At 44.1% G+C, this 281596-nt stretch overlaps 3 protein-coding genes and 2 long non-coding RNA genes across 10 annotated transcripts; 1 reads left to right on the plus strand and 4 right to left on the minus strand.

Annotated features, from left to right (window-relative positions):
- Positions 1–16283: 16283 nt before the first annotated feature.
- Positions 16284–60651, plus strand: DNASE1L3 (deoxyribonuclease 1 like 3). 3 transcript variants are annotated; one of them, XM_053303050.1, is made up of 9 exons: positions 16284–16321; positions 36874–36967; positions 41233–41321; positions 42700–42783; positions 43554–43666; positions 48570–48682; positions 49184–49341; positions 58984–59080; positions 59725–60651. In XM_053303050.1, exons 3-9 carry the CDS (start codon positions 41254–41256, stop codon positions 59821–59823), a joined length of 732 nt encoding a protein of 243 aa, XP_053159025.1. In that variant the 5' UTR covers positions 16284–16321; positions 36874–36967; positions 41233–41253; the 3' UTR covers positions 59824–60651. The 3 variants fall into 3 exon arrangements, with proteins under 3 accessions (XP_053159025.1, XP_053159024.1, XP_053159023.1); XM_053303049.1 differs by lacking the exon at positions 16284–16321 and adding an exon at positions 16355–16529; XM_053303048.1 differs by lacking the exon at positions 16284–16321 and adding an exon at positions 27685–27749.
- Positions 45248–64217, minus strand: LOC128347857 (uncharacterized). Its single transcript, XR_008317779.1, has 3 exons — positions 64125–64217; positions 50160–50280; positions 45248–47167 (listed from the first exon to the last, which is right to left on the minus strand). It is a non-coding gene; the product is annotated as an uncharacterized LOC128347857 (long non-coding RNA).
- On the minus strand, positions 57244–62553 carry LOC128347856 (uncharacterized). The gene is made up of 3 exons (XR_008317778.1): positions 62355–62553; positions 59718–59832; positions 57244–59166 (listed from the first exon to the last, which is right to left on the minus strand). It is a non-coding gene; the product is annotated as an uncharacterized LOC128347856 (long non-coding RNA).
- A 15314-nt stretch (positions 64218–79531) lies between the features above and the next one.
- On the minus strand, positions 79532–85083 carry LOC128347855 (protein ATP6V1FNB). The gene is made up of 2 exons (XM_053303051.1): positions 84352–85083; positions 79532–81774 (listed from the first exon to the last, which is right to left on the minus strand). The coding sequence occupies exons 1-2, from the start codon at positions 84881–84883 to the stop codon at positions 81656–81658; spliced, it is 651 nt and encodes a 216-aa protein (XP_053159026.1). The 5' UTR covers positions 84884–85083; the 3' UTR covers positions 79532–81655.
- Positions 85084–89992: 4909 nt separating this feature from the next.
- FLNB (filamin B) lies at positions 89993–203859 on the minus strand. 4 transcript variants are annotated; one of them, XM_053293799.1, is made up of 48 exons: positions 203198–203859; positions 164922–165170; positions 157619–157716; positions 156808–156955; positions 154778–154896; positions 153567–153644; positions 152218–152380; positions 149141–149338; positions 147154–147291; positions 145216–145342; positions 144650–144786; positions 143791–143984; positions 143193–143306; positions 142271–142414; positions 141916–142039; positions 141519–141679; positions 140368–140458; positions 139967–140136; positions 135921–136038; positions 134379–134641; positions 133101–133698; positions 132336–132509; positions 131445–131607; positions 130719–130879; positions 129985–130152; positions 127973–128065; positions 127055–127178; positions 126434–126590; positions 121716–121905; positions 113742–113989; positions 111785–111862; positions 111072–111174; positions 110222–110362; positions 107425–107553; positions 106569–106742; positions 105405–105563; positions 104884–105087; positions 104243–104395; positions 103577–103699; positions 102546–102776; positions 100692–100958; positions 100057–100194; positions 99839–99954; positions 96770–96902; positions 95360–95536; positions 92616–92834; positions 92225–92428; positions 89993–91775 (listed from the first exon to the last, which is right to left on the minus strand). In XM_053293799.1, the coding sequence occupies exons 1-48, from the start codon at positions 203634–203636 to the stop codon at positions 91588–91590; spliced, it is 8286 nt and encodes a 2761-aa protein (XP_053149774.1). In that variant the 5' UTR covers positions 203637–203859; the 3' UTR covers positions 89993–91587. The 4 variants fall into 4 exon arrangements, with proteins under 4 accessions (XP_053149774.1, XP_053149775.1, XP_053149776.1 ...); XM_053293800.1 differs by lacking the exon at positions 102546–102776; XM_053293801.1 differs by lacking the exons at positions 102546–102776; positions 127973–128065.
- Positions 203860–281596: the final 77737 nt, after the last annotated feature.

A 281596-nucleotide genomic window follows, 5' to 3' on the forward strand; every position in this document is an offset into this window, starting at 1 on the left:
TTTGATTTTATTGGTTATGTTCTGAAAAATGGATGGAACATATGTTATATTGATGGGATAGTTTGGAAAAGGGAGAGAGAAATTTGTGTATATTAGGAGGCTGCTTTCAGCAGTTTGGTGTGTGTTGGAAAAGGAGTTCCAAGGGTATAGTTCAGAGTCCAGAGTCAGAAGAAGACTGAGTCCAAGTGGGAAGAAGAAAGTGCAGAAGAGTCCAAGTGGAGGAACTGTTGCCACAGTTTGAGAGAGAATCAGAGCTGGAAAGAGCTCCTAAATCACTGGCAGAGAGTTGGAGAGCTAAAATCACTCACAAGCAAGAAGAAACAGTCTGGGGCTGAACCCCCCAGAACTGTGAAGGAGAGCAGGATCTGAGGCTGAACAAGGACAAACTGGGCTGCTGGAAAAACTGAGCTGACTGAAAAGGACTTGCATAAGAAAGGTTATGCCGCACTATTAGACAGATCAGTTTGCATGTGTTTTGATCACATTTCATTTTTCCTTAGGCTCATTTGGTTTCTTTTTGTACTAAACTTTTCAAATAAACTATTGGTTTAAACTGAACTATTTTTAAAGTAAAATTTCTTGTTATACTTGAAATTCATGGGGCTGGTTGAGACCAGGCTGTGACACGTGGTAGCAGCATGGTGCAATCCGTGACAGAAGCTAATAGTCATGGAGATTGCCTTTTCAACAAGGAAGTATCAGAAGGGTCTGCTGTGGCTTGCTGCCCTGTTTGTGACAGGATCAGGCCTGGATTGTGCTCCGTCTAAGCAGCCAACTACTTTGAAGCACAGCTATGCCTGCTACTGTATTTACCTGCATCCAAGACTAGGTTTTTTTTCCAGGTTTTCTGATATCAGAAATCAGGAGGTCATCTTGAATTCACAGTCCTGTTCCTTTTGAGTATAACCTGTATTTAACCTCTACTTTTTAAGGGAGTCATCTTAAATTCAGGTAAATACAGTATTTTGTTTGACAAATGTCAATGGTGGAGCCTGGGACAAGTCAGGAACTGACTCCATTCTCTGTATCTCTCAGCTCCATTATTCCCCTATTTGCCCCGTTGTGAAAGCAGGCTGCTTAGTATGTATACAGGTGATTTCTGGTTGAACCAGGTGGCTGCCCCTCTCTCATTCTCGCTGCACCACAGAGTTCTTCAGGATGGGAGGGGCATGGCCCTAGCCCCACCCACTGGACCCAGATGAGGCAAAGGCCATAGTTAGATAGCCCACTGCAGACTGCTGCCCTCTTGTGCCTCCTTCCGATTCTTCAGCTGTGCTCTCTGAGCTTGACTATTGCAATGCACTCCACATAGGGCTGTCACTGTAGATCGTAAGGAAACTTCAGTTACTGCAAAATTCGGCAGCCAGGCTGGTCTCTGGAACAACTTGAAAAGGCCATGTTGCTCCAGTTTTTAAAATATTGCACTGGCTGCTGACATGTTTCTGGGTGAAATACAAAGTGATGTTAACTACCTATAAAGCCCTAAACGGCAGAGGCCACAGGTATGTAAGGGAGCACTTTCTTTTCAGGGATGTCAAACTGTGGCCCTCCAACTGTTTTTGGACTACAACTCCCATAATTCCCAGCCACAGTGGCCAATAGCCAGGGATGATGGGAGTTGTAGGCCAACATCTGCAGAAGGGCCACAGTTTGACATCCCTGTTTTATATAAACCTCACTTGATTATTGAGATCATCTGGAGAGGTCTGTCTACAGTTGCTGCTAGTGCAGTTGGTGACCCCTCAGAGTTGGGCCTTTTCTATAGGCATTCTTGAATTCTGGAATGCGCTCCCCACTGAGATGCAGGCTATTTTTTTCTCGTCAGCCTTTCAGAGGGCCTTAAAACGCACTTCTTAATAAGTTATTTGGCTGTATATAATTCTTTTAAATGTTTTGATTTTATGCATTGCTGTTCAGATTGCTTGTACACCACCTGAGACTCAAGTATGGAGCAGTGTGAAAATGTAATTAAAGGGTGTCCCCTAGGTAGTGGTTCAGAACTAGCCCCATGACTTGTCTTTGCCTGTAGATCTCCCCCAGTTGGTACGCTGGGCCCATAGACCCTCTTCTCTGGTGATGCAAAGGCATTCGTCTACGGGGCTGGTTGCTTGCATAGTTGGCTGTTTCCAGAAACAGATTGCTAGACGACCAATCCATTCACTAAGCTCGGAGACAGGAATGTCCAGCCATTCTTTTGAACAAGGGACACTATTCTCACACACAGCATCCCAGAGCACACCTGCAAGTTCCACCCCAGCACTGATGCACCTGAAAGCATGACCCTTCTCACATTCTTCCTGCTTATGGCATTTGTCCAAAGAGGCAAATGTCGTAAGCATGATTATGAGCATATCTGTGATCACAGAATCACCCGCCATCACACTTATGGCATCTATATATTTAATCCTTCTGTGTGCTCCTTTAGAATGTGCATTCCAGCACCCAGCTGATTGGCTGGGCGGCGGAGGTGCCTGATAGGCTGAGGCGCACCCAGGAGGATTGGTTGTCGCGGTGGTCAGGCCATCCCAGGTAAGGGGGAGGAGGTGAACTGACTGCTGGAGGCAGGAGGTGGCGGCGGGAAAGGGGGTGAGTGGGAAGCGGGCGGTGGGGCACAGCCCCAGCGCCCGTTGGAGGCCAGGGCGGGAGGGAAACGGGCGACAGGACTTCCCTGTTCTTCCATTGGAGGCCGGGGCGGGAGAGGAACAGCAGCGGTGGGGGGGGGCCTTTTCGGCTGGCCACCGCTTGGTAAGGAGGGCCTGTGGCAGCAGTGAGGTCCAGTCGAAAATGGCCGCCCGCCACTGGGTGAGGTAAAATGCTCAGTGGGGGGGGGAGGGAGGGAAGGAATGAAAGGGGAGGAAGGGTGGGCAGGAGGGAGGGGGGCAAGAGAGTGTGGCAGGAGGGCAAGAGAGAGTGGAGCAGGAGGGAGGGGAGGGAGGGCAAGAAAGAGTGGGGCAGGAGGGAGGGTAGGAGAGAGGGGAAGGAGGGGGAGGGCAAGAGAGTGGGAAAGGAGAGGGAAGGAGGGTGAGAGAGTGGGGTGGGAGGGGATGGAGGGCAAGAGAGTTGGGAGGGAAGGGGAGGGAGAGTGGGGCAGGAGGGAGGGGAGGGAGGCAAGTGAGTGGGGCAGGAGGGAGGGAGGGGGAAGGAGAGTGGGGCAGGAGGGAAGGGGAACAGCTGGCCCCAAAGACCGCACAGATGCTCTGTGTGGGTCAGCTAGTTTACCTATAAGGGCAAAGATGGTGAACAGGAAGAATATGAGGAGCTGTATCACAGTGCAGCTTTCACATGTTGGTTGAACTTTGGTCCAAAACCAATATGTACTTTCTTTGCAAAAAGGAATCTTTATGGACATCTGGAAATGATCACCATTCATTTAGGAGATAACTCTGGCTGCCAGAAAGACGGCCTTTCCTTGTATTTACTACAGGCATTTTCCCACTCAGTGACCTTTTCTGAAATCAGACTCTTATACAGGTAGGCCACCACCAGTTTCATTTCACTGAGACAGTAAAAGGCTACTTAATAGAAGAGTACTTGTGGTCAAATAGGTAGCAAGGATAACAATGTAGAAAGCAAACTGTTCAGAGAAACCTATTACAGTACTGAGGGGGGTTTTCTGAGCAAGAGACAAAATGTCATTTGCTGAAAAGGACTGAGAAAACATTATATGCCTGAAAGCTCCTGGCTTTTTCATCACTAGATAATTATGATCCAATAAAAGATCCACAGTAATGATATTTATAATGACAGATAATTGCCTCCTAATCAGTGTAAACTTTGATCTATTTTTTTCCTTGCAGTTTTTTTACCCCATTTAAAAATGACTTCCTTTTATGCTAACTTGACATGTTACATAATTCTAAGAGGAATAACTGGTTTGATAGAGGCTGAGCGCAATTACAATTCTCCAGAGACTGCTTCATGTCCTCCAAAAGCAGAAAACATGTTTTCAGTAGGAAACATCTTTCCTTTTCCTGAGAAATATGTTTCCTCACCTATCAGCTTTTAGTTGTACAAGAGTATCCAATGAAAGTAGACTAAGATGTCTGCCACTCTTAAGCATGCTATGGCCAGGTTAATAAGTAACGCCAAACCAGAGTTAAACAGGGCAGAGGTTTGTTTATTTAATGTATATAACACATCTGTATACTGCCCAACACGCAAGTCTCTGGGCAGTTTACAAGAAAACAATAAAAACAGATAAAAAGATTAAAACATTACAACAATTTAAAACTTAAAACGTTAAAATAAATTAAAAACACAATTAAAACAATATCTAATTAAAAGCCTAGGTGAACAAATGCATCTTGACTGACTTTTTAAAAGTCATAAGAGATGGGGAGGCTCTTATTTCAGCAGGAAGTGTGTTCCAAAGCCCTCGGGGCAGCAACAGAGAAAGGCCCGTCCCTGAGTTGGAGTTCCATTACATCTGAGTGCTTGAAACTGTGATTTCACAGCAAAAGCAACCTCCAGTTTGCCTCACCCAAATCCAAACTGAACCTTTGGTTAGCACAAAGATTCACTGCCAAGACGTGTGGTTCGGCCGCTGAAGCATTACGTCAAACTCACGATGCAGCCATAACCACAGTTTCATGCCAGTTTTCAAACTGCAATCATTTATAGATTGTGAACCAGTCCAGCTTAAGGTCAAGCCGAACCCTGCTCCCTGCCCCTGGCCCCTGCCCATAGGCGTAACTATAGGGGGGGCAGGGGGCACGTGCCCCGGGCGCCGCTTGGCAGGGGGCGCCAAAAAGTGCCCCCGCCGATTTGCTTGAAAAAAAATTTTTCTTTGATTTTTTTTTTTTTGCAGAGCAGTCCCCCTGCCCCAGTCCCGGCACGCCCCCCCCATTGGCATTGCTCATCCAGCACTGGGCGCCGCAGCGTCTTCGTAGTCCAAGTCTCTGACTCTCACTCCCCGGCGCGCCCCGCCGCCCCGCCACCAGTTGCGCATGCGTCGAGAGGAGGACACGCACCAGAGCAAACTTCCTGAACAACTCCCTCTTCTGAACAACTTCCTGAACGCCCGAACCAGTTCCCCTTTTTGCTCATTCAAGTCCTTCCTCCCCTATAATCTAACCACGTTTTAACTGAAAAAGTTCAGGGAGGGGGAGATGGGGGGATGTGGAACCTTGGGTTCCACATCCCCCCATCTCTCCCTTCCTGGACTTTTTCACTATGTAATGCAAGCTAATTTAATTATACGTCATCATCAAAATGGATTAGCTGTTTCGGCCCATCAGGAAAGTCTAAACCTCCACCGATTTAATTAACCAGACTGAAAATCAGATGAACAGAGAACGTTTTAATGAAAGGTGGTATATAAATTTAACAATAAGTAAAACTATCATTAGGAGCGATTAGTGATTACTTAAACATTGGTGCTGCCAAGCAATTTGTAAATAAAACTTGAAGCCCTTTGAAAATAAGCTGGAATTAATTGTAGGTTGGGCAGGGGGTGAAAGTATATACTTCTAAACATTTATTGTTAAATTTATATACCACCTTTCATTAAAAGCAACCCCAAAGTGGTTTGGTTTTAGTCATGGATTTTAATTTTAATTGCTCTTTTTGTCAATGTGATGAAGACTAGTTAAATCTGAGTGGTCTTAGGCAACCAATGTTGCATCTGAAATGCCATTTCATTTTTTATTGTCATAAATACTCTCCAACCAATTTAAATAGCAAAGGTGTATATTGTCGCTTTATTCAATTGCAGGGAATCTCAAAAAAGCAGGATTTGCAACTAAGGCAGTGCATATCTTCTCTAAAATGGCCCTTTTATAGTTTTTCTAACTTTGAAATCGTAACATAAAACAAAGCATAAATGCATAAATGCTTCCCCCTCCATTTGAAACCTTTTCTGGTGTAAACAGCGTGCGGTTTTGGAAAAGGGGAGTCTTTCTTTAACAGCGGGAGAATAAGGAGTCTTTAGCACTATCACCCTAGTCCCTCGAATTACTTTGGAGTCCTTGGTTTTCGTTTTGTTAAAATAAATTCACTCACAAGGGAAAGTCAGGAACAGAACCAGGGCATGAGGAAGGGGCATCATAATCATAATAATCATCATTGCATCATAATTTTGATGTTTGAGATACAAGCCAACTTGACAGGGTTGTTGAGAGGAAAAACCTAAGTATAATGTAGTATGTATCATCATTGCATCATAATTCTGATGCAAGCCAACTTCACAGGGTTGTTGTGAGGAAAAACCTAAGTATGTAGTGCATTTTGAAATTTTTGGTAATTTTTGTAATTTTTTAAATTTTTAAAATAAAAGTTTTCTGAAACATATGTGTCAGTCAGATGTATGTTGGGGGGCGGCGGGGGGGACGCGGCAGGGGGGCGCAATTTCAGTGCTTGCCCCGGGTGCCGTTTTCCCCAGTTACGCCTCTGCCCCTGCTCCCGGGCTTGCTTGGGGCTGGTTTGGGGATTCTAATGTTTTTTAAAAATTTAAACACTCACAGCTGGGTCCGGCAGTCTCTGAGGGTGCTGCTGCAGCTGTGAGAGGGTCTCTGTCATTTCCCCCTCCCCTTGCTCTTCCAAGGCCATGCACCCTTGACCCAGGCCATGCTAATGGCCAGGGCTCATGTGTGGTGGCCTCCAAAATGGCCATCAGCGCTAGAGAAAGGACCAGAACTGCCTGAAAATGGGCTGAAATGGCCCTTGCTAGAGTGGGGAGTGCCCAGCAGAGGGAGGGGGAAATGGCATAGACACTCTCCCCACCCCCACGACTGCGGCAGTGCCCCTAGAGACCAGCCAGGCCCAAGTTTGCTTGTTTGTTTGTTTTTTTAAAAATAACTTTAGAACCCCTGAACCTGCTTAGATTTGAGCCAAGCTGGGCGTCTGTTTGCGGGGCACAAAACCAAACATCCAGATCGGATTTGAACGAAACTGGGCAAACTGGTTTTTGTGCACACCCCTACTATCTTAGCGGCAGCAGTGCAGACCCACCCAGGGATGTGGCTGCTCCATGCCTGTGGCACTTCTCACTGGCCGCCTCTCAAAGGACCAGTCCGGCCCCTCCTGTCCACTATGCAGCGATGGATTTGCCAGGCAACAGGGACGCCGCCACACCCCATCCCGGACTTGTCAGCCTGTAAAGTTGGACAGTCTCTTGAGGGCATTCCCTCTTCCTGTGCTGTCCTTTGCTCCCCCCCACCTGGCAAGGAAGAGGGGAAAGATGGCAGGACGGGCACAAAGTGCTTTGTTCCCTGAGAAGGAAGCAACAGCGATGTATGTTCACAAGCACAATCACTCCAGGTGGCAACATAAGCAGGGCAGCCCACTACAAAGCTGGGAGGGGCACACTTAGTGGGGTGCATGTACCCAGGGTTGCGTCCAAAAGCCAGCCCCAAGCAGGGATTCTGGAGCAGTCAAATTCTAATTTTTTCCCCACAGAAAGGTTGGGGGAAAGGGTCCCAGCCCCTTCCCCTTGGAGTTATCGGTCCCTAGGCATGCTCATGAGAAGAACCACCTGTGAGCACTAATTTCAAATGTACGAGGTGGTATTCGAGTACCTGCCACCCATAATCCCATGGACCACTCTCTCACAAGAGTGCTGTTACTTAGGGGTCTCATATTGAGCCAGGATGCTCTATGAAGAAAAGCTGCGGGGACAGGTACTTGGGTGAGTGCTGTCTCAGGCTTGGCAACTGCCACCAAGCCGATGTCAAACCGTGCACACTGCTAGCCCATCCATCCACGTGAAGATTTGCACCCTTGCCAGTGCCACAAAACAATGACCCCTCTGTCCCAGGGCAACTGGAAACTGGGACCCCCCCCCTCTCCTGGGAATCCCCAGACTGGGAGATCTGCATATGGTGCAACACTGGACCCAGGTATTTTGAATGGTTTTAAAGTTCCCTCCCTGAACTTGGTGTCTCTGCCATCTGCACATGTGGGCAGGCTCTGGCACATGGGCCATCAGGCTCCTCTATGGGTGTGCACAAGGCTTCATGGGCAAAGGGGTGGGTTGCAGCACTGATGTTCAATCTTTTGCCATAGAGAGTTGGGGGCCCCAAGCAGTGGAGACCCCTATGGAGGGATTAGCTCCACCCATTATCATGCAATCCGAAGGGAGACCAGGGACTTTGTGCTCCCCAGTTGTCTGACCCTCTCATTGAAGTGATAGCCAGCCATCAGCAAGCACCATGAGCAGGGCACCCCACTTCTGCATGGGGAGGAGACCAAATGGGGGGGGCTGGTTTCAAAGGCAGCCCTGAGCAGAGATTCTGGAGCAAGTTCTATTTTTTTTCCACAGAAAGGTTGGGGAAGGGGGGGGAAGCCCCTTCCCCTTTGGGGGATATTAGCACTCCCTAGGGTTACTCATGTAAAGAACCATCTGTGGGCACTAATTTAAAGTGTACTAGGTGGCATTCTCGAACTGGGCGGCACCCATTATCCCACAGACCACTCTCTCACGAGAGTGCCTTTCCTTTGGGGGCTCAATATCAAGCCAGGATGCTCTATGGAGGAAAGCTGTAGGGACGGGTACTTGGGAGAGTGCTGTCCCAGTCTCAGCAGCTGCTGCCAAGTAGCTGTCAAACCATGCACCCTGCCAGCCCATCTGCCCATGTGGAGATGTGCATCCTTGCCCATGGTCCAAAAAGTGACCGCTCTGTCCTAGGACCGCTGGAAGCTAGGGCTCCCCTCTCCCACAAATCCCTGCACTGGGAGATTTGCATACGCCGCAGCACCATGCCGGTCCCGGGAATTTTGAATGGGTATAAAGGTCTGTCGCGGAACCCGTTCTCTCCCCCACCCTTGCACATGCACATGCTATGACATATGGCCCTCTCATGACAGAGATAGCAAACATGAACCCAGCTGCCCCTCTCCGGGAGCGGAGCAAATGATTGTGGAGGTGGGGGTCTCCTGTCTGTGTTTAAAAGGCAGCACCAAGCAGGGATTCTGGAGCAGCCAAGTTCTATTTTTTCCCACTGAAAGGTTGGGGAAGGGGGCCCCAGCCTCTTCCACTTGGAGGGGGCAGGTTGTGCTCCCCAGGCTTGCTTGTGATCAAGGCCGGTCACCAGGGACAGTACTGCTCGGCTCCAGTCTTAGAGAAGTGCACTACTGCTGCGAAGAGAGAGAGAGAGAGAGTCACCCAACCCGGGGCACCCTGCTCAATCATGAGAGTGGAAGGCCATCAGGACACCCCCACACAACTCATGCAAAGAACCATCAGAGGGGAGGAGAAAGAATTGCTGAGATAAATCACAACTGATGCCAGATGGCAAAACATCCCCTTCTCCCACTGACAGCTCCCTCAAAGGAGTGACAGGCCATTGGGGCTGTGTATCAAGCCAGGTGGCTGTGTTGAGGAAAGCCGTGGGGATGGGTACCCCTGAGACTGCTTTCCTTGTCTTGGGGACTGCTGCCAAGCTGATGTCAAAGCATGCCCTCTGTCTGCCCCTCCATCCATGTGTCCATATGCACCTTTGCTTGCACCCCAGAACAGTGATCCTGTTGTTCCAGGGCCAGTGGGAAATGGGGGATCCCGCAATTCCCCACACTGACAGATCTGCATACGGTGTGACACTAGATCGGACTTGGGAATTCTGAATGGGTTTAAAGGTCCATCCCAATGTCCCCCCCCCCCCATCCCAATCTGTGCACACAGCCAGGCTATGGCACATGGGGCATCAAAATCTTCTCTTGGTGCATGCAAGGCTTCACAGAGAATCAGGGGCAGGGACATTGTGGAGATTCTGTTCTATTTTTTTTACTATTGAGAGTTGTGGGGCCCACACTAGTGAGGCCCCCTTGGGGGTAGGTAGGCCCAACTTGGGAGCTTGCAGTCTGTGGGTTGACCAGCACCCTTACAGCCACATAGCCTTCCCCAGAAGACTGGCTCTTTCATGAGAGGGCAAGCCCACTTGGCAGCAAGCTGCCAGTAAGCAGAATTTCGGTTGGTTCTGCATGGACTGCTTAGCCCCGGTTACCTCTCACAACATCTTCCCTGGTAATGGTGGGACATACCCCCCAGCATCCTTTGCCCTCCCCTCCCTGAGCAAAGTTCCCCTCCCCTCCCTGAGCAACAGCAGAATATCACCCTCTGGACCCCTACCCCCCACCCCAAATTTGTGCTTGTGCAGGACAATCAGGATGCAGTTCTCCTTGGAGGCCAGCAGTGCCATCACTTACAGAAGAAGTGCTGCCATGGCATGGCATGGCATGGCATGGCATGGCAGGGCAGGGCAGGGCATTTAAAGGGCTCTAAGTGGCCTTTCCCTGCCGAGGGTGGGCGGAACACTCAAAAAATGCACAATTGAGTTTGGCACGCCCCCTTTGAGATTGTGGCCAATGACGACTGATCTGCTGACGTGACGATGCTTTGCTCATAGTCTGGCTGTGGAGCTTGCTGGGATCTGCCTCGGACGCTGAGCAGCAGGGAGGGGCTCTCCTCTCCTTGAACTGCAGGTTGTGATTTTATAAAAGTCTGCAGCTCAATTCACAGTTTCAAACAGAAACTGCGGGTTCGACAACCTCCAGTTTTGTGTTACGTATGAACCGGGCATATGTTTCCTGAGAAGAGACCCATCCTTACACCCCATAGCTAGGGCTGATTCACACAACTATTTTGGAGAAAATACAGTAAGGTTACAATTCCTCATTATACTCAATGAAGTGATCATGTGACCACTTCCCGCCACACAGCAAATGATGGTTGTTTGATTGACTATCAGCCGGTTTGGATTATATGTCATTCACAGGTCACCCAGATGCAATAAGGACATCGCCTTTTCAATGTATGGATCTTTTCAGTGCATAGATCAGTGCACTGGGGCAACCTTTCCTAATCATGTGGGGAATGGTTTGTAAGACCACTCCTTTACATGTGGCCCAGATATTAGTTTAATCTAGTATCTGGGTCATGTGTAGGGTAGTTTGGACTAACCACTCCCCAGGAGATTAGAGAAAGGCACACCAACCCACTGGGTAAGAACTGCATGCTCATGGCACTGACACATCCTGATCACATGTGGTAGGACTGGTGAATGAAATCTGTCCAAACCCCTTCCCCCTATTTTTATTATGGACACCATTTCAACATGCCATTACAGGACAATCCAAATGCTTGAACTGCATCTTTCTCCTCACAACAAGATTGCCAGGTCAGTCTAGAATAAATCCAGTCTGGTCCCAGCTTCTCCCTCCAGGGTACTCTGTTGAGAAGCAGGTGTGGGGACGTGGACAGGGAAGTGGAGTGGCTGTGGTCTATAAGAACATCTCCCTTGCCAGGATCACTGTCAAAGTGTCTGACCATACCAAATGTATGTACTTAAGTTTGGGGACCAGGGATAGACTGGGACTTCTGTTGGTGTACCGATCACCCAGCTGCCCAACAGAGTCCCTGAGTTGACAGACTTGGTCAGGCTTGGTGTTGGAGTCCCCCAGGCTTGTGGTGGTGGGGGACTTCACTTCTGGACCAATTTGTCCAGAGTTGCTCAGGAGTTCATAGTGGCCATGATTACTATGGGCCTATCTCAAGTGGTTTCAGGAACGATGCACATTTATTTATTTATTTAGCACATTTTTATACCACCCAAAACGCAAGTTCTCTGGGTGTTTTACAAAACAATAAAAACAACCAATAAAAAAGACTAACATATTTCAACAATTAAAGTTAAAACTATTAAAACAAAATTAAAACACAATTTTAAAATATCTAATTAAAAGCCTGGATGAACAAATGCGTCTTGACTGCCCTTTTAAAAGTTGTAAGAGAAGGGGAGGCTCTTATTTCAGTGGGAAGTGTGTTCCAGATCCTCGGGGCAACAATGGAGAAGGCCTGTCCTCGACTAGCCACCAGATGAGCCGGTGGGAACTGCAGATGAACCTCTCCAGATGATCTCAATGGGCGGTGCGGTTCATAGCGAAGAAGACATTCTCTTAAATACCCAGGGCCCAAGCTGTTTAGGGCTTTATAGGTTATAACCAAAACTTTGTACTCTGCCTGGAAATGTACCAGCAGCCAGTGTAGATCTTTTTAAGATAGGAGTGATATGGTCTATCCGAGATGACCCAGAGACCAACCTGACTGCCGCATTCTGAACTAACTGCAGTTTCCGGACTACGTACAAAGGCAGCCCCACATAGAGGGCATTGCAGTAGTCAAGTCTGGAGGTGACCAGCAGATGTACTACTGTTCTGAGGTCATTTATCTCAAGAAATGGACACAGCTGGCATATCAGCTGAAGCTGATAAAATGCACCTCTGGCCACTGCCTCAACCTGGGACACCAGGGAGAGGTTTGCGTCCAGAAGCACCTCCAGACTGTGCACCTGTTACTTCTGGGGAAGTGTGACCCCATCCAGAACAGGCAGATCATATTCATCTCCTGAGTTTCAACCCTGCACAATAAGTACCTCCGTCTTATCTGGATTCAGTCTCAGTTTATTACCTCTCATCCAGCTCATCACCACCTCCAGACAGGCATTTAGGGAGATTATGCCTTCTCCTGATGATGTTGACATGGAGAAATAGATTTGGGTGTCATCACTGATAGCACCCTGCACCAAATCTCCTGATGATCTCTCCCAGCAGTTTCATGTAGATGTTAAACAACATTGGAGACAATACGGAGCCCTGAGGGACATCATGCTTGAGTTCCGTTTTTGAAGAACAACAATCCCCGAGAGACACCATCTGGAATCTGCCTGAGAAGTAAGAGTGGAACCCTGCAAAGCAGTGCCACCCACCCCCATGCCCTCAGACGCTCCAGAAGGATACTATGGTCGATAGTATCAAAAGCCACCGAGAGGTCCAAAAGGACCAACAGAGTCACACTTCCTCTGTCAATTCTCAATTGGAGATCATCCATCAGGCCGGCCAAGGCAGTCTCCACCCCATAGCCCACATAAAAGCTGGTCTGAAACAGGTCTAGATAATCAGTTTCATCCAAGACTGCCTGGAGTTGGGAGGCCACCACCCTCTCAATTACCTTGCCCAGCCATGGGAGGTTGGAAACAGCCTATAGTTGCTCAACTCTGAGGAATCCAGGACAGGCTTCTTCAGAAGTGGTCTAATAATTGCCTTCTTAAGACAAGGAGGCATCCTGCCCTCCCTCAGAGAAGCATTTATGATCTCTACCAGGCCTTCTACAACAACTTCCCTGCCAGATAGTATTAGCCATGTCGGGCAAGGGTCAAGAGAACAGGTGGCAGGCCGCATCACTCCAAGTAGCTTGTCCACATCCTCATGAGTCACAAACTGAAACTGATCCAGCCTAACCATATAAGAGGAGTCGCTGGACACCTCCAATTCAGACACTGCAGTAATTGTGGGGTCTAAATCCAAGTCGGCCCGAATACAAGAGATTTTATCCACACAAAAACCATTCAACACATCACAGTGGATAATAGTTGGTTCCAAATTCTGATTCAAGGGAGGAGGGGCACTCTCTAGCCCTCTCACAACCCTGGACAACTCTGCAGGATGTGACCTTGCGAACGCAATACAGGCCAAAAAGAATCACTTCTTTGCCGCCTGTATTGCCTTCAAATGTGCTCTATGTTGTAATCTGTCGGATTCGAGTCAAGTCTTCCTCCACTTGCGCTCCATTCATCTACCTCGCCACTTCAGCCCCCGTAGTTCTTTCGTATACCAAGGGGCCAATTTTGAATTGGGTCGGAGAGGACGCTTAAGTGCGATCATGTCTACTGTCCTGGTAAGCTTGCTGTTCCAATTCTTCACCAGGGCATCAGCAGGATCACTGACAGAGCCAATACTTAATCCCTCCAAGGCTTCTTGGAGGAACCCTGTTGGATCCAATAACCTTCTCGGGTGGACCATTCTAATGGGCCCCTCGCCCCTGCAAAGGTGGGGTGTGACTGTGAGTCCTGTCCAACCTTAACCAGATGGTGGTCCATCCATGACAATAGGGAAATAACAGGAATCCCCACCCATGGAACACCACCCTGATCAGAGTGAAAGACCAGATCAAGCATGTGACCTGCAATGTGCATTGGTCCCGAGACCCTTTGGGATAGGCCCATAGTCATCATGGCCACTATGAACTCCTGAGCTGCCCCAGGCAAATTGGTCCCAAAGTGGACATTGAAGTCCCCCAGCACCACAAGCCTGGGAGACTCCAACACCAAACCCGAGACAAAGTCTGTCAGCTCAGTAAGGGACTCCACTGAGCAGCGGGGCAATCGGTACACCAAGAGAAGTCCCAGTCCTTGGTCCGCAAACTTAGGTACACATATTCAATATGGTCAGACACTTCCACAGGGATCCTGGTCAGGGAGAGGTTATTCTTATAGACCACAGCCACTCCACCTCCCCGCTCACGTCCCCGCACCTGCTCCTCAACAGAGTACCCTGGAGGGAGAAGCTGGGACCAGACTGGGCCACCAGCCTCCCCCAACCAAGTCTCTGTAATACACACAAGGTCTGCCCCTTCATCCAGAATCAGATCATGGATGATTTCAAGTTTATTCTGGACAGACCTGGCATAACAGAGGAGCAAGGTGAGATCTGTGGGCGGTTGGCACTGCACCCCAAGGTCAAAGAGCTGACAGGGCAGCTGGAAGGGGAAACAGCTAATAGATTTCTGACTTCCCTTCCCCTGTAACAACGCACTGACCTGCCAACTTTACTTCCTCTATTCCCCACCACCACAGAAATTGCCACTCCACAGTCAGTGGACATGCCCCCTGTCTCCCCATCCCCAGACAAACCAAGATACATCTGAAACACCCAGGAACTAAAATCAACAGAAGCCCCCGCCCCCACAAAAGTGACCACATTGCTGGTCACACACTTGATCTGGTCTTTCACTCTGATCAGGGTGGTGTTCCATGCGTGGGGACTCCTGTGATTTCCCCATTGTCATGGATGGACCACCATCTGGTTAAAGTTGGACTCATAATCATGTCCCACCTCTGCAGGGATGAGGGGCTTATTAGGGTGGTCCACCTGAGAAGGCTATTGGATCAAATAGGATTCCAAGAAGCCTTGGAAATATTTAGTGTTGGCTCTGCCAGTGATCCTGTTGATGTCCTGGTGGAGAATTGGAACAGCAAATTCATCAGTGCAGTAGACATGATAGTGTGGTGTTTTGGGTTAACCCATTCCTTGATCCAGGCCAGCTTTGGAATGGGGCTTTAGTTACTTGTATTCCGGTCCTGGAGTAGAGGCAGCGCTAACAAACAGCTAGCAGCAAGAGCACTGAAGAGCAGTCTGCATTTGCCTCTCTGTATATCTATATCTATATTTCTCTTAGGCATACCCATCGCTAATCTGATGCGTGGCAGCTCTTGTGAGAGTTCGTGAGCAGCTGCCGGATAGCGGCAGGAATGAGTGGACAGCAGTCAGGCTGGCAGGCAGGGAGGAAAATTGGTGGCCAGGCTGGCCGGGAGAGAGTGAGGGGAAGCGGCAGCCAGGCTGGCTGGCCGGCTAGCAGGGGGTGAGGGAAAGCACTGGTGGGCGGTGAGGGAAAGCGCTGCCGGAGGGTGGTGAGAAGAAGCAGACTGGGAGGGGGAGAACAGACTGGGGCTGTGGGGGTGGGGAGAATGGACTGGGGCTGAAGACAAAATGAAGATGAGGGCAGAGACAGGGAGAACTAGGGGTGCAGATGTTCTGTGCCGGATCAGCTAGCAATATCTATTTCATTAAACTATTAATATTCCTGAGTCCACTTCACTGCCTTGTCCTTGTATACCACAACTCTTTCCCATGGATTCTACAGATAGCTCCTAAGTTTCTTCTATGACCCACTTCAAAACTGGCCCCTTGGTATATGGAAGAACTACGGAAGAAGAGGGTTGAAGTGGCAAGGGAAACGGCCGGAGCACAAGTGGAGAAAGGCTTGACTCAAATCTGACAGATTACAACCTAGAGTGCATTTGAAGATGTATATTAAGGTGATACAGTACATGCAGCAAAGAAGCAATTCTTTTCTGCCTGTATTGCATCCACAAGCTCACACTCAGCAGAACTATTCAGGGTTGAGAGCGGGCTAGCGCATGTCCCTTCTCCCTTGAATCAGAATTTGGATCCATCCATTACCCACTGTCATGTTTTTAATGATTCTTTTGTGGATATAATATCTCATATTTTGGCCAATTTAGACTCAGATCCCACAATTATTGCAGTGTCTGATGCTGAGGTGTCCACCAACTCCTCTTATGTGATTAGGTCATGGAACTGCAGGAAGAAGTTGCTTCCTTGCCTAAGAATGTCTTTCTGGGGGATCAAATGTTTAACATTAAACCAGCTAGCTATTTGAGTCTAATTACCATTCCTAAATTTAGACTTGCTTTGACGCTCGCCCGTCTTAATGCGCTTCCATCTGCTGTTATGGAGGGAAGATTTAAAGGTACCCCTTTCTCTGCTCGACTTTGCCCTTGCGGGTCTGGTCAAGTGGAGACAAGTGCGCATGCCATTTTATACTGTAATTTCTATAGGGATGCCCGCTTAAGATTAGTGTCCCCTTTGCTGCAACGTTTTCCTGGGCATTTGGATGACTTCTATTTGAAGTATTTACTGTCCAGTCTTGATGACAACCTAATTAGCAAAATGGCAAGGTACTGTTATATCATTTGCAACATCTGCTTAGGTTTTCAATAATGTTTTGCTTTCTTTTTTCCGTGATTCCTGTTTTATGATTGTAATGGAGTGTCCTCTGCTCTCTTTGGCTTTCAGTAAGCTCTATCTGGAGTTCACCACAACTGTCTTAATTTTAACCTGTCAGTATTGCGTTACAATATGTTTGATTTATTATGCTGAGGTGTGTTTTTTTGTAAGTATGTATGTTTTACTAAGTATTGGTCTATGACCGCAATGAAGGACTGACTGACTGTGTGACTGACTGTGATTAGGCTGGATCAGTTTCAGTTTGTGACTCCTGAGGATATGGACAAGGTACTTGGAATGGTGCAGCCTACCACCTGTACTCTTGACCCTTGAACTAAATGGCTTTTACTATCAGGCAGGGACATTGTTGTAGAAGGCTTGGTAGATACTATAAATGCTTCTCTGGTCTGAGGGAGAGCAGGATGCCTCCTTGTTTTAAGTAGGCAATTATTGGACCTCTTCTGAAGAAGCCTGAATTGGATTCCTCAGAGATAAGCATCTATAGGCCTGTCTCCAACCTGGTTGAGCAAGGTAATTGAGAAGTAGGGATGTGCAAATTGATTCGGGTACAAATCGATTTGTACCTGAATATAGCTGATTCGGGTGATTCGGAAACAAAACAAATCACCCCTGTGGTCCATTGGCTAGATTCGGGTACAAATCGAATCACGCCTGATTGAATTCAAATCTATTCGAGTTTTGGATCCCTCCAGATTGCCAGCTTTCATTTTTTAAAAAAGCTAAGCTCTAGCCCTTATAGAAGTGGAGTTATGGAGCAAAATGTGTGGTCACTATTTTTCAAGTGTTTGGATTCTTCGGTGTATAATAACTTTCCCTCAATGAATCCTTATGAGGATTCGTTACACACATTCATTTCTTCTATTCATTTTGACTGTCTCTTCAACAGCGCCAAGTGTCAATTACCATGTGCCAACTACACCCCACTCCCACCTGCAAGGCAGTAGGGTACTACACAGTTTAAGTTAAGTGCCTAATGGGTAGAGGCTACCATCCAAATTGCAGTGTCTTTGGGGCAGATTTGGGGCATAAAGTGGGATCTGGGACAGAAGAGTGGGGTGAGGTGCTAGTGTCTAATGGGTGGAGGCTACCACCCAAATTGCAGAGGGATTGGGCAAAGGGCTGATTTTTGGTGAATTGTTAAAGTTTACGCGTCCTTAAGGTTTTTCCTCATAGGGTATGCATGGAGGGTGTATCGCTTCATGTCGGGGGGAAAGGGGTGGCCTAGAGAGGTGTGGGGTTGGTGGTAGTGCCCAATGGGGGGGGGGCAAGGAAGCTACCAGAATTTTTTCAAAGGATTTGGGCAGAGGGCTGATTTTTGGTGATTTGTGGAAGTTTACACATCTTTAAGGTTTTTCTCCATAGGGAATCATGTAGGTTTCAGCAGCCCCATAACTGCAATTGGGGGGCGCTAGGGTGGCCCAGAGTGAGTGGCAGTGTAGTGAACAGAGGGTGCCAGCCAGGTACAGGGTTCTGTTGTTTCTGAGGTGTTCTGAGTGTGGATTTTATGATAGCAAATGAGAGTTGATTCATGGTTTGTATCGAAAATCTCATTTGCTACCAGATAATCTACACTCAGAACTTCAACAATTCACCAAAAATCAGCCCTTTGCCCAATTCCTCTGCAATTTGGGTGGTAGCCTCTACCCATTAGGCGCTACCACCCCACCCCATGCTTTTGGCCCTGGGACCTATTTTTTGATCCAAATTTATTCGGATTCAGATTCAGATCCAAATCGAATTCAGATGGGTCAGATCTGAACACAAAAATCTGATTCAGATGGGTCAGATCTGGACACAAAAACAAATCAGGGGTGTTTCAATTTGGATCCAAATTTAAACACAAAAAATCAGAATTGCACACCCCTATTGAGAAGGTGGTAGCCTCCCAACTCCAGGCAGTCTTGGAGGAAACTGATTGTCTAGTTCCATTTCAAACTGGCTTTTGGGCAGGCTATGGGGTGGAGACTGCCTTGGTCGGCCTGATGGATGATCTCCCTCAATTGGGAATTGACAGAGGGAGTGTGTGAACTGGGAATTGTCAGAGGGAATGTGACTCTGTTGCTCCTTTTGGATCTCTCAGCGACTTTTGATACTATCAACCATAGTATCCTTCTGAAGCATTTGAGAGGTTTGGGGGTGTGAAACACTGTTTTGCGGTGGTTCCACTTCTTCCTCTTGCACAGATTCCAGATGGTGTCCCGTGGAGAATGTTGCTCTTCAAAATCTGAACTTTCATATGGTAGCCTTCGAGGCTCCATACTGTCTCCGATGCTCTTTAACATCTACATGAAACTGCTGGGAAAGAACATCAGGGGATTTGATGCAGGGTATTATCAGTGTGCTGATGGCACCCAAGTCTTATTCTCCATGTCAACATAATCAGGTGAAGGCATAACCTCCAGCCTGCCTGGAGACTGTGATTGCTCCCTTGTAACTGGTATTTAGGGGCCTCTTGCCTCTGAGGCTAGAAGCGGCCTATAGCCACCAGGCATTGATAGACCTGTCCCTCATGAATTTGTCTAAAACGCTTTTAAAGCCATCCAGGCTAGTGGCGATCACCATATCCCATGGCAGATAATTCCATAGATTAATTATGCACTGTGTGAAAAAGTACTTCCTTTTATTGGTCCTAAATTTCCTGGCCATCAGTTTCATGGGATGACCCCTGGTTCTAGTGTTATGTGAGAGGGAGAAAATTTATCTCTGTCCATTTTCTCTACTCCATGCATAATTTTATAGATCTCTGTCATGTCTTCCTGTATTTGCCTCTTTTCCAAACTAAAAAGTCCCAGATGCTGTAGCCGTGCCTCATAATGAAGGTGCTCCAGGCTCCTGATCATCTTGGTTGCCCTCTTCTACACCTTTTTCAGTTCTACAATGTCCTTCTTAAGATATGGTGACCATAATTGTATGCAGTACTCCAAATGCTACCCCACAGATTTGTATAAGGGCATTATAATATTAGCATTTTTATTTTCAGTTCCCTTCCTAATGATCCCTAGCATGGAATTGGCCTTTTTCACAGCTGCTGCACACTGAATCAATACTTTAAACAAGCTGTCCACCATGACCCCAACATATCTCTCCTGGTCATCGAAAACAGCTCAAACCCCATCAGTGTATATGTGAAGCTGGGGTTTTTTGCTTTTTGCCCTAATACGCATCACCTTACACTTACTTATACTGGACTGCATTTGTAATTTTGTTGCCCTCTCACTCAGTTTGGAGATCCTTTTGGAGCTCCTCACAATTTGTTTTGGATTTCACTACCCTAAATAGTTTAGTGTCATCTGCAAATCTGGCCACTTTGCTGCTTACCCCAACAAATTTAAATGGGGGAATGTTGTTTCATTGGGTGTTCTTTAAAGCTGAGTGTTCTCTTATTCAGAGAATAAAACACATTCCAGAGAACACGCAGCAAACCTCCTCACAGAAGTTCGCAAATGACTCACTTTTCCTGGTTATGTTCCAAAATAAAGATACTATTACTAATGATGATGCACTTAAGTTCTCTGTGAAGGAAGATTAACCAGGAGTGAAGGGAGACAAATGTATTTAAAATCCCCATATCTCCCCTCCACTTTAAAGCCCTTTGCATCCCTCTATTAATTCTGCGCAGCAACACCATCTAGATGCTATTTTAGTCCTATGATTCAAAAACCCTTTTTTCATGTATGAAAACCTGGTCCAAGTGTTCTGTTTTGACACTCCCTCCCCCCCACCCGCCCCGCTCCCAGCAATCTCTCTTTCTCTTTTCCAGTAATAACGCTGGGAATGGCTGAAAAGACATAGACTACTGGAGAGCTTAGACATGACTGATTCTGCCATCTAGTGGACACAATTCCTTAACTTGAATTTCTAGTTCCCAGCAGCAGTTTTTACAACTGTGTATGTTACATTATACAATTAGTCCTCTTACTACACTGCCTGGAATATTCTTACACACTTCCCACAATTCACATTCATTCAGGAGAGTAAGCATGAACAAGATAACCAAAAACCACAGTGGGGTAGTAGCCTTTATTAGGACCTTTTAGGACCAACCCAACAGTCCCAAAGTAATGATGAGCAACCTTTCACATTCTTCTTCATACTGGATATTATGCAAGGCAAAGGCAAAAGAGGTGGCACCTCAACAGCAGCAAAAGGAAAACAAGATGAGGGATTTATTGTGGAGATACAATCCTGTCCCAACGCCTTTCAAAAATACTACAAACAAACAAACCATACAGTAGACAACCAAACAAAAAGGTCTCCTTTTGTTTCGTGGATACCTAGAAAACTGGGTGAGGGCAACAAGTGTCACCCTACTTTGTGGGGATGCTGTGGAAAGAAATATTTTTGTTTGGCTGTTCATAGCTGCGCCTCGCTGAAGAGTCATCATCAGAACACATTGAGAATGGGCACATCGGAATTTTAACTCCACAGTAAAGCCCACATACCATTTGGCATCCTGCTTCAATTCATCTTTTTTTCTTTTTGTGGATGTTAAACAAAACAACTTTGCAGAGGAAGGAAAAGGTGGGGCCCCAGACTCTGTAGATGTCTCAAGCTGGAGTCCACAGGAGACATTAGCAGAGCTAATTCAATTAGACTACTAAATGCATAGGATTACACTGAGGGCTGCTGGGAAGAATGGCTCTTCCTCCACTCCCCAGCCTGAATAAGAGTTCTGGGTAACTCAATCACTTGCTCTTTACATTCTGACATTGGTCCTTACAGTCGTATTACCTGTGGCTTTTGGATTTTTTCCTCTCAATGCACCAGCATGACTACCTAGGATTTTTGTAAGAGAATGATCCCATGTCAGTCCAGCGATATCATTCCACACTTCTCACCCCACATCCCACCTTACAGCGATTCTGCAGGGTGGAAGTTTTAAAATAATTTTAATGAGCTTCACAGCTACCCAAAAAACAGGATGTCACTATGTGTAACAAAGCAGTAGAACAATTTGCAGAATGTTTTATAAGAGGAATGGAAATATCACTTCGTGGTATTAATTGCCCTAGCTTGATTCTCATAGGCATTTTTGACATCCTTGTCATAATTGGGTGGTGAATCTTTCTGACAAGTCCATCTCCAGATTATGAAATTAATATTTACCACATTTTGAGGAATGTCACTTTTCATGAACCATAGAATGGATTGAAGAGGGACTGGGTTGTTAATTGGCTGTTTGTTCCTGGGACTGTAGGTCACAACCCCAATTAGTAAAAAGGCTAAAAACAAGCACATTGCCAATAAAGTGAGCCTTTTCGGGCCCTTGGTTGCTAGCAGGAAGAATGCCATTACTGGCTTACACTAAACCCCATCAGTGATTCATTTTGTCTCATGCACTGCAGGCTGATCACTATGGACTTACCTATATGGTTCCCCCCAAAGAGCCCATAGGTTCTTTAGACTCCTGTTGCCTGGACCTAGCCTTCTTACTTTCACATTCAACTGGAAAAATCTGACCCTGTTTCTGGATTTCGATGCTGCTACTGGTTTTTACCTGCAAATTTAGTGTAAGAAGAACAGATGCTGTATTAGACTAGGGATTGCCAACTTCTATAGTTAAATAAATCTCAAGGCTTACCCTCTGGTCCCTGACACCAGGAGTTTTTCTAAGGAAAATTTAGAACTACACTTAATTCGTATGTGCCGTGTATGCTGCTACAATACACCTGTGCATTTTGTGTATGTGTGTGTGTGTGTGTGTGCGCGCACATTTTGTTGCTTTTATAGAGTCATATCTGGAAGCCTACACAGACTGGGAGAAAAACCCACAGAACTTGGAATTTATTTATTTGACAGCACTTAGCACTAATGTAGAACATGAGGAAATATCTTAAGCACACAAACTGACCAGGTTCAGGTTTTGTTGTCCCAACCTCCAGTTTGCCTGTGGCAACAGTACATTTGAATGTGGCTCTGCTGTTAGCCTTCTCTCAAGTCGGAGTTGAGGGAGGAAACTCCACCCTCACTCTGGCTGCTATTAGCTGTGCGGGCTGTCTTTCAGGAAAGAAGGAAGCCCGCACAGACAGTTCCCCTGCCTCTCTGCAGTCTCACTGACTGCAGAGAGGCCCCTTCCCCCAACATCCGAATGCGGATGGGAGAGGGTGCAGAACTGCGGGTCCATTGGAACCACGGTTCTGTATTACATATGAACTGGGCCTGTTTTGCTCACTAACTCCAGTCCTGTCCAAAGAACAGCATTAGCAAGAGATTCAAGCACTCCCCTCAAATATGCTCTGCTACCCCATATGCAGCAGGGAAATGAATTGATTAGCAAGCCAGAGATTGCCAGTTCGAATCCCTGCTGGTACATATATCGGGCAGCAGCCATATAGGAAGATGCTGAAAGGCATCATCTCATACTGTGTGAGAGATGGCAGTGGTGAACCCCTCCTGTATTCTACCAAAGACAACCACATGGCTCTGTGGTCGCCAGGAGTCAACACCGACTCGTTGGCACCTTTACCTTTACCCCATATTCAACCAATGCATTCAGCTACTGTATATTAAAGATACATACCATGGATTAAATTTGTAGAAATCCTACTACAAGTGCTGTTTCACTTGCTCCAACATTCAGAAGCCATTGTAGCTCCAGTCTCCTGGCCAGGCCAGGCACATCCCCATTCAGCTGTGTGGCCAGGAGCAGGAGGTGGGTGAGCCCATCTATCCATATGCAGGAGGGTGCAATGCAGACATTTTCTTTTTTTCAAATGATTGTCCCCTGTAGATTTGAGCCTGCATTGAACCCCTGTGTCAAGGTCACAAGGTCTTCCAAAGGCAGAGTGAAGGCCTAGTCTGGTATCCTATGCCCTAATTCAACAACAAAGTTGTTCTAGTAAGAACTAATCAGCCTACTTTCCTTTCATTGTCTCTACAACTGAACTATATTTGGTTCAAATCAAGGTCCACAAGTTGGATCTTTTGCAATTCAAATGTTCATGTGTCCACCATCTTGGATTGGGGTGGATGACATCATTACAAACTACACAATTGGGGTGCCCCTGTGTGTCACTCACTACAACTGTACCAAATTTGGTTGAAATTGGTTAGACTGTCCACAAGTTATTGCACTTGCACCTCAAAAGTTTACGTGTCTGCCATCTTGAATTGGGGTGGATGACATCACCATAAACTATGCCATTGAGGTGTCCCTCTGTGTTCCTACAGCTGCAGCACATTTGGTTCATATTGGTTAAGCGGTTCACAACTTAGCCCACTTGCGCCTCCAAAGTTTACATGTCTGCCATCTTGAATCGCTGTGGATGACATCACCACAAACTATGCCATTGAGGTGTCCCTGTGTGTCACTCACTGCAACTGTACCCAATTTGGTTCAAATGGGTTAGGCAGTCCACAAATTAGCCTGCTTGCACCTCAGATGTTCACGTGGCTGCCATCTTCAATCGAAGTGGATGACATCATCACACACCACACCATTTGGGCTTCCCTATGTGTCCCTACAGCTGTAGAAAATTTGGTTCAAATCAGTTAGGCAGTTAACTTGCACCTCAAAAGTTTATGCGTCTGCCATCTTGGATCAGGGTGGATGACACAAACTACACTGTTGAGATGTCCCTACAAGTGTACCCGATCTGGTTCTGATTTGGATCTAGAAAGGTGGGTCAGGAGTACCATGAGCTCAGGCCTTGACAAATTTTCTTTGGTTCTTGGAGTCAGCCCCAAATTTTAGAGACCAGGCAATGGACACTTGCAGGGGTGTCGCTATAATTGAGTGGATGGGTTCCAAGAACCAGGGCCCCTGAGTTCCTGAGGGGCCCCCAGCTATACCATTCCCTATCTTCTTCATTATCTCCCTAACTCCTAGGGGCCGCTGGAGAAAGGGGTGACACAGGCCCCTTCTCCCCTAGCTATGTCCCTGGACACTTGGCAACATTACTGGACTTAGTGATGGATATTGTGGAGGAGGAGGGTAAATGGACTTCTCTTTATCTCCTTTGTAGGTAACATACTTAGAATAGAAGTATTTATTTGCCTGGGATAAATAAATATATTAAGTAACTCTTCCTTTGAATATCCTAGTCTAAGCACGATGGTTAAATATCTAGGCACCATGGCTCCCTTGAGCCTGGGATTTGTTCAAGCCTTGGTTTAAACATTCTGATTCTTTCTTCAGTTTCCTCTTTTAACAACTGGAAACTGCACAAATCTGTCTTGCCCTTTTTACCTATGAATTATTATTACTTATTTATTTATTTTTCAAATTTGTAGACCACCCCAAACTTCCATTTCTAGGCGGTTTACAATATAAACAGATTAAAATGGAAACCACTTTAAACCATTTAAGACAATTGTTTTAAATTTACAACAATTGTTTTAGTTGCATAAATATCAGGATGAGGTGAGTTGTTTGTGTCTTTCCTAAAGAGTTATTTCTGAAAGGCAAATTTTTAGGATTTGGACTTCTGAATACAAGGCCTGCAGATACTCCAATCCCAAGAAAAAAGTCAAGTCATTTTGAATTTTTTTTAAAAAGAAATATTATTTTCTTTTCATTGCCCTTCTTCATTTAACTACCAATTCAGAACTGCATACAATTCCCATTACAGCTGCACAAATCTGGTTTGAAACTGCACATTCTGTGTAGAAATTATGTGTATTAGGAAAAGCTGTGCCTGGCACAAACCTTCATCCCAGAGACCCTTCACTCATTATGATCGGTCTCCGCTGTATACTCACAGCTGAGCGCTTGCTGGCACTCCCCACAAGGAAGGAAAACTGAGATACTGAAGGCAACTCAGGGAGTCCATAGCTAAAGCTAAGTCAGGGTTTCAACCTAGATTGCCCAGAACCTATTCAACACTAGATGGTATCTCAAACTCTGATACACCAGATGTTGCTGAACTACAACTCCCATCACCCCCAGCCTCAATAAAGTGTAGCCAGGTATGATGGGAGTTGTAGTTCAGCAATGTCTGGTGTACCACAGGTTGGGAATCCCTGCAATAGTCCATACGACCTGCACTTCGGGTCAGACTAGACAAGGAGGCGATTGTCACGGTCGGTAAAAAGTGGGCTAAGGGAGCCTGGCCCGCTTATTGCCAATCATGTGCTGCAACAGGAGCCACGTGGCTCTCAGCAGCAAACCTCCCAGAGTACCCCTCCCCTTAGCCAAGGTTAACGGACGGAGCGCTCCGTTAACCTTGGCACTTTGATCATGTATTGCCGCGGCTCTGTGCTGTGGCAACACACAAGGAGACCCCTGACCAGGAGGCTGCAAGCAGCTGCCCGGGCTTGGGGGTCTCTCCAGGATGCCCCACGCACTTGCGCGGCACATCCTGGATCTGCCGGGTGCCACGCGGCCCCCAATCCCCGCAGTCCCCGCCGGCTCCACGACAGAGCTGGCAGCCGTGTGGGAGGCCGATCTGGCCCCCCAGGGCTAAGCCCACTCTCCCCACAAACCCTCTTAAGGCAGGTCTCACTAATCATGAGACTCGGCTCAAGATGTTGAGCATCTCCCACTTTCTAAAAGTCAAAAACAGTCATGAGAAGGTTGTATGGAATTAATCAGGGCCACACTTTGGAAAGGAGTTTAATGGTCTCCCCCACCCTCCCACCCACTTGTTTCCCAATCTAAATTGCCACTAAAGCTATTTGCCCCATGAGGGAAATCATATACATGTTTTCCCCTGCAGGATAAATAGCTTGCAGATAGCAAAAATGATGTGAGATAAAATAGGGGGAAACTGTCTGTTTCTGCCAGCACTATTACCCAGATCCAATGCAGACTGTGTGTGTGTGTGTGTGTGTGTGTGTGAGAGAGAGAGAGAGAGAGAGAGAGAGAGAGAGAGAGAGAGAGAGAGAGCACGCATTGGAGGAAGAAATGAGAAGCGAGCAGCTGTGGGGTGGGGGGCACACAGAATGGCCAGTCAGGAAGAAACCAAGGAAGCCAGGAGGGAAGGGACCCAGTGGCAATGCTGTGAAGGGCCATGGCTCAGCCACCCCTAGTCCCAGTAGAACCAAGGAGTGCGGCCATGCCTCTGCTTCAGGTCTCCAGCTGATTTTAGATAGCAGCTCCCATAATCCTCAGCCACAAGGCCAATAGTCAGGGATTATGGGAGTTGTCCAATATCTGCAGGAGGGCTGAAGTTGTGCAGCCCTGCCTTAAGCCAAGCCAAGCCAAGTGGAGACCCCAGGGGGAAGCAGATGCTGAGAGAAAGATAGCTTGGCAGGTAACAGGGAAGGGACGGTCGGTGACCCTTTGTTCCCCTGGATGATGAGCCTTCCCCTAGGCACTACCAAGGATGGTTCTGATAGTAACAAGCCAAGGGAAAACAGGATTGGCATATTGCTGTGGAGAGTAAGCGGCAATTAAAAAATGCTTTATTTCATCGCCCTGGCTGTCTCTATGCAAGTACCAGGACTCTACAATGTGGAATAGCCCCCCTGGATAGATGAACCTATCACACTGTAAGTGATTATTTTTTTAAAGTGAGAGATCTGGTCACAGACTCCCGACGTCCATCTAATTTGGCCCTTAGTGTCTCTGAATGTTTGCAAGTGGGAGGTTGGGACTGCTCTTCTGTTTTAGTTATTGGTGCCAAGATTCTAATGTACCCAGTGGTGAAGCATTAAGACACTTCCCGTCATTGTTCTGCAGTTTGCTGGCCTAATGTTCTGCTGTCTGCTCCAAAGTAAAGCAGATGGCAGCCAGTCACATCAAGAAACTCCTAGTCTTCCTGTTGTCAAGTTGCCTCTGTTGCACAAGCAGCAAAATATCTTGCTCTTCTTTCATTTTTACCAAAAGAACCATTCCGCAGAAGGACACAATCACATTTGACTTCAAAACAATGATATCTATATCATCACTTCGTACTATCAGAGACAGATAACATATATAATCACAGCTGAGTTCAATATCTGGTGGCATCTCACTGGTGCCTCACAGCAGACATCCATGCATACCAGCATGTGTGCTGATGTGTGTTGCAAGCAGCAACTTTGAACATAGGAAGTGCATTTAAGATTTTGCCCCAAGTTGCCTCAATGGATGTCTGTCTTTACAGCCAATCCTTGTTGTGCATGCGGTTGGTACTCTCACAGCCAGGCCAGGATCATGGGCAGTCACACCCAAATATGAACCTGGAGTGTGTGTTCTGCAGCTCGGGACAGGATATGAGCTGGAAAAGGTAAAGACTGCTCTGTTTACCAGGCATAGACAGAAATCTGGGCTCCTTGTATTTATACCAGGCCTTGCCAATTCTGAGGCATCCTACTGCCTGCTGGTTGCCGGTGGGGATGTATATCACTCTTACCTTCTGCATCTCTGAGGCCTGAGCTCATTAAGCTAAGTCCACGTTTCAGGGGCTCACTAAGCTAGGCCCCAGACTCCTTATATTTATACCACACCTTACCAATCCTGAGGCATCCTACTTCCTGCTGATTGTCAGGGGTGATGTTGTATATCCCTCTTCCCTTCTGTACCTGAAGACCGCTCTGAGGCCTGTCCTCTCTAAGCTAGGACCCAGTTTTGGTCTCTGAGGTTCATTGTTCCCTAACAGTTTCAGACAATTCAGTTTCACTTTATTTCCTCCACAGTGACAGTACAACAAGCCTGGAAAAGAACCAGATTTCCAGGCAGATGAATAAGCCCAGTGTGCACAGTTGCTTTTAACCAATAACAATAGAGTCAAGTATGCAGACTCACTTCCTATGCTGGCAGAGCCCACACAAAGTTCAGGGCTCAAGGATTTCTTCTCAGAGAGGAAGACCCAAGTCCCTGTTGGGGTTTGTGATTATTTAGCAAAGCACCGAGGAAGCTACCACTCCAGTTACAGAGTGCAGAGTTTAGTTGTGGCAGCTATTTAAGGAACACACATGGAGATTACTGTAGAGTCTAAGTTACTTAATTAGTTTATTGGTGAAATACATTTGAGATAGCTACATAATGAATAGGTAGGGGGCGGGAGAGAGAGATGTCTCCATCTTCTCTCTAGGAGAAAAGGAAAAGGACTGACTCACTACAGGAAGTACCCAAGGAGTCAAAGCAGGGGTCATAGAGCAGAGGAAAGCAGGGACAGGTAAGGAGACCCTCACTCACTACCTCTGCTCCCAATGCCCCTGGTGATCATTAGGATAGTTGGTGCAAAAGGTCGATGCACTGGAACTCCATCTCAAACAGTCCCAGCGGTATCCCAGCCGAGACCCCAAAGGAAGACACACACTTGCCAGAGCTCACTCCTCCGACAGCACCACCATTAGTGGAGACTAAGGATACCCAGGATCCAACACCCCCAATAGATCTCAGTCCCATCTCTGGAGTCCCTTCCATCACTCCCAGAACCACAGCAGTGGAGGTGATTCAGGGCCACAGCAAAGCTCCATCACTGGCTGCTTATAAGCTCTTTATTCAGAGCCCAACCTTTGCTGGCACAGCTCTATACAGAGCTCCTGCCTCAGGCTTGATACCTAACGCAGGCTCCCTCACCCTACTAGAACTGTGGATGAACATATGCATTGATCACAGTCATCATTGATTTTGTTCCATAAAACCACCTTTGCTTAAGACACTGATTATCCAAGAGTGAGACACAGATTAAAAATATTCCTTGGCATGTATCCTCTTTTGCATTCCATAGTTCCCTCACTTTCCACTTAAAGTTCAGCTTATAATTTCCCCCTAACTCCGGAACTGCTTGCATCTTTCATATATTTCCTCTAGCTGATCATACACCCAGCTTGCCCCCATCTTTGTGTGGCCATTGGTCTGTTTGGGGAAGACATCAGTGCCTTCATCTTTCTATGCCCCTTAACCCCCAAGCTATTAAACAAGATCAAGACTTGCCACCAAACCGAATTCTGACAGAAACAGGCCGCCTATGGCTCACTTGCATATGCAGTGTATGAAATATAAAATTAGAGCTGAGCAGACCAGTTCAAAATTCACAGCATCACACTTAGAATTTGCACTTTGCCCTGAGCAGCCTGCGTTTAATTCTCTCCTGAGTCCTGAAGATTCATTCCTTTTGGGCTGTTGCTAGAGAAGCAAACTACATTGGTTGCCTGGAAGTTTTTCACATGGGCCTTTCACCCTTTAACTCGGATCTCCTCCAGAATGGAGGGGTTGTGTTCACATATCGGCCAGATTTACCCCCAAATCCCTGCAAGTTATCGGGGAGCAGTTAACACACAATTTGTGGTTTTCACTGTGCATTAGAATGTAGCCCGATTTATATCCAGGGTGAAAAAATCCACTATCTGTGTGGGCTTTTGGGGACAACAAGTTCAAGTAAAGCCTCCTCATAAACCTGCGGTAAAGCCTGCTGTGTGTAAAAGTCCCTGGTGTTGTTCTCTAATCTCAGACTTCTTCTCTCTCCTGGAAAGGATTGGAATAGATGCCCAGTGACTAGGCAGTAAGCAGCATCTGTTACCCTTGGGAGACCCCCCCCCCTTTTTTTTTTTACACTTCCTTGTTCTGCTATAAGTTCCCCATGTGGTCATGGGCTTCTTTCCTTCTTTTTTTTTTTTTTTTTACTTTTCAGGATGTGGGTTGTCAGATGAAACAAATACAAGTCTGTAAAAAGGACATGTGAAAGTCCTTGTAGATGAACCATCTTCCTTTTCTTAGATCTGCAGTCCAGCTGTGTCACTGTTATCTACCTACATGAGTGTGTGTGTGCTTCCAGTGAAATTCTAGACAGACAGACAGACAGACAGACACACACCCACACACACCCCGGCTAAGTACTCTGCTGGTGCCGGATCTGCATAATAGTTAATACATTGGTTGGTATCAAGTCAGAGACCATCCCTACCAGCTCATCAGTAGTGATATGCAATCCTCCTATGCAATCCTACTTAAATCAGAAGTGTCAAATTCAAATCTGATGGTGGGCTGGAATCCCACTGGATTCCGCTAGATTGGATTCTGACACATCTCTGGGGGGCCGCACATAGCCTCATGCCATCTTCTGTTGCCTTGCGCCCACCTCACACCACCTTCTGTCATCGTCCTCTTCCTCTCCACTCATTCTGTCACTCCCTTTCTTCCCCCCTCTCTTGCCCTGCGACTTTTGTCCTACTACTCTCTTGCCCCCTCTCTTGCCCTACTACTTTCACACCAGAATTTGCTCAGGGTAAATTTAAATTAATTCAAGAAGTAATTCTAAACATAACATAACATAATTTTAAGTGTTATTGTTCTCAAAAATAGAGAAAGGGGATGGGGAAGGGGAGAGAGGCGGGAGAGAGGGGGTGGAGAGGCTTGACGAGAAAGAGAGAGGGAAGGAAAGAAAGAGAGAAAAGGAAAAGGGGGTGGGGAGGAATGAGAGAAGGAAGGAAGGAAGGAAGGCAGGAAGGAAGGAAGGAAGGAGGCTTGACGAGAGAGGGGGGATGGAAGAGGGGGAGACAAATACTGGTGGTGGCAGTGGAGGAAAGAAGGAAGCTGGTCAGTGTGTGGCGAGGCGTGGGGTGAGGGGAAAGGAAAGAGAGGTTTGAGGGGGAGAAGGAAGCCGGCCAGCACTTCGGATGCTTCCATGAAGGATTGGGAAGCCACTACCCCACACAGCAATAGGGATGCTAAGTTTGGACTCAAATGCAGCTATCAGAATGAAACATTTTTATTATTATTTAGTACATTTATATACCACCCCATATAAAAAAGTCCCTGGGTGGTTCTCACTGGGACCAAACATAGGAAGTTGCCATATACTGAGTCAGGCCATTGGTCTATCTAGCTCAGTATTGTCTTCACAGACTGGCAGCGGCTTCTCCAAGGTTGCAGGCAGGAATCCGTCTCAGCCCTATCTTGGAAATGCCAGGGAGGGAACTTGGAACCTTCTGATGATCTTCCCAGAGCAACTCCATCCTCTGAGGGGTATATCTTACAGCGCTCACAGGTGGTCTCCCATTCAAATGCAACCAGGGCATACCCTGCTTAGCTAAGGAGACAAGTCCTGCTTGCTACCACAAGACCAGCTCTCCTCTCCAAGACCAAGAAAGGGGTTAATTTTTTTTTTTAAAAGAACATTCTGAACAGGTGCCGGCAGTGTTTCCAAACTTTCCAAACTAGTTTGATGAACACCAGCTGTGTGGGTATAAAACTAGGACATCTTAAAATGCATCTCATTGTGAGGTGTGAATGGTGTGAGAGCTTCAGGAAAAGGTTGCTCAACTTGTAATAAAAGTGAGCATTACAAACAGTAAAAATTCATATTGCAAACCCATTATTTACAAACTTTGTCCACGGCTGTACTTATCAGGATAAGTGTTTCATGCACTTCAGTTCCTACGGCCTCCATTATAATGGAAGAGATTGAAGTGACCAGCCCCTCCATATTTAACCACTTCCAAATACCCTGTTTCAATTTTGTGCCTAGCCTTGAGGGTAAACCTCAAGGGTAAACCTAAATGAAAATTTGCCAGGGAAGTAAAAGACAGCCCTAAATAACACTCAAGGTTTCCAGAACTTGGTAGCTGGTAAGGTCAGCTTGGAACTAACCAGTCATGGAGCACTCTCTATACAGTAACACACAGCCATGGATAATATCTAATTTCAACACACTAATGCATTGATCAGCTATGACATTCTGTGAATTTCTAAACATGAGAATCACTCTCATCTCTCTTGAGACCTCAAAGCTGGAACCTACCTAGTCACATCTTCCAGCATTTAAACACTGAAACATTGGTGCATTTGTGCCTGCTTTCTGCCTTTTCCCTTTCCCAGCACCTTCTCCTCATCACTATAGTGCCAGCCCCTACCAGGACCTTCATGTTTCTGCCATGTGATCATCATATTTTAATGCTGCATGTGTTCTCCAAATGGTTGAAACATAGATCATGATCCAGGGCTACCATATGTGGGTCAGAAAGTACAGGGGCCCACATGTCTCTCACAAAAATTTGGGAGGCACATTCCTTGCTGGGAAAATCCTGCACTGCTCCCCAAGGGTCTTTTTTTTTTTTTTTTTTTTTTGGAGAGAGAGAGAACCCACACACCTGTATGGCAGCCACACAATTACATCAGTTTGGTACAGGCAATATATGTGCTGGTTCTTAAGATCAATGTAATGTCCATTTTGTGGGAATCTAGACATTCCCACAGCACATGCTCCTGTTCAGCAATTGTGAGAACCTTGAAAATCTTAGCAATCCCTGCTGGGTGCTTTCCAGCTTAATTGCTTCACAACATACACGATATGGGTTTTGACACCATCTTGCATATGGATATGGGAACATCTGCACAGCCACAGCCTGTAATCAGATCTTACCTTGATGTTTCAGGTTTAAAGTGTTGAATATGCATGAGAAAATAGTAGCTGTTTTCTTTTTCTCAGGCTTGCTCTGTTTCCCACTCCCCCGCCCCCATCTCTGCCTCTCAGCTTTTGAAATCAGACTTCTTCTTTTTAATATTTCCCCACTGTTCTTGCACAAAGCAACCAGTCTCTGCAATAAACTTTTTTTTAAATGACCCGGAGCTCTTGTGCTACAATACCTGTGGTACCTCCTTCAGTTGCAATCGGCCAGGGTTTTTTGTTTTTTGTTTTGCAAGAACCTCTCTTGTGCAAATTCACTGAGAAGGGGAGAAAAGGAGGGGAGGGAAAGCCATCATGTCACCCACTCCCTCCTCCACATCCCCACCTCCCTCCCTCCCTCCCTCCCTCCCTCTCTTCCTCCCTGATACCCCACCGCAACTCCCCACCTTTGCTGGCAATCTCCCTCCCTGATTTGCTTCATGTGTGGGGGCTGTTTCATCTCCTCCTCCTCTCTCTCACTCTCTCCCCTCAAAGCCCCAGACAGCTCCAGCCACAATAGGTTTATTCCTGTTTTGAAGCCAGTTAGGGTTAGCGTAGGATTTTAAACCATTTCCTCCCTTGTCTGGAAAGCACCCCTAGACAATGCACCAAGGCAAACCTTACCTGTCTACTAGGCAGAGCTAGGCAGTCCGTCACTTAGGGCACCAGTACTTGGGGTGGGGGCATATAAACAGTGCCAGAATATAGCACTGCCCATTATACTCTCTCTCCCTTTTGTATTGCACCCCTGTAGTACTGCATAGTAGTGTAAACATGTAATATATGATACTGCACCTGCTCCTCAAAGGGCCTACACATTCTTCAGCCCAAAATACACAGTCTTTGCTCATTGCACTGCAGCCCTTAATAAACAGCTAATCTCATAAACTGCACTCACTCTCTTGAATTGCCTGCCTCCGCATTCATTTTCAAGAAGAAATGGTCTCAGACAGGATTTCCAAATTAACAGCAGCATCATTTCATCTCTGAAGTGTTAACGGTTTTGCCTCCATAACAGCCTGGGCACTCTCTCCCACTGTATCCTCAAACCAACCCGGGCTAGTCATTCGTTAGTCACCCACATGAGCTGGTCATTCGACCTCACGATGCACAGCTCAAGCTCACACCAGGGCTCCACACTTTTTGACTAGAGGGGTGCCAAAATCAAACTTCTCCTAAGGTGCCAAAAACCCTAGGGCCAGTCCTGTGCCAAACTGACATTTACCTAAGATCAGCAAGCCAGGTTCAAATCCTAAATTGTTGCTGTTGTGTAAATGTTGGCTTGGTGCATTGCCAAGTGGAAATTACCAAGATTTTCCAGCTTCTCATAATCACTAAATGGGAACACCATGGGAATCCCTAGACTCTCACAAAACACAGTGATCATGAGAACCAGCCCGAAGACAAGAAGATGAAATCATGAGATGGGATGTATAGATTTCCTTGCTCACAATAGATAAAGGTCAAGAGGGATCCCCTTGTTCTAAATGCATTTGTCCAATGCACACTCAGCTCATTTTGTGTCTTCAGACTGCCAGACTCCCTTGCAGTGCAGACTGCTTCATTGGGGCCATGCAGGGCATGTGAGACCCCAACTTTCAGCTGGTCACCCAGGGACCCAACCCATGTCTCATACCCAATGCAGTTTGAAAATCCTTCCCGCTCCGGTTCATGCATTGTTGAGAAAGTTCTTGTTCTAAAGAGATTAGGGGTGTATAGTCTGGAGAGAGACTGGTTAAAGTATAACAGAGTCTGCTGAATGTAGTTGCAAGAGTGACATTACATATCATCAACTTCCCTCAAATAAGACATTTTCTTGTAAGAAATAATTAGTGTATTATGTGTGTTATGTTAGCTGTACCAAGTGCTAGTTCAAATCCCCGCTGGTGCGTTTCCCAGAATATGGGAAACACCTATATTGGGCAGCAGCAATATAGGAAGGTGCTGAAAGGCATCATCTCACACTGTGCAGGTCAAACCCTCTGGTCTTCTACCCTCCGGTCTACCAAAGACAACCACAGGGCTCTGTGGTCGCCAAGAGTCAATGCTGACTCAAGGACACAACTTTACTTACCATGTGTTGATCATACATGTGGGCTTTGGAACACTTGACTGCTGCACTCCCAACCACAAGAATGGGTACACACTGAGAATGGGTACACACTGACAATCGCACACTGATGCCACATGTGCGATTGTCATCTGTGATGATCCATAAACAGGGCTTGTTTTTAACAGAAATTTTGTAAGAAATTCTTTAAGAGAAAACCAAGAAGATGTAGTGACTAATGTTGTGCTTGGACATGGAAAGCCCAGGCTCAGATCCCAGGTTAGCCATAAAGTTCATTGAATGGCACTGGACAACTGATTATCTCTCAGTCTAACCTGCCACACCGAGTCATTGTGAAGGATGTTCACATACCACTCTGAGTTCCTTAGTGTGATTAATATGTGAAGTCTCTCAAAATGACATGAAGATATTTTAAATAAATATGTCTAAATAAATACTAGGCATAAACCTTATAACAAGCAAGTTTGCCTCCATATCATTATGTGAACCCTGTTGAGAATTCTCTCTGGTAAGAGAAACCCTTTTTTATTATAGCAGAGTGCACAGAGGCACAACACAGTGGAATTTGGTTAGGCATGCGTGTATGAAAGTAAAATAACTTGGAGCCAGTTCATAGTTTCAAATCAATATAAGGAGTATTTATTAGAGAACTCCATTCTAGATAGGAAAGTGAGGAGATAGGAACTCTAATCTAGCTAGCTAGCTGGAAGTAGATGGATTCTGCATCTCTGCACACATGGTGCAGGGAGAGAGGAGTCTGCATGTTGCAAGGGAGAAGAAAGGGAAGAAGAAGGGAAGGGAAGGGAAGAAGAAGGGAAGAGGAAGTGGCCAGGCAGGCAGGAAATCTCTAAGAACAGCATTCTACATACCAAAGGGATAGTGTCAGAGCAGTAGAGAAGGGATAATCAGTGTATTGACCACTCTAGCCCTCTGACTCACTAGTCTGTCCCCTCAAAGTCCTTCACTTCCAACAAACCCAACATTTCCTCAAGTGGTGGGAAGCGCTACCTGGTTTCTTTTATACTAATCATTCACACATTCTTGGCTGGGGGTCAGGGAAAGGATGAATCCCACCTTCCATGGAGCTTTCTTATTAAGGGAGGGCCCTGAACCATTGTCAAATTCCAGATTCTGTCGAGGGAGTGTCTTGATGGGGTTCCATTTACAACAAGCTCATGGCACCATTTACTAGCTTAGTCTACTAAACCAATTTTAATCTAAATCAAGAAGGAAGCAGGTCAACAGTTTCATTATTTGTAGACTCTGCCTTTGTATAAAAGTCTGTATTGCATTTGATGTGATCATTACAGATAGAGGACACAAATAGAGGATAGAGGACACAAATCTGACTCCCTGAAAAGTAAATGGCTCTTCAGCTGCCATAGGGACATGCTAGTTATGCATACAGAAGGTCCTAGGTTCAGTCCTGATTATCTCCAGTAAAAGGAACACAGAAGATGTCAAGGCTCGGGAATACCTCTGCTTGAGAATCTAGAGAATAAACAATACCAGACTCAATGGTCAGATTGTCCCATCACTACAGTCTTTTCCATATGTCAGTTTCCCACAGTTGGGAATGAAAAGTAAGTCTGGCTAGGAGAGATACTTCAGTGAGTAAAGACAGGATGGGGAGGGTTCAGCTCCCTTCGCCTGTGCCCCTTTGCTCTAAAGGCCTGCCCCTTCAATTTTTTATGTGAAGTTGACTCTAATTCCAGGTAATCCCCTAAGGCAAAAGGTTCAGTTCCTCAACAACAGCTGTTAATCTCAAAACAGAGAAGTAAATATATTGTAGAGGAAGTCAGTAATTTGCATAGTGGACATGAATATAACAGCTAATGATTCCAACACTGTGTGCAGAGTGAGTGTGAGCAGTATATCTCACACATTTGCTCTTGGCTAAACTCTAAGGATGTTGCGAATTTCTTTATTTCTGATCTTCTTTTTCAGTGCAGCGCTTAGCCTAAGAATCTGTTCTTTCAATGTGAGGTCACTTGGAGAAGCAAAGAGAAGAAGACCAGAAATCCTGGACATTATTGTAAAGGTATGTTCACTTTAAGTGGTGCAGCAGGGAAATGTTTGACTAACAAGTAGAAAGTTGCCAGTTCAAATCCCCGCTTGTATGTTTCCAAGACTATGGGAAACACCTATATTGGGCAGCAGTGGAAGATACTGAAAATAGGAAGCATAGGAAGATGCTGAAAGGCATCATCTCATACTGCACGGGAGATGGCAATGGTAAACCCCTCCTTTATTCTACCAAAGACAACCACAGGGCTCTGTGGTCGCCAGAAGTTGACATCGACTTGACAGCACACTTTACTTTATGTTCATGCTGCAGGACTGAACAAATGCTCAACTGAATTGTGTGTGGTTTTGGTTTTTTAAAAATCTAACTCATCTTTCAAGGTGTTTTATCTGGCAGTCCAAGTTAAAGAATAACTAAGCATTAACAAATCTGTTGTGTTTCTAACAGTGCAAAAACCAATTTGCAGACCTTGTAGCCATATGTTCAGCAAGATTTATTTAGACCTTAAATGTAGCAGCAATACAATATGAACACCATTGTAATGTAAATGTATACAAGGGATTATGAGAACGTTTGATGTGTGAAAGAACTAGTTCTCTTCCCATTAATAGTCTTATCAGATATTGCTACATTGCTGGCACGTTTAATTTGTTTAATCAGCATTATGAAATAACCTGCCTCATTAAGGAGAAATTATTATCACCAGACAAGTTGGGCTCGTGCAGGAAAAAGAGGCTATTAAAATGAATATGTGGGAAGGCGGGTGAGCAGGCAGGGTCCAACTCACCTTCCCCTCAGATGACCAATTGGGATGTGCACGAACCAGTCCGCAGGCCATGTTGGAGGCCTGCGAACCGGTTCGCATATTGCCCAGTCTGGTGGTCTGACGCTTGGGGGGGGGGTGTCGCTTTAAGGGCGGGGGTTGTACTTACCCCTCCCGCTGCTTTTCCCCTTCTGGTGCTCCATTTTTAAGTAAAATCTTTGGGGCGGGAGCATTCCTCCCTGCCGCCCATGCCCCCTTGTTGCCTGCAAAACGCGGAAGTAACGTCTGCACATGTGTGTGCTGCTGGCGCACGCGTCACACAGCATGTGTGATGTCAGCGGCACCGCACAGCGTGTGTGACGTCAGCGGATCGCGCGCGTCAGCAGCGTGCATGCACGGACGTCACTTCCGCGTTTTGCAGGCAACAAGGGGGCAACCCGAAGATTTTACTTAAAAAAACGAGCGTGGGAGGGGGAAAGTGGCAGGAGGGATAAGCACAACCCCCCTGCCCTTAAAGTCACACACACACACACACACGGCATCAGACCACACCTCCGCGGTCCGTGCACATCCATAACAACCAACAAATGTTGCTGGGAGCACAGCTCCAGCCTCCAGATATCCCACAATGTACCGCTGAGGAGCCCTTTACATTGGGGGATACCCCCGTGAGACAGGTGCCCGTTACTATGTGCGCGGAGGTTGCAAGCAGCCTGAGCACACACACAATCCCAGCACCGAGGTTAACGGTGCACATGTGCCCTTAACCTCAACTAAAGGCCCGGCTTCAAAGTAGGGTTAGGTGGGCGGGTAGCATTGGGATCTATGTGGATCCCGACACTGCACACAAGCACCCTAAACCCAGACATTGCTGCCCTAGCCTGGGTTAGGCTACAAGCGAGAACTGCTTAATATGTTAATGTTCAATTCACATCAGCATTAAGCATGCTTCTATGGCTCTCTCATCAGAGAGGCACTCTCTAAGACATAAATGCTTTTAAATATTTATTTTATTTATTTATCAAATTTGTATACCACCCCAGACTTTCATCTCTCTAACCAGGTATTTCCCCTCAGTTTGCATTGGCACTTGTGCAGAGCATGTCTTGTGTTGTAAGCTAAACATGTTTTTCTTCTCTTCTTTTGTACTATTATTTATTCTTCTGATACATATTATATAACTTATTCTTCTATGATTATTATTTATTCATTTATTTATTTTTAAAACCCTACCCTTCTCCCAAGGGGCTCAAAGTAGCATACACAGTCTCAGCCTCTGCTTTATCGTTGTTTTTATTGATGTATTTATTTTATTTAAGGCATGTATACCAAATCTTTAATTTTTTTAATTTTTTTAAACCACACACACAGAGGAGCTTCCAAAAATAAAATAGAATAATATGTTTTGTAGCTGAGAGGTGAATTGAACTGGATTTCCCAACTCTAACCGATACTCTAGCCACTACACTACAGTTGCTTTCCCTGTGTTGATAAGACAGAGAAACAAATGAAGGTGATTTAGGAACACAGGAAGCTGCCATATACTGAGTCAGACCATTGGTCCATCTAGCTCAGTATTGTCTACACAGACTGGCAGCGGCTTCTCCAAGGTTGCAGGCAGGAATCTCTCTCAGCCCTATCTTGGAGAGGGAACTTGGAACCTTCTGCTCTTCCCAGAGCGGCTCCACCCCAAGGGGAATATCTTACAGTGCTCACACTTCTAGTCTCCCTTTCATATGCAGCCAGGGCAGACCCTGCTTAGCCAATGGGGAAAGTCATGCTTGTTACCAAAAAACCAGCTCCCCTCCATAGAGTACAGAGAAGCTTCCCCATTTATCTCTACAACAAACCCGTCTAGGTTAACCTGACAGAGAGTGACTGGTCCAAGGTGACACAATGAATTTCATGGCTGAATGGGGATCTGATCATAAGTCTCCCTGGTCAAAGGCTCTGGTTGCTGACCAAAGCTGTTTCCAGAGCAAATGCGGACAAATCATCTGAGACTATCAGTAGAGTGCCACAAGAACTGTACCCTCTGTTTTTACAAAATGTTATGAAATCCACTGTCAGGTTCCAGCCCCAGTAAGTCAGGTTCAGAGCATAGAGCATGTCAGGATGCCTGAAAGCATCGTGAGGACACACACACGCCTTCATGCCATGGGGTATCAAGAGAGAATCTGCATTTTTTGCAGATGTTTAGTTCAGGGAATTAAGTGGACAGTTCACATAGGCTCGGCTCCTCTTTGCAATCCCTGCAGATCTTTCTCCGTGTGTGTTCCCACCAATTGCTCCGGTTTTTTATCCAACCAGTCACCGACAGAGAACTTGGGGGTGGGGTTAGTTTGGCAGAGGGAGCAAGAGCAACACTCACATCCACTCAGGCTCCTTCCTTCTCCCTCTCCCTCCCTCCTTGGTACCAACTCAACATGGCCAAGTAATCCCTTCCCTGCCCCACCCCGATCATGTACACAGAGGGAAGTTGTGACGGCAGCTGTGGGGGAAGAGAAGAACCCAGCTACAGTCAAGGAGGCTCCTCCTTCTCCTCCCTCCCCTCTCAGGGTTGGTCAGTGTGCGAGGTGTTTATGAAGACAGCAGCAACTTAAAGGACTCGCTTTGGCCACTCTCCCCCCCTCCGGCTCTACATGTTCGCCGCACTGAGGAGGAGACTGAAGAGAGGCCAACCCCCCTTCCTGATTATCTTTGTTATATTATCTCCCCTCCTTCTCTTGCTCCATGGGGGTCCAGCAGCGGCAGTGTCAGCAGATCCTCTGAGGAGGGAGGGGGCAGTTTTCCCACCTTCCCAGCCCCCTCGCTTGGTTTTCAGTTGGATTCAGATGGCATTTTGCTCAGTGCTTGAGAGATGGGTAGTAATAATAGCTGGCACCTGAACTGAACTCTGTGTGTCCCCCCGCAGCCCCCAGAGCTCACAATTGCAAATTACTCAGAGCAGACATGACCATACCCAACACAGCTGTCCAATTCCCCTTCACTGAGTTTTGAAAAAAGCCAAATTACTACTATGGCCCCTCCACACATCTTGGGAGAAGCTGTAGGGAATACCAGAAAGCTAGGTTTAAAACAAACAAACACTGCTGCAAATAGAGGATTTTTTAAAACTCTGGACATAATTCGGGCCAACAAGAATGTACAGTAATTCTTAACAGTAATTGGGGGGAAAGCAGAGTGGGTGTGTACTCATCCCCGATAGCCAGCAGAGATGTCGGGGTAAATGAAACTAATATGTGGACTGGCACACTTCAGTCCAGAGGGTATTCAAAGTAAAAGCCCTGTCTGTAAAGCCTCCTGATTATCTAATACAGATCTATTTTCTTTCAATGCATTCTAACTAGGATGCTGAACTAAAAAAATAAACAAAGTTATAATATAGTGGGTGTTTCCTCCCTTTAAATGTTTTGTTTTATCCTTCCTGATAGACACAGCTCATTAACATTGTTTGTATTCTAGGCAATCCTGTTTTTTTTAATCCTTAAAAACATGGTTTCTTTACTCCTTGCAGATCATTTCTCACTGCGATATCATGCTACTGATGGAAATAAAGGACAACAGCAACAGAATATGCCCTTCTCTGTTAGAGATATTGAACCGGTAAGATGCATATGATGAAATATATTAAGGCTGCAATCCTGTGCACACTTACCTGACAGTGAGCTCTATTGAACACAATAGACTTATTTATAAGTAACCATGCATGGAATTGTGCTTTCAGATGGCCCCCTTTAACCTAGACTTTGGGTTAAGGGGAGACGACAAAACCCAAGAGATAGGCCAAAGCTGGAACTTTATATATGCCGACACTGTGTGTTGCTCTTAGATTTGCACCTTTTCTATGGGCTCAGTGGTTGTTCTAGTTTAATCTTAAACTCCTGAGGTTAGACAGAGAGAGTGATGTGTCCTGGGTCACTCATTGAACTATACAAGTGACCAAAGACTTGGCCCCAATAAGTCTAGCATTCTGTCCCCCATGACACACTGCTCTGGCTCAAGGCAAATATTCCAACTGGCCCCACCCACCATACCATGCAAATGTGAATGCACATGTCCCACCCAGCCCTTCCAGTAGCCATCCCATTGCCTCATTATTGTATGGGGGAGGAAATTCAGCTGAACTGCCCCTCACATGTGATTTAAGGGGGCAGGGTGTGTGTGCATGAGGGCAGGGCCAGTTGGATGCATTGTCCAAAACAGCTTAAAGAAAAGTAAAGTTGTGCTGTCGAGCAGGGCTGGACTGGGGGCACTCAGAGGGCGGTGGAATGTATGTGGGGAGGGCACCGGGTTTTGAGAAGAATAAGTAATTAAGGGTGGGAGTTGGGGCACCACACAGCTGGGGTGCACCGGGAATATGCCCTGTTGCCCTGTGGGCTTGTCCGAGCCTGCTGTCGAGTTGGTGTCGACTCCTGGCGCCCACAGAGCCCTGTGGTTGTCTTTGGTAGAACACAGGAGGTGTTTACCATTGCCATCTCCCGTGCAGTAGGAGATGATGCCTTTCAGCATCTTCCTATATTGCTGCTGCCCAATATGGGTGTTTCCCATAGTCTGGGAAACATACCAGTGGGCAGTCGAACCGGCAGCCTCTTGCTCCCTGTGCAAGTTACTTCACCACTGTGCCATTAGGTGGCTTCCAAACTAGCTTAGCAGCTTTCATAATAGCAACCTAAAATATACATATCAGGACAGCTAAACTTTCTTTAAAGAAAGAAAGAAAGATTCCTATCAGAAATATTCCCCTCATGATGCTCCACCCCATCTCACAAAGGAGCAGGACCAAGGGACTGAGTGTGGTAGTGCCAGTAGGGAATAATGCTAGAATCATTTACCTGGGAACCGTTCCTTTAGATGTCACGGCCAAAAACACCAATCATTATCTGTTTATTGTAAAAGTTATACCCCACTATTTCATTCATGAGGAGGAGCACAAAGTCAGGTTTCTGCTACAGACTCAACTCAATTTTGTTTTTAACCCCAGTCAGGCACAAGACGAGTACAATTATGTGATCAGCAACAGGTTAGGAAGAAAAACCTATAAGGAACAATATGCATTTTTCTACAGGTAAGTAAATTGCATAACTGGGTGGTGTGACATAGTTTTGGAAACTGTCAGGAGGAGAGAACCTGGTGTAGCATGCAGCTGCCCGTTTAGATTGCAAATTCTTTAGAGATGGACCTGTCTGATGTTTGTATATGGTAGTCCCTGTTCAATTTGCAGTCACCTACTGGACAAGTCTTTGTGACCTAATGCAAACTTGTGAAATTCTATTGGCAGCAGTATGTAAATAATAAATTCATTGGGGGCAACCTTACCAGCTTGATGGATAATAGGATGTGACTTGGGATCCTGGGGTGGTTCCACTTTATATACTATGAAGTAATATATTCGTTGTTATTAATCACATTTGAGGACACAAGACTTGGACTCCCTGGCATTACGGTATATATAGCACCCCTCACTGCATTTATTTTTGATTCAAGATTTATTCATCACTGTACCGCTGTCTTTGTTATCCCAAACTCTCAGCTTTGTGTATTTCCCATACACATGTTGATTTATATTGAGATTCTAGGTTTGGTGGTGGTTGTTATTATTTAAATGATCATGTGCAAAAGGGGAGCATTGCCCCCCCCCTCTGAAATCAGGATTGTTGTTAGCATGCATTGTCACTTCACTGACACAGCAAACATAACATGACATGAGCATATTGGCATCTGGCAAATGTCACTTGTATTACTCACAAGCAGTTCCAGACTTAGGAGATCTATATGACTGAACTATCTGTACCTGAGATATCTAATATTCTATTTGTCTGTTAAATTATGCTACAGATCCGAAGCAGTGAAAGTGAAGCAAACCTATCAGTATCCTGATCTGCAGCCTGGCGATGAAGATGCACTTTCTAGAGAGCCTTTTGTTGTCTGGTTTTACTCTCCAAAAACTGGTTAGATGCTGCTAAGCATGCTCTCTTCTCCTTGGGTTCAAAACCTGAGGACTAAAACACAGATACTGACTGAGGATGGATACGGGGGATGCTCTGCACCTAATTGTATTTATTTATTACACTTAGGCTCTAACTAGGCAGCATTCTATCAAACCCTTCATTATCATTGGCTTAACTTTTCTTTTCAAAAATACCAGCCCCAGGGAAATTCAGATTGAGACTATATTTATTTAGACAAGCTATTAAGAACACTTTAATGCATAAGTAAAACAATTAAAAACAAAGATCTTACCAAACTTAAGCAAACACATTTCAATGTTAAAACATAATTCTCAGTGCTACATCTCAAACAGCTGGAAGTTCTTGAGCTTAAACACAGCAACTGAAACTAAATAACCAATCCAAAAACAGGGTGGGAGAGGAGGTGATGACACTACAGATCTTTTTTTAAAAAAAACCTTTTTATAGACCAATGAATTTCATTGCCTCTTTCATTTCTTCCCTAACATTAATAGTTGGCTGCAGCTGTTCAATATACATGGTTTCTTTAATCTTACGCTTAACTATATTACCTTCTATAACCAAAATAAACACCTTTGTTTGCACAACTCCTCCTTCACGTTTTTCCTTCATATGCTTTGCCCAGGGTTTCAACCAGTTTGTATTCTGTTGCTTGTCTGCCAAATGCCCTTTATACCCTTTTAGCAGGGGTCTTCCTATTTATTTATTTCATTTCATTTCATTTCTCCCTCTCCAAAAACAAATCTCTCCTGGTGGTTTACAGAAAAAATAAAATCACAGATTAAAATCAAACAATTAAAAGCAATCAAAATAATATAAAAACAACAACAACAGTAAAATCTACCTACAGCTAACCAAAGGCTTGATTAAGCAAGTATGTCTTGAGAGTTCTTTTAAAAGCTGCTTTGCCCCTACTAACTGGGCAAAGAGACACCTTTTTAAAGTGGTGATTCTCTTTATTTAGCGGGTGGAGGGTAACTGGCCTTTATCCATCCCCAGTACAGTACCTCCAGTGACTGTTCCTGGTGTCTATCTTATGTTTATTTTTAGATTGTGAGCCCTTTGGTGACAGAGATCCATCTTATTTGTTTGTTAGTTTGTTGTTATTTCTCTGTATAAACCGCTTTGGAAACGTTTGTTGAAAAGCGGTATATAAATATTTGTTGTTGTTGTTGTTGAGATGTTGGAGCTCTTACAGCAACAGGGGGTTCATTCCGGAGTCTGGGGGCAGTATGGAAAAGGTTAACCCAAGTCACCACCAGACAAGCTGTGGCAACCGCAGGTGGACCTCTCCAGAAAATCTTAATAAACAGTGGGGATCCTAGAACAGCAGAGGCATATCTAGGGTGGAGCAGGCAGGGCACGTGCCCCGGGCGCCACTTGAAAGGAGGGCGCCATTTCCTAAAATTATTATTTTTTTAAAAAAAAATGGCCGTCAAAAACAAAATGGCCACAGCACATGCTCAAATGGCCTCTGTGAAGCCTTAGGCCATGCCAGGCCTCGCAGAGGCCATTTGAGCATGCGCAGCGGCCATTTTGTTTTCAGCGGCCATTTTTTTCTTTAAAAAAATTTTTTTAATGGCCACCGCACATGCTCAAATGGTCCCTGCAAGGCCCTAGAGGCCAGCAGGGTGAGAGGGAACCTTTAGAGACCCCCCCAGAGCCTTTAGGAAGCCCCCTAAGGGGCTACAGGTTAAAAAAATAATATTTAATATAATATAAGTCTCTGCACACATATTCAGATTGGCACTATGTACAGAGAATCAGGACTTGTGAATAATGAGCTGAAGCTTACGAGCTAGGATTGTATTCATTTGCTCTTACTTTGCTTCTTGTGATAAGTGAGTTAAATGTGATGTCTTAATTATATGGCTATTAATGGTGAATTTGTCTTTGAATCAGTGTGAAATCTTTAGTATTAAGGCTCACTGGGAGTTTCTTGCTCTCTTTTTCTCATTTTAACTGTCTTTCTGAAAGACTAGAATATATTCCAAGCAGTGACACAGTTTACTCTACATATCCTTTAATTATTTTCAGAGTATCTGGGGAAAGCCAAATTCTCCATTGATTTTTAAAACTTATGTAATAGTGATGCTACAATGCATAGTAGAGAATTAGACAGGCACTTCTGTTTAGTTTTCCAAGTACACCTCCTTTGGGTATTTCATGAGCCCCAGCACACTGTAGTTTTCCAGCATTTTTTGGTCTGGCTACGTCCACTGCTAAATAGTTTTTGAAATATTAAAAGATTAACGAGCTTGACTTGTATTTTTCAGCTGATATTATGGTAAAGTTATCTGAAAGATGGGTGTCAGATGTTTGGACAGGGGGCGCAATTTCAGTGCTTGCCCTAGGCGCTATTTTCCCTAGATATGCCTCTGTAGAACAGAAGGCACTCTCTGGACCTGAGCTGTTTAGGGCTTTATAGATAATCACCAGCACTTTATATTTTGTGTGCTGGAAACATGTGGGCAGCCAGTGTAATGCTTTTAAAACAGGGGTAATATTGTCTCTTCATGTTGCCCCAGAGACCAACCTGGCTGCCACATTTTGTACCAACTGAAGTTTCCAGACTATATATAAAGGCAGCCCCACATAGAGTGCATTGCAGTAATCAAGTCTGGAGGTTACCAGCATATGTACCACTGTTTTTAGGACTGGGGGTGGCCTGTAATGCTTTATTGTAGGGGGAACAGGGGCTGTAATTCTTTGCCACTGCCATGGTCCTGGTCTGGATTGGGGTCTCCATGGCTGTTGTTTGAAAAGAATGCTCCTATTGCTTCCCATCGCCCCTTGTCAAATGGGTGTGGGGAATCCAGATCAGGACAGTGGCAGGGGCATAAAGTCCCTGCCTCCTGCACAATTATCCTGATCCAGATCCATATGCTCCTATGCTCCTATTTTTGAAAGAAAGGTTAAGTCCATCAGCTCTAATGATAGGCTTACCGTAACATCTAGTTTGTCCATAGAGCCCCCCGCTTCCTCTGAGGAGCTCTGAATGGTTTGATGTAGGAATCCCAGGTGGCCACCCATCCAGACAGCTTAAAGGGCTATATCTGCTTGGATTCAGCTATGGAATTGCATCATCTATCTCCACACCATTCAACGGGCCACAGAGAATGCTACATCAGAGATCTACTTGACTGGGACTACTCTCTGGGTTTATTTCATAAAAATGATTGATCTAGGTTTGATTGCAGCCTTTCACAGAACCATGGAAATGGTCCAGAACTCATTACAGCTTGAATTCGTTTTGCCACGTTCAATAAGGAACTTAATTGACAAATAAGTGAACCCAAAAGATCCTGAGCACTTAGCAATAGGAAGAAATCTGTTGACTCCATTTTTTTCCAGAATTTTGAGTGATGAACATGTGAACCAGCTTTTCACATTCTCTGTCTCTTGACTATTATGTTGGATAATGGCTTGACTTTTCATCATCTTGAAAGATGTATGTGATAAGAGAATAGACTACAGTATCTAGAGAAAACATTTGAAAGTAGATTATTAGGTGGAGGGATGACTACAACAGGATAACACAAGAGAGCTAAGACAGTGAGTCAGGGTCATAACTGAGGACCAATTCCCACATTAATATTTTTGGACATGTAAGTTCATACTAGGAGAGCGTGTGTGTGTGTGAGAGAGAGAGAGAGAGAGAGAGAGGGAGGGAGGGAGAGAGAGGGAGAGAGAGAGAGAACCAATGTCCAACTGGGAAACAGATATAAGGATAAACTAAACATCTTGGAATGCAGGGGCATAGCTATAATTGAGCGGATGGGTTCAAAAAACCTGGGGCCCCCAGACTCCTGAGGGCCCCCCAGTTCCACCCCTCCCTATTTTCTTCATTATCTCCTTCACTTTGAGGGGCCACCAGGGAGAGTGGTGAACACGGTCCCCTTCTCCCCTAGCTATGCCCCTGCTGGGATGAAAAAATACAATGTGAGGGCAATTCTACTCAAAGGGATCTGGCACTGAATGCTGCCTGGATGAGAAATCAGCTGGGAACCATATGTAACCTGCTCGGTTTTCTGAAGAAAATACAGATTCCATGTGTGACAAGGTTTTGTAAAATATTACAGAACACAGGCATACAGAAGTGTGAACTTATATACAAAAAATGAACATGAGAATTGGTCCTAAAAGGACAAAATGGTTATACTAAGAGTCAGAAACCATTCTCCTAGTAATCACAACTTCAATAATCACAAAACTATTATGTCACAAAGGTTCAGTTTTTTGAAATTGTGAACTCTTTTGGAATAGGGAACCATCTTTTCATTCCTTATGCTGTGCAAACCACTCTGAGAATCTTTTGGGGGGGAATCAGCATATACAATATTCTAAATAATAATGGCATGTTTAGGGATGTATTTAAAGTTCTTAAGACACTAGAGGAAACATGAACACCATTTTTGTCTGTGAGAGGATACATTGCAGTCAATTACACTTCAGTGTCAGATGCTTCAAACAAGGCATGCAAGAAATGTCTTCAAACAAGACATTTAGGGCTGGGGCTGTAGCTCAGTGGTGGAGCATCTGCTTTGCATGCAGAGTGCCCCAGGTACAATCCCTGGCATCTCCAGGCAGGGCTGGGAAAGACTCCTGCCTGAAAATTTGGAGAGCCATTACCATTCAAATTTGTAGACAGGACTGAGTGAGATGGACCAATGGCCCAACTCGGTATAAAAGTATAAGATGGTTATATAACATGATTAAGGATAAGGTTGTTTCCTGTGTTCCTAAGACACTTAGTGATAATGCATGCCCTTTAAAAGATAATGTGCTTAACGAGCATATTAAATATGTCAGTTTTGCTAATCTCGATGGCAGGTGTGTAAAAGTACTGATAAGATAACCCTTTTCATGTTTACTTGTTAAGTGGTCAAGGACTTTGTGATAATCCCTCTGCATGCAGCACCAGAAACAGCTGTGCAAGAAATTGATGAACTCTATGATGTATATCTGGATGTGAAACAATATTGGAAGTCTGAGGTAAGTCACAGTTACCCTGACGTGGTCCCCCACCCCTATTGACCAAACTCTTGAGACCAGATCCAGACAGGGCATACAAGGCACCTGTTCTGGAAATTACAAACACCAGAACAGAAGGCCAAATTTCTTTTCCCTCTCTCTCATTCTCTGTCTTTAACGCTTTCACATCTGAGTATTTCATTTCTCTGCTGCTTTCTACTGATTTCACTTTTAACTTGAAAAACTAGAGAAGGAATTGTCAAAAATGGCTGAAACTCCCAAGAAACATCCTCAGACTGAGCAAGTCTGATCTGGATGCACACCTTACCACAGCCTATACTGGCTCTGCAGACAAACCCAAAATTATGAACACTGCTGTAGTTTTGTCCCCCTGAACGTCACCTAATAATAAAAATAATAAAAAGTGAGTGGGTGGGTTTGTTGTTGTCCCTGTTTTACATTTATGACAGAATTTAGCCATTCTACCTTTTCAACCTTGTGTCTAACAACCCCCCTTTTTAGAATTTCATCTTCATGGGAGACTTCAATGCTGGCTGTGACTATGTCGCAAAGAAGCACTGGAAGAATATCAGGCTACGAAGCCACTCCGAATTTGTTTGGCTGATTGATGACAAAACTGACACAACGGTGAAAGCAAGCACTCACTGCCCATATGACAGGTAACAGTTCTCTTCAGAAATGACTCTTTAATTACCTCCCCCCCTACAAATAATACTGCCAATTATTTGTATGGTTAGAAGTCTGCTTGTATTGTACAAAGCTTCGGTTGATTCATAATTTAAGTTATAAGGGGAGTGAGAGTCAAAGTTCACCTCAGGTCATCTAGCCCATTGTCCATGGAACATTTGTTGCATAGGATGCCGTCTACTTTGAGGCACAACTGACCAGCATCAAATGCAGCCTTTACTCTAGGGGTAGCCAACCTGTGGGTCACAGGTGCCAAAACTTGCACAGGCAGTTGGAGTGTATGTCATGCCTAGACAGAAATGGATAGGCCTGTGAGCCTGATTATTATTTATTTAATTTATATACAGCCGGTCTCCAAAGCATCTATGCAGTTTACAAAAATAAACACAACAAAAACAAAAGAAAACAAACTGTTAAAACGATTTAAAACATTCAAAGTTTACTAAAAGCCTGGCTTTAAAAAAAAGTGTCTTAAGGGCTCTTTTGAAGATGTTAAACGGCGAACATCTATAGGAAGCATTCTATAGCGACCGCCATTCTATAGCGACCGCCAGATGAGCTGGTAGCATCCGTAGATGGACCTCTCTTGATGACCTTAATGTGGAGATCATGCAGAAGAAGGTGTGTGCTCCTAGGTAACCAGGTCCTAAGCCATTATAGCATGGAATCAGGCCTACACTGTTTGTGGGTCCTCCTGTGCTGTATTGCTTTCTGCTCTTTACAGACAAGGCTGTTACCCCGAATCTCCTTTGGAAGAGAGAGTGTGCCTTCACACACCAGCCAAACTTACCCCGAAGTCCCTTCGAGATCCTTGCAAGCACTCCACACACAAATCGGGCTTTGTCTCCCGATTTCTAGCTTATCTCGATGTATTTCCGGGTTTTTAAAATGCTGGTTTTAAGTGACTTTTTCTGAAAACACAGAAACAAATAGGGAGAGTCACTGACATAGAATCATTAGAATGATAAGAGGGATACTCTCTTTAGAAATGCAGATATAGCTCTTTTGAAATCTCCTCCCACCTCAATTGGCTAGAAGGAAAACATGGAGGCATGCGATGTGAACTTGCACCAAAACAAAACCCGAGAGTAGAGGGGAGGGGCTTCTTCCCTCAATGCCACGAGTGTAATTTGAAGTGGCTTCACTCAACATTTACCCCGCAGCATGAAGCCATGTGCAAATAACTCCCAAGCTTAGTAGACCAAAATCAAAGCTACCCTAAGGTATCATGATTTTCCTATGTACCACAGTGTGCACTAGAGGGTACTATTTCATACTTGGAACTTGCCTTGTTACACACTGGTTCTGAGATAGCAAGTATGAAGTGTTCCCTTTGTTAAGCAGGGTCTACCCTGATTTACATTTTAATGGGAGACTACATGTGTGAGCACTGTAAAATATTCCCCTTAGGGGATGGTGCCACTTTGAGAAGAGCACCTGCATGCTTGCATGAAGAAGGTTCCAAGTTCCCTCCCTGGCATCTCCAAGATAGGTCTGAGAGAGACTCCTGCCTGCAACCTTGGAAAAGTCACTGCCAGTCTGGGTAAACAATACTGAGCTAGATGGACCAATGGTCTGACTCAGTATAAAGCAGCTTCCTATGCCCCTATGTTCTTACACTCCAAATAGGCATTAATGTGTTAATACATTAATACAATTAATACATGCCAGAGAAAGGGGTGTGGTCAACCAACCTGCTTGTTTGGCAAGACAAGTTAACTGAAACATTTGCACACATACCAAAAAAAAAAGCAATACTGGATTGTACATTGTCAGATCTACCTTCACAAACCTTTCCTCTGATTTCCGGAGAGAACATTTTTGACCTTCAAGAGGTTTGCCAGGATAATCACCCGAGCAGAATGTTCCATGTGAGACAAATCCCCAACTAATTTCTCGCTGCCCACATTTTTGCCCTTGGCAGAACGCGTTCTTCTCACCTTGTTCCTGAAACAGCTGGCAAGCAAGTCCTTTAGTTTATCTCATTGTGCTTCTGAGTCAGAATCCAGCTTTCTTTCCCAGCAGTGTGCTTCAGTTTGTGCCAAGATGATTAGTGATGTCTAATCATAGCCCTGTAATGATGGGCAGTTGAAGAGAAAAACTTCACCCAAGGAACTCTCTTCCAGCTGCTCATTCATGCATCTCAGGTATGTGACTGACTTGTGCACTTTACAAAGACACACGTAAGAGAACAATTTTGGCCAATTTTGACCTAATGCCCAAATTTCAGAATTCAGATGGGGACATACTGATTTCAGAAGAGTTGAATGGCAGAAGAAGCCTTGTGAACAACATGGATACATTAACTGTATCCAGCAGTTCAGCAAGAAATATCTGAAAACATACTCTGCGGAATAATCTTCATTGTTTATTTTATATAAAAACTGAAAATAATAAAATGAGTAATGGAAATAGGTGAACTGAATGAAGATTCAAAATTCCCCCTCTCTGTGTGCTTTTTGGAGGGGATGCAAAATGCACCTCAAAATGTAGTAGGGTAATTATTTTTGTTTCTGGTGCAGGTTTTTGTTTACTTTATATGGTGCATGTACATGCGCACACACACACACACAAGTATTTATATGTAAGCCATCTTGAGCTTTGGAAAAGCAACTGTTTTTTTTTTATAATAGTAATAACATGAATAATAAATCCTGAATAATTTTCCATCCTCCTTTACCTCTCACAGAAAGATAAAACTGAAAGAGTTAAGCTCTTTTTGGGTCAGCTTAGTTGATAAACCTTGAAGGCCATTTCCTTTGCCTTAATTTTATAAGAAGGTTCTTCCATCTATCCTATTCGACCCATGTTATTTATTTAGATAAACATTATATTTTGCTTTCCCCCTCCAAAACCAAAGGCACCCAAAGTGGTTAGCAATCAGGGTTTTTTTTTAAGCAACAGAAAGAAAACAAAAAATCATTACATGCCAACAAAATTTAACCATCAATTTAAGTACAAAAGGGGAGCAAAACAGAAAAACTGAAACACCGGTGACAACAAAAAAGACAGTTTTTAACCACCAGCAGAACACTGATAAAGAGGAAACTGAGCTCAGCTTCAGTGCCACCACAGAAAAAGTCCTCTCATGCATCACCATCTGCCAGGCTCACCAAATTATCTCAGGCATGATGGACAGATTAATATGGAAACAGGCAACCCTCTAGGTACCCACAAGATAATCTGAGGTAGTGTCGCTGATGCAGTGTAGTTGTCAAGAAGATGAGCTGTGACTTGAAACTCCCTACTTCAAATCTCTGCTCCTCCACCATAAACTCACTATGTAGGCTTAGGAAAGTCCCTATCTTTCAGCCTCAGCCCACCCCCAATCTGCAATACGGGGATAGCATATTAATAAGGATTACCAAGACTTGGAGTTGGCCCAAAGAAAGCTGAATCATGCAGTGATGAATCAAAATATGTTTGCATTGTAGTGTAGTGTGTTTGTGGCAGGAAAGCTTTACCAATTCCGCTGGTGGTGGGAACAGAAGAAGTAACGTTGACAGGTCAGTGGGTAATTACAGGGGAAGGGGGATCAGAAATCTAATAGCTGTTCCCCCCTTCTGGCTGGCCTGTCAGCTCTTGGACTTCAGGGAGCAGTGCCAACCACCCTCGGAACCTCACCTTGCTCCTTTGTAATGCCAGGTTGGTCCAGAACAAATCAGAAACCATTCATGATTTGATTCTGGATTCAGGAGCCAACCTGGCATGTATTATGGAGACCTGGTTGGGGGAGTCCAGTAGCCCAGTTTGGTCCCACCTTCTTCCGCCCAGGTACTCTGTTCAGCAGTAGGTGAGGGCCCGCAGGTGGGGAGGTGGAGTGGCTGTGGTCTATAAGAACGATATCTCCCTTTCCAGGATCCCTGTTGGGAGTCAGACCATATCGAATGTATGTACCGAGGTTTGGGGAGCAAGGATAGATTGGGAGTTCTCCTAGTGTACCGTTTGCCCCGCTGCTTAATGGAGTCCCTAACTGAGCTGAATGACCTGGTCTCAGGCTTGGTGTTGGAGTCTCCCAGGCTTGTGGTGCTGGGGGGCTTCAATGTTCATTTCGGAACCAATTTGTCCGAGGCAGCTCAGGAGTTCATAGTGGCCATGATGACTATGGGCCTATCTCAAGTGGTCTCAGGACTGATTCATATTGCCGGTCACATGCTTGATTTGGTCTTTCACTCTGATTAGGCGGGTGGTCCATGGGTGGTCGTGTGATTTCCCTATTGTCATGGACAGACCACCATCTGGTTAAGGTTGGACTCACAATCACTTCCCACCTTTGCAGGGCTGAAGGGCCTATTAGGATAGTCCACCCGAGAAGGTTACTGGATCCATCAAGATTCCAAGAAGCCTTGGAGGGATTTAGTGTTGGCTCTGCCAGTGATCCTGTTGATGCTCTGGTGGAGAACTGAAACAGCAAACTCACCGGGGCAGTAGACACAATTGCTCCTAAGCATCGTCCCCGACCCTCTGCAAAATTGGCCCCTTGATATACAGGAGAACTACGGGGGCTAAAGCAGTGAGGTAGACGACTGGAGCGCAAGTGGAGAAAGACTTGACTCGAATGTGACAGATTGCAACATAGAGTACATTTGAAGATTTATGCGCAGGTGATACGTGTGGCAAAGAAGAGATTCTTTTCTGCCCGTATTACAACCATAAGTTCACGTCCGGCTGAGTTGTTCAGGGTTGTGAGAGGGCTAGAACGTGCCCCTTCTCCTTTGAATCAGAATCTGGAACCATCGATTAACTGCTGTGACGTGTTTAATGAATTCTTTGTGGGTGAAATCTCTTGTATTCGGGCTGACTTAGACTGAGTCTCCACAATTACTTCAGTGTCTGATGTGGAGGTGACCAGCGACTCCTCTTGTGTGGTTAGGTTGGATCAATTCCAGTTTGTGACTCCTGAGGATGTGGACAAGCTGCTAGGAGTGGTGCGGCCTACTACCTGTTGTCTTGACCCTTGCCCAACATGGCTTATAATATCTAGCAGCTGGGGGATTGTTGTAGGAAGCCTGGTAGAGATCATAAATGCTTCTCTGATGGAGGGAAGGATGACTCCTTGTCTTAAGGAGGCAATTATTAGACCACTTCTAAAGAAGCCTGCCTTGGATCCCTCAGAGTTGGCCTGTCTCCAACCTTCTGTGGTTGAGCAAGGTAATTGAGAGGGTGGTGGCTTCCCAGCTCCAGACAGTCTTGGAGGAAACCAATTATCTAGACCCATTTCAGACTGGCTTTCGGGCTGGCTATGGGGTGGAGACTGCCTTGGTTGGCCTGATGGATGATCTCCAATTGGGAATTGACAGAGGAAGTGTGACTCTGTTGGCCCTTTTGGACCTCTCATCAGCTTTCGATACGATTGACCATAGTATCCTTCTGGAGCGTCTGAGGGGGGGCAAAGTGGGGGGCAAAGACCTACCGTATTGGAACAGCAAGCTTACCAGGGCAGTAGACATGATCGCATTTAAGCGTCCTCTCTGACCCAATTCAAAATTGGCCCCTTGGTATACGAAAGAACTACGGGGGCTGAAGTGGCGAGGTAGATGAATGGAGCGCAAGTGGAGGAAGACTTGACTCGAATCCGACAGATTACAACATAGAGCACATTTGAAGGCAATACAGGCGGCAAAGAAGTGATTCTTTTCAGCCCGTATTGCGTTCGCAAGGTCACATCCTGCAGAGTTGTCCAGGGTTGTGAGAGGGCTAGAGAGTGCCCCTCCTCCCTTGAATCAGAATTTGGAACCATCTATTATCCACTGTGATGTGTTGAATAGTTTTTGTGTGGATAAAATCTCTCGTATTTGGGCCGACTTGGATTTAGACCCCACAATTACTGCAGTGTCTGAATTGGAGGTGTCCAGCGACTCCTCTTATATGGTTAGGCTGGATCAGTTTCCGTTTGTGACTCATGAGGATGTGGACAAGCTACTTGGAGCGATGCGGCCTGCCACCTGTTCTCTTGACCCTTGCCCGATATGGCTAATACTATCTGGCAGGGAAGTTGTTGTAGAAGGCCTGGTAGAGATCATAAATGCTTCTCTGAGGGAGGGCAGGATGCCTCCTTGTCTTAAGAAGGCAATTATTAGACCACTTCTGAAGAAGCCTGTCCTGGATTCCTCAGAGTTGAGCAACTATAGGCCTGTTTCCAACCTCCCATGGCTGGGCAAGGTAATTGAGAGGGTGGTGGCCTCCCAACTCCAGGCAGTCTTGGATGAAACTGATTATCTAGACCTGTTTTAGACCGGCTTTTGTGGGGGCTATGGGGTGGAGACTGCCTTGGTCGGCCTGATGGATGATCTCCAATTGGGAATTGACAGAGGAAGTGTGACTCTGTTGGTCCTTTTGGACCTCTCGGTGGCTTTCGATACTATCGACCATAGTATCCTTCTGGAGCGTCTGAGGGGATGGGGGTGGGTGGCACTGCTTTGCAGGGTTCCACTCTTACTTCTCAGGCAGATTCCAGATGGTGTCTCTCGGGGACTGTTCTTCAAAAATGGAACTCCAGCATGGTGTCCCTCAGGGCTCCGTATTGTCTCCAATGTTGTTTAACATCTACATGAAACTGCTGGGAGAGATCAACAGGAGATTTGGTGCAGGATGCTATCAGTATGCTGATGACGCCCAAATCTATTTCTCCATGTCAACCTCATCGGGAGAAGGCATTACCTCCCTAAATTCCTGCCTGGAGGCGGTGATAGGCTGGATGAGAGGTAATAAACTGAGACTGAATCCAGATAAGACAGAGGTACTTATTGTGCAGGCAAGAAACTTGGGAGATGAGCTTGATCTGCCTGTTCTGGATGGGGTCACACTTACCTAGAAGGAACAGGTGCGCAGTCTGGGAGTACTTCTGGATCCGAGCCTCTCCCTAGTGTCCCAGGTTGAGGCGGTGGCCAGGGGTGCCTTTTATCAGCTTTGGCTGATAAGCCAGCTGTGTCCATTTCTTGAGATAAACGCCCTCAGGACAATGGTACATACGCTGGTAACCTCCAGACTGGATTACTGTAATGCGCTTTATGTGGGGCTGCGCTCTATGTGGGGCTGCCTTTATATGTAGTCCGGAAACTACAGCTAGTTCAGAATGAGGCAGCCAGGTTGGTCTCCGGGTCATCTCGGAGAGACCATATTACTCCTGTATTGAAAGAGCTACACTGGCTGCTGATATGTTTCTGGGCAAAAATACAAGGTGTTGGTTATAACCTATATAGCCCTAAATGGCTTGGGCCCTGGGTATTTAAGAGAATGTCTTCATCGTCATGAACCCCACCACCTATTGAGATCATCAGGAAAGGTCCAACTGCAGTTGCCACTGGCTCATCTGGTGGCTACTCGGGGATGGGCCTTCTCAGTTGCTGCCCTGATGCTTTGGAACATGCTCCCTACTGAAATAAGAGCTTCCCCATCTCTGACAATTTTTAAAAAATCTTTAAGGACACATTTGTTCACCCAGGCTTTTAATTAAATACTGTTTTAATGGTTTTAACTTCGTTTTAAAATATTTTTAAAGGTTTTAAATTGTTGTAATGTTTTAACTTTTTGCTGTCATTTATTTTAACCTATGTTTTAATGTCTTTGTTGTCATTTATCTGTTTTAACTAATGTTTTAACTTTTCTGTTTTTGTTGTAAACCACCCAGAGACGTAAGTTTTGGGTGGTATAAAACACATACATACATACATACATACCATGATGACCAGCATAGGCATCAGCACATGCATCAGCCCAGGAAGAGGGAGCCAGAGACAGCTGCGATAAGAGCCTTGGAGAAGGGACATCACCTAGTGGTAAAGCATATGCTTTGCATACAGAAGGACCCAGGTTCAATTCTTGGCATCTCCATCTAAAGAGGATGCCAGGTAGCTGGGCTGGAAAAGGATTCTATCTGCTTGAGGCCTTGAAGAGCTGCTACTACTTAGAGCTGTCTGACTCAGTGTAAGGGAGCTTTATATACTGCAGTCCACATCTGTGTTTATTTTCTTGGAAGCAGGTCCTGTTTTTTTTATTTATTTATTTTTACATTTCTATACCGCCTTTCGTTAAAAGAAAACCCCAAGGCGGTTTACAAAAATTAAAACATACAATAAAAGCAGTAAAAACATCAAGCTAAAAACATATAAACAAGCATAAAAACATGACAACAGATAACAGATAAAAACAGAGAAGCCGCAGTAAAAACAATCATGTAAAAGCCTGGGTAAAAAGCCAAGTCTTTAAAAGCTTTCTAAAAGCCGTGATGGAGTCTGAGGAACGAATGGCCACCGGGAGAGCAAAAAAAAAAAAAAAAAATTCTGTTGAGTTCAATGGGGCTTACTGCCATGAAGTCCAGTCTTGAAGGTACTGCGCTGGCTGCCAGTCTGTTTTGGGGTACAATTCAAGGTGTTCGTTATTATCTTTAAAGCCCTAAACGGCTTGGGCCCTGGGTACCTTAGAGACTGTCTGCTCCCAGCTGAATCTACTCACCTGGCTAGATCCGCTGGGAGGACTCTGCTCTGTGTGGCGACACCTGCTGAGGCCCATTTGTCAAGCATGTGGGTCAGAGCCTTCTCAGTGGTTACCTCCAGGCTGTAAGCAAGAGAACAGGAACAGGTGCCAGTACACCATTCCTTTTTCTTCCTTTGTTCCTGTTGGCATGGTGCTTCCCCTCCCCGACTAGGCTGCCCCCAGGCTGTGAAACTCACTCTCACCAGAGACCCGCATGGCTCCCTCTCTCCTAAGCTTTAGGAGGAAAGTGAAAAAGGGAAAGGGACTATTGTGTCGATTCCTGGTGACCACACACCAGCAGGGATTCAAACTGACAGCCTCTTGCTCCCTAGGCAAGTTGCTTCCCCACTGCTCCATTAGGTGGCTTGAGGAAAGTGAAGACTGACCTTTGTATCCAGGCTTTTGAGCTGTCCTTCGCGCTTTTTAAACTTTTAGCTGTATTTCTGTTTTTATTGAATTGTTTTTATCTTCTTGTTAACTGCCCTGGGGTCTTAGTATGAAGGGCAGTATATCAATTTAAATAAATAAGCGAACTGTCTGGTCATGACCTCTCCATCCTCTTGCTCTCTGGACGGGCCTGCCCTGCCTTCTCTGCCCCCATCAATCTGAAGGTCCTCAGCTGTTGCACATTTGCTCGCAGCAGGAGCAGCTCTCAAAGTAGCTGCTGTCAGAGGAAAGAGGTTCTTTGTCAGGTAAGACAGAAAGGCAAGGGCAAACAAGGCTACGATCCTATGTAGTGACACAGGACACAACTGGCTTGCATGGAACTTGCTTCCTAAAACACATGCATGCTGTAAGCCTGTCTCACTGTATGCATGCAAGAGAGAAGCAGGAGACAGAGAAAAGGTGGTGGGAGAGGAAATGACAGGCAACCCAACAGGCATCTATCAGGGTGTGGTTTAAGGTGGACGGCAGGTTCCAGAAAGAAAAAGAGTTTCCCATAGACTGCTGATTATTTGAGGGCGGGCTGTTTGAAATTTACTAGCCAAAACATTGGCTGCAAGCCTCTGACACTGTTGTGATGCCACCATACAGCAAACATAATCCCCCAGCCTAAAACGCTAACCTTTTTCTTTTTTGAGAGTAATGGATTTCTTCTGTGACTGCATAAATGGCTAATACTTTGTTCTTTCCCATAGGATTGTGCTGCATGGAGACAAGCTCATAAAAGCCCTTATGCCAAACTCAGCAAATATCTTTGATTTCCAGCATGCCTTTTCGATGACAGAAGTGCAGGTTCGTCGTACGTGGCAATGCATAACTAGAGTGTGTGCAGCTGTAAATCTCCCATCTCTGGAGTCAGCCGCTGTGCTGCATCAGAGCTGTGCAATCAAATGAAGAGGGAGCCAGGTTTAGGGGTGAGGGACAGATTTCCAGTCAGAGAAGGACAAGAGGCAGGAGGAACATGATGCATCAGGAGCCAAGAGGATAGTACAAGCCAACATCCTACAGGGGATTCAAAGTGATTCCACATGGCTTTCAAGAAGGGAGACAGATTGTGTACCACCAATCTATGCCCTCGTTGCTCCCCCTCCCTTTTTTCTACACTACAGGCTACAAATTAGGGGCCACTGTGAGCCAAGCTGTGTGAACAGCAGGTGTCCTGCACGTTGTATGGATCCAGCCATACCTTACCCTGAGCAATTAAGCTGTGGGCCTCAGTAAGCATAGCAGCCAGTAGTATGGGCAGCTTCCCTTTGACAAAGGTCAAAGTCTTGTATTAGTCAAGACTAGGTTCTATCTCCACATGCCTTCCTCAATGGCTTCTACCCAACCCATGATTGATGTCATGCATCATACTCTTATAATGTATTATTAGGACAAGGAATGAAATACAGAGTGTCTCATTAAACCACATGTCCTGCTACATTACTTCACAGGCTTTAGCAGTGAGCGATCACTTTCCCATAGAGTTCCAGCTGAGAACATCCAGGCGATCTTCAAGAACCAGAGCAAGAAATCGCAAACAGGTCAAGTGACTTGCTGTGCTGGAAATAGGAATTTTAAAAAATGTGTATTAGCAAGCAAGGAGAAGCATTAGCATTTTGACATGTTCTTGATGTAAGTCCCTTCTGGTGTGAAGTATTTAACCAAAAATAAGCAACATGATTTTTTTGTATTCTTAAAAGCATTAAAGCTTAAACAAAGTCAATGAACTAGACTTGTCCTTGCCCTAAAGATAAATGCAGTGAGACAGTGTGGATGCCTTAACAGTATCTACAGCAGGGGCTGTTTAGCAAAGCAGTCTGTTTACTCAGAATTGCTCATGGTCGCTAGCCATTCCCAACATGTCCCCCAGCCAAAAACTATTTTAAGCACACTTTTTGCAATAGTCTTGTCCAAAGCATGTAGACACACACTGTCGCATCACCTCTTTGAAGTCAGAGAAATTTGAAATTGTTGATTCAAGTGGGACACCAAAGATTGCAAAAGTTGTTTCTTTAAATTAAAAAAAGTATTGAGAAAGTAAAAAAGCAGACCCAACCCAACCCTCCCTAAGAGATGAGACCGTAGAAGAACACAGGCTATGATCAGACTGAATGTGTGGATTAAATAGAGTTTGCAAGAGGAAAGGACAAATGTTCCTCAGATGTTTTAAGCTTGCCTTTATCGTGATAATGTTTATTGACTCTGTTGGGCCAATGGGGGAAATAGGCACAAAAGATTGTCACACGTGAAGATGGGCCAATAGGATTGATGTTGTGGTACTAAAACAGATTTTATCTCACAGCTTGAGCTTTGATCCTCAGGATCTATTTTCTTACCAAATTAAGGCGACAGTAAAGATTACCCACAAATCAGACTGACTGATGACTTTGGTGGATTTTGTTTTTCTTGAGCCATCTGTGTTTTATCTTCAATAATATTTGAGGTCTTTGCATGCCAAACCAGTGAAGTGATGCCTTTTATTGGCTCAAAATGTTGGAAGTGAGATTTCAAGCATATAAGACCCATTTTCATATGCAGGTGTTCAAGCAAAAATGAAAGATGGTATTACATGGCAGGCTGATATTAAAAGTGAGCATCCTTAAAAGTACTGCCACAAGAGATATGAACAAGAATGCAGTTTTGCCCCCCTTATTCTTTGTTTGAATCTGTGGCCATCTCCATCACTTCTCACCCTGTTTGGGTACTGCAGTACATGAGCAGTTGCTTGCTCTGGGGGCCTTTTAACACCGAAGCATTCAATGTAGGAAGCTAGTGGTATAGACCAGTGTTTCTCAACCACCGGTCCCTGGACCGCTGCCGGTCCCCGAAGGGTTGAGTGCCGGTCCCTGACTGGGAGTCAAACCCCCCCCCCCCGCACAACTGAAATCAAGGCACTCACTTACTCAATTTTGCACATGGCACGGAAGAGGAAAAGTATCACGGAGGCGTGGGACCCTTCTTGTGCCTTGCCTCCACGTGCTGCTGAGATCTTCCTACAGCTATCTTATTCCCTATCTTTACAGCTTCAAACTGTATGCGATGCGGGGGCATGGAGGAAAAAGTATGGCAGTGGGCGCCACTTGAAGGGCTGCTGGTTCTTGCATGCTCATTGTTTGCAGCCAAAGGTTGGTTGATTGAAACCCAGCTGCCTGTTGTGGTCGAGGCGCCTTGAGAGGGAACGCTGTTTCCCTCTTGCATCAGTGGGGCTTGCTTGTATGTTGTTTTCATTGGCCCCATGTAGCTTTTGAATTTTTCTAATGGCCCAACATCCCCTCTCCATTGAGTAATCACAAGCACCTCCACTCCAGACATACTGGAGACAAATTTGTTCACCCAGGCTTTTAGATTCAGGGGTTCTCAACCTTGGGTACCCAGACATTGGTGGACTTCTACTCCCATAATCCCCAGCCATAATGGCCAAATGCCATTGTTGTTGGGGGTTATGGGAGTTTAACTGAGGGACCCAAGGTTAAGAACCCCTAATATTCCATGTTTGCAAAAGATTCCAAATTTAATTATTTTAATGCTTATATTATTTTCATTCTAAACTGCCCAGAGATGCAAGTTTTGGGCAGTATAGAAGTCTGATAGACAGACGGACAGACAGACAGACTTGAAACCCCTTTACTAACTGCTGGTCCGGGAAACTGCGCATGAAGAATGTAGCGGTCCTTGAAACTCTGCACGAAGAATTTAGCGGTCCTTGACTCCAAAAAGTTTGAGAAACACTGGTATAGACTACTCAATCCAGGTTCACTCCAAACTCTGTTGATGAACCAGCAGTAGCAAGACCAGCTTGGGGATGTCTAGAACCCATGGCTATTCTATTTAATATTATTATTTATATATTTAAGATAGTTATACTCCGCCCCTCTAGTATACTACTCACATCAACAAAACACATACAGGGGCTATTCACACAACCTCACAATGAGCACCTCACAATGTAAAACAAAACATTAAAGAAGCTGAACACGTTAAAAGGCCAAACTAAAACCACAATTACAAAAATTTAAAAGTTTAAAATTAAAAGTTGTTAATAGAAAGCTAAAAATGGAGAAGTAAAAACTAAAAAGCCTACCAGGAATAAGCAGCAGATAAAACATTAAGAAGCCTCTCTTGGGTGCCCCCTCCAGATCCCAGGGCACCCAGACACTTAGCAGGCGGCGTGGTGGTGAAAAGGGAAGCCACGGAGCAGCCAGTCTTGTCAGAACTGGTGGTGGCGCCCTCTCCTGGACAATAGGGAGAGCACAGAGGCTGGGGAGTCAGCTGCCATAGGCTGGGCCGGCATGGCCGTCGCTTGGTGGCAACGAGGGGAGGACTGCCCCCACCCCTCTGCTAAGGCGCTGTGTGATGACTCTGGAAGCGGGGACAGGGCTTAGAGTCACGGCTGCCTGAGAGGCAGCTGAGGCAGCAAGTTGGGCAACCGCTGGGCCCAAGGGGCAGGGGCCAGGGGGAGGATTTCAGGACTGGCTGGAGAGGCGAGCTGGTCTTGTGGTAGCAAGCATGACTTGTCCCCTTAACTAAGCAGGGTCTGCCCTGGTTGCATATGAATGGGAGACTTGATGTGTGAGCACTGCAAGATATTCCCCTCAGGGGATGGAGCCGCTCTGGGAAGAGCAGAAGGTTCCAAGTTCCCTCCCTGGCTTCTCCAAGATAGGGCTGAGAGAGATTCCTGCCTGCAACCTTGGAAAAGCTGCTGCCAGTCTGTGAAGACAATACTGAGCTAGATGGTCTGACTCAGTATATGGCAGCTTCCTATGTTCCTATACAGGGCTCTATTTAAGGGGCAGATGGCCAAGGATGAGGAACTTAGTAGAGATGGGAGCTAGCTAGCCTTAAAGGCTCCCAGAGAGGAGCGGGGCAACCCCTCTTGCTGATGGGTGGGGGAGGACCAGGGTGAAAAGCAACCCCCTTCCCACCTCTTCTGAGGCCAACACCCTTCGTATAGAAGTGGGGAAAGAACTGAGAGAAAGGACAATGACCAAGCAGGCAAAGGAAAACTCTGACAGCTTCTTTTAAAAGATGTGTGTTAAATTGTTTTCTAAAAACAGGGAGGGAGCATGGCAAAGCTCTTTGGGGAGGGCATTCCAAAGCTGAAGGGCCAGAAGCAAAAAGGCCCTGTTTCTAGTTCCTACCACTAACTGGATCTCTGTTTGTGGCAAGGCCATGAGCAGGGCCTGAGCTGCCAAGCAGAGGGCCCTGGCAGGTTCATATGGGCAAATGCGGTCTGACAGGTACCCCGGCCCCAAGCCGTGTAGAGTTTTAAAGTTCAAGACCAGCACCTTAAATCTAGCCTGGAAGTGGATCAGTAACCAATGAAGCAGTTGCAGGATGGATGTGGCACTCATGAAGCAGATATTAGGGATGTGCTGAAACAGAGATGTGCTGAAATATTTGAGTCACTTGAACACCTGCGTGCCAACCTTTCTCTGTGACAGATAAAACTTGCCTGTCTTGACTCATATCTCGCCAGCAGTGAAGCAAAGGGTCACTAAAGGTCACTGCATTGTTTATCCCACCAAAGGCTAGTTATATGAAGAATACTACAGTCCAACAATGCCAGGCAGCTTTATTATACTTAATGCTGCCTGACAGATAGAAATGATATGGGAACATTAGCATGATGGATGTTAAAAACCATAGAGACTTATTTGAGGAAATATATTGGTATGAACCGAGACAAAATCTTTGCTGGAGTGAATCCTAGTCTCTGTTTTAATAATATTTCTTTGTTCTTTGCAACTGTGGTGTTTGATACTAAAGACAGGATTCATTTTGCCCTGAAGAAGGAATACTTGAACCCACCGATGACGTATTTTTGAAAAAGCCAGAGAAGAAATATATTTACCTTTTGTCCAGGCAAGTAGCCAAGTAGTCACAACGACCTGTTTGTTCTCTTCCTCTAGTCTGCCAGCCACTCTTCCTGCCTTTTCCATTCAACTGTTATCCTATATACACCACAAAAGAGAGCTCCACTGTGGTTTTTCAGCAAAGAAATATGGAGCTATCAAGTAACTTCTTTGATATCTCTCTCTCACAAAAGTCTCCATAGGATTGTAATGTTGGCTTTTAAAAAGCCTTGGAAAGGCCCATTAAATACTGTGATAGTTCTCTCTTTTCCCTGCCTCCCTCCCTCCAACAAGCCAACACTGTTTGATTACATTTTATATACTTTGGACTTTGATCCAGTTAGGTAAAAAATAGATGAATGCTGCCAGAAAATCTAAATGAGGCCATTTGAGGAACCAGATAAGAAAAAACACCTTGTCTCCCAAAGTTAATGTTTCCAAATATTCAGCAGCTGGGGGATGCAAACAAGAGCATGTTTTTAAAAGAAAAGCGTGGACTGGCACACCAAGATACATATCCCACAAGGAGAATGCAGTGCACTCAGAGTCAGCAGCTAGGAGAACAATGGAACAGGTTGGTGAGGAAACACCTCAGGTGGTTGGACTTAAGTGTTCATACTCTCCTCTTGTGGTAATTCCCAAGACAAAAGGAAAAACAATGACAAACACGAATTTCACTTTTTAATCAATGCCACCAACTAGCTCACACTAGCTATGATTCAACTAGAGGTCATTTGACAAGAACTGCTCTAACCTCTAGACTTAATGCAGTGGCTAGCAAACTGTGAGGCAGTCCCAATGGAGGTGGGAGGCACAGCATTCCAGGGAAAGATAAGAACTTGATGTCAGGTGGGTCCTTTCTCCCCGTGTCAGCCAAGACCTGGTTAAATTGAATGGCATCTGGAAAGGGACCTGTCAGACCCACATGGGATGTGTGAAAATGACAACATTCCCAGTCTTCCCACTATCCCAACTGGATTTGGGGAGCAAGAACAGCTGCTGCTTTGTATAAACAATAATTCCTGGTGTGTAAGTTCAGGAGGGAGCACTTCTCCTGGAGGTTTTACACACAGGGCTTCTACCCTGAACTTCAGAGGAGAGTGTGTCCATTCACACACCAGCCAAACTTACCCCGAAGTCCCTTTGAGATTCTTGGACCCACTCCACACACAAATCAGGCTTTGTGATGTGAATTCTAGTTTATCTCAACGTATTTCTGGATTTTTAAAATGCTAGTTTTCCTGAAAATGCCAGAGCAAATAGGGAGAGGCACTGACGTAGCGATATAGGAAGATGCTGAAAGGCATAATCTCAAACTGCGTGGGAGGAAGCAATGGTAAATCCTTCCTGTATTCTATCAAAGACAACCATAGGGCTCTGTGGGCGCAGGGGTCAACACCAACTCGACAGCACACTTTGTCTTTACCTTACTGACACAGAATAATCAGCATGATAAGAGGGATGTTCTCTTTAGAAATGCAGATATAGCTCTTTAGAACTCCCCACCACCACCATTGGCTAGAAGGAAAACACGGAGGCATGCCATGTGAACTTGTTTCAGAACAAAACCCGAGAGCAGAGGGGAGGAGCTGCTTCCTTCAATGCCACAAGTGTTGTTGGCTTCGCTCAACATTTACCCTGAAGCATGAAGCCATGTGCGAATAACTCCCTGGTGGCAGATCCCAGTTTACAGATTCTCACAAAGAGCAGCAGCCTGCATGGAACAGTATATGCCCAGACTACCAAAGAAATTGCAAAACCTGGAAAAATGCATTAATTTCCCAGAAAATGAGCGGGAGCCCTTCCTTTGGAAAAGCATGGATTCGGTTTAGGGTTAGGGTTCGAACAAACATTGGCAGTTTTCTAGCCTTAGAACAAAACTTTCGCAGTTTTGTACCCTTAGACACAGAAAGTCCGGCCTTTGTGGTAGAGGAGGCATGCTTGCAAACTGAAAGCAATTTTACTGTATAAAATAATATTGTTAAGTACCAGGTTAACTTATCCTCTGCTGTCCCATTATGTGCCTCTGTTATGGATGCACATGGAGGCATTACTTGCTTTATCTGGAGATGCAACCAAACGAGAGCAGTTCTTGTAAATTTTATTGTTGTTGTTGTTGTTGTTTACACAGTCAGACAGGTGTTACTGACTGGTTTGTTTTATCCAGACATCGAGTCCTTCCCAAGGACCTGGGATCATGATGATGATGATGATTGTATTATTATTAATTTATTTTATTTTATTATTAAAGCAGGGGTTTACTGGCTGAGGGGAATAGAAGCTTTTCCCCCCCTTGGTGGCATCATTTTAATGTGTATGTGTGTGTGACTGTGTTTGTAGGCAGGGTTCACAATTTTTTTTTAAAAGATTGATTGGTCCTCTGAGCTAAAGTGATTTTGCAAACTGGAAATAGTCAGTTTATGGAGCACCATATCCTGCTCTTCTCTCCTGAGCCCATCCAAGGAAGAAGTTGGAAAGAAAGCTCAATACAGGAACCAAACTTATTCTTGCATTTTCAGAAGTCCAACTGGAGCATTTATTCATTTGGCAAAAGATTTTTTGTAGTACACAATCTTTCCCACCAGGAGGAGCATCAACACTATCTTGCTTATTTAAAGGAAGACAGGGGAGGTAATGATTCAAATATAAAGCATTTGCTTGCTTTGATTTATTAGTTAGACCATACAAGTATCTCTGATCTTTTTGTACTTTATTTCCTTAGAGATCTTGTGAGATTTCTTTATTTTCACACTGTGTACATGCGTATCTGTCTACATATAATTTTAAAAAACTGTTTAAATTGCACGTTTAGGGCTACAGCTGGCCTCTGGAGATTTGCTGGCCAAGCCCAAGATGACAGCCATGTTTTCCTTAGTGCAATCCTAGCTGAGCAAATACAGAGCTCAGATAGGAAAAACTGAGGGTTCAGTTCTTAATTTCTGACTCAGGACAAACTCCCATTTTCTCTAGTGAAGTCATTTCCTTGTGACTCGACTGGGGATAGCAGATAATGGTTTGCAGAAATTTTGTCAACAAAGAAATTGTTCCTCTAACATGGCTTCATTCCATTTAGTAGACGCCAGCAATGCACAGCCTCTTCTTCCATCAAAACTATCAACTCTTGGGCCTAGTAAAGAACAACATCCCCACTTTATAAAATGAACTAATGTTCCCTCTGTGGTTTCTCCATTTCTCTTTCACAGTCTCGTCTCTTTTTTTAGTCAGCAATTAAGTGCTTGCAATAGTAAAATCACTTGTTAATCATTGAATTTATATTGTGTTCTGTTGCATTGCTTAAAACCCTGCTCTCTCTCAATATTCCACTGTGCCTGTATGTTTTTATTAAACAGCAACTTTAAAGGGAGGTTTTAATATGCTTAAAGTTGCTTTGATTTCTTGGACAGGCCTTAGACTTGTGGATGTGCAAGATGGTGGGTTACCTTTGGGGCTGGAGGTGGGGAACTAGCAGTCTTCTGGCTGTGGGAAACAAACATGTTATATTTGGTTTTACAACTAGAAGTATAGGAAGAATGAGAATTTCCAGAATGAAATAGAAATTTAAAGCCTCTCTTTTTATTCTGATTAAAAATAAGTTTTCATTCCCCAAAGGGAGGGGACAACACTGACAAAAGTGGTGGGTAGGCCTGGGCCTAGCTTGGGGAAATGGTGGGTAGGCTTGGCCTACACAGACATTAAACACTGATTTTAATCAGAACAAGTTGTTCTAGTAAGAACTAATCAGCCTACTTTCCTTTCACTGTCTCTACATCCGGACTAAATTTGGTGCAAATCGAGGTCAACAAGTTAGATCTCTTGTGCCTCAAATGTTCATGTGTCTGCCATCTTGGATCGGGGTAGACATCATCATTACAAACTGCACCATTGAGGTGTCCCTGTGTGTCACTCACTACCGCTGTTCCAAATTTGGTTGAAATAGGTTAGACAGTCCTCAGGTTAGTACACTTGCACCTCAAACGTTTATGCATCCATCACCTTGGATTGGGGTGGGTGACATCATCACAAACTACACCATTGAGGTATCCCTATATGTCCATTCAACTGTAGCAAATTTGGTTCAAATTGGTTAGACTGTCCACAAGTTAGTGCACTTATGCCTCAAAGGTTTATGTGTTCACCATCTTGAATTGGGGTGGATGACATTGTCACAATCTTCATTGTTGAGGTATCCCTATGTGTCCCTAGAGCTGTAGCAAATTTGGTTCAAATTGGTTAAATAGCTCACAAGTTAGCTCACTTGCACATCAAAGGTTTATGCTTCCGCCAGCTTGAATCAGGGTGGATGACATCATCACAAACTATGCCATTGAGGTGTCGCTGTGTGTCACTCACTGCAACTGTTCCTAATGTGGTTTAAATCAATTAGACAGTCCACAAATGAGTCCATTTCAGATGTTCATGTGTCTGGCATCTTGAATTGGAGTGGGTGACATCATCACACACCATGCCATTTGGGCATCCCTATATGTTCCTACAGGTGTAGCAAATGTGGTTCAAATCGGTTAAGCAGTTCACAGGTTAACCCACTTGTGCCTCAAATGTTTACACAGCCGCCATCTTGGATTGGGACGGATGACATCATCACAAACTATGCCGTTGAGGTGTCCTCGTGTGTCCCTACAACTTTACCCAATTTGGTTCATATTTGTCCAGGCGTTGCAAAGTTGATGGGTGGGGGACACGGGGACATACGGACACACACACAGTATGCTGTGTGATCTCATAAGCCTACTGGAAAGTAGGCTAAAAACTGCAAGGAAGAGTTAAACCCATCCATCCACTCACTCACCCACTGCACCATGGTCACAAATGCCAGACGGGTGTACTTCCATTCCCATTACTACTATATGAAAACATTTATGGGGACAGAGATGCATTCCTGCATCACTGTCATCACATCTAGTGTGATCCTCATTTGCATTGAAGAGTTCTCTGGCCTTGACTTCAGCAGCTTGCCAAAAATGCCTATTCCCAGCTGGGTTTCATGAGCATAATAATTTGACTACACAATGTGAGAACAAAAGACACCAGGGGCATTCACAAATCATTAGAGAAACATTCAGTTCTGTGGAAATGGTTGCTATGTTGTTAAGCATATCCATATTACAGTTTTAAACAAGTTTAATAGTCATTCCTTCAGTGCAGGGAACTTGGGGCATTGTAATCCTTTGAGGGTGAGTCCAGAGGGTTCTCAGCACATTGACAGATCATAAACCCCATGATTCTGTGGGGAAGCCATGAAGTTAAACTAGCATATAAACAGTTATGCCCCTGCTAACTGGACAAAGAGGCATCTTTTATAATGATGGTCTCTTACATTTAGCAACTGCTCCTATTCAGGGCAGTTATTCACACCTATTCAACCCCTGCTAACTGAGCAAAGAGACACCTTTTAAAGTGGCGATTCTCTTATATTTAGCAGGGGGAGAGCAACTGGCCCTATCCAACCCCAGCACAGCATCCCTCCAGTGGCTGATGCTGGTATCTGTCTTATGTTTCTTTTTAGACTGTGAGCCTTTTCAGGCCAGGGGACCATCTTATTTATGTATTATTTATTCTTCTATGTAAACTGCTTTGAGAACTTTGGTTGAAGAGCAGTATATGAGGCGATTCTCACGATCAGTGGAAAGCAGGCTAAGGGAGCTAAGCCCACTTTCCACAGACTGTGGGAACCACCGGGTTCTCAGGCAAGCCCAGCTTCCCTAAAGTGGGTAACCTGCTTAAATACCCCTCTGCTTAGCCCAGGTTAGCGGGGCAAGCAGTTCCCACATTTTTTCGATCGTGTATTGCCGCGCTGTGGCTCCACACCGTGGCAAACACATGAGGAGACCCCCGTTGGGAGGCTGGAAGCAGCCTCCTGGGTTCAGGGGACTCTCCAGCATGCCCCTTGTGCTCACGCGGGGCATCCTGGAATTTCCAGGGGCCACGGGGCCCCTGATCCCCGCGGCCCCCACTGGCTCCATGATGGAGCTGGCAGTCATGTGGGTGGCAGATCTGGCTGCCCAGGGCTGCAGCCTTGATCATCTGCAGGGAGAGCGGGCTTGCTAAGCCCACTCTCCCCACAACCCCCCTTACAGCAGATCTCACCGATCGTGAGACTCACCTCTATAAATATCCATAGAAGTAGTAGCATAGTGAGTGTATCTCCAGTGGCTGTTGCTGGTGTCCCCCTTACATGTCTTTTTAGATTGTGAGTCCTTTTGGGTCAGGGAACCATCTTCTTTTTTCTATGAAAAGCACTTTGAGAAGGGTTGGGTGTTTTTTTGAAAATTGTATATAAAAATTCTTAGCAACAGTATTCCTCCATGGGAGGTGTTCCAAAAACACTTATGTGGCAAAAAGCATGTACAGATGTAATAAATAGAACATGGACAGGTGTAATAAGTTCTTTAGCTTTTTTAGCTTTTTATAATTTTCAGCTTTAATTTGAACCTAATAACTGTTTTTAATCTGACTTTTAAAAAAAAATCATTTTATTACTTGTATCTGTGTCTATGTTATTGTTGTAAGCTGCCCTGAGCAGTATTGCACTGGAGGGGCGGGGTATAAATATTATAGATAGATAGATAGATAGATAGATAGATAGATAGATAGATAGATAGATAGATAGAGCAACGAGCCCATGTAGAAGTGCACTCACTTGTGTGTTTGTTTGTTTGTTTGTTTGGGGGGCGGGAAGGGGAGATGGGAGATATGCACTGGAAGTGTGCAGGGATGCTTGATAATAGTTTGTTTTTAATTTGCTGTTATATATCAAAGTATTAACAAAAAATAATGGAAAAATACAGGCTGACATCCTGACTTAATTTACTCACAGAAGTGCCATTCAAATTAAAAGGACAAATTAGGTATGACTTAACTTGTCCTTTTAATTTCAACAAAACTTCGAGTAAATTTTGTCAGAGTCAGCCACAGTCTTTTCTCCCATATCAAGCGCAGGGGCTAGTGGTGTGCATGGAACTCTTCTCGGAGGTTTGGTTTCAATTCAAACCAATTTCAAACCAAACTGCTGGTCCACAAACCAGTTTGTTAGAACCAGCTGGTGGTTAGATTTGTGCAGCTGAACCAAGTCGACCCAGTTCAGCCCGCTTCGAGGAGCTAGGCTTGCAAAGGGGATGCCTACCTCTAAAGGGGTTCAAAAGGCAGGCAGGGGGGCAAGCAAGAGGGCACCTTATCAGTGGCAGCGCCAGCCTGTGCTGCTGGGGGAGGAGCTCCGGCAGGGGCCTAGAGCAGCTGCTGCCACCATGCCACCAGAAGTAAGGTGCCTTCTCATCTGCCCCCCCCCCGCCCACCCTTTGAACCCCTTTAGAGGTAGGAATCCCCTTTGCTTGTAAAGGGAAATTCTCACTGGATTCCCCTTTACAAGCATAGCCCCTCAAATCGGGCCAAACCAGTTTGATCCGAACTGGGCCTGGTGTGGTTTGAACTCAGACAGGCCCTCTTTTGCAGGCGCTCGTCTGGTTCAAGCTGAAACCAGTTCTGAACACCCTTGACATCAGTAACTCATCCCTGAAGCAGTTTTTCCATTAAAAAAAAAATCTATTCTGCTTTTAAAAATAAAATAAAAAAGAACACATCACAGAGTTGGGGGGTCCTTGTAGGCCATCTAGGCTAACTCTCTGCTCAATGCAGGAAATCCAGACCATTCCATATAAATCCAGACCATCCCTTATAGGGCTATCCAGGCTTTACTTGAAGACTGCCTGCAAGGCTTACTACCATTCTAGGTAGTTGGTTCCATTGCCAAACTGCACTTAATGTTACCAAGTTTCACCTCATGTTTAACTAAAATCTACCCTTCTGTTACTTAAGCCCATTAGATCTAGTTTTGTCCTCTGGGAAAGCAGAGAATGAGTCTTTGGCTTCTTCCATGTGTCAGTCCTTGGGGCATTTGAAGAGTGCTATCATGTTTCCCCTCAGTCTCCTCTCCTCTCCTCTAGATCTTTTAACCTTTCCTTGTTGGGCTTGTTTCCAGACCTCTTTTGAACCTATTCCAATTCATCTACATCCTTCTTAAAATGTGGTCCCCTGTACTGGACACAATACAACAGATGGGGTCTGACTATTATGGAACAAAGTGGAACTCTAATGTCTCATGACTTTAAAAATCTGACTTAGTTAATTAATTAATTTACATTTTATATACCACCCTTCCTAATGTGACTCAGGGTGGTTTACACTAAAATAAGAAATACAGAACAATTAAAAGCAGAAACCAATTAAAAGCAGATTAAATTGCATTAAACATATTTTCAGGAGCTAATTTGGCATTATTGTCTATGGATCGTATAGTTTTTATTTTAACTGCAGCTAGATTATCCATTGCACAATACTGGAAGCATAAAACCAAGTCTCTGACATCTTGGTATCAGTCTATGTGGCATATTGCCATATCTGAAAAACTGACCCATCTTATTCACCTTCGAGCGGGTCAAGCTAATTCTAACGATTTTTTCATCATATGGTCAGATTTTATTCTGTTCACAAATCAAGATAATTTTAGTCATTCTCCTCCATCTAATTATTTACATATCTGGGAGGATGGTTAATGGATGTCATTATGTGTCAGTTTTAGTTTTACTATTCATGTTTTTGTATTGTCTTATTAAAATTATACACACACACAAACACACACACACACACACACACAGCAGATTAAATTGCTTTTTATATTAAATATGGTATCATTAAAAGCCAGGCTAAAAAGATGGGTCTTTAAGGTTCTCCTAAAGGCCTCCAAGGAAGATAATCCCCTCATATCTGGGGGGAGCGTGTTCCACAACCTCGGGGGTGACAACAGCAAAGACCCTATAACAGGTCACCAATAGATGAACCGGTGGCACCTGAAGACAAACCCCTCCTGATGATCTCAATGAGCGGTGGAGATCTTGTAGAGAAAGGTGCTCTCTCAGGTACCCCACAATGGGAATTTAAAATGCCATTCTCCCCCCCTCCTTTTTTTGTTTTTGTTTGCAGCTGCATCAAATTAGCCTTGTTCAGGCGTTCCTGAAGCATTGGCCGCATTCTCACGTAACGCTAAACCAGAGTTGAATGGGGCAGAGGTTGGAATTCGTGTATGTCCGAATGCATGGAACTGCAGTTTTGCCTCTAAAGCGACCTGAGGTTTCCCTCACCAAACTCCAATTTAAACCTTCAATTTGGAGTGAGTTTTGCTGCTCCAGCCTGAGGTTTGAAGGCGGCAGCGTTACATCTGAATGCAGACATAATCATAAATGCAATTTCATGTTGTTTCTGGAACCAAAATAATAGAGAGGGCAGCCCAGACCCACCCAGGAATGTGCCTGCCCCGCTTCTTGATGGTCGCCTCTCCGAGCACTCGCCCCACCCCATCTCCGTGCTCCCCGAGCTGTTGCCTGGCAACAAGGATGTCACCATGTCCCATTCCAAGCTTCTAAACATGTCAAAGGAAAAACTCACATTGAGTATGTTAACAAATATATACAATCACGGTCACACCATAAACTGAGCAACCTGATGAGATCATTGCAAAGATAACATATGGCAGGACAGCAATAGAATGTGGGTAGCTGTCTGAGGGAAGGACAAAACATGCCACAGAATCACCTGATGACCCACTGGGCAGAATGCTTGTCAAATGCACTGCAAAGGCAGGCTTGAGCTGCAGAAGGGGCAAAAACACACACAGTGGCTGACATGATGAGCAAAATTACTCAAAGCAATTTGAGTAAGTATTTTTACTCAAATAGGTTTAGGCAATGCCCATTTTTAATTTCCAATGGGACTACTTTGAGTAATTTTTCTCATGTCAGTCCGCAAGTCGTGATTTGCTTGTATCTTTTTATGCATCCATTGTCACAAGTGATCTTAAGAAACCCTAACATGCTGATTTCTCTGTCTTTCCCATTGTGACTTGCCTATCCTCCAACTTGGACAATGGCAGCCAAGAGTTGAGGACAGTTTGGGAGAAACCACAGCTCCCTGGTTTTCCAGCACTACCACAAAACTGGCTTGAAAGCATACAACACAGGAATAATAGGACAAAGATGGAGCTAAATTAAACCTTAATGTGTGAGCAGCATAGTGCAGAATGGGCCTGGATAAAGATAGGGCAGATACAGGCGCTCATAAGAGCTCAATCTCCCAAGTGGAGGTTTATGTCCTTAAAACAAAGTCACAGTTAGGGTGAGAACAACAACACTAAGACAACATTGAGTAGTGGTGCCTTGTGTGTTTCTCACAACCATAATATATGAAGTGCATCCACCTCCCAGCCACAATGTGCTGCCTTGTCTCTGTCCCGCCATTCAGAGCTTAGCACAGTTGAAAAGGGCAAAAATAAGCAGCAAGTAAGTGTCTCCAGCAATGCCAAAGTAAACATAAACGCTTATTATTTTTTGCTGAAGCAGAAATGTTATGGATTCACCAAGCCCAAAAAGATTTCCTGTTAGTAACCTATATTCCTCTTCTTCTGGGTGCCTGACGTATCAACCTCAACATTTGTATGTGTGCACATGCATGCATGTGCGTACATGCAAACTCTGTTGCATTAACCTTTTAAAGAAGAAAAACACCTTTGTGTGTGGCCAGTAAGGAAGGTTATTTTTGTTTTATGGCTGGCTGCTGCTAATACCACCCAGATTCTGACTGCAGGCTGTAGTCCATCTGAACCCTTTATAAAATTTTAGTCAGATTTTTTCCACAGTCCTGTAACAAGAACTTGTTTATGCCTATCTGCATTTAAAAATTACTCTGAACTATGAGAATAAACACAAACAAGGCCATTCAAATGCTTGCCTCAAGCCTCCCCCCAACGTTGGCACAATATGAGGTCCATTAACTGTTGGGTAAATTGTGTGTCCTTTTCTGAGCTGAATTTATACTATTTTTAATATTATGCATCACATTTATGTCTTACTTTTCTTCTAAGGGATTAAGGGCAATGTACAGGGAAGTTTTCATTTTAGTCCCCCAACAACCTTAAGAGGCAAGTTAGCCAATAGTGATACCCAAAGTCACACAGTGAACAAAATAATACTTGACATGTATACGGAGTTTGGGAGTGTGCAAAGTCCTTCATACAAGCCCAGCCCAAGGCCCAGCTGTGCCTGAGGCGGCTTGGTGAGTTGTTGCCCATTGCCTTTTCTCATGGCATGCAAAACAGGCCATGCAACAGTTTCTTTCCCCACTCCTCCTCCAGATCCAAAGTGCCATTTCCATGGCACAGAAGGTTTTTACTCTCCCCCTCATCCTGACCCAGAGCCTCCGCCCTAGTGCAGGAAGTGCATCACAAAGGATTTTCCCTCCCCCTTTTCCCACCCCATATTTGTCTCCTCTTTCCCCCCTCCTGCTTCTTTGATGGTAGCAGTATTCACTGATGCTTCTCCATCAGCTGCTCCACTCCTGCTCCCCCTGCCTTTTCAAAAGGCAACTGATGGGCAAGTGAGCAGCAGGAAGTTTCTACTCACACTTCTCGAAACTCCATTTCCTGCCTCTTGCCTCTTCAGAAAGCAGGGCTAATGATGGCTGGGAAAGCAAGGCCTAGTGAGGTAGCTTGTGGGGCAGTGGTGGCGGTACATCACTACTGCTGCATCCGGTCCAGTGCCTGAGGTGATTGCCCCACCAGGCCTCATTAGTAGGGTCGCCCTGGCTTCAGAACTATCATCTCAGTGACCTTTCTAGTAACCCAGTAAGATATTCTCCCCATATTGCGCACTGCCCAGAGCCTTTGAATGGAGTGGTCTATAAATAAATAAGTAAACAAACAGACAAACAAAACAAACAAACAATATAGGGAAGCAGAGAGAGAGAGGGAGAGGCATGCCTAAAATCATTCCGTACACTGCAGGGTGATCATTTCGTTCACACTCTTAAAAATGAAAACAAACAAGAATCTAGTGACACCTGAAGAATAATAAACGTATTGTAGCATAAGCTTTAATGGATTATAGCCCACTTCATTAGATGCATGAAGTCTGTTCTCAGTGGGCAGTCTTCATGTGATTAATGGATTCCCATCACATGGCTAAATGCAGTGCCTTCCATGGTGTTTTCATAAACAATGTTTAAATTGCCTTTGAGCTTCCCTTGTGCTGATTATGCAAATATCTGACCATTTTAAATATTCACAAGAAAAATAAGAGTAGTGTTTTTAGACTGGGAATGAGCATTCTGGCCAAGATAGGTTTTACTTTCAAATTACAAACTGATTGACCTAACTATCACTTTAAGCCTCATAAGCAAAAATGTCATTAACCACTAACTAAACCAGCGTCACAGCTAAATGGGGATTAACATCTGAGTTTGCCACATCCTCTAAACCCAACACTCTAGCCAGCATACCACAATGGCTCCTCTAACTTCTCACTGAGGTATAAATTAGGCTGCAATACTAAACACACACAGGTGGCCTGAGAAGATGGGTGGCGGGTGACATGTGTAGTTTAAATGACAAAATATGTGCGTGATTCTGTCACTTCTAAACACGGTCATGTATGGTCAAATGGCTGGGTTTCGATGTACAGAAAAGAAGCACAGTTCCTCATGAGAGGAATAGATTTTGTACCTTGCTAGAGGCATGGATGTTCCAGAATCTGACTCAACAAACACCATTGCTAGTCCTTTATGAACAGGGCCTTTCTCTTTTCTCTTTAAAAAAAAAATCTATTCAGATTAATTTGCACAACTGCATCTGTGCAGCATTTCCACACTACTTCACAGTTGCATCCTCTCATTTCGGTTTAATCAAATTGAGGATTTATAAGGCCGTGTCTCAGACTAGGGACTGTGGCAGGAGGAGCTGGGTACCTCATTCTCTGTGCTGCCATGGTAGCTGGCCTAAGGAGGACAGTACCAGGACTTCTCTCTGTTGTTCTTCAGTGCCACCACTTTGAATGGGCACCTGGTGGTAGTGCTATGTTAGCAGCCCAGCAGTTGTCAGGTGACACATGGCACCAAAGGGATTCCATCAGGCCCAATGCCCCCTCATGGACATCACCCCACCTGCCTGCCAACCTCCCTGTACATTTTCCCCCTTTCTTGGCCCTGACAGATGGAGCTGCTCCAGCACTGGTTCCAGCACCTCCATCTTTCACTCCTCCCTCCCACCAATAAACTTGTCTGCTTTGCTCCCAAAATGCTCCCACTTAGTTGGCTGGTGGAAGGAGACACACACACAGAGCAAGCAGGTGGTTGGAGCGAAGGAGCAGCGACAATGAAGGGCAAGGACGGTGGCGGCTGCATGCAAGCCCTGTCCTTGCTGCTGACCTAAGCTGCTGCTTCCGCCGCTACCTCACACCATCAGAGAGTGCCTGCAGCACACCCAGAAGATGAAGCCAACCCAAGGAGGGGGAAGAGGGGGTGGTGCTGCTGAGGAAAGAGGGGATGGTGTCAGGGGGCAGGGTGGTGCCAGAGTCAAAGAGCAGGGCAGGCGGCTCATTAGCTTCCACTTGAAATGGCAATAGGAAATGAAGGAGCACTGCTCAGAATACCCCTCCCACCACCTTTGCTTGATAGCCTCTCTCCTGGATCAAATACCCACTTGCCTTCAGACCGCCATCCCTGATAGGATTGCAGTGGTGCACATCTGTATTTGTGCAAACAGTGCAATTGTTATGGGAAACCCCCACCCCCACCCCCACCCCACTCTACAAGCCTGCAAATCCAGTTGGGATGTCTCTTCAGTAAATCACCAGACATGCACAAAGTCATGTCTACGAGGGCAGGCAGAGAAACATTCACCATGACTTCCTCTCAGCTTTGGAATTCTCTTCTCCCAGAGCACAGTCGAGGGGTTCTCAACCTTGGGTCCATCGTTGTTGCTGCTGCTGGACAACACCACCATTAACTCAGGGGAGTTATATAGTCCAACAATATTTAGGACCCAAGGTTGAGAACAACTGCCCTGGAGACTCACCAAAGCTCAGGCATATACATTGTCCAGAAGTAGCATGAGACTTTTTATTCAATTGATGTTTGTTTACTAGGGATCCCGGGGTATAGGGTGGAATAATGAGTGTGGTGTTTGCTACCTGTCACAAGCCCTTAAGGTGGGCTCTAAGTTAAACTACAGTACTACTACACCACTTTTCAACAAAAGTTCTCAAAGCAGTTAAAAGAGAAATGCAAACAAACTAAGATGCTGAGGACCAAAACCAAAATGAAATGAAATAAACACTGACCTAAGCTGAATCACAGGACTAGGTTATAGCTTAAAAACATAAGAACATAAGACCAGCCCAGCTGGATCAGGACCAAGGTCTATCTAGTCCAGCATCCTGTTTCACACAGTGGCCCACCAGAAGCTAGGGATGTGCATGGAACTGGTTCAGAGACCCTTTATGGGCCTCTGAACTGGTTGGAACGACTGGCAATTCTGCCGGTTCGACGGCAGCGGGGGTGTCACTTTAAGAGCGGGGGGTGCCATTAAGAGCGGAGGGTGCACTTACCCCTCCTGCTGCTTTCCTCCTACCAGCGTCCATCTTTTGGAAAGCCCATCAGGGCGGCAGCGTACCTCCCTGCTGCCCGTTGCCCCCATCTGCCAGACATGACCGGAAGTTGCCAACCCTTGTGCCCCCTTAAAAGTGGCACCCTTCTTAAAGCAGTGCGCCTCTCTTAAGGTGGCACCCCCACCACCTTCGAGCCTCCCTGCCACGGTTCCATGTACATCCCTACCAGAAGCCTCTGATGAGCCCACAGGCAAGAGGTATCTGCATGCCCTCTCTCTTGCTGTTGGTCCCCTGGAACTGGTATTGAGAGGCATCATGCCTCTGAGGCTAGAGGTGGCCCACAGCCACCACAATAGTAGCCATTGATAGACCTGTCCTCCATGAATCTGTCTAAGCCCCTTTTCAAGCCATCCAAGCTAGTGGCCATCACCACATCCCATGGTAATGAATTCCATAGATTAATTATGTGCTGTGTGAAAAAGTACTTCCTCTTGTTGGTCCGACCTTCAGTTTCATGGGATGACCTCTGTTTCTAGTGCGGTGAAAGAAGGAGAAAAATTTCTCTGTCCACCTTCTCTACTCCATGCATAATTTTATACACCTTTATCATGTCTCCCCTTAGTCACCTCTTTTCCAAACTAAAGAGCACCAGATGCTGTAGCCTCATAAGGGAGGTGCTCCAGGCCCCTGATCATCTTGGTTGCCCTCTTCTGCACCCTGACTTGAGCATGGATAGAATATCAGTAACATATCACACTGTGGACTGATATTTTCATCCCTTATTCTCATCTGACTCCTTGGACCACATTTCTGTAGTAAATCACAAAGTAAAAAATATATTTCATGTTGCTATCAAATTTCAGTCAAATCGTAAACTAGGATATAAGACACTCTATGAAATTATTCACGTTTACTTAAAAGGAGCCACCTTTTAGATACATTAGTGCACAGAAACTGATGGCTTCATTCACAAAATTTATTTTGCAGCGCTCTGTTTTATGATATTTTGTTCTAGTCAAGTAGTCTCTGTGGAGCAATGAGTCATAGGATTTCTTTAACTTCTCAAGGAAAAGCAAGTACAGCCAAAGGAAGGAAGGGAGGAAAAAGAAAAAACAAATCACCATCACCCAGGTTTTGGAATAGCTGAAGTTACACAGTTCATTGTATGTGTATATCTAGAAGAGAAGTAATCTAAGCTGTGGACTGCAATGTAGTTTTTCTTGCCTCCAGGAAGCTTCTTACAGTTTTGAGTATCTCAACTTTCCTCAAAAATATATGTATGCCCTAACTGTGCAGAGAGCTCAGCTGCCATGTGTGCCCTCAAAAGCACAAGACCCACAAGGCAAACATAACCCCCTATTTATTCTGAATCTCATGTTTTCAGTCAGACTAGTTTGAGTTTTGTAACCACAGGGCTTTTGCCCACCTTTCTGGCAGCAATGCAGCAGAAGGGAGCAAGGAGGGGGGAGGGGCTATCCATTAAAATAGTTCCAAACAAGGGGCATTTAGGAGCAGCTGTGCCTATGCTATAGCGTAAACCAGGGATTCTCAGTGATGGGTCCCTAGATGTTATTGGACCAACTCCCATAATCCCCAACCCAAGGCCACTGGGGCTGGGGGTTATGGGAGTTGAAGTCCAATAACATCTGGGGACCCAACATTGAGAATCACTGGCGTAGTCATTCTTTAAATTACCCTTGAAAATGAGATTCTGGTAAGCCTTACCATCAGCTTGGGCCTCGCACCTCTGCTCTTGGATGTAAGTGACCTGTGCAGGCAGCAGCCAGGGTTCAAAGATCAGTTTGCTGCTCCATACAGTTAGAGGATAGGACATTATATAGGTGGGCTCTGTCACTCATAGGCTGTGTTCACACAATCTTAGTGGTCCTGGTTAAAGTGTTAACCAGGATTGCTGAGCTCCACCAAGTTGATCGTGAAAACTCAGAATTTCCAGGCAATTCTGATCAAACAGCTTTGGCTAAACCTCATTTAGCCAGAATAGATTATCCTGGAAATTCTGGATCCTCCATGAAGCTCAGTGATCCTGGTTAGCACTTTAACCAGAATTGCTGTGATTGTGTGAATGCAGCCGCAATCTTATAAAGACACTTGGGCATCCTGTTAAATCAGTCACTTGTCTAAAAATCTATGGGGAAAGGAGGACAAGTTTCAGAGGTGTCTTATCTCTGAGGGCTGTATCCAGCTTCACCACTTTTGTTCATTAGCAGTTAATTGTTCCCATGACAAGAAGAACTATCATGTTGAAAGATGATCAGCATATGCATGTCTGTCAGTAATTACAGTATAGCTGTAATGTAATTGCAGCTATAAATCTTCATAAGTCTTACATTTCTCATTATAAGTGAATTACGAGTTCACTCCCATGTATGAAAACAGTAAAGTCAAATAAAACAATGCAATACCCCACCCAGCATCTAAGGGACTGATTTGTACTGTCAAACTACTGGTCCCATCTAGTCCCATAGTGTTCACTCTGACCGGCAGCTGTTCTCCAAAGCCACAGGTAGGAATCTACCTGGAGCATTCCCAGATGGGGCTTTTAGCATGTTTCTCCACCGGAATGGAGGATATGCATTTGCACATCAGCTGGATTTGCGCCTGATTAGCATACATGTGGTGGGAACTCTGTTTTTCCTTCCTGCTGGTGGTAGGCTCATGATCTGCTGTATACCTGATTTGCTTTCTAGCTTCAAGTAGTCATCACATTTCAGGAAGTCACATGAGGTCAAATGAAAAAGCACTGACCAGAACAACAGTTATGTGAATTGGCCCCATATCACAAGAATTGGCCCAGAATGTTTGCAAGGTTGTGCACACCTCCAAGATATAGAACTCAAAAGCTCATTCTGACAAAAGGATATGTATTTTAAATCTATTGCACAAGAAATATTTGACCTTACACAGAGAGACCAAGAGGGGAGGAAGGAGTTAGGGGCATGTTCTAAAGCTGAGAGAATAATTACAGTGGAAAGTAATTACAGAGTTTGTGTCATCCAACACCACAACAAATATCCATGCTAGGCAACATTGCAGAAACATTTCCTCATTTGAGCAGATATTAAAATTCATGACAGCTTGTCAGTTTTTGATGGATGGTAGAAAATTCCATTTTTGAAGAAGAAGGTATCTTTTACAATTCGAGATTTGCCATAAATTGGTGTCCTGATGTCCTTAACAACATCTCCTGAAAAACAGGTGCAGTTCAATCAATTATTTTCAGAGATGATGCAGAGGTATTAAAAGCAAATGGAGAGTAAAACTTACGATTGATATAACATTATTACTAAGTTGTCCCATCCTTCTTTGAATGCTTCTGAATAAAAATAAAGGTGGCTTACAATTGCAATGATTTAAAAAACCCTTGGCACACACCATCACGGGCACAGCTATAACTGAACAAAGTTACAAGCAGGGATGGGGGTCAAATGTCCTTGGGTCGCTGAGGGAAGAGGACGCCCGCCAGCTGAGTGACAGCTTGTTCTTTGCTCTCCCCCTTCCACCTCTCTGAAGACCATGAGGCAGGGAGAGGGACCCAATTTTAGCTTTCTGTCCCAGGGCCCACTCAAACTTGCTAGACCCTTGCACACCATAAACCTAGTCATCTATTTAAAAACAAAATCATAAGCCTGTGGGTAGGGTCTTGACTTTGTTTTAATTATCGCACAGGACCTACTTTATACAGGTGCTAACAGACATCTGAGGGACTGAATAAAAAAAAGATTTTACTTTTGTTTCCAATCACCTGATCTTTCATTGAAAGGAAAAAGCTTCAGATTCGCAGAGGTCTGATCCCAAAGCAAGACTGTGGTCAAATATCCAGGGTCTGGACCACTAGATGGCACCAAGTAGTCTCCTTACCACTTGGCAAAATGATACGGGCAAACAATACTCCAAGGTGAGTTTTACCCTGCATGGCTTAATCTTCTGTATGAGCCCTCAAAACCATCATCTCTTGCTTGCACTGGCCCCTCTCCCGACCTTAACACTCTGTGCAGCTCTTCATCCTCTTCTTCTGCCTCTGTTCCCCAGGCCAGGCCCAGTGTACATTTTTAGCTGGCAGGTTCTTTGGGGCAAAGATCTCTACTCTGTAAAGTGCCATGCACAAGGATGGAACAATATAGAGTTGGTAATGTTGTGCCGTCAAGGCGGCGTCGACTCCTAGCGACCACAGAGCCCTGTGGTTGTCTTTGGTAGAATACAACAGGGGTTTACCACTGCCATCTCCCACACAGTATGAGATGATGCCTTTCCGCATCTTCCTTTATCGCTGCTGCCTAATATCGGTGTTTCCTGTAGTCTGGGAAACATACCAGCGGGGATTCAAACCAGCAATCTCTTGCTCCCTAGGCAAGTTACTTCCCCACTGTGCCATTAGGTGGCTGATTGAACAATATACATAATTTTAAACAGCAGCACCATATTCCTAATATTTGCTGTACCTACTAATAGCCATACTATTACTCATATTAGTATATCAGAAAATAAAAGTTGTGCCCCTGGGAAGATACGCTTGCATATTCAGATTGGAGCTGAGTGCCAACTACTCAACACTCTGATTTCTAGACTCCTTTGGAAATCAGTCATAAATTGATAAGAATAAGATAATCATTAATCCAGTCATTTCCTGCCTGTTGTGAAATTTGCATTGAAATTTGCAGTGACTAATACAAGACATGAGTTCACCCACCTGTAATTGTAACAGCCCTATAGTTTGCCTTCTAAGTCTATATTTGGCCAAAATGGGTGCTCTTGACTGAAGGGCAATCCTGTTTTGACTGTTAGTCCCTTTGGAGGCTGACAGATCTGAGGATCTGTGCTTAATAGTCCACACTGAACAAAACCCTACTTATAAACAACCCACAAAACAACAGATGCCCCATTATGAAGAGAAGTCTTGCCTGCAAACAAGGGCTGCCCACCTTTTTACCTGTGCTTGTTTTAACAGCTATGCCATAAACAGAAATTGAGCAGGTGCACCTTTCCACATAATTTCATTGCAAGATCTCCACCTGCTGAATTTCTGCATGTCCGGCAGCCATTAAAAGGTGCAGGAAAAAGACCAGTACCATGGTTGCAGTTCTAGTAACAGCAATGTACCAATAAGGCATACCAACAAGATATGCCTTATTGATACCTGGGAAGTGTATTATGCAGGCAGTTTACATTTTGGCTTCTGAGAAAATTGCAAAGACAACATAGCTGGCAATTTGGTGGTTTGCAGGAAATGAGAACTCTTGTTTCATCTTTGCAGAGTAAGATGTGACTGCTACTAAGTGGTTAGTGTGTTGGACTAGGATCAGGAAGACCTGAGCTCGAATCCCCATTCAATCTTGAAACTCACTGAGTGGCTCTGGGCCAATCATGTATCTCTCAGCCTAACCTACCTAGCAGGGCTGTTGTGAGGATAAAAATAACCATGTACACTGCTCTGAGCTCCTTGGAGGAAGAGCGGGATATAAATGTGAGATAAGTAGGTCGGTAGACAGGAATGTGAGAGACAGAGCCATCAGCAGGTACCTTCAGTACCTTGCTGTAGTACTGGCCATTGGGCCTCCAAGTGTGATATTCAAACAAGGCCTACAATTCATGCAGCATTTTGGTTCCTCAGCAAAGTCCATGAAGTGGGGAAAGCCGAAATATATATATACTTGCAAAATGGGGCTCAAAAGGTTTCTTTGTATTATTTTGTCACTAGCAAAATAGCTATATACCTTTTGTGTTGCAAGATCAATGGGGTAACCACCCAACAAATTATGCTTACCTAAGCGCCAGCCATATTCCCATGACGACAGCACTGGGTAACAGAACTTTTCCTCAGGGCTCTTCATCTTTCTCTCCTTTAGGTAGTGGGATCTTCCTTTGCCTTCATGGGAGAAGCCCTGATATAGCAACTGTGTTATCTCAGGAGTTGGGACTCTCATCTCTGGAAGGGGTTCCTGATGGCTAGTTACTTCCTTCTCCCCTAACAGTTGTTGTCCTTCCTCCCTTTGCGCCGTTTGCTCTGGACATTTTGGAGACCCCAGACCTGCCTCAGGGAGGCAGAGAGCAGGCAAGAAACCCTTTCTCCTGGAGATCCCATAGTTTGGCAGCTGCCGTGGGTATTTTTGCCCATATTTTGCCTTCCAGCCGACCCTGCAGGCGGCCTCCTTGCTAATCAGCTCCCTCCAGCCATCCTGCTCCCGTGTGGTTAGCAGGTCTCTCATGGCCCTGGACAGAGGACTGGAGTCTGCATGGTGATTCTTGTGTGCTTGGTGTAAGTTAACACTTCCTGCCTCTGGTGTCCAAGGAAACATACACAAAAGGGCCAGTGAAGCCAGGCTCAAATTACAGCCACCACACAGGGTCTGCAGTTGACATTCATTTTCCCCCAGAAGCTGCTGTTATAAGTCAGAAAAGCTAAATTTAAAAGAGCAAGAGAGACTGAAAACCTTATCTGGACTAAGTTTTGATGCTAGAATCAGTTAACAGTGGTATTAGTTACCTAAAACCTAATGTTGTCCGCCCCCCCCCCCGCCATGACTGCAGACCTGCAAATCGAAGTGAAAAGCAGCAAAGAGCATTCCCTACTTCCTCCCACCTGTGCCGACCAATAAGCAGTATCCCCGCACTCCTCCTCCTACTACTAATAAAATAGGCAGTTCAAAGACAGGGTGATTTTAACTGAAATGCTTGTGAGGAAATTAGGACCCAGTCTTGAAATGGAGTTGTACACAAGCAAGCAATGGATTTGCCAAGCTTGATTTCCCTGGTTTTAAGTTGTGTTGGCATTAGCCCAAAGTAAATCATAGCAAAGCTCACTGCAGAAGCCACAAAATGTTAGACTGGCTCCCATTTCATGTGGTGACTGTATTTTTCTCCCTGAAACTGGCTCTGTGCCCTGCTCAAAAACCCACCCTGGGGATTGGGTGTATAACACAGCCCCAGTATAGGCACATTTTGTCTGGTGGTGGTGGTGGTGGTGTGTGTTACATAAAATTTCAAATCCCTTTGAAAAAGTCCCCTTCAACAATATAGTAGTCATGGTGATTGTTGAAAGGAAGTGCAGTACAGCAGAGGGATAAATCTGTTCCAAGAAATGTGCATAGCGGGAAGGAACACACATGCAAATATAGATATATATTTATATCTTTTCCTGCAATTTTGAATAGCTGCCTCAGGCCCCTTAAAGCTAAGCACCTTGATGTAAGCAGATTCGACATGGGCAACTAGTAAGATGACAGAGAATGCTGTGTAGTGGGAAGCTTTATACCAGCCAGTTTCTTCTTGAATGCATTATTCACAATGCAATAACTACCACATCCCTAAAGGAGAGTTTAGACCTCTGGAGTACAGCCATAAGTTAAAAGATACAAATGCTTACCTAAATTGGGGGTGGGTGGGGGGGTGGGTGGGGGATATACCTCCTCCCAAGTGCACAGCGACTAGGCCAGTTATAAGGAGAAGCAAATATTCCGAACACGTAATTCGTAACAATGAACTCTGATTTTATGTTGCATCTAGGAGTGGCATGGCAAGGCAAAAACAATATAAGCTTTTGTATGTAACTGGGTAAACTCCCCCAGATCTTATACATTTGACATCCAGCAGAAACATAGCACTTTTAAACCATTGTTAGAACCCAAGGCATTCTCAAAACATTTTTTTTTTAAAGACCATTTGTTTTTAAAAAAGATAGAACATTCTAACTCTCTCAGCAGTAGAAAAGCCCAGCAGAACAAAGTTTAACTTTGTGAAGCAGAAGACCACAATTTAACTTTGGGAGGGAAAGGCATAGGTTTTAAGAAGTAATGAGGCTGATTACTGATAATAGCTTCTCAGCCCTACTCATGTTATGTTAAATTCATGGACAATCTGTGCACAGTGCATATACATACCCATCTATATCCATACAATGCGTTACGGTCAGCACATATACAGAAGTACACTTCCTATCTGTATCCTGCATTTAAGGTGGCCAGTACTAGGTTCACTGTACAATCATTCACCCAGATGCACATCAGACACAGCATGATGTCTGAAAAGGGCAATACACTTGGGCTAAACTACAGATTAACAATCTGACATGCTTAGTGGTTTTTACTCACTAGCAGCCATGGAAGCTTTCAAACAGCAGCTACATGTGGGACTGATCTGGAAGAGAACCATGGCAGGGCAAAAGGTTAAATGCCACCATCCCATGCAGCAGTCCCAATCAGCCTCTCTGGCTACTGAGTATGAGAGAAAAACTTAAGCACTGCAAGACCTAGCACAATGCAACGTATCATTTGGCCCTTGGTGGTATGTAGAGCAGCGATTCTCAGCTTTGGGTCTCTAGACATTACTGAACTTCAGCTCCCATAATTCCCAGCCCCAATGGCCTTTGGTTGGGAATTATGGGAGCTGAATTCCACAACATCTGGGGACCCAAGGGTGAGAACCCATGCTGGAGAGCACACACATTTTGCTTGTTCAGCTTTGGTGGCTGTTCAAACCAGTTATGGTCTGAATGGTCAATAGGAATCTAAGCCCATGCCTGTAGCAGCTAGCCACACGTGAAGAACTCGCTTTGTCTCAGTCATTACAGAGTTAATTTGTTATTTATAATGCTGGAGGGTTTTTTTCACAAGTTATTTTATTTTGGTTCTTTTACAACTTGTCTCTGCTTGTGTATTCCTAACCCACCACACCCACACAAAACCTTGTTCCCAAGGTGTGTATGGGTTGTTGTTTTTTTAAAGGGATTATTTCTCTATCCTGAAGTGGGTAGATGGTGGTAGCAGATTAAATAAAGGCAGTCCTGTGGGTGGAGAAAAGTGTTCTTAAAAGCCATCTCATCACTCTACATCACCACATTGCATGGCTGGAGTAACAGAGGCCAAACAGGCAGTTATCGCCCTGCCCACATCTGCTATTCTTGAAAGATCAGGTGCAAAGGAATGCAAGGTTTGTAGCAATATAAGCAGAGCCTCCACAAAACCACATGGCAGCAAGAGAGTAAATTGTCAGCTTTCAGGGACAAAACATTCCCGGAAGGACCACTTTGAAGTCAAAGGAACAATTTAATATTCATCCATATAGTGGAGATAGGGTGGGTGCCAAGTATACATAAAGAGCTCACGTGTTTTTCTGGCCAGCACAAAACATATTGCCCCCACTGCTACCCTCTGTGTCCCACACTGTCCTTTGAACTAGCCAGTTACCCTCCTACTTCAAGTCAATCAAGTCAAGTCATGTTTATTTATGGTCATAGACCAAAATTTACATACATAATAATACACGTAATATAGTAATAATATATACATAATATAATCAGGAACATGGACTCATCCTAATCAGCAATTTCCCGTTAGCATAATCTGATTTACCATCTGTTGTCTAGCTTTCTTAGCTGCCTCACAGAACTTATCAACTTTAAATGTTACTTCCTCCTTCTGATCTGAGAGCAGATAGTTGACGTAAAATGCATCTGTATGCCCTGGGAAATCAGTCAGTAAGGAGGAAATATAACAAGTTCGTAAGTCCCTATAAAAAAGACAGCGGAGTAAGATATGAAAGATAGACTCCTGTTCTCCAGAGCCACAAGGACATAGTCTCTGTTCTTTTGGGATCCCTCTAAATTTACCTTCTAATTCAGCTGAAGGTAGCACATTAAATCTGGCCAATGTAAACATCCTGCGATATTTAGTGATAGTAATCTTACCCAGGTAATTCGCAGGTTTAGTATTATACATTTGTAAACCTAGGAAAACTTCTTTAGAGATTAAAGATCGATCCGTCTGCATTTCCATATCATAGATACGCTGCTTTAATATCAGTCTCGCGTGACAAAAACCCATTTCTAATAGACCATCCAGGCTAAAGCCATATAAACTTATTTGGTGAGATATTGACTGCTTCCAGCTAGAATTAAATTTATCAATAAAAATTAAGTGAGCAAGGCCTGTAGAAAAGAAAGACAATCTCAACCAGAAGCTGAGAATGGAAAACCACATCCGGGCTTCCATCTTAGGCATGCCAGTTTCCATCCTCAATATTACATTGGGAACACATCTAGGGATCTGTAGAATAGATCTCAGAAACTTTGCCTGAACTATCTCTAGTGGAGTGCAGTTAGTATACGGGCCCAACTGCGACCCATAAAGCAACTGAGAGCAGGCTTTAGCTGTAAATAACTTAAGGGCGGCTGGTACAAATTGAGCCCCATCTTGGTGGAAATATGATTGGATGGCCAATGCCGATTTATGTGCATTTTGGGTAACATATTGCAGATGTGCTTGGCGTTTCGTTGAGGCCTGGAAAACAACCCCAAGATATTTAAAGGTCTTAACCTGTTCTAGTTTATGTCCTGCCAAAGACCATTTCAAGGTCTTTGGGTGTTTAGCAAAGGCCATAATTTTGGACTTGCTATAATTGATTTCCAGAGCGTATTCATGGCAAAAATTAGCCAGAGAGCAAAGCGCTCTACGGAGGCTGACAGGAGGCCGAGATAAAGTTACTGCATCATCTGCATAAAGCAAAATATTAACCTGTCTACTGGCCAATTTAGGTGGATGGAAAAATGGATTAGTAATAATATCCACAATGGGGTTAATATAATAATTGAAAAGAGCTGGGGCAAGTATACAGCCTTGCCTCACTCCTCGAAAGGTAGGAATTTCTTTAGTGAGGATTCCAGCTGAGCTACATCAAACCTTCAGACGTGAGTTCTTGTGGAGTTTATATATTAAAAGTAGCAGACGTCGATCAATAGAGGAGTTAAACAGTCTTTCCCATAATTTATCTCTGGATATGGAGTCGAATGCTGATTTAAAATCCACAAAGGCAGCAAAAAGAGTGGAACGGGGTAGATTAGAATATTTCTCCTCTAGATGTTGTAAGACTAAAGCATGCTGAATAGTAGAATGATTGGCCCTATCCTACTTCAAGTTAGGACTTTACTTGAACCTGCCTCACTGGCCCCTCAATTCAAATTAAACGACTGTAACGTTGAGTGCAAACAAGCTTACAAGATCTCCACCATCCTTGTACATGTACTGCATGTGACCAGTTGAAATACCACCAGTCCAGCACACATGCAGAAAAAGAGGGTGTGCCGAGTGCATCCATCAGGACATCCTCCAGACATCCCAATGCCCTCTTGTGAACATATGGGGGCTGTTCCAAGGAGATGTGTTATCCAGTTCTAAAGGATGCTCCTGTATATTTGAAGCGCAAGACAAGGTTATATGTCCTGCTTTTACCAGGGGACAATCACATGTACATTTTGGTCATTTTTTCATAATTATTCAAGGTTTCTTCACTACTGTTCAGCATTTTGCTGTCTTGATTCAGTTACTGAAAGCCAACCGGAAGTTCAGGTATAAGTGTTATTCCATCTGGACAGACAGGAGCTATAGGAGTCAACACTGAAAAGCCAGTCGAAGTTGGTTTTAACATGCATGTTTTATTTCATGAAGCAAACATTCATGGTTTTAATAAGTTATGAGATACAATATTACAATCTTGCATTTATTCCAGTTTATTTTTGCTTTTCCTTTAGTTTCCAATGTAGTGAGTATTTCACATTAAGGCAAACAGCACAGTAAAAAAGTCATGTTACTCTATTCTCACCCTTACCCCAAAAGCTGTGCTTGGACTTAGTGCATTGAATATACAAACTACAAAAATAATAGCTGACCAAGTAGGAATCTTACTAGACAGAGGGGAAGGAACAACATTTTTCCCATTAAGTGTCTTCTTCCATCTCACACACACACACACACACACACACACACACTTAAAGCTCAGAGGGAAAAATGTTAAAAGTCACAGCCGCTTTGTAGTAGCTGTTTGTTGCATGTTTGGAATGTTGAAAAACCTTAGTCATTTTGAAAGTTATGCAGGCAGTGTGCTCATTTCCTTATTCTGAACAATGAAGGGGATAAACACTTGGGCATGAAAGGAAGGCAAACAATACTAGTAAGCCTTACGGAACTTCTTGGACTAAGTTTCTCTTAGTAAGCTCCATTAAGCTGCCCAGTTAATTAGGAATAGCCAGACTTCCTAATAATTAACTGTCTAGGTTAGTTTTCAGATCACCAGGTGTATCATGAGCACAAATCTTGAACCATTATAGTAGACTAAGGCCTTTGTGTCACAAGTTCAGCATCTTGCCTTCATAACCAATATGCAAGTTACACAAAAGCATAAATAAGTTTGTTGTGTACAGAAACAAGCACCTCTCTCTTGGAACAAGACTTAAGGCAGGGTTCATCTAGCCTATCAAATGATCATGACTTCAGGTGCCCAGCAAGATGCATCTCTGCTACAGTAACCTAACTCCACCTCCTGTCAACAATAATCATGGTTAAAGCAAACCAACATCATAACCAGAGCATTAGAGATGAAAGCTTCCAGAAACCGATTTGATAATTTTGTTTCCTTTAAAAATATATAACAATGTTCACTTTTCCCAAATGTAAACAGCCAAGCATTCTGCAAGGGTGTTTTAGTGTTTAGCTGTAACACTATTATGTGTTTTCATTGTTTGATGTTAAGTCAACCAAGTATACAAAGGCACATTGAGAAGGACTAGTTTTTACCTCATTTCTTTAAACCACTACCAACCGGCAACACCCAAAGTGATATGCTATTGCTAAATGTAAAGTTGCCAGTCTAAAAACGCCCATCACAAGTCAGTAGTTTAAGATACCCAGTTGGCCAAGACAAAAATTCCAGTTTTGCAAGTAAATTCTAAAATCCACAAAAAGGATTGTGCCCTTCATTACTACATGATTCTTGCGTATTAATGATTTAGAAAGGTACAATATGAAGAGGACATTCAATTTACACATTACAGTATAACAATGATACTTAAGACAAAATAGAACACTTTAAAAATAGTTCTAGAACTTAAATTTGGGGTGTATTAAAAATGTGATCTGTATTCAGAAAGATACTATATTTCTCAACAGGATGCTCACAGTATTTCATTGAAAGATTTCATTTGTGGAAAAGTAGAGTTTGACACAAGACAGTCTTATGGAACAGTAACATGGAATGGGCTTCCAGGAATGTGTTCTTCACCCCACTTCACAGCTAGAATATAGTCACCCTTCTCCTTGACAACATATGTTACATTGTATTGGTGGTTTCCCAAGTGCTTCACAGATACTTCCTCACAAGGCGTTGTAGGTCCATGGACACCAACTAACAACATATTTGAACCTAGGGAGAAATCGTGGATTACAAGTAATTGAAGCAGGTCTTTACTCTAGCAACATCTCAAATTTAAATATTATCCCCGCTCCCAATACTTCAAGATGTTTGAACCAATTATAAACATGTACCCAAGCAATATAATCTTTGCAGGCATGTTAATGCAGAAAGAACAAGCAAATTAAGTAGTCCTTCCAGGCAAGACATAGTGCTTTTTCTTTGCAACTAATTCACCACCAATGGCTGCTATGATTGCCCTTTAGTATAAGGGTGAAGAATCCAACATCCCACTGTCAAAAGCATCTCAGCCATTCTTGCTAGAATATATGAAGTACTAAAAACATGCTGAACACCTACGGCCCCTCTACCCAAGGCCACCAACCTGAGCTGTTCATCTGGGGCCTGGTCACTACAACAGTAGAAACCCTCACTTGAAACTTTACATATCGGCAAGTTACCTGCTTTGCTGCTGTCTACAGTAAAGGAGTTTTTCTGACCCACAAAAGCTCTTGAAAGTCCTGCACCCCTGGAGGTAACTTTGCTTGCATCAGATGAAGACTTGGGAATGGCACTGTAGCAGGTATCTGTTGTTGACCTGGTCACAGATTCTACCATGATGGAAGAAGTTTCATTTGAGATGCCTGGGCTAACCAGCCGCTGACCTAAAAATAGCAATATGTAATTGAACATTATCCAAGACCACAGTTTAAACAGCAGGATTAAGCCAAGGATAGGAAATTCCAGAGCTACATTAAACACAGATGTCAGTCCATGGCACTCCCTTGCCACCACTTCCTTCTGCACTTAGCAACTTATGTTCACATTGGCAACACTGCTCCCTAGTCTTACCTGTAACCTTTGCCTTAAAAGGGCTACCAGCTATGTGACTAGGTCCTCCATATTTAACTCCAATTAAGTAGTTTCCTGGAGCCATAGGTGTGTACATTACATTGTAGCCTTCTGGAGCTTCTTGGCAATCCATTTTCACCTTTGATGGCCCCTCAATAGTAACAGCAAGGGTACCAGGACCAGCTTTGGTGGTGTCAATAGTAAATGCAGATTGTAACCCTGAAAAATGAAGCATAAGGAAGAGGCGTGTGTTCAGATATGAATAGTGCACCAATTTCAGCTTCATGCAGCAGTTTGCCATATATTTCTGCAGATACAGGGAAACCAGTTGGCTACAGCTCCTCAGTGTCACTTAGCTCCCCCTCGTGCTTTAAAGTGCTGCAAGCCACACGCACAGGTGGTTTTGAAATGAATGGAAGGGAAGGTTAGACTTTTCCATCGCTACATCTTGAGAGTTGGATGGGCAAGAACCATATACCCATTTCAACAGTTAACAACAATAGTTGTTTGTTGACCCTGAATATCCTGTCAGAAACCTCATCTGCAGCTACAGTCCTTGCCGAGCACCTATGAACAGGACCAACTTCATTCATTCATTCATTCATTCAAGCAAGCAGAGGTTCCCAAACCTGGGCCTCTAGATATTATTGGCTTCCTATCATCCCCAGCCACAATGGTCAAAGGCCATTGTGATGACAGACTATAGCTCCCCATCATTCCTAATCACAATGGGCTTTGGCTTTAAAGCTGCCTGAGAGTATAATCCTTTCAGTCCTGTAGCCTCAAACAGATCAAGAACCTATCACAAACTGCAATTCACCGAGAATTTAAACCAATGGCTGCTTGTCACTTCTGGCAAACTGAATACACTTGTGGAAGTCAACGTGTGAGCAGAGACTTGAATGCACCACACTTGTACACTGAGTGAAATACATATATGTGCTGGGAAGTTGCCATCAGCCCCACAAACTACATGCATGTGTGACAATCTACAGGATTTCACAAGCTTTGCTAAACAGACGAGGTTTGGGGGCAAGAACATTGTGTGCCGCACATGCCTTAGCAGTATTAGAATTCTATGCTAGGGGTTTGTTTTGCAGATAAATGCAGCATAGCATCTCTCACAACAGGATGGGGGGCGGGGGATAGCATGTGTCTTTTAGTCCAAGGTAGCATATGCATCGGATCAGAAAGGGATGTGGCCCTTGCTTGGCACTTATTCATAGCCTCTCTAGAGAGGCCTAGTTCATGGAGAGAAAGCCACTTAAAGTCATTCCTGCAGGCAACAACTTCGTCTCCCTGAAACGTACTGTAAATTCAAAGGCTGATGTACCATCTTCCCACTGCCAAAGGGTTTATATATTGATTTGAACAGAGCATTTCATCAGCTCCACTGTAGAACATTTAGAACCGTAGTTGAGACTCCATCCTTACATAATACACTGCATATTTTTTTAAATGCCCCCCACCACCCCCAGACTAGAATTTGATCACATGAGTCTGTTAACTCACAAGTGGTCCACTGAAAAATCATCATCCATAAGGGTAACTTTGCATGTTCACTGTTGCTTCTGACCCTCTGATGCTAATCAGAAACAGAGCATGTGATTCTTTGCTGTGAACTATATTTATTTATTTATCTATCTATCTATCAAATTTATACCCCGCCCAAACTTACATCTCTGGGCAGCTTGGGAAGTCTGCTCCTTACCAAATGGTTGAATTTCTGTAATCTGATTTAAGTGCTTATATTACGCATCAGTTTGCTAAATTATGTGCAGCAGCATTGAAAGTAAGGCAGGCCACAGTCAAAATATTTGCTAACTGCTAACTTCAAATAAGTATCACTGTCTAAGTTTATCTTGCTTTTTAAAATTCTTTCACTACATATATTGTACTGTACTGTATAAGTTAATGTTTTATGCTGGGTTAAGACCGCAGTAAAAGATTTGATTTGATGTTCACTGTTGGGTATCTTTCTCCAAGTGACATTGTTCGCCACAGAGGGGTGTACAAGCAACGTGGTGTATCACATCTGTTTGTACTTCAGGCTAATATACCACAGTAGGAAAGCAGCCCACTGGTCTCTAATGCAAATGTGTTAATAAAAAGTTTCATACTTCACATGTTTTTCTGATAAATGGCATTTAGAAAAGCAGAGAGAGAGAGAGAGAGAGAGAGAGAGACAGACAGACAGACAAAAAAGATGAGCCGCATTTATTAGAACAGCTATTGACCTAAAAACAAGCTGCTTATAATAAGCAATTGGCTATCTGGAACTCACTATAGATCCAACAGCAATACACTTGTAGTCCAAAATGCTGAACATCAGTATTAGTCAATGGGTACTCTGAAATTTGGCACAGGAGGTGACCATCAGTTTCCAATTTACTCACAATCGGTTGATTTTGCAAAGCCTCTTTGAGAGAACAGTGTACAGGTATCACCTCCTTTAAGTGTCCTGTTGAAGTCTCTATACAGGCAATATGATCTGATATCCTATTGTCCTTGAGCGAATGCTAGACAACACTGCACAAGTGAACTGGATCAGACCACCTTTTTGAGAATTAACTTTGGCATTTATTTCTGCCGTTTCCTAGACATTCCTAGCTTCTCATTTAGCATCATAATTCAAACAAACCTAGGTAAACTGCAATGTGCTAGCTAGCAGGGCAAGCTGATTTTCAAGACAATAGTCTTGACATTGGAGAACTACAACTAGGAATATTAGAGAAAAGGGTTACCTGTTATACCACTCTGAAGGCCTGGTCCGTAGGCAGTAACAAGTGCTGGGCTATCTGCTTGACCTGGCTCCCCAACTCTGACTTTGAAAGGACTGCCGACAACATGGCTTCCATTGAACTTCACATCAATAGCATGAATACCATTTTCACGTGGAATGAAACGGACAGCATATCTATCTGTAACAAACATGCAGGCAAAGAAAGTTTTTAACATTAGTTTGGAGTTTGCCACTAAATGTTAACACAATAGAGCAGAGCTAGCCTCTTGAAAGTGGAATGAGGGACAGAAGCTGCCTTATACAGAGGCAGACCATTGGTCCACCCAGCTCAGTGTTGTCTAGATGGATTGGCAGTTCTCTAAGCTTTCAGGCAGGAGTATTTCTCAGCCCTACCTGGAGATGCCAGGGAGTGAACCTGGGACCCAGATGCTCTTCCACTAAGCTATGGCCCCATCCCCTAGAGGGAATATGTTACAGTGCTCACATAGAATCACTTATCCAAATGCAAACCAAGATGGGCCCTGCTTAGCAAAGAGGACAATCCATGCTTGCTACCACATGGCCAGCTCTCCTCCACAAAATGATTGCTGGAGTAGTGAGAGTTCAGGAAGTTAGGTTCAGAGCCGTTTTCTGCACTTATTTTGGTGAGAACTGGTAACATATTGAGTGTTGCCACTGTCATGTAGAAGCAAAAACCCATCTACCCAAGTGTTCCATTGGGTAAATATGTTTTTGATAGGTACAGAGACCACACACTGCCCTACAAAAAGGTTACATGCAAATAGTCCAGAGCACAGGACAAACACCTTTAAAAAGTTGTTCTTGTGTGGAGGACCTACGTGGAGCAAGTCAGATAACCTTACCAAGGCAATCACATTTATATAGTCTTTAAACCTTTTTCAAAGATATATTTTCAACAACAGTACAAAATCAATCCACTTTAAGTGGTCAGTTTGTTTGCACCAGTAGACAGTTAAGTTGCTTTATTCCATAGAAGAGGCATTCACATTGAAGAATCACCTCTTAGAATCCAGTAGCAGGTTTGATAGTGAATGAAAACAGGAAGCTGCGGTACACCCAGTCAGATCATTGGTGCATCTAGCTGAGCACTGCCTACAGTGACTGGCTTTCAAAAATCACTGAGACCTGGGAAAGCTGCTGACTGGCCAAAAAGAGGTTTTATTCAGAGTTCATTTCTATGGCCAAGAAAGGTGGGGCTCAGCCCCTTGCCCCCTGTATTTTGGTTCCAAAGTAAATATCTAATGAATTGCTGCTGGGCATTCCCCCCCCCCCCCGTATGGGTGTTAAGATGAAATTTGTTCTGTTTATGAATATTTAAATTATGTTGCAAGCAGAACTTGACACTTGCAATATTTAAGGAATTCTGGAAGAGTTCTCTTTGCAGCCTTACCTTGCTCCAATTCAGACACATGACATTCTTCCACAGCTCCTATTGGACTATGCACTTTAGCATCAATCTTGCCCTTTGCCCCGTTAAGCCTTATGGCGAAGGATGCTGGCTGGTTAACTTTCAACCCAGACTCCTAAGAATGCGATAGCAAGATCACCACAGACATATTGACATTTTTGCCTTGCATGGAATACAAACAAATCCTGTGCTTAAATGTCTCTGAAGGCTAGAGCAGATTTATCTCAGTTACCTAAAAAGTAGCACAAGACCTGAGAGATGCAAACGACAGTAAACCTGAACCACATTTGCAATGAGAAGAATGGTATCACCTCCCTGCCAATGGGGTCAAGAGGCACCTCCCAAAAGTGGTAATCCTCCATATATTAAGCAGGGGGAGAGCAACTGATACACTCATTCTTTTGCTATTTAAACCACTTTGAGAATTTTGTTAAACAGCATACAAATAAAAATTATACACATTCCAGCTGTGGAAGAGTTGACTCGCTCTGCTGTTTACATGCCTCAGGACCAGAACTTCTAAGGTAGCAATGAACAGGGGCATAGCAAGGTTGGAATGGGTCTTGGGGACAAGAGTGAAGAAGGGCCCCTGCTTGCCCCCTCCACCTTTTTCTTTGAAGAGGAAAGGGGGGAGGGAGAGTGCAAAGAGCAAGCTAGGGCTCAATTGCGGGGGGGTGGGTGCTCCCTCTTTCTCAGCAGCCCAGGGACATCCATCACCCCCACCTTGTTCAATTATTGCTACAACCGAACATATGAAGAAGTTGCTCAGCTAGAACCATCCCCCTCATTTCCTTGGACTGAAGGCAGGAATAAGGCTGTTGAGAGGTTCTCTTGTAAATTCCAGAGGGCAAAGAGTGATGAGATCTTCTCATAATGACAATTTTATTCCTAAAAGTATAGTAGCCTTTACCAAGGTATGGGCTCACTTCCTTTTATTTCACCCACACTGTACCTACTACTATGGATATTTATATACCACTTTTCAACAAAAGTTCCCAAAGTGGTTTACATAGAGAAATAAAAATAAGTTAATAAATATGGCTCCCTATCCCCAAAGGGCTCACAATCTAAAAAGAAATACAAGATAGACACCAGCAGCAGCCACTGGAGAGACAGGAACATAGGAAGCTACTGTATACTGAGTCAGACCATTGGTCTATCTAGCTCAGTATTGTCTTCACAGACTGGCAGCAGCTTCTCTAAGGTTGCAGGCAGGAATCTCTCTCAGCCCTATCTTGGAGAAGCCAGAGAAAGAACTTGGAACCTTCTGGTCTTCCCATCCCCCAAGAGGAATATCTTCCACTGTTCACATGTGGTCTCCCATTCAAATGCAACCAGGGCGGACACCGCTTAGCTAGGGAAACAAGTCATGCTTGCTACCACAAGACCAGCTCTGCTGTGCTGGGGTTGGATAGGGCCAGTTGTTCTCCCCCTGCTTTAAATCACCACTTTAAAAAGGTGCCTCTTTGCTCAATTAGCACGGGACCAGTTATCTCCTGGTTTTATTTTTCAATTCTAGCCTGCAAGATCTATTCCAAGTATAGAGTAATCTTGCTTCGGTATTAATTTTGTGCCCACATGCTAAATAATCCATTTTTGATTAGAGCAAATGATAATCCATTCTGTCAAGATGTTTTAGACTTGATGCATTGCTGAAAGCAATATTATAGATGTAATACTGAGTCTGCTGTTTTCTGTACAAAATGAAGCATGTTTGGTAGAATGCCTAGAGACTACGAGTATCTCACAATGAAAGGAAACCCAAAAGATTACAAGAATGCACATGTCTTGTGTGGGGTACCAAGCACTATATGCAATGAAAACTGTAGTTGCAGATGTTCTACATGCATATTCCCATCTTTAGCAAGTGGGGGAATTCAAGTTACATCATTGGCCATGACAGAATACAGAGCTTTGCTTTCAATGCATAGCTTACCTGAGAGATCCCATTTACAGCTTTACCCTCAAGAGAGAAATAAACTGAACTGAGCAAAAGCTTAAACACAGGACACTGAAATGGATGAAAGGTTTTAGAGTGCCAAAATACTGCTTCTGCCACAGGATTATCTCCTTCCCCCAGTTTTATTGCCCTCTTCAGGGTTTAAGCCAACTGACACACATTCTGTCAGGAGTCTTTAAATGAAACACAAGAAAAACATCAGTACCACAACAGCTAATTAACTCCTTGTAACTCCTTTGCTTTAGTGGAGGTTTGGCTAGAAATGTACACTGACACACTAAGTACTAACATACGAGTACACATTCCCAAATTGTATAATCTAACCAATGCCCAGTTTAAGTGCAGGAGTAAGCCACCCAAGTATTGCTGCGTCCACATTTAGGGAGATCTACAATCCTTTCTGGCTGAAAGCCAGTCAGAATCTTCCAAGTTACTTGTATTTTAGGTTTAAGACTGACACTTAAAGTGTTACTTACATTAAGCTTATTGCAAACCACAAAGACACATAAATGGCTATATACAGAGCCAAGCCTACACAAGTCTGCAACTCTTTGGTTACTGGTTAGGAACCATTTGAATCACAGGTTTGTGGTTTTGAGCCATCTGTAGATATGTCTAGAATTACTGCTGTGTGCTCACCGTGGGGCCCCCTATTAGTTCACCCATGCACATCCTTGCAACACCTAAAGTAAATGTTCCATGTTTGTCTTCCTTACCTTGCCTATATAGCAATGAGGCTAGACATGGATTCCTGCAAACCTAACTACCACTGCTGCCAATGCTTGTAGCTGATCAGTGTCTTACACTGAAGCACTTAAAACTTTGACCAAAAAAAGTGTGTGTAAATATGCCAAGGCTTTCAGAGCTGTAGCATAGCATCACTGTGCCAAAGAGGCTATTTTTAAACTTGGCTGAACATACAAAAAAGGAGGGTGTCATCATCTAGTTAGATGCTGCTCTCTAACTAGAGTTCTATTTGCCTGCAAAGAATTTGTGAGAAATATAGCTAGCAAGCAAGTAAAAATAAAAGCCTGAGAACAAGGATGAAATCAGCCTGTGGTAAGTCATGCAGATGTTTCCTTATGTCTCACCTGAAGGCTCATAACAGTGAGCCTACGAGCATCATCTGAAGGAGCGATCACAGGAACCAGGTAAGGACTTTCTGGAATATGCTCATCATTGAATTTGATGGACACCTCATAGTTACCTGAAAGACACAAAAGACTCCTCTAATAAAACTAGAAATGCAGAAGTATTGTTTGCAGGTGCAATTTCATTAGTTTCTAGTAATTAATACTACATTTCATACCAGGCTCTTGGGCAGTGTACGACACACCACAAGATCCATCTTTATGGTCTTCAAACGCAATTTCTGCTTTACTTGGTCCTTCTACTGCAATGGAGAGTCCTCCAGCTCCTGCTTCTCTCGTCCATATACTGAATTCAGCTGTTGATTAACAAAGACGAAATAAGATTAGCTTCCTGTCAGAAGTAGGCATATGGTCCCCCAATCCTTTCCTTGTGGAAATAAGGTTGTGGTCCCATACAAGGTGGTAGTATTCTTGAGATGCATTCCAATAAAACTATATAACAAGGAGGATCGCTGCCCAATTAAAGAGTAATCTTCATCAACTGTATAATATTTACTGAAGTTCATAGAAGCACATTTTAGATTGTACATCTGTTAGGACACAATGTAGATCTTAGAAGAGGCATTGGCTCCTGTGTAAGGAAGGAAAGGGAATGCCACTTAAGATGGTATTTAGCTGCTGCTTTTATAGGCACTTCAGCTATGCAACTGAGCTATACCTTTTTAGTTTTTTAAGCTAGTCTTATTTAATTGAACGTTTCCTACTTACAAGGTGTCACTTGAGCCAGAGTTCCAACTATGGACCACCACACCGTGCTTTTGTATTCAGAAGATTAAATTCATGGAAGTCTTACCTGGGATGCCTGCCTCTGCTCTTTCAAGTCCTGGGCCACCAGCTCTGACCTTATTGGCTCCTCCTTCACCAAGTGGCCCAACAGTGAACTGAAACGGACTGCCTGGAACATGTTGTCCTCTGTATTTCACATCAACAGTATGGACCCCCATTTCTTGTGGCACAAAGCGAACGCAGTATGTGTTTTTATCATGCTCTACTATTTCTGCATCTGTCATCCTTCCTGATGGGCTGGTTACATGTGCTGACATGTCACCAACATCAATTTCTAAAAGAAAAGGTCTAGTGTCAGTGTGGAGCAGGGAGATTTAATTTCTGAATAGCTTACACTGGTACTGTGCACAAAGTTCCACATGCAGTGAGCTCCATTCACTTCAGTTTCTTCGAGAACTCCCTTGTACTGAACCTGGCATGACAATTAAGACCCAACAAGCTGAGCTCAATGTTCAACTAAGATTGTGATCTATGCCAAATACAATCAAGAGCCACCTTTCTCAGGAGCAGCTTGAGAATTTTGGACAGGAATCCCTTCATTCTCAAAAGACACTTCCAACTGTGAGATAAAAACCCAACTCACTCAAACTATCCAGCGGCTTATGAAATGCTCCCTCTGACAGTATTGTTCGAGAAAGTGGAGAACTATGTAGCTGAGATTTTATCTCACAAGTACAACCTTAACTACTGGTTGCAGTGTCCACAAACTATCACGTTCAATAATTTTCCTTCTACAGGAAAGTAATCCATGGGCCTAGTTACCATTTTCATTCAGAGAAGATATGGACTGGATACTAATCATTTCTAAGCCTAGCCTAAATAATCTGGAATATTTAACATTTCATGTTCAGTACTCTAAGCTTTTCTGTAGGCTAAATGCTCATGTTTTGCTGCTATAAATTAAGCTAGAACAAAAACAATTTACAACTTACAGCATATTTGTAGAGAGAACAAACAAAGATGCACACTGTTGTATGCTAAGATAATGCAATTCTGGCAGGTGTATATTTGCTGGGTGCCTGATGTGGCTCAATTTCCTAGTAGCATAACAAGCAAGACTCTTGCAGGGATGTGTATGGAAGAGGATTTGCATTCTGTTCCAAGCTCAGAACAGAATACAAATGCCCAGAACATTCCGTCAGAACCACCCATCAAGCCGGCTGTTTCAATGGAACGAACTCAGAAGTTCCAAGTGCCATTTAGGAGGCATTTTCCCCCCTGGCCGACTGGTTTTGGCACTAGCTTCGACTGGCTTGTGATCTCCTTGCTTCTTGGTTGGCTTTTCATACAAGCCAAGCAAGCAGCAAGGAGATTGCAAGCCAAATAAAAGACCAGAGCCAAATCAGTCAGCAACTGAAACACACGCTTCCAAAATGGTGCTTGGAACACTCTGAACTTTCTGACTCTGAACAGGGTCATTCCATTCTGAGCTTGAAACAGGTCCTTCATTTGAAGGGTGTTCTGTTTCATGCTTGAAATGGCCAGTTTCAAGTTTGAACATTCTGCACATCCCTACACACTTGCTTGATCTTCACAAGACAGTATGCCTGTGCACTGTCAGATGTGTACAAGCCCCAAGAAGTTTGTCTATTTTCCTAGTTTAAAAGGTACATATCTAGCTACTTTGTTGTATGTCCAAGGCAGAACAAGACAGACTAGCCTGGTATTTACAAGACTATTCCAAAAATTCTTCAATAAAGTAACCATTATTTCTCAATAGTTAAGCATTACAGACAAGACATGCTTAGATAGAAGAGGCTAATTTCGAACATACTGTACATTTGCAGCTTATCATTTATTCTGCTTTAAGTCAGATCTAGTGAAATATGCTATGCAGATGCACGACAGCCTCAAGACATACCCACTACCCCTACTGAACTATGTATGTAATAATTCTGCAGATCCCACAAAGAAACAGATTGGAAACTTTGTCTTCTGATGCTAGATGGGGTATCTGTGAAAATAGGACATCGAGGGCCTCTCAGCTGAGCCTGGCAGTTTCCCTTCTGCTCAGTACACAGGCAAGTAGAAGTGAATTGGTGTGAAAGGTAGGACAGTCTCTCCAGACATATGGCCATTTGGAACCATGTAACTAGGAGAAGGTAGAGGAAAAGAAACAGAAGAAAGGAAAAGCAGAACTGGTTAGAGTAGCAGAAAAAGTCAGATGTCAGAGTCTGTATTAGAACTGAAGATGTAGCTGCTGAACTACCCTGTGTAGTGTTGGAAACCATTCTGTAGGGATGTTAAGTGTTCATCAAGGATTTACACTCAAGGCAGGCATCTAAGTAGCTAAAAGGCAAGTTGTGCTGTGTTATTTCCCCCACTAGTCCTTTTAAAAAAGAGAGAGCATGGATCTCTATTAACTGTTCCTCCACAAAAAAAGACATCTGCAAAAGGCAATTCTTAGAGCAACAGCTAAAGTACAGGTTTTTTTTTTTTTTACAATACACGTTTTAGAATGTTGGTGGGTGGAGTTCTGGACTTGCTACAACTGGATTTGAAGCCAGCTCTATATCAAAGGGACTCATCGTGGAGCCTTGGACAAGCTACGCTTAGCATTGTCTCTCTACTTTAATGATGCAACTACGAACCTTCCACACGGATATCAGGGAGATTAACAAGTGGTTGTAAGCAACAATGCCAACAATGTTCCCCCTCATCTCATTAAGTCTTCAGGGGATGTTCCATTTTTACAGGGATTGTACAGAATGCTCAGAAGACTGACAGTTTTTTCTGTTCAGGTTCCAGGAGAAGTAGAGGGAGCAGAGTTAGTGAAGGAACTTTGAGGCCATGCAAAAACCATCAGGTGTTTTGCAATGGGAGCATCTAAAAGGATTAGGATAGCAGCATCTAAAAAGGATTACTACACTATACCAGGAGGCCTGAACTTACCTGGTATTTTCAAATTAAGATCACACAGGCTTCCAACAGTTGCCACAGAGGGAGCACGCCTGGTACGCGTGATGCTTTCCTTCACCCTTCCTTCACCACTTATTTTCACAGTAAATGGGCTCCCTTTAAACAGTACAGACAAGACCATACAAGATTAGAGCTGTCAGAATATAGGTGATCATCAGATGTATAGGCTAAGAATCTTTGCTCTGGTCGGTGACCAAAAGAAAAAGTGTTTTGTTGTTGGGGCTAAGAATTGTGTCTCAAGTAAACCCTAGCTGAGAAGTGCTATTTTCACAGAGTCAATAATGTTATCCAACTGAAATGAGCCAATACATTTTCAATGAAATGTCTTTAATCAGAGAGATACTAAGCACTGATAACCAGCTTCCTATGCCATACCATTAAACTCTTTGCTAACCCACAATAAGAAGAGCCAGGATTATGCTGCTGGAGACATTGCCAAGTGACCAAGCATTTATGAGATACACAGTTCATTTCCCTTGAATACAGAGTACCAAAGATCCTGATAAGAAACTTAGACAATCTTAAAAAAAATAAAAATGTACTACTGGAATGGTGGAAACATGCAGTCTACAACAGAATGTTAAGTGGTAGTGGCTTAACAGCAGCTTGTCAGGTAATATAACTTCTTCGTTTTCTTACCTGGGATATGCTCATCAGCAAACTTGGTGGACACTATGTAAACACCAGGAACAGTTGGAAAATATGATACTCTGCAAGTTCCATCGTCCAGATCTTCAGTCTGGATATCTACTTTGCTAGGTCCTTCAACTGCTAGGGATATCCCACCATAACCTAAAAAAGCAATTACAAGGTCTCAAAGGTCCAAAGAGTGTTCTAAAGGGTGATCTTGAGGCAGGTGTTTGGAATTTTTAACATTACATGCTAACCAATTGCTTCGGGACATGGCCACAGAAGAAACTTTACCAGATAGTGGTCCTGGTGTACAGCCATGAGTTACAGCCTACTTATCAGATTGACAGGACATCAGAACCCACTACACACTTGGGCAAGTAGCAAGGGCCCTACACTCCCCTGCCCTGCAAGTTAGAGCAAACACACAAGATTCCGAAGTCAGTACATAGTATTAAGCTCTGTTGGTGGTAACATACAATAATTGTACTTCTTTTTTTTTTAATAGGGTGGTTGAACACAGTCTGGGAAGAATAGCAGTGAAAGATTGGACTAGATTGTCAACTGGAAGCAAGACCTGAGGGAGCAAGTAATGCCCTAGAAGCCCTTCCCAGAGAGAACATTTTGTAGAAGCAAATTCTAGCACTGACCTGCGTCTCTTGTATCTACAATGAAGTCACACATTTCAAACGTGCGTCCTTCTACCAAGCCGCGTCCAGACACTCTTGCTCTACTTGCATCACCAATTTCAGATTGGACCACCATAATAGACACTGGGCTATTAGGCACATGACTTCCATTCTTCATAATACTGACCAAGTGCTCTCCCACTTCCCGTGGAATGAATGAGATACCTGTAAGATGGAAGTTGAGACAAAGTTTTCTCAAGTACAAGAGCTTCCTCCAAACCCAGAACACATCAGCAGATATCAGGAAGGTAGGTATTTGTGTTACAGGAACTCTGGTACTCACACAAGGATACTAACCCATTTACAAGGTGAAGTTTGTTTCCAGTCATGACCCTGGCCCAAGAGGTTACCAACTCATCATTCCAGAGATCAGAGATGATCTCTGAACAGATATCATGAGATTACCATGCCAATTTTCACAAGCCATCATTGTCAGAAACACTAACGTAGCAGTCTCCCTAGCAAATCTGTGGCACACTTACCAATGTGGTTATTTGGTAATCTTTTCAGAAGACAAGGTTCATCACGGCCAGATGGGGCTTTAATACTAGCTGTCAAAAGGCTAAGATCAGTCTCATTGATGTCCAACAGGAAGTCCGCAGCAGAGCCAAGCTTAACTTGGGAACGTCTCCTACTGTCATCTTTATAAGAAGAAAATTCCCAGTTAAGATTACAGATAACTCCTCAAGAACTATACGCTTATCCCCAAGTCTTCCCATTATGGAGAAGTCATTAACAAGCGCTTCCATTTCAAGAAATGGAGACCAAGCACTAATGAGAACCAGAAGTTACAAGAAATGTTCCCTCTAACAGGGATTCCCAGATGATAACTACAAATCCCAGAATCCCCAACTGCAAAGGCTTTTGCTTGGGGTTTATGGTAGTCAACAACATCTGGGAATCCCTGTTAAGAGGTAACACTGGTTACAAGATGTGCATATCTGCTTGTAAACAAAACATATTCTATTCTAGTAGTTCTCAGATGCAAACCTATGCTTTGGAAAATGGGAGCTGTACATAAGCCACAAATTGACAATTTATGGACAAATAAAGGGACACTGAAAGCTCAAAGACCTTTTGCCTCAAGGCCTTTTATTGACCAGCTTTTGTATTTGATCACTGACCAAAGCCCATCTAAGTTTTGAAGTCACTGCCACAGTATAGCTTAAACAATATAGCTTAAAGTTGTGACGTTGAGTCGATACCGACTCCTCCTGGCGACCACAGAGCCCTGTGGTTGCCTTTGGTAGAATACAGGAGGAGTTTACCACTGCCATCTCCCATGCAGTATGAGATTATGCCTTTCAGCATCTTCCTATATCGCTGCTGCCCAATATAGTTGTTTCCCATATTCTGGGAAACATACCAGTGGGGATTCGAACCGGCAACCTCTTACTCCCTAGGCAAGTTACTTCCCTGCTGCGACATTAGGTGGCTTCTGAGTCAACACCGACTCGATGGCACACTTTACCTTTAAACAATGTACTACTCCATAAAATCAAGCTGCCAGTTTTATTTTCAAAGTATAAGCAGCCAATACTGAGCAACTCAGTATGAAAGATTAGTCTTCTCTATCTACAGATACACTAAACTGCAAGCCTTTTTGTCTTATTCACATCTGCCCCATTTTGCATGCTTTTCCATACCTGTGATTTTGGCAGTGAATGGGCTTCCTGGGATGTGTTTGTCATTGTACTTGACCAATATGCTGTAGTTTCCTGGAAGCGTTGGCAGGTAGGTGACTGTACAGGTGCCATCCTTGTTATCAATGCAACTGATCTCTGCTTTTGAGGGCCCTTCAATTGCCAGGTCTAAGCCACCTACAAGGGGGTGGGGGGGAGGAAGAAGCATTACTGAAAAGTTTTCAGCTTATTTTCCAAGACTGCCCGAAACATCCAGCTAATTCAGATTTCAAGAGCAACTTGCGGTTCCAGATGTGTGGGACCCTTCTGTAGAAGTTTGCAGAGAAACATGGCTAACCTTCTGATGTTCTCATGGAGTCCTAGTAACTTGCATATAAAGTATCACGTTGTCGCCAAAAAAGTGAAAGCAACATGAAGGAAATTAATCTGTCAAACCAACCTTCAAGTAATTTCCATATTATGATATAGTGCAGCATCTAGTGCAATATTTGGACAAAGGAATCCCAGGTACAAATCTAAGCTCAGCCATATAGCTCGTTGTGTGGATTTGGACATCTCTCATCCTAAATTATAATAGGGTCACTGAGAGCTTAGACAAGACAGTCTAATCTGCAGAGTGCCACAGGAATACAGACCAATTCTGTTTGAGGTGATGCTCTGTTTAACCACGAACTGATCTGTTTATGCACACCCAAAGTTACTGGGGGAAAGCAGCAGATAGAGGAATCAGTTCTATTCACCATGTTTACAAAACTTTACCTGCAATCTTAAACACACTTTAGAATCCAGGTTTTGCCAAAATTTGAGTGGGGCTTGTTTCTACAGAAATGCATTTAAGACCAAGAAACTAGACATTTACCTTCACCAGCATCTTCTGTGACTATGGTGAAGGTTGCTGGTTTGTTTGCTACACCATAGACCAGGCCAGGTCCATAAGCAGTCACATTTCCACTGTTTGGATAGTTCACATAGAATTGTAGTGGGCTCTCTGCAGAAGAGAAGACAGAATACGTGTAACATACCTTTTAGATGGCGTCTATTTTAATCAACTATTATGTGAAGTCTCTTGAAATAAGAAAAATATATGTTTATAATTGGTGTTTATCAAGGTTAGTTTTAAGAAGCAGATATTCATTTAAATTGCTTTTAGCATGACAAACCCTGGAGAGATTTGTGTAAGTTGGTCTATATAATTATCGAAACTGTATGGTATAAGCCTTTTGATAAAAATTCAAGTATCCTGCTCAGTTCCACTAAGTTTAGCTTCCGATTATTTCTGTACTTTACTCGCCAAGTTTTGCCTCCCAGTGTGGGGATCAGAATGAGGCTCCTGTTGCTGTACCACCCAGACCGCTACCCAGCGGTCTCCCTGCCTGAGCTCATGGAGTTGGTCTCTGATTTGGTGTTGAGGACTCCCAGAATGATTGTTCAGGGTGACTTCAACATCCACGCTGAGGCTGCCCTGTCTGGGGCAACTCAGGACTTCATGGCTGCCATGGCAACCACGGGGCTGTCCCAAAGTGTGGGCCCAACACATTATTTGAGGCACACTCACCATTTGGTTTTTTCAAGTGGACAGGAAGATGGAGATTTGAAAGTGGGGGTTGAGTCATCCATGCTCTTGTCATGGTCTGATCATTTCCTTCTGAGGTTTAGAGTCTTAGCAGCGACACTTCTCTGCAAGGATGGAGGACCTATAGAAAATGGTCTGCCCCCAGAGACTGATGGACTCCAATTGATTCCTGAGGGCTCTGGCAGATTTTCCAGCTGGTTTGGCTGGAACTCTTGTCAAAGCCCTAGTTGCTCTCTGGAAAGGAGATGGCCCTTTCCATCAGGAAGGCCCCACTCTGAATGCATGTGTGTACACGCTACTGGCCAGAACAAAACTAATTCTGCACATAGATTTTAAAAGATGAGAGAAATGGACCTTAGAAGACGGGGGAGCTGGCGGTGGGAGAGGAAAGGGCGGAGACCAAAACCCCAATCCACCCCCACACCAGTACCCCAAGGCTGCTGGATCCAGCAGTGAGCATTTAATATCTATCTATCATCTATCTATAGAACTTTAGAACCCCTAAACCAGCTCAAATTTGAGCAGAGCCATGGGTTCCTTCAGGGGCACAAAACCAAACATGCCCAGTCAAACCAGTTTTGTGCACACACTGCTATTTTCCATAGAGCTCTACGCTTCCAAGATGCTGCTGGGGTTTCTCACAACTCCAGCTCCGTTTAAGGACTCTCCCTGGTGTTCTGCACAGCACCACCACTGTGCAGAGGTCAGCAGTGGAAACGCTGGCCTCTGAACAAGGCTAGGAGTGATATGTACATATGTACTATCCATCCCCATGTACTCGAGAGTGTGGAACATAGCCTAGTAAAGCTTCCCATTACAAATTACAAGTATATAGCAAGTCAGGCTTTGAGTTTGCCTTCCAATACTGTACTCATGTACTTTTGTGAATCCATCTTTCCAGCCCAGTTGCTTTCTACAATAAGGCAATTTCAAGTTCCAGTTCTTGCCGATCAAATGGGTGTCGGTATTGATGAAACTAGTTTGTCATATGGTCACTATACAAGCTATGGTTAAGCACATGAGAAAGCCAAGCCAACTTTCAAAGAGTCCTCATCTAGAGAAAGGCCATTCTTGTGGCTGACTTAAGTGATACTTCTATTTCTAGCTCTGCCACATACTTCAAAACTCACAATATTGAACACGTCCTTGTCCATCAGAAGGGACTCTACGCAAATGTGTAATGATCTAATGAGGCCTTGATTCAAGGAAGTGAGTGCTCCTTTTAATGTTATCAACAGCTATGTTCTGGACAAACAAGACACTTCAGCACAGCATTGGTACCTGTTCATATGGTTAGCAGGAACTATAGTGGCGAACATGGGTATCCCAGAATGCAGAGAAGGGCACTTGCCTCTCACTAGCACACTCCTGTTATGGACTAGAAATATGGCAAGCCATCAAGTGTGCCCATAGTGCGCCCAGAACACAAGCCCAGGAAAAAGTAAATTTTATATTTGCAAAATATATACTGTTGGGTATTTGTGTACTTTCCCAGACTGCAAGCATTTACAGTTAATTCTAAGCACTAAGTGGAAAACCCCAAGCTAGCCAATGACAGTGGATTTTTTTAAAAAGTCAAAATATTAAAAAAAGAGGTTACATCTTCTCATGATGCATGCAAATATGTCAGCCAAGAATACAGTGCAAGCAGTCAAGTTTATAATCCTAGTAATTCACTAGGAAACTGGGTTGAGTTCTTTATAGCTTAATCCTTTCCACATATTATAGTGTAGGGAAGAAGGCCCAATATTTTACACACATGCACTGTAACCTTTTGTTGAGCTTTTGAGAAGAACATTGCTCTAAAATAAGATAATTATATGTTTCAGCTTGATTTATCATAAAAGGCCACAAGAGCCAAGTATGTTTTAAATCTGGCATAGGATTTAAAACCCACTAAGAATTCATGCTGCCTTCATTCCAGTTTTTCCTATAAGGCATTTAATGAAAACAGCATCTGATACCACTCCTTCAACTGAAGCAGCCATCTCCAAAATGTTTTTTTAAAATGCATTTGTGCACATTTTGCTGGGAATTTCTTGCAATGTAACCTCACTGTTTACTGGAATCAGCTGGCACTCACCTGGAATATGGTTACCCATGTATCTGATATGCATTTCATGCAACCCAACTTCAACAGGAGCATATCTAACTGTTACTGTGCCATCCTTGTTATCCACAATATCTGGTGCTGCAGTCTTTCCTGAAGGCATATGCACTTCTCCTAAAAAAAACCACGAGTAATTTGAGCTCTAATACACAAAACTTTCAAAAAGCAAAGTTCTCTGCTTTGATATTTTCACTCAAGCCTGAGTGGTACTGGAGATCTTCTTTCAAGAAGTAGAGAATATAGCAGTACGGAAGGACTGCCCTGTATTTTTCTCAAGGTACTTCTAGAAAGCAGTGCCCTTATTAGGCCTTGGTTTCAATATCCTCTTATGAGTCAACCATAACAATGTTTTATCATCAGCCATGCCACATCTTTCAAGACAGGCTCACAGTCAGATACACAATAAATCTGACTATTTGGGGTACTGCAGCTCCCGTTACTCACAGAAACAGCATCTCGGTGTTGTGATCCCATCCACTGCCAAAAGATTTTCAGAGTTCAGTCTAAGGCATTGGACAAAGTTGTGGCTCTGGACTATGCTCAAGAACCCTTTTATATGGCCACTTTGCAGGAGTAAAGACTATTTCCAATTACCCCAAAGGGTTCTTTTTCATCCCTTCTGTTAAGACCACATGATTTAGGCCAAGTAGTGCAGGCATGTTTTTCTGGGTAAAATAAACATATGCTTCAGCTTGTTCTTCATGTAACTGAACCAATCCTGAAAAGGCTGCAAACACATGCTACACTATCTTCCTTAATGTGTAACGTGTTGGGTAAAAAGAAAAGAGCAACTAATTAACTGTGTGCACTGGAAGTTACTTACCAGTTATTTCTCCTTTTCTTACTGCAAATGGAATAACCATATCGAAGGGTTTAAACCCCACACCATTCATGTCACCATCAGGAACATAAGCTTCTTCTGTGACCTAGCAGGAAGAAAATTACTGTTACTTTAGACAAAGAAAATAGCCTAGCTGTTTTTATCAGATCAGACAGTTGTAATCCAGAATGAAGACACCATTCAGTTGCAGAGGATGATCACTACACAGAACTTTGCTCCCATTAAGACACCCATTCATGCTTCAAAGTGAAACATATTCAAAAGAGAATGTTTTAACGAAACAAAGATGAAGACACACTTAGCACATTACAAGATGCAGAACAGTTCCGTCTGAAAGGACTCAAGTAGGTTGTGGTCTGAAATAAAGTTATTTTTTAAAGCAACCAAGAAACTAGTACAAAGCCAAAAGGAAAAACATAAAAATAATCTTCCAGTACTTCAAAAGATGCCTTTGGTATATTATGGTGAGAAAGTAAATATGGAATGTCCTAAGGAAACAGTACCACAGTTCCCTTGAAACAGTGATGTTAGAAGCTGTTCAAGAAGTTATTAGCACAGCAATGAAGGTAGATTTCCAGCACTTTAATCAACACCAACATATATGACCAGAGAAAAGGAAGCTTAAGCAATCCCAAGAGGCAGGTGGCTGGTTCTTGAGTGGAACATGGAAGCAAGTGTAAAAAAAAACTGTGTACCCAGGGCTGGAATCCAGGGGGGCAGGCTGCATTTAATGGTTCCTGAGATAATACTGCAACTTCATCTGCATCTGTAGCCTGGTTAGTGGCAAAAGGCAAGGTACACTTTAAAAAACAAACAAACAGTTCTTCCTTCATACACATTGCAAGTCAGAACAAATATGCGGAGGACTCCAGGGCACACTTACCTTAGTGCAGGGCAACAACACCAGCTAGACCAAGCACAACATATGAGAAAGCTGGCACACTGCACCAAACAAGCCAGCCAGCCAATGCCCCAGAGTCCTTTATCCATATGTCCCTGCCCAGCTGCTACTTGCCATCTTCTGCCATCTACCCTTGCTTGAGAGGCAGGGGAACAGGATGGCATCATTTTGAGTGTTCGGGTTTAGTCTTGGTCTGGCCCCAGGTTGGAAGGACTACCCTAGCAACTTGGTTCTAAGCACAAGGGTCACAGTCCTTTGACTATTTTTTGATCAAAGGATTTCTAGTTCCAGCTCTCCTCCAACTGAAGCAAAAGGAGGTGGTTTGGAAGAAGAAACAAGCTAACACTTGTGGTCCTACAGCTGAGAAAGTTGCTTGAAACTCAATTTGATGTCTGCCAATGCAGTCCCTATCCAACTATAACCCTCATAGTTCTCTATCACAGATCATCTACAGTATTTGATCAGTCTTAAGAAGCGTAATTTATAATGGCAGTTGCAGCTAGTGGGACAACACCAGTTTGGTTCCTCAGTTACCAAAGAGAAGAGAGCATCAACAGTCGTGTCACTAGTGGTAAGCCCTGCTGGAAGACTGTTGTGGAGGATCTTTTCCTGCAAGCCTCTTTTTGAGGTGCTCCCAAGCAAGACTAGTTACTTAACAGCAGTGTTCCCTGTAACAACAATTCCCAGATATTGTTAACTACTGCTCCCATGAACCCTAGACAAAGGACATTGCAGCAGAGGATGCTGGGAGTTGTACGCAACATCTGGGAACCCCTAATACAGGGAACACTGCTGACTAGGGTTTTGGATGTTCTGCAACAGTATTAAAAAGCTTTTGAGGCAGAAGTGGAGAGAGTGTCCATAAACACTTCTTCCAGTGCTGACTGATATCCCCCCTCCACCCTTGATCAATCCTTCAAATCCCAATAAAAGCCGAATGTTTGCCTATTCAGAATATATTACTCTAAGTTGGCCTCATTTGCCCCTAACTTCCCAATTGGCTAGGATCACCCATATGACTAGTGTAAGCAGCACTATCTTCACTCTAAATTGGCTTCGTCTGCCCTCAGTGACACCACATAATGCAACCCTACTGGCTACATAGCACTGTTCTTTCATATTTACTGAGTGCTTGACTAGTAAAGGAAGAAAGCCCTAGAATAAGGGGGTGAGGATGGAGAGAAATCTCAAGAGAGCAGAAGATCCGAGGGAACAATGGCTGCAAACAGGCATCTCCTCCTCCCCGCCCCCCACCCACGAAGCAGTTCAACAGCAGTATGGGGACGGGGTGTGTGCAATTTTCACACCTCATTTCATTTACACACACAGTGCCCTAGGAAGCAGTACTTTTTCCACAAGACCCATAGTGGGGAAGCATTCAACACAGCTCCAATACCAATCCAACAGATTTTCAATAATAATAATAATAATAATAATAATAATAATAATAATAATAATAATAATTCAATTTCTATACCACCCTTCCAAAAATGGCTCAGGGTGGTTTACATAGAGAAACAACAAATAAATAAATAAGATGGCTCCCTGTCCCTAAAGGGCTCACAATCTAAAAAGAAACATGAGAGACACCAGCAACAGTCACTGGAGGTACTGTGCTGGGGGTGGATAGGGCCAGTTACTAATATGCACTGAACTGCATGTTAAAGTCATTCTGTTAGCTACCCATCAGTGTGTTCCTACAGTTTCATTCGCTCAAGAGGCTTCAAAACTAAAGCATCTAGTCATCTTACCATAACAGTGAAGGGACTGTTTGGAATATCCACTCCACCAAAGCGGACATAAATTACATAAGTTCCAGGTTTAGCAGCTGTGTAGTAAATGTCATATGTTCCATCTTCATTTTCAATGACCTCTGCTTCAGCTTCTGTACCATCTGGGGTCAGGACCATACATGTCACTTTACCCTTCCCTGCAGATTTAGCATCTACTACAAAGCCCACTTCCTCTCCTGTCTTCACAGTGGCTGCAATGCCAGGACCTGGAACATAGATAATTAGCATCAAGTCTTCATCCAAGCCATCATTCAAGTGTTTATCAAATTTGTACACCACCCCAAACTTTAGTCTCTCAGCGGTTAAGAATAGCATAAAATAAGTTAAATACATATACAAAAAACGTAAAACGATCTAACAATTCAAAAATAAACCAGAGGTTAAAACCTAAAAAATTTAAGAAGCCGAGAAAGCTTGGGCGAAAAGATGGGTTTTCAGGTGTTTTTTGAAAATTGCCAGATGAGAAGGATCGTATCTAAGCAGGGAGCGAATTCCACAATCTTGAGGCAGTGACTGAGAAGGCCTGGCTCTGTGTAGCCACCAAACGGGTTGGCAGTAACTGGAGACGGACCTCCTCAGATGACCTCAATGGGCGGTGGGGCTCGTAGTGAAGAAGACACTCTCTTAGATAACCAGGGCCTAAGTCGTTTAGGGCTTTAAGTTATAACTAGCACTTTGTATTTTGTCTGGAAACCTATTGGCAGCCAGTGTGCCTCCATCAGTAAAGGAGTAATGTGGTCTCTCCAAGATGACCCAGAGACCAACCTGGCTGCCGCATTCTGTGAACCAACTGGTTCCGGACTACGTACAAAGGCAGCCCCACGTAGAGCGCAAGTCGTCTGGAAGTTACCAACAGATGTACCACTGTTTTGAGGTCATTGATCTTAAGAAATGGGTGCAGCTGGAGTATCAGCCAGAGCTGATAGAAAGCACCCCTGGCCACCACCTCAACCTGAGAAACCAGGGAGAGGTGTGAATCCAGAAGTACTCCCAGACTGCAAACCTGTTCCTTTTGGGGAAGTTTGACCCCATCTAGAACAGGTAGATCAAAATCATCTCTAGAGTTCTGACCCCGCACAATAAGTACCTCCCTCTTATCTGGATTGCTTGTAGCATGTGAAGGTAAAAAGCTGGGGCTAAGTTGAAAACTGCAACTGTTGTCATCAGGGCCCATTTCTCACATTATCAGCATTCCCAGTATAAAATAGTTGCCACAATTCCCTCAAACATCTTGAAACTCTTCCAGCATCTTTAGATCTACATTTTCAAGTAGGTCCATGCAATATTTCAGTACTGCAAAGCTTTTCAAAGCAGGTTTTATTATGGCCACAACATGCCCTGATGAGAGATTAGTTTTGCAGAAATCCTCTTGCAAAGCTACACTAACATTTAGCTTGCATTAACCTTGGCCCATAATTGCACAAGTAGTCTGGTTTACTTTGCCAAATGCTGCAGGCTATGATAGTCTATATGGGCAACACATCCAGCCTTGTGCCAGCATCCATTGGGGTTGGGAATTGAAACATCAGGTTGCTCACCTGTAACTTAGGTTCTTCTAGTGGCCATTTGCGCTCTTACATGATTGGGTTTTGCGTCTGCACAGAGACCTCATCGGAGGTATCCAAGCTGATTTCCTTCCAAAATATGCAGCAGTTCCTCCCCCTTCCAATGATATCATAGCCTCCCTCTTTCAGTCACTGAGTCCAGTGACCTAGAGAACTAATGAGGGGAGGTTGGGTGGGTATGTAAGAGCACAGATGACCACTAGAAGAAACCAAGTTACAGGTAAACAACCCAACGTTCTTCGCCATGATCTCTGTGCTTTACACAATCAGGCACATAGCAAGTTGCACCCGGACATGTGTCTTACCTGGAGATTGATGTTCAACTAAATAGCAATTGCAAGACTACTGTACCAAATGACGGATCTCTTCAGGAGCAAACGTCAAGTGCATAGTGTTGAATAAAGGAGCACAGGGACACCCAGGTTGCTGCTTGGCAGATGACATCTATAGGGTCTATCAAAAGCTGTGAAGGCCGCTACTGCTCCGGTGGAATGAGCCCTTATAGAGGGAGATATGTCCTCCTTGGCAATTTGGTAGGACAACTTAATAGTCTTGAATATCCATCTTGATATGGACTGAGAGGAAGCATGGCTGCCCTTGTTGGGGCCTGTGCGGGTCACACACAAAAAGGGAGTGGAACACCAGACAGTGGTCCTATGAACATAGAACCCGAGAGCCTTGCAGACTTTGAGTGCACGAAGATGGCACTGTGCATCGTCCAAAGGGTTGGGAAAGAATACAGGCAAGGTAAGTGGCTGAGACCGATGAAAGGAGCAAATTACCTTGGGTAAGAAGGCGATGTCGGGACAGACCACTACTTTGTCCTTATGGAAGATTAAGTATAGAGAGTCTACCCATAAGGCCCAGAGCTTACTCACTCGCATTGCAGACATGATGGCTACTAGAAATGCTACCTTGCAGGAGAATAGGTCCAGAGAGATTGTATGCATGGGTTCAAAGGGGTATCTCATGAGACAAGTGAGTACCAGAGTGAGGTTCCAGGGTGGAGACATGATGGAGGCATCTGGGTAGAAATGGGCTAAGCCTTTTAGGAAAATTTTGACAACAGGGTCCTTGAAGGATGTAGAGGAAGATGGTTAGTGAGCGAGCTACTATGGCCATCAGATGGATGGGAAGACATCTTGAGTCCAGATTCCTTCAGGGAGAGAAGATATGTACAAATGTGTTCTGAAGAAACATCCTTGGGGTTAATATTTTGTAATTTGAGGAAGATGAAGAAATGTGCCCATTTATATCGATGTGGTTTTATCGTTGCAGGTTTCTTGGCAGCAGAGAGGACTTGCTGCAAGTCTCTTTTGAGAAGAGGGGGGATATCCACCACTTGGTGAGGTGGAGGCTGTATAGATCTGGATGTAGAAGCTGACCTGTCCACTGGATGAGGAATCACTAGTAGACAAAGATGGTTGCCCGCTGCAAGGTGTAGGAGGCGGGGGAACCACGGCCATCTGGGCCACCAAGGGGTGATTTGGATGCATTTCACCTGGTCATGCTGGATTTTGCAGAGCACTAGAGGTAGTAGGGGAATGGTAGGAAATAAGTATGCTGTCTGGTTCTTCCACAAAGTGGCGAAGGCTTTGCCTAGGAAGTGAGGGCTGGAGCCCACCTTGGAGAAGTAAAGGGGACACTGGGCATTCAAGTGTGATGTAAAGAGGACTACTTCTGGACAGAACCACCTTTAAAAAATGGACTGTAGAATGTCTCTGTCTAGTTGCCACTTGTGGGAGTCTTCACCAGCTCTGCTGAGAGCATCAGCCTAAACATTGGCTGCTCCCTGGATATGTACTGCTATAGGAGTGATGGAATGGTCTATGCACCAAGACCAGAGATCGAGAGATAGGTTAAAGAAGCTGACAGAGCTGGTGCCACCTTGCCTGTTTAGGTAGGCTTTCACCGTAGTGTTGTCAGTCTTAACAGTCACTGTGGAATGATGCAGGAGGGATAGGGAGCCTCTGAGCGCTTTGAAAACTGCTAAGAGTGTGAGGAAGTTTATGTGATGTGAGTGTTCCTCTTTGCTCCAGAGACCTCATATGGAGAAGTTTTGGGTGTGGGCTCCCCAACAGGTTTCAGAGGACTCTCTGGTGAGGACCTATTGTGGTTGAGGAGGATGAAATGGGGCATGCACTGCGAGGTTGTGGATGTCCATCCACTGATGGAGAGACTGGCGAACCGTGATGGGTATAGCAAGCCATTGAGATTGAGGATCTGTGTGAGGATGGAAGTTGTGCAGGAATCAGCTTTGTAGAATCCTGGAGTGGAGGCAGGCATGCTGAAGAACGTGTGTCATGGAAGCCACGTATCCCAGGAGTTGAACAACTCTTGCCCTGTGATGGTGGAGCACTCAGGCTGCCAATGAAAGGAGTGCTTCGATTCTGCATTCTAACAGATAAAGCATGACCTGAGTGGGATCAAACAGGAGGCCAAGGAACTCTATGCATTTGGTGGGTTTGGATTTGTCGTAATTGATCTGGAGGCCTAGATCATTCAAGAGAGCGGTTATGGTGGCAAGGGCTTGTAGAACTGCTTAAGGGTTATCTGCCACCAAAAGCCAGTCCAGGTATGGGAAGATCTGGATGCCCTGCTTTTGTAGGAAGGCCTCCACTGGTGCCATGCATTTGGTACATACCCTTGGGGCCGATGCTAGCCCAAAGGAAAGTGTCCTGAACTGGTAGGTGTTGTTTCCAATTTTGAAGCGTGGGTTGCAACAATGTGGAGGACAGACGGTAACTTGACAATACTCATCCTTGACATCTAGAGAGATGAACCAGGTGTCTCTTTGCTTAAGGGCGAGAACAGTAGTGATGGTGAACATATGGAAGCATTTATAGGTGATGCAGTGGTTGAGTTGTCTAAGGTCCAAGAACCCTGAACTCCAAGCTTGGGGTAGAGTGCCTCAAATTCAGATTGTAAATCTTCCTCTTCTACTGGGAGATCCTCCAAGTACTGGAATTCTTCTTCCAGGGCAGCCTTGTGGTCCGATTGGCTTTCGGGTTCAAAATTATCCTCCTGCTCTAAAAATTGGTCCTTGGTACCAAGCTCGCTATTGAGGGGATTGCCCTCTGCTTCAAGGCCCTGATCCTCAGGTTCGAGAAGGTCGGAAGGTGGCGTCAATTGCTTTGATAGAGGTGCTTCATGATGGCTCGATAGTTTGCACTTTTTTGTTTATGGAGGATGGAAACCTCTGAGGAATGTGGTTCAAGCCACTTGAGAGGTTTGGAAGGTGGCTGAGTCACCTCCTTTTTGGATGTGGTCGAGGTGTTTGATCCCAAGGATCCAGGGGCCACATTTTGGGCAGCGGTACTAGGGGAGGGTGCCAAACCGAGTGAAGTGGGAAGCATGGGCTGTGAGGGCCGTGAAGAGGCACCAAAGTTAGATGAGTTGGCAGCAGCTTAAGCAAAGGGCTGTGAGCCCAAGGGAAGAGGAGAGCTGGTCTTGTGGTAGCAAGACTTGTCCCCATAGCTAAGCAGGGTCTGCCCTGGTTGCATCTGAATGGGAGACTTGATGTGTGAGCACTGCAAAATATTCCCCTTAGGGGATGAAGCCACTCTGGGAAGAGCAGAAGGTTTCAAGTTCCCTCCCTGGCATCTCCAAGATAAGGCTGAGAGAGATTGCTGCCTGCAACCTTGGAGAAGCTGCTGCCAGTCTGTGAAGACAATACTGAGCTAGATAGACCAATGGTCTGACTCAGTATATGGCAGTTTCCTATGTTCCTATGAAGGGGGGCCAAGGTCAGAGAGGCTTGCATGGTGGAAGAGGCAGAGGGTGCCTGAGACAATTGGAGGGCTCGCTCCTAGAGCCAAGAATTTAAATGAGAGGCCCGGTTCTTTCTGGCCTGTTTAATGAATTTGGCGCAGTGTGTGCAGGTTTCACTTTATGGGCCTCACCAAGGCAAAAAGAGGTAGAGGCTGTGTGTCCGTAGAAGGAAGCTTGGTCCTGCAATGGGCACCACATTTATAAGTGGCTGTTCGGGGGTAAAAATGCAACCCCTCCATGGGGTGAATGGGCGGGGGACATGAAGAAACCACTAACTGAGATAATGGGGGGAAACGAAACAACAACAGGCAAGGAGAGAAAACTAGAGGTTGAAAAGTAGGAAGGAATTGTTTTCACAATCAGTTTCAGTCTGTCAGTGGATGAAGACAGACTGAAGGAGTATGATGTCACCAGAAGGGGAGGAGCTATCACCTCTTTTGCAAGTAAATCAGCTTGGATAACTCCGAGGTCTCTGCGCAGATGCAAAGCCCAATCATGTAAAGCACAGAGAGACCACACCGAAGAACTGTGGATACGTCAGCACAAATCCTGTAGCAGTGTTTCTTTTGCCTTAAATCTACTTTGCCATCAAGCAACTAGAAGATTAGGAGTGTGTGCGTGTGCACGCACATGAACATACCCCCTTTCTCCCTCCATGTGACAGACTACTATTGGTCAATACAAGTACTGTATACCAATAACATTTTGCTTCAGCGTGTCATTTCTACAAAAGTCATTTCTGGCTTCATCATGTAAGATGAATGAAGAACTTCATTACAAGACTAAGGTATTTTCAGTGCTTGAACTTTTATATGCACATAGGGAAACAAGCCTGGCATCTGGTCAGATATCTCACTCTGAACAGATGCAATATGCCTTTAGCAGCTTTTGCTCACCGAAATTTTTACCCTTGAGGAGGATATTGTCTAAACTGTGCAATAAAGTAAACCCTTTAGCCAAATCTTCCATCTTGTATAGTATTGCAGTAGTCTGCCAACACAACTCCCACTAGAGATTCTAAGCCATGCTGTATCAATTTGTTTTGATTACTATACAGGTGGCCCACATTCGCAGGGGTTCCATTCCCACCGATTTTCACCGATAACAAAATCATGAACAAGACCTTGAGTCTATGGGGATTGGGTGGGTTAGGTTCATTGAGCTTCACACAAACTAAAAAAGTAGAGAGCGCAGAAATAAGGGTAGAAGAGCATGGTACCTTGTCCAGCTATACCTCCAAGTTATTGGTTTTTTTCCATTTAAAATCTTTTTTAAACAAAAAAGCCACAAAATGGCTCTGCACTCCAAAATAGCAGCTGGAAATGGCATTGGGAGTCAGTTCTGGCTGCTCAGGGTAGGGATGAGCATGAAACATTTTGGGCAGGCAGGGGCCTCAGCTGCCCCACCACTGTTCCGGTTGCAGTGCTGCGCTGCTCAAAAGGCTGTGCATGGTTGCTTCCCTGTTCCCAGCAGCCTGCATGTAAGATCTGGTGCTGCTAGGAACAGGGAAGCAACCGCACACAGCCTTTTGAGCAGCACGGTGCCACAACCTGAACACTGGCAGGGCAGCGGTGGAGCAGGTAAGGACCTGCCTACCTGCTCATTAAAGCTACCACTTTCCACCTGAAACGTTCCGTGCACATCCCTAACTCATAAACCATGGATAGGTGAAAATTGCCAACATTTCATTCTGCAGATAAAGAAGCTAGGTCTCTAAGACCCATATGCAGATACATGAAACCACAATCTGCAGATAACTAGTCTCCCCTATACCGTGAACAGATGCTAGTAAACTTGCATGAATATTCTTTTTAATAGTGTTTAAAGTATATTTTTATATCTCAGCTAAGACCAATGCAAATCAAGTTACAATTCAAGAACTCATGCCCATCATGGAAGGCATAATCTCTTACTGGCCTTAAAGTATTTGATTTATTAAGGCAAGGCAAGTCTTTGTCAGCTTCACATGTACATCCACTGCATACAGGTGGACCTTGATATTCATTGGGGTTCCATTCCAGGCTCCAGATGCAGGTAGGGAAACTGAAAATCATGTTAAGGGAACCTATAGGATCGTGGGGAGTTAGGTTCCTGGTTGGCTGAAAATTGGATGAATTTCGTGGGGAGAGCAGCTTACCTTGCTCTGCTTCCCCCGCCCGAGTCGTGCTGTGGCCCCAAACTGGCCCCAAAATGGCATTTTCTCCCCCTCTATTTTTAAACAAAGACCGGAGCCATTTTGAGACTGTCAAAGAAAATGGCAGCCGGAAATGACCTCCGCGGTCATTTCCGGCCACCTCTGACCCATGGATACATGAGATCAGCATTTTTTCCAGGTGATTGGGGGTTTCCCACATATGCAGAGGTCGGGTGGAAAGAGCAGATAACAAGGTTCCCCTGTACTTCCAATTCTAGTATCTCCCAAATCTTCACCATCTATATTTTTGCTGCAGTAAAATCCTGGATTCCAGGGTTTTTCTCAGTTCTTCACAACATGCATGTAAGGTTTGCAGAAACAATCATTTGGCTCCTATACACTTAGCCAAGAGCCTATGCTCAAGCATGGCAGAAAGAAACCATAAGCAAGCTAGAAACCCACCTGTTGCTAGACACTTGCTGGCATCTCCTGCTGGTGACACACGAACTCTATACGGAGAAAGGGGAATATCATCCCCCCCATATTTAACACCAACTGAATAGCGACCAGTCTTGTCAGGAATATAGGTTACTGCATAAGTACCATCTTTATTGTCATGGATGTCAGCTCTCTTTGGTTTTCCATCTTGATCCTGAATGTCAGAAATGAAGCCATGGTTAACACAAGCAAATGATGCAACATCTGAAGACAGCAAGAGATTTTTAGATGTACTTATGCACTTAGCTCAGGGGAGTTTTTAACAAGAAGCTCCTATTTTGAAGGAAATAAAGTACGTTTAATGCTTACATCAGAATTTACATTGTGGAAATATGGGTTACTAGTATATGGGGCCTGTGTTTGACCAGGCAAAGTCATTTTGTGTAGATTACACTTATAGGAAAGTTCAATTTTTTATTCGTGTGCTTGTAAAACAGAGTTTGAAATTTTTAGGATTTCAACTTCAATGTTATTGAATAATGGGCATGTATGGTAAGCTTGAGTGACTGACTGATTAAGTGCCATCAAGTCAGTGTCAACTCTTAACCACATAAATTATTTCCAGGATGATCTGTCTTCAACTCAGCCTTTTAGGTCTCTCACTGGTGCATTCATTGCTGCCGTAATCAAATCCATCCACCTTGCTGCTGGTCGTCCTCTTCTCTTTCCTTCAACTTTTCCCAGCATTATGGACTTAAGGGAGCTGGGTTTTCACATAATGTGTCTGAAGTATGCTAGTTTGAGCCTGGTCATTTGTGCCTCAAGTGAAAATTCTGGATTGATTTGTTCTATGATCCATTTGTTTGTTTTCCTGGCTGTTCGTGGTATCCTCAAAAGTCTTCAACAGCACCAAAGTTCAAAAGCATCAATGCTTTTTCTGGCCTACTTTGAAGTCCAGCTTTCACATCCATAGAGTGTCACGGGAAAAACCATTGTTCAAATGATTCTAATCTTTGTAGGTATAGACATGTCACAGCATCAAAATATCCTTTGCAAGGCCTTCATTGCAACCTTACCAAGTGCTAGTCTGCAGTGTATTTCTTTACTGCTATATCCTTTACTGTTGACTGTCGATCCTAAAAGGCAGAAGCTATCCACATCAATGTCTTCATTATCAATGCTGAGGCTGCTTGCTGTACCTGTTATTCATTTACAGCTTTCTTGGGAATTATGTTTTGGAATTGCTCTTTGTATCAAGGTGTTAGAGAAGAACTTATTTCCTACCTGTTAGTTAGATTTCCTGGAAGGTGTGAGCTTTTTTATACACAGTATTGCCTTGCGGATACTAGCTGTGAGATCACAAAAGTGGTGGCCAATTTTTTTTATATTGCTATGAGATTAAGGTCTCAATTTTAGGAGTTGATTTAATGTTTTTAAAGTAATCTATCCTGGATGTTTGTATACTGTTTTATTGTGTGCAATTTTCAGTCACTATTTGTGTATATTAGTTATATTTGTTATTCTGATTTTTATCTTTTGGCTGGCCAATGGCTGTAATAAAAACCGATTGATTGATGTTTTGGAATTACTGATGACTGAAAAATCTATTGATTTTTTTTATTTAACTAATTTATGTATTATGAATAAAAAAGTTTTAAAATTCATTTAAAAATTACAACAACAACAAAATCACATATTTCCCCAAGCATTTTATGGTGTGAAAAGGAGTGCGTGGAAGAATGAGGCCTAGACCTCTTGGTCTAAGTGTATTAGTATTCCCAAACCTCTTCTTTTTGGAAATAGCCCTTGTATTATAAATTATTATATTTTATTATTTATTTATTAAAAGATTTAATATAGCGCCCAGTCCACAGACTCAGGGTAGTGTACATGGCAAGAAGAGCATCTGATATTTTAAAAAGCCTTAAAGGGCAAACACCCAGTGGAAAAGAAATATTGCATTAATATTCCTAAAACTGCAATATTGTCAATAGGATTTCTCTGCTTGCAAGTCCCTATGCATGGAGACAGTTCTGGATCAAAAGTTCACACTTAAATTTTGATTTTTGGAGGGAAAAGGTATTTCAAAAAACAGAGGAAATTTTTGTTTATTCTTATTGGTTGGGCTGAGAAACCTCTGGAGCAAAAGTGTACATATATTGAGAAAGCAGGGGGAGTCTGCTGGAGCAAGTCAGAGCTGGAGATTGCAGAAGGAGGAACAGAGTCTGGAAGTCTAGTAGAGCGAGTCCAGGAAAACAGAGAGTGAGCAACCAGCAAGAAGAGAAGCCCAGCTGAAATCACAAAAAGAAAATTAAGAGCCAGGCTGGATTGAGCCCTGATCTGTGCTGTAATTAGAAGTGAGACTACCCAGCAAGCCAGAAGCTGAAAAGAAAGCACAGAGGACTCTGAGTAGGACCAGTATAGCGCCAGTTAGCGATTGCATTTTTCCAGTTTTTATTTTTCCTGACCTGCTCTGTTAGTAACAGTTTTGAATTTGTATTTTTGGCTGCAAAAGTAATGTTTTAATTGAACCAATTTTTTTCTAAAAGTAAACTTTATTATTTAAAGCTTGTTGATTTGTCTCCACCCCATGCCTATAAGCCTTTCCACACTGCTGAAGGGGTGTGTGTGTGTGTGTGTGTGTGTGTGTGTGTGTGTGTGTGTGTTTGTTTGTTTGTAATTTTTGATAAAGGTGTAGGGCTGTTGTAGTGGACTCAGTCATACCAAAAGTCCACTTGGCAGCAGTAAAAAGATTAGGAGGAAGAGAGAGTTCTTCCTCCACATGTGGTGGCAGAAGTGGGATTTGTTATCCATGGTAGTGCAGCGGGGCGGCTCCTCCACATGTGGTTTTAGTGATGGGATAGCTATTCCTCCACAGAGTACATTCAGCTAATTGAAGTGCCAGGATTATGTATGCAAAATTTGTTATCTGTAGGTCATCGGGAAGTATGGCTCTATTTTGCACAAACTCTTCAAATGTATAAGAGATTGCCATCTACATTTGTTCGTGATCAGCAACAATCCTTTGGATGAGATGTTTTGGCAGCAAACATCTACATTCTCTGGATCTTGTAAGCAGTGTGATGCATAAAGTGCTCTGAATGCCAAAAGATGATGTGCCAGATAAATGACTTGCACTTCTGGTATAGAGCAGAATCTTTCCTCGCACATCTTTCCTACACTGCATCAGAAGCACCAAAACAACAACAACAACAACATGGAAGCAGCTCACTTTTTAATACTGACTCTCTGCTTCGTTGTGCATTCAGAGCCACCTTAAGTACAGACTTGGAGGTCTAATGAGATATTACAGGATCTCTTAGTATCACTGGACAGGTTTTACGTGTAGTTCTGTGCAGAATAGTTGCCATAGTCAGAAATCCTCTGGGTATAACAAGTTCATTTTTAGCAAGATTCACCTGTAGGGGTATGCACAAACTGGATTTTGCATTTTGTTTCAAGCCTGAAACAAACACACTGATGGCCAAAACGTTTCGTCAAAACAGCAGTCAACCCAATTGCTTCGACAGAACAAACCTCTAAACATTTCAGGTGTTTTGGCCATAGGAAACAATGGGGAAAGTCCAAACACCCCATTGTTCCCCATGGGTAGCTCTTAGTGACACCCAAGTGGGTTGGGCGGTAGGACATGATGGGTGCTACCTACCAACAAATCCACAAAATAAAATGGGAAAGCAGGTGGTTTTTAAATAAAGTTTTAACCTTCCCCCAAATCCCCCATGTGATTGCAACCCAGTCAGAAGCCAGTACCAGAAAACCAATCAGCAAGGGACAAACAGGCCTCCAAAATGGCCCTCAAAATGTCAAAACATTTCAAATTGAAATGGGTTGTTTTGTTCTAGAAAAGACCTTTTAAAGGGTGTTTTGTTTCAAGCTTGAAACACTCAAAACAGCCTCTTTCAAGTCAAAACGTTTTGCACATCCCTATTCACCTGCAGTTCTAAACTAGCATGTAGCTTGCATTAATCGTACAGATTGGTAGTGATTTTTGCTATGAGCATATTTTACTTTATACGGAATTTATATTTAATATTAAGTACAGCAAAAAGCTTTAATTCACTGCAGGGTTAACTTGAATGTATGTACGCATGCATGCAAATTTGTAGACTGCCCTAAATATCCATCTCTGGGTGGTTTACAATATAAAACAGATTAAAAATGAAAACCTGAACACAATTTAAAACCACAGTCAAGTTAGTCTTTAAGCTGTCAGAGAAGGGGAGGCTCTTATTTAGACCAAGGCTTGTGTTGCAAAAGCTTCCAACAAAGCTGTCCTGAAACAGAGCCCAGAATAGCTATGATTAGCTTCCAAGCATGCACTGGCCTTCCATAAAACTTTGTCTATGCTCATTCATGGTGAAAACTGCAAACTGGCCTAGTTTAGAGAATTTGAAGAGGTCAAGAACAGTTCACATTAACAAGTACCATACTTTGTGCACTGTGCCCAGAGCATCTGCTTATCAAGAGCTATACATTTCGGCTGAAGGTTTCAGAGTAGTACCCAGTTTTGGTAAAACCTAAGTAAACAACTGATCTTTTCTAATACATTTCAGAACATTGCCCTATGGGAAACTGGCCTGTTCCAATTACTATTTTTTAACTTTTATAATGTTTCAGAAGGCAAGGTTCTAGCTCCCAGTAATAATACCAGAATATTTCAAGTCCATCATGTGATAAATGAGGCAATATGCTCAAGAAATCAGCTCAAGAGATAATCTTACCATTACATGTACTGAGAGAAGTCCTTGGCCTGCATCTTTAGCATCAACAGCAAATTCAGTAGGCATGCTGGCTGGAATCCCATGAGAGCTAAGGCCAGGCCCATTAGCTGTCACTTTACTGGCATCATATGTTGGAAGCACTTTTACTTTGAAAGGGCTATTGAAAGAGAAGGGAGTCTTTTCATAAGCTGAAAGTCATCAACATTTCTCCAGTAAGCATGTAGCTAGCAACTGGTATCAAGATGAAAGCTTCTGAAGGTTAGGCAGAGACATGCTTGCTGTCCTAAGTCTATCACTAGGTTTGACAATTAAATAGGTTTTACCTATTAAATGCAGAAGCAAGCCATTGGGGAAAGAGGTGGGGTAAACTTATGAGTTGGCCCTTCATTTCTATGTGGAGAAATATTAAGCAAGTTAGAGGTTGCTCAGTTGTGAAGTGCCATGCACCACTTTCCTTCTTCCACTGTAGCTAAGTCCTTGTAACAGAAACCATTTTCTTGAAGTCCCTTGTTAGAATTAGTTGTCAAAATCAAGATGCAACCCACCATTTGGTGCCATCAAAACAAGAATCATTACTTCCTCTGCCCAGCACACATGCCCCTTGCTAGTAGACATTCTTACCTCCGAGGAATCTCTTCATCTGCATATTTTACTGCAATTGTGTAGGGCCCTTCTTGGGTAGGTGTGTATGCCACTGTGTGAGTGCCATCACCATTGTCAATGACATTAACAGGTTCTGCCAAGCCTAGGTAGAAAAAAGGATGCATTTTAGTCAATCAGCTGTACAAGATATAGTTGTTTAAAGCCTAAGCGTGCAATGAGGATTTAAAACCCTGCATGAAATCTGCACAGACATCTGCCTTTTCAGATAAGCCCATTTATTCCTACCATTCCCAGACTGTGACCTCTCCAATTAGGAAGAGGAGAGATTACTAGTTCCTAGGTTGTCTCAGCTGCAATCCAAGAGGGACTGGAACACTATTGTTCAAATATTAGACAGCTGGTTAAGTTGGTTATCAGGCACACTCAAGTATGTGCTTCCAGAGTTAAGAAGGAAAGCAGTTGTAAACTGCTACTGATTAGGCTCAGCAGCCAATTCAGTACTGTGGCTTGTTGGGAAAGAATGGTTAGTTTTAGTTGTGCTCTCACACTAAGATTCTCAATGTATCATTGAGAAGCTTAGAGACTTCAGTTTGGCATGGCCAAATAGGTGTTAAATGGCCTACCAATTCAAGCAGGAAAAATCTTGAATTCTAGAAGTCAAGATATCATACATAGGTTCATACATGCAATCATTTCAGAGTATTAGTTGCAAACAGGAAAGTTTGGCTTGTGGTTACAGACATATCAAAAGTCAATTTTGATCAGCAGAGTGCATATAAATCAGAGATATGTTTTAGTAAAAGTGAAATTCAATCAAGTTAGTAATACAGCAGCAGCGAGGCAGAGAAATGTAATCAAGCTGGTTCCTAGAAGCATTTTATAGCTAAAGAGCTTGAGGATTTGTTGTAGGTACAGGTAGTTAGTGAAAGTTCAAACCTGTCTCATTAGATTCACCCTGTGGGTCACCTTTAAAGAACTCTGTAATTGCTTTCAGTGGACTGCGCCATGACTGGGAATCCGTTTCATCAGCTAAAATTAAAAAACTGTTAACTTAATATGAAAGAAGAGTTCAGTTGTTCCTTTTAGAAAGTGTTAAATTTGAAATCAACTGTGAATACCATGTTAGAACAAAGGCAACCCATTCAGACAAGTATATGGTACAGTTCTATAATTCAATATTACTGCCTTCCCACCTTCCACAAACCTTGGGGAAACTTAGCTTGCAGCTTTCAATAGCAAAGAATGATTTTTAAACATGAAGTTTAATGAGATCCACGGATACAACCAAAACGCATTTGCTCCCCAAAATTCTTATTTGTACTCAAATTTCAAAGATTCAAAATATGCACTATTTTTTCAGTACTGGTATTACCTAAAGTAAAGTACTCAGCTTCAATAGTTGGCAGTATTCAGTAGTTGGCATGCAATAGTAGTTGGTTATCTTTATATTTGAAAACCAACATGTCAAATACAGTCATCCCTCTTCCAGGAAAACCTTGCGGTTGGCAAGGCATTAAAACCAATGGGAAACAGGGGGGAAGGGGAGTCGCAGTTGCAAAGAGACCGCAAAACACAGTTAGAAAAAATCACCCCCTGAGCCCCTGGAAATCACACACACACCCATTACCAAAATGTCTTGCCAAACTGCAGATACCCGGGTCAAAGTTGACGAGACCTGCCACAATTTCCCAGTTGCAGAAACTTAGAACATGGTTGGGAAACCCACAGTTGGCGAGGCATGACTGTACAATGATTTGACCATTGAGAGCTTAGAATTTGCATTGAAAATATGCTAAAAGGGATATGAACAAGTCTAGCACAAAGTTCTGAAGTAAAAAAATCACTGTATATTCAAACTAAACTTTGGAGACAGACAGACAGACAGACAGACAGACAGACAGACAGATCACTATACTTAAAATGTCAACATTTGCAGTTTTCTTGTATTCTGCCTTCAAAACAGTATTAAATCTGTTCTTGACGCTGTCTGTTCAACCCAATGGACTGCCAACTGTTAAACACTGACTTCGCTGTTCTGAACATTTGGTCCAGAAGACCGCATGGCAGCAAAAAATCATACATCAGAACCTTGCCTCTGGTCTGAGTAACATATCTAGTGTTAAAAAGAACTAGATGCTTGTGACTAAAGGTGTAGCTGTTGCTTCCAATCAAATGTTAACTTTATAGTCCTCATAAATTGCCCAGGTACCTTTGGCCTCGTTCTTCCCCCCATTCTTCAGGATGAATTCCAATTCCAGTTCACTCCTAGTTATCCCCTTTCCTTGGCCTTTTTGCCTTCACATTTCTCTGTCCTTCTTAAGGTTCTTCTGCTTTGCTCACTGAGGATTAGACTACAACTTCAACCAAGGTGGTCAGACACAGTGCAATGTGAAACCTTGGAGCAAAGATTCTATGAGCTGTCCTACTCATCACATCACAATACAGATTCTCAGGTTTAGCTAGCCCATTATCTAGAGTGTTTCTCCTAGTTTTAAGCACTCACTTTTGTTTGCTGCAGTGCATACAGCATAATCCAGATCAAGCCTGAACTGGGTTGTGAGTTTAGTTCAAGGGGTGAGATGAAATGCTCCAGTTAGAGGGTCTTCAGATTCACTCTACTCCAGATGCTCAGCCAGAAGTGTTCGTTCCAGATTGATTTGTTTAAACAGTAGCTTTCCTTTAAAAGCTTCCAAGTGTGCATCAAAATGCACCTACAATTTCTGTAGCATTACAAATAGCTATGCCAGGATTTCCTAGAAGAACAATGACTCCAGAACTGTACAAAATGCTACCTCTACTTGGCACTTGTAGTTAACTCTGCAAGTTACTCTGAATTCTTAATCAAGCTTTACACCTGCACCCTAATCTGTTTTGGAGCTTGTGTATTACTTCCTGGATTTACCAAATATATATCTATATATATAAACAATACAAAGCTGTAACATTACCTCTAGGTGCCGTCACCATAACTTCAAGGGGTGCTATTCCAGCCTTACTAGTATCCACAGTAAAGGACTGGGGGATTTTGGCACGAACTGCTGTACCCAGACCTGGTCCTGCAACCTTCACCTTGTAGGGATCAATCACATCTTTCACAGGAACCTTAAATGGACTGCCTGCAGGTAGAGTAGCAGCAAGTGTATATCAGCACCAAGTATACTGGAATAGTGCAATATACAAGGAGTGTGTGCGATGACAACCCATCAGGTTCAGACATCAGCACAACTCTTCGCACCACATCTCCTCACACTATCTTCTTGGCTCCAACCAATATCGATACTGGCAGCAATTGGCCTTAAGTTGCCTACGTTCCTGCAAGACTTCCAGAAAGTGACAAGACCCTGAACTATACCAACGGCAAGAACATTCCCAGTAGCAGAGATATGCCTTACCAAGAAGGCCTTCCAGATGCAACATACTAGAGCATACATATGAAGTGCTCGTTTTATCAGCACTTGGAAGGTTCTCTTACATCAGGGCTGCACAACTTTGACCCTCCTGTAGATGCTGAACTTCAGCTCCCGTAATCCTTGACTATTGGCCACTGGATGAGAGATAGCTATATAGGGGATGGTGGGGACTGCAGTCCAAACACAGCTGAAAGGCTGAAGTTGTGCAGATATGTCTAACATGAAGTACAATCCAAAGCCGTATTTTCAGAAGCCAACCCTATAAGTCTTACCAGGGATGTGTTCACCTCCATAAGTTATGTTGACATCATAGTCTCCCACGGCATAAGGGATATATTCTGCACTACAGCTGCCATCTTTGTTATCTTTACAGCTTATTTTGGATTCTGAAGGCCCTTCAACTGTTATTCCAAGGCCACCAATTCCTGCCCCTCTGCAAACACAAAAAGAGAACCATTAACATGCTTCTACTGCTTTCTTTTCTTAAGTCTAACTATCTAGGCTATTATGTTGTACGACTGCAAGTTGCGCTCTACTGCATTTTATGTCAAATGGAAACTTTCGTCTGCACAATAAGTTTCTTTTAAGCCACAGTTATAGCAGTAATTTCTTCAGTTTTGAATCTCCAAGTTGGCCTGGCGAATATCGAAGTCATGGAGAACAATGGTTAGCAAGCGAGCTACTTACAGAGTGGCTTTGTGAGCCACTTACAAAGAAAACTACAGGGAAAGGCAGCAAAAAATCAAGCAGCTGAGTTCAAGGGGTGTATGGTTGAGGGAGCTTGCCATCACCCAGCAGCAATGGTAGTGCCCAGAGCAACTCCAAGTGGCTTTGTGCAATTAGTGTCTAGCTTCATGGCACGTCTGAAGCAGTTGCATCTGAAACTGAGTTGCAGCAGTACCTACAGTGGATTGATCTTCCATATGTATGTTCTCATTAGAAAGTAGAGCTTAGCTTCTCCTGTGTAAATATTTCAGAGTACAGACCATGATGCTTACCGAGTGACAACAGTAAATGGATTTGGCTTATTTGTGAAGGCTTCCTTTAGCCCACTTCCTTGGGCCAGCACACGAGAAGGATGACAGCCTTCGGTGACATCAACTTTGAAAGGACTGTTTGCCACAGGCACATCATCATAGGTCACTTCAACTGTGTGAGGGCCTGTAAGCAAAAGATAAATGGCTCTCTGAAGCTACACAATGGTTACATGGCAGTTTAGACCAGAAAAAAATGTTTTTTAAACACTGAAAAAGTGTTTAATTCCTGGTAATCCTAGTTCATTTATGCTCAATTGACCTGTCTCCTCAGAGTGCTCCACTTTACAGAAGGAACCAACAACATTAAAACACAATGAATGTGTTATACCAACTCCTCTAACATCAGAACAGCCAGTAAGCAGATATGGAGCCAGTAGAAATTGAGATAGCCAGCAATTACAAATTAAAAGTTTGCCAGAAAAAAGGTAAGTGTTAGCCTGGCTGCTAAATGTATACAAAGCAGTTGCCAGGCAGATCTCCCTTGCGAGGGCATTCCATAGATGGGGGGGCCTCCCCCTGGTAGCCAAGTGGTACAACATTGTCGGTGACAGTACCAGAGGAGAGCCAAAGATCAGGCAGGATGATAACGGAAGAGGTTCTCCTTCAGACAGACAGCCCTAAACCATTTAGGGCAGCAGAGGTGAGTATCAACATTTTGAATTGAGCCTGGAAACTGACTGGACATCACCCTCCATTTTTGAGCCAAAACAGTCGCTACCCTATTTGCAACAGTATCTTTAGTATATAAGAATGTATAGCAGAAAAATCACATATACGACTGAATAGTACTGCTTACCAAAATTCATTTCCCCATCCCTTTGCCCCAAGTCGATAGCAACTAACAGCACTTACCTCTTTCATAAGGAGTGAACTCAACTGCATACGTCCCATCAGCATTGTCTTTGACAATGCAGTCTGTAGAAGCTCCAGAGGGATTTACAATTTGAGCTTTGATATGGTCTCCACCAGTTTTTGTCAAGGGCGTTGCATCTACAGTGAAATCTGTTGTGGCTTCACGGAAGACATCTGCATAGTAAAGATTTTAACAACTACATGTTGGACAGAGATATGCTTTGTGCCAGAGTGGTGTAGTGGTTAGTGTTGGACTAGGACCAGGGAGACTCAAGTTCAAACCTCCATTCAGCCATGAAACTCACTGGCTAGTCATGTATCTCTCAGCCTAACCTACCTCACAGGGTTGTTGTGAGGATAAACCACCATGTACACTGCTCTGGGCCTCTGTTGCCAGATTTGGCTTTTTTAAAGCAGAGTGGGGTATAAATGTTTAAAATAAAATAAACTCATCGAAGCATCAGAGCCAAGCTGTACCTTGTTCAAAGTTGTGTGCAAGCATACATATATAGCCTTCCCCACAGGGGGGTCATTCAGCCATTACTGGCAAGGCTGTTGCGTAACCTAGTGAGTCACAAGCAATCTCCTAAGAGTGAAAAAAAAGCAGACTATGCAGTTCTCTGGCAAGCATGAGGAATTTTCCTGGAAAGTTGGAACTGTTAAGCAGCCACTAAACATGGACTTATACCTTCACATATAGTGGCATGTATCAGCTTCATGTGCAGCACACCCAGCAGCAACCTTTAGACAGACAAATATACCTACCTCTCCCTTCAATTCCTGGCCCAAACACTTTGATTTTGCTTGTGTCCACAGCTGGATCAACTTTGACTTGTGCAGGGAAGTTCGGCACTGGCTCTCCACCGTATTTCATCTTGAGTGTGTACATCCCAGCAGAAAGGGGCACATATGTAACTGCATAGGTACCATCTTTATTATCTTGGACCTCAACGTCAGCTTTAGAGCCCAAGTCAGACACAGCTTCCATATCCAGCTTCCCCGGCCCAGCTTCTGAACAATCCACATTGAGCAATCCAGCTTCCCCCACTTTACCACGTTCAAGGCCAGGGCCTGTGGCAATTACTTTTGAAGCATCAAATGGCATTTCAATGTCTGCTTTAAAAGGGGAGCCAGGAATGTGGACTTCTTCAAAAAGGATGTTCACAAGGTATTCACCAGGTTTAGTGGGCAGGTAAGAGACCGAGCAGGTTCCATCGCCATTATCAGAGCACTCTATTTTGGCTTCACACGGCCCTTCAACTGTCAATCCTAAGCCACCAGTTCCAGCTCCTTTGGTATCTATTGTAAATTCTGCTGGTTTCCCTACAAGGCCTCCTTGAAGGCCTGGACCATGAGCTCGCACCTAGAAAGTTTAGTGAGAAGAGACACATGTAGTATTTGTCAAGGAGCTTCAATCAGTTATAGATTCCTCTTTTAGCAGTTTAGAGCTAACAAGCTTGAGATGAGATTCAAGTACTCCTGCTCTTTTTTGGAAGTATATTACCACATCAGTAATATTTCAAGCTCAATATGACCTTTCTAATTTAAAAGCTAGGCAAACAATTACACAGCAGTGTTACTAGTCTACCACATTTCATCAGCTTGATTCTCATTAGTCTAATTGGTTTTGAAAGAGGAGAGAAATGATACAGACTAAATATACCACACTGATTTCTAAGGTATCAGGACTGTGATAAATGCATAGATTCCATGCTGTGAATTTGTGCAGTTCACCATGGCAACTCTAGACCCCTGCCTACTCTTCTAGAAAACATACAAAAGCAAATTCTATTTCCCTATATGCACCATATTTAAATCTGAAGTTGAGTGAAAGACTGGTTCAATAAGGAGTTTCATTAACTCATAGTTGAAGCTGTCTTGAACTCTGCACCAGAGCTCACCACTAGCACAAGTCCAGGAACTGACAAGAACAGGTGCATAATTTGTTTCATATCACCCAAAAGTAAGACATACTTCACAATTTCCTAAGCAGTGAAAGCTCAAAGCCCTACTAGCCCAAACAAGGACTAACAAGATCCTTACCTTGGATGGGTCTGGTGGCAGAGTGGCTTCTACAGTGTAAGGGCTTCCTGGGACTGGATTACCATCGTAACTTACATCAACCACATAAAGGCCTTCTTCCCTTGGAATATACTTTGCAGTGCTGCATTCTTTGCCAACAACTGGCTCCACTAAGCATGGTAAAGCTTTCCTAGTGGGGCTGAAGATAGCCACATCAAGTTTGCCCTGTCCACCAGCTCCTTTTGTGTCAATCAGAAATTCTTGATCCTTCCCTACTTCAACTCCTTTAGAAACAAAGAGAATCATTTCAGCAAGGTTTTTGTAGATCACGAGTCGAATTTGACTAGACGGAAACGCATATCAAGGACAACTGTGTCCAGATATGCTTTCATATTAGAACATGTACAATTAAGAAATATGGCTAAGCACTTTGCAAGCCAATCCCTGTAGAGCATACAAATGAGATGGCACAGGAGTGTGTGCCACAGCTCATCTGCACAGATTCTGTAGGTGTCTTGCTGCACAATAGTTTTCCAATGTGCCAATATTGCCCTTTAAGAAAAATGAGATTTAGAGAAGTTGAATCTAGTTAGAGAGTTTCAACAGCTACACTAGGTGAGAGAACTGGGGTAGCCAGCATTTGTATAAGTCCTTGTTTCATTTTCCTTCCATATGCTATGAGTGATATTCAGTCACATCTCCAATGGTGCAGGTCAAGTTTAGTAGACAGTTGACCATCATTTGTCAGACAAGGTTCTATTCATTCACTGGTATCTATGAATCCTACCAAAATTATGCATAATCCCTAGTGTATTTTAAAAATAAAGGATTGGATTTCTAGCAAAAGTAAACTCTTCACACAGGAAATTTTGCCTGTTTGGGCTCCCAACTGCTAAAGAATGGAATTCTCAGGAAAGCTTCTACTCATTCCATTTTATTCTTACAACACTTCTGAAGGGGCACATCAGAAGCACATTCTACAGAGTTGGCTTTTATGGGTTCATAACTGAAAGCCAGCACAGTGTAGTGTAGTGGGAAGACCCAAGTTCAAAACCCCATTTAACCATGTAACTTATTGAGTGACCCTGGGCCAGTCACTTCTCTCTCAGCCTAACTACTTCTATCCTACCTCAGGATAAACATAACCATGTACATGGCTCTGGGATCCTTGGAGGAATAAAGAGATTGTTTTACCATCAGAGATGTCATTGCAATTAGACATGTTAATCTCTGTTCAGCGTCCAATCAGATGTCATGAAGTACCTTAAATCAATCAGTACCTTAAATCAATCAGATGTCACTAAGTACCTTTTTAAGAACCTTAAAAACAGGCTGCTCTTTACAATGCAAAGACCTGTCAATTCTAGTTTAATAGCAAGCAAGTATACTGTCTGCCACATCAACATGTCTAGAAGAAAATTAAGTTTGTAGTCAAAACTCCAAATTCAATGCCTATTGGTATCTTTACCTACAGTTCAGTCATTTATTCTACAGTTGTATTCAGTTTCATTTGTTACCAAGTTACCATATAGTATATAATTCACATTAGACAGGTTTACTCACTGTTTTCCAGGCCATTAATCTTAATTTTACTCAGGTCAAGTGGAGCGGCAACACCCACAGAGAAAGGGCTTCGAGGGATTGGATCACCACCATAGTTCACCAGAACTTTCATGCTACCCTAGAGAGGTTGAACAAATTAAACAAATTCCATATTGCAATACCCAAGCTATCCCAACCACCAAATAGTCCGTGGTTTGGCATTTGTCAGTTCTCACTTGAATTGCTCACACATTTTTCCATGAATCAAGCAGGTAGAAGCTTCCCTTAATCTTCAGATTCTATTCCAACTGCCTGCCAGTATAAGAGCACAGCTGTAAAAGCCAACTAAATGTTTGGTAACAGGAATCCAAACTGGTACAAGTACCACCCTAGTCAAGACTTGTGCAGATGCAACCTTGGTGAGTAGCTTTAAGAAGCTCCACCCTTAATATTTAGTCTGGGCTTTGGCTGGACACCAGGTTTTTTGGTGTGTTTAGGTGGCACGCTGGGCCCCTTTTATTCTGATTTCAGCAACTTTGTTTCCTTTTCATTATTTCTGTTTTGCTTAAAATCCCCAGTGCAGTGGCTGTTGCTTGAATTTACCTAGACAGTGAGCCCTTTTGGGCAGGGAACTATCTACTTTTTCCTATGCAAGTCACTTTGCGAACTCTTTGAAAAGTAGCAAGATTTTACAAAGCCCAATTAAAATCAAGTTTTTTCATGGAGATCATTGCTGCAGATGCTTGGGATGGTAGACTTAGAATGGGATTATCTACTATAAATATAAATTTAAGCTAAATACAATTTTCTTAAGCTTTTAGAAGCCTATCAAGTTATAAATTGCTGGAAGGAACAAAAGATTTACCAAGGATGTCTTTGGCTGCACTCAGATGTTGCTCCAAATGATTAAGACTGAATGATAGCCTCGTTCAGACATTCTCCTGAACAACAGTGTACTTGAGTACACCATCCAAAGCAGTAACAGCAGTCCCACTATGCATATGCTGAGCATCATTCCTCCTCACTGCCTCTCCAGCAGTGTTCTAATTTTTCTCGTCTGTGTGCAGAATGAATTTTGTTCTGGGTGGCAGTATCAAGGCAGCGTGTGCATTCAGAGTAGGGCCTTCCTGATTCAACCTGAGTGTGATCTAAAATTAACCGAGCGGACATCAAAAACCATGTGAGCGCGCGCACATGCTTAGAGGGAACACTGCCCTTCCAGTGGCACTCACACTTAAAAAGGCTTACAGCCTTCATCTCAAGCAGCGGTGAAGGTTAAGTGTGATGGCAGGCACTTCCATGATCAGGAGATGCAGGTGCCCACCATTACACCTACAGCCTTTGCTGCTTCAGATAACAGCCGTAAGCGTGAGTGTCACAGGAGGGGGCTGATGGACAGTAGAGGCAGGGCGGGACTTCTGTTACTGCTTCGGATGGCGTGCTCAAGTACTTCGTCCTTCGGTGGAATGTATGAATGAAGCTATGTCAGCTGAAACCATGGCTTGAAAAGAGCTGCCAAACCAGGATACTGAGTCATGGTTTGCAAACCAGTGTACCCCAACACATTTGCTGTTTTCCACAAGCCACAATTATGACAACTGATTTGTCTGTTGCATCATGCAATTGCTGAGCAGATGTCACTCACCTTTAATGTGGTTTGCTTGTTGTGCATTTGGAAGCTCAAACCTTTGTGTGGGTTCTTAACTATGGTTAGTATAAACCAAGGGTTGGCACTGTATATATGGCTTGTGTCTTTAATAAGGCTCACCACATATACAGATCAAGTCATAAGCCCAGACTGAGAACACAAAATTCACTACTCTATCCCCGAGGATAAGTTTTCATTTTTCATTTATCTTCTATACCAGATCAAGCCAGATGTGTTCCCTCTCCATGTACAATTACTTTCCTGGTTCAGCTAATGTCATTTTGCCAACGGCAGCCTGAACTACTCCCTACCAGCATCACTCAAGACCCATGGGCTACTTCACTTTGCTTCTGTATAGAAGATTGATTAGGTGCCAACAAGCAAGAAAGGTTTAATGCCTAGAAACTGCCATGCAGCTGTCTGGTGTTCCCATATGGGTACAAGATTAATGCATCCAGAATCTTTGGCCTGCCTTTGTTCCATAGGAATGGAAGACTAATAAATTTGTAGGAGCAGACACTGGCTGTAGGAAGAATATGTTTTTTAAAAGAAATGAGATTTTTCAGCTAAGCCCACTTGGGCAAAGGCCAGCATGTTAACTCCCTGTGACTAAGGTGCATATCATGTGACAGTCCTGGAACTTAATCCCTTGGATAACAGTTTAAGAATGCAGGTTACATTTTCACAGGACGAGAATTTAATGTTTGATTACTAGTAGGTATCACTGCTGTATTTACAGATTTGCCAGAGCAAAGAGCTGCCTGCAATGTTTTCTTACTCCACCCCTCCAGTTTCACCTGTTCATTCCCTCCTCCCCTGCAGAATTCTTGTCAAGTTAGCTTCAACAATACAGATGCATGGTGAACTGTTCAAACAAAGGCAGTATTTCTTAACTGAAATATCACCTACTAAAACTTTTTAATCCTGACATGCTGGCAGAGCGCCACTGTTAGGCTTCCTGAATTTATCTCCATTTCCTTTCCTCCAAGCTGAGAGTCCAAGGGCCAAGTTAGAGAGGTAATCCAGTGTCTTAGAGCTGTTCTAACCATGGAAGGTGGTAGAGCTCTAAGTTGTCTAATCCACACTGTATGTGGGAGAGGGTCATATTTTGTGTAACTCCCTCCATGAAATAAAAATGAGCACATCTGGAAGAGAGGCATCTAGGGAGTTATGCGTGAACAAGGATTCAAAAATAAGCCTCCTCCAGAAATGGGATAACCCAGAATTCTACCATACTTGAATATGTATAAATAGAGCCTAATACCACAAGTGCACATTTCACATGTAAACCTGATTAGTTTAGGGAAAAGTTAGAACTTCTGAACAGTAAAGCAAGCTAGTTATCCAAAAGACTCATGTCAACTATACTTTTGAAGGCCTTAGATGTACCCCATATATTTGCAAGCTGTTGGAGTACAGTACACAGCATCACTGTTTCAGAAAATAATAAAGTCCATTTCCATCTACATCAGCCAATATCCACGGATTGCAAGCCAAAGAGAGCTGGCATGAGGGTTTCCGCTTCTAGCATCCAATTAAAGCAAAGCTTACAGAATCCAGTCTTGTTCCAGATTCTGGACATTGCAAGTTGTAGGTGGGAAATTCTACCCAATCAAACATACAAACTTGAAGATGCATAAAGTTTAGGGTGGGGGGACTACTTCTGGCAATAAAGACATGAACTTCACAGCATAGAAATCCATACCAATGCAAGAGATAAGAGAATTGTGGAAACCTTATCTAGAGTGACCTGATTATTTTAAGTCTCGCTTGGCTACTTCCTTGAAGGAGATATCTGGAGGGCCGACAGTAACTTTGCTCAGACCCAGGAGCAAAATTCAAATTTTTAGCCAGGACTGGTCTTGTGGTTGCACACATGACTTATCCCCTTAGCTAAGCAGGGTCCATCCTGGTTGCATATGAATGGGAGACTAGAAGTGTGAGCACTGTCAGATATTCCCCTGAGGGGATGGAGCTGCTCTGGGAAGAGCAGATGGTTCCAGGTTCCCTCCCTGGCATCATCTCCAAGATAGGGCTGAGAGAGATTGCTGCCTGCAACCTTGGAGAAGCTGCTGCCAGTCTGTGTAGACAATACTGAGCTTGATAGATCAATGGTCTGACTCAGTATATGGCAGCTTCCTATGTCCCCTATGACTTGGGGTGGGGGAGATGACTCACTGATACATTTGAAGGAGCAGAAACTGGCTATAGAAAGAATACTTTGAAATTAACTGGAATGGTTTTTGGTCAAAGTGTTCCTATGTGATTTGCTGATGTACTCTCCACAGCATCTTCAATGAAGGATATCAGCACCATATTGAAGATCCAAGTTCTTTATTTGCTATGACAATAGCTATTGTATTAAGGTACTGCTGGTGGTTAAGGAAAGGATAGTTTTGTTCTTTACAGAGGAACCTACCTGTTGTATTGGAGTGTATCTTACAGTGTGGGAATAGTCATAGTTGTCAATGATGTCCAAATCTTTGACAGCATCTTCAGCCATGGGTCCACTGAACTGAACATCCAGAGGGGCTTTCCCAGCACCTTTTGTGAACACAGTGAAGTGTGTTGGCTTCCCATTTTCCACACCTAAGTGAAAACAACAAGTAAAGAAAAACATGTATTATGCTATTTGGGGGTAGAATCCAGAAGCTATAGAGCACAAGTTCAAGTCTATGACGCAGGTTCACTTTTACATCAAGTAACTGATCTCAGCCTAAATGCAGCATTGCATTTTATTACACACAATTAAATTACAGATCAGCCAATAGCTGATTAAGCACGCTTCAGTTTCATATACTGAATTAGCAGAAATCTCACCAGTTTTACTTAGTCCAGGCCCTTCAGCTTTCACCTTGCTTGCATCATGTGAGGGTTCTACTTTCGCCCTGAAAGGGCTGGTAGGTATTTCCTTCAAAACAATAAAGCTTTGGTTTAATTTAAGTAGCATTCTAGTTTCCTAGCAACATTCCTATAGAGTAAATGAACTCATAAGAGAATATGTTGCAAAAGCATCTTTCTTTCCAGTATGTACCAAATTATTGCATTTTCTGCTCCCCAAATTGCTACAAGCTCCAACTATTGCTTTCTTTCTACGATTACTTAAGAGAATAAAATCAATTTAAGCCAAAGCACCTTTTAATTTGGGCTATAAACAGCTGTTTTCTTTGCTCTCAAGACCACATATTAATATAAACTTCTACTGCAGTATAGCATTTCTTCAAGAGCTTCTAATGATAATGTGGACGTTTCTGTAGACTAAATCTGACCCAAACATGTAGAGTGTATGGAATATCTCATGAACTAGGTTGGCTGCTTAAGGTCATAGTGTGGCCACGTAGTTGTGAAGAAAGAAACTGGTACTGAGTTGAGCATCACTTTCCGCTGTTGGTTTTTAGTGTTCTGTCTTGTGCATTTAGAGATCTGATTAGCTTACCTGAAGCTTAATATAACAGTAAAACTATTATATTCTATTAGTATTAATAAGTAGAACCTTTTGTTTTTAACATGGTGACTTGTCTAGGACCTTGGGAGCCCACATGCTTTGAATTTGGTTTGTTTCCAAGTCTCAGCATACGGATTATAACGTGGTGCTGCTGGTACTTTGTGTGGCAGCCACCCTTCAACATGGCAAATAGACCCCCAAGAAGCCACTGGAGTGCCCAAGGCCCCTTCATGTGCTGCAGGTTTGGTTTGTATTGAACTGTAAATATCAGAAGGAAGAACACATGGACACTGACCTCAAAAGCCTTCTTCCCTTCAGAAAGTAGCTAGGAATCTTCTTAGCAACCAGTTAGAGTTAGAGAATGCATACATTATCCTTATAAGAGGTTTTCATTTTTAAAGAGCAAGTATTAGCACCAATTGCAAAGATTCAGATTACTTTTGAAGTCTACGAGGCTAATTTATGACAGTCATGCAATAATGCTGATGGGTGAAGCAGCATGCCTCCCATTCAAGACTATATCTACCTCTCCAGCAAACAGCACTTTGACAGTATAACGTCCAGCAGCAGGTGGTGTATACTTCACTGTGAATGTATCATTAGCATTGGGTATGATGCCAAAGTCTATGTCTTGCTCTTCGTCACTTATCACATGAGCATCACATTTAATGCCCACACTGACATCACCTAGAAGAGAGAAATACACTCAGTGACAAGTAGTTTTACAATCATCCCTGTACATGACTACTTGAGGCTTATATGTACTTCATCCTATCAGCAAATTCCAGAAACATACCCTTCAGATTTTCTCTCAAGAAGCTTTTCTAGATAAAAATACCCCCCTTTCAGCAGCAAATAAGGCTTTAAAAGTCAATAGCTTTGTTAGAAAAGTAAACATTTCATCACCCCAGGTCCATTCTTACCTTCTCCTGCCTCCGTGCAGTCTACAGTGAAGTGAGTAGGTTCATTTGCTTTCAGACCAGTTCTCTCGACCCCAGGTCCAACAACTTTGACCTTCTGAGGATGACTGCCTTGTCCAATCTGGACCTAGATGGCAAATTTAAGGGTTAATTTCACCCTAGAACTATTTTGTTTTATACAATATTTTAATTTTACAATGGTTAGAACTCATTTTCCCAACCACATTTTACAGGATTTAATTGTGCAGTTGCTTGGAAGGAAGTACTACTAACTGCAGGTCAATTTAAGCAAATGTTCCATAAGGCATGCCGAAAACAGGAGATGGACAGCTATGGCTATCAAGACCTTTAAACTTACCCTGTAGGGGCTTTGGGGCACATTTGCTCCTCCCCAAGTAACAGCAATTGTGTGCTTGATTGGTTTGGTTGGCATGTAAGAGCAAGCATAGATGCCATCTGGCTTGCTCTTCGAATGGATATCAATAGGATTTCCTTCCCCATCCTATAGGAAAGAGGAGCTCTTAATCAGGTGGACAGATATAGGTTTTAAAATCCTAGAACTATGATTGTATCACAATCGTCACCCAACCCTAAGGCCATACCATTACTAGTAAGCTTGACATTTAAAACCACTGCACAAAGCATCTATCCATGCCTTGAACCGATTTTATAACAGTATAGAAATATTACAACATTGGAACATAATGCTCCAATCAATGTACATAAAAGATGATCCACTGGCAAGAATAAGAACTGTGGCCACATTAGCACAGTGGGTGAAGAAAATAGCAAGTTCCACACTCCCTCCTCTATAGCTGCAATTTAGGGAAGCTCTTCCTGCTGCTTCACAGTTACAAAAAGTGTTCCATTTTGCCTCAACAACAGTAGACAATTGGGATTATGTACCTGTTAACCTACCACCTGTCATGGTCAATTCATACTTTGATCAAGTGTTGTAGAAATCACTGCCTTATAGCTTCTTCCTACACCATCCTGGTAACATGTACATGATGGCAAGGACAATGCAGTCCCTTCTCATACAACTGTCACCCTATCAGGATTTTACCAACTTGCGACACAGGAAAGTGGTTTTCATGAGTCCTGGCAAGTGTTGATCTACGCTGAGCCAGAGCAGCACATCATCAGGATCGGGGTCTACCAATACACTTAAGTCAACTTCGGCAGCATGCACACAAATGCTATATTCAAGGTGTTGATCCCAAAGTTATAGCTCAAGTTGCTTGATTAGAAGCAAATGCCAGCTGGAATTTTATACTTACTTGTGCATATATCTTCAGAGGAGCACTTCCAGCTTCCTTTGTGTCAACACTGAACTCTGCAGGATTGTTCACAATGCAGCCAGTTTTCTCTAGACCTGGACCATAGGCTTTTACCTAGGAAGACAAGCAGAAAATAGAGCACATGCCAAAACACCTTCATAGGTTTGGCACTCTCATCTAAGTAGTACAAAATAGCTTGTTCTCTGTACTCTGCTAAGATGTTCTCTAACCTGGATATATCTTGCATCTCATTGCAAAGGCACAATTTCCCCAGAAGCACAGAACTACATGAGACAATACAAGTGCTATGTTTGCAGCAATTCTTCCGATAAGGCAACTCTCCAGTACCAACTGGTCAGAATAAGCCGCGACAGACTTGGGTCACCTATTGCCATGCCACTCGATGAAGCAGCAACATTAGGCAGAACTTTGCAAGTGCCCAGTGCATTTGTATGAGGGTGCAGAAGGGGCTTCCTTTAACTGAGACCAAGGTCCAGACACCAGATGTATCCTACCATACATCCTCCAGATCAGAAAAAGGCTATTCAAAGAAGATTGATAGAAAGGAATAATCCAAGAGCCAGTTGTCATGTCTTGCCTTGTCTGAATTGAAGTCTAGAGAAAATGGCTGAATATGTGCCATGTAAGGGCTGTCTTGGATATCTTCATCATCACACATGATATGAACAGCATATTCACCAGGCTCTTTGGGCCAGTATTTCACATCACATGAGCCATCATTCTGATCATCACATTCAATTTTTGCTTGAGATGGACCTTCAATGGCAAAGCCTAAAGGAAGCAAGCATGTTAGCGGGCATGTAAGATTTACCAATTAAGATTCACCTGCTGAGTCTAGGGACACATGCAGTCTTAACTATCAGTACATGCCCAGTTTTTCCAGCTACAGCAGCAATCCTTGTTAGTGGCAGGTTTTGCTTGAGCTGGCCCCCTTCCCTCTGGCACCAACCAATCCCTCAAATCATTTTGAGAGCTACCCTGGGATAGTCATTATTGTGTTTATTTTCTGGGGCACACAAGGCCAACTCTCCCATCTACCTTTGGTAGGAAAGCTCCCTTCTTTATGTTACAGCACTAAGACCTGTTGAAAGCAGGGCCAGCAGTAGAAAGACCAGCCCTAAAATGGGTGGTGGCTGTTGATTACTGGTCCTGCCTAATTTGAACAGGATACAGTAATACCACTAAGTGCCAGCAGCGCTAGGCAAGCCAACTTCATGAAGTGACCAAGTGAAAGGGGCTTGGAAACATACAAATGAGGCTCTCATATCCATTGTTGTTTCACATGGGAGGAAGGCTGCATTATTTCTAGTGTTCAGCAGACGGAACACCCTATACAAAGTTAGATATTTTTTTTAAAAAATACTCTTAATGTAATAACAGTTTTGGAAGAAAGCTGTGATGTCCATGAGATATCGTTTTTGCCTGGACTGACTTACCTAGAGATCCAACTTCTGGACCAATGGTTTCTACCACGAAGTCAGCAGATTTACCAACAACTCCTTCATGAAGGCCTGGCCCCCAGGCTCTTACTTTCTGAGGACCAGCTTCAGGCCCTACTTGAACTTCAAAAGGACTACGAGAAAAACATCAGAGCACATTAGGACGACCAAAAACCACCACCACCACCGGTAGAGCTGTTCAGATCTGACCAAGAAATTGCATTCATCCCTCTGTGCATAACAGACAGCTCCTGGACTGGATCCAAATAATTTTTTCCTGTTATGGCTTCCTGCTCCCACCCTCATCCAATTTTCTCTCCTTCTCACCTGCCCCACCAAAATCAGAGGGGAAGAAATTAGGCTGGAAAAAGTGAAAGCTAGAACCTTGACCTACTATCAGTATCCACTTCAAGTTATTCCAACCCTGACCTGAATCTAGGACAAATAACTGATTTATTTTTTTTAAACCTTCCCATGGAATCACCTTTGCCCAGATCAGAGCCCTAATTATGGGTAGACAAAATCTCCTGCCTGTAGTGTCCAAAACTGATCTTCCAACTCACCTTTTGGGGATGTTGTGGCCTCCCCATAAGATTGTCACAATGTATTTCCCTGTGGTTGTTGGGTAATACTCAAATGCATATACGCCATCCATAAATTCCTTTTGTTTCACAAGTTCCTCCAAGCCTTCTGTAGAAACACCATCAACCTAACATTAGCCTTTAATAACTCCAGCCCCAATTCTCCAGTTTTAGGCAGTTGCGTGCTTCCCTGTATTTTAGTATCAATTCCGCAAAATGATTTTTTTCTACCAAAAAAAGTTTAGCAAAGAGGAGAGACTGCCTCTCTCTAAGAAGGATGGCATAAACGTTTCCAGAACAGACCGTGAAAGTGTTAGATTACCCTGCTTAATTCATTTCCTTGTATTTTTCCTTAGTCTAACACATTATATATGACATATGTTAAAACAAGGAATGCTTAAGCTTGATCAGACCTCATGACCACAAGTATTTGGGGAATGCCTATTTGATTTAGTGTTCTAAAGACACAGTCTAAATATGCTGAAGTTTGTTGATACTAGTCTATTGTCTTTAATAGCACAGTTGGCAACATTGCCCAAGCCAACGCTCAATCATGTAAACATTACTGTAACAGACATACTTAATAGCCCCGCCCCACAATCCCTAACATTTTATACAAGTTGAGAAGGATTGTTAGAGGCAGCAAGTTCAAGCCCTGCTCTGTGTCCAAGAGTATGAAGGGTTGCCTGTTAACCTACAGAATAGGAACGGATGGCAGATTCCTGTCCATTATGACCACCATGTTCAAACTCAAATCAGAGCAAAAGTGATCCAGTTTATTTGGTTTTAAGTTCATTCCCAGAAACATGTTAACATTTAATAATCAGGATCTCACGTTTTCCCACCCTCTGTTTTGCAAATTTGACATGGTCATGCCAGTGGCACCAAAGGGCATCCAGATGAAAGTTGCTCAAGGATACATCTTTCAGGCTGCTTTAAGAGACTGCTTTTATCCAGCACTCCAGTTCAGTAGAATGACCCATTTAAAAGCAGATTGCACAAGTTTATATATTTGGAGGAAGGCTTGAAGGCAATCAAGTGACGTCACAGGAAATATCCTTCAAAATTATTCACTGTGGCTGCACTGAGAAGCACCATGTAGCAACATTATATTACTCAGACTTATACTAGACATAAAAAGGAACCCTAAATTTTGAACTGGGACCTAACTCCTTCCCTTTGGGTTCAGAAGAGGTGTTCCAGAGCTTAGAAATAAGTTAAACTTTACTGACAAATAGGAAGTGGAGACCAGAATCTAAACTACATGGCTAGTTCTATACACCCAAGACACTCTAGACTAGCTCCAAACACAGCAGTCATCCTCACATGCTACATGTCAAACCACTTTTGACATGTGGAGACTATCTCACACCCCTTGTGCTGTTCATCTGACCCCTAACCCTCTTTCTATGCAATTGGAGAAGATGAGTCTCTAGACACATAGATCTGTCTCCAGCATGCGTCCTCTGGCTCCCCATTTTGCATGCAGGCTTCACATTTCTTGAACGAACTTACTATGAAAGGCTAGTGTTAAAGTACAGGTTATACATACATGTTCTTAAGAGCCTCAAATACATGATTCTATGGTACACAGTAGTAATGCAACTCTTTGAAGCTTTCTAAGGCTGCTTAAGGAGTTGTACAGCTCAAGTTACACCAGTATAAACAGGTAAACAAGATGCTATCACACCCAGACAGTTGGTTATTCCATATTTCTGTGTTTATATATTCCTTTTGTACAATTAAATCTACTTCTCAGGGGGAAAGCAACTCTATTTCAATTCTGGAGTTTCCCTGTAGGAGGCAAAGTCAACATACAGCTGCCAGAATTACAAGCCAATTGATATACTTTAAGCCCTTTGCAAACTCCTCCAGCCCCACCCCAGAAGCCCAAGCAATGTAAAGAAGCTGAACACTTACTTGGCCCTTTTATGGCTACATGGAGATCTCCACTCCCTGCCGCTTTTGTATCAACCTTGAAGTCTGCAGTTTCTCTGATCCGAACTCCTTTAGGTTGAAGGCCTCTACCGCTGGCACGGCAGGCATTGGGATTGCAGGCTACAAGTAAATGGCAGACAGACATCAATACAGCCTTTGATTCCTAAAGATATTTAACCTAAGCAAGCCAGTCTGGAACGCTGCTCTCAGCCTGCTTTGAGGGGGAGATTTAACCTTATGAAATGCAAAACCTGATCATTCTGTAGTCTTAAAGAGCAAAAACAGTCAAGGTGTTTTACACTAAGACACAAATCTGGAGATGGCAGCTTTTAATTCAAAGTCTCTCTCTTTCTCACGCATGCACGCACACACACCCCTATCTGTAATTTAATGGACTAAACCCCTACAACATTGAAATCACTTTCTGCAGTTTAAAGAGCAATGCAGTTTGACAGTAACAGAGGGAGCAAAGCATTCTAGCTTCTATGGCTCTAAACTTGCAGGGATTTAAATTTTCCCTGAAGCTATGTGCCTTGGAGTGTGAATGCAATGGAACCCTTCCAGTTCAGTGCCTAAGCACCAAACCAGATTTTCAGAACAAGTCCCTGCAAAAGAACATGAAGTAAAATGTACCACGTGACAATCTCAAACAAATAATGCATCTTTGATTATTCAGATAGCATCGCTATGCCAGTCTTGCTACTGTCCACATATGCCATGCAGAAGAGCTGGCAACCGCCCAGATTCAAAACTCATGGGAATGTAGGTACCAGACATGCTAAATAAGCAAGCTGAACTCCAAAGCCCTGTGCAGATGTGCCTCAACTGCATAACACCAGGAGGTGAGAGACTAGAAAGCACAAGCATCTTCACAATGTACATTCAGAATCGAATTTAAACATGCGTTGCTGAACATCCTTATCAGGAAAGCATGTCATTAAGAAAGCAAGACATGAGAAGGAACAGGCACTACCAGACACACAGTGGAGAAATCCACAGCATGTGAAAATTCGTGGGCGATACAAGACTGCTTGAAGAAGCCCGAGTTGTGAGTCTGCTTTCCAGCATTTGTCTAGATGCAATACTGCAACAGGCACAGACCCCGAAGGGCTTCTCAGATGTGAATGTGCATTCCCAATAGCTCAACTCCATGCATGCCTTTCAGGAGTTGGTAACAGTTTTCCTCGGAGCAGGAAGTTATTCATTTCACGACAGCCTGTTCTGCTCCAAGCATCTAGGCAATTAGATTCCCAACCAGTCTGCATTTGCTCAGGATTCTATGCCATTTGCTCTACTCAGACAAAATGTGACGCAGCAGTAAGCTGAAGTTCTGTTACAAGCCTCTTGCAACCAAGTTCAGCAGTTTGTGGTTAAACAGTTTGACTTCTTGCGAGACCACTTGCAAAAAGCTGCAAATCTGATAAGTTGTTTGCAACATTTTTGTACAATCCAAAAGCTTTTGTTTTAGCCTGCAAACCTGCAGAAAAGGAGTTCAGGGGGAGAGGGGGGAAGCCAGCAAATACACGTCACCCTGCATGCCCTCTTACCGAAAGAGCTTGCCCAACTATGAAGCCAATAGTAGTGAAGTCCAACATCCCACAAATTGAGTATCAACTCAGGAGAGGTGAGCAGAGGTCTGAAAGCACAGGAGCAGCCAAGGATGGAATAGAAAGCCAAGTGTCAGTTACAGAGAAAAAAAGATTGAGACAAAATAAAAGTGAATATAGCAAGTTTAAGAGACAGCAAGAATAAGCTTAACTCTAGAAATCTCAGAAGCAGCAGTGTGGCCATTTAGGATGGCAGATTGATCAAGCCCAGTTAAATGCAAGAACTCAACAATACTTCAAAGTCTTTTTCTGGAGGGCCTCCAAGCAAGAGTAATGCAATTGTTTTCTATTTCAACCCAAAAGACTCATTTGCTCATTTTAAAAAGGGCCACAAAGCTATGAGATCTGCCCTAAACACATACCTTCTCCAATAAGAACACTCCAGGGGCTTTTTGGAACATGCTCTCCAGCAAACACCACTCTCACGGTGTGAGGACCAGCTTGAAGAGGCTTGTATATGCAGCGGTAGACTTGATTTCCTTTATCTTCTACCACAGCTTCCACAGTGTCCTTCCCTTGAGGGTCTTCTACATCCACACCGATGTCACCAACACCAGCCCCTACAATACAGCAAAAATATTAGATTTCCACTCAGAATTTTCTTTCCGTGGATTAGACCAGTAGCCATTTCTCATGCCAGCCAGGAATGATGTGGAGCTGGAGCAGGGAAATTGATGGTTAACACTGTCCATTTCCTTATTCTACATTGCTTTATGGATATGAGGTAAGGTGTACTATGCATTATGGAGAACTCCACAGGACTGCATTTTTGGTGGCAACAGCCTTTCTCAAGAGTCCAACTCTACCCCAAGGAATATTTTAATGGTTTTTCCAACCAGTACTTGTTGGAACTGCAAAATACTGTATGGTGCGTGGATGGGGCCCATAAACCCAAGGGCAGGAACAACTGAACATCAGAACCTTTATTCTGAGTTCCAAATGACTATCCATCCCTCACATTCTGGAACACAAAAGCCAGGATTCTCCCTGCATTCAACAAGGTCCCTTCCTCCAGACTTGTGTTTTCTAGAAAAAGCATCCTACATTCATTTGGGCAGTTTCATTTTCTTTTAATTTCTGCAATATAGTCTGGCAAGACTGTGCTTCTTGAGTTGAGAAATTCCTTGTTATATTCGTTGAGAAAACAAGGTGTCTGAATTCAGAAGTTAAGTTTGTATGCATGGTTCAACTGCTATAAACTCCAGAACTCTAGCTAAGCTACAAGGCCTGATGTTCTTAAAGAAGAATTGCAGTTCAATCCCAATATAGCCACAGTGGTTAAACTGTATATACTGGAGCTATATTTAAAACACACAAGTTAGATATTTGCTTAAAGCTAGCTTTCCTAGTTTTGAATAAAAATCTTTCCTATGGTCTTTTAGTGAAAAAATCTGGAACAAAAGATTTAGTCAGAAGGAAAAAAGTCATTCTGCCTTGAACATGGTTTCTCATGAAGCCACCATAGAATTTTGGTACAGCCAAAGAGATGGACTCATGGGCAGACAGGAGGAACAGCAGAGCAAGAAATATTACAGCCATAATGCAAAGCTACAGATGGCGGGGTGAGAATGATACTTAACCCTTATACCAATATTGGACAGTGCATCCCCCACCCAGTTTCCATGGCTGCAACCCTGTTCTTGCATGCCTGTTGATTGAGTAGTCATTCCAACTTTAAGGAAACATGGGCAGAACACACCATAACATGAAGCATAGCCCACAGAGCTACCATGCGTCTCTACCTGTAGCCAGAGTTTGAGAACCACTACTAAAGAGAACCCACTGAGCCAATTCAGGGCCAAGGAGATTAAGCCTTAACTTTGTGCATTGTCACAGTCTCTGGAGCATGCACTCCCCCATTTCTTTCCAGAATTTTACTTCCAAACATGATTACAAACAAGCCAGGATCAGTCATAACATCCAGACTGACCAAACCTGGCTTATTCTAACCAGAAGGCTTAAAATAAACCTGGATCTGAATCAGATTTCAATCTGTGAGTTCAGATAAACCACTATCTCAAGACCCGCAATTAGAATAAGCCAGGATTGATAGGGTTGGACATCATGAGTGATCCTGGCTTATTTCTAGCCACAATCAAAAGAAGAATTCTTCTGAGGGAATGTGCAGAGGGGAGCATGTGTTCTTGAGGCTGAGAAGTCACTTGAAGCCAAGGTTTAATCTTTGCCCCAGGCCTCTATGTCTAAACCATATGAGACATTAACTTTTTGCCACTAGCTCCCAAGATGGATTCATCTTCCCCAAGTGAAGGGCAGTTTCAGATATAGTAGTGCACTGTGGCTTTGAGCAAATAGAGATGTGGAGTAAGACCATATGAGAATCATGTACTAGAGGTGCGCACAAAACCAGAAAGCCTGGTTTCGCTCGAATCAAATTAGACTCTAGCTGAACCAGGTCCAGTTCAATTTTGTGCACACTCAGGTCAGGCTCAGTTTGGTTTGAACAGAGCTTGGTTTGGGCCAGCTCAGAAATTACTGGTAAAGAGGAGACAGGGGGCTTCGCTAAAATGAGTTGGAGTGGGAGGGTAATGAATTTTTCCTTTAAAAGTGCACTGGCAGCAGCTTCAGCAGGAGTCGTGGGGGTGGCGGCAGCTCCCCCCACCCCCGCCGGAGCAGGAATGGCCAGTTCAGGCCTCCACGCATGCACAGAGGACTGAATTGGGTTCAAACAGGCCTTTCCTGCTCTAGCAGGGGTGGGGTGGGTGAACTGCTGCCACCACCTCCACCCACACGTGGCTGAAGCCAAAGCCGCCAGCACTTTTAAAGTTAGAAATTCACTCCCCTCCCGCCCCGACTCGTTTTAGTGAAGCCCCCCCCCCCCGCCCACCCCACTTTACCGGTAAAGGGGAATCCTTAACAGATTCCCTTTTAACAGTAATTTCTGAGCCAGCTCAGCTTGAGTTTGCACCAAACCAGGTCCAGTTGGGTTCAACCCAAACCCTTGGAGCCAGCTCACACCCCTATCATGCACCCTTCACTAGAAGCTCAAATCTGCATAGGAGCTGCTCCATATTCACCCCACATGAGCAAACATACTGATCAATGTTTACAAATAGTTTCCCATGAAAACCAAGGCAGACAGCATAATGAAGCACACTAAGCAGAAATTCAGCAAGAATGATCTAAGTTTTAATATACAACTCTGTAGTGATAGATAGCTTCAGGGCTCAACTGGCAACCTATTCCAACTTGAGCAACCTCTCTCATCAAGCCTCTATCTATAGATCTCATCTCTCATCAAGCCTCTGTCTATAACTATTTATCCCACGCCTGTCATACATTCTCCTCATCCTCAAGATCTAAGACACCATTTAAGCCACACCCAGAATCTTATAGAAACAGATTGACTCTTTCAACCCTGCTACATAGCCGTGCAAGGCAGCAATGGGAATTTACAACAGTCTTGTTTGGCCCCTCTTACCTGCTGTGTAAATGTCAAAATAAGTAGGTTTATTGGCTATATTTCCTGTTGCTTCCAAACCTGGCCCTTTAGCAGTTACTTTGCTGGCATCTCCCTGGGCTTTGTCAACATTGACTTCAAAGGGGCTCTTCGCAATGTGCTGGCCAGCAAACAGAACTGAAACCTAGAAGTGTAGTCACAGTGTAAAGGTCAGGTATGCACAATCGGGGATTAATGATAACTTTGCATTCATTCACTGAATGGAAAACACCACCTGCTAGGCTAGTGCTCTTCACTGCAAGGCCCAAGAGCCAGTGGAGGCTCCCAGCAAAGTGCACTTAAGTGCAGCTCCCTAGCAGTAGTCGTCATCATCAGCTCCCTAGTGGTTTAGGAGGTCTGTGTGGAGCTTCAGCCAGAGCTGAATACTCCACACAACCCACCCCACTCCAGAGGCAACTAGTCCCACAGCACAGTGCTACACTTTGCCCAGCACCAGTGGGGCTCCTTTAAGGGAAACCAAGCCAGCTTGTAAGGCAGTGTAGTCCTTCCCTGGTGCTTTCCCCACAGCAAGAGCACCGCTTTCGTGACGCAAGTCGAGGCAGTTGCCTCAAGTAACCAGTTGTTGGGGCGCCAAAATGCCCTCTGCCGTTGCCATCACAGCAGCAATTTGGGACCGATCGGACCCTTGCTAGCTTTGCAAAATGCATGGGGGAAAGGATGTCTTCTCCTTACAAAGCTTTCAAGAATCACCAGCAAAGAAGGGGAAGCTGCTACCAACCTTCCCTCCTCCCTGCCACCCCCAATGTACTTTAAGTTTGCAAGGGTGAGTTCTGAAAAGGGCTACACATACACGTGCGCGCCCCATCAAGGGCATATGGCAAGACCGCATTCTGCACTTTGCCTTGGGTACTGCAATACCTTGGACTACCACGCCCCACAGAGTTCTAAGGGGAAAGACTACATCCCAGGGCTCTGTGCACATCTTCCAAGATAGTGCTGAGGCTCAGAGCTTCATTTCTCTTAAAGGGAAACGTAAAGAACTGCAGAGCTTATTGTGGCTCTCACATTGGAGGGGTTTTTTGCGATGTAGCCACTACTTGAAAAACGGTGAACACTACACTACGTAAGAAGGAAGCGGCTGTCACTTCCAAACACAACCAATATCCTTGACCAATCATCCCTAGCCACAATTTACTGTGGCTAGGGATGATGGGAGTTGTAGTTCAAAAACAGCTTGAGGGACAGGTTTGCTCACCCCAATCTAGACAAGCCTCAGAGATGGTGCTGTGTTGTCACCCCAGGCAAAATGCATTTGTCTGTTATGCCCAAGCTTCCCTCCCACCTGCCCCCAAATCTCCAGTTTACCTTACCTTGTGATGTCCTGTAACTTTTGGCACATACTGAACAGCATAAGTCTTGTTCTTGTCATTGTCGGGGGTCACTTTTGCCTACGTAGTAAGAAGGCATTAGACTAAAACGTTCAACATTCTAAGTTCAACAATTCCAAAACTATTCATACAGTTTTTGTACCATGCCCTTCATAGCAGAATGTGGTTGCAATCATTCATGTGAATGAGATCTGGCAACCGCAGTTCCAAGGACATGAAGCCAACTGAGCCCTGCTCTTCTCTACTGGGACAGCATTTGCAGAGCCGGGGTAGGCAACATGCAGCTCTCCAGATGTTGCTGGTCTACAACTCTGGTCACCACCGGCTGCAACCTATTACAGCTGAGGATGATGGGAATTGTCATTCAGCAACATCTGGAGAGCCACACGTTGCCTACCCTGGGCTAGATGTTCAAAGAAAGTCTAGTTTGCTATGTTCCTCATAGAACTGGTATAGTGCAATAGTTAAGCATCTCACTTCAGCCATGAACTCACTTGCTGGCCCTTAGGCAAAGTACTCTCAGCCTTAGACCACAACCAACCCTCCCCCTCTGCGATAGGAGGATAACAAAAACCCTGAAATCTAAGCATGCAAGATTAGCAAGGCAACATATTAAGTGCTTTATGTGTCACGATCATTATCTCCTTCTCTATTTCCCAGCTAGGGCCACTAACAGTGTTACTTCCATTATTCAGGAATCTGTACCACATGCATCTTCCCTCTGCACTGCTCTGGAAACGCGCGGAATTTATGGTCACTTGGGAAGAGCTGAAAATATGTCTCCTTTCCCCAAGGATGTCACCCCTTCTGGGAACTAGGGCAATTGCTGGTGTGGGAAGGAGTTGTGCCATGGTCTCCTCCCATGTGACTTGGAGCTTCTGAAATATGAATGATGCAAGGGCAACAGATGCAGCAGCAACTCCACTGCCATCAAAATAAGTTTCAGAATAACCCCTTCAAGCACCATCAATTTCTCTAGTCAACTCCACCCCACAAGCCTAGTTAAGAAGCTCAGAAATCAGTTATGCTATCAGGCTTCCATTGCTAATACTGCATCGGATGTTTGTGGCTCTCAATTTGCACGCTAGCTTAAATGCTTATCTATCTGCAAGAGATTACACTTCCTGGTGGCAGAACAGCAGCAAGTGATCAACCTATTATCCATCTTTTCCAAGACCTCAAGATATGCATACCTCTTCTCTGTTACCTTCTGGATCTTCCACAAAGACCATTACTTCTCCCTGGCCCGCACTGATAGTATCTACAGTAAAGTTGGCAGGTTGCTTGACCATATTGCCATGTGGCTCAATTCCTGTGCAAACAGATATAAACATCAGTTAGATAGCTGTAATGAAGCCATTCTTAAGAAAAACATGTGCAATCCTCATTGCACGATTTAATAAGCATTTTCAGTAGTTAGCACTAAACTTCACTTTTCCCTTTTCAAAGCTACTAGCAGGTTACAAAGGCAATGACTGAACTATGTCCCCAGCATCTGATTATCAGAAGTATACCACTACTAAGCATAAAGGCTCCATCTTTAGTCACTGACAGATTCCACGCGCCTAGTCTGTTTTTAAAGCCATCTAATAAGATGTGGTAGCCACTACCTAAGAATACACCATATGAAATGCTTTCATCAATCAGTTTTGTTAGGCAACTTGCAGTTCTCATGCTCCAAGATCCATCATTGTTTTACACACCTTCAACATGCCACCTCTCTCTTTCACACATTTTAAAGAAGTCATTTCATTTCAGAATTCACAAGCTCTTCTCTTTCAATCTTGGGCTTCCCTGCCTCTTTCCCAAGAACCATTACTAGTTTTACCAACATTATTTTCCATGTTTTTCTGAACTCTTGACACTCCTGAGCCAGACACAAAAGTATGCATTTCACTGCAATGAAAGTAATCAAAGCCATCAGAGATCTGTCATACTAAAAATGCTGTAGTCATAATACCTATCCTAGATATGGAGATGTTTTTCACCAGTGAGAAGATAAACATTGCTGCAAGTGTTGTTACTTAAGCATCTTCCTATTTCTATACACTCTTCCAAGCAGCCTATACATCCATGAACAAGTTCTGCCTTGGAAATAATCTAAGATTCCACATTGCATCAGCTTCTGTCACAAGATAAAGCCGATACAGTTCTCCATTCTTATCAGGACTAGGTTTATCCAGAGCACAGAATTTTTTCTTCCTGTTGTATTGCTTTAACTTGTTTTTGCAAACAATTGGGAGGGTTGTTGGGACAAACAATTGGGAGCGTTTAACAAAACGTGGTGGGAGAGAGAGAATGGAAATCATGGAAAAAACCTATCTGTTATTGGCCAGAGAGTTAACGGAGTCTTGAGGAGATGGAGTCTGTGGTTTATTCAGGCAAACAAGCCTGTTGCCAAATTTTCAGAATGATAGTTGTCCAGTTTGAGCCTCTTCCAAAATGCTTTGCATGAGGTGAACTGGCTACCACCTAACCATGAGATATGTATTGAGGCTTACATGAACATCTTGGGGTGGTGATCTTCACTATTTTTCAAGTGGGGGCCACGTCGGCCAAAACAAAACACAAAAAAACCAAACTCCATGCAAGAGCCATTTTCCTCTGAGAGCTGCACTTTCCCCAGTGATGGGCAGGGGGAGTTTTGTGTGTGTGTTTAAGAGAAAGAGCCCTGTCAAGCCTCAGTAATATCTTAGAGCTGGGGGGGGGGGTTTGAATGCTGGGAAGGACTACACTTCCCAGTGCATCGTGAGCAAATGGGGGCTTGACAGGGCTGCTTCCCTTAAAAGGAGCCCATCAGCACTGCTGAAAGGATACCATGGCATGGTCCCTCTGCATGGTGTCAGAGGAGCTGTACAGAATATTTGGCTTCGGGGGAAGCTTTGCACAGGCCTAATAAATAGTCAGGAAGCTACCACTGGCTGCCAGGCCTTGCAAGGATGAACCAGGAGACACTCTGGAATAAAGCACAGGGCAACATTATTGAAGCAAGGTAGTAGGCTTGCTGAACTGGTTCTCATAAGGTTTGAGAATCTTATGTGAAAGTAGGAGTGCCTTTTGGACTATTTCCACATATTTCTGAGTCCTGGCACCATACCAAAGACATACAATAGAACTTGGAAGTTTGTAGACAAACAGGATTTAGAGAATCAAGAATCAACTGGTCTTTTAAACACAACAGTTATGAATACACTAGTGGCAAGAGGAGTGTTCTAGACCTCACCTCGGCCATACGCTCTTGCCTTCTTTGGATTCAGCTTCGGCTTTAAAGGAGCGCCTGGTTTCAGCTTTGCTTTTGGGAACTGTGACAGGTAGGTCATTACAGAGTGCTCATCCACATTTGGATGAATGATTTCTTCAGGAGCGATGACCTGATAAAAATACACAGATTTACTCAGTACTTTGCATACTCCGAGTTCATTGCATACTCCTACATGGTTGGAATCATGCCCTTTTTAAAGTGATCTAGGTTTGGAAACAGTGTTAAATAAAACCACTGCTTTAGAAGCAAGCACTTACAACACTAATCTGAACCCACATACACTGATCTTGAGCCATTTGATAGTTTACAAAAAGTCTATTAGTGCCAGTCAGAAGGATTAAGGAAGCTATGATGCCACTTGTATCCATTGCTTAAGGAAGTTGTGCACCAAGTGCACTCTGAAAAAAAGGTTTGGTTGTTGCCAAGGACAATGCCTGGGCTTCTATGCCAATGTTTTCAGCTGTGAAATTACTACTCAGTAGCACAAACCCAAATACCCAATTTGTTGACAGAAGGGCAGCTAGGTAGGTAACTGGGTCACAGTATTGACACCACAGGACTAAGTTGTTGCTTCCACTGATTCAGATTTGGACACAGACAAATTTTGCTCCATCATTTCCGTCTCAAACGAATCTCCAGCAAGAGTTTTGCAATGCTACAGTCAGCACGGACTCAAGTTGTTCTGAACTCCTGAATGCCAAAGGAGCACAGGCTCCAACATGGTGCACGACTGACAGCTTCCAGGAAAGCTGCAAGTCATTCTCTTCCCTACCTGAGGGACACCCAGCCAGTCATCTGCTTGCTGCATGGCTTCACGAGCATTATCGACAGGCTTCTTCGGATCCCAGGTTTCCCAGTCTGGGCAGAGACCTGAGGAGATAAAAGGTTTACACTTGGAACTTATAAAAGCATCTATATTAGGAGAAGGTGAAAAACCTGTCATGTATGCAGTTAACTCTTCAAAAATCTCAACATTTTTGCACACTTGAGTTGTGTAGAGGCCCCAAACTAGACAAGACCCCTTCTAACTGAGCAGAGAGACACCTTTTAAAGTGGCGATTCTCTTTATTTAGCAGGGGGAGAGTAACTGGCCCTCTCCACCCCCAGCACAGTACCTCCAGTGACTGTTGCTGGTGTCTATCTTATGTTTCTTTTTAGATTTAGATTGTGAGCCCTTTGGGGACAGGGAGCCATTTTATTTATTTATTTATTATGTCTCTATGTAAACCACCCTGAGCCAATTTTTGGAAGGGCGGTATAGAAATCGAATGAATGAATGAAGATATACATTTTGGCATTTCCATATTTTTGAACATATTGAATTAGCAGCCGTAGGGCAGAGGCCAATCTGGATTGGGACCATGGTCTCAATAAGATTGATTGATTGATTGATTGGTATACCGCCCTTCCAAAGAGCTAAAACAAATTAAAAAACAACAACTAACAATTTAAAAACATTTTAACACAATTAACCAATTACAGTGATTAAAATCCTGAAATTGAGTTTTTAATTCTAATATAAACCAGATATTAAAACCCCCAAAATTTAGGAAGCTGAGAAAGCTAGGGTGAAAAAATGGGTTTTCAGCTGTTTTTTGAAACTTGCCAGAGATGGGGAAGATCGTATCTCAGCAGGGAGCACATTCCACAATCTCGGGGCAGCGACCAAGAAGGCCCGTCTCCGTGTAGCCACCAAACAAGTTGGTAGTAACTGGAGACGGACCTCCTCAGATGACCTCAATGGACGGCGGGGCTCGTAGTGAAGAAGACGCTCTCTTAGATACCCAGGGCCTAAGCCGTTTAGGGCTTTGTAAGTTATAACTAACACTTTGTATTTTGTCCGGGAACCTATTGGCAGCCAGTGTAACTCCATCAAGTAAAGGAGTAACATGGTCTCTCCGAGATGGTCTCTTTAAATTCTCCCTTGCCAATGCCACTCCCTAGTAGAGATTCCTCCCTGAAGCTTGCATCCATGTGTGTTTCCTCCTGAAGCACAAAGCTTCAGGGGAGACTATCAGGAAAAAATGATACAGAGGAAGTGGTTAGCCACAAATACCCACACCCCTGATCCAGATCAGGGACTCTCATGCCTCTTATTTTAAGAAGTTCAGAATAAGACAGAAATGCATCATTTCTCATCTTCATTAATTTGGTCCTATGTTTTCAGCTAAACTTCTCAGACGCAAGATCTCTATAGCTTATATAGAACTTTCAAAAATTGCACAACTGGAACGCTGCGAGTGTAAGCAGGATATTGCGGATGGGAAAGTGGAGACCAATCGAGACACTGAGCCACCCCAAGAGCTATCACATCAAAACCCTTTATCTAATTGACTACACTAGCAGCTGAACCATTCAGCAGACAGCCCAGCACTCAATTCTGCCATCTATATGTATTTCCTACTACAAAATGCTCCTCATCTCACAAACAAGATGCATGAAATTTGAGTTCTGGAGACACGTGTAAAACTCCACCTATCAAATCAAGTTATTATCCAACTAGAAGTTAGCTTCTACTGAATCTTCTAGAGAGACAAGTGAAATGCAAGTTAGAGACTCCTATTCTGCCACAACTCGGCATTATGCAATTTGGTGCATTTTTGGTTTTATTTATTAACTTTATATACCACCTGACTCCAGAGGCTCCAGGCAGTTCACAAAAATAAAGACAAACAAGACCAGCTATTTAATAATTTTTTTAAAAAAATCAAAAACTACAGCAGTTAAAAATCTAAACAGCAATTACAAGTTTTAACACTAAGAAATTACTAAAAGCCTGGCTTTTAAGAAGTGTCTTCAAGGCTCTTTTGAAGGCTGGTAAAGATGTTAAACACAAATGTCCATAGGGAGCGCCTTCACAGCCTAGGAGCAACTACAGAGAAGGCTCACTCCCAAGTCACTGCCAGACGAGCTGGCGGTATATGGAGATGGACTTATCCTGATTATCTTAATGTGCGGTGGGGATCATGCAGAAGGAAGCACCCTCCCAGGTAACCCGGTCCTAAGCTATTTAGGGCTTTCAAGGTAATTACCAGCACTTTGTATTTTGCCCAGAAACCTATTGGCAGCCAACCTAATTGCTTTAAAACAGGTGCAATATGGTCTCTGAGACACCCCAGAGACCAATCTAGCCGCTGCATTTTGAACCAACAGAAGTTTCCGAAACACATACAAAGGCAGCCTCACGTAGAGTGCATTGCAGTAGTCAAGCCTAGAGGTTACCAGAGAGTACAACACAGTTCTGAGATTACTATCAAGGAATGGATGAAGCTGTCGTATCACCTAAAGTTGACAGAACACACTCCTGGCCATGGCCTCAAATTGAGAAACCAGAGTGAGACCTGGGTCCAGAAGCACTCCCAAGCTACATACCTGTTCCGGGGGGGGGGGGGGCATGCAACCACATCCAGAACAGGAAGATCTATCACTTCCCTCAAAGTATGACCCCTTACCATGAGTACCTCCGTCTTGATTGGATTCAGCTTAAATTTATCATCCCTCATCCAGTCCATTACTGCTTGTAGGAAGACATTTAGTGGGGCTATGCCATTTCTTGATGATGATGCCATGGAGAAATAGATTTGGTTGTCAGCATATTGCGGCAGGGAGGAATACTGCCGCCCCAGAAATTTCTCTTAAAAATGGAGCACCGGAGAGAGAAAAGCGGCAGAGTAGTAAGTACAACTCCCCACCCTGCCCTTAAAGCGAGACACACACACCCAGCATCGGACCGCACCTACGCAATCTGAGCACATTCCTACTTCTCCGTTGCTGCCCCTTGACTTTGGAAAGTGCTCCCTATTGAAATAAGTACCTCCCCATCTCTGGCAACTTTTTAAAAGGTGCTGACGACACATTTATTCACCCAGGCTTTTAATTAGATTTATGGTTTAAATTTTTGATGCTGGTTTTAAATGTTTTTAATCTTAAATGTTTTAATGTATAAATGATTTTAACTGTTAATTGATTTTAAATGTTTTTATTTGTTGTAAGCCACCCTGAGCCATTTTTGGCGGGGCGGGCGATAAATACATACATAAAACACCCTGCTCCAAATCTCCTGATGATCTCACCCCGTAGTTCCATGTAGATGCATCAGAGACAGGAGAGCATTGGAGACAGGATGGAGCCCTGAGGGATACCATACAATAGCTCTCATTTCAGAGAGCAACCATCTCCAAGTGACACCATCTGGAATCTACCAGAGAGATAGGAACAGAACCACTGCAAAGCAGTGCCACCTATTCCCAAATCCCCCAGATGATCCAAAAGGATACCATGGTTGATAGTATCAAAAGCTGCAGATAGGTCCACCAGAACCAACAGAATCACACTCCCTCTGTCCATTCCTTGGTAGAGATAGTTCATCAGGCTGATCAAGGCTATCTCCACCCCATAGCCTGCTCTAAAGCCAGTTTGAAATGGATCTAGATAATCAGTATCATCCAAAACTGCCTGAAGTTGATCAGCCGCTACCCCCCCACACCCCAATTATCTTTCCCAACTAAGGGAGACTGGAAACTGGCCTATAATTATCCATTACCGAGGGCTCTAGGGCAGGCTTTTTAAGCCAAGGTCTCACAATTGCCTCCTTGAAACATGGAGGCATCCTGCCCTCCCTCAGCGAGGCATTTATGATGTCAACTAGCTCATCTCTAACAACCTGCCTGGCTAGATGTTATAAGCCACATTGGGCATTGGTTCAAAGAACAAGTGGTAGGCCGAACACCTCCAAGGAGTTTGTCCACATCCTCAGGAGTCACAAACTGCAACTGATCCATTCTAATTGAACCAGAGGAAATACTGGACACCTCTGCAATTGACCCTGTCATAACCGTGGAGTCCAAGTTGGCTTGAATGAGAGAGATTTTATCTGCAAAAACATTGTTAAAAGCAATCACAGAGGAATAATAAAAAATCCAGATCTATGTTCAGAGAAGAGGGAACCTGAGTCAATCCCCTCACAACTCTGAATAACTCTGGACACGAACTTGCAGACAATTCTGCACAACAGAATTGCTTCTTTACTGCACATAATGCCAAAGAATAAGCCTTCAAATGGGCTTTGTGCAGTGTTTTATCGGATTCAAGTTGAGTCTTTCTCCTTTTACACTCTAGCCTTCTTCCTTGCCACTTCAGCTCCATAGCTGTTCAGTATACCATGGAGCTCGTTTCCAAGCAGAACTTAGAAGGTGCTTTGGGGCAATAGTGTCTACTGCCCTGGTAAACTCCCTATTCAAAGTTTCCACCAGGGCATCAACAGAATCACCAGCAGAACCAACCCTAACACCCTCCAAGGCCTCTTGGAAACCTATAGGATTCAACAGCCTTCTTGGGTGGACCATCCTGCACCCCTGAAGAGATGGGTTGTGGCCATGAGACCAACATTAATCAGATGGTGGTCCATCCGTGACAATGGAGACACTCTAGAAATCTCCACCTGTGGACGACCACTCTGCTCTAAGATAGAGACTAAATTGAGAGTGTTACCAGCAGTGTGTGTCGGCCACGAAACCAACAGGATAGGCCCATAGTTGGCGTGGCAGCTATAAACTCCCGAGCTACACCAGACAAGCTGGCCATGAAGTGACCACTGAAGTTACCCAACACCAAAAGCCTGGACAACTCCAACAACAACTCGGTGACCAGCTCCATCAGCTCAATCAGGGACTCCACTGGGCAACAGGGTGCTTGGTACACCAACAGAATCCCCAATCTATCCAGAGTCCGCAGGCCAAAATACACACACTCAGTTGGGTCCAATTGTCTCACAGGGATCTTGGTAAGGGAGATGTCATTCCGATGGATCACAGCCACTCCACCCTACTCCCTTCCCCTAACCTGCTCCACCACTGGATACCCAGTAGGGAGGAGCTGAGCCCATACTGCGCCACTAGCCTCCCCCAAGCAGGTCTCAGTTACATAAGCCACATTGGCTCCCTCATCCATGATCAAATCAGTCTTATTTTGAACCAACCTAGCATTGCAAAGGAGCAGATCAGGTTCTGAGGGTGAATGGAACTGCTCACCAAGGCCTGAGAGCTGATAGCATAACCAGAAGGGGAAACAGCTATTAAATTTCTGGTTTCCCTTCCCCTGTAATGGCCTGCTGACCTGCCAATGCCGAATCTTCTATTCTCCACTACTACTGTAACAGCCACTCCAGAACTCCCAGAAGCGCCCCCAATTACCCCACTTATACCAGAGCCCTGGCACATAGCTGTAAACAGCTGGGCAATACAGAGAAGGTGGCACTATAAGGAAGGAGTCCAAAGGAGTTTGGTGTTCAGTGTCCTGCCTGCTGGCAGCCTGCACTAGTGACCGCACCTCCAGCACAGCCTTCCTTCTTTTAAGGGCCCAAGAGCTGGAAAAGCCAACAGAGTGGCCCACCTGTCTGGTGTTAGAGCAATTAGGAAGGACTAGCTACCAAGAAGTCAAAGCCCCGAAAGAGCCTAGAGCCAACCTGCAGACCCCACCAACCAAGAGAGGGGGAGGAAGGGAGATGGAATACACACCAACCTCTCAGCGTCTCCTGCAGTCTTCCAACATGGCCTTCTAACCTCTGCACTTAGCACTATCAGTGTTTTCTGTAATCTGCTAGCAACTGATTAGGCCTTACTGCTTGAGATCAGGCTATGATCAATTTCCCCAGGTAAAATTTCTATCCTTGATTAGGTTCAGTTTGTGCCAAGGTAGTAAATCCAAGCAGCAACCCAATGGTACAGTTCTGAAAGAAGGCCTGGCCTTTTACCTCATCCAATCCAGCTTAACCATGCACTAAGCATCTCTGTGGCTGCCCCTGGGCTTTGGAATATGCTCCCTGTTGAAGAGCATCTCCCTCTCTGTTTTCAGGAAGACCCTCAAGATGCACCTGTTTTTGCAGGCTTTTAACTGGAATTAATTTTAATAACCTGTTCTATGACATGGTTTTTATCGTGTTGTGGAATTTTAGTCTGTTCTTGAGATTTTATATTGTTTTAAATTTTGTACACCTAGAGATTTACATATCTGGCAGTATAAAAATAAATGATAAATACATTTACCATCTTATAGCCAAGTACCAATTTATCTGTATTTTCCAGTATGCTGTTCCAGTTTTGTTTCTAATAAAACTGAAGACTGGTTATCTGAATTTGTGAGAGACTGAAAGAGTTTAGTAGACTAAATAGACATACATCAAGGCCAGGATAAACTCTACAGACTACAAGGTGGTAGCTTTACCTCATTCCTTTTGGTACTGGTTGTAGCAATACTGGAAGCCACTAAAGTGATGCAAGAGCTTTGTTACTAGTACAAGGGTGTTGCACTTTCCTCCAAGATTTCAAAACCTCTCTCAAAAAGCCTTTAGAACCTATGCAATACTTCCTGAAGCCAAGAGCTTGTTCAACTACGTAATACTGTAATCAGACATTTATACACCAAGATATTTAAGATGCACTCTAACAGCCCCCCACCTTCAACTAATGTGGATTTTTGTAATGTGCATCTTCCACTAGGGGGTTTGTGACCATCCAGCCATTTACAGCTTATTTTTACAGGGCCAGTTCCAACATGATGCAGAACCAGAGTTAAATCTCAGTTCCACACATCTAGTTTTGAGCATGTATGTCTGTCCCTCCACTGCCTGCAAGCAGTAGAGAAAAATCTATTTCTGAGTAATGTTAAACCAAGATAGTTCATGATGTCTGAACCAACTGCTCTTGGCTTGTTCCAAAGTGCTTGAAACAAAGCTCTGCAACCCACTTCAAGACATAAGTTGCATATCCCTGTTTATTTCAAACACATAGGATAGAACAAGCCAAAAGCAGTCTGTTCAGACTTCATAACCAATCTTGGAGTAACAGAAGAATTCTTCTGACTCACATGTGAACACAGGATGGGAAGCATGTGCTCCTGAGGCATGGATACATTCAGGGAACCAAGATCCAACCCTGGTTGCGACATCTACAGTGGCCCACAGCTATAGGTTCCATGCCATGTACTTCCAAAGGAAGTGACTCATTTACATGTGGATTATTATGATAACCCAGATGTTCTCGACAAGGGAGCAAGGCAAAGAGTAATCAGATACTTACCTGGAGCACAACTATCAACAAGGGCACCCAGTGCTTTGCCATCCTGCCAGTTTTGGTTGAAGTTTGTTATTGGCAAGTATGGGATTTTGTTCTGAATCCATCCCAAGAGTCTCTGCTTAGGAGTCTGTTTCTTGGCATCATCATCTCCTTCATCTTCCCACACGGGCATAGAGATGGAGTAGTGGAGAATAAGGGTCCATACCAGTCCTAGGATTAGCTTCAAATTTCCATCAACAATAGCTTTACTATCTGAAAAGAGAAGATAAACAACTAGTCAAACCATCTGATTAAGTAGCAATTTTAGACGACAGATGCTTTCAAATAAGTTAAGCTGAGTGTTGTTTGCTATATTGAGCCAATAATACAACCATTATCCTAACCTGTATGAATAGTAGCGACAGCCATGCCCCCCCCCCAAACACACATACACCCCAGCTCTAGACAGAAAATGGATTATGGCACAGCAGTATCAAGCCCATACAACAATCCATCATCATTTAAGCAACTTCTTCAAAATTTCTATTTGGGTCATGCCAAAGACTCTCCTGCAAGCTGCTAGATCTCACTGGTTCCATGTCAGACTACTGTCTCCAGCCAAATCTTTTACCAATCTATGCAAATCTATGTATACAGCAGTGACAGCAGGTAGTAAACCAATCCCATGTTTTGACACAACTATAAAGAAACAATCCTTTGATCCAATTCATTCTTTGAGAGAACCATTCATAAAACTGTTTAAATGTTTCATCCATCTTCCTGGAGAGACAAAGTTACCACTTCATGCACAGTTAGGCAGACCAAGTGCCACAGAGTAAGGATGCGCACAATGTTCCATGGGTGAAACGTTTCGCTTCAGAACAGGCCATTTTGAGGGTTCCCAGCTCGAAACAGAAGCTCCTTTCAAAGGGGGGACTGTTTTAAGCGCAGAAGGGAACGACCCGTTCTGAGGCAGAACATTTCAACCCATTCTGAGTGCTATTTGGAATTCAAAATGGCACCCGCGCATGTGCAGAAGAGCACCATTTTGGAATCCAAAATGGCGCTCGAAATGGGGTCATTTTGTCCGAACAACCAGCTCACCCGGTTGTTCCAACTTAACAAGCTACAGATTTTGCATTCTGTTCCAAGCATGCAACGGGAAGTAGATTTCATTTCATATACAACCCTACGACAGAGTTTAGGTTGGAATAAGCCAGGACATCAGAGGCCTCAAGAGGTTCCTCCCACAATTTCTTGTTCAGAATTCAAAGCAGCCAACATGTAAGGCAGAAGCTATCAATAAGCAATCTACTCCAGATTCAAATTCTGTGCTAGTTCAGACAGTGTACATTAACACACAACTGCTTTGTGAATACTGTGATGTTTGTAGTACACGCATTGGAGGCAATCTCATAAAAGGAGTCAACATTTCAGATTACGAGTCACTGCATCCAGGTTCACCTGCTTTCCATAGCAAGCTACAATGTGAACACTTGATTTGAACTCATACCAAGAAAGAATGGCCATCCTTATCAGATTACACACTGAATTAAGAGTTCTGGCATGGATTTGGAGATTTAACACAAATCCAGGAGAAAGACACACCACACTGCAAAAGATACAGTTACCATTCACCTACATCTCAACTTAGTGGGAGATTTCTCTAGCTGATTAACTACTAGCATAGCTTCCTTGAGCAAATATTTGTTTTAAACCAAGTGTGTTACATGGGAGAATCTAACAAAAATAGAGACTGATCCAAGCAGTAGTCATGCTGTAGATTCTAGAAAAAATATTTTACACTACTACATTTCTTCCCCTTTGCCCATTTTGGGCCATTGCTTATTCACATCTAAACGAAGGTTCATTATACTCAAGTATTTTTCCCCTGGGTCGCTAAGCTGTTAGAAATTCTACTACTATGCTAGAAATTCCTCAGGGTCCAAGAACCAATCTTTGCCCTGGACACTACAGGATTAGTGAAACCAGCAGGCAAGACTAAAAAACATGTTCCTAAAATGATAGGCTGACAAGTTGGATTTGGAGAGCTAGCTTCCATTCCAGATATTGTTATATGCACCCCAATCTTCATGGCTATTTTTTTTTACTGTATTCTACAGGACCCTGATATTTATAGACCTCCCCAATGCTATAAGCTCTGTGTAACCATCCCCAATATTTCTTGCTGTCATATTAAATCTGAACACAAGATTGCTTGTTAGCAGTTGTAAGAGAAAGCTGCATCAAGATCACCAAACACTGAGTGTGCCGATTTATGAACGGCCTTATTAAACACACCAAGTACTTTTGATTAATGGGACTACTGTCAGTTACTTTGATGTAGTAGAGTCAAAAACGTAGATAATAATGAGCTTTCGTCTAACCTGTGTACTCCTGTTATAGCTTGCTAGTTTTGATGCATTATGTTTATAGTTTATAATCGTCACATTTGTAATATTCCTGATGTATCTAATACTTTATGCTTATTGTTTAACAAGCTGGCAATCTATGATCTTCACATCTGAAATATGTATTACTGTACAATATTCAGGTACTTGATATACGTGCCGCATTTGGTTAATTAGTGCAAATATTACCTCATCCCCTTCCCCTAGTTTGGGACCTTGACCAACCAGTGGCATCTACTGGTCAAGGTCAAAGACAGGAGTTAAAGCAAGAAAAAGGAAAGTTGGCTGAACAACTTGGAGTGCAGAAAACTAATTATGACTAATGAGAGAGAGAAAGAGGAAGAACATCCAATACCTTAACTTGAAAGGATGATGTTGGAGTCGCCATAATTACATCCTTGAAAGAGGTGAAGGTTGACCCCATTGAACCATCTGAAAAGTATAACCTGAGGACTCCAGACCCAGCTCAGAGAGAGGGAAAGTCAAGAAGACACATCTTCACCCTCTCCCTGCTGCAGCCCCTGCATATCAGCTTCTATACTTCATTAAATTTTAGTGTTTTTAATCTGTTTTTATGAATTTTAAAATATTTTTATACTATGTTTTAATTTGTAACACACCTAAAGATTTCTATACGATAGAAATGCAATCAAATCAATAAATCTTTTCACACCCTAGTATATCACTGACAGAATTAGCAAGTTGGCCACTTGCCGATTCCCTGCATCTCTGCTAATGAATTTTCCTTATCCTATCCCCCACCCCCACAGCATCTTTTCTTCTATAGATAACCTGCATGTATCAGAACAGATACACTAGCCTTGCGTGCCAGGATTATGTTTACTGTCCCTCTCCAAATCTATTTCCTTAAGTAAATTGGTAAAGTATATCCTTTGTGTGGTTCCTTAAGTCTCCTCACACCCCCATTGGTCTGGATCCCTGCAGTCTGGGCATCCCCGAATCCCTTGGAAGTTGCACAAGCCCTGTGGACTTTGATATGTTAGTGAAACCTCTGGATATAGTCTAATAATACAGACTGGTTCTAGTCTAGTAAGACAGATTGGACTCAGTCTAGTCCTGACAGACTGTCTGTGACCCCACAAGGTGTAGCAAGTTAAGAACATAAGAACAACCCTGCTGGATCAGGCACAAGGCCCATCTAGTTCAACATCCTGTTTCACACAGTGTCCCACCAGATGCCTCTGGGGGGCCCTCTCTCCTGCTGTTGCTCCTCTGCAATTGGTATTGAGAGGCATCATGCCTCTGAGGCCGGAGATGGCCCACAGCCATCAGACTAGTAGCCATTGATAGACCGGTCCTCCATGAATCTGTTTAAACCCCTTTAAAGCCATCCAAGCTGGTGGTCATTACCACATCCATAACCTGGAAAACAGGACAACAGAGAAAGCCCACTTGGAGTGTAACAATACTGAGCAAACAAAATGCAAGAACTCACAAAGCCTATTGAAATGACATACCAAAATAAATCTGCAAGTCAAGAACTGATGGGTCAGTCTATGGCAAAGAGTGACTATGGCTAAAATGTCTTCAGAAGTAGTATGCACCAGCAGCCTAGTCAATAGCAAAATCAAATCTCACACTGAGTTGCTTTCCATTAGTCACAAGTTGAATCCCTGATATTTTCATCCAAATACTTTTGCAAGGCCCAGCTAATGAGGGCACAGCCTTCACTACTCTTGGACTTACCAAGAGAGGACATTATTTACAGTATACACCTGTCACCAGTTTACTGTGATGTTGCCGGCCCCAAGCAATAACATCTTGCATAGGCAATCAGCAGTGGAATTTATATCTAGCCACTATAGTTCATGAATTGCAATCTTCAACTGCTTAAGCAATGAAACAGTCTGAGGTACTAAGGTTCATAGCCCGAGGAAAAACATTTGGTTACATTGCAACAGTTAGGTAGTAGAGATGTAGATGAGACTTATAGAAAAGCAATTAGCCCTGTTTAATTAGCTTTGAGGCTTCATTGTAGCTTTTACTATGCCATGTCTTTAAAAACCAATTTCAAGGTGTCATGTCTTATTATTCAATTCAGTACACAGCCATGTAGTACACAGCTTGTAAAAGCTAGGGATTGTCATTCCTGCTCACAGAAATAAACAAAATTTGCAAAAGTGTAGAAATCCATGGTTTCACAAGATGAGGGAGCATCTCATTTCACACAAAGGTCTTGCTAATCCTGAAGATCTTTACTATGGAAAGCCCTCTTCAGTCATTGCATCTGTCAAGCACTAAAATATCCAAGCAAGCCCTACCTCCGCACTGAAAAGCTGTTCCCTGCTCTGTCCCCGAACTACAGTAACTCATTTGCAAGGACAAAAATTATACCCAGGCAGACTTGGTTCCTGTGGCAGTATAGCACTCCCCATCACAGAGTGTATATCTTCCTGGTTATACCATTAGTCTCTTGACAAACTTGGAGGACAGAGCAAGTCTACAGAGTGTAGGGCTTGCTTGGCAGTCTGACACCTTAAGAAACATTGGTCTTACTGTGAAAGGTTCTTTTTCACAGCTGAGGAGGTCATCCTCCAAAAGTATGGGCTGTAGACCAAGCATGCACCAATGACGGACCAGTTTAGAACTGAAGGAGTGGCTAGCTTCCTGCCTGGGAGGTGGAAACACCCCAGTTCCAGGATTGACGTGCTCCAACAAAAAGGTAAGAGAAAAAACAGTATACGCATGCCAGAGACAGGGATACAAGTGAGAATACATAAAGCCTGCAAAGCTCAAAAAACCCTGGAAGTCACCTCCGCTCATACACAAAATCATCCCATCATCAAAAGAAAATAAATATGAACATCCCTGGGTGGGCCAGATGACCTCCTCGGCTATGAAAAAGAAGCTTTCACAGTAAGACTGCTTCTTTTTCCACAGGTCAAGGTCATCCTCCAAAAGTATGGAACATACCCAAGCCGATGAAAAACCGGCGGGGGAGGGGACACAGAATGACATGATGTGAATCAGACTACTTACTGGAGGACTGTGCGACCGAGGGCAGCCTGAGCCTCATGGAACGATGAAATCTTGTAATGCTTTGTGAACAGCATCAGGGAAGACCACCTGGATGCTTTGCAAATGTCCAACAAGGGAGTGTTAGCTGAGAAGGCCACAGAGGTAGCCGCGCTATGGGTGCAGTGAGCTGTAACACCACAGGTAGATTGAGGGACTCATAGGCTAAAGAAATGCAAGATTTATCCAACTAGAGAATGTGCTCTTAGAGACGTTGGCGCCAAGGGACAACTGGTGGAAGGATACAAACGGAGTGAGAATGCAGGAATGCTTTGGTCCTACATGAATAGATTCATAGGTCATGGTGAATGTCGAGTGAGTTCCTTAGGATAAATTGGAGATGGACAGACTGATGGAAGGACCACATCTTGTGATAAATGAAAGGTGGAATTCACCTTTGGCAGGAAGGTCAGGTCTTGTTTTAGGAACACGGCATCAGGCTGGGAGATGCAGAGCTCTTTACAGATGGAAAGGGCTCTGAGCTTGGAGACCCTATAGGCAGAAGTTATAGCCACCAGGAAGAGGACTTTGAAGGGGGGAAACTAAGGTCGACTTCTGATAAGGGTCTGATTGAGCACCTTATTCAAGTTCCACGTAGGAAACTTGTGGATAGTAGGGGGAACCAGGTTAGAGGCCCCCTTGAGAAACCTCCAGAAATGAGGGATGAAGCTGGGAAGAGGTTCCTGACAATAAGTGAAGAAAGAGCCAACATCCATCATCTCAGGGTGCTGGTGTGAACGCCCATGTTGAGGCCAACTTGGAAGAAGGATAGGACTTCTGGAATGCTCACCAACAAGGGATCCACTTGTTTCCTGCATGCCCACCTGGAAAATGCAGTCCAGGAGGCCTGATATATGTGATTCGTTAATGGGCGCCTGGAGACCAAGTTCTAACTTGAACAGAGGTGGAGTAACTATTCTGCGCTATTGCGCACTCAACCTCCAGGCGGATAGTTGGAGCCACTGGTTCCAGATAGAGGATGCGCCCTGCCCTTTGAGCAAGAAGATCTGGGCGTAGGGGTAGGCTCCATAGAGGGCTGATTGCACTGTTCTGGCCATGGAGACCATGGTTTTCTGATCTTCAACTTTCAATCAGAATCAGCTCTGTTCTTTCGACACGGAGCTTTTGAATGAGTTTGCAGATGACTGCCATCAGGGGAATGCATGAAGGAGGCCAGACAGCCAAGGAGTTGTCAGGGCATCTGTTGCTTCCGCCCGTGGAGAGAAGAAATGGAAGAAGAATTTGGGATGTAGATGGTTGTGAGGGGAGGTGAACAAGTCCACCTGTGGTTTCCCAAAGCAACAAGTGACCTGAAGAAGAACCTCCAGATGCAGAGACCACTCTGCCAGGTCAATGGACTGGAGGCTGAGCCAATCTGCCTGAGTGTTTGCGACGCCCTGGGTGTCGGATGAAATGGTTGAACTGCTTCAGGTTCAAGTCTGTCCTCCAAGACCCATCCATTTTTGGTAATAGAAAGAAAAGAAAATGGACACAGCCATAACTCAGTCGGCGGTACAGGTTCGATGGCATTGATCTGGACTAGCTGTTGAATGGCCAGACTCATCTGAAGATGTCTGTTTGGATACAATATACAATACAATGAATATTTATATACCGCTTTTCAACTCAAGTTTCCAAAGCAGTTTACACAGATATAAATAAATAAAACGGCTCTCTATCCGCAAAGGCCTCACAATCTGAAAAGAAAAAAGAAACATAAGATCGACAACAGCAACAGTCACTGCAGGGATACTGTGCCGGGGATGAACAGGGCCAGTTGCTCTCCCCCTGCTGAGATGGAAGGGACAGGAGGATGTTCCTCCTCCCCGCTGCTAGGGACGTGTACGGAACCAGTTCAGAGGCCCTTTATAGGCCTCCAAATCAGCTGCGGGAGGTACTTCTGGTTTGAAGGCGGGTGGTGGTGGTTCTGCGTTAAGGGTAGGGGAAGGTGCACTTACCCCTCCCTCAACTTTTCCCCTGCAGGAGCTCCGTGTTTTCAAAGTCCAGCAGCATACTTCCTTGCCACCCCGTTGCCCCCTTTACCAGAAGTAGGCAGAAGTATCTGATGTATCTGTGTGTGCCAGATGCATGAGCGGGCACATTGGGCACACGCACCCGCATGTCGGATACTTCTGCCTACTTCTGGTAAAGGGGGAAAGCAGGAAAGCAGGAAGGTATGCTGCCGCCCCAGTGGACTTTGAAAACACGGAGTGCCAGCAGGGGAAAGCGGAGGGAGCAGTAAGTGCAACCTCCCCCACCCTTAAAGCAGAACACCCCCTGCCTTTGAGCCTGCCCCACCCAGTTCCATGTACATCCCTACCCACTGCTGCCACTGGTTGCGCCATGAAGGGTGGCAAGCATTGGACCGCTTGTCTCTAGGAGAAGGGGCTGGAGCCCTGGAAAAACTTCTGAAGAAATGAAAGGGCTGGTTATTAAACCTAGATGGCCTTCGAAAATTCCTGCATAGAGGGCCTTCATTTTATCTCTGGTCTCGACCAGAATTGGGTCAAAGGCCTCACCAAAAAGCCTGGCAGCTGTGAATGGAGTGGAAAAAAGGTTAAGTTCGCTCTAGAATCCACATTCTAATGCTTAAGCCATAAGGAACAATGGACCGCCACCCCTGAGGCCATAGCCCATGATATGTACTGGATGCAATCCAGATTGGAATCAACCATAAGGGATGTTCCCTTGGCTAACTTGTTCAGACCCTGATGGAACGTGGTGAGTTCAGGGGCCACCATGGCTGTAAGTTCTTTAACCCAGAGCACGGAAGCCCCGGCAAAGATAGAGTTAGTGGAAGCCACTTTGATCATGGTGGCAAAGGCCAAATGGTTCTTGTGTAGGAGGAGGTCACACTTATGATCTTTGGGTGATTTAAGCTGTTCATCCCCTTCCTTAGCTACCATTGAGGCCTAGACAAGCTGAGCCACAGGATAATCCACAGAAGGCACAGCCAGAAGGAAAAAGACATCCTGGAATAAATTGTAGAGTTTTTTTAGGAATAAACCCAACTGGCTTGGAGGAGGTGGGGACAGCCCACTCTGCTAACATTACCTCTTCGAAGAGGGGGGAAGTGAACAGGAGCAATGAGTGTAGAGCTGGAAGGAAAAACATGATCAAGCGATGAAGATGATTGAGTCGCCTCCAAGGGAGTAACATCATTGATAGCATATTTAGGCTTAGAGAGCATAATTTCAGAGTCCGAGGAAGAGAAAAAGCAAGTATATTCAGGGATGGGGGTGGGAGCATTCTCATCTGAGAGTTCACCCTTGTCCTTATCAGATAGAGATTCATTATTAGCCTTGCTCAAAATTTTCTCCTGGACAGATACAAAGCCTGAAGTATGGGGAGGGGGGGCAGGTTGACAGGAGGTGGAGGATTAACCTGAGGTGAGTTCGGAGAAGGAGCAGGACGTCTGAGGGAGGGAGCCCTATCAGAAGATGAAGAGGGGGATCTGGCCCTCTTTTTTTCCCCTACGCAAGCCCTTGGGATGAGGTTGCAAACAACCCCTTTCATTGGCTGGAATGGGCTGCCCCAGCAGGCTAGATGCTGAAGAGGGGGACCTAGAAGGGTGGCAATTAGCCCTAGGGGCAGACAGGCAGGGAGGAGGGGGGCTGGGGGGAAATGATTATAAAGTGGGGTGAGATGCGTCCAGATAAGCGAAAACAGTGTCTTGCGACAAACTCTCCAAGCCAAGCCACGATATCTGGTGGGAATGGGTTACCGCCAGGTATGGCTGCAGTATTCACGTCCAATGGCTTCTTGGGAGGAACGCAGGGCCCCACCAGGTCAGAAGGCCACTCAAGGTGGTCCGGGAGCGGGGCGGAGAGGAGCTCTGGAGGATGGTCTGCTGGTGTTGCCAGGCTGCCATGGTGGGGGCACCGTGAGAGGTGTGGGCTGTTCCCCTTCCAGCGGAGGGATCGTGGCTGGGACAAGCAGCACAAAGGGATCAGGCTCTGTTAGGAGAGCCCAAGACTCAATTATCTCCTCAAGCAGAGCGAGAGGAGGGATTGGCAGCAGCATCCGGTGTAGCGGCCGGAGTAGCGGCCGGAGTAGTGGTCTGCGTGACGTCTAGTTCTTCAGCAGCCGACAAGCAGTGAGGCGGGCATTTGTCGCAGGCTGCTTGTAACAAAAGCTACTCGCTCAGGCAAACTGCTGTAGCCAGCACAGAGTGCTTCTTCAGGGACTGCCCCCACTTGCTTTGCTCGCATCGTCTAGGTGCCTAATTTTCTTTTTGGCCTTCTTCAAGACCTCCGCAGATTCGCTGTGGGGCATTCGAGAAATGTGCGCAGCACGCTCCCGCTCTGGTGAAGGCGAGCGGGGTTGTTTTTTGGCAGGGGCGGTCCCCGCTGGAGAGATCTACCCCTTGAGTCTGAGTGTGGACCTTCTGACAGAGAGCCCTCTAAGGGGGCTCCGGTGTGCCAACACTGCATCACGCAGCTAACAAACCAAGAAGCCGAAAATGGAAGTAGAAAAAACCAAAAGGACTGAATAAAAAGAGCAAATTTAGAGTATTCTGAGATGGGTTTCTGACTTCCTTCCCACCCTGGCACAAGGCTACAAGAGGGAGAGGGAGATAATCAAATTTTAAGAAGCTAGCCAGCAACAGTTATAGTAAGGAAAAGAGAGGCGCAAACACACAGACCAATTCAAAGAGCAAAGACAAGACCAGAACTGGGATGTTGCCGCCTCCCAGGCAGGAAGTTAGCCACATCTTCAGTTCTAAATTGACTTTGGAGCATGCTCAGTCAACAACCCATACTTTTGGAGGATGATCTCCTCAAGCTGTGGGAAAATGTGTTTTCTTAGTAGAAACTATTTGCTTTGTATTAAGCCCCAACATTTTACCTCTGCATTCACTTACTGAACCTTCATTTTCAAATATAGAAACACTTTAGGCATGATCTTAAAATCAATTGGAGAGGTATGGTGTAAGATTTAAATCTAGAGTTTACTTAAACACCATAATCCAAGCCAGCATTAGTAGTCAATTGTTGGGCAGCTGTAGGGATATGTATGAAATTGATTGATTTCTGGCCATTTTGGCAAATGGCCAAAAAAAGAATCACTGACCCAGAATCCACTACCAGCACAGGGCCTGTATTGTAGTAAAACTGACACAAGTTGCTCTCACACACAGTTATGACTGTCACGTTCCTAGCATTGCCATAGCCATAAGCCACATTTTGATCTAGTACAACACTTCCCAATGCAGACTGCAGAGCAGACCAGAGCAGTGAGAGAAGCACAAGTTAGTGTCAAAGCCAGACATTGAGCTCATCACAGCAATCAGCAAGAAATCTCACACACAGAGCTGCCACTGTCCATTTCTCGCCACGACACTATCTCACAAACAAAACAAACCAGCACGCAAGGAAGGCACCCAAGTTCTGCTTGGTGCTGCCTTAGTCTGAGATCCAAAAACTATATCACAAAACCCATGAACAAGGACAAAGGCAATGATAACAGAGGCACAACGCAGGTAGTGACCAAATTAAACATGTAATAACAAATACCCACAGGCACCCATATTATGACAATAAATGAATACAGTGATAAGGGCTAAACAAGCCCCACATGATAAAGAATGTTGAACTAGCAACAGTCACTGGAATGCTGGTCAAACGATGAAATATATGGTGCTGCTGTGCCGAAAGACAGTCCTCAAGAATGCGAAGTGCTGCACTCTGAACAAAAACCTTCGCCTGAAAGGCTAGGCACAGAATTCTTGAAAGTAGAACTGGAATCTTGACAGACTTCCTAGGTTGTGGTCTGTTTCGTAAGTATCTTCATCAGAAGTATGGTAATCTGTGCACCAATGATCATAATAATGAAGCCTCAATCACACAAAATACATGGTGAAAACATGTAATAAATACAAACACACCAACCTTAAATCTGGAAAAGCCTTGTCACTAAAAGCAGCATCCCACCACCGTGCCTGCTCGGACATGCTATGCTCCTTAATGAATGATGCTTAAACTTAGAGTTAAATACTCTCCCCAACCATCAATCAATTATACAATGAGTGGGAATATAAGATCAGCTGTGCTGATTTTATTATCCCTTTCTTTGTAATATAATTATTTAAAGGAAACAGGAGAAGTCACAATTAACATTTAACCCATTGGGTATACATGTATTGAACTTGTGAATAAAAAATGATTCTTTTTGAAGAAGGATCCTCTGCTTATCTTGTTTGTCGAAGGACCTTGGTGTAAATTTAAACAGCACAAAAAACTTGAAATCATCGGGTGAGTCTGAGATCCAGCAAAACCAGATAGTTATAGCAGCAATAGCACAGCATATTATACTTGGACAAAAGAAAACCACAAAATTACATCTACCTTCCTCTTCTCCTGATGTATCCTCTTTAAGAGAGGCACACTGCAAGAGCTCTCTGTCTCCCAGTCCCTTTGAATACATCTTGAAATTCCCTCCTTTTGTGTTCCTCCTCCCTCCCCACAGCCAATGGGGGCACAGTTGCCCATGACATTTGATTTGTATGATAACAAGCCAACCAAGCAGCAAGGAGATTGCAAGCCAATTGGAAGCCTGTGCCAGAAAGCCAACCAAAGGAAAAACAGGCCTCCAAAATGGAGCTCGAAACATCAAATTGTTTTGATCGAATCAGGATTGTTCTGCTCCGAGCTCAAAACAGGCCCTTTATTTAAAGGGTGTTCTGTTTCGAGCTTGAAACAGCACATTTTGAGTCTCAACATTCTGCAAATCCCTAGCCAGTTGCCAAGGGGCCTCTGATAGACCCGCGGGTGATTTAAGACCACTGTGCCCATAACATCCATGTGGGGTTGATGGAATTACTCTTGGGGCTCACTCAGGTAGAAGGCAGCCTACGGAGACCAGTTTGCACAGGGTCCCCTGAAACTCTGGACTGACCCCAATGGCAGTGCAATAAGTTGCTTAGTAATTATGAATTGATAGTGAAGTTATCAGAGAATGTTTACTAGTAGTCTCAGGACTACTAGTAAATGCCGGCAACTCTGAACAGGAAGCCAAGTGCTTGTACTTTATCACAAGCAACCAGAATTTTTTTGGAAGCCACCAAGTCTACTGCATTTGTTCTGGCAAGACCTCCACGTGGTCTGGCATATTTGTCAAGGACTAGAGATCTTCCCAAAGGGTTTATCATGAGCATAGTTTGCCACTGTTGAAATATTCCAAAAACAAGCTCAAATGCCATTTGAGTGTGGCATTTAAATTTGCTCTCAGTTGTTTCAATATAGTGTAGGTCACTATATAAACTTTTTAAAGCTGATCAGCATTTCAGTGATGATATTCTGCTCTACTCCTACTTATCACAGCCCACTATCAAATCAATATAGCTGATTAATACCAAGACTGAGCAAATCAGTGTGTACTCTTATCCCTGGGAATTCAAGACTAGAAACCAGTTAAATATTTTTAAGAAGAGTCCCACACAGGATTATTCAGGTTTATTACAGGATTTGCTGGTGGGTTAAGTTGCTTTCAGAATTAAGTTGCACTTTAAGGAGCTTGTTGGACACACCCAAGGATGTCGAACTTTCTATCGAGTTAGTCATTCACCACCTGTTGCAGCACAAACTGCTTTCAGGATTCCCCCAAATGTGGCTTACCATTAAAAAGGACTGCTGTTCAAGGCATGTTTATAGCCCTATAGTTCTATGGGTTTAGGGCTCACCTCAGTTTAAGAGCTAAATGAATTAGATACATTTTCTTTGAACTTTGTCCTGCTGCAGTACTACAAGGAATTTGCTGTTAGACAATTAGCGGAAACATGATAAGCTACTGTAGTCAGTTTCCTAGGTAACTGGATTACATAGAGGAGCTGTGCTTTTTACTGGCATGAGCAAGGGAGAGATTAGAGCATGGGCAAAGGAAGGACAGTATCCTTCTCAAAGCGATTTGGCAGCCTGCAACACATAGGCTAACTGTTGGTCTTCGAGGCATAAGACAGCTACTCTGCAAGTTGACTAGACAGAAGTGGCCTAGGACTATGGTGCACAAGCTTCGGATGTAATGCTATGAGCGGTCATCCTCACCTTGCTTCCGGCTCTGGAGCACTGACAAAAATGCAGAAAGCTTGCTTCGAACCGTTTTTTAAGTTTTTACATTTTAAATCTGTAATACTGGATATATCCTATCGCTACTATTTTATATTGTATTCTTTATATTATGCATCAGCCACCTTGGCCTTATATTTGGAGGAAGAGTGGGATAAATCCAAAAAGCCAAGTGTTTTTCTACAAAGAGTGTAGGGACCTGTAGTAAGTGGCAGTCCAGAGCCTTGTTAACATACTTTCTAATAGATACCTCAAAGAAATCTTGCACATGGTTAAAGACCAGTTACCAACTGCAATTTTAAATGACAGGCTTGACCACCACTGGAGTATACTTTCATACATGAAGTGCTTGGTACTCTAATTGTGCCCTTTCCAAAAGGAATCCGTGGTTATGAGTTCAGAAACTGCTAACCACCAAGGGTGTACATTTTACTGAACTTAAAGGATGTTGTAGAGAAGGTTCTGCAGTAATGCATATCTCTCTCTCTCTCTAAGCATGCTCTCTGTTAAAATCATTATCCACATCCTCCATGGGGAAAGTATGTCCTTAGATCAGTTGAAGATTTTTAGTATCTCTTTAGTGCACACTAGCCTACTTCCACTGCCTCTATCTGAAGCTGTCTAGACCTACCTGGCAACATTAAGTGGAAAGCATTTGTGGTGAGGAAACAAGTAATTAACACAACCCAATAGATCCACAGCTGCCAGCTATATTGACTTCTGGACATAAGCTGGCAGAGTGACTCAAAGACGTTTGCAAGACTAGTGTTCATATTTTTAGTCTGTTTCCCATAGAATGTGTTGCAATTAGTACAAGCTAGTTTTCCATTGTCTTCATGTCTAGGCAAGTCCAGCTACAGTAGTGATTGTGAATGTTTAAGTTTTATGAGTTCATACTCTAGATACCATCTTCTCAAACTTCTAAGAGGCAAAAGACACCAAGACATAACACATAATTCTACAGTAAGAGCAGGAGAACAGGGCAATCCACCACATTACCATAAGTGTGACAAAGTTTAAGGCCTGTTTAAAAGAAGGAAGAACAGGGCTTGAACAATCTCCCCAGGACCCCAGAGGGGGAAGCTGCCAAGCTGCAATTCTGCCACGGAGGAAGTCCCATGATCCCACCAACTGAAGCAGGGACTGTGAAGCCAACCTCAGTGCTCAGGTTGTCTCATGTGGGCACAGGAAATTATAGTAAAGCCAGCCCTAAGCCACAGACATCAAAAGGTTAAATATAGCACTTTAAACTGAACCCAGAAACAAACTGCCTGCCAGTGCAACTGGTACCAAATTGGTGTGACCTATGCAAAGTGCCTGACTCACCCCAGCATCCCTGCAGCCACATTTTGAGCCAAATGAAATTTCCAAGGGGTCTGAAGGCAGGCCTATGCTGAACAGCACCAAAATAGCTACAATACCTGGGGCTTTTTAGAAGGACAACTGAGGCGAGACATGATAGAGGTCTATACAATTATGCATGGTGTGGAGGCAGTGGAGAAAGAAATTTTTCTCCCTCTCTGAACGCTACTGGTTGTTCCATGAAACTGATAAGAAATTTAGGACCGACAAAAGCAAGTACTTTTTCCATACAATCCATAATTAACCTATGGAATTCTCTGTCACAACATATGGTGACAGCCAACAGCCTGGATGGCTTTAAGCCGGTTTTAGATACATTCAAGGACAACAAGATTTAAATACATTCATGGCTACTAGTCTGAGGGCTTTAGGCCACCTCCAACCTAAGAAGCAAGATGCCTCTAAGTATGTTGTAGAGGAGCAATAACAGGAGAGAGGGCATGCTCTCAGCTCTTGCCTGTGGGCTTCCCAGAGGCATCTGGTGGGCCACTGTGTGAAACAGGCCTTGGGCTGTTAATAGAAACTGAAGTCTCATTTCCAAGTGTTTTTGAAGGAAGCTTTGTTAGTTGCACAAACTGGTTCAGTCAACCTAACAAGTACATAAAATTTACAAGTACACCTGCCCATATAAACCATTTGTCAGGCACTGGTGGCACAGCAGTAGCTTAACAGAATTAAGCCCACCCCTCCCATTTATACTTTCTCTTTCTAGCATAGATGTGGATTTTCTGGAAAAATATAATGGATTTACTTTTTTTTTTTTAAAGAATCGCCATGAAAATTTCCCTCTCATTTGCATAAAATTTCATGAAATTAAACAAGTTACTGTACAAATTTTCCTGATGCCCTAAAGAGACTGGTCTGGTTTGGCATATTATTTGACCTATTCATGCAGTAAACACACTATATTAACTTCCCACACTGTATCTCAGAAGTTTTTGAAGTAGCTGAACTGAAATATTTGATGAGGGGGAGTCAAAGACACTGTGTGTGCCTTGTTATACTGAGACAAACTCAAATCTTTATGTGGAAAGAATTTAACGAGAATACTCAATAAGGCATATTACCTTCTCACACACTTCCTAGATATAATCACCTGAAAAACATTGTGAAATGGCTGAGTTTGCCTAATATTGCATTGACAGGCATCCATCCATTATTACTACCAATGGATTTTATAAAATGATGATGCTGGACATCCAGACTAGCACTGCACACACATTCCAGGTTATTGCTATGTTGTCCCTCAAACATTTTGGAGGATGCACAGTGGGTTTCAGAGGGAAGGGAAAACTGGTGAAAATCAGGTATTCCCCCATTCAAGTAACAGCACAGCAGGCGTCTGGAGCTTGTACAATTGCCATGTATGCAAGTCTGGATGTCAGCCAATTAAGCTGCAGAAATGGAAATTTTTCCATGGAAAAATAGAGTATGGGGAAGTTTTCTGTTTTGGTCTTTTCAGCTGTCCAGATACCATTGTTACCAGAGGTGCACAACTGAACAGCTATTTACAACTGATTTTGTATTCTGCTTTTCTGCACAAATGTTTAAGGCAGCTAAGCTACAGATACAATTCCCAGAAGACAAAAGTGGAAGCAGCTAGCCCAAAAAACCCTAGAGCTAGCAGAAATTAAATGTCTAAGAAAATAGAGGTATCTTCAGAAGGTGGCAGAAGCACCACAGTGGGGGCTTTTCAAAACAGTAGATTACCCAATATTGCCAGAGAGGAATTGCTTGGCCCTCAGACGAAAGGAGCAGTCCCTCCCCATGCTCATCCCCAAGTGAGGTCACAAAAGAGAACAGCAAGTGGACACCTGCAATCAGATCCAATGGAGTACTTTGCACACAGCAGAAGTTTGTAGTGCAGTAGTGTGAAATGGGATACATCAGCAACTGCTTCTCACATTAGTCTAGAGGCATAGGAGAATTCCCATGCCTCATTCCTATGCCTAAGAATTATATCTTGCTTTATGCCTGCTACATATTATATTGATATTTACTGTTATATAAGACAACCTGATGAGTCTCAGTGGTATTTAGTGCCATACAGACTTTCAAAGATCTATCAAGATCTATCAGATTTATGCTGGAGAGGTAGGGATAGAAGAGGACTGTCACTGTTGGTGAACAGGCAAAGACTTACAGGATACAGATGCTAATCAAATTCTGAAGGCTAGCTAACCATTAGATCTTAATTTATGCTTATTTGCTTTCCAGTATTTATGGAAGCACACAATTTTGCAAAGGCTTGAAGAGTACTTTGACATCACCTCAAGTGGCAAAGTGCTGTAGTAAATGGTTCCTTGCATGAGATAAATATACCACTAGGCGGTATAAAAATTCAATAAATAAATAAAATATATTGGTCCCTCAGATTCCATGGAAAGGTCAAGGCCACAGACTAGGGCTACTCAACTTCAGCCCTCCTGCGAACGTTAGCCTACAACTCTCACAATCCCTGGCTATTGGCCACTGTGGCTGGGGATTATGGGAATTGTAATCCAAAAACAGCTGGGGGGGGTGGCCTAAGTTGAGCAGGCCTGCCACAGACCAATTCATAGGAAGGGGTAAGAACTCAGTTATGGGGTCCAGAAGAAACATGATGCCAGAATGGGTGCAGTTTTTCAGTCAAAGTTCAGCTTTTCAGTCAAAACTGATCTGAAGAAGTGTTTCTGCAGGTACCTCAGGGACACCTTTTTAGACCAAGACTAGATTAGAGCAGGACACTGCGTCACACTACTACTACAAGTACCTGCCTGTAGCCTCCTCTCAGAGAGCTCAAACAGTTAAGGATGTACTGAAGCCACTGCCGAAATATTTTGATCTTCTCTGACTATTCAAAGTTGACAACTTGTTCAAAAGCCCGTAAGCCACCACACTTGTGACACAGTTCAATAATCCATAAGGGACACCACTATGCCTATTCCTGGCAACTTTTTGTTTTTAGGTCTCTAGTTATGAACCACCAGGCCTCTGCAAAGATTCAGCTTTGGAACAGAGTCATTTGCACATTGCCCCTGGCCCTATGAGGAGGCAGTTTACTCCCAGTGCCCACCTCCACACAGAGCAGTCCCCGTGTACAGGACCAGGGAGGGCCATTAAAAGGCATCTGGGAAGCTCCACTGATGTCTTGGAAGGCATGCAAGCAGACTGTGAGATGCAGTCCTTCCAAGATGCTACTCTCCTCTCCCAGCTTTTAAACAGGCCATAAATGTTTATTTTGCAAAGTTTGTTTTTTTAATGTTACAGTGAGTCTTTCATATTTTATGGTTGTTAGCTGCCTTGTGAGGTTGATATATGTAATTGATACCTCAACTCTTAAACAGAATCACATTGTATCTAGTCACAATGTCTTTTAGAGCTGCTGTATTTCGCATGGAAGCATCTTCTGACATCACAGGTTTCAGCCTTTATGCTTATAATAAGGCGCTGCAAAATGTTCTGGTATTCAGGGATAGCACTTATGATAGGCCCTCATTCACCACTTCAGTATTGCACCTTAAATAGGACTGAAAACTTTCCATCACCCATCTCCAGCTGAAGCACACAAGCCAAGCAGACCACTGAAAACAGGAAGTTCTCCGTTTATTCTGGACACACCAGGAGTGTAAACTGATCTGCATACAACTAGCATCACCTTGACAGAGGTCTCATTCATTATATGCTGTGCTGCTGTCACTGTACTTCACAGTAGTCCAAAGCTGTGGGTTACCTGTCTGCATCACAAGTAGCACAGAACCCGGGCAGCAGGGAGAATCAGAGCTGAGCTCTCGCTCACCTCTAATCTGCTGAAGCAGAACCACAAAGCACTGCAGGGCTGTATGTGTGCTATGGACGGTGAACACTGGATTACCTCTCATGGTCCCACCTTGACACACTTGATAAAGTGCTTGATCGTTGTTGAAGTTCCTGATGTCAGAGCTACTCAATGTACATATGCATATCCTTACATTATGCATGTATGATTTAAGTTTGCACAATTCTTCTCCCATTCTAGTTAGTGGTGGACATTTGCCACCACATTTTGAACAGCCTTTTGGCCATTAAGAAAATCCAGCAGCAGTGGTATAACAGAAGTCAGCACCTGGTAATGCTTCCTTTTCCAGTAAGTTCCTCTACTCCCAGCTTGTAGAACTTTGCTTCCATTTATTACAAAAACAGAAACTTCAGCTTTCTAAACCCTTCCTGTGTCCTTAAAGCCTGCTGCAGCATGCTTTTGGATAAATGACATCATTGACAAACTTGTTATACTGACAATAAGCCCCAGGAGAGCAGGCCCCTCTTATACTGAGCAAAGCACATTCCTCATTAGTGAGGTCACCTCTTGCTCCCCATGTATGTGAAAAGTCCCCAGAAGCTGCAGATGAGATCAGTTTGCTTTGTGATAGGCATGACTGAAATGCTGCTTTGTGAAGCGTCTACAGCTCAGCCTTAAGTATCCTAGGGAGATTTTCTTGGCAGAGTTACTAACCTACGCGTGCAAGGCTAGAGAATCACTTTCCCCAACACTGCCATTGACTTCAACACAGATTGCCCAGAGGTCTCTCTCTTGTTGTCACTACCCATAGTACTGCTTTTAAAGAACACACTAGTTCCATGGTTCTCAGAGTACAAGCCTCTCTGAATCAGTAAAGATACAAGACTCCCTAGGTGGGATATTTGTTCATCCGACAACTAAACCTAGGACAAGCAAGACAAAAATGGGATCCCAGGACTTCAAGCCATTGTTCACATGTTCTTGTGGTAGGGATGCTATGTAAACAAGTGGTTTGCAGAACAGAGCTGCTCCCTTCTTCCATTTTGCAGGAGTTAACAGTCAGGGAGCTGAGCCTCCAACACAAGCGATACTGGCAATTATCCCTATCTTCCCCTCTAGGTTAGTGTCACACTGAACAACTAGCCGACTCCAGAAGAGCATTATGCTTGTGACTTTCACTTTGAGTCGAGGTTGGATACTTCCATGTCTTCAGAAAATATTTCAATAGCATTATGATAGTTTGATTGTAGGTAAAGATGCCCTATCTCCCTTTGCTACTGAGATGCTGGACACAGGATTCGATTGTTCTAAGTCTTCATGTTTGGCGTATTCCACAGAGGGACAGAACATGAGCACTTGCAATCATAATTTGCAGGACCTTTCAAATGTATTTTTTAAAAAGAACCTGCACAGAAATTTCCAGCTTAGTACTTGGGAGAAGCCAACAAATACTGCCTAATTCAGCCTGCTGAGAGTATTCAAGCATCATAACACAAACAGCTAAGAGAAACTACTGGACCATCCATAAGTTTGCATGGGAAGTTTCTACAAAATGCCTTTCACTAGCTACATACTTTTTTTCCTCCAAAAGGCCGGCCAGTCTTTCAGTTTGACATTTGAGAAGTGGTGGCAGAAAACCGAGCCTTCTAGAAAAGCTATGCAGAAGAATGTTGGTTCTGTGGGCTTAGCAACCCACATGGCCTCCACTGACACATGCCATAGTTCAATGCATATCCTTCTACTGCAAGTAAACATCTCAAAAACACTGAAAAACCTTCACTCACAAGAATAGTGCTGCCTCAGGCATAGGCTGAAAGGGGTATCAGCATCACCACACTTCACTAACCAATTTCAAGCAGGCCCTCATTTAAGCCGCAGTTATCTTTAAGACATGTTTGGCTCAGTCTGTGGGCAGTTTTAGAGCACAAATTATGTCAACTTGAAGCCAGCTGTTGCCTTCTCATTCCCCAATCTCAAAACCCTCTCATTTGATAATACAGAGTCTGCTGAAATATATGGTTTATGCAGACACTTATTGCTAGTTGCAGTTTACTTGCACAAGTCATAACCACATCATAGGTATTCATTGCCAGGGAAGCAGGAGACTCAAGAACCAACAGAAAAGTCCCTTTGAGATGTAGACAGTCCCTTTGAGATGCCTCTACATCCTTTAGGTTTCTGTGTAGTATGCTCCACCAAAGGGTCATCCCTGGAAGAGAAAGCCAGATCTCTCTCGGCATCCTGGAGTCCCCAAAAAACCAAGGCACTCAAAAGCATAATTAGAACCTCATTTTAGCTTCTGCCTTAACAGGAAAACAATCCAAACCCACCCAATTGTTTAGCATTTTGGGCAACATTCTAGATATCTGTAAGGAAACAAACTGACCCTTGCTGGACCTGAGCTCAGTACTGCCCATGAGAACTTTGAAGGAAATGCAGCTTTTTTGCTTGACTCATTCAAATCACCTTCACCGTGGCTAGCAAGCCTCCAACTAGTGCCTGAACAGGGGATGGGTCACGAAGACAATGCTTAGTTAAAGCAAAACATGACAGGCAAGAGTCAAGAAGAAGAGGCAATTCTGACACCAGCAACTAGCCAGAGATGAGGAAAGACAGACTATGACTAGGGCTATGATTCAAGCAGCTGGTTTTCCGGTCCTTCCTATATTCAGCTTTACAACAGTTTACTCTAGCAATCTTTCCTTTGGTCTCCCAGTTGCTCCTTATCCAGAACACTATGCTTTTTGTCCACATAATGTAGCCTATTCTAAAGCCATCTCATAAGGTCTCTTCATAAGACCATTTCACAGCTTGTCTCAAGTCAACTGGAGGCTGCACGTTAGTGTCAAAATCTAGGAAGCTTCCAAGCATAACATTCTCAGCATTAGCAAGCATGTTTACTCACACTGGGTGTGGGTCAAGATGCTTGTAGGCAGCCGCCATCAGCAGAGGACTGTACAGATAAGTGAAGCTATTCAGATATGGCTCAGCCAAATATCTTCTGTGCAGCACACGCTAAACACTGTAGCCAGTGGATGGGATTTTTAAAGCCAAAACCAACACGTTGGAAGTAATCAGAAGTGATTACTGTTTGGGGAAATCCTTGACTACAATGTACACTTTGATTCAGTTTTTCCATCTGAAACCATCCAGAACCACCACACTAACAGGATTGGCGAGAGGAAATCCCATTCATGCAAGCATGCACAGTTCAGCCAGACTCCATCACAGCCAGGGAACAGCACTCAAACAAGCAAGTGTTCCAGTTCAAGGAAACATTTCCATGTTCACAGCCTGGTACATATCAGTTTGGATATTGTAATATGCATTCATTATTTTAGTTATTTCTGAAATTAATCATCCTGCTCTAAGAAGCTTTTCAGGGCACTTTTTATCAGGATTGCATTGCACTGGCAACTCTAGAGACCCAAGCAGCCCCAAAGACATTCCGATTTTGTTATGCAAGAGCCAAGTCCCAGTGCTCGTTCACGTGAGTCACTCATGCTGTTGCCACCACATTGAGCTACAAGCCAAAACAGTGGGAAGGAAAATGTATGCAAGTTGTGAAGATCAGACAAGAGTTGCCACAGGGAAAGGAAGCACTTTCTAAGTTAACTATCTGATCTCCAATCCCCAGGATAATTCCATTTCCATCTGCACCCACATACTGTGTTACAACTCAACACAATCCTTGATATTTTGCAAACTATTGCAGAACCATCCTGTTATTCAGCTGGCTTATCAGCTAGAGTAAGAGGAAATCCAGCTGTTTCCTAACAGCTGGCAGACATGTCACATCATTGAAATACAAAACCTGCTCATCTGCCTTGCATTTGATGATGAATGTCTTCTTTAGAGACTGGATGTTTTATTCAGCATGATGTCAACACACATTCACCCATCTGCCAAGGGGAAGTTTTTATCCAGGCAACAAAAATATGCTAGAGTCTCATTAAGGAAAATGCAAACCGAGCATGATTTACACGGTGTGCCCTATACCCAGCCCACAAGAGTCACACAAACGCTCTTCCTCACTTAAACAGAGTTATTCTTATAAAAATATTAGTGTTCACTACTTTCCATTAAGATTAGACAGCCATGAAGTTGGGAAGTAAGGCCACTATTTGGGCAACTGGGAACAGAGAGTATTTTTTCTAGGTATTTATTCAGCACCACACTTTTACCTTCCACAACTTACAAGTGTCCAAGTTGTATGGTAGCCAGTAATGCCCTGAAATAAGGAACGCCAGTCACTTTTAAAAGTGATATGGAGGCCTGTGGCTAGCCAGAGCATGCAGATCAGAAACTCTCAAAATAGCAGGAGCACGTCTCTTTTGTACCATGTTTTCCTGCCCAATGTTTTCTCTACACTACAGGAATTCTCCCTGCCTCTAATTCACTCAAGTACAATTTGGTACTTGCCATTCTCAAATCAGGTATCTCAGTTTCTGCGATAGTAACTGTGTGTGTGGATACAGGGGATGCTATTATTGCTGAATTGACAACTTCTTCAGCTATCTGCTTAAGTTGCCATCCCCAAGATCTCCCTAGGCACCACAACCCTAAGGAGACAAGTAAATATCCATAGTGGCTGGAGAGATAGGGTTGCTCCTTGCAGCTGGGAGGGGGCCTCCTTCAGGAGAAACTTTAACTCAGTGGTAGAGCACATACTTTGCAGGCAGAAGGTCCCAGAATCAGTCTCTGGCATCCCCAGGTATGGCTGAACAAGATCCCTGCCTGAAACTCTGGAGAGCCACTACTCGTCAGTGCAGACAACACTGAGCTAGATGAACCACGGGTCTGATTCAGTAGAAAGCAACTTCATGTATTCCGAGGCTGTGCTACAGAGGCTTCCCATGAGGTAGTCAGGAAATAGATCTGCCTAGGAGCACTATGCTGCGGCACTTTGACTGGGAATCTGCAGGAAGCTTGTGGTACAGAGCAAACAGCTATTTTCTCAGAGCTACTATTACACCAAAAATTCAGCCTTTCTGCCATATCCCTGCCCCTCCATCCAGCTCATCTGCAAACAAGGCCCAATTCTGTACTAGCAATCAAGACACTACTTGGGTTAGAGTGGCCTTCTGTTACTAAGGGACTGCAAATGGAGCCATTTCTAAAGGCATTTAAGAAGCACTGTAATTCTTCCATAATGTGAAAACACGTTCAACTTACTTTCCACCTGTCATCAAGCTAGGCCCTACACAACAACTCTCAAGGAGAGCAGCAAGTACAATATAAGGGATGGTCAGGTTTACATCATCATGCTGCTAACACCTAGAGATAAGAATGTTGGCATATTAGCCAACATTAGTCAAGTTAACCTGTCTGTTCATGGTGGTTTTTGTTAGCCCATCCTCTCAAAGTATTTCCAAGGTACAATGCCTAGCAATAAAGTATGCACAAAATACTCACCTCCTGGGTGGCCTCTACTTTTGTAGAAGGCCATATGGATTTAACTTAATTTTAGCACACACTTATATTCTCTACAGCAATGCAGCTTTGTGTGACCACAGCTCAATGGCAAGCCCAAGACAAACCTAACAGAACAGGGAGAGCATGAAAACAATGGACAGCAAGCCTCAAGTCCTCAGTCCTTATCAGACATCTTTAGAACTAAGCTTCACCCAGCTACAGCATCACACTGCAACTGCAGCTCATGTCTATCAGAGCACAAGTCCACAAACAAAGTAGACTCTGTAGATTGCTGTTATCAGTCACTACTGGCCTTTTCTCATCAGCACATCTTGGGTACATAGGAACATAGCAACACAGGAAGCTGCCTTATACAGAGTCAGACCACTGGTCCATCTAAGTCAGTATTGTCTATACAGACTGGCAGGGGATTCTCCAAGGTTACAAGTAAGAGTCTCTCTCAGGGCTAACTTGGAAAATGCCAGGGAGGGAACTTTGAACCTTCTGCTCTTCTCAGAGTGGCCCCATCCCCTAAGGCAGGGCTACTCAACTTTGGCCCTCCTGCAGATGTTGGCCTACAACTCCCATAATCCCTGGCTATTGGCCAATATGGCTGGGGATTACAGAAGTTGTAGTCCAAGAACAGCTGAGGGGCCTAAATTGAGCAGGCCTGCCCTAAGGGTAATAGCTTACAGTGACCACATGTAGTCTCCCATTTAAATGCAAACCAGGGTGGATCCTGCTTAGTAAAGGGGACAATTCATACTTGCTACAACAAGACCAGTTCTCCCTGCATATGTGCTTTAACATATGCCGAGAACTCGGTGGTGGGGTCCCCTAACATGTGACCCTGGCTCTTGGAGAAAAGTCAGAAGCAAGTGATAGCTATTTCATCTTGCAAGTTATGAGTAATGGGGGAAGACTGGAAGCAACATGGCTCTTGCCCTACCTGACTTGCTCCAAAGTGAAACACAGCCTTCCACCCCTTCTCCCCAAATTCACAATGTTCTAAAGATGGGTACAAGAGACTAACCCAACATAAAGAATCTTCTACCTCAACGTTCTCAATACTACATGAATGAACTCAAGGGAAGAAGTGGAGCCCATCATACTGCATACACAATAGGCAGGAATTTGTTGCAACAGTCAAATTTAAACCATTTTTGTGGGCCCCTGCAAGAGTCAGAGAGGTTCCCGCTATGAGAGGATGGTGCCTCCTCCCAACTTATGCTGGGTTTTCTGACAAAAGTTGCCACAGAAGACAAACCCAGTAATATGCCTGGGGGGATTCCTCTGGGTATGCTTAAGGTGTGGGGAAATGCCCAGAATCCTCAAATCAATCAGGGTTAAGAAGGCACTGTCCTTTCCTGGCATCAACTCTGTACAATCCAAGTTATCCAACCTAACTGGTTCACATTCAAGAAGCCCAGGTCTTACTTCAACTACAACAGCTCAACAGCCCAGAAGTTACATTGCAAGGCCTCTAGCACTCCACAGAAGCATATTTCACTTGATGAATTGAATGCATGTTTGCCAATGCCATCCTCAGATTAAAAGAACCAGTTAAGTACAGACAACATACTTGTGCTGCCAGCTTCTCTCTCTCTCTTTTTTTTGGCGCGTGTTGAAGTTATCCCATAAACTCCAAGTCTATAAAATCCAAGTGAAAAACCTTTTAGAATCAAGACAAATATCAAAGAACTAGTGTTTCCTTTGGGAGCTATTCGCAGTCCCCATGGAGACATTAGTCCCCCTATATCTGCCTTATTTATTTATTTAGGGGGGCAGGACTACATATACAAGAAGAAGAGACAAGGTCAAGATCAACACAAGTCACACTTGGGCAGCTGATGTGAGCTCAGTACTAACAACTGCCCCCTAGGAGAACAGGGTCAGCCAGAAACCAGAGGCTGATAGCTGGGTGGCACCCCCTCCCCAAACACATTGTTTCAGATACAAGCTTTTCATCACTGGTAGGCCGACAGCAGCAATAGCAGTGTTGTAGTCAGTGGCTGCTGCCCTCCATTTACCCACTCTGTCAGCATCCCATGTAGTATTGCTACTGGCCCAACAAGAAAGAAATCTGTGTTCGCCACAGTAACAAGACTACCAATGTAGAAAGGGGCCCAGATTGCCTCACAAAGCTGCCCCTGCCCCTCTCAGGTCAGGGGCCCACTTGGACAGAGATTAACTTTTCATATTTGCCAAGACTGGAAAGAAGTTTGTTTCAAATAACCAGCACATTTCTAGATACCAAGGCAAACATGAATAGCAACATAATGCCAGCACAAATCATTGGGCAGAGCCTCTCAGCAAGTCAGTGTGCAGATGTTTCCATTTTGATCTTCAATTAAGTAACATAAGAAGTTGTGATTTGGCCCACAAAGGTTAACTAGCCAAAAAACAGGAATATCAACTGAAACTAATACTAGCTCAGAGACAAACTACAAGCAAAGACCTAAAGGAATTTTAACTAAGGATAATTAATTCAGTCATCAGGCAGACACCAGCCACTGAACCTTTTACTCTCTAAAGGAAGTATGTCAACCATTACATCATTGTTCTATTAGCAAAATGGTGAGTTGTGTCTTGAAACACATTTCCATTATGAGACTCTCCAGACATGTACACTTCCCATACAGGGGACTTGTTACATGAACATAGGTACTTTTGCCTGTCTTTCCTTTCATCAGTTATATGATATATGGTATTCTGATTCGGCATGCTAAGGAGAAAGATAGCTGAATGTGCAATAAGTTTCTGAAGCACTAATTAGGGATGGGCCCGGACCGGTCCGGAGGCCATTGAAATAGCCTCCGGACCTGGGCGGTCCAGTTCGGGGGGGGTACCTTTAAGAGCGGTGGGAGGGTTTACTTACCCCTCCCGCTGCTTTCCTGCTCTTTTGCCATAATCCTAAGTGTAATTGCCGCCCCTTCCCTGACACTGCTGGGAGAAGCAGTCCTTTGCATGCGCGTCTCTGACGTGCACACGCGCAAAGGACTGCTGGGAGTTTTCCCAGAAACATCGGGGAAGGGGCGGCAGGGAGGTATCCTGCCACCCCAATTACACTTAGGATTACGGCACACCCCTAGCACTAATAGAGTGAATTCACAAAACCTGAATGCATCTTTAAGCTACTAAAGTCACTATCTTTTTGTACCTTGAAATTCCCACCCTGTAACACGTCCAGTTCTTAAGGACTAACCAATAGTAGTTCAAATACTAAAAGCTATTCAAGCCCAAGTGTCTTTATATCATTGATTGTATCAATTTAGCTATCAGATTGATTTTGATGGTACCCAAAGCCTCTTGTTCTTTTTATGTACACACATCCAACAAGCAAAATTGTCAACTGGCAAATCCAGTGGAAGTGTGATGTAAAGCTAGGATACTATACTAGAAGTAAGATTCTGTATTTGTTTCTTCTCCCTCTTGACCAAAGGGCAGCTGTGGGGCCACTGATGGGTAGGCAATAGAACACACCTTCCTATGTTGGTGGCCACCTTAGGCCCAGAGGCAAGAGGGGCCCTGCACAGGAGGCATCATGCCACCTGCTTGCCCACCATCCTCCTTACTGCTGCTGAAAGAACAGTGTACAGAGGCCAATAAAGTGCCAACTGAGCATCTCTATGGCTCTAGGCCAGCTCTCTACAAGCCTCGGTACACTTCTACTCTTTTTCTTTTCTTTTTTAAAGGAGAAGGGAACAGTGTTCCCTCTAACAGGGATTCCCAGATGCAGTTGACTACAACTCCCAGTATCCCCAACTGCAATAGCTTTTGCTTAGGGAATATCGGAGTTGTAGTCAACATCTGGGAAACCCTGTTAGAGGGAACACTGGAGGAGAGATTGGAGTAGAGGAAGAGAACACTGCCCAAGAGAAGGGGAGAGAAATAGCTGCTCAGCACACTTTGAGCACTCAGAGGGAACAGTAGCCCACCATATTATTCTTCCTCTAGATGGTGGGGGGAGGGCAATCTATACAGAGAACTGGGCCCAGAGTCCTGTTGGCACCTCTGGTTGTGACTTCTGTACAACGTGGTCAACACTACAGCCATTTCTGCATGGATTCTTCCTTGATCAAAGGCCTCTCCTACGAGTTGTTACACTCTAATTCTTGTCTTCACCAAGTAAGGGTACTATCAAGCTCTGGGTACTATCTACTTACCCAGCCCAAGTTGGCAGATAGTGTTTTTAAACAGGATGAATATTAGGAAGGCTACAATCTGGGTTGTTGGAGTACTTTAACTTCGAGTCCTGATGTTCTATTCTTGTTGCAGCAAGAAGCAGATTTCTGCTTTGACATGAACTAGTAGGTCCGTTCTGGAAAGCCAGCTTACAGCTCTTCTATTTCAGAAATATATCTTCTCCAGTTTCCAGTGTCTGAGTATTACTGTCATTTTGGTTAAATATTGGCATTGTGATTGCCAGTTTTGGCAAAAAGAATGAAGAGAAGATCTGTACTATGAGAGAAAGAGATCGCAAATCGCTCCCCAGTGGCCAGCATCTGTGGCAGGCCTTTAGTGAACAAAAAGCACATGCCTGACAGGGCCCAACTTCAACCCCTAGGGCCACCAGTTGAGGGTCCTCAGACTGTAGGGCTAGGAAAGGCCTTTACCAGGACCCTGAAGATGCACTGCCACTTAGGGCCATCTAGTCCAATAATATCCGTGGTCCAACTCCATGCAAGATAGCTCAGACATTTGCCCAGTAGAGACCACGACTGAGTTTCTTGGGTTCTCACTAGCCTGCATTTTCTAGAATCAGCAGAGGAAGATTGTTGGACTCCCCAGCACAGGGTCTGGGATGCCAGTGAGAGTGTTATGCTGTGTCCTCCTGGCTAAAGAAGTACAGCCCTGGGAAAGCGCCAAGCCTTAGCCTGGAAGGGGTACAGGCAACTTAGGTGGCTGCAACATAGTGGCATTTTGACACCTGTCTGAGGAACGGCAACAGTAAGCAGAAAGATACAAGGAAAGAACCTTTTATGCTTCAGTTACAACAAGCTATGTCCCCCTGTACAGACTAAACACATGAATTTCTATTCTCTCTCTCTCTCTCTCTGAAGAAGCCAAATCTACGCAACTACACAACAGTAGTTAGTTTTGCTGTTACCTAGGTGTTTGAGCATATATAAACAAGGGGTGTGGATATTAGCTGCTAGCAATGGAACCACCTTCTCTATTTAAAAGCTACTACTTCTGTTCACCAAGGCAGTAGCATATAAAGAAACCCATAAATCAAACATTTCAGTTTAACTACCCCACCCAGATTCATAAGTAAAGTACAGGTTGGTTCTTTGAGCAGAAGAGAAATGACTGGAAGTTGCTTCAATAGCATTACTAATTGCAACTCAATTAACACACCCCGACACACACCCCAGTGAGCCACTAATAGTACAACTGTTACAGGACTGAACTACTAAAAGCCTAGGGTGAACTGGGCTTGGCATTTCTCCTTACAGAGTCATCATCCAAGTGCGGCTTATCAGTGTGTTCCTGTTTAAAGAGTCAGTTTCTCAGCAATAATGGGTGTGACAGGGTGCTTTTTCCCTTTTAAAAGAAGGTGGCCTACCCTTTCAAACCAGGACCTATTCTTCACTACTATATACTGAGGCAGGAGTCTGGTCAACCAGGAAGTGGCCACCATCTCACACTCAGGACACTTATCTGGACAGCTGGCTACAATGTGAATCTCATGCCAAATTTGTCTTAAGATCTTGCAGGGCCTTCTTAAGACTGAGGGATCTGGGGGCAGAACCTTCATTTGAGTCCCCCTCGCCTTCTTCCCTCTCTGGCTGACATACTATGCAACATGACTCACATGGAGGAATACAATGTTTGAGCAACAGCGCAAACAGAGTTGCACAACAGTTCAGCCATTATGTATAGTAGGGCCACTGTCGCACAACTCCATTTGCACAGTTGTTGCACTTGAGCAACAGTGCTCTGAAACCGTGTTATCCACTCTGTGCATAAAATTGTGCAGTACGTCAGCCACTGCATTCTGTGCCAATGTAATAACTCAGAATACTGTATAACTCTAGATTCTGGAGTTCTATTTTAACCGATTCATTTTACTGCCTTGAATGGAAAGAACTGGAGTCCTCAACAGAATCATTATGGATGACAATCAGAGGACTGAAAGGAGATGTATTATTAGGGACATGCCATCGCCTTCCAGATAAAAATGCTGAGCGTGACCTGGGGATGGAGAGGCAAATAAGAGAGATGTCAAAGAGAGACAGAGCAGCAATAATGTCTGACTTCAATTACCCACACAGATTGGATAAATTCACAATCAGGTAGTGAAAGAGAGGCCAAACTTCTAGACATGCTAAATGACTGTTCCTTAGAACAGTTAGTCATGGAACCAACCAGAGAGATGATGATCTTGGACTAAATCCTGAGTGGTGCCCAGGACCTGATGAGAGATGTCTGAGTTGCCGAACCATTGGGGAATAGTGACCATAGTGTGATCCAATTCAGTATATATGCGAGTGAAGCATTGCCAAGGAAGTCCAACACTGATGCGCTGGACTTCAGAAGAGGAAGCTTCTTAAAAATCAGGGGACTGGTAAAAAGGTGAAAGGGAAAGTCAGGAGGATCAAATAACTCCAGAAAGCATGGAACTTATTCAAAGCCCCAATAATAGAAGCTCAGTTGGAATGTATACCAAAAAGGAGGAAAGGTACCACCAAGTTCAGGACACATCAACTCTGGCAAAAGAAATGCAAGGAGTCAATAAGGGATGCAAAAAGAATTTGAGAACTATATAGCTAGAAGTGTTAAGGGGGAATAACAAAAGCTTCTTTAAATATATCAGAAGCAGAAAACCTGCTGGGGAGGCAGCTGGCCCCTTAGATGATGAGGGGGTGAAAGGGATTATTGAGAATAAGGAGATTGTAGAGAAGTTAAATGAGTTCTTTGAGTCTGTCTTCACAGCAAAGGCTACTGACTATATACCTTCTCCGGAACAGAGTTTCTCAGGCTTGGAGGTTGAATAACTTGGACCAATTTGAATGATGGGGGAAGATGTTCTAAACTGTCTTGAGAAATCGGAGTCTGGTAAATTGATGGAAAGAATACTTAAGGACTAGATGAAGTTGCTAAACACTTAGAAGAATGGACCTTGCTGAAAGAGAACCAGCATGGCTTCTGCAAGGCAAGTATTGCCTCACTAACCTTTTGGAGTTTTGAGAGTGTCAACAGACATTTGGATAAAGGTGATCTGGTTGACATATTACACTTGGGACTTCCAAAAAGCTTTTGACAAAGTTCCCCACCAAAAGCTCTGGAGTACACTTAGCAGTCATGGAATAAGGGAACAGGTTCATGCGTGGATTGTTAACTGGCTGAAGGACAGGAAACAGAGGGGAGGTATAAATGAAGAGTTTTCACAATGGAGGGAAGTAAGAAGTAGGGTCCCCCATGGATCTGTACTGAGACCAGTGCTCTTTAACTTATTCAAAAGTTGGAGTAAGCAGTGAAGTGGCCAGATTTGCAGATGACACTAAACTATTTAGAGTAATGAAATCCAAAACAGATTGTGAGGCACTCCAAAAGAATCTCTCCAAACTGGGTGAGTGAGTGACAAAACAGCAAATGCGGTTCAATATAAACAAGTGTAAAGTGATGCAGATCGGGGCAAAAAACCCCAACTTCATATATATGCTGATGGGGTCTGAGCTGTCAGTGAATGACCAGGAGAAAGGTCTCAGCTCACTGAAATTGTCGACTCAGTGTACGGCAGCAGTGAAAAAGGCAAATTCCATGCTAGGGATCATTAAGAAAGCAACTGAGAATAAGAATGCAAGTATTATAATGCCTTTATAAAAATCTATGGTGTGGCCACATTTAGAATACTGCATACAGTTCTGGTCACTGTATCTTAAGAAGGGTATTGCAGAACTAGAAAAGGTGCAGAAGAGGGCAACCAAGATGATCAGGGGCCTGGAGCACCTTCCTTATGAAGCAAGGCTACAGTATCTGGTATTCTTTAGTTTGGAAAAGAGGCGACCATGGGGAGATATGATTGAGGTGTATAAAATTATGCATGGGGTGGAAAGAGTGGAGAGAGAAATTTTTCTCCCTCTCTCACAACACTAGAACCAGGGGCCATCCCATGAAACTGAAAGTAAGGAAATTTAGGACCGACAGAAGGAAGTATTTCTTCACACAATTAGTTTTGCATTATTAATCTATGGGATTCTCTGCCATGGGATGTAGTGATGGCCACTAGCTTAGATGGCTTTAAAAGGAGCTTAGACAAGTTCATGGAGGACAGGTCCATCAATGGCTACTAGTCTGGTGGCTATAGGCCACCTCCAGCCGCAGAGGCACAATGCCTCTCAATACCAGTTGCAGGTGACCAACAGCAAGAGAAAGGGCATGCCCTCACCTCTTGCCTGTGGGCTTCTCAGAGGACTCTGGTGTGCCACTGTGTGAAACAGGATGATGACCTGATAGGACTTGGGCTTGATCCAGCAGGGCTGTTCTTATGTAATCAAATACTGAACAATGCTTTGGATTGCCCCCCCCACATGTGGGGTCTGAGGCAAGTGCCCCCTCCCCCCAACACACACACACACACACACACCCCTCTGGGATTTTGGATTGCAACTTGATACAGGAGTTGCAAATCTCAGTCCATGTCTTTAGAGTCTGCCAGAAAACTGCAGCTCAGCTCTTCTCCAGCCGACTACTACATTCAGTGCAGTAGTTTTTAATTACCAGACTCGGCAGTCTGGTTCATTGGTGGCAAGATTATTGCCTGCATGAGTGATGCATTCAGAACTTTTAGAGCAGCCAACTAGCATTTTATTGCTCATGAAAAACCAGCCAGGTTTACTGTAGGAAAAGTTCCCATATAAAAATCTGGCAGCATACACTGAACAAGGCTCACTATGACCGGTACTTCAGGAGCTACCATCTCAAGCATGCAGCAGCCACAATTTTAAGTTTGGACGACTTCCCACTTCTGTAGCACACACTAGGCTTCCATGTGACTCAGTTCTGTGCCTAAGCAAAAAGCTACATTGGTTGCTTAGGGGCAACCAAATTAAAAATTGTTCAGTAAAATACAAGTTATTAAATTTGATAGCTAGTCATTAGCTGAATAGAACTGCCAAATACACAGGTGCTTAACTCTGTCTTCCAACAAAAAAAAGTGGGGAAAGCTAATGCTGACTGAAGGTTTTTTTAGTACCAAGGCAGTTCATTGCACTTTTAGGTGAACACCATTGCACCATGTACAATTTCTGGCCCATACTACTACTAGTACAGGGTACCATTCATTTGGACAAATATTTACATCTAGACAGGAACTATCAGGATACCAGATCACACCATAAATGCATGCTTTTTAACTGACATATTTACACCCAAAGTTATTTAACTATGCTATGTTGGACTTCTCCCACTAGTTTCAGAAGCCCAGGGCTGTCCTTAGGACAGGGCAAGCAGGGCAACCACCTTGGATCCAATTCTTTTAACCCCCATTAAAATTAACTGAAAGGGGTCTCCACACTGGCTGATTTGCCCCAGATTTTCACCCTGCCAGGGTTCTCAGGAGCCTGCTTCTAGGCACTTTAGACAAAAATTAGCACCAAGATTTCAAGAAGCAGAACATCTGTCAAATATGTTTTTCATTACAGAGCAATGCTGACCACCACAGGAGTGAGATCCCTTGGTTTTCTGGGAAAGATGACCCAAACAGTCAAAGTTAAGTGTAGTTGAATATGTTATCTTAACAAGTTCAAGCTATGCTAAAGTATACCTTAGGACATCTATCCCCAAACAAGGAACAGTGTACTCAAGAAGAACTGCCATGTGGACCCATCAACCTGCTTTATGTGCCTCAGGAGAGACCCCACAGAAGTTATAAAACAAGATTGTTTTTCCTCCGCTACTGATATTTTAGTCATTAAGGGCAGTGGCTAAATGAGTTGTACTGGTACCATCTTCTAATCCAAGGAGAAGATCATGCCTTCCCTCAGGCAACCTAAGCTATGACCAAAGTCAAACTTAAAGCATCAGTTGCTGTTTGATGCTAGGGACTTGGAGCATCTTTCCCTTATTTGAAATCCAGCTAATATTTCTGAACTTCTTACCACAGTGAGTGGTACTCCAGAGTGTGCTAGAACCAAACATTTTGCCACTATTCCGCTTGTGTCCTGCCTGTCCCAGGAAACCACACCCACCACATTACTTATTGTTTGCACACTATACCAACTATGCACTGTTTGCACATCAGGCATAGTACCAGCTTACAAGAGCTAAGCAGCCATCTCCCAAGGCCAACTCAGTAGGTGAGGGGCTTGTATGGTGAAGTAGACCTTCCCCCAACCACTCCTGCACCACTTTTGTCAAGCTTCTGCTATGTTTTGTACTAGGAGCACGCAAGCATGAGCAGTACAAGAGTACACATTATTTCTATTGTTGCTTCAGTTGGCACTTTGCACAATATATTCTGCTGTTAATATTTAAGCTAAAAAGAAAGCAGAGTGAAGTAATTCCTGGAAAAGCAAGTTTGCAGCAGCTGTCAAAGGTATTTTCCCACAAAGAGACTGATTCAGAGCTCAGCAAGGTTCCCCTGCTTCAAAACATATGGGTTACATACAGAGAACCAACATTCCTTCTCCTATACTTTTCCTTGAAGCCTCAAGTCTATTTACACAGACACGTCTCTGTAGTTATGCTTTAGGTCTCTAATTCAAGGTCACATTTTGCTCATAATAGCATAGTTCTATACTCCAGAGACACAACTGCAGAGAGAACTGAAGTTACTTCCCTAACTAAAATTCAGACAGACTTCCTCCAAACAGGGTAACAATTGTTAGAAAGTTAAGATTTCAGCTCCCACAGGCAGGTATTAGTTTTATTTTCCTTTACTTGTTAACACACTGCTTCTGTGCTACTACTTGGCAGCTGATTTTTGACAGCACAGCTAGATCTTGGCTATGAAGATGGTTTGCCATTAACAAATCTTAAATTCCTAAGAGCCTTAACTAAACCATATTACACTTCTGTCCCTATGCTTCCTTTGGGAAGCTACGAGCAGCTTGGACAGGGCTCCCACAAGCAACGACTTGCTTAGCTTTAGCAATGCAACAGCATCATGTCCTCTCAAACTGTTTGCTAGGTCCCATTTGCCTTGACAAATCTGTACAGACTGCAAGCTTTTGATAGATTGGCCAAATAATGGTTTGGCAGCTGGAGGTGCTTTGCTTGCAGAAGTCCAGCCTACCCAAAAAAGTCCTATCAACACAATTCTCTGTATCTTTCCATGAAGTAGGCTTAGAGTTCCCATTTCACCAATACTACATCATGCCCTCTTGTATACTATCAAAGAAAAACCACAGAGCTCTGTGGTCGCCAAGAGTTAGACACCAACTCAATGGCACACTTTACCGTTTACATCATGAATATGCATCTTAAAATGAGAGTTGTAGACAGTAGCTAAGAGGCTAACGATTCTCTGCATTCATCCATCAAGAGTTAAAGAACTCCCCAGTTGCAGGGGGTAACAGCAGGAGAGAGTGCATGCCCTCAACTCCTGCCTGTAGGCTTCCAGCGGTATCTGGTGGGCCACTGTGTAAAACAGGATGCTGGACTAGATGGGTCTTGGACCTGATCCAGCAGGGCTGTTCTTATGATAGAAAATGCCTTCTAGTATGTTCTGCCTCAGGGTACAGGGCTGGCTAGATAAGTTTTTTGACTCTAATAACTTCCCTGTTTTCTAGTTCTAGGAACCACGTTGCTTCCAGCTTCAGCCTGGAGCTTTGAGTAATGTGTGGCTATGGTTTACAGGAATTGCCAATATAATAGTGATAAGTTTCAAGCTTGACTCTAAGAATGGTTGAAGTTTAAACACTCTGCTCTGTGAGCAGTCAGAAGTGAGCTCAGGGAAGGGTGTATGTGCCTTCTTTGACTACAATCCTACGCCAACCTAACTGGGAACAAGTCCCACTGATCTCCCTTGGACTTGGTAAGATTAGGCCAATCAGGCTAGTCATGGCAGAAGAATGCAGTATTTTAGAACTGCTATTGGTAACTAAGGCACCAATTTTTATGCCACGCCTCCAGAGGGCTTTTATACAAAGCCTCAGGAGCTGAAAAGCTATTTAAGTACTGCATACTGAACCACGAAAATATAAGCCACCTGAGTTGAGTATAATGCATTAATGACTTACCAACTAGAAGTGTCCATGAAAATGATATGGTATGAAGCAAGAACACAGGTTACTTTCTCAGCAACAACTCCTGTTACTTGTATAGGGCTTCTTTTTGTTTTTTTGCAATTTGTTCACCGCTTTAATATGTAGAATACAGAATGGCAACTTTCCAAGGGTAGATACTGGCAGAGCTAGAATAAGTAGGTGCTAGAAACGTGGCCACTAGTCAAAGCAGTATAGTGCTCTGCTACATTTTAATACCATTACATTTAGTAATCCAAATGTCTATTTAGTTAGATGAGTAGTTTATGAACTCTAATACTTAAAAAGCAGTGATCAAGAGGCTGCCAGGGTCATAAAAAGTATTAGTCCTGTACAATATTTCATTCCTTCTGACCCCAATACCTCCCAATTCATATACAGCTTAGCAAAATGCAACATTGAATGGCGAGTAGCAAGTCCAAGACTAAGCGTCATTCCCCATGTGCAAGTTTTTTTTAAGTCTCAACTAGATTTCAGAAGAGCCTGTATTGTGAGCAAGGTTTTAACTTAAGTGATAGTTACCCAAAGCCCAAGTCACTACTGACAGCCAATATGTAAGGACATGACAAATTAAAGTTTGGGCAGACATGAGCAGTCTTGTTATGGTTTGACATCTGCTCCCACAATGGAAAGAAAGCAGCTCCTGCTAAGTCAAAAATCAAGCATTCTGAATCAAGTGGCACAATAGCAATATCAACAAAGAAATTTAAAAAAATTGTTCTGCTGAGTTAGTTGAGGAGAGCTCTCATGAGTCCTTAAAGAGCAAGCCCTAGAAACTAGAATAGAGATGTCAGCCGGGTTGCAGTATTAGAGACCAAAGATTGCAGCCACTTTTGAGTGCTTGTTCAACTACCTAGTAAGTCAGCAAGTTTAGTTGCTTGCACCTGGTTTTACCCAATGCCTAAAAAGCACACCCACAACAGCCCAATTTGGTTTGACTAAAACACACGTTCTTCAGAGTGGAAGGTGAGTAGGAACAGGCTTCTTTTCTGACCCATGTCCCTCCCCCAAGTTGCAGAACACTGCTCTATAAACTAGGCTACAACCCACAAAGTTTTTTTAAAACTGGCACAAAGATTAGCCTCGGCAGAAAGCAAACCTATACTGAATGGTTCATCTCAGAATCAGAGGCTGGCCTTTTAACAGGGCAAGCCCTTCATAAGCCTCCAGCATAGAGAGGAGAGCCCTACGGTTAAAAGGAAGTGGATCTACCTGCTGGGAGGGAGGCACCTCAGGAAATCCTGTCTGAGCAGCACTGGCCCTTTCTTCACTTTCTCCCAGTTTTGGGTTTGGGCTACAGTCAGTCTTGGCCAGAAAGTAGTGGGTGGGAAGACTCAATTACCTGAAGGAGGGGGACTGAAGAAGGGAAATATGCCAAAACCCAATGCACGGACACCCCTGCTGCCTCCTCAAAAAAGGAGATTTAAACACCCCACACACACGTTTCCACCAAAAGACACTTTGGGGTTCCAGACAATTCAAGGGCTAATGCTAGTGGTTAATACTAGTGTCAGGGCCGCTGGGTTTAACCCAGAGCTGCCAGGTACCCAGCCAGGAGTGTCAGGCTGGGCACCTCCCCAGTGCCCCACCCAGCCAGGCCACAGGGACTCTCTGGAGCTCTTCTAGCCTCCAGGAAGAGGCTCAGCAGCTGAGTGTGCTGGGGGAAGCACACCCATCCCCCCTCAAACTCCAGTACGGCAACAAGAGCGGCACCATCACCACGGGGGGATGCAGGCTCCATCTCCCCGAGAGCCAAAGGCTTCCCCTCACTTTGGGGCAGCTGCAACCACGGAGTGGGGCGGGGGGGGGGGGCACGGACAAGGAGAGCCTCGTCCCAGCAGAAGCAGTGCCCGCAGACGGTGTGGGAGTGCCAAGCCCGCCCGAAACGGCGTAGACCCAAGGTCAGGCAGCCTGCCTCAACCCCAAGGCGAAGGAAGCCCAGCCCGCGGTTTCTCGGCCCCACACGCAGACAGAAGGCGCGGCTGCCCACGCCCGCTCGCTCCTTGCCCTGCCCCGACGGGCGAGGCCAGCGCGCCAAGCTCACCGATGGAGACCAGCTTGATGTTCTCCTTCTCCAGGAACTCGAGCGCTACCGAGACGTTCTCCAGCTGCATCTGTCGGAAGGTGGGTCTCTGGTGGTACTTGCGGTACATGCGCTTCTGGCTGAGCACCTCCAGCAGGGCGATGAGCCGCAGCCCGTCGCTCAGGTCGAACTGCAGGTTGCCGATGCGCTTGTTCACGCAGCGGAGGTGCTCGTTGCACCAGCGCGTGAAGGTGTTCTGCTGGATCCGCTTCCAAGGCGCATCCTCCGCCAGGTCTTTCTCGGTCACCGGCATGGCTGCGGGGTCCGGCTCAGCGTCGCTACGGCCCAAGGGACGGGGTTGCTGCTCCTGCCTCCGCGGCTGCGAACCGGCGCTTTGCTCTCTGGGGCTGCCGCTGCTCCAGTCACCGCGAGCAGGCTGGCCCCGCGCCTGCGCGTTCATGCTTAGGTCGCCGCCGCTCCGCCTACTCCTGGAGGTAATGAGCGGGCAGAGAGACCAACCCGCCCGCCCAGGCTGACTGGCTGGCTCCCGCCCTCCTGCTGCTGGGCTGCAGCCAAGCACACAAGCGGGGAAATCTGCAGGGGAAGAGAACAGCAGCGCCGTTAGTTTAGGAACCTCAGCCTGGCTCCGGGCAGTTCTCCCAACCCCACCGAGTGCACACACGTGCTCACTTGTAATTAGCTCGGCCGCAGCAAAAAAAAAGAGCGATTAGGTGGTGCCTTTTCACCGAGAGAGGTTTAATAATCCTCCCCAGCCAAGGGATTGGACTCTAGCCAGGGAGGGGGGCGGGACCGGGTGGGAGGAGCTGCCCCCTATCGGAGGCGCTGGGCACAGCATGTGACCCCAGCCCTTCCCTCAGCCTCATATCAAGGTAGCCTTCCTCATCAAAATACATTTAGGAGGACCCCGCCTTTGTTCCCGTGCTGCAGCATGGAATTTCGTTTGTTCTCTGTGTAAATGCTTTTCTTCCTTCCTTCCTTTCTTTCTTAGAATGACCAGGTACAAAGCAGGCCCTTTAACAACTTTTAACAGCAAAGACAGCTTATCGGACAAGGGTGAAGAAATGCTGTATCTATTCTGCTCAAGGCTGTCTGAAGGCGGGGCTAGGGGGCACCCAGGGTCCTGCTGGGCCCATGCCCCGGGCCCCACTCTGCAGCACAGCAACAGAGACTCTCCTAATTCTAGGGAAAGCTCAATATTGATTCAACATGGGGAGCCCTGCAGCTGCAAACTGTGTTCACCCTGAGCTCTGCAAGAGCTAGAGGCAGCCCTGCCTTTGCGACATCAATTAGAAGCACCAGAGCTCTTGTTCTCCTTTGCTTCTTCTTGTTCTCTTTGCCCCCTGCCTTTTGGAAAGCTAAACAAAGGGATGCCAGGACCTGTTAAGGTCACTTGTGGGTCCTGACTCATCAGCAGAATGAAGACCTATGTTTTATACAACCAAATCCTGTTTCATAGAAGAGAGCAATGTGGGTGAAGATGCCACTTTTTTTGTCTGACAGAAACAGCACTAGGAGAAATTCAGTAGAAGAGTTTCTCATTGCTTCAGGTAGGCAAAATCTATGGCTTTCATTGCGCCTGGCATGCATCTGCCAAAGGCCCTGGACTCTCCTGCCAGAAAGAAAAGGTGGCAACCCTAATGCGAGCTGAGCAAACATGGCATCTAGTTCAGCAGTCACGGGGCATGCCCAATGTGGCATGATGATTAAGGGCATGAGTGATGAGCTTAAAATCCAATTTGTCAAAATTTTCCTGCCTTGGAGGAGCTAGGAAGCGGCAGCAATAGCTCAATGGCAGAGCAAATGCTTTGCATGCATAAGATCCCAGGATCAATCTCTGGCTGGGTGTGAAAATATGTCTGTCTGAAACCTAGGGCAGTTGTGGCCAGTCAATATAGACAATACTGCACTAGATGGGCCTATAGTTTACTTGGTGTACAGTAAATTGTTTACTCTCATTTAAACCTTCACTCCTATGCTCACTTAATTGGAAGTGAGCTCAACTGAATCTAGTAGACTTATTCTTAGTAAATAGACATTGGATCAAGCTACAAGAGTCCTTCTAGGCAATAGCCCTATGCAGATATTCTAAATCTAAGCATTATCAACACATGGAGGGGAGATTGGGATCATGCCTGTTGGCCCCAACCTCTGTGTGGAGATTGGACTTTGGCTGACAGGGAGTCAATGTGCATGCATCCAAATGCACATAAGCACCAAAATGCATGATCGAGGACCGTAGAAAACTAAGGGTCCCAGATCACATGTACAAGAGGCGCCTTCATGCATCCAGGAGCCAGCCTACATTCAGGTATACATGTATAAGCTTTGTACACAAGAGTCGATCAACCTGAAGAAGTAAAGAGTCGGACTTTCCACCGGCATTGATCATACCTAGTATGTTTAGAATGTCTGTTATGGGACCTTTTTACATGAGCAATATACAGTTACCAGAGGGAATCCAGATGATATCCCCTCAGCTCTGTTATGGAAAATGGCATTTTCTCTATACTCAAACCACGATATTGAATGTATGGGAAAGCATTATGGAGCCAGCGTGGTATAGTGGTTAGAGTGCAGGACTAGGACCAGGGAGACCCAAGTTCAAATCCCTATTCAGCCATGATACTTGCTGGGTGACTCTGGGCCAGTCACTTCTCTCTCGGCCTAACCTAATTCACAGGGTTGTTGTGAGGAGAAACTTAAGTATGTAGTACACCACTCTGGGCTCCTTGGAGGAAAAGCAGGATATAAAATGTATGTGTGTATGTATATGTGTGTGTGTGTGTATATATATATATATATATATATATATGTGTGTATGTATATATATATAGATATATATATATACACACACACACACACACACACTATTTCCCCATCAGCTGCAGTGATTGAGAAATAAGACTGCAGGGGTCATTGCTGTGCTAGCTGACTGGTGTCTATGACAACACCATGTCTATTGGGTGGTGCCTATGACATCATTGCAACATGAAGTAACAAACATCCTTCTTCAACCCCAGACCACACTGAGACATGTGCAGCCCAATTCTACTAGTGTTTTGGGCTGTTTTTTAAATGTCGTATTGACTTCAGAAATTATTCCTAAGAAAGTATTCAGAGGATTGAAGTTTTAAAGATCACAACATTTCAGTTCCATTCCCAAACGCTCTTCTTCTCCTTCTCCATCTCCTTCTTCTTCTTCCTTCTTACACCCAGGCATAGGGTACGTTCTTTCACCCACAGTGTGCCTTCCCATATTTTCAGCACTGGAGGTCATGTCTCCCTCAATATGTTTCTTAAAACCACACAGTTCTCTCAGACCTTCTGTAACCTAAAAAAGAATTCCTTCTGCTACCTGGACATAAAGATATGGAGCTACTGTTTCTGGACGAGATATTGTCTCCACTTAAACATCATCTGGAATGTTTCATGATCCATTATTCCAGTGACAACTTAGAAATATGTTTCACTGATATATGGTCTAAGGCTTGGTGTTACCCGATGCCCACTGCAACATCGAGCACACTTTAGTACAGGGATTCTCTAGATTATAAGGAAACTTCCCATACTGGCTACAAAAATGTTTAGCAATGATGAGGGAATTCTCCATGTGATCAGGAGAATCCATGAGGCAAACCATGCTAGATGTTATTCTGAGGTGAAGAGATTCACCACACAGAAGTGGCTTGGCACAGGGATGAGGTAACATCTGGACCACACCATGCATCCTCGAAAATGGCTGACATCCAGAACAGCCATTGGGGACACAATGGAGTTCTATTCCCACTCAGAGAGGCTGCTCTTAATTCAGCCAGAGTGTTGCCAAGCAGCAGAACATACACAGGGAGGAAGAGGAGGTAGTCCCAGTAAGTACTCTTTGCCTTCCAGAAATATGAGGTGAAAAGATTCAGCCCATAGAAGTGGCTTGGCACAGGGTTGAGATAATATCTGGACCAACCCTTATGTCCAAGAAAATGGCTGTCATCCAGAGTTGTGTCCCTGTGGAGAGAGCACTACTCTTAACTCAGAGTGTTGCAAGTAGCAGAAAATGTGTGCTTGGGGAGGGGGAGTTGAAACAATTTTCACTGCTATAAGATGCTGTGTGCCTCTAAAAGTGCTGTTTGCCTTCCAGAAATAGGTCCCCGAGGGGTGCATGACCCTCAGGAACATATTTCTCACAGGGGCGGGGGATAACAATGAAAATTCCTCACCCTGCACACACGCTTTGCTGCTCAGCAACACTCTGGCTGAGGTAAGAACTTATCTGCAGGGGACTCTTCAGGATGTCAGCCACTGTGTTTACAATTGGAGCATAAGTCTTCTTGGCTGGGTAAATGCTTGCCAGTGATGGTATGGGGGATATGTTAATTGTGGAAAAAGTAATCCATGCTTCAAAGCATTTATAACAATTCCTACTAATAATTACTGTGGTGGTCAGCTATGAAAGTCTAGAAATGCTACATCCGATACAGAGCACCTGCTCTTTTAATAATTTTGTGCAGGAAACAACGTTAGCCAATTAAACTTCTTATTTCATAGTGTTACAATAGTAGAAATGAATGCACTACCCTTGATGCAGCTGAAAAGGGCATATGAAAACCACGTAAACCTCCCAGGCAGGAGTTAAATAACCTTGGATCATTTCATTTCAATAAGTAATGTCAAACACGTTAATGTATAGGTTTATGCACCAACAAATCCCATCTGCAGTGAAGAATACTTCTGACCAACATGAAAAATAGTCTATCAGAATAACACTAAAAACCTGCAGGTTCTATGCTTAGATTTAGTGGAAAGGGCAACTGGACTGTGTAACCATGAGCTCATGTTCCTGTTCTGTTTGAAACTTCCTGTGTAATATTGGGTTAGTCACTAAAGCATTTGTTTTATCTTTTGAGCATTTGCTCAACCCCAACACAGAAATGAAGAATCATCTGCAGAAGACATTTCAGGCATGTAGCCAAGAAAATGGATATACACAACATAGCATGTGGTAGCTTGTGCTACAAGTATCTATCCAGTGTATGTGACTTTTGGTCCCCTGAGTGTAAAGTGAGGCATGGTGGGAATGTCTCCAACAGCCTCCATCTGTGATGTTTTTTGGTGTGCTCCCGGAAACCCTTCCCTGAAATTTAAAAGGGATATGTCATACTTGGATAATTCTCTTCCTGTCATCATGTGAGTTAGGAACAGTAATAACGTTTTCTAGCCAACCATTGAAATGCCAGGAAGAGCAGTGCCTGTGATTGGCCCACCCCCCAAACTGGTGCCAAATCCCAAGGTATTTACTGAGATGTAATGGTGGCAGGAAAGTCTAAGCAACTGTAGCTAGAATGTGAGTCAGGTTACAGGGGGGAACAAAAGTACAAAAGTAAAGACACATCCTATTGAAAAAAGGAAGCACACACAGCAGGCAATCACTTTGCAGAAGATTCCCTTTATACTGGGAAGGGCAGTGAGTCAAGCCAGCAAATCCCAGGCCTGATTCTGCTATAACCTTTTCAGCCCTTGGGAAAGTGGAAAAACAAATTTCCCATTCCCTAGAATTTCCATTCTCATGTTCAGTTTTGCTTCCCAAGAATGCTGCTATTTGCCTTACCCATCCCACAGTATTTTTGAAGGACATCACTAACTTCAGGCAAACCATTTGCCGCAGCCCCGAAACAAGCCCAGTGCATAGTATTTAGGGGGTGTGCACAGACTGGTTTTTGCATTTACTGTAAGTTTGAATTCAGACTGAATTCGAACAGAATCGTCCATCCATGAACCGGTTCGGTCAAACCAGCCAGCCGGTCTGGTCTGTTTGATCCAATAGGCTCAAACCGGTTCAACAGTCCAAGCCAGGTGCTATGCTTGTAAATGGGAATCTGGTGAGGATTTCCCTTTACAAGCAATGGAGAATCCTGCCTTTAAAAGTCTTCTAGGGGTGACTGCGAGAGGGCACCTTGAAAAGTGAGTGCTTACTTAATCTGCCAGAGGTGTTGGTGGCCAGCTGCTCCTCAAACCCGCCCAGTCACTCCTCCCCAGCAGTGCAGTTCCAGCCTCCGCAGATGCGTGGAGGCCATTTACACGTGGCCTCACACAAACAGCTTCAGCAAATGCACAGAGGCAGGGGTATAGCTATAATTAAGCGAATGGGTTCAAATAACCCAGGCCCCCGAGCTCCTGAGGGCCCCCCAGCTCCACCCCTCCCTATTTTCTTCATTCTCTCCCTCATTCCAAGGGGCCGCGGGAGAGAGGGGTGAACACAGGGCCTCTCTCCCCTAGCCACGCCCCTTCACAGAGGTCATGCAGATTGATTGATTGATTGATTGATTGATTGATTAAATTTCTATACCGCCCCATCCAAAGGCTCTGGGCAGTGCACAACAAGTAAAACACAAAACCAAGCACAATTTAAAACAAACAGGTTAAATGCCCTCCGCAGAGGCCGGAACGATGCTGCTAGACAGCTAGCGGAAGCACCATGGTTTCAAGAATCAGCTGGCCACCACTGGATTCAGTAAGCACTTACTTTTAAAGGTGCCCTCTTGCCACCACCCTGGATGCCCTTAGAAGCCTTATAAAGGAAGGATTCTGCTTTGCTTGTAAAGGGGAATCCTGACCAGATTCCCCTTTACAAGCATAGCCCCTTGAGCTGAGTCAAACCAATCCACAACAGACTAGGCTCAATCCAGTTCGATCGTGGACCGAACTGCCTCTCCGGTTCACCATCGAGCCATCAAACTGGCCCAGTTCATTGTTTGATGTTGAACGGTTTGTGCACAACCCTAATAGCATACACAAATGTGGGAAAGCCTAAGTATGTACATTGAAATCAGCTTTTAGAATTCTAGAAGCACAACTCAAGAGATTTGTGCTCTGTTCCATCCATACAGGCTGAAATATACCAACTTCACAACACCCAATAATAGAAGAGGGAAGAGGGTCTGCATTGGCCATCCCTACTGCTAGCACAGAAACATTAACTGCCAATGGCAGAGAGAGGGGCCTCGTCTCAATTTATATTCCCTGATGCTTACACAGAGAAGAACTGTGAATGACGTTGGTGCCAATGGCAGCTTCCCTTCCAGAGCAAATAGACATTTTAGAAGAGCCGGGTTTTCCTGGGACTGCAGAGCAAGGGCAAAGATCTAAACCACCCCTTCCAGCATGTTCCAGATCAGAGCCACCTAACCTCCCCGCCACACCCCACAGCTGCTATCTTAAAAGGGAAAAAATATAGATCTAAAGGTAAAGTAATGTGTAGTTGGGCCCAGTGGAAGGGACCAAAGACCATCTCAGCTACAGCCAAACATGGCATTCATCTATTTCCAGCAACAGCAGGATCTCCATTTTCTCTTTTACATTGGTCCAGTGTGATTCTTTTATTCAACTTTGATTTTATTAGCCACCTTGAGCATTCTAATGGAAAGATATGATATATATTGAATAAAGACAACAGAAGAATTAATGAATATAAGCATTCTTAACTTTTGGTATTTGACTCCAGTTAAAATTTAGGAAATTGATTGTGCTTCAAAGGACAGCTAGCATCCAGAGCCACAGTTGTCCTATTCTGCAAGTAGAAACCCTTTCCCCTGCCCCCTCCTCATCACTGCAGGCTCCAGAATCACTGGGAAACCTGCTCCTGAGCATTGAGGGACCCTTGACAAAAATGTGAGATGTGGCATAATTGGCTGCAGGGGGAGGAGGGAATTATAGGAAAATGGGCAGAGACAGAAAGGAGCTTTGCACTGACGGAACTCTAGTCCAGATGCCACCTGATGGTTATAATTTTATTTATTTATTTATCTTATGTTTATACCACTTGATATGTGCATTTCTAGGCGGTGTACACAATTTAAAACACAACAAATATAAAACAATAAAAGTAATTAAACCAATTTCATGGAATAAGAAGTTAAAACAATTTCATAGGATTAAAAAAAAAATAAAAAGTTCAAAATTGATTTCAGTTAAAAGCCTGCGAAAACAGGTGTGTCTTGAAGGTCTTCCTAAAAGCAAACAGAGATGGAGAGGCTCTTGTTTTGTCAAAGAGCATATTGCAAGGCCCCAAGGCAGCCGTAGAAAAGGCCCGGTCCCAAGTTGCCATTAAACAAGCCAGTGGCAACCAAAACCAGACCTCTCCAGATGATCTTAATAGGTGACAGGGTTCATGACAGAGAAGGTGCTGTGCTCTCTTAAGTACCCTGGGCCCAAGCTGTTGAGGGCTTTACAGGTAATAACCAGCACTTTGTTTTTCACTCAGAAACATAGCAGCAGCCAGTGCAATTATTTTTAAACTGGTGTTATATGGTCGTGGAGACCAATCTGGCTACCACATTCTGCACCAGTTGTAGTTTCCAGACTACATACAAAAGCAGCCCCACATAGAGTGCATTACAGTAGTCAGGCCTGGAGGTTACCAGTATATGCCCCTGGTGGCGCAGTGGTAAAACTGCTGCCCTGTAACCAGAAGGTTACAAGTTCAATCCTGACCAGGGGCTCAAGGTTGACTCAGCCTTCCATCCTTCCGAGGTCAGTAAAATGAGTACCCAGAAATGTTGCGGGCAATATGCTAAATCATTGTAAACCGCTTAGAGAGCTCCGGCTATAGAGCGGTATATAAATGTAAGTGCTATTGCTATATGCACCACTGTTTTAGGGTCATAATTTTCTCTGACTTTTCACCTTGAGGACCTTGTTCAGAGTCACCCCTTCTAGCAAATAATTAAAATTATACAAAAATTACAAATGCTTAAGTTAAATTACCATCCATTAACTATGTTGCCAGGATAGCTAAATGAAATAAATAAATCTGTTATTATTTAAAAATTGATACAAAAGTTATAAAACACAACCTGACTCACTAGTGCACAAAAGTGGAAGAACACTGGCTGACATCCTGCCTTATGAAGCATCAGTGCAGTAGGAAAGGCATTGCTGCTTCTGAAGAGTTCCAGACTGGTGCAGCACTGGTGCTAATGTATACAGGGGGCAGGATTTCAAGGACCTCCTCTTCCCCTGGAAGTGCCTTGTGTCAACCAAAAATATATCCCCAAGGGCTGTGTGATCCTCAGGGATATTTTTTGGGTGCGCCAGGAGGCTTCCTAGGAAGGAGAGGTTTGTCAAAATTTGCTCACACCACTGAACCAGCAACTTTTCAGAAGCACCAGTGCTTCTTCTGTTTCAGTCATGCTTCATTAGTCAGGATGTCAACCACTTAATCCAGTCCAAACTGAACTGGATTCAAAAGGCGTAGGATTAAATAATTAATAAGCTTTTATAACAAACTTGAAATCTTCACTTTATGGATGAATGCTGACCAGTCACTACATTTCTAGAGAATGAACCATTGGATTTTGAAAAATCATATATCTATCTATCTATATAGATATAGATATATGGTTTATATATAGCTTTTTAAAATATATAGTTTGTGTTTATATAATATCTGCCTTTATATATGTATTTGTTATAAATTTAAATCTTTATCTTATTTTTGAATGAGCAATCAAGAGGGAGGAATATATATTTATTTTTCTTTGTTTACGTATATGTTTTCATTATTTGATTATTCTGTAAAGCTTGCATAAAGGAAGTGATTGTGACAAAACTGCCCCAAGGGTTCTTGAGAAAAAATGGCCAGAGGATCTTTTGCACTAGGTTCCAGATTTTAGTTTTCCAAGCTTCCTGATGGTCTGTAGAGCACAACAGAACTGGGTGGTGGTGGTGATTTCATTTCTCTGACCCCTTTTAATGTGTAAAGTGTTTTGCAATACTTATCTTGATTTTCCTTTTTCACAGTAACCTTTTCAAACCAGAATGCCTCATTCATTTATTGTGCTTTAATTTTAGTTCCCTTCCCTTCCCACACCTAACATCAGTTCCTTACTAGGGATATGCAAACAAATCCTTGCCAGTGGCTGTATTTAAACTTAATTTTGCTATTGGCCTGTTCATAAAAGTATAATTGCATTTGAAAAAACAGGTATAAAAGGGTTAGTATAGGGCTAGCATTGGACAAGTTGGGTGTCTTTGCACAGAATCAGGCCTGTAAAAGACAGAGGACAAGGGCAGCCAGCGGCTACTCTTGAGTGTGCATCTCTTCACAATGCTTAAATTCCAGAAGGATATACAAAGAAGACAGTAATTATGCTGTTCTCAAAGCAGGTTGTTGGTGCAAATAATGTGTCTTCCAGAAAATTAACACAAAACTTTTGACAAGGAGGAGACAACAAGTTGACTTGTATTCAAGTTTGTTGAATATTTTTGTATTCAAGTTTGTTGAATATTTTAAAAGAGAAGTGTGTGGGGAGAGCCCTAAGATGGACTAGTACATTACCTTGATTGACAGAGGTCAGTATTACGGATGTGCAAAGAGGTTTGAACTCAAACCGGTTCAGTTCAAGGGCTTGAACTCAGACCAAACAGGGCATTGCATTGGCAATGGCGGCCTGAGTTCAAACTGATCGAGCCAGGTTTGGTTCGAGCTGGTTCAAAGGTTCTAGAGGTCATTTTGGATGTTTTCTTCCATTTTGTGTGACTTGTTTGCTTGATTTCATTGGCTAAGCTATTGCATCCCTGATTGGCCAGATGAGTCTGGCTCTCTGGTAGGCTCTGCACTGTGCCAGTCCTTGAGAACTGGCACCCTATTGGCCAAGGGGAGGGCAAAGGTGGGGGCTCCCAAAGGAGGGAGTTTCAAATCCTATTTAAAGCCTAGCCTTAAATCGGCTTAAATAATAGCCAAGCCACTAGCGTAGCAAAATCACTCTGCCTGCAGTTGCTGCTTGGCTTCCTTCTGGCCTGCTGCTGCTGTGGCAAGAGTCTGCCTGTATTTTTGTTCCCAATCCCCTATTCCCTTCTGCCTGTTTTTCTGCTCCCCACCCCAACCATTTCCCCCTGCTTTAAATCTGACTGACTCTGTGGGGCTATTCTCATGATCAGGCAAAATTGGGCTAGGGGAGCCTAGCCCAATTTTGCCTGATCGCGGAAACCACCAGGCTCGCAGGCGAGTCCAGTGGCTTACGAGCGGCTAGCCCACTTTAGTAGCCCTTCCTGAAGCCCGGGTTTGTGGAGCGAGCACTCCGCAAACCCGGGCTTCTCAATCATGAATAGCCATGGCGCAGCTCCACGCCGTGGCTACTCACGAGTAGACCCCCAGAGGGGAGGTGAAAAGCCACCTCCCAGCTCCAGGGGTCTCCCTAGTATACCCTGCACATTCGCACAGGGCATACTGGAGCTTCTGGGGGCCGCGTGGCCCCCGAGCTCCCCAGCCCCCGCCGGATCCGTCATGGAGCCGGCAATCGTGTGGGCGGCCGATACGGCCGCCCCGGGCTCCCTCCCCACTCACCATTCTAAACCAGGTCTCACTGATCATGAGACCCAGCTCTGTGTGTGTTTGTTCTCTGCTGCTGGTGGTTTTTCCCCTGAGTGAGTGAGTGAGTGTCTGTCTCTCTCCCTCCCCTGGGCCAGAAGCCCAGGCCCTTTGACCTGAGGCCTTTCTCTGGCCCATTGCCCTAACCCCCCAGTCCCCATTCCCCCGCCCCACCTTTTGGCTTCTGTGGCTGACTGCTGCTTTTAAATCTGGTGAGTTGATATTTAGAGAGTCCTCAGCTCAGCAGCCACTGCCAATTCTTTTCATTTTATTCTGGGGTTTTGGGCGGGGAGGGTTTCATTATTTTCTGGAGCAGGTGCTTTTCTTTGTTAACCCTTTTCTTGCTGTGCTTAGCACACCGCCTGCTCCAGAGTCCATCAGCACCTTGTTCCCCTTTCCTTCCCTTTCTTTCCCCCTCAACCCCTTCCCCATCCCCACAGCTATTTTTTACACATCAGCCCTGTTATTTATTTGATCAGTGTTTATTTTAATTTGGGGGGGCGGGTGAAATAGATGGAAAGTTTTTGATTCTGCCCTCCCTTCCGCCCCGGCTGTGTGTGCCCACCCACACTGTGCCAGCCTTCCACTGGTCTTGAATTCCTTCCCTTCTTTTTTCTCCTGACTAATGTGTGGGGCAGAAGATCTCCAGGACAACAAAGGAGTAAGTGCTTTCTTTTTATTACCCCCTTTGTCCACTTTAGTTCTCCTTAAAAAGGGTCTCCTTTGGTTTGGTTGTGGGGAGGTATATTTTGTGTGTTTTTTTCTTTACAGGTTGTTTGTTGTTTTTGCAGATTATTTTATCATTCATTTATTTCTTTTATTCGATTTCTATACCACCCTTCCAAAAATGGCTCAGGGTGGTTTACACAGAAAAATAATAAATAAATAAGATGGATTGTCCCCAAAGGACTCACAGTCTAAAAAGAAACATAAGACAGACACCAGCAACAGTCACTGGAGGTACTGTCGTTTCTTGTTTTCACAGGTCCCCCCAGTAATCCCCATTGTGTTTTGTATTGCATTGCATTGCATTACACTGCATTGTTGTTGGAGTGGATGGGTAGGTTTTCTTTAAATAGGGTTTTTTTTAAAAGGGGGGGTTCCCCACCAAATAGGGGTTTCTTAAAAATCCCCCCTCAATTTTTTTACATTTTTTCCTGGCTTAAAAAAAAAAAAGTTCCTAGGAACTTTGGGAATGTCTGAGCACCATGTGGAGAGCAGAGCTCACAGCAACATGGCAGGCAGAGGTGGGAGGGGTCCCCATCCCCAAGCTGGTGCGGGAGGTAGGGATGTGCAAACAAGTTTGACGTTGAACTTGGTCAAACTGAACCAGTTCCATGTCGAACATTCGGGATCAAACCGAACCATCCCCTGTTGGGTCCAACCCTGGACCAAACAACAGCACCACCACCACCCTGACTGTTTGGGGTGGTTCCTGGACATTTTTTAAAATAAAAAATAAAAAATTACTTAACCCCTCTGGGGGAGTTGTTGGAGGCGGTGGGGTGTGTGTGCATGGAGCTTCCCCCTCCCCCTCCAGCCTCTCTTAATGTCTATACCGGCTGGCCGGCCAGCTCTTCCCCTGGCAACACAGAAGCCAATTGTGAAGGTGCAGCGGCCAGCCAGTATGGACATCAAGGGAAGCCAGCAAGAAGAGAGGGAAGCTCCATGGACACCCACCCACCCACATACACACACACACACACACCGCCTCCAACAACTCCTCTGGAGGGAGTATATTGTTCACAACCCCTCCCTGGACTGGACTGAGGGGGGGTTGAGGGGGTGCCAGACCAAACTGGCCTGGTCCAGTTCGGGTCTGATCCAGACTTGAACCAAACCGAACTAGCCAGTTCCATGCACACCCCTAGCAGGAGGCCGGGGTGGGAAGCAGAGAAGATGCCAGCATGGGGTCCCACAGATCCCCCTCAGCGAATTCTTTGGCCCAGGTGAAGTGGTGGCACAAAGGCTCTCCTATCCAGAGGAGCCTGCTGCCACCGAGCCACATTCTGGACCAGTGGAAGGTCCATTGGGTGGTGTGCTACTAGTGTTGCCACCCCGTGTGGAGCCTGGTGGGCAGGGGACTCTCCTACCAGGGAAGCTTCTTCCATGGCGAGGGTGAAGGGCTTGATAGCTGGCAGAACAGCCAGATTTTCCCTCCCTCTTGTGGCCCCTTCAACCCTCCTCTTGCCACTTGGGGGGGAGGGGGGCCTGATTATGCCCAGGTCATGGTGGAGTCCAGTGCTGGGTTCTCCCAGTCTGGCTACAAGGGGGGAGGTTCTGCTGCTGAGGTGGAGGGGGTGGCCCCTCCTCCAGTGAAGCCAGGCCCTTCTTCTTCTACGCAGGGTGGAAGGGGGGGTGATGGCGGTAGGTGAGCACCATCAGCCCTGCTAGGTCCGCCATCACCCAAGAGGCCCAAGACAGCACCCAGGGTGTCGGAGGCCACCCAGAGCAGTGACGTTTGGTGGCATTTTGAGGTCCCTCAAAATACCCCAACTGCTGCTTTCTGCGACCACTGCAGGGCACAGGTCAGACGGGGCAAGGATGCTAAGCATCTGGGGATGACCTTCATGTGGCGACACATGTGATGGCGTCACCCGGATCTCCTTGACTCTGCTGGCAGCGCTAGTGCGCCTCGTGTGCCTGTAACTAGCACTGGCAAGGGCAGTGCACCAGCTTCCATGAAGCAAGGCATGCTTCCAGTGAAGTGGTGGATGTAATCTTTGGGCAAGAAGTGCTCCAGTGTCCAGTCACATGGACCCACGTCTCCTCACCCACCTCATAGGGGAGATGATAGCCACTGACAACCAGCCTTTTCAGGTGGTCAAGAACTCAGGCTTCCACCAGGTACTCCAGGGGCTAGCACCCGACTACACTATCCCTTCAAGGACCACATTCAGCCAGAACGTGGTCCCCTCCCTGTACATGAGATGCAGGGAACTTGTGTCAGCTATGCTGTGTGCAGCACCGGCTGGCACCAGCATGCATTTCATTACTGATCTGTGGAACAGTGTAAGTAGGATGCCCGCTACTTTCCTGGCCCTGAGCTGCCCACTGGTGGGGTCTGGAGAGAGAGAAGGACCTCTGGTGCTGCCTCTGGCTCCAGTGTGTTCCACACCACATTTCGGCACAGGTGGACCATCTTGCACGTGGAGACCTTAGATGTCAAGCACATAAAGGAGGAGGTGGCAGCCGTACTTGGCCACCAAGTTGAGGATAGGTGGGTTGCCACATCTCAGAAGGGAGGTTCATTGTGACAGACAATGGCTCCAATGTTACGGCAGCGGTAGAGTCAGTGTTGGAGTGTGTGAACACCCACTGCATGGCACACACGCTCCACCTGACTGTCAGGGATGCCCTTGGCCTCAAGGAGGCAAAAGTGTCCAGGGAACATGGCCGCCCCATGGTAGGTGCTGTTGCTGCCATAGCTGCACTTGTGGAGAAGTCCCGTAAGATTGTAGCTCACTTCCACTGGAGTGAGAAGTCCAGGTGCCTGCTTCGCAAGCAGCAGTGTGTCCATGGGCCTTTGATGACCTGGCAAGGAACGAGTCCTTGGGCATGTGCAACCTATCCAACTTGGAGTGGAAGCTCATGTCCGAGATGGTGTCGGCACTCAAGCCCTTCCTGTTTGCCATGACGAGCTTTTGTGTTGACACCACTCCTCTGAGCCAGGCTCTGCCCACAGCTCTCCTCCTGAAGAAGCTAATGGGTGAACTCCAGAGTTTGCTGACCACACCATAGGGGCATGCTCTGGCTGGAAGGCTGAGGATTGGGGTTGTAGACAGGCTGGCCGATGTGCTGGGTGACAGGGAGGGGTATGTCCTCACTTGTCTCTGTGACCCAACCATCAAGGGCAATGTCATTTGCATGGATGACTTGCCTGGGTGGAGGGACCTCCTAGTCGATAGAGTTAGGGAAGAGGAGGTCATTAGGACCTGCAGAGACCAGGAGGGTGGTGATGGTATCCCCCCCCAAGTGTGCATGACCCACACCCAACAGAAGTGTGGGCACCCCTTCAGCTCCCACCCCTTCTTCTTCCCAGTCTGGCAGCTCAGCATCCTAGGCAGCGGTGCCAATGCAACAGGCAGTTCCTCCCACTGAATCAGCCCAGTGGTTTAAGCAGGTGTGCCTTGGCACCCTGCCCAGTTTGTAGGAGGCTCGGCCTACCAGGCCAAACAGTGCTGCACAATGTGTTGCGCAGTACCTGGAGGAGCATGTGGAGAAAGACCCTGAGATGGACTGCGTGCAGTTCTGGGCAACCCATCGCCATGGCTGGCCAGACCTGGAGGTGGTTGCTACGCACTTCCTCTCCTACCTGCCAACCAGCATCCTGAGCGAGCAGGTGTTCTCATGTTCTGGCGACGTGGTAACACCTGCTCAGTCCCAGTTGGACCTTGGCTTGGTTGAGCTGCTGGTTTTCCTCAAAGTTAACCTCCCATTGCTGGGCTACCCCAAGCTGGAGGTTGAGCTGGACGAGTGATTGGCCCATGGTTGATCCATGGTGCCAGTCACCTACCCGGCAGCAGCTTCTGCTCATTCCTATCTTCTCCCCTTCCTCCTTCAGCCATGCCATGTCGTAGCGTGCCCGCTAGTGCTGTGACTTGGCAACTGGATACACCCCCCGCCCACTGGTGTAACCAATGCTGAACTATCCCCTGGTTCCACCTGACCACAGCACTCGGGGGGGGGGGGCATGGGTGCATACTAGGTGATTTGTGCCAGTGCGGTACTGTGTAGATGTGTAAATATGTAGATTTGTAAGCATGTTTTCTGAATGTGTAAATAAGTGACTGGGGGGGGAGGTAGTGGGTGTGGGGCGGGGCGGGGCGGGGACTGTAAAATGTGGATCTGTAAAAATGTATATTTGTTAGTATGTAATTTTTTTTAATGTGTTGTGTTGCTTGCTGTTGTTCATAGTTGACTTGCAGGGGGAGGGCAGCGGGACTATCAAAATGTATGTTTGTAATATTTCAGTGTTTGTAAATATGTGCTTGTGTAGATTGCAGTGTTGTATGCATGAGTGTGTGCATGTGTGGAGGTTTCTTCTGTTGTGTTTGTGTGGGTGGTGGATGTCAGTAGTAGTACTAGAGGCTTTTTCTTTCCTTTCTGTCGATAGTGTGTTTGGTCTGGTAAATATCTTCATAGGGAATTCATTCGTTGAAAGAACTCATAGTCATAGAGCCACCAAGAATCCAATTTGTGTTTGGACTTGCTGCTGTATGAGTTCTCTCAGTGAATCCCTGTGGAGATCTTTTAATATATATACAGACCAGCAGAGAAGCTATTCTGATAGAGACAGACTCTTTAAAGGGCAGAAAATTAAAAAAAAATCCTGGGGTGGGGGACATGAACCCCACTGCTTTGGGGCTGCCTGGAGGGAGTTATGGCACAACCCACCGTGCCCCCAGACCCACTTTGGGGTGCCCTGGCACCCCACAAAGGGAGAGAATGGGGCTACCTCAAATCCTCATTATTTCCTATGGGAGAAATGCAAAAACTGGAAAAATCTTCCCCAAAAATCATTAAAAAAATCATAGGAATGTCCGATTGCTTTGGGGTTTGGTGGTTGGTTGGCATGCCTGAGTGCCTACTACCCACCTTGGTTTTGTGATCCTAGGTGCTCTACATAGGGAGTAATGGACCGGTTCGAGTCCCCATTATACCCTATGTAGAACCCTTTAGAACCAGTTCAAATTTAAACAGAACTGGGGGGGGGGGGTTTCCACGCAAAACCAAAACTGAACCTACCCACCCTGGTTTGAAGCTGGTTTGAATTCAAACCAAACAGTCCAAGCTGGTTTTGTGCACATCCCTTGTCAGTATAACTAATTAATTTTGTCTGTATTATTATGCACACTTACTTGGGAGTAATCCCCACTGCATTAAGTGGCACATATCTGGAGAAACAAATATAGAATTGTGCTGTCAGGGAGGTCCAATGAACACAGTGTTATATGAACTTAGGCCTACTATGAGCAACAATGGACACAGTGTGTTGCTCATAGTAGGCCTAAATTCATATACTCACTCATTATATCACTCAGCAGCAACTGCAGCAAGTTGTTGTCTTTCAGAATCAATTCCCCACTTGAAAACTAGGAATAATAATAGCCTACCTAACAGGAAACTTTATCTGTTCCAGAGAATGTAGATTAACTTGTTTTCTCTCACACACGAATTCCCAGATATACAGACATACTAGCATGTGGAGCCTTTATCACAATGGGAGAGGCATCCAGGATCTGAAAGGGCATGAGGCTTATGAGACTTGGGCAATGAGCACTGTCAGGAGTGCCCACTGGGAATTCTTGTCCAGGTTCCACTGAAACCTGGCAACAGGTCTATGAACACTCGGTGCCAGGTGAGTGGAACAGAAAGGAATGCCTTATCAAGTCATAGTGCTGGCTATAACATGAACACTTGCCCTTTGATCTGCAAAATGTCTTGTGAGGTGGACTCAGTAGTTCTTGTCTCAGCCCCTCCTTGGCAGTCTGGTTATAAGGTACCTCCATAAAGGTTTGAACTTTGAATAAAGGTTAATTAGAAAAGAATAATGCCTTGTTAACAGTGGCTAGACAGCTGTGTTCTGAAAAACGGTTTGTTTGATTTCTACCCTGCCTTTCAACCTTGAGGTTTCCAAGGCGGCTAACAACAAAAATGCAACGTTTGCTGGTAAGCTGAATTCGAGTGCTCTTTAATTATGAACATTGCATTTAACAGATTTATTTATTTATATTTATATGTATATACCACCCTTTGTCCCAAAATCCCAAGGCAGTTAACAATAAGATAAAACAATAAAATTCAATAAAACATAAAAACCAGATAAAACAATAACACTCAATAAAAGCCATAGAAACAGAACAAAAGGTAGCTAAAAATTTAAGAGCAGGGACAGCTCATTGTCCAAAAGCCTGGATAAAAAGGGCAATCTTCACTCTCCTCCTGATTTGATGCAGCATAGGCATGTGTCAATGCAAATATAATGTAATTCACTATCTCTGGGAACTGGTTCAGACAAAACAGTTTTGCATTCCCAAGGCCTGTGCTAGCTTTGTCCTTTGAGGCCTATTATTGGCTCCCCTGCAGACAGGAAAATTATAAGAGGCTTCCTGTCTGAAGCTGATCTTGACTCAGTATCAAGGTTTTTCTAAATGAACTAGAATGGTTGTAGATTGTAGCAGTAGCACCTTTGAATAGAGGTGCTGAATCAAGTAGCCCCTTTTTAGATTAACAGGATTGGGGAAACCGCTACATATTATAGCCATCAAAATCATTGAAGAGTTGCACAAGGCTGCATTTTCTGACCCTTTCCATTCATGCTTAAGAGTAAACTGAGGTTTCTCAGTAGACTTACCTCTCCCCAATCCACCGATTTAGACAGGGGTTCTGTCCACGACTATACCCCGCAGCTTCTCCAGAGAAGGGGTATCTGAAGAGCAAATCTGCTTCGCAGCAGATTCACAGATGTTTAATTCAGGGGATTAAATGGACAGTTCACATGGGATCGGCTCCTCTCCGCAATCCCTGCAGATCCTTTTCCATGAACGTTCCAACCTCCTGCGCCTGGTTTTTTATCCAGCCAGTCACAGGCAAGATACCTTTTTTTGTTGTTAGTCTGACAGAGGGAGCAAGAGTAACACTCACATTCACCCAGGCTCCTTCTCTCTCTCTTTTCCCCCTCTCCTCCCTCCTCGGTACCGACTCACCATGGCCAAGCAATCCCCTCCGTGCCCTGCCCCGATCATGTACACAGAGGGAGGCGGTGACAGTGGCTGTGGGGAAGAGAAGAACCCAGACACAGCCAAGGAGCCCCCCCTTCTCCTCCCTCCCCTCTTGTGGTTGGTCGGTGTGTGAGGGGTTTATGAAGATGGCAGCAAGTTAAGGGATTTGCTTCAGCTGCTCTCCCACCCCCCCACACACCCAGCTCTACATGTTCACTGCACTGAGGAGGAGATGAAAGAGGAGCCAGCCCCCCCTCCTGGCCCAGATTATCATTGTTATATTATCTCCGCTCCTCCTCTTGCTCTGCAGAGGACCAGTAACAGTGGCAGCGGATCCTCTTGAGGAGGGAGGGGACAGTTCCCTCCCCCTTTCCAACCCCTTCACTTGGCTTTCAGGTGGATTCAGACAGTGTTTTTTTCAGTGCTTGGGAGATGGGAAGTAATGATAGTTGGCACCTGAACTGAACTCTGCGTCCCCACCCCACCCTCAGCGCTTACAATTGCAAATCACTGAGAGCAGACCTGACCATACCCAACACAGCTGTCAAACTCCCCTTCACTGAGTTTTGAAAAAAGCCATATTACTACTATGGCCCCTCCACACATCTTGGAAGAAGCTGTGGGGAATACCAGAAAGCTCGGTTTTTCCAAAAAAAAGCTGCTGCAAATAGAGGATTCTTTTACCCTGGACATAATTCGGGCCAAGCAAGAATGCACAGTAATTCTTAACAGTAATTTGGGGGGAAACAGAGTCCTGTCTGTATTGGTCCCTGATAGCCTGCAGAGATGTCAGGGTAAATGCAGCTAATATGTGGACTGGCACACTCCAATCCTGAGGGGATTCGAAGTCAAATCCCTGTCTGTAAAGCCTCCAGGTGACACTTTTTCCTGCATGGAGGTTCAGGCATTGGCAGTGATGAGGAAAGCAGTGTCTGTTGAGCGCCCCAAGAGGTGGCAATGGCAACCGTAACTCTAAACCACATCCATGGTTGCAAGTACAGAAAGGGGGTGGGTGCTTCAGGGTAAGAAAGGTGCAGTACCACATGCCATGCCGTTGTGATGGAGTTATGCTGGAACCACAATGGTTGCACTGCCGTTCCTTCCAAGCCCAGGCTGGGAGGGCTATGCACACTGTGTCTGGAAGCAATTGGCTGCCCAGCCCCGATCCAAGATGCCCTCGCGCCCACTGACAAAAGCGGCCAAGCCCGCATGCTCAAGTTCATTCTCACTCTGCTGCACGTGCCTCTCTCCTCACAACTTTCTTGGATTTTGCACTTTAGTGCCTTCCCGTGCCTTCCCATAGCCCACAAACAAATCAAAATTAAAAACACAAGTTACAATAAGCTAAAACTTAAAATTGCATTAAAGCAACACAACAATTGTAAACACTGAAAGCAAAATAAGAGCAATAAAAGCAGAAACCATTGTCCTAAAGATTCTAATATTTGTAGATATAGACACAACACGGCATCTAAATATCCTTTCCAAGGCCTTCATTGCCACCCTACCAAGCGCTAGTCTATGGCATATTTCTTGACTGCTGGATCCTTTACTGTTGGTGGTCGATCCTAAAAGGCAGAAGCTATCCACCCCTTCAGTGTTTTCATTATCAATTCTGAGGTTGGTTGCTGTACCCGCTGTCATTAGTTTAGTCTTCTTTACATTTAGTCATAGTCCCATTTTTTCACAGTGCTCCTTGACTTTCATTACTAGAGCTTGCAGATCATCCACATTTTCAGCTATCAGAGTGGTGTCATCAGCATAGCACAGGTTATTGATGTTTCTTCCTCCAACTTTATAACCATGCTCTACAAGTCTACTACTCTAACAAGTCTACCTGTTAATATAATGTCCACTACTTCATCATTTATTACAGTCTACAACCAGCCAGCAACTATAACAATCAACAGTTACAGGCAGTAGAACTTAAAGTACTCTGATACTAAATAATAATGAATTATACTATGTAGTATTATACTACTATACTAAATAATACTATGACTACCAACCTGCCACCCCAATAACACATATACCTAACATGACATAAGGGTTAAACATGCATTTCCTAATACTGCAGGCTGTAGTGCAGAATTTAGCAACACAATAGGTTATCTCAGCGTCAGAATCAGAAAGAAGAAGAATCTCCCTTAGAATCTCTCCATGACCATACTTTTCAAGCATGCAAGCAGAAGGCTGGATTTTTCAGATCACATGCAAAGGGCAGATTATAGGTATACTCCCCCTCCTCCCAAACATATCATTGGTTGTGACTATTCCATGGCAAACATGTTTCAAAATAGTTATTGAATGTTGAGTAGATATGAAGAATCATTCCAGACTTTTAGTGCACACCATCATCTTTCAAGCACCATTTTCTGTTGGGTTTTTGAATATGCTTTGTATACAACCAGCTTCAAAGCTAGGTGTGTATTTAAGTCAGTTGTACAACATTTTTCTCCTTGTGGATTTATTCTTCTTTCAGATCAAAGTGAGAACTGAAGCAACGTAGGTGGCAGCTTTCTGGTTCCACCTCTCCAAAGAGATGTGTTGGACCTCCCATGAGTAGACATATACAGATGATGCTGCAGTTATAATAACAAAATGTTTTTGTGGCTGCTTTGACACTTGAAGAGGATGGGAGGAGGTGGAATTCCTACCTTTCCAATAATGCAGAGATGGGCCAAGTACACCATCCATGATCTTTTGACTTTGAGAATATGGCCAAAGTTTGGCCTCAAAATCTGGCTATGAGCACCACTAACATTTGCTTGTAAACTGAATTTGAATGCTGTTTAACAATGAACACACGTTCCAAGTTATGTTTTCATCAGGAGACACTGAAGCAAAACATACGTTGAAACATGCACCCAAATTTGCTGGAATATCTTCTTAGTACTGTATATTATTACAAGTGAACTAACACGGAGAGAAATAACTTGGCTGTATATTTTATGAGCAAATGTTTGTGTATGTGTGTACATTACACACATATGTATTTCAGCACCATAGTCAACATTAGATCTGTTCCTTTTTGTTTGACTTCTATGGCAAACACTGAAAAGGAATGTTTCCTCGTCAATCCTTACATATTGCACAATTAGATGTATATCTAGAGGGCATTTTCCACTACGGCTTTCTTCTTTTAAAATACTTACAGGGGGATGTGTTATTGTAATTATCAAATACACCCCTCCCATCAAAAGAGAGTAACTGGAACATGTTCCCTTATTAACAGCAGATTTCCTCCATGGCCATATTGATGAGCTATCGATTGTTCAGAGTTTCAAGGACAAAGGTTGTGATACATCCTGCTGTGCTGACGGCATTTATAGAACCTTAAAACGGGGGAAGACCTCCAATACTGTCAAATAATATCTGCTACAGTGAGCAGAATTCACTAAACCCAGCCCAGCCCAGTAGCAGATGTTTACCCAGCTTCTTTTTGAAAGTCTCCATAAGAGAAGAATTGTAGTTTGGGCAGTCTGCTTTCTTGTTGCCCACTATTCTTCAAATTAGCAAATTTTTCCCCACAAGAAAATTAAAGTTGCCACTCTTTTGGTGGAATAGGAGCATATTCATTTTAGGACACTGGCAAAGGTAGGACTGTCTCATGTTCTGACAGGCCGAGGTTCAATCTTTGTGAAGGCAGATAAGGACAAAGGGGCCAGAGGCAAAAGATGTTGTCAAAATTGGGCTGCTAGTCAGGCAGCAGGTTATGAGAATCAGAGGGCCAGGGGCAAGAAGCAAGGTCAAAGACAGGCTGGTAGTCAGGTTCAATAGTTAAATAATCTCTAATTACTGACACCATTGTATTTAACTATTGGTCCATTGTTTGTCAATATACATTTGGTCCATTGTTTGTCAATATACATTTTCACTGTTTGGCTGCTTTATACTGTTCTTATATATGTTTGCCGTAGTCACGGTGGGATTCCCCCCCCCCGCCCTCTTTTTCGCTTGATTGATTCCGTGATTGCCCTTGCTTGTGTTTTGGTAGTCAGGTTCCACATTAGTCAAGAGCCATATTCAGACATACATTGTATGAGCATACAGATGCCTATACATGTTTTTGTGTGAATGACTGTACCTGTTTCATTTAAAAAGTAAACCTGGGTATAGTCCCTTCAAATGCATGGCGCAGATAAGATGTGTACTGCTGTACCTGAGTTTGAGAGGAGAGCTGGTCTTGTGGTAGCAAGCATGACTTGTCCCCTTAGCTAAGCAGGGTCTGCCCTGGTTGCATCTGAATGGGAGACTAGAAGTGTGAGCACTGGAATAGATTCCCCTCAGGGGTTGGAGCCTCTCTGGGAAGAGCAGAAGGTTCCAAGTTCCCTCCCTGGCTTCTCCAAGATAGGGCTGAGAGAGATTCCTGCCTGCAACCTTGGAGAAGCTGCTGCCAGTCTGTGAAAACAATAAGCTAGATAAACCAATGGTCTGTCTCAGTATATGGCAGCTTCCTATGTTCCTAAATATAGGCTGCATTCTCACAATCATGGGGAGCACAGTTAAAGAGTTAATCAGGATTACCAAGGCCTGCACATTCCCAGAGTGTGATATGAGAACTTAGAATTTCTGGGCAATCCCCGTCAAACTATTGTGGTTAAACAGCATTTAACCACAAGGATCAGATTCTTGTAACATGACCATAATGTATGAATCACTGTACATGTGTACAGATCTGTACCTGTATACACTGTACACTTGCTGTATGAGTGTTGAACCTAATGAGTGAATATGGCTATTGTGAGTTTGTATTGCTCATGAATCTGATGGAATGCTGATACCCAAACACCTGTGATATAGAGCCAGGCAGGTCCCTTTTGGTTCCTGAGGTCACCTGGGCTGGAGAGCAGCAATACTGACTCCAGCCATTATAAAGATGGTGCTTTGATGCCGCAAAGATGAGACCAATCAAATAACTGCCACTATCCCATAATTTTTTAACGTTTTTCCCTTCCTCTCCCTCTCTTGCACGTGACAAGGGGATGTGGCCTGGGCTGCCGAGAGCCCGAACGAGCTCTCAGCTCGTCATTTCAGGCAGTGTTGGCTGCCTGATAGGATGTTTTCCCCTTTCTCTTCCTCCAGAGAGGGAGAGGAAGGGGAAAATGTTCTATCAGGCAGTTGGAGCTGCCTGAAATAATTGGCAAAGAGTTCGCCCGGGCTCTCAGCGTCCCAGGCGTGGAAGGAGGGAGTTCGCTCTGGGCTCCTCCAGAGCGCGAACCACGCCCCCGTGCACGAGACATCACATGCATGGGCATATTGGAGGGGGCCGAGTGGGGCTGGACGCAGGCCGCTGCTTGGCTGGCTCCATGCCTGGTACAGACATCAAATTAATTGTGGAATCTCCATCTAGGTTGGCCCAAATCCGAAAGTTTTTATCTGAGAAGAACTCTTTAAACACATCACAGCGGGTAAGTGATGACTCCAAATTTTGGTTCAAGGGAGTGGGGGGGGGGAGGATACTTCCTCACAACCCTGAACAACTCCACTGGATGTGAACTCACAGAGGCAATACAGGCAGAAAAGAAGCACCTCTTTGCCGCACGTATTGCCTGAACATAGATGTGCTCTATGTTGCAATCTGTCGGATTCAAGTAGAGTCTTTCTCCACTTGTGCTCCAGTCGCCTACCTTGCCGCTTCAGCCCCTGTAGATCTTCTGTATACCAAGGGGCCAGTTTTGAAGAGGGTCAGAGGGGACGCTTGGGAGCAATCGTGTCTACTGCCCTGGTGAGCAAGTTGTTCCAATTCTCAACCAGGGCATCAACAGGATCACCGGCAAAGCCAACATTGAATCCCTCCAAGGCTTCTTGGAATCCTACTGGATCCAATAACGTCTTTGGGCAGACCATTTTAATAGGCCGCTCGCCCCTGCGGAGGTGGGAAGTGGTTGTAAGTCCCACCTTAAATAGATGGTGGTCCATCCATAACAATGGGGAAATCACAGGAGTCCCCACCCATGGAACACCACCCTGATCAGAGTAAAAGACCAAATCAAGTGTGTGACCTGCAATATGTGTCAGTCCAGAGACCACTTGGGATAAGCCCATAGTTGTCATGGCCGCTATGAACTCCTGAGCTGCCCTGGACAAATTGGTCCCAAAATGAACATTGAAGTCCCCCAGCACCAAGAGTCTGGGAGACTCCAATGATAGTTCCGCAACCAAGTCTGTGAGCTCAGTAAGGGATTCCGCTGGGCAGTGGAGCGATCAGTACACCAACAGAGGTCCCAATCTATCCCTGGTCCCCAAACTTAAGTACACACATTCAATATGGTCCGATACCCTAACAGGGACCCTGGTAAGAGAGACGTTATCCTTATAGACCAGAGCCACTCCACCTCCCCACCCACGTCCTCTCACCTGCTCCTCTACAGAATATCCTGCAGGGAGAAGCTGGGACCAAAATGGACCACTAGCCTCTCACAACCAAGTCTCAATAATACATACCAGGTCTGTCCCTTCATCCATGATCAAATGGATCATGATCATCAAATCATGGATGAGTTCAGGATTATTTTGGACCAACCTGGCTTTGCAGAGGAGCAAGGTGAGGCTATGTGGGTTGTTGGCAGTGCTCCCTGAGATCAAAGAACTGGCAGGACAGCCAGAAGGGGAGAGAGCTATTAAATTTCTGACTACCCTTCTCCTAGAACAGCCAGCTGACCTGCCAACATTACTTCTTCTGTTCCCCACCACTACCAGGCTAGCTGCCTCATAATCAACGAAGGTGCCCCCTGTCCCCCCATCTCCAGATGAACCCAAACACATTACAACAACTTCAACCCAAGTCCAAAACAGCTTAAAACTGATTTAACAGAAGCCCTCACCCTCCCCTGAAGTGGCTCCCCCGAAGGGGCCACAGGCAACATTCCTATAAAGCCCAATGCTGAGCAGATGACCCGAGGAACAGTTGAGTCACTTAGGGGCTGGTCCCAGTCCTGCACACACTCCCCACAGATGTTACCTAGAGGCTGCAGCCCCACAGGGGAAGCAGGAGCAGGCAGGCAAACAGCATAAGGAGCCCCCAGCACCCCCCTGTTCTCTCACTCCAGACAGCACTGGGTGGGAAGCAGATAGACTTCTTCCTCTCCTCTGCTGGGCTTCTAGCAGCCTGAAGTCACAAACAGCATTCCTATAAAGCCCAAGGCTGAGCAGATGACCTGAGGAACAGCTGAGTCACTCAGGGGCTGGTCCCAGTTCTGCACACACTCCCCACAGATGTTACCTAGAGGCTGCAGCCTCACAGGGGAAGCAGCAGGAGGCAGGAAACAGCAGAAGGAGCCCCCAGTACCACCACCACCAGTCTCTCACTCCAGGCAGCACTGGGTGGGAAGCAGATAGACTTCTCCCTCTCCTCTGCTGCGCATGCAGAGTGTTGTTAGTTGGGCATATTTGCATTGGATACTACTTTGCTTTGAACTGAGCATATTATCAGAAAACCAGAAATGCATCAAGAAGTCTTTGGGGAAAGAAAGTACAACTGAGTATGGGATTTCATGCACCAGCGTCCATCCTCCCCATATCTGTACAATACCATGCATACACAACCCACTGTTGTGCATACCATGCATACACAACCCACTGACGGCAGCCCTGGAACAGACGAGGAGCTGGGCACCCACACCAGTGAGTGATGCACCTACCTTCCTCCACCTCCAGACCCATTACCCTACATCAGCACGCAAATGCAAGAGGAGTTGCTTTGTCAGCCCAGCTGGGTGCTTCTTCCCTCTCCCTAATTCATGAAGAAGAGGAAAGCAGCACCCAACCTGGCCAGTGAAGAAGGTGCTTGCTGGCTGGACAGGTGGTGCAGCAGCGGAGGGGAGTAGATGCGGTGCCTGGTGGTGGCAGCACTCCAGAAGAGGGCAGGCATGGCACTCACCAGCCATGGGAGGCAGGTAGGCGACATGCCTACCAATGGCAACAGCAGCGGTGGCTTCAGCAGCACTGGGTGGCAAGGGGGTGCCCAGGGGAAGGGGAAGGGGTATCCTGGTGGGCCCCGCAGCCCAGGGACATCCCACCTCACTGATTATCATGTGTTAACGTTCTGCTCTGGCAAACAAAAACGATACCTATTTGCCCTTCTTTCACTATCTCTAGTTTTTAAAAATTGGCAAAGGGCTGGAGTTTGAACCATGAACTTCATGCTCTGAGGCTGGGCCAAGTGAGCCATCCAGGGCTCGGCATGTTCAGCTCCGAAAGCTCTTTCCACACACAGAACAGAACTGAGATCTGCAGCATTGGCAATGGCCCATGATTGGCAAACAGAATGAGCTATCTGGATGAGTCAGACCTGACATAAATCTGCCCTTCAGCCCTTGCCTAAAAAACAAGCAGAACCTATCTCTGGTTCCAGCTTCTGTGCAGAGAATACACACCCCAACTCTGGTTCCATCCTGATACTGCTGCCCGCGGGCCATGACCCACCCTGGCCCTGCCTGACAAAGGTATGCAAACCTACATGGAATCACATGAAAGCCAAGAATGTTGAGTAAACAACAATAGATAGGCAAAGAATAGAGTGCACTCTGCTCCCATTACCACAGCCTTGTCATTTATTGCAGTGGTGCCAAATGAAAGCTTTGCAAATAAATCCAAAATGTTTACTGACCCACTAACATGCTTACTAGTCCAATTAGCCACACATGCCTGCATTTGTTATTTGTTTCCTGAAACAAGAAACAAAAACATTGTAAAGTCACCCTGCTTAGTCACCTGGGAGCAACAAGACTAGGAGTGTAGGAAGACTGCTGGCTCCCTTATGCACAAAAGGGAAAAGGGAAACATCCAGCCAGCAAACAAAACCCTTTGGAACACAGCAAGCTGCCTTCTACCGAGTCAGACCATTGATCCATCTAGCTCAGAACTGTCTACCCAGACTGGCGGTGGCTCCTCCAAGGTTACAGCAGGGGCATATCTAGGGTAGGGCAGGTAGGGCACATGCCCTGGGCGCCACTTAAAGGGGGCGCAAATTCTTAAAATTATTTTTTTTTTAAATGGCCACCAAAAACAAAATGGCCACTTCACATGCTCAAATGGCCTCTGTGAGGCCCTAGAGGCCAGCAGTGGGAGGGGTAACCTTTGCAGATGCCCCCCCCCTCCCACGGCCTATAGGAAGCGCCCCGAAAGGGCTACAGGTTAAAAAAATTAATTTAATATAATATAAGTCACTGTACACGTATTCAGTTTGGCACTATGTACAGAGAATCAGGGCTTGTGAATACAGAGCTGAAGCTTATGAGCTAGGATTGTATTCATTTGCTCTTACTTTGCTTCTTATGATAATGGCTATTAATTATTATTATGATTATGGCTATTAATGGTGAGTTTGTCTTTGAATCAGTGTGAAATCCGTTGTATTATGGCCCACTGGGAGTTTCTTGCTCTCTTTCTCTCATTTTAACTGTCTTTCTGAAATACTAGAATATATTCCAAGCACTGACACAGTTTACTCTGCATATCCTTTAATTATTTTCAGAGTATCTGGGAAAGGCAAATTCTCCATTTATTTTTAAAACTATGTAATAGTGATGCTACAATGCATAGTAGAGAATTAGATAGGCACTTCTGTTTAGTTTTCCAAGTATACCTCCAAATAGTATTTGGGTATTTCATGAGCCCCAGCATACTGAAATTTGTAGTTTTCCAGCATTTTTTGGTCTGGCTACGTCCACTGCTAAATAGTTTTTGAAATTTTAAAAGATTAACGAGCCTGACATATTTTTCAGCTGATATTATAGTAAAGTTATCTAAAAGATGGGTGTCAGATGTTTGGACAGGGGGCGCAATTTCAGTGCTTGCCCTAGGCGCTATTTTCCCTAGATACGCCTCTGGGTTACAGGCAGGAGTCTCTCTCAGTCTTATCTTGGAGATGCCAGGACAGGAACTTGGAACTTTCTGTATGCAAGTCTCCCATTCAAATACAAACCAAGTGGACCCTGCTTAGCAACGGGGACAATTCATGCTTGCCACCACAAGACCAGCAATCCTCCCTGTGTCAGCTGGAGAGGGCAAGGGACCACCATGCATTCTGCCCTCTCTGTCAGCGTCTGGATAGAGGAGGAAGGGCATGACCGGCATGGGATAGCATGCCCAGCCTTGGTGGCAGGGAGTGGCAGTGGGAAGTGTCAGGGGGGAAGGGTAATAGAGCAGAGGGCAAGGGAGCACCCGGGGGGGGAGTGGGTCCAAGGCCCCATGGCCAAGGGACATTTGTGTTCTCTCCGCTCCATTATCCCTACTCACCAGAACAAGACTGATGCCTATAGCTTTTAACAAGCATCTGATATATTGCACATTAATATTACTTGGGTGGAAAATTTCATTTCCTTCCTAATTGTATAGGAGCACCAAACTTGCTATCATGTAACCATGTGCCTGTATAAGTTGTCGTAAAGGGACTAACATTTATACCACTGCATAGAAGTAATGGGTAGTTTTCATTTCTGTTCAAGAGTTGAAGAAACCTCCTTTGTCTAATGTAGAGCAGCTTTGGGGGTGGGGTGAGTTTTGTCACCAGGATTTTGAGTATATGCACAATACAGGAAAATGATAAATGCTGGGCTTCCAAATTGAGCTGAATGTAATATTGCACCGTTGGAACAGATGGGGTAGATATTTGTTTCTCTTTGTCACTCATGGCTAAATCATGTTGCATGAACAACAATCATGAAATTTGTTACTTAGTTTGGGGGTTCAAACAGGAAATGGAACTTTTGATCAAAGCTATTGTTTGTGAGCCCCCCAGCCTAAAAATTTTGCAAAAATTACTTTTATCCCAAATTAAAGATTTCTGTTGTGAAAACAAACAAAATGCTACAATTAGAACTTTGAAAGAGGTCTTTATCCTGGAGACCTATGCTTATTTTTTTTCCCCCTGAGGAAAAGAGAGGATAAAAATGATTTCATTCTCAGTATTTAATTAAGGAGTGGTTTTTCGGCTTTGCATCCAATGGAAGATGGGTGTGGGGGAGACAACTATTGCTGGCATTCATTCACTGATGCTAGTAAAACAACAGCATATGATTGCGGCTGACTAATACAGTCTGCAGTTTGCTTCATACTAACCAACTCTTATTCAACTATAATAAGAAATGATTATAGATTTCTGAAGGTCTCCATAGCATAGACTGCATGCAGAACAGCCCTCAGGAATGCAAGATGCAGGGCATGTTTTCAATCCCAAACCAGGCTACATTTCTGCAGTAACAACTTGCCATAGTCTTTGGAGATAAAAAATAATCAAGATTAATATTAACATGCTCATGTAACACCTGAAATGTTTTAGGAGGGTGAGGACAGTTTGCAGCCAAAGATCATGGGCTTTGTCATATCAGTCAAACAAAAATCCCTTTCTCTATGCATTTTATGCAGCTGTACACCATTAACATAGAAGGAGCAGAGAATTATTATTATTATTATTTATTTATTTACACAGTCAGACAGGTGTTATTGACTGGTTTGTTTTATCCAGACGTTGAGTCCTTCCCAAGGACCTGGGATGGCTGAACTTTATTATCAATGTTGTTGCTGTTATTATTGATATTGTCGCAGAATATAGGCTGTTCCCAGTAAAGTTGCTTTTTGTAATTGGCTGATGGTGATTTCTGTGGCCCCTATGGTGTTGAGGTGCTCTTCAAGTTTGGAATTGCACCTAGGGCACCAATTACCACTGGGATTATTTTGGTCTTTTTCTGCCACAGTCTTTCAATTTCAATTTGTAGATCTTTGTATTTTGTGATTTTTTCTATTTCTTTTTCTTCTATTCTGCTATCACCTGGTATTGCTATGTCGATTATTTTAACTTGTTTTTCTTTCTTCTCGACTACAGTTATATCTGGTGTATTGTGTGGCAGATGTTTATCTGTTTGTAGTTAGAAGTCCCATAATATTTTTGCACCTTCCTTTTCTACCACTTTTTCAATTTTATGGTCCCACCAATTTTTGGCTACAGGTAGCTTGTATTTTTTGCAGATGTTCCAGTGTACCATCCCTGCTACCTTGTCATGCCTTTGCTTGTAGTCAGTCTGTGCAATCTTTTTACAACAGCTGATTAGGTGGTCCACTGCTTCATCTGCTTCTTTACAAAGGCGGCACTTGCTGTTTGTTGTGGATTTTTTGACTTTTGCTCTTATTGCATTTGTTCTTGTGCCTGTTCTTGTGCAGCCAGTATTAAACCCTCTGTTTCTTTCTTCAAGTTGCCATTCTTAAGCCATTGCCAGGTCTTGGTGATGTCTGATTTTCACTTATATTGTGCAAATATTGACCATGCAGGGGCTTCTTTTTCCATTTTTCTGCTCGGTTCTTGACTTGTTCTTTCTTGTAGGCCTGCTTTGTTTCATTGGTGTTGAATAGTTTCTCATTATTGACCATCTTAAGTGCATCTTCTTCACTGTCCTTGATATATTCTTCAAGGCCTCTTTTCTCCTCCTCTACTGTTTGATGGACTTGCAGCATTTGATGGACTTGCAGCATTTCTCTTCCACCTGAGCTGCGAGGGAGGTATAGCCTATCCACATCACTTCGGGGGTACAGAGCATGATTGATGGTCATTAATGGACTTAATACTGAGTACATGTGTCTAGTCGATTTCAACTCCTGGTGCCCATAGAGCCATGTGGTTTTCTTTGGTAGAATACAGGAGGGCTTTACCACTGCCTCCTCCCGCACTGTATGAGCTGATGCCTTTCAGCATCTTCCTGTATCGCTGCTGCCCAAATATAGTACCAGCGGGGATTTGAACCAGCAACCTTCTACTTGTTACTCAAGCATTTTCCCGCTGCGCCACTTAAGGTGGTGTATAAATGCATACCCTCCAATATTTCACTTTTGAAAATAAAGACATGTCTGTGAATGTGTAGAAGGCATAGCCAAGTAACATGATAGGCATGGTGAACAATGTGAGAGTGTGGCCAAGCAGCTTGGGAGGCATGGTGTACAGTTTTGACTACATATCACAAATGGAAAGCAAGTAATAAAGTGCATGGAGGTCACATTAGTCCTGATTACCAAAGCAGATGAGCCAAGCCCATACCCTCCAACATTTTGCAAATGAAAATAGGGACACACTTGTAACAACTAATTCTCATAGCAAGGATTAATGTCCAAGTCCCCCACCCCATCCCCTGTGCCCCACTATCACATATTGGAGATGACTGGATCCCATCCACTGTGTTCTGTGCCCTGCAATGTGCCCAGAGGTTCACTTAGGAAATTTGGTGGGGGGGCCTCCGGGGCCCCTTCCAGTGGGCGGGGGGCTCCAAACATCTTTAGGTCCACTAAAGATGTTTGGAGCCCCCCGCCAACTGGAAGGGGCCCCGGAGGCCCCCCCCACTGCAAGTTAAGTATCATGCCCCTGCGTGCGCACACACACCATGACAAACACCATATTTTTAACACATGGGTTCTTGAGGGCACAAAGGGCAAGTGAACTCACAAGAATGTGAGAATATAAAACAGGTACGTGTATGCAGATATGCATTAGAAGAAACATTTCAACATGCAACTTAACATATTTCCATCCCACATTTTTATTTCCCCACTTCCCCCCTCTGTCTCTAAAGCACCTGGCACAGTTCATAATCAAACTCAGCCAACCGGCACAGTACGGGCTAGCAGTGACCACACGACTTGGGACACACTAAAGAGGATTTGAGGGCCCCCAGGGGGTGTGGAGGCCCTGGACTTCGGCCCCAAAGTCCAGGGGTAAGAACACCACTGAATGTGCCTTAGTGTTGTGCACCCATTTGCATGCAGCTGCATTATAGACACAATGCATCCACCGACCCACTTGGAGATGTAATTTCTAGATACTCTGGAAAGGGAGGATCCGGCTGCACCTGGAAGGATGACAGCTACAGCAACTCAAGTGAAACCAATTGATCCCCCAGCAGCAAAAATTAGAAAAAAAGGGACGGCAATTTACCAGATTGCAGAAAACAGGGACTGTTCCTGTAAACAGGGACAGTTGAAGCCTATGTAAATATGTTTAATTAATTAATCTCTTAATTAATTGAGCACAGCTGCACAGCATTGAGAAAACTGGCTAGTCTACTCCATCACTGTGACGCCATCACTGTGTGATGCTCCATGGATTACACGGTATGCCTGAAACTCCACTTTGGCTCAGTAGTACCTTTGTGCCCTTAGCCACACACACAAGGCTGGGAGTAGAACAAATCCCTCAGTGGGTGGACATCTGGATGATAAAGGTGCCTATATTGTGACTGCAGCCTCTGAATAACATAAATAATTACTCCCAGGCTGTGAATATCCCAACAAAATAGCCATACATCTCTGTTTATTTTGCTTTGTCATTTTCCAAACTCTCAGAGACAAAAACAAGTATAGAACACTGGCCCAGGTCTTCCTTTAGACAGATGGGGAGACTTTATAGGGGAAGGTCTTGCAGTCAAAGCAAGTATGGGTGGCCAGTGTTCGACAGTGTTTGCAATACCACATACCAAAACACACACACACACACTTTCACTCCATAGGCTTTCTTCAAGTCGATTCATACAGGTGAGGCAACCACTTACTTTCTCCACACATTCCCTGGAATGTATGGAATTATGTGGTGGAAATAACTCAGTAGTCCCTTTCAGATGCAATGTGGGAGACCAACATTGTGGTAACAGACTCCTCCATTAACTCTCTACATATGTTCTAATGAATAATGCATGAACAGGGTTCCCAATCACATGGAAGAGCCTATGTGTGGACAGTTGTACATGCTAGATGCTTGTTCACACCTTCTGTGGAATATGCAAATGTTTAAGGCAGGGCCAGTCCAAATTATTTGCCCCATTGCCCTGTGCATCCAGTCAACATGGTCTGAAGATGAGAACAGGGCTAAAATGAACACATATCAGGAGAAATCCATTTGCAATTTTATACATTAAAGCAACTCAGAGGTTTTCTTCAAAATTCATGCCTAGCACCAATCACTGTTTTCACATTTGTAATTTATTTGCTTGGCATATGTTATCTATCTATTGCTCGATTTATCAAATTTGCAGACCACCCCAAACTTCCTTCTCATAAAACAGAATAAAAATGAAAACTTTAAAACAATTCAAAACCACAATCCAGTTAAAATGCTTGGGGGACGGGGAGTATTTAGAGACTTTTTTAAAGTTGTCAGAGATGGGGAAGCTCTTATTTCAGCAGGGAGCACATCCCAGAGTCTCAGGACAGCAACAGAGAAGGCTCATCCCTGAGTAGCCACCAGACGAACTGGTGGCAACTGCAAACAAACCTTTCCAGATGATCTCAGTGAGCAGTGGGGCTTAAGGAGAAGTAGACATTCTCTTAAATACCCAGGGCCTAAGCTGTTTAGGGCTTTATCAGTTATAACCAGCACCTTGTATTTTGCCTGGAAACTTATTGGGAGCCAGTGTAGCTCTTTTAGTATAGGAGTAATATGGTCTCTCTGAGATAACCCAGAGACCAACCTAGCTGCTGCATTCAACTGCAGTTTCCGGACTATGTACAAAGGCAGTCCTACATAGAGCGCATTGCAATAGTCAAGTCTGGAGGTTACCAACATATGTACCACTGTCATGAGGTCATTTATCTCAAGAAACGGATGCAGCTGGCATAACAGCAGAAACTGTTAGAAAGCATCTCTGGCCAACAAACACCGCAACCTGGGTCAAAAAGGAGAGGTTTCGATCCACAAACACTCCCAGACTGCGTACATGTATTTTCTGAGGAAGTGTGACCCATAGGGACACAGGAAGCTGCCTTCTACTGAGTCAGACCATTGGTCCATCTAGTATTGTCTACACAAACTGGCAGTGGCTTCTCCAAGGTTGCAGGCAGGAATCTCTCTCAGCTCTATCTTGAAGATGCCAGGGAGGGAACGGAACCTTCTGCTCTTCCAAGAGCAGCCCCATCCTGTAAGGGGAATATCTTACTGTTTTCGCATGTAGTCTCCCATTCAAATGCAACCAGGGTGGACCCTGCTTAGCAAATGGGACAATTCATGCTTGCTACTACAAGACCAACTCTCCTACTACAGACCAGCTCTCCTACTACAGACCAACTCTTCTCCTAAAGACCAGCGTCCAGAACTGGCAGATCCAAATTGTCTCCTGAGTACTGACCCCACACAATAACTACCTCTGTCTTATCTGGATTCAATCTCCATTTGTTATCCCTCATCCAGCCCATCACCATCTCCAGGCAGGCAGTTTGGAAAATTATGCCTTCTCCTGATGATTTTGACATGGAGGAACAGATCTGGGTGTCATCAGCATACTGAAAACACCCTGCAACAAATCTGATGATCTTTTCCAGAAGTTTCATGTACACACATGGACAAATGTGTTGGTACCCTTCCATGAAAAAAGAAGAACCCACAATTGTCTCTGAAATAACTTGAAACTGACAAAAGTAATTGGCACCCATCATTGTTTATTCTGCATTTAACAAAAATCAGACTTTGCTTTCGAGTTTTGATGCAACAGAATATTTCAGATAATAACACAGATGAAAATGACATGGACAAAAATGATGGGACCCTTAACCTAATACTTTGTTGCACAACCTTTAGAGGCAATCGCTGCAAACAAGCAATTCCTGTAGCTCTCAATGAGACTTCTGCACCTGTCAATGGGTAGTTTGGCCCACTCTTCCTGAGCAAACTACTCCAGTTGTGTCAGGTTTGAAGGGTGCCTTCTCCAGACTGCATGTTTCAGTTCTTTCCATAGGTGTTCGATAGGATTCAAATCAGGGCTCATAGAAGGCCACTTCAGAATAGTCCAATGTTTTGTTCTTAGCCATTCTTGGGTACTTTTAGCTGTGTGTTTTGGGTCATTATCCTGTTGGAGGATCCATGACATGTGACTGAGACAGAGCTTTCTGACACTGGGCAGTACATTTCGCTCCAGAATGTCTTGATAATCTTGAGATTTCATTGTTCCCTGCACAGACTCAAGGCACCCTGTGCCAGACACAGCAAAGCAGCCCCAAAACATAACCGAGCCTCCTCCATGTTTCACAGTAGGTATGGTGTTCTTTTCTTTGAAAGCTCCATTTTTTCGTCTGTGGACATAGAGCTGATGTGACTTGCCAAAAAGCTCCAGTTTTGTCTCATCTGTCCAAAGGACATTCTCCCAGAAACATTGTGGCTTGTCAATATGCATTTTAGCAAATTCCAGTCTGGTTTTTAAAAAATATTTTTCTTGCAACAGTGAAGTCCTCCTGGGTCTTCTTCCACTGAGCCCACTGTCACTCAAAAAGTGATGGATGGTGCGATCAGACACTGATGGACCTTGACCTTGGAGTTCAGCTTGTATCTCTTTGGAAGTTGTCCTTGGCCTTTTGTCTACCATTCTCACTATCTTTCTGCCCATTCTGGGGTCGATTTTTCTCTTGCGGCCGCATCTAGGGAGGTTGGCTACAGTCCCATGGACCATGAACTTCTTAATAATATTTGCAACTGTTGTCCCAGGAACATCAAACTGCTTGGAGATGGTCTTAAAACCTTTGCCTTTAACACGCTTGTCTATAACTTTCTTTCTGATCCCCTCAGACAACTCTCTCCTTTGCTTTCTCTGGTCCATGTTCGTTGTGGGACACACGATGATACCAAACAGCAGAGTGACTACTATTCTCCATTTAAATAGGCTGAATGACTGATTGCACAATTGGAGACATGTGTGATACTAATTTTAAAAAAACCCAGCTAATTTGAAAAATCACTCTAATCCAATTATTTATTATCTTTTCTAGGGGTACCAACAAATGTGTCCAGGCCACTTTAGAATATCTTTGTAGAATAAGCAATACTTTATCTCTTTTCACACTTGCTTTGCTTTACTCGATTACGTATCAAAGGCATGCAAGTATACATGGGACAATTGCTTTTCATTTAATTGATTTTCAGGAGGCATAAAACACTTTTTCAATGAGCTGTAAGGGTATCAACAACTTTGTCCATGTGTATAGATGTTAGAAAGCATTGGCAACAATATGGAGCCTTGGGGGGGCACCATATAAAAGTTCAGATTTTGAAGAGCAACAGTCTCCAAGGAACACCAACTGGAACCTGCCCGAGAGGTAGGAGCGGAACCACCACAAAACATTGACTCCCACCCCTAAACCCCCCAGATGCTCCAGAAGGATACTATGGTTGATAGTATCAAAAGTCACCAAGAGATCCAAAAGGACCAACAGAGTCACATTTCCTTTGTCATTTCCTAATTGGAGATCATCCATCAGGCCGACCAAGGCAGTCTCCACTCCATAGCCCACCCAAAAGCCAGTTTGAAATGGGTCTATTTGTATTTATATCCTGCTCTAGCCAATAGGCTCAAATTAGCTTACAGCAGTTTTTTCCTCAATGAAATTAAAATTACATTTATTTATTTATTTTACAGAAACAACTACTTTGCTGTATTCCATTCCCAACAGCTGTCAAAAGAGCAGTGCTAAATAGCCATTTGCTAAATAGCTAATTGTTGAAGCGTTGGTGCTAAATGGTCTGGTCTGGATAGGACCAAAGCTTAGTCCCAGGTATAGTGGTACTGGCATCAATAGAGCTCTGCCCATGAGGTAGGCAGATCTTCACTTCTAGGTCTTCACTCCTGGAATTATGCATAAAGTAAAGCATCCGAACGTTTCCTGAATTTGTCCCACAAAATCTAACATCCTGCGAGACTGAACCCTACAGAATTAATCCATGAGTTTATCTTTATAGAGGCAGACACTCAGACTAAATTACTCCTGAGTAGTCCTATTAAAATTAAGTAGTCCTTTTGCGTAACTCCTACTATTGAGTAAAGTCTGGATGTAAGCCAGTATGTCTACAGAAGGTACATAACAGTGTCTTCTAAGAGAATAAAGGAAGGGTGGAAGTCAGCACCGTTCTCATAGCTTTGGGGCCAAATTAAAACCTTGAAGATTCTTGCTTCTTCCGTTCCTTTACTACGTGACATAGGAGGAGTTGTTTCCTTTCTTCTCTGTTTAGCTGGCTATATAATGAGGATAAGAAAGCAGAGTCACTTGGGTTAATTGCTTTGACTTTTAGTGGATAAATGACACAATGAAAAGGTCATCACACTGAAAAAGCAAATACATTTATTGGTCTGTAAGGCTAGCTGTGCAACAAGCATATTTTGTCATTTGTGGTACCTCCCTTTGACCTGGAAAGAGAGCAGGTAAAAGATAATGCAAACAAATCTATCCTATCATGCTTGTCCAAATGACAAATGGCAGAATAAACAAAACTCAGTTTCAGTAAGATACAGTTTAATTCAGCGTTAGTGCTGCTTAGCAGTGCTGAATTAATTGCTAAAGAGTCATACAGTAGGCATCTGGCACAATGTTCCTAACTACATAAATCATATTTAATGCACACAAGCTTTTTCCTGCTATGAAGGCACAAACGTTGAAAGAGGGAGAAGAAAATAAACCATAAATGTTAACAAGCAAGCATATATTATCACTGAGACTGTAATCCTTAAATCAGTTATCTGAGAGCAATATCCATTTAAACCAGTACGATGACTTTGCAACAACCAGTTTAAGGACTGCAGTTTAAATGTACATATGACATAGCATTTACTCACAAGTAGTCCCACCAATAGCTAAACTGGGGTAAGTGCTATGATGATTACCCAAACTGCAATCTGAAGGTTCACCTGACCAATGTGGGTATACCAAACATATGCAGGGAAGCAGGATCATGATGGCAGGCTCTGCTCCCAACATCCACATGTACGTCATCCACATATGCATCAGTTCTGCTGTGTCTAAATACAAAGAGCCCCTGGTGGCGCAGTGGTAAAAAACTGCCGCCCTGTAACCAGAAGGTTACAAGTTCGATCCTGACCAGGGGCTCAAGGTTGACTCAGCCTTCCATCCTTCCGAGGTCGGTAAAATGAGTACCCAGAATGTTGGGGGCAATATGCTAAATCATTGTAAACCGCTTAGAGAGCTCCAGCTATAAAGCGGTATATAAATGTAAGTGCTATTGCTATTGCTATATACAATCAGGCTGCACAGCATCAGTCATCAAAGTGCTTGGAATGGCAGGACCCACTGGCCAACATGTTCTGCAGTATTATGAGGGTGCAGCAATCGCTGTGCCCTCACGGAGAAGCTGCTGCAGATCTCAGTCAAAGAGCCACAATGCCTTAACACACACACCCTCCAAGGCTAACGACAAGAAAAAGCTGGAATTGCTCATGTGACTGGACACATGATTCTACGACACATAGTTTATCCCGCATCTTGGCCTACTTGGCTTGCAGAGAAATAATGTGAGTTAAAGCTAGCTAAGTCTTTTCAAATTACAAGCATAAATAAAATGAAGGTTCTTCATTTCGTTGTGTGCATTGTTCTTGCACTTTGCTGGGCACTTTGGCCAAGGCCCATCTAGTCCAGCATCCTGTTTCACACAGTGGCCCACCAGATGCCACTGGAAGCCTACAAGCAGGAGTTGAGGGCATGCGCTCTCTCCTGCTGTTACTCCCCTGCAACTGGTACTCAGAGGCATCCTGCCTTTGAGGCTGGAGGTGGCCTGTAGCCCTCAGACTAGTAGCCATTGATAGATCTCTCCTCCATGAAGTTATCCAAACCTCTCTTAAAGCCATCCAAACTAGTAGCCAACACCACATCTTGTGGCAGAAAATTCCATGTTGATTATACATTGTGCGAAAAAGTACTTCCTTTCGTTGGACCTAAATTTCCTGGCAATCAATTTCATGGGATGACCCCTGGTTCTAGGGTTATGTGTGTGTGAGAGAAATTTCTCTCTATCCACTTTCTATACACCATGCATGATTTTATATTCCTCTATCATGTCTCCTTGCAGTCGTCTTTTTTCTAAACTAAATAGCCCCAGGTGTTGTAGCCTTGCCTAGTAAAGAAGGTGCTCTAGGCCCCTGATCATCTTGGTTGCTGTCTTCTGCACCTTTTCCAGTTCTACAATGTCCTTTTTTAGATATGGTGACCAGAATTGTACACTGTACTCCAGGTTTGGCTGCACCATAGTTTTGTATAAGGGCATTATAATATTAGCAGTTTTATTTTCAATCCCCTTCCTAATGATCTCTAGCATGGAATTGGCCTTTTTCACAGCTGCTGAACATTGAGTCAACATTTTCAACAAGCAGTTCACCACAACCCCAAGATCCTTCTCTTAGTCAGTCACCGACAGCTCAGATCCCATCAAAATATACTTGAAGTTGGGGTTTTTCGTCCCAATGTGCATCACTTTATACTTGCCAGCACTGAACTGCATTTTTGTCGCCCACTCACCCAGTTTGGAGAGATCCTTTTGGAGTTCCTCATAATCTGTTTAGGATTTTACTACCTGAAAGAGTTTGGCATCATCTGCAGATCTGGCCACCTCGCTGCTTATCCCTACTTCTAGATCATTTATGAATAAATTAAAAAGCACAGGTCCCAGTACAGATCCCTGGGGGACCCCACTTCTTACTTCCCTCCATTGTGAAAACTATACCTACCCTTTGTTTCCTGTCCTTCAACCAGTTAGCTATCCACACATGTACTTGTCCCCTTGACTGCTAAGTTTTCTCAAGAGTCTTTGATGAAGAACTTTGTCAAAAGCTTTTTGAAAGTCCAGGTATACTATGTCAACTGGATCACCTTGATCCACACACTTGTTGACACTCTCAAAGAACTCCAAAAGGTTCATGAGGCAAGATTTAGCTTTGCAGAAGCCATGCTGGTTCTCCTCCAGCAGGGCCTGTTCTTCTATGTGCTTTACAATTTTATCCTTGAGGATGCTTTCCATCAGCTTGCCTAGAACAGACATTAAGCTAACCGGCCTGTAATTTCCCAAATCGCCCCATGATCCCTTTTTGAAAATCAGTTTTACATTTGCTACTTTCCAGTCCTCTGGTACAGAGCCTGATTGCAGGGATAAGTTATATATTTTTGCAAGGAGCTTGGCAATTTCATATTTGAGTTCTTTGAGGACTCTTGGATGGATGCCATCTGGCCCTGGTGATTTGCTGGTTTTTAATTTTTCCAGACAGTTTAGAACATCATCTCTTGTCACTTCTATCTGACTCAGTTCTTTAGCCTCCATCCCTGAAAAGCCTGGTTCAGGAACAGTATATGCTCAGTATCCTCTGCTGTGAAGACGGATGCAAAGAACTCATTTAGCATCTCTGCAACCTCCATATCCTCCTTAATAATCCCTTTCACTCCCTCATTGTCTACTGGTCCAATCACCTCCCTGGCAGGTTTCCTGCATCTGATGTATTTAAAGAAGTTTCTGTTATTCACCTTGATGCTTTTAGCTAAATGTTGCTCAAACTCTCTTTTTGCCTCTCTTATTGTCACCTTGCATTTCTTTTGCCAGAGTTTGTATTCCTTTCTGTTGTCTTCATTTGGGTAGGCAATTTTGGAAGGAAGACTTCTTCCCCTTTATGGCTTCCTTGACTTTACCTGTTAGCCATGCTGGCATCCTCCTGGACTTAGTGGTACCTTTCCTCCTTTGGGGTATATTATCTAACTGGGCTTCTAGTATTGTGGTTTTGAGTAAACTCCATGCATTTGAGTAAACTCCATACAATTCCAAAGTAAAGTGACTCTCCTGATTTCCCCTTTTAGTTTTCACCATACTCCTCATTTTGGAGAGGTTTCCTCTTCTGAAATTCAAAGTGTCTGTGTTGGACTTTCTTGGTGATTCTCTCCCCGCATGTATGCTGAATTTGATCAAACTATTGTCACTGTTCCCTAAAGGGTCGATGACACTGACATTACGCACCAAATCCTGGGTGCCACTCAGGATTAAGTCCAAGGTCAACTTCTCTCTGGTTTGTTCCATGACCAACTGTTCTAGGGCACAGTCATTCAGCGTATCTAGAAATCTGACCTCTTTGTCATTACCTGACTGTGAATTTACCCAGTCTATGTGTGGGTAATTGAAGTCACCCATTATTATTGCCCTGCCTCTCCTTGACACCTCCATGATTTCCTTCTGCAACTCCCAGTCACTGTCAGCTTTTTGATCTGGAGGGCAATAGCAGATCCCCAGTAGCACATTTCCTTTCAGGCCTTGTATTGTCACCCACAGGATTTCTGTGGAGGACTCCAATCCTCCTAGGTTTTCTAGCTTGTTAGATTCTATCCCTTCTTTAACATACAGTGCTACTCCACCTCAAAGGCGCCCCTCTCTGTCCTTTCTACAGAGTTTATATCCAGAGATAAGTGTCCCACTGGTTCCCACAGTTCCACCATGTTTCTGTTATGCCTACTATATCTATTTCTGTGTTAGCAGCCAAGCACTCCAGCTCACCCATCTTGGCTTGGAGGCTTCTGGCATTGGCATATCAGCACCTATATGCTGAATCTCTTACCTGGTGTATGCTATTTTTCTTTTCACTCTTTGACCAGCTGGCACAGCCTTCTGTCTGCTCTTTATGTGGTTCTGCTCTGTCCCCTTCTGTTTTATCTGAATCCTTTACACCCTCACACTTAAAGGATGGCATTTGCTGAACCGGATACTGCCCATCTCCTGTACGCTATTCCTCAGGCGTGATTTAAAAAGCTGCTCTGCCACCTTTTTGATTTTAAGCACCAGTACCGCCCAGCAACAGTGACCCTGTCCACTCCCACCATCCCAGATACCTAGAGCTGCTACATAATATTTACTTACTTACTACATATATATATATATATATATATATATATATATATATATATATATAGAGTCCTCAGGGAAATTACATGTTATCCTAGTGGCTTGCCATCTAGGAGACATGAGTTTATTTAGTTACTTATTTTGATGAGAGCCTGAAGAAGAGTGACTACTTGGAATGTATTGGGCCTACAATAAACCACATTTCAGTCTACTATGGAGGCTTAATCTTCTTTTGTTTCTGCAATGGTGCCCTTTCACCTTTCCTTTGTAGCCCCTCCATGTGCCCCTATATGTGGCAGACAAAATAGCTTCGGACAGATGGCCAAGAACTTAAACAGAAGGCTCACATTTATGCTGTTCATCCCATAATCTTTTGCCTGCTTGCTCCTCTTAGTGTACTAATGGAAGAAGAAATGAATGATGACTCTTTAAACAAGGAGCAAATGTCAGCCTTAACTTGTAGTACTTGCCAGACAGGTCAGACCTGGAGGGAAGGCCCTGTGGCTGTAGTTAATGATAGCAAAAGAACAGAGCAACAATGGAGAAGAGGTATCTTGACAAGCCTGACGGTCAGCTGCTTTCATCACAAAAACATGCAGTACCCCCAGGGGCTGTACAAAGTGGGCTGCAGATGGCACCAAGCAGCAAATCCCTTTATGAGAAGGACATGGGTACCAAAGGGAATGTTGGCAGATGCAGGTTGTCATGCAGGGAGAAGTGGGGGGCGGCGGGGAAAACCTGCTTGACACAGGCAATGGGGAGGCCTGGAACTCTGTGGGCAGAGCATATGCTTTGCGTGCAGAAATGCCTAGATTCAGTCCCAGGCATCTCTAGTTAAGAGCTGCTACCAGCAGGGACGGACACTGCTGAGGCTCGGAGGAATTGGAGTCTTGTCCAAACTGGACTGAGGTGGGGGATCCATTTTTTACCCAAAGCAGAATGCACAGGGGTAGGGGGGTAGTGAACGATGTGGAATTGCTTAAGGCAGCAGAGCACCGTGAGGTAAGTCAGCAGGTTTCACTCCCTCCAGCGTGTGAAGAATAAACCCCTACCACTGCTATTTTATTTGAACAAGGAAGAAACACGGTTTCCTTGTTATGGCTCGTTTGGTCCTCACAGTATAAGGCAGCGTGATATGTATAGGTTCAAGAGCCCTGCCTCCTTTCCTCTGGTCTCACACCTATACTGGAGGAGGAGGGCCACTGAAGCCCTACTCACACATTATGTTCAACGCACACACACAGGAACACAGGAAGCTGCCTTCTACCAAGTCAAAGCATTGGTCCATGAAGCTCAGTATTGTCTACACAGACTGGCGGCAGTCCTCCAAAGCAGGAGTCTCTCTCAGCCCTCTCTTGGAAATGACAGGGAGGGAACCTGGAGCCTTCTGCATGCAAGCATACAGGTGCTCTTCCCCAAGCAGACCCGTCCCCTGAGGGAAATGTCTCACAGTGCTCACATGTAGTCTCCCATTCAAATGCAGACCAGAGTGGACCCTGCTTAGCAAAGGGGAACATTGCGACCACAGCTCTCTTCCCTTACAATTTGTGTGCAGTTTATGTACAGATCTGTATGCACATAAACAGTTATGCACACACTATATTCAGTACATGTACAGTAGCATGCTTCCTATCTGTACCCTGTATTCAAGGGGTTCACTTTTAATTCAAATGCAAATACAGTCACTTACACAAAAGTGTATACAGAAACCTGTACACTATGTGATGTTTGAATAGGGCTTCAGATACGAAAAGTAGGGCAGAGCTCCAATACTATTAACAGCGAAGCAGAAGAGGGAATATCAGCAGGTGCAGCTTTCCCTGATCTTTGTATGACAAACTGAAATTGTCCTTTGACACAACTCTTATTTCCTGTCTTATTTCCTCTGGTCAGCCTAGGGACTGTCAGTACTACCTAGTACTGATAAACGTTAAGGATACCATCCCCTCTTTTCTAGCAGGATCCCTCCAATTCTAATCACAGACTAATAGGCAGAAATACGACAGGCAAAGCTTCCCACTGCCTTGGAAAAGCCTTAGCTGGATTTCTGCCTGCCACTGAGCCATTAAAAGCATAGAAGCTATGTAAGAAAGAAAGGTGGCAGCCTTAATGGAGTTATAGTCACCTCCCAATAAGCGTGCTTAGAGTAGCCTGACAGTTGCCAGGCATGTAAGACATAATAAACGCTTTGGGTACATGGCTGTTGCCTCAAATCCAGTGCAATCCAGTACCTTACCCATGTAATGGAAGTAGTCAGTGGTAACCTTGCAGGGAAGAGGGTTCCCAATGCTGTCAGTATTCTTGGATAGGTGAAGCTTTTCATAGCACGGAAATAAAGATTGCCTACTAATTCTTGCAGATGGATCTGCTGTTGAAGGCACAGGCACAGTGGCTGGTTCATAAACTGGCAATCCTGAACTCTAGCAAGATATTCCCAATGGTGGCTTTGGCTTAACAAATTGCCAGCAGCAGCAGTCTGAGGGACCATTTGGATTAGCATACTGATCTTCCAAATTCTCGACTGTGTTATATCACAGGGGAGTAACATGAAAGAAATGACAAGATGTATTTGATGTTGCTCCAGCTCTCTCACAGGAACATTCTTTGCCAAATAATAGAGAATCACTTATTTCCTATTAACCTGGGGAAATGAGCAGGTACCCAAGGTGATTGCTTCCCCTTAGAGCTTTACATGCCGACTACTTCCTATCTCCATAGGTATGGTGACTATAAGAGTATCAGAGGGCCATGAAAAGTGACCTAGAGAAAAGTTAAAAGAATAACGTTTGAGTTTGTGGTTATGCTTTCTGTGGCTACCCACTGGTTATTTTTACAAAATAGCCTGAAAGCTTGTTACGTTGTCATAACAAACCAGCTAACTCCTACAGATAGCATAGTCCCTCAGTCTGCTGCTGCTGGCAATTTGTTAAGCCAAAGCCACCATCGGGAATATCTTGCTAGAGTTCAGGATTGCCAGTTTATGAACCAGCCACTGTGCCTGTGCCTTCAACAGCAGATCCATCTGCAAGAATTAGTAGGCAATCTTTATTTTATGGCTGGAACTGAAATTTCTCCAAAGTCATAGTTGAAGAAATTTAAAGTCTATTTCAGTGATCGTCCCAAGGAGAAACTGAAATTCAAAGCAAATCTTGAGATTAATCCCTAACCAAAATACTGACAAAAAGTCACCAACATTCATCACTGGTCTTCAGGCTATTTGTCACATACATGCACATCACTTTATTTTTCTGTACTTGTTTATTGTACTGTACATTATCTGAGGTAACACTGCAGAGAGAACTTCAATTTTGCCTCACATCTCCTCAAACACAATGCTTTTCAGCTCACATATTTCAGTCTATGCCAATCATCCTCACCCTTTTCAGTCATTCAGTTCAGGGATAATGAAAGCAAATAACCTTCGGAGCCAGGCAGCATATTAATTAATTAATTAATTAATTAATTAATTAATTATGGTGTTTTGCTGGTAGGCTCCACCCCGATCTAGAACCATTAATTAGATAACAAAGTTCCAGATTATGTGGAGTGAGCCCTCCACATGTACAGCTGATGGGGCTTTCGTCTGATGTTCTAACAAATATGTATACATCAGGGACAGAACCTGCCCTCTCACACACACAACTGTGTTCACAAGTGCAGAGAAACTGAGTGATGTGAATGCATACATTAACAAAGCTTTAACGACATGCTTTGGAGCTGAAGTGATATGGATGTTCTATCTGTGGTGTTATAGTTGTGGTGGCCCATTCATATATGCAGATAACAAACATTTATCTGTGGACTGGCTCTCAGAAAACTGCCAAAGCATGATGGGAACTGAGACACAATCCATGTACATCACTGCCCATGCTAGCAACGGTCTCAGTTAGAATATTCTGGTTGGGTGTTGGAGTCCTGTTTTCAAATGGCCATAGGTTCACCACCCAAAGGCAAACTATTCTCTCAGCCTCAGTTCTGCATCTGTCAGATGAGAATGACAGTGAACTCAAGCTTCTGAAGAAATTTGTATACCCTACATGTGTGGAGACTAATCATAACATTAAAAAATCTGCCACACTGAGTAAGACGAGGAAGGAACACATTTCATGCTACTTGGATGACTAAATATTGCATCATGAAGAATTGCCATAGTTCCCATTAAAATAAATGATAGATTTCAGTGCCAAGAGACAAAAGGGAGAAAAAGAAAACCTGAAGCTGAACCTAAGAACCAATCTTCATTTCTATAAACACCAATATTCCCTTCCTGCAAGGGTGTAAAAACCCAAGATGCATATGTTTTACCAATACAGCATTGGTGCCATCTACTGCCTGTACTTAAAACTAACAAGGGGATAGTTAGATTTTAAAAACAAAGTGAGAGCAGCAATCACCAGAGTGCTGGTGATGCCCTTTCCAGTCATACCAACAGTCTGTTTAGAGGTGTCTCCCCGTTCCCTGAGATTGCCTGGGAAGCAAACTCTTCTCCAAGTACTTCCCTTCAGAGATATAAAAACGAAGAGTGGCACTACTTCAGTTCAATTTTATTGCGATCTTTGATCAAATATACAATCCAGATCCAATAAAAGGAACCTTAAAAGTAAATATTAATACAAATGCATATATGTATATACATGTGGAATCTACTGCATTAAAATTTGTGATAAAATAGTATGGGGTAAAACAGAATTAAAAAGAAATTGACCGTTTCTGATACACCATGTGTGAGTGGCACAAGGATTATGGAGCAGCCTGCCCAGGGAGGCCTGTGAAGTAACTAAAATCATTTTTGTCACCAGGTTACGACCCACGCTTTTACAAACAATCGCTCTGTTTTAATTTTTAATGGGCAAGGTGTATGTAGTGGTTCTATGCTGTTTGTTTTTCAGCTGTTGCGTTGGTTTTCATGAGGTTTTGAATATTTTTATGCTTGTATAGGTTTGTTAACTGGTCTGCCCAGAAATGCCATTAATAAATACTGTAAAGCACTATTTCTGCATTGCTCCTGCTCTGCTTAGTGCCTTTGCATTGAGAAATTTATTAATCAATGTCACCGTTAAGTTGTTTTCAGTGTTAATTTTATGAAACATGATTGTATAGTATACAATAGAGAAACAGGGGCTGTCACTCATTCAGTTTTATTGTTAGCTATTTTTTACCTTTTAGAGAACAAATTAACCTTCTGAAGTACATATTAGTATATTTCATAGCAAGTGGAATTTCTATCTATTTCACTAAATCAACAGCACATTCCCAGTTAGCAGTTACCCCTGCTAACTGGGCTAAGAGGCACCTTTTACCATGGTGATTCTCTTTATTTAGCAGGGGTAGAGTAACTGGCCATTTCCACCCGCAGCACGGTACCTCCAGTGACTGTTGCTGGTGTCTATCATGTTTCTTTTTTGAATGTGAGCCCTTTGGGGACAGGGAGCCATCTTATTTATTTATCTCTCTTTGTAAACCGCCCTGAGCCATTTTTGGAAGGGCGGTAGAGAAATTGAATTAATTTATTAATAATAATAATAATAATAATAATAATAATAATAATAATAATAATATTCTTGGTAAATGATTCAGGGATGTGCTTGAGTATACCCACCAAAAATAATGTGCCTTGCCAAGAGTCCAGGCATATTAGGCATATGTCTGTTTTTGTTTTTCTTTTAAGGAAAGTAGCAAGCAAAAAAGGATGTGGCTGTCACTTGTAATATTTTTAGAGACAAACACCCCTATATCTACATGCACATGCATGGGTGTATTTTATGTGATCATTTTGTACTTGGGGAAATGCAAACCAAAGTTCCAAAAATAAAGTGAGAATCAGCCCTCCAAAGAATCATTTCCTGTTGAGAATGATCTTAAACATGTTGCCAGGCTCAAGAAATACACAAATATTGCACAAATATTTGTGTACAGATATTTGTATGTGTATTGTATACACAAATATTTGTGTACAGAAGGCTCTGCATGAGGATGGTCCATCTCATGCATTCTGCAGATTGCAGAATATCCTACATAACCAGTAGTGATCCATGAGTGGAGGTTTCCTCAACATTACAATGATTAACACAATCCTTGAAAAGACAGGTCCTCTGGGCATGATCTGGGCATGCTTTGGTTTGTTTGAGATTGGCTGGTTACAGCAATGGCTTCAACAGCAACACTGCCTTTCCTAAAACAATCATACTTCCCCACAGACAAACATAACTCAGAAGGGGGCTTAGAAACTTCCATTATTCTTGTATTTCTCCAAGTCTAGGCCTCCTGTGCAGAATACTTCAACCTTGCTAAAGGTGCAGGCCCACTTCTGACACCATGTAATATCTTCCCCTAGGTAAGGTTAGGCATACTCACAACCAGTCACCCTGTTGGCAGGGCTGTCCTTAGGGCATGGCAAGCAGGGCGACCACCTCAAGCCCTGCTCTTTTAACCCCCATTAGAATTAACTGGAAGGGGGGGGGGCACACAGGCTGATTTGCCCCAGGCCCTGCACCCTGCCAGGGTTCTCTAAGGACAGCCCTGTCTATTGGCCTGACCTTGAGCCTGAAGGAGCAGGAGATGAAGTAGGGTTAGAATTCTTTATTCAGCCTATACAACTAACTTCATTCCCAGGATAGACTGCAACAAACTCTGGGCAGCTTGCACTTAGAAAACAGAAAACTAAACCAAACACCAAACCAAATACACATCTAATCTTAAAGAGACCAGTCATATATACTACAGGTTGTACATGTGATCTACTACTTCAGTAGTCACTTCTCTCTTAGTGTTTCATATGTGCATTATGATTGCTCTTGAAATAATCACCCCTCTTTAAGATGTGTCATTCCTCTTTATTTCACCATCATGTTCATATTAACTTGCAGTGAGTTTGGAGGATACTACATTTGCTCAAGTTACTAGCCCCATCCAGACCTTTAAAAATGTGTCACTGTAGCCACATACAGTGGTGCAAATGGGTCAGATGTCCTGCCCCCAGCCTGACAATCACTGCCTCTCCCCGCCCCTCACTTAGAGCAGGGTTTGTGCAACTAGGAAAGCACCCTATCCATGATGGCGACGAATGCTGCCTCGTAATCAGGGAAGCATGATTCTAAGTGGAAGCTGCCCAGAGTTATCCATCATGGAGAAGGTGTTTCCCTATTCACACAAACCCCACTCTTAGCCTGAGCAATGGGGAGAAGTGGTGATTGACAGGTCGTGGGTGGGACAGCCAACCCATTTGTGTCACTGTACATGGTTACAGCGGTGCGTTTTTGAAGGTCTGAATGAGGCTTACTTAAATTTTGATTCACTTACGATCCTTTGAAATATTGCTGAATATTTAGAGTAACTAAACTGGTTTTTGCTATTTTAATCCTACTTAAACTTGGAAAAAAGAGACCCAGGAGAATACCAACTCAAGATCTCCAGGCTGACCTTTAGATATTACACAAAAATATCCCCATGTATTCATACACATGAGCCTGTAAACCACTCTCTTGAAGCATTCTCATGTAACATTAGGAATGCCTTTTAGTCTGGGCTGATCATTTGTGAATGTAGCTATGTAGAATAAAATCTGCAGGAGCAAAATTACATGCTCAATCTAGGACCTAAAAAGCCAAATAGGGAGTATGAGAAGCTCCAATGTGAATTTGATTTTGGGTTGGGAAGGGATACTTCCAGGTGTCAGCTTTCCCAGTAATGGTTACAACCACATAAGAAGCTCAATAGGAAGAACCTCTGAGCATTCAGTGTTTTGCCTTCAAATGGCATGTGCAGGTATATAAAAACTGATTGAAGTGTCAGTTGTGAAAACAGGCTTGAGCCAGCAACTCTCTCATAAAATCAGGCCATGAAACTTTGCAGGAGTCAGGATTACATATCAACTGATCAGCACTAATCTTAGGTTAAAAAAGAAAATCATGTAAGGCAATAAGCGCATAGCTTCTAATGCTCCAGTGAGGCAATTATGTCATGTTTAGCCCACACATCTCATAATTGCCTCTGCTGGGAGAAAACAGTACGATATCCTCATATTAGGTGGCGTGGGAAGGATGTTGCTGAAAGTGAGGCACAGAAAATTGCTGAGGAGACTTTTTGCCCGGAAGATCTGTATGACTGCCACAATGGGCTATTGAAACTAGATTACAAAGGCATTCCACATGACCCAGAAAGCAGGGAAAGAGAAATCTGCCCCACTCTAAGAAAATGTAGTTACTGTTTTAAGCCAAAATCAGAGGGACAGGACAATAATCTAAAAATAGTTGAATGGTGGCATAATGTGGGCAGAGGTGCACCGAGGTAATTTTGGAACCTGGACCTAAAGGCCTTTGGAGGCTCTGCCTCCCCTGCAAATTAAGCATCATCATGCTCCACCCAGGGCAGACTAAAGAGGATTTGGGGGGGCCCAGGGGCTGTGGAGGGCAGCCCTGGACTTCAGCCCCAAAGTCCAGGGGTAAGAGCACCTCTGAACGTGGGACTTAATATAGCTATAGATATACTCATCATCCAAAGAGCTCAGAGCAAAATCTTACCCTTCTTACAACGCTCTGTGGTAGGTTAGGGTAAGAAATGGAGATGTGTCCATGACAACTACAGGAGAATCATGGGAGCCCATTTAATGAAGTCCACACACTGGAAAGGCTTTTTTTTTTTTTAAAGTAAGGGGAAAAGACACAGCCTGAAAATATATACAGCACTGAAAGCATGCCACTAACACTGCTGACCAACAATCAGATCTAGGGATGTTTCCAGATGTCAACTCCACCAGGATTGGTATCAACCACACAGGAGTTTCAACAGCAAGAACCTCAACGATGGACAATAGTTTGAAACTATTGTTGCTAGTTTTGTTGTATAGGTTACACTTTGCCAGTTCTTAAGAATATCAATACTTTCTTGCTGGATCTGGTCTGATGATCTTGCTGGATCATCAGTCCAGCATTCTGCTTCTGCAAGTGGGCAGCCAGATACCTCAGAGTACTGGCAAGCTAAAGGTATTAATGGTCTTCCCTGTGATTTGTCTGCACAAATCTGCAAGCAGCTGCATATTGCCTGAGATAAGAACAATGTGCTTTTTAGGTGCTTTCAGAAAATATGCAAGTTTCTTGTGTTATGGCCCTAGAGTGTCCAAAGCTATAATACAAAGAGTATTCATAGTTCAGAGACTGTATCACAAGTTACTGAGTCACAAGGGGAATGAGAAGGAATCACATTTGATCTGTCTAACTTTGCTAACACTTCCAATTAGCGCTCTCTCTCTCTCTCTCTCTCTTCACTGTTCACATCAAAGAAGAGGATCAGGACAAAGCCAGAGAAGGCTAGATAAGATTCTCACACACAAAGCTGACCAAATTTTTGGCCAGCTTTTTATTCAAATTCATCTAGCAGTCAAAAATATATCAGGCACAGCATGCTGATGATTCCAGTTCTGCATATGAGTCATCACCCTGAGGATTAAAAAAAATGTTCTAACGGCTGCCCATAATAAACTCAGCTATATTTAAAAAAGTAAATCCTAAGTAATAATAAGAGGTATTAACTTTTGAAAATCAAAATCAGCTGGGGCCAGACATCTGCAGAGAGGCTAGGAGCCCACACAAGAATGAAATGAGATGAGACAGCATCACTATTCAATTTCTGAGGACTGAAACTTGGATTGTAACTGTACTAGATTTTTTTATATAAACCATGTAAACAAAGTGCCAAACCTCAGAGACCACAAACTGAGACAATTAACAGAGTGTTAGAATCTTCCCCCACTGCTCCCTCCCTTTAAGCTAAGAGTTGCTTCTCCCCCTCACTGCAGTCCATTGCAGCTCAGTTCTAACTCCAGATAAGGTTCCACTTAAATTAATGGATTTTATTTCCAGATGAATGCAACCATCGTGGCCCTCTGCCTTGATGCTTTTGCATCTGCTCCTGTCCCCTGATCTGCAATTGCAGGCTCAAGAGCTAAGGCTGTATTAAACAGCCATAAGAGTCCAGCAGCTGAGGACATTCAAGTTATGCTGCCAAAATCGAAGGGAAGAGTTTTATACTGTTCCACAATACAGTATATCTTGTGCCTCTCTGTGTAGGCTTTCCAACATTAAAGGCTATCTTCAATGGTAATAACAACTGCATTCTTTAATTAGAAGTCTATCCATTGTAATTAGTAAACCATCAAAAGGATACACTAGATAGAGCTATCCTTTTGCTTGAGCAAAGGCTATAGGGATATGCTACAGTCACATTAAAAGCAAACTCAAAGCCTCCAGGATACATAATTCTTGTTTATAAGGAATGTTTGGCTGCTTGGAGATAGAATAGTCTTATAAACAGAACAGCATGTATGATGTGGTATGCCTGTAATCAAATGATTCACAGGGAAAAGAGCCAAGATAGCTACACACTTTCTTCTGCAGAGGAAGTCAAAATAATCATGAGGAACCAGTTCATCATAACTGCTAATCAGGAAGGGGACTGATGTTGTGTTTTGCTCTTATTGAGGTTTACAAGGCAACAGAGCTACTCTCATCCAAAGTCTCAGCTAGTCTCAGCTAAAGACTACTTTAGCTTTCTAGTCTCAGCTAAAGACTACTACTGGGGCAGAGTGGGGATAAACCATTCTACAGCCCCCAAACAGACACTGTTCATTTGAAATTAAAGAATTAAGATTAAAGCCAGTTGAGTCCCATCAACATGGGACAGGGCACAACATGGCTTAGGCCCTGGGTATTTAAGAGAGCGTCCTCTCCGCTATGAGCCCCACCGCCCATTGAGGTCACTTGAGGAGCTCCACTTGCCACCAACTCGTTTGGTGGCTACACAGAGACGGGCCTTCTCGGCTGCTGCCCCAAGATTGTGGAATGCGCTCCCTGCTGGGATACGATCCTCCCCATCTCTGGCAGTTTTTAAAAAACTTCTGAAAACACATCTCTTCAACCAGGCTTTCTCCGCTTTTTAAAACTTGTTTTAAAATTGTTCTGATGGCCAAGAAAGCTGGGGGCATAGTGTACTATTCTGACTACAAGCATGATGTCACAGATGGAAAGCAGGTACTAAGTGCCTGAAGAGCACATGATTCTTGATTCCCCAAAGCATGTCAGCCTAGTCCACACCCTCCATCATCTCACAGATGAAAGTTATGGGGATTATAATTAGTTGTTTGGCACCTATAACATCTAATTCTCATAGCAAGGATTACTGCCCAAGGCCCCCACTGTCTATTGTACATTGCTGAATTCCATCCTCTATATGCTGTGCTCTTAACATCCAGGTGCACTAAAGACTCTATGCACCTACCTGTCCACTTGGAGATTTAATTTCTAGCGAGTCTGAGAAAGTAGTTGAATCTGTAAGAATGACAACCTCCACAACTCACATGAAAAAAAAAAAAAATCAAGAGGCAAACACAGGAACAAAACAGGGACAATGATTTACCAGGAAAAGATTCCAGAAAATAAGGGCCATTCTTGGTAAACAGTGTCATTTGCAGCCTATTCAAATCATTCTCTTATCAGTGCCAGGTTTTTAACTTCCCTGCATGCACGAGCAAGCGTGCACACACACACACACACACACACACACACACACACACACATTTTCAGTTGCAAATGTCAGGAAGGAGAATTGCTTTTGTGCAGGTGCTAGCAAGGTTCTCCTTGCACCGATGACCCTGTTGGGTTTCTCTCTTTAACATGCTTTCCCCGTCCATTCTTTATAGGATATGGCATGCTATTTTGCTTACATCCCTGAGGGAACAGAAAAATAATTTCCCTATTGTTTCCCAGCCAGTGTTGATTTTCTTTCTACTTGTAAAAGGAAAAACTCCTTGCAAAAATAGGAAACATCCGCCATCTGCATGTTACTTGCTTTGCTTAGGTGTATTTGAAGCTATATTTGCCTATGGGCATATCATACAATGACATATCTTTAGACAAATGTTATGGAGAATAGCTGGTAACAAGCACGACAAAAAGCAGAATTATCCAAATCAATTTTATAAATCTGACTGTCTCAAATTCTCCCTGTCATACATTATAGATTACTTAATTGTTGCTTTGCAATAACCAGATAAATCCTCTGTCATTGTGGCTTGTATTCCTGTCAGAATTCAGCCATGTCTGGTCCTTGACAAGGCTTCCTCTGGCGGGGAGGAGGATCTGGTTCCTTTAGGATACTCTAGTACTAACCAGGATCCTGTAGCCTTGAGGGACAGCTAGAACATGCCTCTTCCATGGAGATCCCTCCTAAGGAGCCTGAGATCCGAAGGGGCCTCACTCCCCACCCCCATCCTTTATTGCTCCCAGGTTTCAATAGCAGCAGCAACTCCAGCTGCAGCACTGAGCTGGAGTCCCTAGGGTTTGGGGTCAGGAAAAGGTGGATGTCCAGAATGGCCTCGATCTCCAAGGAATCCCTTCCCATGGGCCTACTGGACAAGAGGAGGAAGCAAACCCCAGCACAGACCCTGGATTGGGGCCAAACTAAGTCTGGAAAGGGGTGGGGTTCCTGTTCCCTTTATAAGCTTTTCAGTATCAGCTGGAACAAAAGGTTTTCACCAAGAACTCGCAAATCAGTTCCCAGGGCTCCGCCTTGATCTCCAGATTCCCACCCCAACCCTCTATTCCTCCCACCCTGCCCTCCAGTTCTGGCCTGCCACCCCGTCTCCTCACTCTTGCCTCCCACTACAACTGCATTCTCCAAACCAGACTTCCTGAACTGTATATGACCCACTTCACCTCCCTCAGGCCGTTGGTTTAGACAGTGCCTCATTTTCAGTGGCAATTAAACCACAATTATGTCAGCCTTGTGTGTCACAGATGAAAATGTGTGGGGTGGGTTGGTACTGGTTTGATGGAGTCTTACAGAGCCTGTTCCTTAGAACTTGGGCTGAAGCCTTCTAGTGCAACAGCACAAAAGCAACTGTAATGTCAGCACCAGGAACAGACCTAAATCCCATCCCCGAAACAATTGCCACCACTGGTGGTGTTGCACTGAGAGTTGCTTCCTGCTCTCATAAGCATGGCTTCTTCAATGATGCAATTACCGCTTGGTGAATTGGCAAGATGGCAAACATGCATGTGTGAACCAACCCTTAGTCATAAAACAAACAGGAGTGGGTTTTGTTATGAAGTGCATCTTCATATGATTATGCTAAGGGGAATGCACAATCTCTGTATTTGTCCTCCCACCAACCCTAGTCCTTACAGCCCATGCTCCATTAACACAACATTGCTTAGTTCCTATGTGTGATAAATCCAGTATATACACAGCATTTATCAAGAGATTTGTCCAGAGATTCTTCCCCACCCCCATCCCACAGATGTCTGAGGATTTGTTTCCATCAACTGATGTGTCAGTGAAGGGAAGGAATACTTTATTTTCCAACAAAGCAATGAGTCAATTCCAACCCCATTCACATGTGTCAAGAACAAATGCTTAGCACTTTTCATTCTGGCTCTTCTTCTTCTTCTTCTTCTTCTTCTTCTTCTTTGGAGTATTCTTAGATTACCCCAAGCGTAAAACACAGACATTGGAAAAGGCTGTGGGCCACTCCCTTTTAATTAGACAATGGAGGAAAAACAACAAATCCTATACTGGTTCCAGGAAATTCAGATTACATTTGATGCCATAAATAAGATGTGACTATAACTAATAAATTGATAGTGTTTGCTGATTACCAATAAATGGCCAGTGCTCTGCCTGTTTCCTGTGAAATTAAATTATAATGTGTGGGGTTTTTTAAAGTTACGTTTCTCTAGTCTGCCTAAAGTACTAAATTAGATTATTTGAACATCATTGTCCAACTGTCCACATTGGACTGAGTAAAATAACAGCTTACAAACTGATGTATAAATTCTACCTCACACACACACTTTCTACTAGACAAACCAGCAAAACAAAGGAAAAATACAGACTGGATAACATTGGATTATATACTACATCTGACACAATATAGAACTGAAGCGTGATGCTTTCAGTCTGACTAAAGATCGTTTATACAGCCATAAAGGGGTGATCTTCCGTTGTTTAGAACATGGAAACAAACATTCCACATTGTTTAGTTTTAAACAACGGCTAATCCATCTAGGCAAAGATGAAAGAAGAATGTGCATTATGACTTTCTTGAAAGAAAGACAAATAAAACCACAGCATTGAGAATTGCAGCAAGCATGGACTTCTCATTCTAAACAGGGAAATTCTACAAGACTTTGCCATGAGTTATAGAGAGGTTGTGGTTCTAAAGCAAACAAATTCTGTATAGGTAAAACTTTAGATTCCCAGCCTTTATTCAACAGTGGGTGGAAGCTCTTTGCTTCTTACAGACTTACTCAATAGATTCCTCTGTGGCCTTTCCAAATGATTAGGAAACACAGATAATTTTATTTAGTTGTAAATAACACTCTTTGCATTCTAAATGTAAGCTCAATCAGAATTTAAAAAGAGCTGTGTAAATCTCATAGAGCGCAGAGGAAGCTCTGTAAGCACATTTGATTCAGTGTCTAGAACACAGTCATAGTATTAGTATTTCTCCTCTCACCTACCAGAGAAAAGGAAATGGCCAGGAGCCTCTGCTGAGTCCCAAGATGGTCTTCTTTTCTTGAATGTTGTTTTCCTGCAATTTCAGTTGCTCCACGTTATACATTTTCCATCTTTGCATTGTGATTTCCTGGAAATAGATCCCATGGACGTATGTCCTGCTCTTTAGCGGCTGAATTGCTCTTGTTTTAACAGCAGGAGGTTTCTAGTTGGCTAGTTTTTATCATGAATTTATTTTTTAGCTGGGGGGAAAGGAGTTTAACTCTTCCATGTCTAACTCTACCAACCAAAGCTTGTCTCATTAGGGGGATGAGCCAGCTTCAGCAACTTTTCCTGTGATATATGGCAAAATTATATATTTGCAAGATGGAAACTATTCTACCTATAGAAGAATGGAACAAAGTGTATAGATCTAGGACTGTTACTCATGTTTAAGTAAGGAAAAATGCTGACCTAAAGATTTACGTTAGATTGACTACTTAAGCACAGCCATCTGAGACAGAAAATGTCATCAACTGTCTTCCTTCCAAATTTTGCTAATAGTTTTGCTTTATAATGATTATTCTACATTTTATACTTTCCCTACTTTGATCCCTACAGTGCCCAACTAGGAGCTGATGCCTTTTCATATGATCTGCTCTCTCCAGCCCTGAGCAGCTGTCTATACTATTATTATACCAGATGCCTTACATCTCTCTGACAGCATGGTCTTCTTCCACACCATTCCATGTGATCCTATGGATATTTATTTTTGGTTACTAGTAAGTGCAGATGCTTGAGCATCAGTAATAAGGAAACTGTGTTACTAGCATAGTACAGTATTAAAGAAAGCTTACTCATTTCTGGCCTCTTGAAAGCAGGTGTAGAGATCATCATGGATCTTGAACTCAAAACATCAAATTTTGTGATGGTCCTTCTGATGCCTCAGTGGTCATGGGATAGAGGGATAGTTTGTTGCAGTATATGTTGTCCCTTTCCTGGATCCCTTGAAAATGGATGTGGAAGTCAACCTAGGATTCATTGCTGAAATGTAGAATGGTGTCCTGAACATGCACAACCGCTTCAATTCCACTGTGTTCATGGGAGACCACACGGGCACTGTGTTATATCTCTTTCCTAGCCTTCCTGAAAACAGGTGTGGGAACTGAGCTGCTGTTTGTTCTTGAAATGCAGAATCTTGTCCTGAATGTTCACACCAACTTTCACACCGATTTCTCAGTGTTCAAGGAAGACATTGCACTGTGTTGGTTTTTGCATGTTCTTTCCTCCCTTTGAAAATGGTTGTGTGGAGGGGGAAGGGTCAAGCACGTACTTAAATTTTTAATGTAGAATTGTGCCCTGAATATGTGCACCAAATTTCATTCTAGTATCTCAGTGCTCAACTGAGCTTTTGGGGGGGGGGCGGGGGGGGGACTGACTAATTTATGAATGGGCAGATTAAATCCAATGGGCAAATTAAATGAAACTTGGTAGGCCAATTATCCACAGTAGAACCTCATTATCCGCAGATTTGTGTATCTCCAGTTGAGAAAAAGACACCCGACCTCAACATACATGCGGCGGCAGGGAACACATTGACCTCACATATCCACGTGTCGGAGGTGGCTGGAAGAGACCAAGGAGGTCATTTCATGATACCATTTTGTTCGCTGGAGCCACAAAATGGCTCCCGTATTTTTTTAAAAATTGTGATTTTCAGGCATTCTGGGGGCACAGCACGACTCAGGGAGAGCAGTAAAGCATGGTAAGGAGCTGTACCCCACATTTCCCCTCCAAAATCGGCCGATTTTCAGCAATTTTGAAGCATTTTCAGCCAACCGGGAACCTAACCCCAGCGAATACATTGACTTTAATGCCTCAATATTCGTGGTTTCCATATCCGCGGTACAACTGCAGAACAGAACCCCCGTGAATATTGTGGTCCTCCTGTATTTTTATTAAAATCAAAATATATACTAAGTGCACATTAGGGTTTCCTGGAGTAGTTTGTACCACTGCAGGATGGGTGTAACACTCATTAAGCGATTTGCACCCACAAGCATCCTTGCAGCAGCATTATTGACCAACTGAAGCTTCTGAGCCATCTTCAGCCCCAAATAAAGCATGTTGCTGTAGTCCAGTCTGGATGCTACCAAAGCATGAGTGACTGAAGTCAGGTCCAACTTGCAGCTGGTGTACCAGTCATAGCAGGTAAAAAGCACCTTTGCATACAGCCACGACCTGCGCCTCCAAGGATATCTCTCCCCAAGGGCCCCTTCAAATAGGTTCATTACCACACTGGTCTCCGGTCTCCACTAAAGAGATAGAGCAATTAATCATGCAACTGAAATGCGGGAAAGCACCTGGAAACGATTGTATCCCGCCAGAATTTCTGAAGCTCTACAAAGATTGGTGGGCTCCTGTGCTGGCTGCTCTCTTCACACATATTGATCAAACAGCACAATTCCCCCAGGATTGGGGAACGGCGATTGTGGTTCCCATCCATAAGAAAGGCAGAAGGGATGATCCCTTTAATTATAGACCAATAAGCCTTTTAAATATCATAAGTAAACTTTATGCCAAGCACTTATGTGTCAAACTATGTGCCTGGATGGAGCAGAAGTGCATTATTGAGGATGAGCAGGCAGGATTTAGAGCTAACAGATCTGGATTAGACCACTGCCTAATATTACAACATCTTGTGGACAAACAGGTAAAAAGGAATAAGCGACCCCTGTTTGCCGCTTTTATAGACCTTAAGATGGCTTTTGATACAGTTTCTAGAGGCCGTCTTTGGTCTAAATTGGTGGCTACTTCTATAGACCGAAGGCTTCTACTCTTGCTCATCAAAATGCATGAAAATTCCTTTTTAAGAGTACGTTTAGACCATGCTGGTAACCTTACAAATTTAGTACCCATTAGGAAAGGGGTGCGACAAGGGTGTGTACTAGCCCCTTACCTATTCAACCTTTGCATTAACGATTTGATAAAGTGTTTGCAGACATCTGACACACACACACCAAAACTAGCCAACAAGAAAATCCCAATCCTGATGTATGCCGACGACGCAGTAATTCTATCTCAAACCAGGGTTGGGCTCAAAAGAGCGTTAGATGCCTTAGCACTTTACTGCAGAGATGAGCATCTACAGATTAATTACGACAAATCTAAAATCATGTGTTTCACCAATAAAGTTAAAAAATTTGTATGGATGCTAGATGGACACCGACTAGAACAAGTAAATCAAATAAAATACCTGGGGGTAATTTTTCAACATAATGCTGGGAAATCAGCACATATTAGTATGGTCACAGACTCAGCAAAACGCAGCACAGCAGCAATCTTAAGATTTTTCAGAACTCAGGGTGCAGGCTACATACCAGCTGCCTTAAAGCTTTATACTGCAAAGGTCATTCCGCAATTATTGTATGGCATACAACTAGGTCCATACTCAAGGTTTGACACTTTGGAAAGAACCCAATCAGGGTTCTTGAGGAATTTATTTGGTACACCAAAATGTACAGCAAATGTGACTTTAAGGACAGAGGCTGGTTTCATAAAAATTGAATCTCGGGCCTGGCTTTTGATTATTTATTTCTGGTTGAAAATACATCTGCGACCAGTTGGTTTAATTCCTGAGTTTCTTTCAGTTAGTCCCCAGCCATTATGGTGTACTACAGTAAGTACGAAGCTCATCTCTCTTGGCTTAGACCCAGCCCAACTGCTGCAATTGGGTCTAGTGAACGCGAAAAGAGTAGTGAAACAACGCTTTGTTGATATTGAGATCCAAGAAAACTGGGCTGCGCTTCCAGAGTTTGATAGAGCTATAAGAACTAATATGGATCTTTTCCCCGCAAAATATCTGTCGACAATTACTTTTTCTAAGTTTTGATGGATATTCACAAGAGTAAGGGTTAATTCCTTTCCATCCACACTTCTAGCTGGGAGGTTTCAAGGTGTGCCTTTAGAAGAACAACACTGCCGTTGTGGGTCAGGAGATACAGAAACTGTCGCACATATCCTTCTCCACTGTAATCTCCATTTGTATCCCAGGGAACGCCTTATTGCTCCTCTAATATGTAAACTGGCAGATCAATCCGATGCTAACCTTGTAAAACATCTGCTTTCAGACAAAGATGCTTTAATTTCTATTCCTGTAGCCAAGTTTAGTTATATTGCTTTTAAAAGGTATAATGGGATATCACCCCAATCTTAAACTGTAAATATGTATATACATATTTTAATGTTTACTGGTTTTTACTCTCTGTTTGGTCAATGACTGTAAATAAAATTACATTACAAAGCATGTTGCTGTAGTCCAGTCTGGATGCTACCAAAGCATGAGTGACTGAAGTCAGGTCCAACTTGCAGCTGGTGTACCAGTCATAGCAGGTAAAAAGCACCTTTGCATACAGCCACCACCTGCGCCTCCAAGGACAGCGGTGAGTCCAGAAGCACCCTCAAGCTGTGGACTTAATGTTACAGCATTCAAGACCAGATTTACCTCACTACTTCGATGTACAAAGATATTCACAGAGCTGAGTGTTGGATTCTATCCGGTAATCAATGTTATATTGATTGGATGTTTGTCCCAGCCAGAATCCTGTAGAGAGTGTGCGGGTGGAGTCAGAAAGGAGAGAGAGGGAAAGCAGAAGGAAGCAAATGGAATTGCTTCTGGAAAAAGTCTTACTTAAACTAGATTTCTTCATGTTTCCATGGGAAGCAGTTATAAAACTCAGGCCTTCAGCATATAATTCAAACCCCTTCCCTTCACATAAGGATGTAGTGAGTTCAGACATTGCTTGATCCATACACTTCTACCCAGAGTGAGATTTAAAATGGGTCTTAGGCTTACTATTTCCTCCCCACTTCCATCATTATGGATAGAAGTGAACTGGGAGACCCTGTATTTATCTGAATGTGAAATGTCCCTAACCCTGAGGAATGTCCCTTACCTTTCTGTTTTATAGTTGCTTCCCTCATACGCACAAGGAAATCATATGTAATGTAACTAAAGGTTTATTCAGCAACAACTCGATTTTCTCCTTTCCCTCCCATTTCCTTTATGACTCCTCCCCCACACTCTCTACAGGATGCCCCAGTGATGTGGTTGCAAATTCCAGCCCCACTCGGCAGCTCCTCCAGGTACGCCTGTGCGTGTAATGTCACATGTACGGGGGCGTGACTCAGGCTCCAGTGGAGCCTAGAGCGAACTCCCCCCTCCCACTCAGCCCGGGTGAACTCCCCCCTCCCAACAGCCTGGGCGAACTGTCTGCTTGTTATTTCAGGCAGCGCAGACTGCCCGATATAAACTTTTTCCCTTTCTCTCCCTCTCTGGAGGGAGAGAAAGGGAAAAACGTCCTATCAGGCAGCCAACGCTGCCTGAAATGACGAGCTGAGAGCTCGCTCAAGCTCTCAGCAGCCTGGACCACGCCCCTTTGCATGTGACTATGGAGCCCGCCCCACGGGGCTCGGCAGCCTTTTTCCATTGGTGGCCCGGGTTCTTTGAACCCATTTGCACAATGGTGGCTACGCCCCTGAGTGCAGGCATTCTCCATGACAGCCAGTGGCAGCCCCAATCAATCCTAATGAAGCTCCCTGACTAATTGTTATATTGGGCCTGTGTGAAGCTTTGGCCAAACCTGAATACTCTTGCCCAGTCCCCCTGGTACCATATGGAGATGACCCTTCCTGCTGTGCAGTGCTATGCCTTGCCCAGCACTGGGGGCTCCTTTAAGCAAACCTGAGCCCTTTTGAGCTGCTAGTGCTGGGATGTATAGCCCTTCCCCAGTGGGCTGGCACTTTTTGCTCACTAAGGGAGAGTTTCCTTGTGAAGAGGACAGCCGATCCAGGGCAGAAGAGAATATCAAGGGCTGGCCTCCGTTGCCTCGCTGAGTCTTCTTGCAAGGAGGATGACTGAGCTGGGGCTTGATGTCCAGCATGCACAGAGGGCCGCGCTCTACCACCCCAGCCATCCTCCTTGCAAGGAGACTCAGCGGGGCGATGGAGGCCCCGCAACTCGCTGCTCATTGTCTCTTCTTTCTTCCTCTACCTCGGCCCTTCCTCCTCCTCCTCCTCCTCCTCCTCCTCCTCCTCCTCCTCCTCCTCCTCCTCCTCCTCTACAGCAGCTGCCCTCTGACCAGCCCTTAGCCTTACACCATGCCTTCTCTCTCTTTCAACTCTCTCTCACAACTCTCACGAGATGGGGTTTGCTACATACGCCCTTAGCGTTTTATATATAGAGATTGACTTCAGGAGCAGTGGGTATGTTTTCCTCTCTCAAATGAATAGCAGATCTGGGAGGCTGATTTGAATCAAGGCTGTAGCATGGTAGGAAAGGGTTATCAACCCAAACACACCCACACACCACAGCCCACACCTGGGTCCCCCTGTCCCATGGCTGCTTTTAGAAGACAAAGATTAGATGGGGAGATCCAATCACAGATCTTCCACGTAATATTCAGTTTGGCCCCAAGTCTGGTGTAGCTTAGGGTGGAAATAGCTCCTCTGAGAAACACAGAGTTCCCAATGCCATCTTTCCCTCTTATGGCTAAGGGCCAAATTACATGCACCAATAAATGCATGCTATAAAGCAGGCTTCCCCAACCTGCAGCCCTCCAGATGTTGCTGAACTACAACTCCCAGCATACCCAGCCACAATAAATTGTGCAGGTTGGGGAAGCCTGTAAAGGGATGCTTCTAACCAGAAGTGTCGGGGTGGGGGGGGAGAAGGTAAATACCCAGGCAGTACTGGGGTGACCCAGGAAAATGAACCCAGGCAGTACTGGGGTGAGGAGGTTCACTTTTTACCCACAGCTCATTTACCCATTGAAAATCACACCCACCCACCCCCGCCACCTTTGCAAATGTTGATTTGTCCCTGAAGCAATGGTTTCTGAGGGACAATTTTTGGTGGAAAAGTTGATATAGGGAATGTGTGACTGACATCCAGCATGTTACATGTCCATAAAGCTATACTCCTACACCCTTCAAAGGCAGTGTCAGGGCTGTGTTTCCACAGATCTCCCCATTTGGGACAAGGAGGAATTCTGCAAATGTGTGCAACTGTCTGTTTTGTGCCTCCCCCAAACGGCCTTTGAAGAGTGCAGCATCCCCACAGCACAGCCTTAAGGACACGTTGACACACTCCACTGGATGACAGCTAATGAACCTCCCTCTCTTCACCCTGATTTGTGGCCATGCATGGCAAAAGAAAAAAAGAGGCACTTCCAGATGGAAATGTGTGTTTTATATACACATGTAGTTTGGCCCTAAGGTTGGGTTGGGGGTGCATGGAGGGGGACATTTGCAGAGGGAGAATCAGCGGGCCTGGGTTAACCATTCCTGTCACTATCTTACCAATCCAAAGTAGGGATGTGCACGAACCTGTTCGGAGGCCCAAAGGGCCTCCGAACAGGTCCGAACACTGGGCTGGTTCGAAGTTCGAAGCCCCCAGTGGGCTGGCACTTTAAGGGTGTGGGAAGGGTGCACTTACCCCTCCCACCGCTTTCCCCCCGCCGGTGTTATTTTTTCGTAGAACCCTTCAAGGCAGCAGTGTACCTCCCTGCCGCCCCGTTGCCCTCCTCAGCTGGAAGTGGCTGGAAGTACTGGGTGTGCATGCTCACATCGCGTCTGATGTGCAAACGTGCGCACGTGATGGGCTCATGTGCGCCCGGTACTTCCGGCCACTTCTGGCCAAGGAGGGCAAGCCTGAAGGTTTTTATGCGAAAATAACGCCGGCAGGGGAAAAGTACCACGAGGGGTAAGTGCACCCTCCCCCCGCCCTTAAAGCGCCACCCCGCTACTTCTGAACCGCCCAGCCACAGTTCCGTGCACATCCCTAATTCTAAGTGCCTTGTTTCTCTCACCAGTAAGGCTGTGAGGCCACCTGCAGTTGCTGCTCAACAGTCAAGAATGCCTCCCATCCCAATCTCATGCCTCACCAACACAATGGAACCAAAAGATGATGATGATAATGATGATGATGTTGATGATGATGATGATGATGATTTTCCAAGTTGCTGATCTGGCAGCCTTATCAATACAGAAGAGCAAAATACAAAAACAAAAACAAAAAAACACCCCAAAAACCCACAAAGACAAAAATATAAGCATAATGTGAAAATAGCCCTCAGATCAGGCCAAACGAAAAGCAATTAACTATTTTATTTACTAGCAAAACCAGACTATGTACTTTAAAATGTGTTATAGCACAGTACAGGAAATGCTCCTGTTTCATTAAATGTCTTTCTACAGAAGGACACCTGAAATGCCATTTTGAAAGGCAACAAATGATAGCGGAGACATTGTACATTCTGGGATTTGGCCAACATTTCAAGTAATCTGCTTCCAGTGGCTGCAGTCCAGAAACCACTTATTAGCACTTTGCCCTTCTATTGAAAAGCTGCACTACTTGGGGAAATTGTGTTCAGATTACTGCCAAAGACTATTAATTTCCTTCCCATTATTTTTCAGGTTATTTCTTCTTGGCATAAGCCAAAAGAGCTATTATCCCCCACCCCTTAATGTATGAAGTTCTAGTTTAGGAATGATCAAGATTGCTAGATTTGGAGGTTTCCATACTTTTCTGACAGGACTCCTATGGCTTTAATAGTTGCATGACAGGCAAACATTCAACAAGTGAATTGTTTTTAATCACTCTTGCTCCTTTCTGGGAAAAGCTACGCCTGCTGAGTTTCTACCTGTCATGTACCTATTAAAGGAGAACAGCCCTGCCAGGGGAAAAAAAAAATAACAACAAAGTTTGGATTTAAAAACAAACACCCTTTTAACCCTCATCCAGAGTCATGGTCTTTTATAGATGAGTACACAGGAACACAGAACACAGGAAGCTGCCATATACTGAGTCAGACCATTGATCTATCTAGCTCAGTATTGTCTTCACAGACTGGCAGCGGCTTCTCCAAGGTTGCAGGCAGGACTCTCTCTCAGCCCTATCTTGGAGAAGCCAGGGAGGGAACTTGGAACCTTCTGCTCTTCCCAGAGTGGCTTCATCCCCTGAGGGGAATATCTTACAGTGCTCACACTTCTAGTCTCCCTTTCATATGCAACCAGGGCAGACCCTGCTTAGCTTAAGGGGACAAGTCATGCTTGCTACCACAAGATCAGTAGTCCCATTGGTTACATTGTATGCCCCCCAACTGTTGCAGGCCACTTTTCACTCCAGCAGTGACCCCCACGTCCCAAGCATAGTGCCCTGTATGACTGCATGACTCACTGAGAATGTGAGTTCTCAGCTAAGAAAAATGAACACTTCAGACCCCATACTAATGAGAATCCATACTTCAACAGCATTTCAGCTGAAAGGACACAGATTGATGTAAAGGCAATCTGGGAGCTGGTCAAGTGCATTCTATAGGCCAGTTACCCACAATCAACACATCTTTTGTTTGCTTTCTTGTCATTTATCCTGGGCACAAACTTCCTGGGTACACACAGTGCCAATGTCTTCTGTCCATCCAAGCCAAGCACAGATGACAGTGCTCACCTTTGTGAATGTGGTTGCATATCTGGAAGTATGTCTGGTTTGTTGTGTCAGAATGCCTACAAAGGTCAATCCTTGCTCAAGATAACCTCTGCCAGCTATACACTGGGGAGAAAGTTATCCCTCACCAGAATTCTCTGAGGGCAGGTTCAGATGAACATTGCCCGGCACATGTGAGAAGATCAGGTCTGTGGCAAGAATACACCTGTCCTAAAGTCACTAGTGGATGGCCATTGCGCTCTTGGCACATACTTAAATCACGTGAGAGGGATGTTCATCTGAATCACCCCTCTACAGACATTTCAACAAGGTTTGGGATTGCTTGTAGAGGGATGATTCACCTGTAACAGCCCCGAGAGCTGTTCCATGTCTGTACACATTAGAGATGTGTGAACTGGTTCAATCAATTCAAACTGTGATTCAAATCAATCCAGCCCAGTTTGACCAGTCTAAGTTCAAACTGTCCCAACCTCCCAAAGGTGGTTGCTGGCCCGAGTTCGAACTGGACTGGCCCTGGTTGTAAAAGAACCGGTCCAAAGTGGTTCAGGGGATATACTTGTAAAGGGGAATTTGGCGAGGATTCCCCTTTACAAGTAAGGGGCATTCTCTATACTAACACATGGGGGTGGCGGGGGGTGGGGTTGAGAAAAAGAGTACTTAGTAGCAGGTGAGGAGCTATATGTGTCTACCTGGATAGACCAGCTCTCCAAGACCCGCTACACCAGGTAGACCAGCTCTCTGAGGCGGGTTGATGCACTAAGTCCAGAGCAGAGGATTGGTCTACCCGCCAATCCCAAATGGTAAACCAGCTCTCCCCAGAAAACCAGGTGAGCTGGTCTACCAGTTGGGATTGGTGGGTATACCAACTCTTTGCTCTGGACTTAATGAGTCAGCCCACCTCAGAGAGCTGGTCTTTCCACTGATCCCAAATGGCAGACCAGTTCTCCCTGCCATTTCCCCCAGCAAAACAGGCTTCAAAATGGCACCCGAATCGATTTGGGTCGAATCGGGATGATTCGTTGAGGCAGCTGGCCAATCCAGTTGCTTTCGATGAATCAATTGGGGGCGGGGCACTGAGATTTGATTCGACCTCAAATTGAATCACAGATTTTGATTCATGCACACCCCTAGTTGCTTCATTAATGGCCTCTTCCTACTGGACTAAACTTTTCTTGGTCTGGCCTCTCACCAGAAGACCCCTACCCCACCTCACCACTGTGTAGTGGGCAAGTATTAGAATGGTTGTAGACCACCTTTTGTCATTTTTGCTTTTCATGTACCTATTATCTCGGTACTTTCACTCGCAGGTGCCTTCACTGGCAGGTAAACAGACTTCACAGACTGTTCAGTGTCACACATCCCACTTCTACATCTTTTTGCTCTCTCCACCCAGAACCAAGCTCCAACCCCCATCTTCTGAGTGTATCCCACTAGGAGAAATGGGGAAAGGCCAAAGCTGTACTGTGGATGTTTGATCCACTGATGCCAGGCTTACTGAAGCTGACATGTTGTTGGGGTTGCTGCTGTTGTGATCCGTTTGGCTTTGTTCTTCTGGCTAAAATCCCTGCTTCTGTGAGGTCAGATGCTTCCAAATGCTTTTTGTTTTGTTTTGTTTTGTTTGTTGTTGTTGTTCCAAACACTAGGTCTGGCATTGTGGGAGGGATTGGTTTCATCTGCTCTTACTGTTGGAGATGGGGTTCCGCTGTATCAACCTTTTGCAGCAACTATTCTAATGATCACTAGGGGCATTGGGAGTAGAGATAGTTAGTGAGGGTCTCCTTACCTGTCTCTGCTTGCCTCTGCTCTATGACCCCTACTTTGACTCCTCAGGTACTACCTGTAGTGAGTCAGTCCTTTTCCTTTTCTCCTAGAGAGAAGATGGAAACATTTCTCTCTCCCTCTCCCTATCTATTCATTATGTAACTGATAGATAGGATAGATCTCTCCTATCTCAAATTTACTTCACCAACAAACCAATTTAGTTTAGACTCTGCAATGATCTCCATGCACATTCTTTAAATAGGTGCAACAACTAAACTCTACACTATGTAACTGGAGTGGTAGCTTCCTTGGCACTTTGCTAAATAATCACAAACCCCAACACTAACTTGAGAGCAGTGTTCTCTTTAACAGGGATTCTCAGATGTTGACTACAACTCCCAAAATCCCCAAGCGAGAGCCATTGCAGCTGGGGATTCTGGGAGTTGTAGTCAACAACATCCCTGTTAGAGGGAACAGAACTATGCAGTGCTTCAGACTGGCTTTGAGACACTATCATCAAGGGAAACAAACTTGAAGTTTTCAAAGAGAAATGGTGTTCTCTCCCATCCCAAAGGGCTTAAAATGGGCATGGGATAGATACCACCCCACCATAAAAAGTACTTTCATCTCTGGGGTGACATACAATGAGAATGGGATAGAAACTACCCCATAGGGATTCCATTCATTTTGGGGGTTTTTTCTCCTAGTTAACATGGGGATGGTATAGAAACCAACCCGTCATAGGGATTCCATTCATTTTGGAGCCGTTTTCTACCCTGTGTCATATTTTATTAATAACATAAGTATCATAAGTGGTGAGGGGCCATACTGGAGGATATATCATGTAACAGAGTACAGGCAAGAGTTTGACAATAAAAGCATAGCTGGAAGTGCAGTAGTTTCCTTGTTTATGCACCTTTATGCAGCTGGGGGTGGAAATCCATCCCAAAATCTGGATAAGGGTTAAAATGCTTACTAATTCCATAATTGTTACTTTTTAATTTTCTGTAATATGTTAAAGGGATTTGCAGGTTTATATAGGCTAGTTTTCAACATAGCAGTCATTTCAAACTAAAATTACTTTAGTGGTCTCATTCTTCAATTTGAAACAAATATACACACAAAAAACTCCTGAAGAAAAGTACCATCAGTCAATAAATTAGAAAATCCTAGGTTTCTATGTGTAGCAAAATAGATTAGTAAAGCCTTGGTGGATTTCAAGTAGGAACCTTCTCTACTCATTCCAACAAAATAATTGAGATTTTCCATTGTTTGAGTTGAACTTCAACTCAACTTCAGTGTGAAGACTCAAAAAGTTCAACTAACCCTTACTTTCACCAAGCCTCTCTCACAACTTGCTTCTGAGTTCCCCACCTCCATTGCAACTCTTCAGTTCCCTCCACAGTGAAGACAGACACATGTTGGAGAAGGGGGAGGGAATAACCAGTAGTGCACAGCAGGAAAGAAGAGGTCCCACGGGGTCTGTCTACAGCTGCAAATTATATCATTTCCTGCCAAGGATCACACGGTTTGATTTCTTGGGGGAGCTGGCAGGGGAGCAGCAGAGGTGGGGCATGAGCCCCCCATTTCAAGTAATATCCAACTGGATCCAGCTCAAAATGGGGACAGCCTGTTTGAGCTGGGAAAGGTCACAATTTTAGCACTTCCCTTTTCATATGTTTGCCCCATCCCTAATTTCCAAGCAGGTGCTTGTCATCAGGGGAAACTTGTTTACTGCTATAAGGAATGAATTCTCTTTGTTCTGTCTGTTAGATGTGTGTGCCTTTTAGAATCCTACAGGTTTTTCCTGAAAATAAGCCCTTCTTTGAAGAGTGCCAATTTTCTTCTGATTCTTTTCAAAACAAATATGCAGCACTGTGGGACTCTCCTTATTTTTTTCTGATTGCATGTAGCAATTTGGCAAGTGAAAAAAAGAAGGGAGAAATGCGAAGCAACAAATTAACACTGATCTTTTCTTTTAAGAATCCTACATGGGTAGATATTTTCACAGACATGCAGCAAAAGGTTACGCAGTGAAGGATACATAGGATTCAGACTCCTTTGTAAAATGTTGGGAGTGCTATATAGTTCACACACCACAGAGAAGCATGAGCAACCCAAACCTGAGCAACAGGAGCAGAGGAAATTAGTCTTCAGCTTCAAGGCAGAAACTGGTTATTTATGGTGTGAGAGCAGACAAAGCCAGCCTGTTTCCCACAATGTACTCAATGGCCCACAATGTACTCAAAGCATTATTTATTCCCTGCACCCTCCCTGACTCCAATGGGACAAAAAGCACAAAACCCAAACAAAGACTATGGCTAAGGTATACAGAAAATGCTGCTGCCCAAGCCTCCTTCTCAAAAAAGATATCAGAAAAGTGCTCACGGAATACTTCAGTGTACCAAAATTGGCCCGTCGTCACTTCCATTTGTTGACTCTGCAGAACGCCATACAAATCTCCTGAAGAAAAATGTTGAGGCTTGTTGGAGGAAGGATTCTGTGAAATTCAAGTTGTAGATATTTCTTAAATTTTAGTTGTGACATTATTTTACTTGCATGTTGTGTTGTGTAATTTGTATTTATCAGGGGAGGGGTGTTGGTATTGTTTTATTATTGTTTTTTTGCTATGGTCAGATAACTGAATGCTAATTAAAAAAATTTGTCATACAAATCCCCAGAGCTCACAGCAATCTATTAGGATAATGGTATTTTGCTGAATATTTTAAGGGTACCTGGAGGTTTTTCAGATGGCAACTTTACCTTGGGAGGGTGCGTGTGCATTCACATATCAGCCAGATTTACCCCAAAGTCCATACAATATTTCAGAGAGTAATTCACACACGATTCAGGGTTTCCCCTCCATATTGGAACCTAGCCCGATTCCTGTCTGGGATTTTAAAAAATCCTCTTTTTGCATCAGAGTATCTGTTATGCCCTGAAATCACAGTACAGGTGAAACTCGGAAAATCAGAATATCGTGCAAAAGTCCATTAATTTCAGTAATGCAAATTAAAAGGTGAAACTGATATGTGAGACAGACGCATTACATGCAAAGCGAGATAAGTCAAGCCTTAATTTGTTATAATTGTGATGATCATGGCGTACAGCTCATGAAAACCCCAAATCCACAATCCCAGAAAATTAGAATATTACATGGAACCAAGAAGACAAGGATTGTAGAATAGAACAATATCGGACCTCTGAAAAGTATAAGCATGCATATGTATTCAGTACTTGGTTTGGGCTCCTTTTGCAGCAATTACTGCCTCAATGCGGCGTGGCATGGATGCTATCAGCCTGTGGCACTGCTGAGGTGTTATGGAAGACCAGGATGCTTCAATAGCTGTCTTCAGCTCTTCTGCATTGTTTGGTCTCATGTCTCTCATCCTTCTCTTGGCAATGCCCCATAGATTCTCTATGGGGTTCAGGTCAGGCGAGTTTGCTGGCCAATCAAGCACAGTAATCCCATGGTCATTGAATCAGGTTTTGGTACTTTTGGCAGTGTGGGCAGGTGCCAAGTCCTGCTGGAAAATGAAGTCAGCATCCCCATACAGCTCGTCTGCGGAAGGAAGCATGAAGTGCTCCAAAATCTCCTGATAGACGGCTGCGTTGACCCTGGACTTAATGAAGCACAGTGGACCAACACCAGCAGATGACATGGCTCCCCAAATCAACACAGACTGTGGAAACTTCACACTGGACTTCAAGCATCTTGCATTGTGTGCCTCTCCATTCTTCCTCCAGACTCTGGGTCCTTGGTTTCCAAATGAGATGCAAAAGTTGCTCTCATCAGAAAAGAGGACTTTGGACCACTGAGCAACAGAACAGTTCTTTTTTTCTTGAGCCCAGGTAAGACGCTTCTGACGTTGTTTGTTGTTCAGGAGCGGCTTGACAAGAGGAATACGACATTTGAAGCCCATGTCCAGGATCCGTCTGTGTGTGGTGGCTCTTGATGCACTAACTCCAGCCTCAGTCCACTCCTTGTGAAAGTCCCCAACACTTTTGAACGGCCTTTTCCTGACAATCCTCTCCAGGCTGCGGTCATCCCTGCTGCTTGTGCACCTTTTTCTTCCACACTTTTCCCTTCCACATAACTTTCTATTAATGTGCTTTGATACAGCACTTTGGGAACATCCAACTTCTTTTGCAATTACCTTTTGAAGCTTTCCCTCCTTATGGGGGGTGTCAATGATGGTTTTCTGCACAACTGTCAAGTCAGCAGTCTTTCCCATGATTGTGATTCCTAATGAACCAGACTGAGAGACCATTTAAAGGCTCAGAAACCCTTTGCAGGTGTTATGGATTGATTAGCTGATTGGAGTGGGATACCTGGAGCCTAGACTGTTGAACCTTTTCACAATATTCTAATTTTCTGGGATTGTGGATTTGGGGTTCTCATGAGCTGTACGCCATGATCATCACAATTATAACAAATTAAGGCTTGACTTATCTTGCTTTGCATGTAATGCGTCTATCTCATATATCAGTTTCACCTTTTAATTTGCATTACTGAAATTAATGAACTTTTGCACGATATTCTAATTTTTCGAGTTTCACCTGTATATTGGACAAGGGTCAAGAGAACAGGTGGTAGACCTCACCATTCCAAACAGCTTGTCAACATCCTCAGGAGTCACAAACTGGAACTGACCATTGGACACCTGTACACCTCCGCTGGACACTTCTGCATCAAACACTACAGTAATTGTGGGGTCTGAGTCTAAGTCGGCCCAAATATGAGAGATTTTGTCCACAAATAACTCATTAAAAATATCACAGTGAGTAATTGATGGTTCCAAATCCTAATTCATTGGAGGAGGGGCATATACTAGCCCTCTCACAACCCTGGACAACTCCGCTGGACCTGAGCTTGCAGATGCAATATGTACAGAAAAGAATTGCTGCTTTGCTGCAGTATCACCTGAGCATAGATCTCCAAATACAGTCTATGTTGTAATCCATCAGATTTGAGTTGAATCTTTCTTCACGTGCGTTCCGGTTGTTTACCTTACCTCTTCAGCCCCTGTAGGTCTTCCGTATACCAAGGGGCCAGTTTTGAAGCGGGTTTGAGAGGATGCTTAGGAGCAATAATGTCTACTGCCCTGGTGAGCTTGCTGTTCCAGTTCTCCACCAGGGTGTCAACCGGGTCACTGGCAGAGCCAACACTAAATCCCTGCAAGGCTTCTTGGAATCCTTTTTCTTCTCAGGCAGACCTTCCTAATAGGCCCCTCACCCCTGCAAAGGTGGGACATGATTGTGTCTAACCTTAACCAGATGGTAGTCTGTCCATGACAATGGGGAAATTGCAGAAGTCTTCACCCATGGAACACCACCCTGATCAGAATGAAAGACCAGATCAAGTGTGTGACCAGCAACATGCATCAGTCCACTTGGGGTAGGCGCATAGTTGTCATGTCAGCTATTCACTCCTGAGCCACCCTGAACAAATTGGTCCCGAAGTGAACATTAGAGTCCCTCACCATCACAAGCATGGGGGAACTCCAATGCTAAGCCTGAGAACAAGTCCGTCAGCTCAGTTAGGGACTCTGTTGGGCAACAGGGTAATCAGTAAACCAACAGAAGTCCCAGTCTATCCCTTGTCCCCAAATGTAAGTATACACATTCGATATGGTCAGATACTTTGATAGGGACCCTGGTAAGGGAGATGTTATTCTTACAGACCACAGCCACTCCACATCCCCATCCATGTCCCCTCACCTCCTTTTCAACATAGTACCCTGTAGGGAGAAGCTGGGACAGACTGGGCCACCAACTAACCCCAACCAAGTCTCTGTGATACATACCAGGTCTGCCCCATCATCCAGAATCAAATCATGGAAGGTTTCTGACTTATTCTGGACCGACCTAGCATTACAAAGGAGCAAGGTGAGGCTCTGTGGGTAGTTGGCACAGCTCCCCAAGGTCAAAGACCTGTCTGGACATCCAGAATGGGAAACAGCTTAGATTTCTGGTCTCCCTTCCCCAGTAACAGCCCGCTGGCCTGCCAATGTTACTTCTTCTATTCCCCAACACCACTGGAATAGCCACCCCATAATCAGTGGATACACCCCATCTCCCCATCTCCAGACAAACCCAGACACATTATAAAACAATATCACCCAAGATTTACTTAAAACAGAAGCCAAAATATTAACTACATACCCACTCATCACTACCACACACCTGTAAGTGGCCCTCGCCCTCGCTATACCCCAAAGTGGCTCCTCCAAAGCGGCAACCCCCCTTTGGTGTCTCCCCTTTGATGGCAACCTCACTGATGGGCCCACTGCCATAGGCTACTCTGGGCAGCTGGTATTCAGGACCTGCTGAGTCACCACTGGGCCCCCGTCCTGCACAGACTCCCCACAGAACAGCAGCAGCTACCACAGCCCCACAGGTCAGGGGGGCAAGCAGTGGGCACCAAGCGGGCAGGCTGACAGGCAGGCAACAGATAGACTCCAATGCAGGCTCTCATCTCTGGAAGCAATTGTCTGGGAAGCAGATGTTCTCTTCCTCCCTGGAGGGCTTGTCGAATTCAACATACAACCATGCAAAGACTGATGTGCAGAAAGCTACTATGCCTAGCTACTTGGTGTCCCCGATGTTCTAGGGAGGACATAGAGGCAATGAGTGTCACCTGCCTCTTTGAAGGAAAGAAATAATTCAAATAAATACAAGATTTTCCAGAAACAAAATGCAGGGACTCCATGTGCAGGCCTAATCTGGAGAAGTCTTTGAGAAGTCTTAGAAGTCATTGCAGGGACCAGAGAGTGTTGTTTAGTGAACTCTCTTATCTTTGTAATAACTAATGCTGACTTACATACATGGATGGAGTTAACACTGATGTCTCCCTTTATCTACCCCTCCATTTTAAACAGAGATTCTATAGAACTAAATTCTATAGAGAAAAAGTTCCCCCAAAGAGGTAGATTATGATGGTGTCTTCTTGCTTTCCTTCTTTCCCTTTCCTTATTTCATTATGATCTGAAACCCCCATTGCTGATCAAAATAATTGCACCCAGAAACACTCAGGGATGTTTTTAAAATTCAAAGTGAAAAGTTGTCGCTACAAATTCACCAGAACTGCTAAAATACATTTATCTCTGTCAGATGCTGTGGGAAAGTTTGCTTAAGAGCATTGAGGGCAAAACAAATTTGCTTCCAGTCTCTCTTGTTTATCTTTGGCAGGCACACATTTCTATACATGCATGGTCTTTCAGTTAAACACCACTTCCGTTTTCCTCCATGTGTGCATATCATTTAAACCTGTTGGCTCACTGCCAGTAAAGCATTCATACAATTAAGCCACTGTGTGGCAGGCTGGGCTGCTTTAAACGTTAAAAGTGTTACTTCTTTGGTCTCTCTTCTGATCACAGTTAGAGTCTAGAGACCTTTTTCCTATGACACGGTGGTAGATTTAAAGCAGATACTCAATGGGAACAATACATTAAGAACATAATTTACATTTGATGATAAATCTTATTATATACATCTGTGGCCTCACACAGAGGTGCTCTTATCCCCTGGACTTTGGGGCCCAAGTCCAGGACCTCCACAGCCCTTGTGGGCCCCCAAATCCTCTTTAGCCTGTCCCGGGTGGTGTGGTCTCAAGGGAGGGGGGGCCCCTCAAAGAGGCCTTTAGGTCCAGGCTCCAAAGTTACCTAGGTGCACCTCTGGTCTCACGTATGAAGCTGCCTATCATTGAAAGGTGCAGGCAATATGTCTAGAGAAGGGCCTGACATGCTGGGATCCACCTAGGTTTTAATTCCACTGGTCCTGAATCTTTAGGTATTTATTGTTCATATCAGTAGGCCACATTTTCATCTCATAAATTCTTAGCAAGCTGCTTATAGAAAATAAACAATAAAAAACGTAATAAATGTATTAAAACAAAAACAACAAAATAGCAGCAGTGATCAAGGTCAAAGATAGCAAAGATGGCAAGCCTGCAGTGTGAGGGCCACGCAGACCTCCTGGGGCCCTAGGCAGTGCCTGAAGAGCCCTGGAGAGAAACACCAAACAAATGGCTTACCCCTCCCGGTGGAATTAGAAAGAAAGGCACATTTCACATAGTGCTAAATCACCTATCAGTATATACAGGTAAAGTTGTTCAGTTGAGTCGGTGTCGACTCCTGGCGACCACAGTGCTTATGTGGGTGTCTTTGGTAGAATGTAGGAGGGGTTTACCATTGCCATCTCCTGCGCAGTATGAGATGATGCCTTTCAGCATCTTCCTATATTGCTGCTGCCCAATATAGGTGTTTCCCATAGTCTGGGAAAAATACCAGTGGGGATTCAAACCGGCAACCTCTTGCTCCCTAGGCAAGTTACTTCCCCGCTGCACCATTAGGTGGCTTATCAATACATATAAGGCGCTAAAAGATGTGGTTGCTAAATATCGAAAGGAACACCTGCTCCCAAGTTAATCTACCCATTTTTCAAGAACTTCTGGGGGTGCTGATCAGATGCAAAGCCACCTGAGGCCTGACTATCGCCCACACGGGACAGGGCCTTCTCAGTTGTTTCCCCTAGATTATAGAACTCTCTCCCTGTGGAGAGCTGATACCTCACCTCCCTCGTGGCATTTCATAAGCAAGGCGCTTTCGTTATTCAAGCTTTCAGGTTCTGAGAGGACCCTGGGGGACTTTTTAGCTACAGCTGTACATAATATTTTTATCCTGCTCTTGTGTTTTGTTTCTGGTTTGTTGTATCTTCTTATATTTTGACTGGCTGAGATGCTCCACAGCCTTAGGAAGGCAGAGCAAGAGCAAGAACTCCATCATCGCAAGAAGCAGGTAGACTGGCTGTCATGTAGTCTTGCTTCACAGGGCAGCACATGGGATGGGCATGCATTATTTTTTTTGCTTCTCCCCACAAAAGCCCCATCTGCTTGTAGAAATATATCCTTTAGGGCTGCACAGCTATACACTGCCCTACAAGACAAGCCTGCAGGGCAGCTAGTTTTTGTTTGCTCCACTCTCCTAAGGCTAAACAGAGCAGTGGTTTTTAGCTTACCTGTTAATTATGTTTTCTGTGGTTTAATTGCTGGAAACCACTAATTTGATGAAAGATGGTCTAAAACTATATAGACATACTGTATTTACCTGTATCCAAGATTAGTCCCTCCCCGCCGCACACTCAGTTATTTCATGTTAGAAATCAAGGGGTTGTCTTAAATTCAGACTCCTCTTCCTTTCAGGTAAAAACAGTATAACCTTTACAGTATTTTTAAGGGGGTCAACTTAAATTCAGAGTCATCTTCTATGTTGGTAATGCAGCATACAAACATATATGCATGCATGCACACATAAAAAACATTGATACATACACATAAAGGAGACAATGGTTAGACTCTCTTAAAGAAGCCTTCCCTGGACCCCTTAGCGATGGATAATTATAGGCCAATCTCCAATCTCCCTAGGCTGGGCAAGGTAATTGAGAGGGTGGTGGCCGACCAGCTCCGGGCAGTCTTGGAGGAAACTGATTATCTAGACCCATTTCAAACTGGCTCTAGAGCTGGCTATGGGGTTGAGACAGCCTTGGTCGGCCTGATAGATGACCTTTACCAGGGAATTGACAGAGGGAGTGTGACTCTGCTGGTTCTTCTGGATCTCTTGGCGGCATTCGATACCATCGACCATGGTATCCTTCTGGATTGCCTGGGAGAGCTGGGATAGGGGGAACTGCTTTGCAGTGGTTCCGTTCCTATCTCTCGGGTAGATTCCAGATGGTGGAGCTTGGTGACAGTTGCTCCTCAAAACAGGAGCTGTTATATGGAGTCCCTCAGGGCTCCATTCTGTCACCAATGCTTTTTAACATCTACATGAAACCGCTGGTGGGGTCATCAGGAGGTTTGGTGCTGGGTGTTATCAGTATGCTGATGACACCCAAATCTACTTCTTTTCATCTTCAGGAAATGGTACTCATTCTCTAAATGCCT

This window comes from Hemicordylus capensis, chromosome 2 (assembly GCF_027244095.1).
Source record: "Hemicordylus capensis ecotype Gifberg chromosome 2, rHemCap1.1.pri, whole genome shotgun sequence".
Taxonomy (NCBI): domain Eukaryota; kingdom Metazoa; phylum Chordata; class Lepidosauria; order Squamata; family Cordylidae; genus Hemicordylus; species Hemicordylus capensis.

What these genes read in the sequence shown, in the direction of transcription:
- DNASE1L3 (XM_053303048.1), top strand. Translation starts at nt 27,697, where the DNA reads ATGAACCTGGAGTGTGTGTTCTGCAGCTCGGGACAGGATATGAGCTGG. An exon ending in CTGTTAGAGATATTGAACCG is followed by an intron (nt 41,322 to 42,699) that starts GTAAGATGCATA and finishes TTTTAACCCCAG; the next exon opens with TCAGGCACAAGACGAGTACA. An exon ending in CAATATGCATTTTTCTACAG is followed by an intron (nt 42,784 to 43,553) that starts GTAAGTAAATTG and finishes ATTATGCTACAG; the next exon opens with ATCCGAAGCAGTGAAAGTGA.
- LOC128347855 (XM_053303051.1), bottom strand. Translation starts at nt 84,883, where the DNA reads ATGTTTCCTTGGACACCAGAGGCAGGAAGTGTTAACTTACACCAAGCA. An exon ending in GGAATATGGCTGGCGCTTAG is followed by an intron (nt 81,775 to 84,351) that starts GTAAGCATAATT and finishes CCTGTTTTTCAG; the next exon opens with GAGATGTTGTTAAGGACATC.
- FLNB (XM_053293799.1), bottom strand. Translation starts at nt 203,636, where the DNA reads ATGAACGCGCAGGCGCGGGGCCAGCCTGCTCGCGGTGACTGGAGCAGC. An exon ending in ACAGTCCCTTCACTGTTATG is followed by an intron (nt 111,863 to 113,741) that starts GTAAGATGACTA and finishes GCCACTAACCAG; the next exon opens with GCTACAGATGCAGATGAAGT. An exon ending in TAGTTCAGTAGGGGTAGTGG is followed by an intron (nt 100,959 to 102,545) that starts GTATGTCTTGAG and finishes CTTTTCTTTTAG; the next exon opens with AAATTGATGTTGGTGACATG.